Here is a 288358-nt window from a genome sequence, read left to right as displayed (position 1 = left end):
GATATGATGAGCCACATTAAATGACGTAATGAGCCACTTTAAATGACATGACGGGCCACATTAATGACATGACGAGTCACGTTAAATGACATGACGAGTCACATTAAATGACGTGACGAGCCACATTAATGACATGACGAGCCACATTAAATGAAGTGGTGGGTTTAAATTAAAAAATGTAGCGAGCCACCTTGAATGGTTTGGTGGGCTAGCCACATTAAATGAAGTAGCGGGCCACATTTGACCTTAAATGGTGTGGTGTGCAAGGCACCTTCAGTGACACGGTAAGCGACTTTGGGCCTTAAAGGATGTGCGGGCCACATTAAATGACACGACGGGTCAAATAATTGACATGACGGACCACATTGGGCCTCAGATGATATGGTGTGCGGGCCACCTTAAATAACGTCGCGGTTCACGTTAGATAATGTAGCGGGCCACCTTAATGAAGTGGCGGGCCACCTTAATGAAGTAGCGGGCCACCTTTGGCCTGAAATGCTGTGGTGGGCCACTTAAATGATGTGACGGGCCACCTTTGACCTTAAACGACACCGTAAGCCACTTTGGGCCTTAAATGACATGGTGGGCAGACCAACTTAAATGATGTCATGGGTGGGCCACGTTAAATGACGTGACAGGTCACCTTGGGCTTCAAATGACATGATGGGCCACATTGGACAATATGGTGAGAGGGCTACATTAAATGACATGTCGATACAACTTAAAGGACGTGGCGGCCCAATTTAAATTATTTGGTGGGCCACGAGTTTTTCACATGTGGCCTAAGTTTGCCAGAAATAAGGTTGGTAACCAATTACTAACAAACCACATCAAGTTGAACCTCAAGTTAAAGTGCTAAGCGAGGGCTTTCCATTCATGTAGTCATTTTCTCATCATGGTTTCATATGTCTGGGGAAATTCAACTAGCTAAATTACGTGTGCCCATGAGTCAATTCCAAACTTGGGACGAATTAACTTTTTTTTTTTTTTTGCGGATCCTTAAAAATCTTTGACAATGGTTTTGTGCAGTAGCAACTTAAAAACAGCAGAGTTCCAAGAGGATCTTTGACTACAATTTTTGCAGTACAATAGACCCTCATTTATCGCTGTTAATTAATTCCAGGTCATTCGGCGGTAAATAAATTCACACGTCTTTGCAATTTTCAACTATAAATCTAATCTTTTCATAACTACAGCATAAAAACCTGTTTAATTTTTTTAATACAATAAGAGCCTTCTAGACGCGGTATAACGTCCGCACAGTCCAATTTATAGTCCTTTAATCCAATATAGTAACTGAGCCAATCAGTGGCTACGATACTGAACAGTGTGCTGTGATTGGTTGGTATTATTGATTTTTTTTTTTTTTCATTTAGCCATTTTTATGGTTGAAAATGCTCCATTTAGTATGCCGATAATATATACTTTATAAAAGTGACATCGTTATACGCAGTTAACATAAAAAAATATGTGATGAAAAGACATTGGAGACATTTTCGCTTTGTTTGAGACGCTCTACTTTAATTATTAATGGTGCAATTTGAGAGTTTGCGTTGCGATGAGGGCGCGCTGTCAACGCACAGCTCTGGCGCCCTCTAGTGGTTGATTGTCAACGCGCTGCTATCTTGCTCTACTTGTTGTGTTGCTCGGCAGTGTTACATTGCCCTCTTGTGGAAACATTTAGTACTTCAGCCAAAGCAAACTACCAAAACTAGTTAAAAAAAAAAAGATTATTAAGCAGAAAAAAAACACCAGCAAGGGACTCAAATGTGGAAAAAGATGTTTTATCTTCAGTTACTTGACTTCACAATGGTTGCATTTAGCAGCTGTGCTCTTAAAGCAGATCTGTCACTACCAGTTGGTGTTTAATGACAAAGTGCTAAAAGGTTATGTTATTCCATTTTTAATCATTTTTACTTTCCCCCAGTGTAGTTTTTCATTAAAACAGGCTCAGACCTTAATCTTCTCAAGTAAAACCTACTGTGCTCGACAATGCAGGACCGCCGCTTTTTTTTTTTTTTTTCTTTTCATTTTAACGTCCTTCAAAGTCAGGGCCGTCCCCTGGCTAAAATGGGGCCCTAAGCAAAAGTTTGTTAGGAGGCCCCCGGCACCTCTTACAATGATTACCCCATTAAAGGCAAAGCAACAATAAGATTGTATGAAAGTAATTTGCGTTTTTATAAATAATATTTCCATTAGTAATTAAGGCTACATGAGGGTTGCTTTCTTTTTATCGTAATAGCTCCTTTTTACACCTTTTTTTTCGTTAAAGTACATGACTTTACATTGTTGTCCTAATAATAAACACTAATAATAAAGTATGAAAATAAGCCATATTTTTTCATAATTTTACATGAGTTAAGGCTACATACGGGCTTTGATCCTTTTTTTTAGCTTCTTTTTACACTTATACGTTTTCATCGCAATAGCTGTTACCTCCATTTACACTTGTAAAGACGTTACCATCTTTTTTGTAAAAGTGCAATGCATGCAGGGAAGAGCTAATAATTACAATATTATTTTGCGTCAGTTAAAAGCCTACAGAAACCACCTATTACTCACCACGCAGTCTGATAGTTTATATATTAATGATGAAATATTAACATTGCAACACATGCCAATACGGCCGGGTTAGTTTACTAAAGTGCAATTTTAAATTTTGCGCCGAAAAATCCTGCCTAAAACGTCTCGGTATGATGACGCCTGCGCGTGATGTCACGGATTGTAGAGGACATTTTGTGCCAGTATCGTGCCCAGCTATTAAGTCGTCTTGTTTTCATCGCAAAATTCCACAGTATTCTGGACATTTGTGTTGGTTAATCTTTTGCAATGTGTTCAATGAACAATGGAGACATCAAAGAAGAAAGCTGTAGGTGGGAAGCGGTGTATTGCAACACAAACACAGCCGGCGTTTCATTGTTTACATCCCCGAAAGATGACGGTCAAGCTTTACTAACGAACAGAGATGTCAAGCGAACACGGTTGGTTTGGACCACACCCACAAATTACAGTGTATTATGCAGCGATCATTTTTATCATTCTGTATTCTGAAGTCGATCTATGTCCTGTGCTACTCCAGCATCAATATCAGCAGCATCCTCCTGACTGTCACCGTCAGCGCTGGGTTCAAAGCGGTATGGCTCTCTCCCTTGTTGCGGTTGGGCCCGGCCGAGTGGTCCTGCCACCCCGATGGCTGCCACGGCGCCTCTCACAGCATCTTCCCGATCTGAATCGCTCCCTTTAGTCCTTTTTTTTTTTTTCCTCCTCCAGTCCTTCACTCTTACTTTCCTCATCCACAAATCTTTCATCCTCGCTCAAATGAATGGGGAAATCGTCACTTTCTCGGTCCGAATCGCTCTCGCTGCTGGTGGCCATGATTGTAAACAATGTGCGGATGTGAGGAGCCCTACAACCCGTGACGTCACGAGCACATCGTCTGCTATTTCCGGTACAGGCAAGGCTTTTTTATCAGCACCAAAAGTTGCGAACTTTATGGTCGATGTTCTCTACTAAATCCTTTCAGCAAAAATATGGCAATATGGCGAAATGATCAAGTATGACACATAGAATAGACCTGCTATCCCTGTTTAAATAAGAAAATCTCATTTCAGTAGGCCTTTAAGGCGACATTAGGGTTTCTGCATTATTTATCGTAATGGCGGTTATCTTCTTTTTCCGCTTTTTTTAAAGTGTGATGCATGATGTCTTTGTGTGGGAAAATATTATTACTTTTGTATTAAGGTTTTTACATTTTTATCGTAGTAGTGGTTAGCTTCTTTTTACACTCGCAAATTATTATTATTATTATTTTAATGCATGACTTGTAATCCTCCCTTTCACGTTATCCTGACTGCTAAGTCAGCAATAATAATAATAAAGTATGAAAACGAGCTGAAATTGTGCACGAGTTAAGGCTACATTAGGGTTTTGATCTTTTTACACCTTTACGTTTTTTTTTTTATCGTAATTGCGGTTACTCTCTTTTTACACTTGTAACGTTACAATTTCTTCTAAAAGTGCAATGCTGGGAAGAGTTGATAATTTTGGCATCGGTTAATGCTACAAAAAGGTTTCCGTGTTTTTGTCGTAGTAGCAGTTAGCTTCTTTTTACACTTGTAACAATGTTACCAGTTTTTCTAGTTGCAATGCAGGGGAAGAGTTAGCGATCATAGTATTAGTACTTTTCTATCAATTAAGGCTACATTAGAGATTTTACGTTTTTTTTTTTTTTACAGCTGTTATCTTCTTTTTTCACTTGAAACAATGTTACAATTTTTCAGTAAAAGTGCAATGAATGATGTTTTCATGAGGGGAAAAGTCAATAATCATAATAATGGTCATTTCGTAAAAGTTAAGTTCACAAAAGAGTTTATACGTTTTTATCGTAATAGCAATCGGCTTCCTTGTAAGAACGTAAACATTTTAGTACAACGCATGATGTCGACATTTGGGGAAAAGTTTCTATGTTTTTTTGTAATAGCAATTAGCTTTTTTTTACACTTATAACGTTACATTTTTTTTCTTTTGAAGTGCAATGCATGTCTTCATGCAGGGAAGAGTTAGTAACCAGTTTTGTATCTATTAAGGCTACATGGTTTCTGCGTTTTATCGTAATCGCTCTTAAGTGCAATGCATATCTTTAATGCAGGGAAGAGTTGGTACTCATTATAGTAGTAATTTTGTATCAATTAGGCTACATTCGATTTTTAGCGTAATAGCGATTAGCTACTTTTTAGACTTGTAATGTTTGTAGGTTTTTTTTAAGTACAAAGTATGATGTTTTTATGCGGGGAAGAGTTAGTAATCATCAAAATAGCAATTTTATAACAATTAAGCTACATTCGGATTTTTCGATTTTTATCGTAATAGCGATTTGCTACTTTTTACACTCGTAACATTACATTTTTTAAAAAAATTTTATGCAATGCACGATGTCTTCATGCAGGGAAGAGTTGGTAATCATTAAAGTAGAAATTTTGTATTAAGGCTACATTCGGGTTTTTTGATTTTTATCGTAATGGCGATTTGCTACTTTTTACACTTGTAATGTTAAATTTTTTGTTTTTTTAAGTGCAATGTATGATGTCTTCATGTGGGGAAGAGTTAGTAATCAATGAAGTAGTCATTTTGTATTAAGTAGGCAAAATTCTGGATTTTCCATTTTTATCGTAATAACAGTTAGCTTCTTTTCACATTTGTAATGTTACATTTTTTTTTTTTTTTAAGTGCAATGCATGATGTCTTCATGTGGGGTAGAGTTTGTAATCATTAAAGTAGTAATTTTGTATCAATAGGCCGACATTCGTTTTTTCACATTTGTAATGTTACAGTTTTTTTAAGTGCAATGCATGATGTTTTCATGCGGGGAAGAGTTGGTAATCATTAAAGTAGTAATGTTGTATTAATAAGGCCACACTTGGGTTTTTTGATTTTTATCGTAATAGCGATTTGCTACTTTTTACACTCGTAACTTAATTTTACACTTGTAACGTTAAGTTTTTTTGTTTTTTTAAGTTCAATGCATGATGTCTTTATGCGGGGAATAGTTAGTAATCATTAAAGTAGTAATTTTGGGTTAGTTGGCTACATTTGGGTTTTTTCGATTTTTATCGTAATAGTAGTTAGCTTCTTTTTACGCTTGTAACATTAAATCTTTTGTTTTTTAAGTGCAATGCATGATGTCTTCATGTGGGGAAGAGTTAGTAATCATTGAAGTAGTATTTTAGTGTTAATTAGGCTACATTCGGGTTTTTCGATTTTTAGCGTAATGGCGGTTAGCTTCTTTTCACATCCGTAATGTTACAGTTGTATTTATTTTTTTAAGGGCAATGCAAGATATCTTCTTGCGAGGAAGAGTTAGTAATCATTAAATTTGGAGTTTTGTATCAATTAGGCTAAATTCGGGTTTTTCGATTTTTATTGTAATAGTGATTAGCTTCTTTTTATACTTGTAACGTTGCGTTTTTTGTTTTTTTAAGTGCAATGCATAATGTCTTCATGCGGGGAAGAGCTGGTAATCATTAAAGTAGTCATTTGTATTAACAAGGCTACATTCGGGTTTTTCGATTTTTATCATAATATTGATCAACTTCGTTTTACACTTGTAACGTTAAATGTTTTTTTTTTTAAGTGCAATGCATAATATCTTTATGCGGGGAAGAGCTGGTAATCATTAAAGTAGTTATTTTGTATTATTAAGGCTACATTGGGGTGTTTATTTGATTTTTATCGTAATAGGAATTAGTTACTTTTTACCCTTTTAACGTTACATTTTTAAGTTTTTTTAAGTTCAATGCATGATGTCTTCTTGTGGGGAAGAGTTAGTAATGATTAAAATAGTAATTTTGTACTAATTAGGCTACATTCGGGTTTTTCGATTTTTATCATAATAGCGATTTGCTACTTTTTACCCTTGTAAAGTTACATTTTTAGTTTTTTTTTTAAGTGCGATGCGTGATGTCTTCATGTGGGGAAGAGTTAGTAATCATTAAAATAGTAATTTAGTGTTAATTAGGCTACATTCGGGTTTTTTGATTTTTACCATAATGGCGGTTAGCTTCTTTTCACATTTGTAACGTCACAGTTGTATTTATTTTTTTGTGCAATGCATGATGTCTTCATGCAGGGAAAAGTTAGTAGTCATTGAAGTTGTAAATTTGTATTAATTAGGCTAAATTCTGGTTTTTCGATTTTTATCGTAATAGTGATTAACTTCGTTTTACACTTGTAACGTTACATGTTTTGTTTTTTTAAGTGCAATGCATAATGTCTTTATGCGGGGAAGAGCTGGTAATCATTAAAGTAGCAATTTTGTATTAACAAGTCTACATTCGGGTTTTTCGATTTTTATCGTAATAGTGATTAACTTCGTTTTACACTTGTAACGTTAAATGTTTTGTTTTTTTAAGTGCAATGCATAATGTCTTTATGCGGGGAAGAGCTGGTAATCATTAAAGTAGTAATTTTGTATTAACAAGGCTACATTCGGGTTTTTCGATTTTTATCGTAATAGTGATTAGCGTCGTTTTACACTTGTAACGTTAAATGTTTTGTTTTTTTAAGTGCATTGCATAATGTCTTTATCCGGGGAAGAGCTGGTAATCATTAAAGTAGTAATTTTGTATTAACAAGGCTACATTCGGGTTTTTCGATTTTTATCGTAATAGTGATTAGCGTCGTTTTACAGTTGTAACGTTAAATGTTTTGTTTTTTTAAGTGCAATGCATAATGTCTTTATGCGGGGAAGAGCTGGTAATCATTAAAGTAGTAATTTTATATTAACAAGGCTACATTCGGGTTTTTCGATTTTTATCGTAATAGTGATTAGCGTCGTTTTACTCTTGTAACGTTAAATGTTTTTTTTTTTTTAAGTGCAATGCATATTGTCCTTATGCGGGGAAGAGCTGGTAATCATTAAAATAGTTGTTTTGTATTAACAAGGCTACATTCGGATTTCTCGATTTTTATCGTAATAGTGATTAGCTTTGTTTTACACTTGTAACGTTAAATGTTTTGTTTTTTTTAAGTGCAATGCATATTGTCCTTATGCGGGGAAGAGCTGGTAATCATTAGAATAGTTGTTTTGTATTAACAAGGCTACATTCGGATTTCTCGATTTTTATCGTAATAGCGATTAGCTTCTTGTTACACTTGTAACTAAGTTAAAATTTTAGTTTTTTTAAAATGCAATGCATGATGTCTTCATATGGGGAAGAGTTAGTAATCGTTAAAGTAGTAATTTTGTACTAATCAGGCTACATTTGGGTTTTTCGATTTTTATCGTAATAGCGGTTAGCTTCTTTTTACCCTTGTTTTTTCTTAAAGTGCGATGCCTGCGTGACTTTTTAATGTAACCCCCGCCATTAAAGCTACGATGATCTTTTTTTTAATTTTATTTCCACAGAGCTTTACTTCTTTTTACAGTTTGACCCCGGAACAGACGATCTTTAGCGTTCTTTCGAAAAAACGCGTAGCCCTCCTCACATCTTGGTGACGTCCACGCTGTCGTGAATGTCGATGACGTGGAAGCCCAGGTTGTCGACGCCCATCTTCTCCGTGTGCCGCTTCCTGTTCGGCAGGTCCACGTTGCCGTCGAAGCAGCGGGCGCAGTGCGGAGTGTCCACCCGCACACTTTTGGAGAAGTTGGAGAAGTCCACGCAGTACTTGCCGGTCCTGGTGCGGGAGATGATGGGCAGGAAGTTGTGCCCCCACCGGATCTCCTGCGGCGTGTAGGAGGTGCGCACCTGGCAGGAGGAGCTGGTGGACTCTGAGATGCCGTCCAGGAAGACCACCAGCTCGAAGTCCTGCTGGGCGAGGGTGTCGGCCGACAGCTCGTAGAAGGGACTGGAGCGCTCGATGGCGTGGTAGAGCGTCAGCGGGCAAACGAAGAACAGGTTGTCCTTGCCGGAGTCCACCGTGAAGGCGATGTCCAGCTGGTCCAGGATGAAGGTCTCGCCGTCGGGCGTGGTGGTGGTCCTTAGGAGCTTGCCGTAGATCTGGCTGCCGATGAGCAGGGTCTTGCGGAGGTTGGCCACGCGGATCAGGAGGCACAGCTTCCCTTTCAGGAGGCAGATGACGGCCACCTGGCTGAAGCTCACCGTCTTGGCTCGCCGCTTGGGCAGCGAGATCTTGGCCAGGATGACGCCGCACATGAAGCTGTTGATGAACACGCCCGCCACCGACTGCAGCACGATGACCGCCACCGTGCCGGGGCACTGCCCCGTCAGCGCCCGGCCGCCGTAGCCAATGGTGGTCTGCGTCTCCAGCGAGTAGAGGAAGGCGGTGGTCAGGCTGTTGACGTTGGCGACGCACATGACGTGGCCGTCCACGCCGCCCGGCGCCGCCAGGTCCCCGTTGCTCTTGGCGATCCAGTACCACAGCAGGCTGAACACGAACCAGCTGCCCGTGAAGGACGCCACGAACAGCAGGAGCACGAAGCGCCAGCGGATCTCCACGAAGGTGGTCCAGAAGTCCACCAGGTAGGCCAGGTGGTTGCCCGACTCCAAGTTGCCCAACTCGATGTTGCAGCGCCCGTCTTTGGTGACCAGGCGGGCTCGCCGGCTCGGGGGCCCGCTCGGCTGGACCATTCTGGAACCTCAACCGACAAAGGTATTGGGACACCTACAGGGAGTGGGAAATGGTTATAAAACTATATACAAAAGTATTGGGACACCTGCAGGAAGTAGAAAGGGATTATAGAGTTATAAACAAAAGTATTGGGACACTTACAGAAAGTGAAAAAATGATTATAAAGCTATAAACCAAAATATTGGGACACCGACAGGAAGTGGAAAATGATTATAAAACTATAAACAAAAGTATTGGGACCCCAACAGGAAGTGGAAAATAATTATAAAACTAGAAACAAAAGTATTGGGACACCGACAGGAAGTGGAAAATGATTATGAAACTATAAACAAAAGTATTGGGACACTTGCAGGAAGTAGAAAGGGATTGTAGAGATATAAACAAAAGTATTGGGAAACTTACAGAAAGTGAAAAAAATGATTATAAAACTATAAACAAAAATATTGGGACACCGACAGGAAGTGGAAAATGATTATGAAACTATAGACAAAAGTATTGGGACACCTACAGAAAGTGAAACATTATTATAAAACTATAAACAAAAGTATTTGGGCACCAACAGGAAGTGGAAAATGATTATGAAACTATAGACAAAAGTATTGGGACACCTACAGGAAGTGAAACATTATTATAAAACTATAAACAAATGTATCGGGACACTTACAGGAAGTACAAAGGGATTATATAGTTATAAACAAAAGTATTGGGACACTTCCAGAAAGTGAAAAAATGATTATAAAACTATAAACAAAAATATTGGGACACCGACAGGAAGTGGAAAATGATTATGAAACTATAGACAAAAGCTTTGGGACACCTACAGGAAGTAAAACGTTATTATAAAACTATAAAAAAAGGTATTTGGGCACCAACAGGAAGTGGAAAATGATTATAAAACTATAAACAAAAGTATTGGGACACCTACAGAAAGTGTAACATGATTTAAAAACTATAAACAAAAGTATTGGGACACTTACCGGAAGTGAAAAATTATTATAAACTATAAACAAAAGTATTGGGACACCTACAGGAAGTGGGAAATTATTAAAAAACTATAAACAAAAGTATTGGGTCACTTACAGGAAGTAGAAAGGGATTATAGAGCTATAAACAAAAGTATTGGGACATTTACAGAAAGTGAAAAAATGATTATAAAACTATAAACCAAAATATTGGGACACTGACAGGAAGTGGAAAATTATTATAAAACTATAAACAAAAGTATTGGGACCCCAACAGGAAATGGAAAATGATTATAAAACTAGAAACAAAATTATTGGGACACCCACAGGAAGTGGGAAATGATTATAAAACTATAAACAAAAGTATTGGGACACCTACAGGAAGTGAAACGTCATTATAAAACTATAAACAAAAGTATTTGGGCACCAACAGGAAGTGGAAAATGATTATAAAACTATAGACACAAGCATTGGGACACTTACCGGAAGTGAACAATTATTATAAACTATAAACAAAAGTATTGGGACACCTAAAGGAAGTGGGAAATGATTAAAAAACTATAAACAAAAGTATTGGGACACCTACAGGAAGTGGAAAATGATTTTAAAAACTATAAACAAAAGTAGTGGGACACTTACAGTAAGTGGAAAGTTATTATAGAACTATAAACTAAAGTATTGGGACACCTATAGAAAGTGGAAAATTATTAAAAACTATAAATAAAAGTATTGGGACACCTAAAGGAAGTGTAACATGATTGAAAAACTATAAACAAAAGTATTGGGACACTTACCGGAAGTGAAACATTATTATAAACTATCAACAAAAGTATTGGGACACCTACAGGAAGGGAAAAATGATTATATAACTATAAACAAAAGTATTGGGACACCTAGAGGAAGTGAAAAATTATTATAGAACTATAAACAAAAGTATTGGGACACTTACAGGAAGTGGAAAGTTATTATAGAACTATAAACACAAGTATTGGGACACTTACAGGAAGTGGAAAGTTATTATAGAACTATAAACAAAACTATTGGGACACCGACAGGAAGTGGAAAATTATTATAAAACTACCTGTACAAACAAAAGTATTGGAACACCTCCAGGAAGTGGAAAAATATTATAAAACTATAAACAAAAGTATTGGGACAACTACAGGAAGTGAAAAATAATTTAAAAAACTATAAACAAAAGTATTGGGACACCTACAGGAAGAGGAAAATGATTTTAAAAACAATAAGCCAAAGTATTGGGACACCTACAGGAAGTGGGAAATGATTATTAAACTATAAACAAAAGCATTGGAATACCGACAGGAAGTGAACAATGATTGTAAAACTATAAACATAAGTTTTGAGACACTTACCTGAAGTGGAAAATTATTATAAACTATAAACTAAAATATTGGGACACTTACAGAAAGTGAAAAATGATTCGAAAACTATAAACAAAAGTATTGGAACACCCACAGGAAGTGACAACAATCATACTCACAATTAACAAAAGTATTGGGACACCTACAGGAAGGGGGTAAATTATCGTACACCTAATTAACAAAAGTACTGGGACATGTACAGGAAGTGGGAGAAAAATTACACACATGATAAACAAAAGTATCGGGACACCTACAGAAAGTTAACAAACTCTCACATGCGTAATTAACAAGGGTATTGCACATGAGTAATTAACAAAGGTATTGGGACACGTACAGGAAGTGGAAAAATTATATTGATAAATAACAATATATTTAGAAGACTTACAGGAAGTAAAAAAAGTATCTAAAAGCAATATATTAAAATAATTTGGGACTGGGGCAGCAACCAAAAATCCGTTAAATTCATTAATTGGAGTAGAATACAAGCTTTAAATGTACATTTTGTAGCCTTGATTAAATGTTAAAATAATGTAACAACATTTTTTTATCAAATTCGGACTGCATGGAGTCCTCGGACGCTGCAAAAGAGCGCAGATTCTGTGGTGCATTATGCTAACAGTGGATAGTTTTTATTTTTTACTTTTGATTGATACGCACATAAAAGTGCAATTTTCATGTTAATGATATGTATTTATTAGGGTGGGGGAGAATAAAGGTCATGGCAAGCAGATACATCTGTTTATTTCAACTATTTTTACTAAAATACACATTAGGGGTTTAAAGTATGTTTTATCAAATGAATAGAACGAACTAATCGATTGATTACCAAAATATTAGACGACAAATGATAAGAGGCTACGTTCAGGAAATAAACAAATGAACATAAAGCTGTAAACAAAAGTATTAAGACACGTTTTTGTGAAGTGAATTATATTTTATATAGCACTTTTTCTCCAGTGACTCGAAGCGCTTTACATAGTGAAACCCAATATCTAAGTTCCATTTAAACCAGTGTGGGTGGCACTGGGAGCAAGTGGGTAAAGTGTCTTGCCCAAGGACACAACGGCAGTGACTAGGATGGCAGAAAGCGGGGATCGAACCTGCAACCCTCAAGTTGCTTGCACGGCCACAACCGAGCTATTCGGCTGCAGATTCCTCCAAACAGATTTATGACCGAGTGCTGTGAAATAGAGGATCTTTGACTTGTTGCAGCAGGTTCTTAAAAAGCACTCCAATATGAGGTCTGGTATATAGACAATCTTTGACTAATGCAGTTGAATTTATTAAAATGTTATATTGTAATAACGTCATTCTATTATCCATTTGGTGAAATAACAGTTTTAAAATGTGACCGAGCCTTGCATTGACATTAAATACAACAAAAATGAATATTAGCAATATTCAACACTTTGCTAAAGAGTGATTCGGTTAACCTTTTTTATTTTATTTTATCTTTTTTTTTTTTAACCTCACATCACTTTTCAGACTTGTTGTCAAGAGAATATGTCAATTATGTGATGTATCATGTTGTAACTTAATACATGTTCGAAATAAACCTTTTAGGACAATATTAGGAGACCATTAAATTTAAGGTGGCTTTCTTTTTTATGTGACCGTTAAACGTGATTTCCAAGAAACTTTGTGCGTCACAACTTGATCCTTCCTGCGTCATTTCACGTTGTGCTTGTGAACTTACTCTAAATATATTTTTGCCCGTATTAACTTTATTCACCTAAAATGGGAGATTTTTGTTTTTTCTTACACCGTTTTTTGGTTTTGTTATTACCTTTTTGGAGACGCAAAAGAAAAACACGGAGGGACCCTGAATGCATCACGCCTGGTGCAATAAAAACTCCATCCATCCATCCATCCCTTTTCTGCCGCTTATTCCCTTTGGGGTCGTGGGGGGCGCTGGTGCCTATCTCAGCTACGATCGGGCGGAAGACGGTGTACACCATGGACAAGTCACCTCCTCGCAGGGCACAATAAAAACTTGTTTTGGATAATAAAGTTTACATGCGAGACATAATTTGTTTTGTTTTGGTAAAGTTAACACAAAAAAAAAGTAACCCGCAAACTTTACCAGTGGATTTAACACAAAAAAAAAGACAAATAATTGGGATTTTGACTTTAATGACCTTTAATACACGTTTGCTCATTGCCTCTCATTTTACCAGTTTTATTATATAACAATAACAATTTCCCTTGTGGATCAATACATTTTGTCTAAGTTTGTCTAGTATAATTTTTTTTAAATTATGAAACAAAAATCCTAAGAAAATACTGAACTTTTTTTTTACTATAAAAAAATTATATTTTGATTCAAACTAAACTTTCAGGAAACTTATTGATTGATTGATTGATTGATTGATTGATTGAAACTTTTATTAATAGTTTGCACAGTACAGTACATATTCTGTTCAATTGACCACTAAATGGTAACATCCGAATAAGTTTTCAACGTTAATCAATTAATGGTAAAAAAACAACAACAACAAAAAAAAATTAACAATAAATGTGCAATTTTCTTGCCAAAATTAATTTAATTTTAAACATTTAGTATAAATCTAATTAAATAATGCACGCAAATTGTGCATTCATTCTATTTCTAGTGTGCAGGATTAATTGCGCCACCTGCTCCCATTAGAGCCTTATGTAACCCCATAAGTTTGGGCAAACTTTATATTTGTTTTTTAAATGGTTGGGGGGGGGAAATGTGTTATAGTATGAACTCAACACTCTCCAAATAACTTTCAAACTTTTTTCTCTTTTTGCGAGATATAAGGTATATGTCAACAGTGCAATATATATTTATAAACGCACGTTTGTCTTCCACATATTACAGAATATTGTTAAAATGCATTTTCAAAAGTTTTAAACTCCCCAAAAATTGAACAAATGTTTGATTAACTCAACATTTCTGCTCGAAAGATGACATCAAATTGATGTATTTTACAGGTTATTTCAAATACTATGGCTAGACTATTAGTTGAAACATTGCTTTTATTGAAAATGTCTGAAAATACACACACACACACAGAGGCTGGAATTGGGTTCGACATACCTGAGTCCAGAGTGGTTCTGGTGGTGCGACTCTCTCCTCCTTGCAGCAAAAGAATTTAATCCACAGTGAAATGTTCTAATCCCAGCCACATGCCAGCGTGTAGACTGGCTGCATAGAACCAGGGGACTAGAGAGGTTGGGAGGGGGCCGGGGGGCGTTGGTCCCCCTCCATCAACATCACTAAAAAGCTGCTTCTTCTTGCAGTGTCTCGCAGCTGGTGTGTGTGTGTGTGTGTGTGTGTGTGTGTGTGTGTGTGTGTGTGTGTGTGTGTGTGTGTGCTGGGGGCCCCGGCCCCAAGTGTGGTTTGTTTGCCGCCCTTAAAGAACATTTTACAAAAGAAATCCCTCAATTGCGTCCTCTTCCCTCTTCCCTCCCCCTCTTCAAACCTGCCAGGCTGCCTCACATTTGCATCACAATGAAGACGGCGGCCATATTGCCATTACTGCACTGTACCGCAGGGCAGTGGTGTTTTCGTCAACGTTGTTCTTGTTTTCTATTCCACGTCGTTGCAAGACTGCAAACTTACTCCAAAAAGTCATAACGTCAGAACAATACATTCACAACTGCTCTGTGATCCTTAATGTGACAGGAGCATCCTGCTGTTTTTGAGAAGAGACTGCCAAAAACGCGAGTCAAAGATCTTCTACATGACAGGAGCACCCGGCTGCCAAAAACGCGAGCCAAAGATCTTTTTTTAAAGCATGCACCATGCGGTTTTTGAGAACCTACGCTCAAAAATGCTAGCCAAAGATCCTATTCATAACTGGAAGGTCTCGCTGTTTTTGAGCACATACTGACAAAAACGCCAGTTAAAGATCCTTTGAGGCACAGGTGCCAAACTGAAGGCCCAGGAGCCAAATCTGGCCCGTCACATTGTTTTTAGTGGCTTGCGAAAGCCTGGAAGTAATATGTGTTACTATAATGCTTAATCTTTTCTAACTAAATATATCTGTTCTTTCCCTTGTACTGCATGCCACTGCATATCTTTTAAAATTCAATATTATCATAATATTATATTATGTATTCCAAATGATTTTTGGTTAGAATAAAGACAAATACTGTACTTAAATATCTGTTTGACTTAAGATTTCAAAACAAATTATCAATCAAATTGTAGACTGTAAAATTGACAACGGATTTTACGGTTAAATTCCGCCGACTGATTTTATTTGTACCGTACAATCAACTTTGGTACTGTTTTTTTCTTCCAAGTATAGTAAGACACTAACACAATAAACAACAAACCGCTAAAAACAGTGAAATATTTTTTCCATTTATACACTTTCTCTATATCCTGTAAAAAACCCACTGCTTTTATTGTAAAATTATGGTGACAGAGCTGCTAGTAAAATTGAAATATTTTTGCGGCTTATGTAAAAATATATATTGTTCATGTATTTTATATGTGTATATATATATATATATATATATATGTAGGTGTGTGCATATATATATACATATATATATACATATATATGTATATATATATATATATATACACATATATATATATATATATACACATGTATATATATATATATATACATACATATGTATGTATATATATATATACATATGTATGTATATATATATATATATATATATATATATATATATATACATATATATATATACATATATATATATATACCCCATAAGCATCTCCGGATGTAATGCAATCATAAATATCTGGGAAACCAGTGACTTCCAGGAAAGCCTGGATGGCAACCGAGGAAGTTCGGTGACTCTGGAAAGACAGATGACCTCCAGGAAAGACTGGCGTGGGTGGATGAGGCCAGCAACCTCATGCACAGCACTCGCAAGAGGGCACCAACCCAAGCTACTGAAACCAACAAAGAGCAATACCCCCAGAGTCTCCCGAGAGGGGGGGAGGATGAGAGACTCAATGGGACGGACACAACGGTAACGGCCAGGAAAGGATCACGGACAAAGAGACGGCTCACCCAAACAACAATAACTGGAGAGGTGTTGGAGGTAAAGTGTCATTGCGGAAAGACCTGCAAAAACACAAGAGGGCTTAAAATACACCAAGCCAGGACCACATGTGGAAAAGGGGAGACACAGGTGCAGCGCACAGCGGTAGCACCTGGTGAGACGCAGGAGAGCTTCTGTCAGGAAGTACCCCACAGCACTGGAGATCTCTCAGTACCGGTGCCACCTCAAGACCTCAGGCGGGATCCACCCCATACCTCTTCAGAGAACCAAACCCACCCTGCGAGAGAACGAATTAAGTGGCCCAAGATGAGTGACACCAAAGAATGGAACCAACTAGACGAAGACCTTGACAAAGTGCTAGAAGCCGCACTAGCAGGAACAGCTGAACAGAAAGTCAATACACTCACAACAATAACGTACAATCTGGCAAGGGAGCGTTTTGGGATGGAGGACAAGAAGGTTTACACCAAATTGGCGCATCAGCCAAGCAGAAGAGAAAGAGAAATCCATCGCCTAAGGAAGGAAATCAAAACTCTAAACAAACAGTTCAAAAGAGCCACTGTCGAGGAAAAGGAAGGCATCAAGGATCTGACAAGGCAACTTCGGGAACGTCTTTGCAGACTCCGTAGAGCAGAAAACATTCGGAAGAGGAGGAAGGAGAGGGAGAACAGAAGAGCACAGTTCACCAAAAACCCCTTTCAGATTCACCAGGAAACTACTGGGTGAAGCAAAATCCGGAATGCTTACCAGCGCTAGGGAAGATGTGGAGGCGTTCCTAAGGGAAACCCATAATGACACCTGCAAAAACCAGGCCCTGGGTGCCAACCATAACATCGACAGCTCGGAAAAACCAAGAAAGGAGCTCCACATTGCTGAACCATCCTGGAAGGAAATCCAAGATGTGGTGAAAAAGGCCAGAACAGGATCTGCCCCTGGCCCCAGTGGTATACCCTATAAGGTATACAAAAAATGCCCGATGGTCCTTCGGAGGCTGTGGATGCTGTTCCGGAGAATCTGGAAAAGGGGCACCATTCCATCATGCTGGAAGAAGGCAGAAGGCTGTTTTGTGCCAAAGGAAGAGAACTCCTCAACCATAAATCAATTCCGTACAATATCACTTCTAAATGTAGAAGGCAAAATCTTCTTTTCTGTACTGGCAAAAAAGATGAACTTATACGTGACTGAGAACGGATATGTTGACACCTCTATCCAAAAAGGTGGAATACCAGGCTTCTCTGGATGCTTGGAACACACCGGAGTTCTCAGTCAGATGATCCGGAAGCCAAAGCAAGCAAAGGCAACCTGACTGTTGTCTGGCTGGATCTGGCTAACGCCTACGGATCAATCCCTCACGCCCTCATTCACACTGCACTAGACCATTACCACATCCCTCTGCACATCAAGGGAATGATAACCAGCTACTTTGGGGGCATCCAGATACGTTTCAAGACAGCCAATTTCACAACTCAGTGGCAAAACCTGGAAAAGGGAATCGTAACTGGATGCACAATCTCCCCCATCCTCTTTATCATGGGTATGAACCTCCTCATAACAGCTGCTGGGAAAGAAGCCAGAGGACCAGCAATGGAATCAGGCATTCAACAAACCCCAATAAGAGGTTACATGGACGATCTCACCGTGACGACCACAACCCATGTGGAGGCGAGACGGGTGCTAACAGTTCTGGACCACATGGCAACATGGTCCAGAATGAAGTTTGAGCCCAAAAAATCAAGGAGCATGGTGATCCGGAAAGGTAAATTGACGAACAGGTTCAAGCTGCAAGTGCAAGGAGAAGTGATTCCATCGATTGAGGAGAACCCTATAAAGTGCCTCGGAAAGTGGTTTGACAGCTCACTTACTGACAGGAACAACATCACCAGTACAGAGAAGCAGACAGAGGAGTGCTTTAGTACTTTTGAAAACCTACTGCCAAAAACACTAGTCAAATATGCTCTATACGACAGGGTTACTTTAAAGCAAAAACGCGAGTCAAAGATCCTCTGAATGACAGGAGAGCTGTGCTGTTTTTGAGAACCTACTGCCAAAAATGCTAGTCAAAGATCCTCTCTGTGACAGGAGTGCTCTCTTGTTTTAAAGAACCTGCTACAAAAACGCTCGTCAAAGATCCTCTCTGGGATGTGACAGGACCATTTTGTTGTTTTTAAGGAGCTACTTCCAAAAAAACTAATCAAAGATCCTCTTAGTGACGGGACCATTTTGCTGTTTTAGGGACATACTTCCAAAAACACTGATCAAAGATCTTGTATGTTATATGACAATTTTGCTGTTTTTAGGGACATATTTCCGAAAACACCGATCGAATATATTTTATGTGACAGGAGTGCTTTAGTACTTTTGAAAACCTACTGCCAAAAACACTAGTCAAATATGCTCTATACGACAGGGCTACTTTAAAGCAAAAACGCGAGTCAAAGATCCTCTGAATGACAGGAGAGCTGTGCTGTTTTTGAGAACCTACTGCCAAAAATGCTAGTCAAAGATCCTCTACGTAGCAGGAGCGCTTTACTGTGTGAGATTTAACTGCCAAGAATAGTATTAGTCAAAGATCCTTTATGTAACGGGACCATTTTGCTGTTTTAGGGACATACTTCCAAAAACACTGATCAAAGATCTTTTATGTGATATGACCATTTTGCTGTTTTTAGGGACATACTTCCAAAAACACTGATCAAAGATCTTTTATGTGACAGGAGTGTTTTACAGCTTTTGAAAACCTACTGCCAAAAACACTAGTCAAATATGCTCTATATGACAGGGCTACTTTAAAGCAAAAACACGAGTCAAAGATCCTCTGAATGACAGGAGAGCTGTGCTGTTTTTGAGAACCTACTGCCAAAAATGCTAGTCAAAGATCCTCTATGTAGCAGGGGCGCTTTGCTGTGTGAGAATCAACTGCCAAGAATAGTACTAGTCAAAGATCCTCTATGTGACGGGACCATTTTGCTGTTTTAGGGACATACTTCCAAAAACACTGATCAAAGATCTTTTATGTGATATGACCATTTTGCTGTTTTTAGGGACATACTTCCAAAAACACTGATCAAAGATCTTTTATGTGACAGGAGTGTTTTACAGCTTTTGAAGACCTACTGCCAAAAACACTAGTCAAATATGCTCTATATGACAGGGCTACTTTAAAGCAAAAACACGAGTCAAAGATCCTCTGAATGACAGGAGAGCTGTGCTGTTTTTGAGAACCTACTGCCAAAAATGCTAGTCAAAGTTCCTCTATGTAGCAGGGGCGCTTTGCTGTGTGAGAATCAACTGCCAAGAATAGTACTAGTCAAAGATCCTCTATGTGACGGGACCATTTTGCTGTTTTAGGGACATACTTCCAAAAACACTGATCAAAGATCTTGTATGTGATATGACCATTTTGCTGTTTTTAGGGACATACTTCCAAAAACACTGATCAAAGATCTTTTATGTGACAGGAGTGTTTTACAGCTTTTGAAGACCTACTGCCAAAAACACTAGTCAAATATGCTCTATATGACAGGGCTACTTTAAAGCAAAAACGCGAGTCAAAGATCCTCTGAATGACAGGAGAGCTGTGCTGTTTTTGAGAACCTACTGCCAAACTGCTAGTCAAAGATCCTCTATGTAGCAGGAGCGCCTTGCTGTGTGAGAATCAACTGCCAAAAACAGTACTAGTCAAAGATCCTCTCTGTGACAGGAGTGCTCTCTTGTTTTAAAGAACTTGCTACAAAAACGCTCGTCAAAAATCCTCTCTGGGATGTGACAGGACCATTTCGTTGTTTTTAGGGGCTACTTCCAAAAAAACTAATCAAAGATCCTCTATGTGACGGGACCATTTTGCTGTTTTAGGGACATACTTCCAAAAACACTGATCAAAGATCTTGTATGTGATATGACCATTTTGCTGTTTTTAGGGACATATTTCCAAAAACACTGATCGAATATATTTTATGTGACAGGAGTGCTTTAGTACTTTTGAAAACCTACTGCCAAAAACACTAGTCAAATATGCTCTATACGTCAGGGCTACTTTAAAGCAAAAACGCGAGTCAAAGATCCTCTGAATGACAGGAGAGCTGTGCTGTTTTTGAGAACCTACTGCCAAAAATGCTAGTCAAAGATCCTCTACGTAGCAGGAGCGCTTTACTGTGTGAGAATCAACTGCCAAGAATAGTACTAGTCAAAGATCCTCTATGTGACGGGACCGTTTTGCTGTTTTAGGGACATACTTCCAAAAACACTGATCAAAGATCTTGTATGTTATATGACAATTTTGCTGTTTTTAGGGACATATTTCCAAAAACACCGATCGAATATATTTTATGTGACAGGAGTGCTTTAGTACTTTTGAAAACCTACTGTCAAATACACTAGTCAAATATGCTCTATACGACAGGGCTACTTTAACGCAAAAACGCGAGTCAAAGATCCTCTGAATGACAGGAGAGCTGTGCTGTTTTTGAGAACCTACTGCCAAAAATGCTAGTCAAAGATCCTCTACGTAGCAGGAGCGCTTTACTGTGTGAGAATCAGCTGCCAAGAATAGTACTAGTCAAAGATCCTTTATGTAACGGGACCATTTTGCTGTTTTAGGGACATACTTCCAAAAACACTGATCAAAGATCTTTTATGTGATATGACCAATTTTGCTGTTTTTAGGGACATATTTCCAAAAACACTGATCGAATATATTTTATGTGACAGGAGTGCTTTAGTATTTTTGAAAACCTACTGCCAAAAACACTAGTCAAATATGCTCTATACGTCAGGGCTACTAGTCAAAGATCCTCTCTGTGACAGGAGTGCTCTCTTATTTTAAAGAACCTGCTACAAGAACGCTCGTCAAAGATCCTCTCTGGGATGTGACAGGACCATTTTGTTGTTTTTAAGGAGCTACTTCCAAAAAAACGAATTAAAGATCCTCTATGTGACAGAACTATGTTGCTGTTTTTAGGACGCAACTGCCAAAAACACTAATCAAAGATCCTCTATGTGACTGGAGTGGTCTGCTGTTTTTGAGACCCTACTGCCAAAAACACCAGTCAAAGAGCCTAAGTATGACAGGAGTGCTGTCTTGTTTTTGAGATACTATTCCCAAAAACACGAGTCAAAGATCCTCTATACGACAGGAGCGCCAGTTTTAAGGGGGTCTTTTTAACACTCTCAGAAACAATTCGCTTTTATGACACGGACAGCTCTGCCGCTTTTGAGAATCCATGGCCAGAAAGGCTAGTCAAAGATCCTCTATATTAGGGGTGTCCAAACTTTTTCTGCAGCCGACTGAAAAATCCAACAATGCGTGAACCATGTGGATTTTTTTATTCATTTTCAAAACCAAAAATATACATTTAAAAAAAAAAAAAAAAACATTCCGCATGACAGCTTTGTGTATTTTGCGTCAAACATTGCAACTTTTTCTCGCTAAATTATTTTTATGAATCAACTTTCATATTTTTAGAACGTGCCGCAGGCCGTTAAAAAAATGTGGACACCCAACTCTCTATGATAAGAGTGCTCTGCTGTTTTTGAGACTATTTTGCCAAAACAAAAACCTTGTTTTGCCAGGCCACATGACAGGAGTGGCCTGCTGTTTTTTTTTTTACAAAACACACTGTCGGAAATGCTTATCAAAGATCCTCTATATCAGTTATTGGGCCTCCAAAAAATGTCTGTTTCTCAGCAGTACTCAGTTGTAATACACTTTTCCACCACTTGTGGCAGTGATTACAATATCAGACAAACCGAAGAAGTCTGCCACTCAAGCCAGAGAACTATCTTTATAAGCGCCAAAATTATGACTAAAGTGTTGAAGCTGTATTTCTATTTGAACTTAGATTTTTATTGGAAAATTTAGTTAAACATATTTATTAATTAATTTGTTTATTTTAGCACCACATGTATTTTTCATCAGTTATATTTTAAAGTTAGGGTAAGGGGAGCAGTGGGCAGCACCGGTGGCAGCGGCCGGGAATCATTTTTGGTGATTTAACCCCCAATTCCAACTCTTGATGTTGAGTGCCCAGCAGGGAGGTAATAAGTCCATTTTATTCAGTATATTTGATAATTACTTATTTTTGTAATCAGCCTGACCTAAGCCTTAAGGTTTATGTGTTAAATAGACAATAAACTTTGTGATTAACACATGGTTTCTATCATTGGTCAAGGTTGTTGTAAAAGTAGATTAAATATAATTATGGCATACGATTAATATCAAGAGAAAATACTGATTCAGTGTGACTAATTAAGCGGGACCCGGGCCCCTCTGAATTGGAAAACTTGGGCCCCGAAATCAGAAAAGGGTACGAACCCTTGCTCTATGTAGTAGGAGTGCACCGCTGTTTTTTTAAAATGCTTATCAAAGATCATATATACATCTTTTTGATTTAAAAAAAAAAAACAACTGAATTGAGCAAATTGTGTAATAATATTAATTGCCCTGTAATACCAGGTATTTCCGCAGAGTGGCGCAATAGGACTGCGGCATGTTGACTGATTGCACAGCCCAGGTAGACTTCTTCTACTGCTCTGACAGCAGAAGCCGCTTGCAACAATGAGATAAGTTGACGGAGAATGGCGGGTGTTTAATAAGGAATGGACAACTAAATACTTTTTCATCGAATTCCAGTCAAAGACTTTTTGTCTTATTCGTAAAGGAACACAACGTAAATCGTCATTTCTCCACCAGCCACGCTAATTATGCTAACAACCAGTCAACGCAGGAACGGACTGCGACTGCGCAGAAGTTTGAAGCTAACATCTTTATCCGACGAACTACCATCTAAATCATCCATCCATCCATTTTCTACTGCTTATTCCCTTTTGGGGTCGCGGGGAGGGGGGGGGGGGGGGGGTGGCGTACACCCTGGACAAGACGCAACCTCATCGCAGCCATCTAAATCAGGCCTTAGCAATTGTTTTGACTCGAAGAAAAAAAGATGTGTCTAAGGGCCGGTATATCTATTTTTAGGAAGACTAACGGCCTACTGAAATGAGATTTTCTTATTCAAACGGGGATAGCAGGTCCATTCTATTCGTCATACTTGATCTTTTCGCGATATTGTCATATTTTTGCTGAAAGGATTTAGTAGAGAACATAGACGATAAAGTTTGCAACTTTTGGTCGCTAATAAAAAAGCCTTGCCTGTACCGGAAGTAGCAGACGATGTGCGCGTGATGTCACGGGTTGTAGGGCTCCTCACATCCTCACATTGTTTATAATAATAGCCACCAGCAGCAAGAGCGATTCGGACCGAGAAAGCGACGATTTCACCATTAATTTGAGCGAGGATAAAGGATTTTTGGAAGAGGAAAGTTAGAGTGAAACACTAGAAAGAAAAAAAAAAGGCGACGGCAGTTGGAGCGATTCAGGTGTTATTAGACAAATTTACTAGGATAATTCTGGAAAATCCCTTATCTGTTTATTGTGTTACTAGTGTTTTAGTGAGATTATAAAGCGGTCGAAAATGGATGGATGGATAAAGTCATACCTGAAAGTCGGAGGGCTGCGGTGACCGCCAGTGTCTCTGGGGAAGCCATATGGAGGAGCCACGAAAGTCGCAGGTGCCTTTTTGACAGCTGCTGCAGGAGGACGCAAACTCCGCTCAAGTCTCCGGTAAGAGCCGACTTAATATCACAATTTTCTCATCCAAAAACTTGCTGGTTGACATGTGGTAGAGAAACATGTTCGCTCGACCGCTTTGTTCCATATTAAAGCTTCACAACAAACAAAGAAATACCGCCTGTGTTTTGGTTGCTAAAGGCAGCTGCAATCCACCGCTTTCCGCCAACAGCATGCTTCATTATAGTCCCCACTATTAATTGAACAAATTGCAAAAGATTCAGCAACATTGATCTCCAAAATACTGTGTAATTATGCGATTAAAGCAGACGACTTTTAGCCGTGAGTGGTGCTGGGATAAAATGTCCGCTCCAACCAATAACGTCACAAGCACGCTGCAACATAGGCATCATCATTCCGCGACGTTTTCAACAGGACACGTTGCGGGAAATTAAAAATTGCAATTTTGTAAACTAAACCGGCCGTATTGGCATGTGTTGCAATGTTAATATTTCATCATTGATGTATAAACTATCAGACTGCGTGATCGGTAGTAGTGGGTTTCAGTAGGCCTCTAATACAAAACCTCACAATTATGTCTGATCATACTTGCCAACCTTGAGACCCCCGATTTCGGGAGGTGGGGGGGGGGGGGGGGGGGGAGCGCCGTTGGGGCCGTGGTTAAGAGGGGAGGAATATATTTACAGCTGTTGTGTGCGCAGTTGTGCACTGCACTCTCTAAAAGCCGTAGATGTTATTGTCACATATGCATGATTGATTGATTGATTGAAACTTTTATTAGTAGATTGCTCAGTTCAGTACATATTCCGTACAATTGACCACTAAATGGTAACACCCGAATAAGTTTTTCAACTTGTTTAAGTCCGGGTCCATGTTAATCAATTCATGGTACAAATATATACTATCAGCATAATACAGTAATCACACAGGTTAATCATCATAGTATATACGTTGAAATATTTACATTATTGACAATCGGGGGTCGGTGGGATGAGGAGCTTTGGTTGATATCAGTACTTCAGTCATCAACAATTGCATCAACAGAGAAATGGACATTGAAACAGTGTAGGTCTTACTTAGTAGGATATGTACAGCGAGCAGAGAACATAGTGAGTTCAGATAGCATAAGAACAAGTATATACATTAGAAATACATTTGATTATTTAGATTAGGTTATTTACAATCCCGGGAGGTGGGATGTGAATGGAGGAGGGTATTAGTAAAGGGTTGAGGTTGCCTGGAGGTGTTGTGGTGCATGTACAGTTAATGGCAGTATTGTCCTGTTTAAGAGTGTCACAACAATGCTGTTTACGGCAGACGAACTGCTTTACGGTAGACGAAAACGTGACTGCTGTTGTTGTGTGTTGTTACCGCGCTGGGAGGACGTTAATGAAACTGCTTACCAATAAATGGTAAATGGGTTATACTTGTACAGCGCTTTTCTACTCTTCAAGGTACTCACCCACATAAGAAACCAAAAACTCTCCCTCGATCATTCTACAGTTATAATGTCATTGGGCAGACACGCTGTTTATATTGTGGGAAAGCGGACGTGAAAACCGGCTGTCCTCACTCAGGTCCGCATGGAGCTGGAGGGGGCGTGGCCTCCACCTCCCCCTGAATTTCGGGAGAAAATTTGTCCCGGGAGGTTTTCGGGAGAGGCGCTGAATTTCGTGAGTCTCCCAGAAAATCCAGGAGGGTTGGCAAGTATGTGTCTGATTGAATGCTAAAAACGTTACGACAGACCGCCTTAAAAAACATAATGGAATTTTAAAGGTTTCTATGAAGGATAAAACCCTGAATATTGACAAAATATGAACATCACACCCCCTTTCGATCGACACATTTTACAATCAAGTGAAACACAACCAAAATGCAACAAACAGCGAAATATGAACGCGAAGGGTACAAAATAAACCCACCTACAATTTGATATACCTTATACATCACTAATCTTTAGAACTTTGTTGTGAAAATCTCCTTCCGTGTCTGTGGAAACGCTCCCCGCCCACACTGCTTGGTGCCTCGTCTGAGCTGCTGTGACGTACAATACCATAGTAACTAATTAGATGACCATATTAACTAGTATATTATCCATAAGCGCAGATTCCAACCATTGAAATACTTTGTATAGGTCAAGACTTACGCTCAGTAGAAAACATCACTGCACATCATAATGGAAGCTCCTTTTTCCATCTTAAAGATTTAAAAAAATTATTTGGAAATGTCCAGCGGGTCAGATTAAAAAGCTCAACGGGTCGCATGTGGCCCCCGGGCTTTGATTTGCCCAGGTCTAATCTAAATAATCAAGCACAAAGGCAAGTTATTCAAGTTAAAGTACCAATGACTGTCTCTCACACACACACACACACACACACACACACACACACACACACACACACACACACACACACAATATGTGTGGCGAAATTATTCTCCGCATTTGAACCATCAACCTTGATGTACCATGAATTGATTAACGTGGACATCGATTTAAACAAGTTGAAAAAATTATTCGGGTGTTACCACTCCGTGGTCAATTGTGCGGAATATGTACTGTACTGTGCAATATGCTAATAAAAGTTTCAATCAATCAATCACCCTCTTGGGAGGTGAGGGGAGCAGTGAGCAGTAGCGGTGGCCGCGCCCGGGAATAACCAATTCCAACCCTTGATGCTGAGTGCCAAGCAGGGAGGTGATGGGTCCCATTTTTATAGTCTTTGGTATGACTCGGCCGGGATTTGAACTCAGGCGGACACTCTAACTACTGGCATTCAAATTAGCCGAGACGAGTAAGCCTTTTTTTTTTCCAAAGGAAATTTTCTAAAAAAGCACATTTGAAAAAATGAGTGACTCGCCGTGCAAAGCTAATTGACGAAAACGTATCTAGGAAGTGCATCAACAAAACAATAATTTACATCATATTCCATGGCACTGTGATGACTTTATTATGCTGATAGTATATATTTATACCATGAATTGATTAACGTGGACCGCGACTTAAACAAGTTGAAATACTCTTTCGGGTGTTACCATTTAGTGGTCAATTGTACGGAATATGTACTGTACTGTTTAATCTACTAATAAAAGTTTCAATCAGTCAATCAATGGGTGAAAGTTAAGGACATTCGGGACACCGCTCAGCCTTGTTTTTCATCAGAGGGATTAATGACAAGATTAAAATAACAGAGGATGTTTTGGCCATGGAATTCCATCCATCCATCCATCCATCTTCTTCCGCTTATCCGAGGTCGGGTCGCGGGGGCAACAGCCTAAGCAGGGAAACCCAGACTTCCCTTTCCCCAGCCACTTCGTCTAGCTCTTCCCGGGGGATCCCGAGGCGTTCCCAGGCCAGCCGGGAGACGTAGTCTTCCCAATGTGTCCTGGGTCTTCCCCGTGGCCTCCTACCGGTTGGACGTGCCCTAAACACTTCCCTAGGGAGGCGTTCGGGTGGCATCCTGACCAGATGCCCGAACCACCTCATCTGGCTCCTCTCGATGTGGAGGAGCAGCGGCTTTACTTTGAGTTCCTCCCGGATGACATAGCTTCTCACCCTATCTCTAAGGGAGAACACCGACACACGGGGGAGGAAACTCATTTCGGCCGCTTGTACCCGTGATCTTATCCTTTCGGTCATGACCCAAAGCTCATGACCATAGGTGAGAATGGGAACGTAGATCGACCGGTAAATTGAGAGCTTTGCCTTCCGGCTCAGCTCCTTCTTCACCACAACGGATCGGTACAACGTATCCTTAAGAGGAAAAACGCGTGGAGAGGACCTATTTGACTGTGGGGCGTGAAGCACAAACTTCCTTGGCGTAAGCTCGCTAAAGTTACCACGGAAGGGTCGGTCGCCAAATCCAGGCCTCGGAATTCAACTTTTTAAGGTCAAGGCAAGTGTTGCCTTGAAGGAGGGCTATTATTTTAGGGCACCAAGGCAAGTTAGAAGCACACCAAGGCCTTCTAAAAAAATAGTGTTAATGTATGTCAGGGGTTTACCAAACTTTTTGAAACCAGGAGCTACTTCTTGGGTACTGATTAATGCGAAGGGGCACCAGTTTGATACACACTTAATAAATTGGCAGAAATAGCCGATTTGCTCGATTTACCTTTAATAAAAAATATATATTTATATAAAAAGTGGGTATTTCTGTCTCATTCCGTCGTACATTTTTTTTCCTTTTACGGAAGGTTTTTTGCAGAGAATAAATGATGAAAAAAATCACTCAATTGAGCGGTTTAAAAGAGAAGAAAACACAAAAAAAAATGAAAATTAAATTTTGAAACATAGTTTATCTTCAATTTGGACTCTTTGAAATTCAAAATTCAACCGAAAAATATGAAGAGAAAAACTAGCTAATTTGAATCTTTTTGAAAAAATTAAAAAAAGAATTTATGGAACATCATTAGTAATTTTTCCTGATTAAGATTAATTTTAGAATGTTGATGACATGTTTTAAATAGGTTAAAATCCAATCTGCACTTTGTTAGAATATATAACAAATTGGACCAAGCTACATTTTTAACAAAGACAAATCATTATTTCTTCTAGATTTTCCAGAACAAAAATGTTAAAAGAAATTCAAAAGACTATAAAATAAGATTTAAATTGGATTCTAGAGATTTTCTATATTTGCCAGAATAATTGTTTTGAATTTTAATCATAAGTTTGAAGAAATATTTCACAAATATTCTTCATCGAAAAAACAGAAGCTAAAATGAAGAATTAAATTAAATTGTATTTATTATTCTTTACAATAAAAAAAATACATTTACTTGAACATTGATTTAAATTGTCAGGAAAGAAGAGGAAGGAATTTAAAAGGTAAAAAAGGTATATGTGTTTAAAAATCCTCAAATAATTTTTAAGGTTGTATTTTTTCTCTGAAATTGTTTTTCTGGAAGTTATAAGAAGCATAATAAAAAAATTGATGAATTTATTAAAACAAGTGAAGACCAAGTCTTTCAAATATTTTTTTGGATTTTCTAATTCTATTGCAGTTTTGTCTCTCTTAGAATTAAAAATGTCTAGCAAAGCGAGACCAGCTTGCTAGTAAATAAATACAATTTAAGAAATAGAGGCAGCTCACTGGTAAGTGCTGCTATTTGAGCTATTTTTAGAACAGGCCAGCGGGCTACTCACCTGGTCCTTACGGGCGACCTGGTGCCCGCGGGCACCGCGTTGGTGACCCCTGATGTATGTGATCTAGGGCTGCCAATTATGGCCAAGGGTGATGATTAAGATTATTGTCATCAATATTGAAATCCTATATACTGATTGTTAGGTAAAGCAGTTTTGGGGTGTGAACGTAGTACCATTATGTCTTTTGTAATGGCTAATAAAAAGACTATAGATAAACGTTATCCATGTATTTATAGACATGTATTAGTTTTTTAAAATTCTTTAATAACATTAGCTTGTCAGATTTGTGTCATTCCATGATGCCTCTATCTCTATTTTTACATTTTGATAGTTTTTATCTATTTTTCTAAATTTATGTACATGTAAATGCTATATCGTGACATATCCATTAAGAGTTTGAGCAGAAATAACGTCATACAGGAATTAACTGCAATAAAACATTAACAAAATGATTTCAAATGTTTTTCTAAAGTACTACCTTTGTGACATGAAAAAAACACAATGTGAAAAACAACTGGTGTTTACCATTTCATATTAAAATAAGACACAATGCAGTTTGGCTAATGAAGATGAAGTCTTATAACATGCCTCCTAGGGGTTCAGTACAACAGTTTGGCCAAAAATGGAAAAAAAAACAGGAGTGATATCAAATAAACAATCTTCGCTGCCTGCATTCAGTTTGATGAGATGACAAAACATTTTAGCCAGTATTGATGTTATTTGAACACTGATACAGTTTGCAGTTAAATAAAGGACAAGTGAACATCCCAGTCAAAAATCTAAAGACTTAGGGCTGGGCGATATGGCCTTTTTTAATATCTCAATATTTTTAGGGCATGTCACGATACACGATATATATCTTGATATTTTGCCTTAGCCTTGAATGAACACTTGATGCATATAATCACAGCAGTATGATGAGTTTATGCGTCTACATTAAAATATTCTTGTTCATACTGCATTAATATATGCTCGTTTTAAACTTTCATACAGAGAGGGAAATCACAATTAAGTCAATTGACCAAAAGTGTATTCATTAAACAGTTATTAAGCAGTGGCACAAACATTCATGTCATTTCAAAACAGAAAGTGCAACATTTTAAAACAAGCTATGAGTGTACTTTTGTTCATGATGTCACTCAGATGACATATCAAAACAACACTAACTTAAAGTGCACTTTTTGTACAGAACGCTACTGCAATAGTTGAAAACAAATTAAGTGCACTTTTGTGCATGATGTCACATGATATTTCAATAACTCAAAAATGAGCTGCATAATAGGAAATCAAATCACCTTCTGGTAGGTTCCTGCGGACGTTATCTCCTTATGTTGTTCACAATTTTTTTCATACGGTGCTAATGTGGAAATGGTTGCCTCAGCATTTTGTTGGCGTGGCACCGAACGGAGATGTTGACATGCGGAGTAAGCACTCTTCATTCTCTAGCGGGTGACTTTTCAAATGACGCTACGTATTAGCAGTAATGTTACTTTTTGTAGCAATGCTTTTGCCCTACACTTGACAAATTACGGTTTCCTGTTTGACATATTCCCACTTGGAAGCCAAACCACCGCCAGACGATGGACCCCTTGCTGTTTTTCTTGGGAATTAATTATTCCTTAATTTTTTTACCAGATTTGCACCTTCTTTCTCTCGTATTACCACTCGCAGCTGACATTACCCATGCTGCTACCTCTCTGCTCCGTGAGGCGTGGCCACCACTGCTGCTCACTGCTCCCCTCACCTCCCAGGGGGTGGAACAAGGGGATGGGTGAAATGCAGAGATTAATTTCACCACACATAGTCACACACACACACACACACACACACACTATCAGTTGCTTTAACTTCAAACCTAAAACAGGAGATTTTCACATTTTTGTAGCTACTGAGCAGATTTGTGCAGCTTTGTGATTTAGCATTTGTTGTGGCCATAATGGCACACGTGAATGTGAAGCTACAAGGCAAAGGCTCATTTGTACGTGAAATGTACACAAATGTCAGATCTTTCAAAACCAAGCTGTTTAAAAAAAAAAAAAAAAAAAAGTCAAACAAGTCATTCACTCAAATTATTTATTTTTCATGTACATTACTTCATTCAGGGCTTCACTGTGGCAGAGGGGTTAGTGCGCCTGCCTCACAATACGAAGGTCCTGAGTAGTCCTGGGTTCAATCCCGGGCTCGGGATCTTTCTGTGTTGAGTTTGCATGTCCTCCCTGTGAATGCGTGGGTTCCCTCCGGGTACTCCGGCTTCCTCCCACCTCCAAAGACATGCACCTGGGGATAGGTTGATTGGCAACACTAAAATTGGCCCTAGTGTGTGAATGTGAGTGTGAATGTTGTCTATCTGTGTTGGCCCTGTGATGAGGCGGCGACTTGTCCAGGGTGTACGCCGCCTTCAACCCGATTGTAGCTGAGATAGGCACCAGCGCCCCCCGCAACCCCCAAGGGAATAAGCGGTAGAAAAATGGATGGATGGATACTTCATTCAGCGAAAAGGCTGTAAAATGTCATAGTTTTTTGAGGTGGTTGTTCATATTAAAGGCCTACTGAAATGATATTTTCTTATTTAAACGGGGATAGCAGGTCCATTCTATGTGTCGTACTTGAACATTTCGCGATATTGCCATATTTTTGCTGAAAGGATTTAGTAGAAAACATCGACGATAAAGTTCGCAACTTTTGGTCACTAATAAAAAAGCCTTGCCTTTACCGGAAGTCGCAGACGATGACGTCACCCGTGTGAGGGCGCCTCACATACTAACATTGTAGGCCTTTAATGTAACTTTTTATCAGTTGTATTGTGTTTGTATTGTGTGTTTAGCTTTTATGTTTTTCTACTGCATTTTAGAATTTTTATCCACTAATGCTGAACCTCCTACACACGTTTAAAGTGTTCTTACAAAAAGGGAACCAGGCACACATACAGTAGTGTGACCCTTTTTCCAGCTAAAATATTGTCAAAAAACAAACAAACTCAGTGTAATGTTTAAAAATCTGAAATAAGGTAAGATAAATAAAGTAGTCACTCCTTTGTTACACAGAAAAACCCTGCAGTTAGCATGCCATATGTACAGTATGATTGGTGATTGGTATGTATGTATAACACACACCAGCCCCCAGATGTATCTTTACCGACCAATGTGGCCCCTGAGTCAAAATAATTGCCCAGGTCTGCTCTATATGATCAGAGTGCCCTGCTGTTTTTTTTATTAAACACACTGTCAGAAATACTTATCAAAGATCATCAATATGATCGGAATGCTTTGCTATTTTTCAGAACCTACTGCAGAAATGTTGGTCAAAGATCGTCAATATGACGGGAGCGCACTGCTGTTTTAAAAGATCCTCTATAAGACAAAGCTTCACAGTTCTTAGGAATCTGCTTGGTTTGTTTAGTATTTGTGTTGAAAGTAAAAGAAAAGACGCTTCTTTTACAAGTTGTTGACTGAGTGACTCACTTTTTTGAACTGGAGGCATTTGGCACCATTGCCAATCTGCTAAGAACGACGATGTTAAAGAAGAGCTTTTCTGCTTCATTGGTAGAAAAAAAAATGCATGAGATGAACAAAACTGGCATAATAAATGTAGCATGATTGTGACATTATATTACGATGATACTTCTGGATATTTCAAAACCAGCGTTTGGTGGAAGAGCTACACGATGTTCCTCTCCAACATGGGTTCCTGATTCAGGATGCGGTTGAAGCCCAGGCCGTTCAGGTCCAGCGTTTTGAAGGTGCCGTCCCGGATGAGTTCAGCCACGGCGCGGCCCACGGCGGGCGCCTGCTGCAGGCCGTGGCCGCTGAAGCCCGTGGCAAAGTACATGTTTTTGAAGAGCGGGTGATGGCCCACGATGCCGTTCTGGTCAAAGGTGTTGTAGTCGTAGTAGCCCGCCCACGCACTCGTCACCTGGCAAAGGGGGAAAGAGCTGAAATGGCTCACGTCTCCTTTATGCATGTTCTCATGTGTGTGAGCCGATGTACCTCGGGCTTTGATTTGGTGGATTATTTTCAGCATTTTTTACATTTCTATGATGCAGGGTGGTGGTTACCATCATCAACCGGAAGGGGGAGCGATTGCATTAATTTATGACACGTTTACATTGTGCAGTTTGGGTGAGCTAGCCTACCGTGGGTTTAGACCAGGGGCGCTCACACTTTTTCTGCAGGCGAGCTACTTTTCAATTGACCAAGTCGAGGAGATCTACCTCATTCCTATTTATAATTTATATTTATTTATTTATGAAAGAGACATTTTTGTTAACAAGTTAATGGTGTTTAATGATAATACAAGCATGTTTAACACACATAGATTCCTTTCTTTCATGAAGACGAGAATATAAGTTGGTGTATTTGATTCTGATGACTTGCATTGATTGGAATTTTCCTCCATTTGAAAATGGAGGGAAAAAAAAGTCCTCCTTTCTGTCCAATACCACATGAAAGTGGTTGGATTTGGCATCTTATTTGTCCAATTTGCATACTCGTTTTTAAACACTTTGTTATGAGAGTAGCATATGTGCGTGGCCCTTTAATGTCTGGCAGCCGGTGAGTGACGTCAGTGAGTGTGCGGGTGGGCAAGCAAGTGAGAAAGCGGTCGCTGAGGGCGGGGGAGAAATACATTGGCATCAAACTCCGTAGCTTGCTAGCTTGTGCACGCTAGCTTTCTGAGACTCTTATTTTGTTAGCACAGGCAGGATGAAACAGGTATTTTATGGTGAAGACAGGAACTGTGCAGTCGGTCTTTAGAGTTTTGACAGTAGGTACGGAGTCTCTAGAAATAAAATGTGTTTCTCTGCGTCCGTCCTGTTAGTGATTTTTTTCTTAAATATGAGCTCGCAGCAGCCAGCGTCATCTCACAAGATCCTCGGGTGCCGAGAATGTCAAACAACTGACGAAAGTGAAGTCTTGGTATGATTGATGATTGCTCATTTTTATGTATATTTTTTAATGCCTGGCTTGAGATCGACTGACACACCCTCCGAGATCGACCAGTCGATCGCGATCGACGTAATGGGCACCCCTGGTTTAGACTTTGTGGATTATTTTGAGCCCTTCTGTTGTATTTCAGGTGGCAATAATGATTAATAACCGGTGGGAAGAGCAATTACATTATATGAAATGTATATGTTATGGATGTGCTCGTATGTGAGCTACCATAAGGTTGGCTTTGATTGTGTACATTATTTTCATATGTTTTGTTTATGTCTGTTGTGCAAGGCAAAGATAACTGGTAGGAAGAGGGATTACATTAGTTACACGACACCTCTACAAAGTGCATGTGTGTGTGATTGTGTATACTTCAATGTTCTGTTTATTTATATTGTGCAAGGTGGCAGTTATCAATAAAGGGAGGGAAGAGCAATGGCATTGATTACATTTACATTGTACTGTACATGTGTGTGTGATCTTTCGTACTGTGTGATTTGAGGTTGTGGATTATTTTTAGCAATTCGGTTTCATTTTAGGTAGCTATCAATAACTTTTGGGAAGAGCAATCAAATTAACTGTATTTGTCTATGTTGTGTATGTGCTTGTGTATGAGAGCTACTGTAAAGTGGGCTTAGATTGTGTAGATTATTTCCTTTCATTTCTATTGTGAAAGGTGAAGATTATTATTAATGATTGAAAAAAATACATGTATTTACCTCTACAAAGTGCATGTGTGTAAAGTATCATACAGTGGGCTCTGTGTATATTTGTATGTTGTTCTGTTTATCTTTATTGGGCAAGGTGATGGTTATCATCAATAACTGGTGGGAAGAATGATGGTATTAATTATGACACCTCTACAAAGTGGATGTGTTCTTGTGTGAGCTTAACTACTGTGTAGGTAAGCACGACCCCGAAAGGGACAAGCGGTAGAAGATGGATGGATGATATACTGTATTTACATTGTGCGAGCTAGCAGACCATGGGCTGTAACGTTGTGGTTTATTCTCAGCACTTTGGTTTTATTTCAGGTGGCAATAATCGTCAATAACTGATGGGAGGACTAATTGCATTAATTATGATATATTTACATTTTGTGAGCTAGCAGACCTTTGGCTATAACATTGTGGTTTATCTTCAGGCATGTGGTTTTATTTTAGGAGGCAATGCTCATCAATACCTGGTGGGAGGAGAGATTGCATCAATTTTATGACCCCTCTACAAAGTGCATGCGTTCGTGCATTAGCTATCGTATCATCGACTTTGATTTTGTGAATTTCTATTAAATTTGACCTATTTCTGTTGTGCAAGGTGGTCATCAATTTTGTGGATTATTTCCAGCCATTCGATTGTATTTCAGGTGGCAATCATTAATAACTGGTGGGAGGAGCGATCAGATTTTTATGTTATGAATGGGCTCACCTGTGAGCTGGCGTATCGTGGGCTTTGACTGTGTAGATTAGGGGTGTCAAACTGATCCGGTTTTATCCGGCCAGAGAGATAAGTTTGCTAAGTGTAAAAAATGAGGTGACTTTTGAATGAAAGAAACTGCTGTTCTAAATAGCAATTCTTTGTATCTCCTGCCGCAAGAGCGCGTACAACTTCAGAGGGTGCGCAGCTTTGTGCCGTGTTAAGATCGAGGCCACGGTTTCATGTTTAGGACACTACGTACTTAAGCTGCTTATTAGTGATAGTATACAAAATGTAGATTGTTACGTCCATGCCTTGGATCGTCAAAGATGTTGGTAATGTAACCTGTGACATATCTACCCAAATAAATGCTTTTGATAATCAGCACTTTTTGTGTTGTACCTATGAATGGGGACACATTTTCTGGGCGCACATAAATATGCTGATATAATATCTCCCGTCCAAAGGCAAAACCCATTAACTCAATTTTGGTCAAAACTGAGCTGATAATGATTTGAGTTACTAGGTGATACGCTTTACATTAGTGTATGCGATATTGTAATTTGTTCCGTAAGTAAGCAGCTTACTTATTGAGCTGATAATAATTTTGGAGTTACTAGGTGATATGCTTTACATTAGTGTATGCGATATTGTAATTTGTTCCGTAAGTAAGCAGCATACTAGTGTATGCGATATTGTAATTTGTTCCGTAAGTAAGGAGCTTACTTACGGAACAAATTACAATATCGCATATACTAACATGAAGCATATCACCTAGTAACTCCAAAATTATTATCAGCTCAGTAAGTAAGCAGCTTACTTACGGAACAAATTACAATATCGTATACACTAATATAAAGCATATCACCTAGTAACTCCAAAATTATTATCAGTTCAGTTTTGACCAAGTAAGTAAGTTGCTTACTTATAGAACAAATTACAATATCGCATACACTAATGCTTTACATTAGTGTATGCGATATTGTAATTTGTTCCGTAAGTAAGCAGCTTACTTATGTAACAAATTACAATATCGCATACACTAATGTAAAGCATATCACCTAGTAACTCCAAAATTATTATCAGCTCAGTTTTGACCAAAATTGAGTTGCTGGGTTTTGCCTTTGGACGGGAGATATGTAACCCCTTCTAACTTGATGCTTGATTAATGAAATGAGTCCAAATTCAAATGTTTTGTTGGTGATGCAAATGTACAGAATAAACCACATGACATTCGTACATCAGCTGTAATTTGATTTTCATATTGTTATTCAACTCATCTTTGAATAAATTAAAAATTAACACCAATGGGAGCATTTTAAAACTCCGCTAGACTCAATTCCACCTACTGGACTGATAAACATTATCACATCATTTATTCAGAAAGTATAAATAACGACAAATGAAGACAGAATACTATTAACCTCAACATGTAAGTGTAAAAACATTTTCAGAATGTGCATTGTCTATTTTCAAACAAATAAAACAATTGGAAGTTGGCTTTATTTTTAAGTAATCATGCCATGATTTTACCATAGACTTTCGTCAATGAGCGAAAATTAGTTTGACACCCCTGGTTGTAAATTACTTCATTGTTGTTTTTATTTTTATTGTTGAAGGTTTCGTTATTAACTGGTGGAAGTAGTGAATGCAAAAATGTATCACACCTATAAATTGTGGGGGTTTTTTGGAGATGGCAATTATTAATAACTGGTATGAGAAGCTATCACATTAATTTCATGTTTACACACCTTCAGCTTTTCAAAAGCAGGAACACGTTGCACCAAATTGGGCCAGATTTTGTCCTCAAAAAATTGGTGGTCCACATCCAGATTAGTGATGTCCGGCTCCTCCCCCTGAGAACGCAAACAGTAGATCTGACAGAAGTTCTTTGATTATATAAACTAGAAGCAGCTTCCACAGACCTCCTCCGGTGACATTCCAGCGATGTAATTACCGCCAAGCCCCTCCCTCCTGAAGTACACCCCAGAGTGGTCGATCAGGAAAGGCGTGTCCAGACCGGGACCGTCGGGACAGTGGACCACGTACACGAACCTGAACATCAAAAAACATGTTTTTATGGTAATGTCACAACCTTGTCTATGCAAATTACACATATTTACCTTTAAAAATTGGTTTTAATTATCACAACATAATTCTGACAATTTTGTAATTATTTTCACGGCAAAATATTTTTATTAAAAAACCTACATTTTTCAAGAGCACAATATTTCATGTTAATTATTAAACAATTATTCTGGTTTTTATATTGTTTTGTCATTCATTTTTTCCCCCTGGATAAAAGAAATGTAATTCCAGTTAAGATACATTGTTATAGTATTATGATGATTTTATTTTTATTTGCTTTATTACAACATTTTATGTAATTTTTCAACTAAGTAATTATTTCTTTTTTCTCAAGATAACCAAAAAGAGACCATTCCCATAACGGACATTGTATATTAGTTTTATGACATTACTGAAAATATTTATTAATTCTATTATATAATTAATTTGTTGTAATTCTGAGTTTAATCTTGTAATCATCTTTCTTATATTATCAAACTACACCTTTAAATCCAGCCTTTTGCTTAAGAGCTTATACTTTTTTTTTTTTTTTTTACCTTTTACGGGGTTCGACAGGAAGTGGAATTGCGGCTATCGTGTTTTTGGGACCAGATCCCATTCCGACCAGCTCGGCCAGTTTAGCGGAAAAAGCTCCGGCTGCGTTGATCACAAAGGCGCATTCCACTTGCTGGTTCTCCAGGCTGTTGGGCATCCGCACCTAACAAGGCACTGATTTAATCTCATGTATCTCAACACATTCACCCAAAAGAGTGCATAAATCACCCGTACATTAACAGATTTGATCGTTTTAGTTTCCAATTGGTCGCCCTCTACTGTAGTCACCACATTTGACATGTGATTAAAACCTGTGGAAAGATAAGCACAATTTTAATCTTTGTTTTTTTGACCACGTTGCTCGATAGGTGATACTGACTGGTGACCTCTCCGGCACACTGCATGACACCCATGGATATGGCTTTCCTCCTGAAGGCGTTCAACAGAGTCCAGGGGTCAAACCAGCCCTCGTTCTCCAGACCTGCACAGTTAAAATGGCAGTATGTTGCACAACGGTGGTCAGACTCCCGGTTTACCATTGTTTTGTTTTTTAAATTAACATTAGCCCGAGTTAACCTTCAGTTGGGCTTTGTCATCAACAGGGCTGCCAAGTTTTAGAAAACGACAAGAGTGAGACTTGTGTCATGTTGTGCATCAAAATTTGTTGGCATTATTAACATCAAATTCGCCAGTTTTAACGTCGATTTATACCTTAAGACTGCACTGTGAAGGACCAAAGTTTATCATCATGAAGTAAAATAAATATAGAGTAGTGGATGGTGAAATATAAGCATGAGAAATGTAAAAGCGTGAGAAAGGGTTAAATTGCGTGAGGCTTGGCACCAGTGTTAATTTTGACATCAAAATTTGATTTAGTTTTAGTCATAGTCTTTTGACTAAAATGTAATTAAGTTTTAGTCATAATTTAGTTATTTAAATTGTTTTAGTTTTAGTCTAGTTTTAGTCGACGAAAACTACAGTAGATTTAGTCGACTAAAGGGTAATATGTAAACTTTCCCTTCAATTTCTGAAAGTCAAAGCAAAACCGCGGACAAATCACCGATACAAGTCGTATTTTGATGAAAATCATGTCTCAAATTTAGTATTTCACGAGTAAGCCGTGTAATAAACGGGATAACGTCGAGTGAGTTGTATGTTGTGGAAAATGCTTAACTGTGTGGATTTCGGGGTTATTCGACTGTAAATGTCGCTTCAAGTTTGTTGTGTTTTTCCCCGTAATCCTCGCGCTGCATTTCTTACACTGCGTCTTGTTATCTTTGAGGTCAAATATAAAATTTCCCCATATGTCCTCTCTCCTCTTCCTCCTCGGCGTTGACACATCTTCTGCAGCGCATTCCCGGGTCCGTCTCAAACGCAAACTACGTTTATGTAACTTCCTTACCACGTCGCTCTGATTGGTTCTCTTCCCAATTCCTCTCGCCTTTTCCTAACGAAATGAGTTCCGATTGGATCTCGTCTCTGGCAGACATTTTCGTCTCGTTTTTATTCGTTGATGAATATGTCAATACACCTAGTCATCGTCTTAGTCCACGTAAATTATTTTTTATTTTGTTATTGTCTCGTTTTAGTCAGGAAAAAAAAGGTCGTTGACGATAACTATGACGGAAATTTTTCGTCAAAAAAATTAACACTGCTTGGCACCCCTGTATCAATGTGTCCACTTTGTTAGACACTGTTAACTCTCATTTGTATGTTAGCACACTCCTCATAGCAAAGCACTAGTATAAATTAGCCTTCAATCAATACATCAGTGACTGTAAGCAGTTTGTTAGCCGTTGTCGGACAATTTTGCCACCTATTTTCAGTCAGCTTTCAGTTAGTCTTTTCAATCAATGGGTTTGCTAATATTAGTAGTTTGTTAGCCACTGTTAGCGCAAGTAATCCCAAATAAACCCAGCATAGCAACGCGTTAATTAGCGTTCAGTTATTCTTTGCAATCATTGTGCCTTCTATTGTTAGGAGCATTTTAGCATATGCATTAGAATATTAGAGCTGCGCATCAACGGGCGCTTCTTAAATATTTGTTATTAGTACTTAGTTTAGCCACACAAAATCAGCCATATACAGCGTATGGTTGGACGTTTATACACATACCGTATTTTTCGGACTATAAGTCGCAGTTTTTTTCACAGTTTGGCCGGGATTGCAATATATACTCAGGAGCGACTTATGTGTGAAATTATTAACACGTCCCCGTAAAATATCAAATAATATTATTTAGCTCATTCACGTAAGAGACTAGACGTATAAGATTTCATGGGATTTAGCGAATAGGAGTGACAGATTGTTTGGTAAAGGTATAGCATGTTCTATATGTTATAGTTATTTGAATGACTCTTACCATAATATGTTACGTTAACATACCAGGCACCTTCTCAGTTGGTTATTTATGCGTCATAACGTACACTTATTCAGCCTGTTGTTCACTATTCTTTATTTATTTTAAATTTCCTTTCAAATGTCTATTCTTGGTGTTGGGTTTTATCAAATAAAAAAATGCGACTCAAACTCCAGTGCGACTTATATATTTTTTTTTCCTTCTTTATTATGCATTTTCGGCAGGAGCGACTTGTACTCCGAAAAATACGGAACCTCCCGATTTTCCCGGGAGACTCCCGAATTTCAGTGCCCCTCCCAAATTTCTCACGATTTCCACCTGGACAACAATATTGGGGGCGTGCCTTAAGGGGACTGCCCTTAGTGTCCTCTACAACCTGTCATCACATTTGCTTTTCCTCCATACAAACAACGTGCCGGCCCAGTCACATAATATATGCGGCTTTAACACACAAGTGAATGCAAGGCATACTTGATCAACAGCCATACAGGTCACACTGAGGGTGGCCGTATAAGCAACATTAACACTGTTACAAATATGCGCCACATTGTGAACCCACACCAAACAAGAATGACAAACACATTTCAGGAGAACATCTGCACCATAACACAACATAAACACAGAACCAATACCCAGAACCCCTTGCAGCACTAACTCTTCCGGGACGCTACAATATATACATCCCCCGCCCTCAACCTCAAACCCCTCTGTTGGAACCAAATGTCCTTATTTGTTTATGTTGTTTTTATTTCATTTTCTCTAATTGTTGGCCTCAGTTCATGTTGAATTTCCTTTTCGGCAAATTGCTCCGCCCACTTCCTGTTAAGAAACAGGAAGAGTTGACAGGGATGGCACTGTTGCTATGGTGTGGTTACCATGGTAGCCTCCTTAAATTGGGTTCAGGTGTGAGCACGGGCAGGGCGATTGGAGGACAAACAATTTTCGACCGTCGTGTCGTGACAATGCTGTAACAATGTGCCATTCAAGGTCAGCATACTTAGTGTTATATATGGCCAACTTTTGATTTAATTTGGATAGCATAAAATAAACAGGTTGTCATATCCAAACAGATTTCTACAGTACTGGACATTCTATCATTTACACACGTCAAACTGGTCAACACAGTCGCCCTCAGTATCGGCCCAGAGGTAAGGGCTGTACACCCCCCATCTCCCGAATTCGGAAGTCTCAAGGTTGGCAAGCATTGAGACTGTTAGTAGTTTGTTAGCAATTTTAGTCACTTTTTTTATATACGTTAAACGCCTACTGAAACCCACTACTACCGACCACGCGGTCTGATAATTTATATATCAATGATGAAATATTAACATTGCAACACATGCCAACACAGCCAGTTTAGTTTACTAAATTGCAATTTTAAATTTCCCGCGAGTTTCTTGTTGAAAACATCGCGGAATGATGATGCGTGCGCGTGACGTCACGGACTGTCAGGAAATATTAGCTCAGCACCAGTTACGGCTAAAAGTCGTCTGTTTTCATCGCATAATTACACAGTAATTTGGACATCTGTGTTGCTGAATCGTTTGCAATTTGTTCAATTATTAATGGAGACTATAAAGAACAATGCTGTTGATGGAAAGAGGTGTATTGCAGCTGTCTTTAGCACCGAGACACAGCCTGTGTTTCTTTGTTTTTAACACAAAGCGGTCAAGCGAACATGTTTCTCTACGTCAACCAGCATGTTTTTGGATGGGAAAATTGTGATATATATCTTACCGGAGACATCATTGGATTATTTGTCCTTCTGCAGTAGCTGTTTAAAAGGCAGCTCTGAGCATGGCTCCTCAGCTTCTCTCTTGAGACACTGCGTGTTCACCGCAGCCATCCGACCTCGAGGTATGTCTTTACAATCTCACTAAAACACTATTAAAACAATAAGCAGATAAGGGATCTTCCAGAATTACCCTAGAAAATGTGTCTAATTACATCTGAAACGCTCACACTGCTGCCGCCCGGAGCCGTCGTTTTTTTTATTTTATTATTATTATTCGTTTCTAATCCTTTGCTATCAATATCATCATCCACAAATCTTTCATCCTCGCTCAAATAATGGGGAAATTGTTGTTTTCTCGGTCCGAATAGCGCTTGCTGCTGGAGGCTCCCATTAAAAACAATGTGAGGACGTGAGGAGCCCTCACCCTTGTGACGTCATCGTCTGCGACTTCCGGTAAAGGCAAGGCTTTTTTATCAGCACCAAAAGTTGCAAACTTTATCGTCGATGTTCTCTACTAAATCGATCCAGCAAAAATATGGCAATATCGCGAAATGATCAAGTATGACACATAGAATGGACCTGCTATCCCCGTTAGAATAAGAAAATCTCATTTCAGTAGGCCTTTAACACAGATTAGAATCTTAGCACCTCGTAGCAAAGCATTAGCCCGAATCAGCCTTCAGTTAGCTCTTCATTAACGTTAGCAACTGTTAGCCGTTTGTTAGTCACTCTCAGCAAGATTTGCTGCTTCTTTTAAGCACACGCGTGATAATAATGTTAGCATATACAGTATATTAGCAGAATTGCGCCTCATAGCAAAGCATCAGCAACTGTCAGCAGTTTGTTAGCTACTATTAGCCACTTCAAATGTTGGCAGTGTTTTAGCATTAGAGCATCAATGCACCAGTGTCTCATAGGAGTACGTTAGCCGCAGTTAGCTATCAGTTAGTCTCTGTTTCAACTACGGTAATGTATTACTGGTTTGTAGGGATGGGATGTACTTACCATATGAAGCTAGCACCACATCTTCCGTATTGATCCACGGAAATTTGTCTTTTAGCTGTGTGGCGGAGAGAAGGGCCACTTTGGCTCCAACTGACCTATAATAAAAACGAAACATTCCGTTACTGAATATTAATTGTAACATTAATGCTTGTTCTGTTTATAGACGACCTCTGGGTCTTGTAGTTCTCCTCCATGATGTGTGCCACCTTCTCGTTGGCCAGGAACAAATATCCTGATTGGTTGAACTGCAGGTCCACGGGATCTTCGTTCAATACCCAAAGGTGGTCCTAGGAGGACAAACTTTTTGGTACTATCATTTTCATTTTGGTGGTTGTCTTTACTTTTGACTTACATTGATGTTCCTCAGGAAGTCTGCAGACTCCAAAGACAAGCAGATGTTCTCCGGCAGGGAAAACTGCTGCCGGATCCCCCCAGCGGACAACACTGTGGACGCCTTGGAGTACTGAAGGGACGCACAACGCAGAGAGGTGATAGAACGTCATTTAAGGAAAAATCAGTCCCTGGAATGACAGCAGACCTCGTTTTTACTGCAGATTCCTAAAAACACTAAAGCAGTGTCACATAGATGATCTTTGACTGGCATTTGGGGAAATAGTTCATTTAAAAGCAGCACAGGGCTTCTGTCAAAGATCCCCTGTATAGTCACGGTTTGGGAACGGTGTGACGAAGTTGGGAGAGTGGCCGTGCCAGCAAACTCAGGGTTACTGGTTCAATCCCCACCTTCTAATATCCTAGTCACGTCCGTTGTGTCCTTGAGCAAGACACTTCATCCTTGCTCCTGATGGGTCCCGGTTAGCGCCTTGCATGGCTGCTCCCGCCATCAGTGTGTGAATATGTGTGTGAATGGGTGAATGTGGGAATACTGTCAAAGCGCTTTGGGCTCCTTAAAATGGGGTAGAAAAGCGCTATACAATTACAACCGTTTACCATTAAATAAACAAATCGCACTTAAAGGATCTTTGATTACAGTTTTTGCAGTAGGTTTTAAAAACAACAGAGCAGTCCTGTCATATAAAGGATCTTTTACCACTGTATTTTGCAGTAGGTCCTCAAAAACAGCAGAACTCTCCTGCCAAATAGAGGATCTTTGACTACAGGTCCTCAAAAACAGCAGACCGAATCTGTTGTATAGAGCAGTCTTTCTTAAACATAGGCCCCAGCTCATTATTGGGCGTGAACACCGAATTTTCACTAAATAAGGAATGGCTGCAGGCGCCGGCGGACTTGTTCCTTCTTTAAATCAAGTCCATGTGTCAATCTCCACTGCCCGCTTAACGCCACCGACATGCCACTTCCATTCTGCATTCCAGCGCTAAATCAGAATCAGAAGAGTTTTTATTGCCATTTTTTCAGTACGGGTTCACAAACTAGGAATTTTACTTGGCGCAATCGTGCGACGTATAACACGGTAATGAATAACATGAGCTGTCACTGAGCTATCAGATCTTGTTATTGTTCATGTGCCTGATGGAAATATAAATATACACAGAAATTACATTTTTGCCAGAGGCCTCAACAAATCCGTTCACTTTGGCTAAAATCTGCTTGTGTTGGACAAGAAGTTATGCACAAAAACAAAAACTTATCCAGTTTACTTTCAAAATAAAATATTCTGTCTTCAAAAAAAGGCGGATCGTATTTTACACTTTGAAAGGTTTGAAAGGCGACGGACATGAAGTCAACTTATCAAAGGTTTTTTTTTTTAGATATAATATAATGTTGTTGACACAAATGGATGAGGACAAGCTGATTCTGGAGGTCCAATATTAAAGGATAATATACAGGCATATACCAGGGGCTCTGTGTCAAATATCAGCTGATACAAAGACCAGTAAAGCAGAAGACTGGTTTTGTGACAAGCTCGCCAGGGACTATGTTACTGTTGGATTGTTGCTTGCTGTACTCAGTTGTAATACACTTTTCCACCACGTGTGTCAGTAATGACAATGTCAAATAAACAGACTAGTCTGGAGCTAAATCTCTAAAGAAGTTTCTTAAGCGCAAAAATCATGACCAAAATTGTGAACTTGTATTTATTTGCATTTCAATTTTATTTACAGTTTATTTGAGGAATACATTATTTTATTTATTTTGGCAGTGATTAGTTTGTGTGGAGTTTGCATGTTATCCCCGTGACCGCGTGTGTTCCCTCCGGGTACTTCCTCCCACCGCCAAAAAACATGCACCTGGGGATAGGTTGATTGGCAACACTAAAATGGTCTCTAGTGTGTGAATGTGAGTGTGAATGTTGTCTGTCTATCTGTGTTGGCCCTGTGATGAGGTGGCCACTTGTCCAGGATGTACCCCGCCTACAGCTGAGATAGGTTCCAGCACAACGCCGAAAGGGAAAATGGATGGATGGATAGTATGTATTTCTGTAATCAGCCTGACCGAAGTCTTGACAATAGTAATTGTGATTAACCCAAATTTTCATATCATTTGCCAAGGTTGTGAACTTTAAGTAGGGTTAGATGTAACTATTAAAGGCCTACTGAAACCCACTACTACTGAACACGCAGTCTGATAGTTTCTACATCAATGATGAAATATTAACATTGCAACACATGCCAATACAGCCTTTTTAGTTTACTAAATTGCAATTTTAAATTTCCCGGGAGTTTCTTGTGGGAAACGTCGCAGAATGATGACGTGTACGCGTGCCGGCACGGACTGTTAGGAAATATTAGCGCTGCGCACACACAGCTAAAAGTCGTCTGCTTTAACCGCATAATTACACAGTATTTTGGACATCTATGTTGCTGAATCTTTTGCAATTTGTTCAATTAATAATGAAAAGGCAAAGTAGAAAGATGGAGTTGGGAAGCTTTAGCCTTTAGCCCCACAAACACACGGTGATTCCTTGTTTAAAATTCCCGGAGGTGAAGCTTTACTATGGATCAGAGCGGTCAAGCGAACATGGATCCTGACCAAATGTCAACCAGCAGTTTTCGGTGAGAAAATTGTGGTAAAAGGTCGCCACTTACCGGAGATCAGCTGAGCTTGTGACGTTTATACAGCTGCCGTCGACTTCCATCAGACATTGGCCTCAAGACACCCGTGGATACACCCTTCCGACTATCAGGTACTATTAAACTCACTAAAACACTAGCAACACAATAGAAAGATAAGGGATTTCCCAGAATTATCCTAGTAAATGTGTCTAAAAACATCTGAATCCGTCCCAATGCAATCGCTTTTTTTTTACTTGATTTTTATTTTATTTTCTAGTCCGCCGCTATCAATATCCTCAAACATGAATCTTTCATCCTCACTCTAATTAATGGAGAAATTGTCGTTTTCTCGGTCCAAATAGCTCTTTTTGTTGGAGGCTCCCATTAAAAACAATGTGAGGATGTGAGGAGCCCTCAACGGGTGACGTCATCGTCTGCGACTTCCAGTAAAGGAGGGGGGCTTTTCTGTTGGCGACATAAAGTTGTGGGTTCTTCCGAGGATGTTGTAGTCGTAATGGTTTGTGCAGTCCTTTGAGACATTTGTGATTTGGGGCTATATAAATAAACATTGATTGATTGATGATTGATTGAACTTTATCGTGGATGTTCTCTACTAAATTATTTCAGCAAAAATATGGCAATATCGCGAAATGATCAAGTATGACACGTAGAATGGACCTGCTATCCCCATTTAAATAAGAAAATCTCATTTCAGTAGGCTTTTAAATAAGATTAAAATCAAAAGTAAAATTACTAATTCAGTGTTAATATTTGAGTGGGGCCAGGCCCCTCTGTCGTGGATAAGTTATTATCCCCCAGGGTCGAAAAATGTAAGAACCTATGACATAACGTGTTAAATTGTATTTCTGGACTAAATATGTCAAAAATCCAATAAACAAATGTTTAAAAAAAAAGCCCAGAGAACCTATGACAGAGGATCAATGACTAGTGTTTTAGCAGTTGGTACTCAAAAACAGCAGAGCGCATCGATCATACACAGAAATTTGACTAGTAGGTCAAAGTAGGTCCTCAAAAACATGTGCCTTTCATATGAAGGATCTATGACTAGCTTTTTTGCAGGGAGTCCTCAAAACAGCAGTGTGTGCCTCATATAGAGGAACTCTCACAAGCTTTTTTGCAGTATGTCCTTAAAAACAGCAGAGCACATCTGCTATGTAGAGGATCTTTGACTGGCTTTATTCAGTATGTTCTCAAAAACAGCAGCACACATCTATCATATACAGGAATTTGACTAGTCTTGGGTAGTTGGTCCTTAAGAGTGTTCCGCTCATATAGAGATGGGCCTCAATTTTGTGGCCCACCTAGGCGCGGGCCGATATTCGTTAAGTCAATTAACCGACAATAAATGAAAATTAAAGTCGGGAGGTTTTCCTGCATCGATAAGTCGTCATTCCATGCTTCCAAAGCATTCACGCTTTTCCTCGCTTCTAGTGGCTACGTGTGTTTGTACCATAGCGGAATGAAAAGAAGAGGGTCAATTATCATTTCTTCATTAAGTGTCTTTGACTCTTTGTGCAGCAACATGAGGTGCTGTATAAAGTAGCAGCTAACATGGACAAAATGATCCCAGAACCAAATTGCACTGCACCAATGTGGGAATATGTGGGTTTGAACTTTTGGAACAAAACGGGCCTATCAATACCAAAGAGCCAGTTTGCTGAATGTGCAAACACTTTGCGAACATCCAGCTAGGTCAGTGTAAACAAAACAGTGCAAAATAGTGTGCGCTCACATAATGTGTTTTTATAAATGGTTGATTTATATAGGCTAGTAAGGTAAAGTGTTGTACCTGACAAGTTTCAGCTACCTTGCTTCTGCAGCCTTCTTACTAGCCTATATAAATCAATCATTTATAAATACAAGTCAGTAGGCTAAATGAACCTCTTCAACACATAAAGTGTTGTTAAATACATCGCCAAAGACATGCTGCCATTTAATACTGTTATAAAACTTGCATTTTTTTTAAAGTGCTGGCATGTCATGTCTCTGTTTCTCACTTGGAATCTGCCAAACTTTTTTTTTTTTTTTTTTTGCATAAGAGCTGTTAATATATCTGTTTAAACTGTAATGTTTATATTGTTACTTGGCACTTTTGCTTAAGAATTTCCAAACTTGATTGTCAGTTAATTAATTGCAACTCGACCTCTGCCTACATGTTAAATATTGAAGTGCAAATTTAATACTTTATTTACCTATTTTATTTATTGTTATGGTTGTGTATATTTAAACCAATTTTATTGCTTTTGGTTGTAATTTTTATTCAATTGCAACAGACAAAGTATCTTGTATTATTTGTTTGTTTTATTTAACTCAGAGATTTAAACTGTTTAATTCAGTGCTTCTTAACCTTGTTGGAGGTACCGAACCCCACCAGATTCAAATGCACATTCACCAAACCCTTCTTTAGTGAAAAATACAATTTAAATGTTTTTTTCAAATTCAAGACAGAGTTACCGTATTTTTCGGACTATAAGTCGAGGTTTTTTTCATAGTTTAGCCGTGGGTGCGACTTATAGTCCGAAAAATACGGTATATGTTTTTGGTAACAGTTTAGTATGGGGAACATATTCTAAGTAACAAAGACTTAATTTAGAGTTTTTTTGGACACCAGGGGAAAAAATTCCAAAGTAGGGCTGCAACCAACAACTAATTTGATAATCGATTAATCTGTTGGTTATTACTTCGATTAATAATCGGATAAAAGAGACAAACCACATATCTATCCTATCCAGTATTTTATTGAAAAACAGCATACTGGCACCCTACTTATTTTGATTATTGTTTCTCAGCTGTTTGTAAATGTTGCAGTTTATAAATAAAGGTTTATTTAAAAAAATTAAATAAAAAAAATATATATATATATATATTTTTTTTTTATAAAAAAATGTCCCCTCTGCGCATGCGCATAGCATAGATCCAACGAATCGATGACTAAATTAATCGCCAACAATTTTTATAATCGATTTAATCAATTAGTTGTTGCAGCCCTAATTCTAAGTAACAAAGACTTATATTAGAGTTATTTGGTTAGGGTTAGAGGGTTAGGGACAGGGTTAGAAAGTTAGGGTTATAATAAGGCCATGCCGAATAAGGCATTAATATGTGCGACTAGTTAAGAGCCAATATGTTACTAATTTGCACGTTAATAAGCAACTAATTAATGGTGAATATGTTCCTCATACTAAAGTGTTACCATGTTTTTTTACTGGTGCACAAAATGAACCGTGCATGAACATCACCTTGTTCAAAGAACAAAACCAACACAGTGCATAAACTCACAACAAATTACTTCTGCTGTTGCCGTATCCGTAATACGCCGATAGGTAGAAGTTTTTATTTACACGATGAGTCGGGTGTGTCTTGACCTCCGCCGAACCCCTGAGCCCGACTCACCGAACCCCTAGGGTTCGATCGAACCCAGGTTAGGAACCACTGGTTTAATTCCAATTAAAATGTTAACATATACAAGAAATACAGAATTTATTGAATTTGAATTATTATTATTAAATCATATTTGCATTATTATTATGTGTTATCTTTACATCAATGGTTAATTTGGTCCCGTAAAAATAATGGCAATAATATTATTTATTGACAATAATTCGTAGGTCAATATATTGTCAACCAAAATGTGTGTTTGAATATTTTGTGGCCCCCACCTTAATATGAAAGTTTAACGTTAGTACCGCTTGGGAGTTGTATATGAATGGCGATTTACAGTGTTATGCGCGGAGCAGTTAATAGCTGTTTTTTAGAAGTGTTGTGAATGGTTTTATTAATAGCTAATAATTAGCTATCAATAAAACTAATCAGGAGAACCCATGAGGTTAAAGTTACTGTTAATAAAAATATTTACATCAGAATACTGCAGATATAGAAGACTGAAAAAAACACGTTGCTAATAGAGAAATGCCCTGCGATGAGGTGGCGACTTGTCCAGGGTGTACCGCGCCTTCCGCTCGATTGTAGCTAAGATAGGCACCAGCGACCCCAAAGGGAATAAGCGGTAGAAAATAAATGGATAATAGAGAAATGTAATTATGCTGAAGCAGTGAATGGGCGCTTGCAATGCAAGCAGCCCATATTGTTATTGCTCGGACTTCAACTTTACATTTTTTATTTTTTTTTTTTATTATTGTTCCGCACTTTTCTCTTACTGCCACTATGAGACAAACCGGCCAACGAACCCCCACATATGTTATCCCGTCAAAAAGGTCTTGTTTGCCCTGATGGTGGAAATCAAAATTGGGAACATTTTGTGTTACCATGGCAACGCTATTCACTAACAAAAAAAAAATGGGCCAATTGAATGGGTACAGCCCTTCTGTGTAATACGAGACGAACCAACCAACAAACCCCCACATATGGTATACCGTCGGAAAGGTGTCCTTCGCTGATGGGCATATTTTAAATTCCGTCCCATACACCTTTGAGTCAAATAACTTGGTATATGAAACATGCTGACTGTTATCATGCTATCGTTAGCACACATGCTAAGTGTTAGCATTTTTATGTGAACATACTACTGTTTTAGGCTAGCTCTTTGGCTAATTTCGTACAGTTACACCTAAAACTCACGTATCTATCATCTAAAAAGGTATGGCAGCCTCTGGCGACCCCCGTCCAGAGGTCCAGGGCACAGATAGCAGGTCCATCAAAATTCTCGCGGGAATTTTTTTTATTATAATTGTTATAGCTGAGATAGGCGCCGGCGCCCCCCGTGACCCCAAAAGAGAATAAGCAGTAGAAAATGGATGGATGGATAATAAATAAATAATAAATGGGTTGTACTTGTATAGCGCTTTTCTACCTTCAAGGTACTCAAAGCGCTTTGACACTACTTCCACATTTACCCATTCACACACTGATGGAGGGAGCTGCCATGCAAGGCGCTAACCAGCACCCATCAGGAGCAAGGGTGAAGTGTCTTGCTCAAGGACACAACGGACGTGACGAGGTTGGTACTAGGTGGGGATTGAACCAGGGACCCTCGAGTTGCGCACGGCCACCTTTCCACTGCGCCTCGCCGTTATTATTTTATTTAATTATTACTAATTTATTAACTTATGTCCTTATTAATTCTAATTGTGTTTATTTTAACATCTTATTTTGTGTTAAAAAATAAATATAAAGACATTTGAGCAGATTTGAATATTTTTAACAAAGCTTTTCTTTTGGAATACCTGATGCCGTGGCCCAGACTGCCACCAGCAGCCCCCAGGTACAGTACCTTGAGTTTGAGACCCCTGATTAGGGCTGGGCAATATATCGAATATACTCAATATATTGCTGGTTTGTCTCTGTGCGATGTAGAAAATGACTATCTCGTCAGTATTCGAGTATACGCTGTCACGCAGTTGCTTTTAGCTGCGGGCATTACACTTCAGGCTTTTCTCACTCGTTCTTGTTTCTCCTTCTCACATAGAGATAAAACACACGCACTTTGTTTCATTTGTTACATACGTCACATACTGTCGCGCGTGCAACATCATACGCCTTCGCCGAGCAGATAGGTAGCGGCATGGTAACGTTAGCTGTAGAAAGTGGTGCAAGCGAAGCGATAATACGAGAGAGAAGGTGCAAATCTGAGGACAAATGGTGGAAGAAGAATTAATTCCCAAGAAAAACAGCACAGGTTCCATCCTCTAGCGGTGCTTTGGCTTCAAGCGGGAATTTGTTGAACAGACAACAGTAATATATCAAGTATACGGCAAAAGCGTTGCCACAAAAAGTAGCAGCAATACTAATTTGTAGCATCATTTGAAGACACCTGCAAGAGAATGAAGAGTGCTTGAAACTCTGCATGTCAACATCTCCAGCTGGTGCCACACCCAACAAAATGCCGAAGCAACCAGCACTGACCCAATTCAGCCTGGCGTCTTCCATTTCCAGATCAACACCGTATGAAAAAAACGGTCAAAAACAGGAGATAACGTCCGTAGTAACCTACGACATAGCAAACGACATACATTATTTGATATCCTATTATGCAGCTCATTTTTATTTTACAGTTTTTGAAATATCTTGTGTGACATCATGCACAAAAGTACACCTTATTTGTTTTAAAATATTGTAGTGGTGTTCTGAACAAAAAGTGCACATTAATTTAGTGTACGTATAAGCCCTCACGGAGCAGAGAGGTAGCAGCATGGGTAACGTTCGCTGTGGTGCAAGTGGTAATATGAGAGAAAGAAGGTGCGAATATGGTAACAAGTGAAGGAAGAAATAATTCCCAAGAAAAACAGCAGGGGGTCACTCGTTTGGCTTCAGGTGGGAATATGTCGAACAGACAACCGTAATTTGTCATGTGTGGGGCAAAAGCGTTGCTACAAAAAGTAGCATTACTGCTAATATGTAGCATCATTTGAAAAGTCACCCGCTTGAGAATGAAGAGTGCTTACTATGCATGTCAACATCTCCATTCGGTACCACACCAACAAAATGCTGAGGAAACCATTTCGCCATCAACACCGTATGAAAAAAATAGTGAACAACATAAGGAGATAACGTCGACAGTAACCTACTGCAATTTGATTTCCTATTATGCAGCAAATTTTTTTTTTGACAGTTATTGAAATATCTTGTGTGACATCATGCACAACAGTGCACTTTATTTGTTTTAAACTATTTTAGTGGCGTTCTGTACAAAAAGTGCACTTTAATTTAGTGTTGTTTTGATATGTCATCTTAGTGACATCATGCACAAAAGTGCACCTAAAGCTAGCTTTAAAATGTCTGACAATCTTGCATTTTCTGTTTTGAAATGACAATGTTTGTGCCACTGCTTAATAACTGTTTAATAAATACAGTTTTGATAAATTGATTTAGTTGTGATTTCCCTCTCTGCATGAAAGTATAAAATTAATATATAATAATGGAGTATGAACAATAATGTTTTAATGTAGACACGTAGAATCATCATACTGGTGTAATTATATGCATCAAATGTTCGTTCAAGGCTGAGGCAAAATATCGAGATATGTCGTGTATCGTGACATGGCCTAAAAATAGAGATAGTATATATGAACGGTGTGGCGCAGTGGAAAAGTGGCCGTGCGCAACCTGAGGGTCCCTGGTTCAATCCCCACCTAGTACCAACCTCGTCACGTCCGTTGTGTCCTGAGCAAGACACTTCACCTTTGCTCCTGATGAGTGCTGGTTAGCGCCTTGCATGGCAGCTCCCTCCATCAGTGTGTGAATGGGTAAATGTGGAAGTAGTATCAAAGCGCTTTGAGTACCTTGAAGGTAGAAAAGCGCTATACAAGTACAACCCATTTATATTATTAAAAAGCCATATCGCCCAGCCCTACCCCTTTAACAAACGTTTTTGTAGAAGGTCCTCAAAAACAGCAGAGTGCCGATATAGATTGTATCTTTGACTACTTTTTCATCTGCAGAGAGTTGTAAAATGTAGCATTTGGAGGGGCGTGTAAGCTTACTAAGTCATCAGCAGCCATAAAAAAATAAATCCTATTAAAAACAAAAGTCACCCCGGTAAAACATTTACAGTACATTCTGCTTTATCTCTTGTATGAGTGTGTGATCAATTAAATGTACTCGCCGTGGTATCCTTCTCCACCACGACAACTCCGAGGTCCCCACGTTTAGTCTTCTGCGTGAGCCAGTAGGCGATGGACCAGCCCATCACGCCGCCGCCCACGATCACTATATCGGCCCTCTCCGGTGGGAGTCCGGGGGTGACCTCAATGGGGCTCCAGGAGCTCCCCGGCAGACCTAACGAGATCTTCTCCTTGGTGGCGGTCCATCTGGCCTTCAGATCTACGGCAAGAGAGTGGGGTTTTTACCGAGACTTCCTTGAATATTCATAAAGCAAAGTTTGAGCATAAAAACTAAAAGCGTAAATCTATATATTTGAGTGCGCTCTTTCATTCGGCGTGAGTCACCAGAGGTGGGTAGTAACGCGCTACATTTACTCCGTTACATCTACTTGAGTAACTTTTGGGATAAATTGTACTTCTAAGAGTAGTTTTTACTCAACATACTTTTACTTTTACTTGAGGAAGAAACGCTACTTACACTCCGCTCCATTTATCTACATTCCACTCGCTACTCGCTACTGTTTTTTATCGATCTGTTAATGTTCGTTTTGGTTTGTCACAGACCTTCAAAGTAGGATCTACGCATGCCTGCGTTTCACCAATCACATGCAGTCACTGGTGACGTTGGACCAATCACACAGAGCCAGGCGGTCAAATGACCGTCACACGTGGAACCCGACTTAAACAAGTTGACAAACTTATTGGGGTGTTACCATTTAGTGGTTAATTGTACAGAACATTTACTGTACTGTGCAATCTACTAATAAACGTTTCAATCAATCAATTAAAAGTGTAAAGGAAAAAAAGACACTTTTTATTTCAACCGTACTTCCCATCAAATGCCTAAAGACTGATCGCACAGTTCCTGTCTTCACAATAAAAGTGCTGCTCCATCGCGCCTTCGCTAACAAAATAAGAGTCTCCGAAAGCCAGCGCAAGCCAGCTACGGAGTTTGCCGCCAATGTATTTCTTGTAAAAACGAATATGGAAGCTGGACAAATACAGTAAGATGCCAAAAACCAACAACTTTTATGTGGTATTAGACAGAAAGGAGGAACTTTTTTTCTCCTCCATTCGAAAACGTGGACGTTATCTGCACTACTGTCTGATTCCAATCAATGCAAGTCATCGGAATCAGGTAATACACCAACTTATATTCTTGTCTTCTTAAAAGATAGGAATCTATATGTTAAACATGCATGTATATTCATTAAAACACCTTTAACATGTGAACAAAAACGGCAAAATAAATAAATATAAGTTATATATATATATATATATGATAACATTGAAAAACTTATTGGGGTGTTACCATTTAGTGGTCAATTGTACGGAATATGTACTGTAATAAATGGGTTGTACTTGTATAGCGCTTTTCTACCTTCAAGGTACTCAAAGCGCTTTGACACTACTTCCACATTCACCCATTCACACACACATTCACACACTGATGGAGGGAGCTGCCATGCAAGGCGCCAACCAGCACCCATCAGGAGCAAGGGTGAAGTGTCTTGCTCAGGACACAACGGACGTGACGAGGTTGGTACTAGGTGGGAATTGAACCAGGGACCCTCGGGTTGCGCACGGCCACTCTCCCACTGCGCCACGCCGTACTGTGCAATCTACTAATACAATTTTCAATCAATCAAAAAATGAATGCCTACTGAGCCTATGGTGCTGTTAAGTTATTGTGGCTCAATTTGTCTTAATTTGTTAACCCCCGGGAAGAGCTAGACGAAGTGGCTGGGGAGAGGGAAGTCTGGGTTTCCCTGCTTAAGCTGTTGCCCCCGCGACCCGACCTCGGATAAGCGGAAGATGATGGATGGATGTTTTATTGTAATGTATTATTATTTAATATATATTATTGTTTTAGTTGCTTAAGAGATATTCCTGGCTCTGAATTTGCTCATTGCTATTTTTATGTTTTTGTGCATTATTGGTTGCCGTATTCATTAAACGAACAGGTTACTCATCAGTTACTCAGTACTTGAGTAGTTTTTTCACAACATTTTTACTTTTACTCAAGTAAATATTTGGGTGACTACTAAAGGACACTGTTTGCTGACTTTGTGGAGTGGTCTCAGGCAAACCATTTGGTCCTTAATGTGGACAAGACCAAGGAGCTGGTCATCGACTTCAGGAAGAGTATGACCCCGGTGGAGCCCATCAAGATCCAGGGCCGGGAGGTGGCAGTAGTGGGGCAGTATAAGTACCTGGGAGTTCATTTGAATAGCAGACTGGACTGGAAGGACAACTGCAATGCTGTTTACAAGAAGGGCATGAGCAGACTCTTTTTCCTGAGGAAGCTTAGGTCATTTAATGTGTGCAGCAAGCTGTTAGAGATCTTTTATCAGTCTGCTGTGGCCAGTGCCCTGCACTTCGCAGTGGTTTGTTGGGGGAGCAGTATCAGCAAAAGGGACTCAAACCGGATCGATAAACTGGTCCGGAAAGCCGGCCAAACTATTGGCTCGCAGTTGGAGGCGTTTGTGACAGTGAGGGACAGAAGGACACTGGACAAACTGCTGGCCATCATGGACAGTCCTGCCCACCCACTACACCAGACAACTGAGGGACAGCAGAGTTCATACTCCAACAGGCTCTTTCAGCATCCTTTCCGCACTGTGCGATTCAAGAACTCCTTCATTCCGCACTCCATCCAGCTGTATAATCACTCCCCACACAGCAATAGATAATATCAGTCCATTACCTGACACCCTCTATGTCAGCTACTTCTTTGTTTTTAAAGGCCAACTGAAACCCACTACTACCGACCACGCAGTCTGATAGTTTATGCATCAATGATGAAATATTAACATTGCAACACATGCCAATACAGCCTTTTTAGTTTACTAAATTGCAATTTTAAATTTCCCGCAAGTTTCTTGTTGAAAACGTCTTGGAATGATGACACGTACGCGTGACGTCACGGACTGTTAGGGAATATGAGCGCTACGCACACACACGGCTAAAAGTCGTCTGCTTTAATCGCATAATTACACAGTATTTTGGAGATCTGTGTTGCTGAATCTTTTGCAATTTGTTCAATCAATATTGGAGAAGTCAAAGTAGAAAGATGGAGTTGGGAAGCTTTAGCCTTTAGCCATACAAACACACAGTGATTCCTTGTTTAAAATTCCCGGAGGTGAAACTTTACTATGGATCAGAGCGCGGTCAAGCGAACATGGATCCCGACCGAATGTCAACCAGCAGGTTTCGGTGAGAAAATTGTGGTGAAAAGTCGCTTCTTACCGGAGATCAGCTGAGCTTGCGCCGTCCATAAAGCTGCCGTCGACTACCCTGAGACACTGGCCTCAACACACCCGTGGACTAACACCTCCGACTATCAGGTACTGTTAAACTCACTAAAACACTAGCAACACAATAGAAAGATAAGGGATTATCCTAGTAAATGTGTTTAAAAACATCAGAATCCGTCCCAATGCAATCGCGTTTTGTTTTTTTAACTTTTTGGTTTTTTTTCTAGTCCGTCGCTGTCAATATCCTCAAACACAAATCTTTCATCCTCGCTCAAACTAATGGGGAAATTGTTGTTTTCTCTGTCCGAATAGCTCTTTTTGTTGGAGGCTCCCATTAAAAACAATGTGAATGTGTGAGGAGCCATCAACGGGTGACGTCATCGTCTGCGACTTCCGGTAAAGGCAGAGCCTTTCTGTTAGCGACCAAAAGTTGCGAACTTTATAGTGGATGTTCTCTACTAAATCCTTTCAGAAAAAAATATGGCAATATCGCAAAATGATCAAGTATGACACATAGAATGGACCTGCTATCCCCGTTTGAATAAGAAAATCTCATTTTAGTAGGCCTTTAAATTAATCAGCGCCCCGGCGGCAATTCAAGGAAATTCGGTAATATACTGTACACATATTAAGTATATATTGTACATATTCGCAGATATGTTATATTTTATATTGCTATATCTAGTCTATTTATACCTGCATTGTCATTTCCATCCTTACACTCTCCATCATTGTAACTGAGCTACTGTGTCGAACAATTTCCCTTGTGGATCTTTAAAGTTTGTCTAAGTCTACTCCTTACTTTTACTTGAGTAATAAATCTCTAAAGCAGGGGTAGGGAATCTATGGCTCTAGAGCCAGATGTGGCTCTTTTGATGACTGCATCTGGCTCTCGGATAAATGTGAGCAAACGCTGCTTAACACAATAAGTAATGACTAATTCCACTTGTAATCAAAGTGTTAAAAATAACGTTCAAAATAAACATGCTCATGCATTTGAATCCATCCATCCTTTTTCTACCGCACTTGTTCAAGAAATTGCATGATTTATTTATTATTAGTTTTTTTAGGGCTTGCCCTCCTTGGGCTTCTGCAGACCACCAAGCACCGACATGAAAGCCTGTTTCAGGGTTACGATATTTTTTTATTTTTCAATAAGTCTCTCAGTTGCTTTCCAGCAATTGTCTTTTTCTCTTTCGTTCTCGCTCTGGCTCCGGCTCCAGCTCCAGCCCTGTCTTTCCTCCCGGCTGTTGCTTATAACAGAGCGACCGGTGATTAGATAACAAGGCCCAGGTGGGCCATCTACGCACCTGTCGCTGATTTCGAGGCCGGTCCTGGCACACCCCGCTTCGCTGCAGGCCCGCAGGCCACGCCCCTCCACAGTTAGCTTCAGAATATCAACGCTATTACAAAGAATATGACACCTATTATATTCTAGTAATGTTGGTCTTACTCAAAAATTGCACACATTTAGTTGTGTTCAGTGTTGGGGAAAAAAAATTATATGGCTCTTACGGAAATGCATTTTAAAATATTTGGATTCTTGGCTCTCTCAGCCAAAAAGGTTCCCGACCCCTGCTCTAAAGTAACAGTATTCTTGCTTGAATACAATTTCTGTCTACTCTACCCACCTCTGTGAGTCACACATTGGTGTTTGAAGGCACCCACCTTTAATCAAGTTATTCGGCAGAGGAGTGCCTGTCTGCAGGCTTCGTCGCGGCATCGTTAGTCCATACGACCACCGGTGCTCGAGCGTGACCCGCCTGAAGGTGAGCCACCCCCGGACTCCCAGTCTGCGCCATGTGGACATGGTTCGTGCAAGCTAGCACGCAAACTGGACAACTTCTTCGGCGTAGGGGAAATATTCCAAGTGCGCTCCCCGCATGGTCCTGCCAGTAAAGTGGTGTAACACGTCGGCAAGGGGAGGCACATTTGCCGCTGTCACGCCAAATTTCTTCCCTCCTACAACCCCCCCCCCCATTTACTTCTGGGGTCATGATTAATACAGACGTTTTGTTAACGCTATATTATAAAAAATAAAACGCTATATTATACAAATACAAACGTTTTGTAAACGCTATATTATAAAAAAAAATGAAAAAACAATTTACAAACACAAGCTATGGGATGACGCATTTACTTCCGGGGTCACGTTTCCTCTTATGTCATCCCATAGCTTGTGTTTGTAAATTGTTTTATGAAAATATAACGATATTTTATAAAAAAAATACAGACGTTTTGTTAACGCTATATTATTAAAAAAATTAAAAAACAATTTACAAACACAAGCTATGGGATGACGCATTTACTTCTGGGGTCACGTTTCCTCTTATGTCCTCCCATAGGTTGTGTTTGTAAATTGTTTTTTTTTTTATAATATAGCGTTAACAAAACGTCAGCATTTTTATAATATAGCGTTATATTTTTATAATATAGCGTTAACAAAACGTCTGTATTAATCATGACCCCGGAAGTAAATGGGGGGGGGAGGTTTTTGTAGGGAGAAGAAATTTGGCGTGACACCTTTTACCTACAAGGAGAGACTTCTTCCTATGTTTTTATGGCGGTTGGCATGCAAGCTTCCCGTGTGCATTACCGCCACCTACTGTAATGGAGTGTGTACCGAGGTGGATCCTTACTCCAGTGGTTCTCAACCTTTTTGAAACCAAGAGCTACTTCTTGGGTACTGATTAATGCGAAGGGCTACCAGTTTGATACACACTTAAAGGCCTACTGCAGTGGTCGGCAACCCAAAATGTTGAAAGAGCCATATTGGACCAAAAATACAAAAACAAATCCATCCTCCATCATCCATCATCTTCCGCTTATCCGAGGTCGGGTCGCGGGGGCAACAGCCTAAGCAGGGAAACCCAGACTTCTCTCTCCCCAGCCACTTTGTCTAGCTCTTCCCGGGGGATCCCGAGGCGTTCCCAGGCCAGCCGGGAGACATAGTCTTCCCAACGTGTCCGGGGTCTTCCCTGTGGCCTCCTACCGGTTCGACGTGCCCTAAACACCTCCCTAGGGAGGCGTTCGGGTGGCATCCTGACCAGATGCCCGAACCACCTCATCTGGCTCCTCTCGATGTGAAGGAGCAGCGGCTTTACTTTGAGTCCCTCCCGGATGGCAGAGCTTCTCACCCTATCTCTAAGGGAGAGCCCCGCCACACGGCGGAAGAAACTCATTTCGGCCGCTTGTACCCGTGATCTTATCCTTTCGGTCATGACCATAGGTGAGGATGGGAAAGTAGATCGACCGGTAAATTGAGAGCTTTGCCTTCCGGCTCAGCTCCTTCTTTACCACAACGGATCGGTACAACGTCCGCATTACTGAAGACGCCGCACCGATCCACCTGTCGATCTCACGATCCACTCTTCCCTCACTCGTGAACAAGACTCCTAGGTACTTGAACTCCTCCACTTGGGGCAGGGTCTCCTCCCCAACCCGGAGATGGCATTCCATCCTTTTCCGGGCGAGAACCATGGACTCGGACTTGGAGGTGCTGATTCTCATTCCGGTCGCTTCACACTCGGCTGCGAACCGATCCAACGAGAGCTGAAGATCCCGGTCAGATGAAGCCATCAGGACCACATCATCTGCAAAAAGCAGAGACCTAATCCTGCGGTTAGTCGAACCTCGGATTCAGGAAGAACAGTGTGGTTTTCGTCCTGGTTGTGGAACTGTGGACCAGCTCTATACTCTCGGCAGGGTTCTTGAGGGTGCATGGGAGTTTGCCCAACCAGTCTACATGTGCTTTGTGGACTTGGAGAAGGCATTCGACCGTGTCCCTCGGGAAGTCCTGTGGGGAGTGCTCAGAGAGTATGGGGTATCGGACTGTCTTATTGTGGCGGTCCGTTCCCTGTACGATCAGTGCCAGAGCCTGGTCCGCATTGCCGGCAGTAAGTCGAACACATTTCCAGTGAGGGTTGGACTCCGCCAAGGCTGTCCTTTGTCACCGGTTCTGTTCATAACTTTTATGGACAGAATTTCTAGGCGCAGTCAAGGCGTTGAGGGGTTCCAGTTTGGCCGCAAATAATTAAAAGCCATATTACATACAGATAGTGTGTCATGAGATATAAATTGAATTATGATGACTTAAAGGAAACTAAATGAGCTTAAATATAGCTACAAACGTGGCATAGTAATGCATGTTAGCATCGATTAGCTTGCAGTCATGCAGTAACCAAATATGTCTGATTAGTAAACCACATAAGTCAATAACTTCAACAAACCTCACTTTTGTCCATTCATGCACAACGTTGTACGTTTGGTGGACAAAATCAGACGGAAATAGAAGTGGCATAAATCTCGTCGGAGAAAGTTATGTATGTAAACAAACAAGGATGAGTTCAAGGACCGCCATGATTAGTAGGACAAAACGGCGCTCGCCAAATACTCGAATCAGTGAAGCATGTTTAATGTAATCAGTGTGCTTTATAGCAATGAGGGAGGTTTGTGTCATGTTTGTCCTCCTACAGAAACCAAATTAAAACAAAAAATATATTTTTTTCTCCTCATTTCCACATTTCATATATTTTTGAAAAAGCTCCAGAGAGCCACTGCGGCGGCGCTAAAGAGCCGCATGCGGCTCCAGAGCCGCGGGTTGCCGACCCCTGGCCTACTGAAACCCACTACTACCCACCACGCAGTCTGATAGTTTATATATCAATGATGAAATATTTACATTGCAACACATGCCAATACGGCTTTTTTAGTTTACTAAATTACAATTTTAAATTTCCCGGGAGTTTCGTCTTGAAAACGTCGTGTAATGATGACGTGTACGCAAGACGTCACGCGTTTTTAGGAAGTATGAGCGCTACGCACACACACAGCTGAAGGTCGTCTGCTTTAACGGCATAATTACACAGTATTTTGGAGATCTGTGTTGCTGAATCTTTTGCAATTTGTTCAATTGATATTGGAGAAGTCAAAGTAGAAAGATGGAGTAGGGAAGCTTTAGCCTTTAGCCACACAAACACAAGGTGATTCCTTGTTTAAAATTCCCGGAGGTGAAAATTTACTATGAAACAGAGCGCGGTCAAGCGAACATGAATCCAGACCACATGTCAACCAGCAGGTTTCGGTGAGAAAATTGTGGTTAAAAAGTCGCTTCTTACCGGAGAATAGCTCAACTTGGGCCGTCCATGAAGCTGCCGTCGACTTCCCTGAGACATTGGCGTCAACACACCCGTGGAGACACCCTTCCGACTATCAGGTAATATTAAACTCACTAAAACACTAGCAACACAATAGAAAGATAAGGGATTTCCCAGAATTATCCTAGTAAATGTGTCTAAAAACATCGGAATACCTCCCAATGCAATCACTTTTTTTTTTTAACTTGTATTTTTTTTTTTTTTCTAGTCCGTCGCTATCAATATCCTCAAACACGAATCTTTCATCCTCGCTCAAATTAATGGGGAAATTGTCGTTTTCTCGGTCCGAATAGCTTTTTTTGTTGGAGGCTGCCATTATAAACAATGTGAGAATGTGAGGAGCCCCTACACTTGCGACGTCATCGTCTGGGACTTCCGGTAGAGGCAGGGCTTTTCTCTTAACACCGACAGTTGCGAACTTTATCGTGGATGTTCTCTACTAAATCCTTTCAGCAAAAATATGGCAATATCGCGAAATTATCAAGTATGACACATAGCCTGGACCTCCTATCCCCATTTAAATAAGAAAATCTCATTTCAGTAGGCCTTTAACCTTCCTCTTGTGTTAGTTTTCTGTTACCATCTCTTATGTTAATCAGGGATGGGAATTTTCCGCCGATCCATTTTGGCGCCGGAGGTCATTTCTGTGAATCGTTTGAATCCGGGGAGAAAATTATAGGGGGGATTAGGTACTCGTGGTTTTTTTTCTCTGCGTTGACCTAGTTATCAGTACAAGGTAGAGAATTCCCGCGAAAATATAATGCCAATGTGTGAAGGCACCAGATTGGCTAACTCTACTATTAGCCGACAACATCAACCAATGACATTGCCCGTTACACGCGTCGTTTGCCAACAATATCTAGTCCCCGATCCTCAATTATTGTGAGCGTTTCTGAACTCATATTCTGTTTATATTGCTTGTGTAAACTTGTATACATGAATTTCATCACATGATACATTTTTATGAAAATATTTGCTACTAAATGTGAAGTTTTGGTCAGGAGAATATAGTTAGATTTTGACTCAAAATAGCAGGAAATTCATCCTAAGCTAACATAGATTTCAAAATTTTTCTGGGGTGGCACACGGTGCCCTAGGGTGCGGCCGCTATGCGGCCTTCCGCAAGGCGGTGTTTTAGGATGAAAACATTTTCAGCTGATTTTGTAAATCTTCATTCCCATCCCTGGTTAATGAGTCGGTTTTGACCCATGTCTTAAATCAGCAGTAAAAAAACACTAAAAACCATTATCTATCATCCATTTGTTTCTCATCCATTGTTAGGCTTCCTTATTCATGAAAATATTGGTTTTGATATTTTTGGTGTGGGTCACTGGGCCTTTTTTTTTTGTCAGTGTACCCCTCGATTTCAATTTTTGAAATGGTAAAAATGAACCTCAAGAGAATCGTATTAATAAATAAAAGGTTGTTGTTTTACCTGACTATTACTGAGGTTTATTAGAACAAATCTCTCACATAAATTTGTTTTATTTATTTTTTCATTTAAATAATTTTGGACTGAATTGACATCACATGTCTGGACATGCCCGTCTTTGTTTGTTTTTGTACTGGATAAAATGAGAATCCCCGAAAGCTCACATGATTGGCAGAGGAGCTGGCTTTCAGTGTGTTCAGTTTTAGCTCAAAGTATTGCTTAATAATCTTTTTATAACTGGGTCGAAACCGCCCCGAACAACACCAAGGTCATAATTTCAACCAAAGCATTTTATGATTTAGTGAAAATTTTTTTTTTTTTTTAAATAAAGTTTTTGGGGTTAAAATAGAGGTTCCTGACAAAGTCAAAAAGCCTTGAGGCAAATAACTAAATTTATGTGGTTCCTTTTATGCATCGAAAAACTAAAACGGGTCGGTGCCGACCCTAACACAAGATGAAGGTTAAATAAATTGCCAGAAAATAGCCAATTTGCTCAATTTACCTTTAACTCTACGTTACTATTAATAAAACTACCTAATTCGAATCTTTTTGAAAAAATTACAAAAATAATTTATGGAACATCATTAGTATTTTTTCCTGATTAGGATTATTTTTAGAATGTTGATGACATGTTTTAAATAGGTTAAAATACAATCTGCACTTTGTTAGAATATATAACAAATTGGACCCAGCTATATTACATATGGGCTTCACGGTGGGAGAGGGGTTAGTGCGTCTGCCTCGCAATACGAAGGTCCTGAGCAGGGGCGGTTCTAGGCATGCTTATATGAGGGGGCAGTCAGAAATGTGAAGGGGGCATCATGTGTACACATCCAGCACTTTTTTTTCTGTGCTTATAGTAACGATGCTTTCTTCATTGAAATGGGTCTTTAGCTATGTGTCCAACCCCAACCTGGAGTAGTGGATTGCACTTTGTCAGGCCTCTACCTTCAGACCTGTCCAACTTGGGTGTCCCACCTGAAGACTAGGCTCCTGCTGGTATAGCTCTTACGGTCACTGAGGCACGCAAACCCCCTGACCACAATAAGGTGGCAATCCCTCAGGGGGGGAAACATTAACAGCGCTGCCAGATTTCCGACAGGGGAAACAGAAGCAGGCGTCTCACACCACAGAATACTCTAGCCATGGTCGTGTGCGGTACCAGGCAGGATTGAATGATCTTAATGTTGTACCAAATGCACGCTTTGGGTAGCCACCCAGTATTGGCTGATATGGTGCGTTGCCATTTAAGTCACTGGGTAGCTGAGCAGGCTGCTTTGGGGGAGCGCTTGTTGGGGGGACGGAGGGAGCTGGTGCAGGAGAAACAGTGCTTGCTGGTGCTAAAGGTGCAATATTGCTAGCTGCTGTCCCTGATGTACTAGCAGTAGCATCGTTGCTACTACTACTACATGCAGGAGCAGGACTAGACTTTTTAAATGCTCTGAAAAATGGATGCATTACAGAGCATTAACTTTCTCTTTGTGAGCTGCTGGAAGCTGGAGCAGAAAATAAGTAAGCTTGAACAACAACAGAAAAAACCCGCTGTGATTACATGAAGAAAAACAACAACAGTACAGGACTACAGCCTGGGGTGGGGCTTTACGTAGGGGTCTGTCAGACACAGGTCACTTGTCTTCAGTTTGTCACATGCAGTGGACGTGGGCACTCATCTGGGCACAAAATTAATTCACTCCAATGTATGTGTGTTACCCACTTGCTTGTCAATTGATGAAAACGGCTGTGTTTTTGTCTTTAGGTGTCTTGGTCGTATCAAATGAAACTTATAATTTGTTTATTACAAAATGCAGATTGAAACATTAAAGGTTGACTATGTAGAATTACAAGAAAAGCAACAGAAAAAGAATTCCAGCAGTCGATTGCCAGACCGTTGCTAAGTAATATGGGCCGTTGCCAGGGGCGTCGCCAGACATATTTCACTGGGGCCCGTGCCCCACTGTTGATCTGCAGTGCCCCAGTAAAAATTTCACCAATAAAAAAAAACCGCTTCAGAGTTTTAAGTCTACATAACATAGACAACAGCGCACATACTACTTAGTATGGTAATTGATTGCTACTGTATTCACTCCACCAATGAGCACATGGCTAATTAATATGGTAATTTATTCACGTGTGGATCGAGACTTCCGTTGAGAGAGAGAGAGAGAGAGAGAGAGAGAGAGGATGCGAAGCACTGCATGAGGTAGGTAACGTTAGCCAACAACAATTTGTTCCATCCATCCATCCATCCATTTCCTACCGCTTATTCCCTTTCGGGGTCGCGGGGGGCGCTGGCGCCTATCTCAGCTACAATCGGGCGGAAGGCAGGGTACACCCTGGACAAGTCGCCACCTCATCGCAGGGCCAACACAGATAGACAGACAACATTCACACTCACATTCACACACTAGGGCCAATTTAGTGTTGCCAATCAACCTATCCCCAGGTGCATGTCTTTGGAAGTGGGAGGAAGCCGGAGTACCCGGAGGGAACCCACGCATTCACGGGGAGAACATGCAAACTCTACACAGAAAGATCCCGAGCCTGGATTTGAACCCAGGACTGCAGGAACTTCGTATTGTGAGGCAGACGCACTAACCCCTCTGCCACCGTGAAGCTTAACAACAATTTGTTAATTACATTATTTTGATTTTGATTTGACTCAAACTGTAACTCCTAGATGGATTTAAGAAAGTTATTCGCCTGCCGCAGAGAAGAAGCAGCAGGAATGAGAGAGTAAGTGAAGTCCTAGCTAGCTAGGCAACATCATTGTCTTAAGTTGATTCTAAGTTAGCTAACGTTATTCCTTGTATCAAGACAAACATTCATTTGCTGTACGAGCTGTCGGGGGAATTTACAATGAACATGAAACATAATGTTGGTTATTGTCTGCTGGTTCTGCATCAATGATGATTTGGAGTAAGCATGTGTGAGTTGAGTGCTTCTCAAATGGTTTATCTTCAGGAAGAAAAACATTTTTCCATATCAAGTTGTGAGCTCCGGGTTGGGGAGGAGACCCTGCCCCAAGTGGAGGAGTTCAAGTACCTAGGAGTCTTGTTCACGAGTGGGGTAAGAGTGGATCGTGAGATCGACAGGCGGATCGGTGCGGCGTCTTCAGTAATGCGGACGTTGTATCGATCCGTTGTGGTGATAAGGAGCTGAGCCGGAAGGCAAAGCTCTCAATTTACCGGTCGATCTACGTTCCCATCCTCACTTATGGTCATGAGCTTTGGGTCATGACCGAAAGGATAAGATCACGGGTACAAGCGGCCGAAATGAGTTTCCTCCGCCGGGTGGCGAGGCTCTCCCTTAGAGATAGGGTGAGAAGCTCTGCCATCCGGGAGGAACTTAAAGTAAAGCCGCTGCTCCTCCACATCGAGAGGAACCAGATGAGGTGGTTCGGGCATCTGGTCAGGATGCCACCCGAACGCCTCCCTAGGGAGGTGTTTAGGGCACGTCCAGCTGGTAGGAGGCCACGGGGAAGACCCAGGACACGTTGGGAAGACTATGTCTCCCGGCTGGCCTGGGAACGCCTTGGGATCCCCCGGGAAGAGCTAGACGAAGTGGCTGGGGAAAGGGAAGTCTGGGCTTCCCTGCTTAGGCTGCTGCCCCCACGACCCGACCTCGGATAAGCGGAAGATGATGGATGGATGGATGGAAGTTGTGAGCCACATTTTTAAATCATTCACGTTTATTTCACAGAAAAATAGCACAGTAGACTTGTCTTGTTAATCGGTGTGACTTTGACTAAAATAATCTTGTTTTGTCACCAGAAAAATGGCTACAGCTAAAGCCTCTGGTTTTGTTTCCAGAAAAAATAGTAACATTTCTGTATTTGTTTTCAGAAAGATGGCTGAAAATATCGGGTTTTGTTGCCCCATTTAGATTTTTAAAAAACATATTTCCATGTCTGTCCTGAGTCCTCCTCCAACTTGTTAGTCGCTTTGCCTTTTGCTAAAATACTCACTAATAGTCACTAGAAAAATGGCTAAAAATATCTGGTTTTGTTGCCACAATTAAATGTTTTTCTCCCTAAACTTTTTTTTTTCATGCACACATCTGACTGCGACTCACTGAAAATGACACACAATCCACTTTTATGTCACAACCCAGCAGTTGGGAACCACTGGTCAACTGTATAACAGTTACTGTAATATTTCCATGTCTGTCCAGAGTGATTGACCACTTTGCAAAAATGAAAAGGAGACGTTACAGTTTACTTCTCAGAAAATGATTCCTTGATCAGACACACAACAGTTGTTCATTTATTCTACTACTGTGGCTTTATTTTTTCGTGTATATTTTATAGTTTTGTGTATCTGAAACAGGATTAGCCACATTGCCTAAATGGAAATTAAATAATATAAAAGAACCCAGAGATGTAGGGCTGCTTTATTTTTTGTTTTACTTTTGTAGATGTGAAATTTGCAGATGATTACTGCAATAAATATTTCAAAAAGATTCATTGCTGTTCCTTTTTGCTTTTACCAGTAGCAGTTTAGAAGTCTGGAGTAAAAAAAGTGCACAAGTAGGTCAAATGCATTAGTTAATTTCAGGTGGTTAATCAAACATCCATACAACATAATCTGATATGATTTCATAGTTTAAAGCACTATTTATGTATTGTTTATGATAAATAAATGCTAAAAAATGTTTTTGCTTGTGCGCTTTGCACGCTCACGTGAATTATTTGTGCCCCAGGTGTGCCCCAGTACAGTACTAGGTCTAGTGACGCCCCTGGCCGTTGCTAGGGACTCCGCTCTGAACAGAGGACAGCAGAGGAGGACTGCTAAGCAGGATATATACCTTATGTTTCATTTTTACCGTCATTAACAGCATCATAAATGGCTTGTAGCTTGTTACAGAGACAGTGGAGGCTCTCTGCCTTCCAAACCATTGCTGCTCAGAGCCTCCGCTGTCACTGCTCTCGTCAAGTTTAAAAAAAAAAAAAAGGAACTCCGTAGCACTGAAAGTCCGCGACGATAAACGTGTTTATGACAGATAAGACTACACAAATACACCCATCCTAACAAGTATATGATAAATGTAGACAACTTTTCCTTTTCTTTTACTTTCATACTGCAACAGTGATTGGATGTTTACTGAGGGCTGAGGGGTTTGTGCGGGTGTGTGTCTGCTGCACAGCCTGTGGAATGTTGAATACATGCACAGCGGAGGGAGGAATGAGAGGGAAGCCGACACTACTATATCGTGTGTGTCCCTTTTCGGGCGGATTTAACCGCTAGTGCAGATAATTTTGTCAACTTGTAATGTAGTAATTTTGTGAGTTTATTAAAATTTGCTTTCTCAAATTTTGATTTGAGGGGGCAAGACATTTATTTAGGGGGGCTCTGCCCCCTCTTGCCCCTGCGTAGAGCCGGCCATGGTACTGAGTAGTCTTTTATTTAGCCTTTATTTAACCAGGTAAAATCCCATTGAGATCAAAGATCCCTTTTCCAAGGGAAACCTGGCCAAGAGGGCAGCAGCAAGGTTACATTAAAAACAGTAAACAACCCATAAAACATCACATTTACAACATTAAAATTTGCTCATATGGCACATGTGCATACAGACAAGGTAGACTGCAATCCTTTCACAGAAGCTTTAAACTTTTTTAATGTAACAAGGGTTTGAAGTTGAATATTCTATTTTAGGTTATTCCAAGCCTTAGGTGCTGAAAACCTACATGCTTTCTTGCCCAATTCAGTTCTTACTTTGGGGATGACAAATTGAAGAACATTCATTGAACGGAGATTGTAACTTCCTTTTTTTTTTTTTTAAAGACAAGATAGATAAGCTGCAATGAGGTGGCGACTTGTCCAGGGTGTACCCCGCCTTCCGGCCGATTGTAGCTGAGATAGGCGCCAGCGCCCCCCGCGACCCCAAAAGGGAATAAGCGGTAGAAAATGGATGGATGGAAGATAGATAAGATGGAGTGATACAAAGAATGGTTTTGTAGATGAAAACATACCAATGATTGAGGCGTCGAGCACATAAAGATGTCCATTTAACCATTGAGTATAAGACACAATGGTGAGTAAGGGGAGCGCAGTTGGTGATGAATCTCAGGGCTCCGTGATCTCAGTGCTTTGTGATCTCAGTGCTCCGTGAGTCAGGGTTCAATCCCGCACTCGGGATCTTTCTGTGTGGAGTTTGCATGTCCTCCCCGTGAATGCGTGGGTTCCCTCCAGGTACTCCGGCTTCCTCCCACTTCCAAAAACATGCACCTGGGGATAGGTTGATTGGCAACACTAAATTGGCCCTAGTGTGTGAATGTGAGTGTGAATGTTGTCTCTCTATCTGTGTTGGCCCTGCGATGAGGTGGCGACTTGTCCAGGGTGTACCCCGCCTTCCGCCCGGTTGTAGCTGAGATAGGCACCAGCGCCCCCCGCGACCACAAAGGGAATAAGCAGTAGAAAATGGATGGATGGATATATTACATATATACAAAGACAAATCATTATTTCTTCTAAATTTTCCAGAACAAATTTTTTTAAAGAAATTCAAAAGAGTTTGAAATAAGATTTAAATTTGATTCTACAGATTTTCTAGAGTGGCCGGAATACTTTTTTTGAATTTTAATCATAATAAGTTTGAAGAAATATTTCACAAATATTCTTCGTTGAAAAAACAGAAGCTAAAATGAAGAATTAAATTAGAATGTGTTTATTATTCTTTACAACAAAAACATAAATTTACTTGAACATTGATTTAAATTGTCAGGAAAGAAGAGGAAGGAATTTAAAAGGTAAAAAGGTATATGTGTTTAAAAATCCTACAAAATCATTTTTAACGTTGTATTTTTTCTCTAAAATTGTCTTTCTGAAAGTTATAAGAAGCGAAATTAAAAAAATAAATGAATTTATTTAAACAAGTGAAGACCAAAGGGAATAAGCGGTAGAAAATGGATGGATGGATGTTTGAAAAATCAGTGCAGAAATATTAATTGCCTTAAAAACTCAAGACTCACTTCCGGTAAATTAAGATTTTTTTTTTGATTAATTGAAACCTTTATGAGTAGGTTGCACAGTACAGTACATATTCCGTACAATTGACCAGTAAATGGTAAAACCCCAATAAGTGTTTCAACTTGTTTAAGTCGGGTTCCACGTTAATCAATTCATGGTAAAGCAATCGATTCTGTCTCAGAACAAGCCTATGAGATTTTTAAGTCCTAATTTACCAGAAGTGGTAAATATTTCAGCTCTGAAATTTTCTGCAGCAAATTTTTACACATAATTTTTTTTTTTTGCACCGATTTTTGTTATACGCTGAATTTTTCTGCAGCAATTACACACATTTTTTTCAGGACATGCATTTTTTTTTAAATAACTGAATTTTGGTCACTAATTTGTATCAACTTAAATTGTCAGCATTATTTGATGTAAAAATGTAAAACAAATGTAAAATGTACAAATGTAAAAAATATAAATATGTTACATATACTGCTTTCAGTGTTTAAAAAAAGCTTTCATCACGCAAACGCAAACTATTTGTGTCTTTATTATGAAAGCCTTCTTGGACACTTAATTTTTGTAACTGAATTTTTTGATTTTTAAATCTTGTGAACTGAATATTTGTACATCAAATTATGCTGACAGTTTCAGTGAATACAATTTTTGAGCAAAATCCTTGTGTTTAAAATTCAAATTGCTATTATACCTTGTTTTAAAATCCAGTGTGTAAAACATATACTAGTAAAATTTTAACGTGTTTAACAGTGTTAAAAGACACAAATGGATCAGGGTCTCAAATGGGGGTACGTGTACCCCTGGGGGTACTGGAAGGTATGCCAAGGCGTACGTGAGATTTTTTTTAAAAGTATTCTAAAAATAGCAACAAATGCTTTATAAATATATTTATACTTCAACAAAATATGAATGTAAGTTCATAAATTGTGAAAAGAAATGCAACAATACAATATTCAATGTTCACAGCTAGATTTTTTTGTGTACATGTTCCATAAATATTGATTGATTGATTGAAACTTTTATTAGTAGATTGCACAGTTCAGTACATATTCCGTACAATTGACCACTAAATGGTAACACCCGAATAAGTTTTTCAACTTGTTTAAGTCAGGGTCCACTTTGATCAATTCATGGTACAAATATATACTGTCAGCATAATACAGTCATCACACAGGTTAATCATCAAAGTATATACATTGAATTATTTACATTATTTACAACCCGGGGGGTGGGATGAGGGGCTTTGGTTGATATCAGATGTTAAAGATTTCTTTCTTTGTGAAGAAATCTTAAGAATTAAGTTCATGAATCAAGATGAATATATACTACAATCCCCAAAGGGGGCATGACTTTAAGTTGATGATTACTTCTATGTGGAGAAATCTTTATTTATAATTGAATCACTTGTTTATTTTTCAACAAGTTTTTAGTTATTTTTGTATCTTTTTTTCCAAATAGTTCAAGAAAGACCACTACAATTGAGCAATATTTTATACAATTTAATAAATCAGAAACTGATGACATAGTGCTGTATTTTGCTTTTTTATCTCTTTTTTTCAACCAAAAATGCTTTACTCTGATTAGGGGGTACTTGAATTAAAAACATGTTCACTGAAAAAGGGTTGAGATAACTGTGCATGGTATCACCACTAGATGGCGGGAGTTAAGCAAAATGGTTTGTAATCTTTTATTTTGGAAAACAACACGGATGTTGTCTTAACTTTGAAAGTTCCACAGGAAGTATCTCGATAGATCAACATGGCCGCTTGACAGGGTATGTTTTCTGCTCCCTGGGGCCACTGTAGTGTTTTCATCAACGGGGGGGCTGCCTTCACTATTTACCGGACTGTTCCGTGGCTGGACTTTTCTGTCGTCGACACTGCCTCGAAGGACTTTTCCGGCAAAAAAAACAACTTTTCAAACTTTTCGCGCAGTTTTTATGTCCAGAAAGAAGGATGCAACCCCCACCGAGAAAGGTGAGTTTTTTTTCCTCCTCGTATAGCCTCGCAAGCTAGCGTTACTTCGGCAAATTAATGGTTGCCAGACGACGGCTGGCATCCGTTTTTATTTAGCGTTACCACCGCCGTGTCACTTTGTTGCTTAGTTTTGCTCGAAAAGAAGCTACAAAAGAAGGAAAACTTGTGTAGGGAAAAAACTCCATGTGCCACAAATGTAGGGGAAAACAACCCCGCCAACTAAGTGGTTCCCTCTCGAATGGAAACTTCTCATTCGGATACAAACATTAAATATTTCATTGAAGTATCAATAACAACGTTTGCTAGCAAAATCCATCATGGCTGAAGCAGCCAAATTCACTCCTTAGTTTAAGTAAATATCACTTCACTTCACTCTAAACCAGCGGTCTCAAACACGCGGCCCGCGGGGCAATTGCGGCCCGCTAGACGTTATTTTACGGCCCCTACCTTAATATGAAATTTTAATGTTAGTGCGGCCTGCGAGTTTTATGTGAATGGCGCTTGACAGCGTTGTGTTGTTTGGGTCCAAAATGGCTCTGTCAATGTTCTGGGTTGCCTACCCCTGCGTTAGTGGAAAAGCGGCAAATGAGTGAAAGCAACAGACGTTGCCATGGAAAGGAGGGTTATATAACTTGTCCGTCAGTTATAACAGTCCCCAATAACCTGGACCAATTCAAACCGTTACTTGTTTTTTTAATTGTTGTATTTGCATTGCCTCACACGATGAACACTACATATATTTCTATATGAGGCTGGATAACACTTTTTTGCGCTCGCCATCCCGGTACTTTCCCGGCTATTACCCGCCGGCTGCCCTGGCGAATTGTCCAGGGTGTACCCGCCTTCTGCCCCAATTGTAGCTGAGATATGCACCAGCGCCCCCGCGCACCCAAAAGGGAATAAGCGGTAGAAAATGGATGGATGGATGCCGTGTTGCTGTAGGGAGGAAAAGCGGAATGACCCACATTGCAAAAATAACATTATTCTCCGTGCGTCAGATAAATACAAATATATTCCACAACTCCAAACATGTCTTTTTCAAAGCCTGCAGTGAAGAGAAAGGTTTGTGATGAGCAAAGACAAGTGGGAGATGCAATATTTCTTTGTTGTGCCAGAGGCACCCTGACGTGTCTTATTTGCACAGAGAAAGTTGCAGTGCACAAGGGATACAATTTGAAACGTCATTATACAGCTAGACATGCTGAGGAGTACGCAAAACATTTTTCAAGAAATCTTTTCTTGCGGCCCAGCCTCACCCAGACTTTGCGTTCAGTGTCCCACAGATAAATTGAGTTTGAGACCCCTGCTCTAAACGAACGGTTACGGCTCAATTGAAGCGGTCGTCCTGTTTAATAAGTTATTATTTCCTACTTAAAACGTATGAAATTGTATATCAAATCACTCCAGATTTAAAATGGAGCCTTGCATAATGCCAGACGTATCACATTAAAAAGTGTATCAATCAATAAATCAATGTTTATTTATATAGTCCTAAATCACCAGTGTCTCAAAGGGCTGCACAAACCACAACGACATCCTCGGTAGAGCCCACATAAGGGCAAGGAAAACTCACCCCAGTGGGACGTCGGTGACCAGTGACAATGATGATTATGAGAAACCTTGGAGAGGACCACATATGTGGGCAACCCCCGCCCCCACCTTCCTAGGGCAGTGGTTCTCAACCTTTTTTCAGTGATGAACCCCTTGTGAAATTGTATTTAATTCAAGTACCCCCTAATCAGAGCAAAGCATTTTTGGTTGAAAAAAAGAGATAAAGAAGTAAAATACAGCACTATGTCATCAGTTTCTGATGTATTAAATTGTATAACAGTGCAAAATATTGCTAATTTGTAGTGTTTTTTCTTGAACTACCGTATTTCCTTGAATTGCCGACGGGGCGCTAATTAATTTAAAACCTCTTCTCACTCCTGCGCTTACCAAAGGCATGCGGTAAAAGTCAGCATGCGCTAATTATTTTAAAACCTCTTCTCACTCCGGCACTTACCAAAGGCATGCAGTAAAAAATTGAGTGTGACGTAATCTTGGACCTTAAATCCTACTGAATAGCTGTTAATCTTCTTCCCTTTATGCGATTTCAAATTACCGGTATTGAAATCAGCCTCCTCCATTTTGAAAATTATGACAGGGGAAGTGTCACTCGTGACGTCACGAGTTTGACCAGGCGGTAATACGAAGCATGCGCTAATTATTTTGGGAAGCGAGTTTGACCCGGCAGTATTTCAAGGCAGGCGCATACTATATGCCCTGCGGAAATTCAAGGAAATACGGTATTTGGGAAAAAAGATATAAAAAGAACTGAAAACTTGAAAAATAAACAAGTGATTCATTTATAAACAAATATTTCTACACATAGAAGTAATCATCAACTTAAAGTGCCCTCTTTGGGGATTGTAATAGAGATCCATCTGGATTCATCAACTTAATTCTAAACATTTCTTCCCAAAAAAAGAAATCTTTAACATCAATATTTATGGAACATGTCCACATAAAATCTAGCTGTCAACACTGTTGCATTTCTTTTCACAATTTATGAACTTACATTCATATTTTGTTGAAGTAGTATTAAATAAATATATTTATAAAGGATTTTTGAATTACTGCTATTTTTAGAATATTTTTTTTAAAATCTCACGTACCCCTTGGCATACCTTCAAGTACCCCCAGGGGTACGCGTACCCCCATTTGAGAACCACTGCTCTAGGGGACCGAAAGCAATGGATGTTGAGCGGGTCTAACATGATATTGTGAAAGTCCAATCCATAGTGGATCTAACGTAACCGTGAGAGTCCAGTCCAAAGTGGATCTAATATAGTAGCGAGAGTCCCGTCCATATTGTAGCCAGCAGGAAACCATTCCAAGCGGAGGCGGCTCAGCAGCGCAGAGATGTCCCCAACCGATATACAGGCGAGCGCTCCATCCTGGGTCCCGACTGGACAGCCAGTGCTTCATCCATGGCCACCGGACCGGATCCCCTCCACAAGGGAGAGGGGGACAGAGGAGAAAAACAAAAGAAACGGCAGATCAACTGGTCTAAAAGGGGGGTTTATTTAAGGGCTAGAGTATACAAATGAGTTATAAGATGAGACTTAAAGGCTTCTACTGAGGTAGCATTTCAAACTGTTACCGGTAGGGCATTCCAGAGTATTGGAGCCCGAATGGAAAACGCTCTATGGCCAGCATATACTATAACGTATGCTGTATGTCATAGTATATCTGGACGTGTTTCACCTTTAAATAGTTTGATTACCATGAATTGATTAACATTAACATAACCCCGTCTTAAACAAGTTGAAAAACTTATTTGGGTGTTACCATTTAGTGGTCAATTGTAGTTAATAGATACTGTACTGTGCGATCTACTAATAGAAGTCTCGATCAATTCCAACAGAAGTGCGGTGCGTTTAAAAAACCAACAACAACAGTTCTTTGCAAAATATTGAAAAAGTCAGTGCAGCAAACATAGAAGTGAGTGTCATCCTAAATGTAAAATTGCACCAAATCTATTTGACTCAAAGACACTGCTAATAAATGGCTTATATTTCTGTATAATGATTCACCTTTATCATAATGTGATATCATACAAAAGAGGAAGTCCAAAGATTATTATGAGACGACAGTTAGAATTTGTTCTTCCTCTTCTTCTTTCAGGTCCGGGTCACCCAGGAGCTCAAGCATACTCACACGGATCAGATGAGCCGATTGCACATCAAACACCAGACCGAGTGTGACCTCCTGGAGGACCTGAGGTGAGGCGGTCAATGTGTCAAACGGCCAAGATGGCAAACAGCAGGGTTGTCGAACTGAAGGCGCGCGGGCCGAACCCAGCCTGGGAATTAACTTTGCTGCGCCGTCAGTTAAGAACTAAGAAGCGAGTAATAATTTTGTAGCAGATTCCTAAAAACGCCAGAGCGCTGCCAGAGAGAGGATCTTTGACTAGTGTTTTTTGCAGTAATATATTTTAAAACGGGGGTTCGCATTACGTCGACCGTGAGCTACCGGTCGATCGTGGAGTTTGTGTCAGTCAATCGCCAGCCAGGCATAAAAAAAAATAGACCTAAATAATAGCGATCATCAATCTTCACCAACACGTCACCCGAGAGTCTTGTGAGATGACGCTGGCTGCTGCGAACTCATTATTAAGAAAAAATGACCGACAGGAAGGCGAGAAACATTTTTTATTTTAACAGACTCCAGCGCTGTAGCTGCTGTCAAAAACTCCAAAGACGGCGTGGCGGGGTTAGAAGAGTGGCCGTGCTAGCAACCTGAGGGTTCCTGGTTCGATCCCCACCTTTTACTGACCTCGTCACGTCCATTGTGTCCTTGAGCAAGACACTTCACCCTTGCTCCTGACGGGTCATGGTTAGCGCCTTGCATGGCAACTACAGCCATCAGTGTGTGAATGTGCGTGTGAATGTGGAAATAGTGTCAAAGCGCGTTAAGTACCTTGAAGGTAGAAAAGCGCTATACAAGTATATCCCATTTTTAAAGGCCGACTGCACAGTTCCTATCTTCACAATAAAAGCGCTGCTTCAACCTGCCTGCACTAACAAAATAAGAGTCTCAGAAAGCTGCAAAGATTTCTGCCAGTGTATTTCTTGTTCAGTGTATCAAAACGAATATGGAAGCTGGACAAATAAGATGCCAAAAACCAACCACTTTCATTTGGCATTGGACAGAAAGGAGGACTTTTTTTCCTCCTCAATTTGAAAAAATGCTGTCTGACTCCAATCAATGCAAGTCATCAGATTCAGGTAATACACCAACTAATGTTCTTGTCTTCATGAACGAAAGGAATCTATATATGTTAAATGTGCTTTTCTTATCAGTAAACACATTTAACTTGTTAACAAAAACATATTTTTCCTAAATAAATAACTATAAATTATATATATGAATGAGGTAGATCCCTTCGACTTGGTCAATCAAAAGTAGCTCGCCTGCAGAAAAAGTGTGGGCACCCCTGCTTTAAAATAACAAAGCGGTTTGGTCATGTTGAGGATCTTTGACGTGCATTTTTAGCGGTTCTGTCATAGAGAGGACCTTTGACTTGCGTTTTTGGCAGCAAGGCCTAAACACAACATTGTCACAGACAGGATCTTTGACAAACTTTTTAAAGAGGATCCTTAAAATCAGTAGAGAACCGCTGTCATGAGAGGATATTAGACAAACATGTTTCAGCACTAGGCCCCCAAAAACAGCAGTGTGAAACCATTATAGCAGTTTTGCAACCCATTCCAAAAAACAGCAGAGCACTTAGGCCACAAAGAGGATCTGAGATTTTTGTTTTTTTGCGCTAGGTACTTAAAAGCAGCAACACATTGTTGTCATATAAAGGATTCTTGTATATTGGCAGTTGTTCCTAAAACAACAGATTGCTGTCATATAAAAGGATCTTTGACAAGACTTTTTTGCACACTTGGTGCTTAAACACAGCAGTACGTTCCTGTTGTTGAAAGGATTTTTTTTTACCAGCATTTCTGCAGTAGTTAATTAAAAACAGTAAAACATTCCTGCCATGCAGATGATCTTTGTTTAGTATTTTTTTCAATAGTTCCCACAACTATTCAAGAGTTTTTGTCATTATGCAAGCATAACTTTTTAGTGATGTTCTCAATAAAAGGAAATGTTGAAATAATGACAAAAGTACCAAAAAATGGAGAGGATTTTTGACAAACATTTTTGGCAGTTTATGCTTAAAAACAGTATGTTCCTGACTTACTGTCATTTAGAGCAGTGGTTCTCAACCTTTTTTCAGTGATGTACCCCGTGTGGACATTTTTTTAATTCAAGTACCCCCTAATAAGAGCAAATCATTTTTGGTTGAAAAAAAGAGATAAAGAAGTAAAATACAGCACTATGTCATCAGTTTCTGATTTCTAAAATTGTATGAAAGTGCAAAATATTGCTCATTTGTAGTGGTCTTTCTTGAACTATTTGGCAAAAAAGATATAAAAATAACTAAAACCGAGCACTGCAGGAAGTAATCACTGATCAGTGTGAGTGACAGTCGAACAGGGGACAGTATCGATTATCAAGTTTGGTTGTGCCATCTTGTTTTCCCACGGTTGATTCTCTACATGGAGTGAGAAGAGAAACAAAAAATGAGTGCTGCAGAGAGGGAAGAAATTGTCAGGAAAAGTCACCTCAACACTTTTACAAGTTTTATAGATTTGGTAAAGCGGATCGTAGTCAGACCAAGGCGCTCGTAACCAGTAATACCACAATCACCCATTTAGAGCACAGCTGTAACTTCCTGGTACTAAACCTGCAGAAAATAGTTTGTTCCTTAATGTTTACATTTTCCCACTTTGCACTGTTTTGTTACACTTTATTAAGTGTTTTTTTTTTTTTTTTTTTTTTACATATTCCTTATTTTTGCACCTTCATTTTAAGAGATTATTTTTAAGTGTTCAACGTGATTTTATAATTTGTTTACATTGAGTGTTTTCCATGGTTGCGTTGACATATCTTTGATATGTCAATCCATGAATTGATTAACGTGGACCCCGACTTAAACAAGTTGGAATACTTATTCGGGTGTTACCATTTAGTGGTCAATTGTACGGAATATGTACTGAACTGTGCAATCTACTAATAAAAGTATCAAGCTAAGGGGATTATAATCAAAGGAATGTTACAATTCAAATAACAATTTTTACATTTCATATATTTTTTATCCGGGTCCTTATTTATAGGACATAAAAATCTCAATAATTATAGATATCAACTGATATAAAGCACTTACATTGTGATGCAGTTTTTAGCTATATCGCCCAGCCCTATGCTATTTAAAGGATCTTTGACTAGCAGTTTTTGTTCTGTAATAAATGATACATGTATATCACATACTGTAGAGCAGGGGTGTCATACTTATTTTAGCTCAGGGGCCGCATGGACGGAAATCTGTGCACACGCGGGCCAGACTCTTAAAATCACGGCATAAAACTAAAAAATAAAGACAATTTCAGAATGTTTTCTTTGTCTTACTTTGGCCAAAAATAGAACAAAAACATTGTGAAAATATTACAATAAAGTATAGAAAAATATACCGGCAGCGGTAAAGTTTAGATACATGAAGGAAAGAAAAAGTGAATGATTGTTTATAACTAAATACATTTACATGTGCATAAAAATGTGTTTTCTTTGTATTATTTTTTTTTTTTTAAATCAATTAACGTTTAATACAACCTTTTTCCAAAACACAATATAGAATGTGAGATATAGCATAACATAACAGCCCTTTGAGACACTTGTGATTTAGGGCTATATAAATAAAAATTCATTGATTGATTGATTGATATAAAAGGATAATGCATACAATTATAATTTGTTTCCAAAATGGTTACAAAAAAGTGGGACCCCTAAAAATTGACTTCAGGACCCCATTTTTATGACTTGATGGAGTATTGGTGCGTGCAAAACAGCAGCAGGCGGCTATGGCCTGTGGGCCTGTCCTATTACTAATCAAATATCCCAGGGGCTATAGATAATTAATTCGCTGGCCGGATATGGCCCGCGGGCCTTCACTTTGACACTCCTGCTGTAGAGCAACAAACAGTATCGTCCTCCAACATGTACACATGTTGACAAGGCAAAATTTGCGGTCGTGTTTTCTGCCGCCATTGACTTGACAGCCCAATGGCTCCCCGCTTCCTGTCTGTGGTTGGCGGCAGAGCGCTGCTAAAACCTTCCAAACAGCTGGAAGTTAAGGCACCAAGAGCCGCCAGATGTTCCCATCGGGCCGTGGGAGGCTCACCGGTCACGCTACGCTCGCCTGAGACAATACGAGGCAAGAGAGCGTCTCCGTCATCCGAGCACGAGGAGTGATTCATCAAAGTGTAAATTGCGTCTCGCTGTCAGCAAGGCCTGTGCTTTGGAAAATGACAGGAAGACCAGAAAGGAAGAGAGAAGGAGGGGAGGAAGCTCCCAGGAAGTGGGGCCAGATTGTGTGGAGCGCGACACTCAAGTCTGGACATGTTTACTAGCTTAATGGTGATTTCTACTGCAGTCGACTTTTCCCGGGGCACTGACCTCTCCCCTCAAGTGTACCTATAAATCAAAGCAGAGGATGTTAGCAGCTTTGTTCTTTTGCTGCGTAAATCCACTCAATCTTTTCTCGCATTCCTCGAGACGTTTGACAGTTTGTGTTAGTCGCTAAGAAATGAGACTAACCGTTAGGGACGGAAACTCTCTCCAAAGGATCTATCGGCGCTCATTATTTGCCAAATTTGGTCGCAATTGTGTTTTGAGGGGAATGTTGGGGATAATAAAAGATCTCCTTCCATGCAAGTGGACCAGCGGTTTCTTTTAGCATTGACCCAAATTATTAAATGGTCCTGAAAAAAGGACAAACCCTGTTTTTTTTTTGTTTTTTTTTTAGATTTTGTACAAATATTTTTCAAGACCAAAACAGATTTTTTTTTAATTAAAGTGTCAATCAATTGTTTTTCATCAGCCCATGGCATGTTGTTAAATTAGCAGTAGAGTGAAAAAACAAGTTGACTTTATATGCTTAATTGTGTTTCAATCGTATCCATTAAATCATGTCCAATTTTATTTACAATCCGCAAAGTATGTGATTACACCGTGTAAACATCACAAAATGCCTCAAATTCAGTCAGCCATTTCTAATATTCCGCTCCGAATATCTTCGGCTATTTTCGGATAGTGACATCACTGTAGTAACGATTTTGCACTCTGACCATATTATCAGATCAGTCATACTGGAGATGTGCTGTTTATCATTCACAATCCTTATGTAAACATCCAGAAACCGCCAACAATACCCCATTTACATGTCGTGACCTGAAAATTAACCAAATACGAGTGATATTGTTGTTAATCATTGACGCAGGCGGACTTTTCCAGCAGTGCAACAATAAAAGTGAGATAATGCTGTCTTAGGCTGCTGTTGTTGACGGTGTTTGCTTCAGGTTAGTGTCAAACTTGCTATAAGTAAATTGTAGTTTATAATTCATTCATCTCTCAACTGGTAGTAGACAAATATGACCATGGACTGACAGGCTGGTCGACTTTCACATCCCCCGAGATGGGGAAAAAGATGCTAGTTGTGGCAACTTTTTTCAAACAATCGTGAGGAATGTGATTGATACGTCATCTAAACGGAATCATGTGAGCGTCCAATCGGTCAGCATTCCAGCCAAAGTGGAAATTGTACAGTGTTTGTTTTGTTTTACTATGGTTAGTTTGTATGTTTGGTACCTTGTAAAGCGGCTAATGCTCGTGTCACAATAAAGCTGCAACCGCCGGGTAGCAGTCGGTTGCTAAAACTTATCTTTGTGTTCGGGCTCAAAAATATAAGGTTGTAGATCATAACTTTTCCCTAAGTAATTGTTGTTGGCTCTCACAAAGTCTGCTTGATTAGCATTGTTGTTGATGGGGAAGGGACCATTGGTTCGTAACGGGACATCACGTGAGTGGCTTACTCATTGTCTCACAAAATGGCTCGGGAATCTCCGTGAGATTTACACTATTTTGATCATATTTTTTTACGCAAACTTTGGAAGTCTTTTTGGTGTCATAAATCAGATATATATGATAATGGCTTCAATATAGAGGCAGCTTGTTTTTTCCACTCTACTGTTCTTTTAATAGTAAAGGCATTCCCATCAGGGTTTTATCGTGCCGATATCAGTACTGATCATCCATGGGTAAAATAGTCCGATACCAATATCACACGTATTAACTGTACATTTTTCAATTTATTTATGGACCGTGTTGTTGAAAGTTAAATAATATCAACACAATATATAACCTACTTCTTTATTTGTTTTTTAGTTCATACAATTGTTTGAGCAAAACAAACTCAATAGAACAAAATAAGTAAAGAAAAGTAAAAATGACTATCTACTACTTTTGTAAATCTTTTTTTTTTTTCCCCTCAAAGCCCTCCTGTGGCAAGGGAATTATTCCCTGAGTTTGAAAAAGCAAATTAATGATTTTCAGAATATAAAAATATTGAACTAATCTCTTCAATATCTGTTATTTACTGATACTGCTTTTGGTATCGACGCCACCAAGTTTTGGATGGATCTGCCCTCTTACTGTACTGACTGACAATTTTGACACACCAATAGTTGTTATCCTCTCTCTACACTTGTATTAATCTACTTGTTATATTCCTATTAATAACTGTTTACTTTCTACTGTAACACGCTACCATCGACACTTCTTAAATTTTACTAAGCACTTATTTATTCTGTTGTTTAAAGTTAGCTTAGCGGTTAGCTTACCTATTAGCATGCATGTTTCAGACATTCTCTCCATGTGTAACAGGTTTTGCCTAAAGTGATAATTATCCATCCATCCATCTATCTATTGAATACGGCTTGTCCCTTCCGGGATCGTGAGGGTTAGGGGGGGCTGGAGCTTATCCCAGCTGCACTCGGCCGGTAAACAAGTATAAAACAATTATAGTTGCATACTACTTACAAATACAAAGTCTCCAATGCAAAAGCGTATTAGAATGTATCCAGAAACAAACTTGTCCGCATTATCATTCATCTTTTAATGAAATATTGTGGCTATTAGGTGCCGCCAAAAATAACTACTACGCCATTTCAACTTAAAGACAGCATAAGTCTGTTCTAGACGGTTAATAATAAATAGGTTAATGTTTTTCGTACCTACCATTGTTCTATGTATGATTAAATTCAGTAGATCAAGCCTTCACTAACATTGCACATTACGAAATATTAAAAACCATTTATGATTCGTGCTGTTTTCGGATCAATATCTGTTTCGGCCAATAGTCAAGCCTCCAATGTCTTATCGGTAATCGAATGTTATCATTAAAGTAAAGAAACCAGCTTAGGAAACTGTTCAAACAAAGTGTTGAAAAAGTACAAAGAAGAAGCATCTTGATAAACATCTTGATAAACATCTTGAACCATATCTAAAATAATATTCTCATCTCATAGGTGAACCATCAATTATTTACATATGTATTTATGAAAACTTGAATTATAGTTTGCTCATTTAATAATTGTTTGGATACTCAGTGTATACTCATTTATTTATTTACTCATTTAATTATTTACTGTTGTGCAAATGGTTTAAAAACTGCTATAATACGAAACGGGGCAAGATTAAAAAAAGCTCTGCTTTTACCTACTCCTTCTCGGACATGCTGTAATGAAATCACTGAAAATATGTGGTGTATTACATTGTATTTGTATGCTTGTTCGAAATAAACTGACAATAACCAACCAATAAATTGTCAATACATGTGAGGAAAAAATGCACACCACTGTAATAATATCAGTAAGCTACATTTACACCAACTCGTAGAGTTTACTTTGCCACGGTACAAAAAGTGCGACATATTATGCAAACAAGAAATACAACTTTCATTGCTAATTCCGGTGGTCAGTGCAAGTTAGCTAAACTGTGACGCTATGAACGACAACCCCTACTGGTTTTAAATTCTTTGATACAATTTTGTCCAGACTTTGTTAATGTAACTCACAAACAAACTTAAATTGAAATGTAGTCTTCTCATTGAGGGTGAAGATCAAATGACTAACGTGTAAAATAATACTTCATGGATCTTTGGATGGACAGGTTTTTTTTAGACTTTTTTGAACCCCAGGTGATTTAATATGTCTCTCTTTTTTGCAGGACTTTTAGCCAAAAGAGGGCATCTGTCGAGCGGGACTACGCCCAGGTAAGCAAGCCTCCATGTGGTAAACAAAACAAAGCGTCGCTGCAGAAGTTTTAGTGACCTCTCGCTATTGGGGCCCCCCTGCGAGCTTCCCCACATACGTCAGAATGAACGCCCGAGAAAAAAAAACCCTTCTCCTCCTCGGTGGTGTTGCGGCATTTTCGTCCCCGTGTGGAATGTCCAGTGCCAATGTGAAAAGAAGGGGGAGGCTGGTCTGTGGTCCCCCTAGCAACCCCAAATTGTCGTGTTTGCCCATCTGCATCATGAGGCGGAGAAGGAAGTGCCTCCGCCGGAGAGGTCACACTCCGTGTTTGCTCGGACGTCTGCAGGACTACGTAAAAAAAACTTGTTGACCGATTTTCACAAACCTGCTTAACGGATGATGGACAGGAGGATTGCTGTGGTGAGGGTCGGGCTGTGTTAGAATATTCTTCACCATTGGTCTAAACCACGTCGGATTGCTACTTACTTGGTCACAACCAGCAGAAGGTGCAAATTATATTAAGCCACACTAAATTGCTACCTAAACAGGCTACAAAGGTGACAGTTGGGGCTGAAACGATTCCTTGGGTGATTGAAATATCTCGATTACAAAAAAAACATCAAGGATTTTTCTCTGCCTTGAGGAATAGTTTATTTTATGGTAAAGCTACGCACATATTGTGCTAGCTGTGCAAGCTAAACCTGGTAATAGTTTAGTTCTTGCGTAATAGACATCCTGGCCTTGCTGATGTTCACTAAGTTCATAGAGAGCATGGTGACTGTAGATTGCTTGAAAATACAAGCAAACCGATGTGAAATTGGAGTTTTAGATACAAATGGTTATTAGAAGGGATGTATATTGTGAGGATTTTATTGATGATACCAATATCAATATTCCTTATCGAAACCGGAATTCATCAATACTCTTATCGGTGATCTATGTAATTGGTGTAAAGGAAGATGTCAAAAAATTATTTTTTTATTAGCAGAAGATGTTGTACATCACCAATCTCATGTAATATCTCACATTAGGGAAAACATTTTTTCAAACATTTGTTCTTTTAATCTTAGACAAGTCGTTTGTTAGCAGTGCAAAGTGCAATTTAGTTATGTCATCATCTTGTACAAACCCCACATAGCCATCGCTCATTTTGATAACACTCAGCTGTAAATAATGGCATTCATGTGCAGAGCACAGACCTTTTACATGATTTATATATTTATTATTTATTATATTTCTTTATTCACTTACAGACAACTCAGCACGGCATCATTGTCTCCCCTGTCAATATCAGAGTTCGTTCTGCAAAAGGGTTATACCTACAAACGATCGATATTCTTATGGATAGGGACCCACAGTTAAAATATTCATCATCATATAACATACAAAATTCAGTAGAATACAATTCATTTCCAAACTTACCCACCCAATACCCATTTACAATTCCATACCAACCTACCAACAGGTTGACATTTATAAAGAAGAAATCTTTAAATCCACCAAATCAATTTCGATTTCCTATTATTCAAAATTGAATAACAGTTTCATCATGAAGATTTGCGATGATTTTATCATAAATACAGAGGTCCAGACCAACATTGTGCGACTAATGTGAAATCCTCAGCCATATCATTTATATCACATAAGTCAATACAATCAATTAGCGTGTTAAATTAGTGTGCATTTAAGGAAGGTGTGTTTTGATGCCACACAAATGCGATAGTGTGACATCAGACTGCAACTATTGACCTGTCAGTGGAAGCTATCTTGCTTCAGAGCAACTTTATGGATTATTGTATTACGTACTTCATTTTTTCACTTTTATTAGTGGATTACTGTTGGCCTGTGGATTACCGGATTGCTGAAACACGGTAGCGGCGGTCGGGAGTAAAGCGCGTTCACTTCAAACCGACACTAACTCTTACCAGCGTGCGTTGACTTTGAGGAAGAAATATTGTGTTACAAACTTTTGTGTGGCCTTGGTTCCATATTTGTGATTTTTCCAAGCTGATTATCACATCTTATCCGTGTTTTTTTTTATGCGTGGCAGTGGCACCTGAAGTGAATGTGACGGTGTGTCACAATAATGACGGAGAGCTGGATTGAAAAAATACAGATAGTCGTATTATTTGTCCAGAATCTTAACAGTCCTCCGGGACCGACCCAATTAGGAACCGGTACAAATAAAACGGTATTTGGTATGCATCCCTCGTTATTAGCGCTAATTTTACATTTTCTAACATACTCTACTTCCGTTTTGCGGGTTAAAACGCGATTTCACAATAAAGGGAATATGTGACTTTTTAGGTTTTAGGTCGGAATGTAATTTCACAATAAAATATGCTCTAGTGCAGGGGTCTCCCAACTTTCCAGTGAGGGCTGCAGTGCATACTGAAAATGTCTATTTTTGTACATTTAAGATGTAAAACCAATTTAATGTATATCAGTATATGCTAAACCTTTTGGAAAAGAAATATTATCCTAGCATCTGTGTTATAGGTGACAAACTAAATAGTTGTTTGTGATATATATCTCTTTAATGATGAATTTATTTTATTTTCAGAACATGTCACGGGACAATAGAAATCAAGTTTCGGGCCAAAAATAGCCCCGAGTCTGCACCTTGGACACCCCTGCGCTACAGCGTAATGATGATAATAGTTTAGGGAACTGGCTGTAAAAATACAGGTGGATGGGATTAATGTGTACATTTGATGCTGTTTTTCAAGTCAATGGCAGTGTACTTTATTTGGACTAAAAATAAGAGTAGTTAAAAACCTCTGAAAAAGAAGTGGTCAGCAACAGTCATCTAGACATGTTTTGAATTCATTGTTGTTGACAGACACTTTGCAGGGCTTAGAACCACACAACAAAATGAATGTGCTGCACTTGCATGATCGCTGACCAATTCATATTTTGGCCTATTTAACATCTTAATTTTTTTCTTGTTTATTTATAATTGCTCTTTAACCATACAAAAATGTGTTTTCTTCGTTTACTTGATCAATAGAAAAACCTTTCCAATTACTAAAATATTAGTTAGCTGCTGATCAAAGAAATTGGAAAAAAATGTTGCTGTAAATATTGCAGTACCATGCACAGCTAAAACTCAAAAAATTAGATTCAAATTCAGCAATTCAACTTCAAACGTGAAACTATATGTGATAAGAACTAATTTCTTACAAAGTGAAATACTTCAAATGTTTGTTATAATTTTGACGATATCGGTTTACAGTTTTTGAAAAGCCAAAATTTTCGGGACTTTTCAATTCGAGGTTCTCCTAGACTGCAAACCCATCCATCCATCCATCCATTTTCTACTGCTTATTCCCTTCGGGGTCGCGGGGGGCGCTGGAGGCGCTGGAGCCTATCTCAGCTACAATCGGGCGGAAGGCGGTGTACACCCTGGACAAGTCGCCACCTCATCGCAGGGCCAACACAGATAGACAGACAACATTCACACTCACATTCACACACTAGGGCCAATTTAGTGTTGCCAATCAACCTATCCCCGGGTGCATGTTTTTGAAGGTGGGAGGAAGCCGGAGCAGGACCTTCGTATTGTGAGGCAGATCACTACCCCCTCTTCCACCGTGCTGCCAGGCTGCAAGCCATTTTCATCAAAATTACATGAAAAGAAGTCTTGAAATACCCTAAGTTGCAAGTTATGAGCCTATGACACATCTTAGTTTCACCTTGTAAATCTTATTTCTGGTATACAATAACCATTGCATGATATTCAAATGTTATGAGTTTCACCTGTATACCAAACTTGCTTCAAAGTCAATGCAGTGGGGTTCCCGAAGTCAGTGCGTCAACTCGTCTGAATATCCTCATCCTTACAAGCGGATCTTTTCACTTTTGGAGATTGCTTTTCCACTTGGAAATGTATTTGGGGGAAAAGGTTTCGCCTTACTGCGCTTTGTGTTTTATTGTTTTACTATAAATTCAATCAAAAGGACACATTTCTCGGCTAGCGTCACAGTGCCCTGTAAAAGTTGTCCGCCCTCATATTGGTTCTTCCTGGTGCAGCCTCCGCATCGGGTCGCAGCAAGCGTCTCTAGAGAGAAGAACAATGTGCTGAAATGAAGACTAGCCTCAGAGTTGTTTGTAAGAAAACGGAGTCTTAGATGATGCATTTTTTTTCATGTGTGATCATCTTAAAAGTGTTTTTTCTACACTGTGGAACAAAAAGTGACCCTGAAAGATTGGCTTGTGCCACAATCAATTGGGCACTTTTAGCTCCTCGTACACCTGCGAGCTGCTTTAGCCAGCAGGGGGATTGCTATTCCCATCACTGCAAACGATTAAAATGACCTCCTCTGTTTGGCTCTTCCTTCTCCTCCTAGCGCTCTTATTCAGATGTGTCCGCTTCGCCCAGTTCAGTCGAGCATTCTCGAGTCACTCCCACAAAGGGCCAGTTTGTCGCGGTTCTCAGGGCTTGGCACCGAGACTATCGGGTTCAGAGGGGGTCTCGACCAACTCAGGACCTACCTAAATGTATCCCATAAAAGTGAGTATATATTCCTCACTTTTAAAGAGCCTTTTTATCATCTATTCTGGAAGGGTAACCCTTCATAAAGTAAGGATATCAGATATTAGCTTTTTTTACCGATATTCTGTATCAGTGGTTCTTAACCTTTTTTCAGTGATGTACCCCCTGTGAGCATTTTTTTAATCCAAGTACCCCCTAATCAGAGCAAAGCCTTTTTGGTCGAAAAAAAGAGATAAAGAAGTAAAATACAGCACTATGTCATCAGTTTCTGATTTATTAAATTGTATAACAGTGCAAAATATTGCTCATTTGTAGTGGTCTTTCTTGAATTATTTGGAAAAATAGATATAAAAATAACTAAAAACTTGTTGAAAAATAAACAAGTGATTCATTTAAAAATAACAATTTCTACGTATAGAAGTAATCATCAACTTAAAGCGCCCTCTTTGGGGATTGTAATAGAGATCCGTCTGGATTCATGAACTTAATTCTAAACATTTCTTCACAAAAAAAGAAATCTTTAACATCAATATTTATGGGACATGTACACAAAAAATCTAGCTGTCAACACTGAATATTGCATTGTTGCATTTCTTTTCACAGTTTTGGAACTTATATTCATATTTTGTTGAAGTGTTATTCAATAAATATATTTATGAAGGATTTTTAAATAGGTGCTATTTTTAGAATATTTAAAAAAAAATCTCACGGACCCCTTGGCATACCTTCAAGTACCCCCAGGAGTACGCCCACCCCCATTTGAGAACCACTGTTCTATATGCATGCGTATATTGCACTTCGTTATATATTCCGGAAACCAGTGGCAGGCCGTTTGTTTCCCACCCAGGCCTTCAGTGATGTCAGACTTCAATGATTACCTCTCAAAATACCATCTTTGACCATTGCTGGAGAAATACTAAACAGGAACACATTTACGCACTGCTGGGCAATGTACAAAACAGGTTATTTTCTGGCGCATTTAAAAATCAATAAATAAAATCAGCAATTACAACATTTCTCACGAGATACTGTCAAAATTAAAATTGCAAAATTGTGAAAAAATAAAGAAACAAAATATCTGAACTCACATTTCATCGCCGAGACAGCTGAGCTAGCTTCCGGGGTTGGCCGACAATTGTCTCACAAGATGTAGTTTCTCTGTAAATATCCTTCTTGAAAATTGCCTTTTAAATGTATCTGTTGTCTTGTCTAATCATAAAAGATGCTGACGAGGCGTGTTGGCTGAGTTTTTAAAGTTTACTTCACAGCGTGCTCATGTGTACATTTAAGAATCCAAACGGGGCTACTGCGCATGCTCTTAACTACTGTGGCATGCTGGGTTATGGAGTTCTTATGTTACCTCGCTCATAAAATCACTTTATATATCTGCCTTGGGCCAGCTAGAAAGCGTTACTGACAACAACTCGTGATCTGATTGGCTATCGCAACTGTCTGTCAAATTTTTGTGTACGTTCACTAATAGTCCACAGACTCCCGCATTGTTGATTTTGAAGTCCCCTGGCAGATTTCGTACAACATGGCAACATAAGTTAGCTGAATTCTGATTAGATACAAACTTTATAACCTAAAAACAACAGTGCTGGAAGGAGCATAATATGACATGAAGAGAATATGAATACTTTCAGATATTTAGGGAAAGTAAATGAAACATTTATTTTATCTTTAATTACGATCATGAGTTTTGGTTATGTTAAACCAGCAGAGAAGGCTTTGCTGGCCCTGACGGCACACCACTGCCGGAAACCAATGTCGAGTGACATGTGGTGTAAAATAAACTGCTTTTTTAAAATTTTCACAAGTAAACACCAGCAAAATAAGACAAATACTGCAAGTAAGTTATACAAAAACTGCCATATTTCTTGTTAACATTTTGTCTAAATAGCTCTCTGCACACGTAAGCAGCAAGTAGGAGTGCGAATCTTTTCGATCCGAATTGATTCGGAATCGATTCTCCATTCAACACGATTCTCGATTCAAATCGATTCTCGCAATTTATTATTTGGTATAATAATTATATTGAAACTTTATCCAAACAGGTTACAGTTTAGAAAAGCTGTGGAAATATTCTTGTAGCAAAATTATTTGAAAACAGATACTGTTTCTCAATCTGTGCTCGTGTAACCATATTTCCGTGTGTAAGTGTGCCTGTGTATCAATACGAATGTGTGTATTCAGATCCGCGTACATGTGTTTTAAGTTGTCTATGTGGCCCTAACCAGAAAGAACCCTCCATGCTTAGCTTTCCTGTTAGCTTATTCCTTAGCTTCCCATGCATTCGGCACGCTTTTCCTGTGTTTGTTTGCATTTTCCGGCATTTTTGTATTATGGACTGATTTATAGAAAATGAATAATTTTCCTTCCTGCACGCTGCCTCCGGAGTTCCGTCTGCATCTTGGGGAAACGATTCGCGCATTAACATGCGACCTCGATGTGAAACTCTTATCGTTGAAGTATTATCTTAATATTCTTTGTATTTATTTGATTTATTTAAACAGTGTTTCGTAAAGAAACAAATCGGCGAGTCGAAATTAAACAAAGCAAATGTGGGCAAAATCTAAACAAACAGGCAGCAAGAATAAAACAATGTTGATATCTATAGTTATATTTCGATAAAGACGGGGAAAACGCACATACTGAATACAGAACACTATACACTATACGATGCATGATTTACCTGGAGAGTCTTGGTACCAATTTCATTGACCCAGCCACACACAAAAAAGTTGTAGACCTTCATTCTTGTTCAAGTTTTCATCTGTTTTGTCGTTTAGAATGACAACTAGAGATGGTTCCACATGTCTGAGAACACGGCCGACATATAATCCTTGAAATTACTCGACAAATCTTATTTTGATAACATATGGATAGATTCCATTGCATTGTTTGATTTTTAATTTTTTTTTGTATCTAGTTTTAATGGTTAGATCTAGGCCCCTTGCGTACTCAAATAGTCCGTACTCTGTTTGCTGCACAGTAGTGAAGTGAAGTGAATTATATTTATATAGCGCTTTTCTCTAGTGACTCAAAGCGCTTTACATAGTGAAACCCAATATCTAATTTTTACATTTAAACCAGTGTGGGTGGCACTGGGAGCAGGTGGGTAAAGTGTCTTGCCCAAGGACACAACGGCAGTGACTAGGACGGCTGAAGCGGGGATCGAACCTGCAACCCTCAAGTTGCTGGCACGGCCGCTCTACCAACCGAGCTATACCGCCCCAAACAGTAGCCATGTTTGTTTTTTGGCCCACCACTTGGTTCTCTTCTTTTCAAAACTCAAATGCCCGATTACAACCTATACTAAGTCCCTTTCAGGAATGTGCAATATGGCTATCGCACCAATTCACACAAGTTCAACCAAACCCAGTGAATTATGCGCGGCCTCACAACTTTGTCTCTCCGCAACTTTCCTGCACAATTGGCCAATCAGACTAACAGGAACACTTAAGACATTGAGCGATTCAATCTTATTAGATTTGCAACTTTTGCCCCAATTTTCTGGAAAAAAGCTTTTGCGAATTCAGGCCTTTTAAGTCGCAATGGTCCCAAAAAAGCAGCAAAATCCTATAGGGACTGTATACTACTATATGGTTAGCTGTACACTGACTACTCAAAAGTATTTCCAAGTTTAATTTCTATAGTATTGTCCTTTGAGAATGTCACAAACATGCATGCTGAAATGTGAGATACTGTGATCCATCAGTCGGACCTTGTTGTATCTCTTCCTTTTAAATGTTTACTCTCTTCTGCTATTTTGGTTCCCGTACGGTTAACCTCACCGTTTGGCCGACGTGCAGGATTTTAACATATCTTCAGGGCTCGATTTGGCCTCCCATGAATTAAAGTTTTCTCCTCCCGCCATCTTACCCACCTAAAATGAGTTGGACAAAAAAAAAAGGGTGAAAGAGTCCACGCAGTTTAAGCACAGAGATGAAAGCTTCCTATATAGCTGGATAGTACTTTATTGATTCCTTCAGGAGAGTTCCCTCAGGAAAAGTATATACTATAAAGTGGGGATTTTCCAACCTGTGGTCCCTGAACCCCAGGGGTCCACCAAGGTACGGCAGGGGGAGTCGTGAAATTAATTACACATTAACATTGATCCAACTCGCTGTAGTGTAGTTTGGAAATGGCAGTGGCATGACTACCTTACTCAAATCCGCATTTTCAACATTAATTTTTAGAATATCACTTTCACATTTTTAAAAATGAAATATAGGAAAAAAAATTATGATCGCAACAAAGTGTATTAAACGCTCTCCTCAGCTGCAGGTAGTCGCTGTTCCTTTTGCCGCTGTTCCTCTTGCTTAAAAACTGCAATGAGTTGCAGGACAGGGAGACAATAAGGAGCACCGAAACAAGCTCGCTAGTTAGCATAGTTAGCCTCATCTAGCTGGCTTACTTGTTGTCGATTGGGTTTGCTCCCACAGCCAAAAGTTTGACGGCTGTCTACTTGGCTGCTAATCATATTTGGATGATTACAACAATCCGAAACCATTTGTTACAGGGCTGGGCGATTTGGCCTTTTATTAATATCTCAATATTTTTAGGCCATATCACGATACATGATATATATCTCGATATATATCGAGATATATATCATGAATGAATACTTGATGCATATAATCCAAGCAGAATGATGATACTATGTGTTTACATTAAAACATTTTTGTTCATACTGCATTAATATATGCTAATTTTAAACTTTCATGCAGAAAGGGAAATCAGAACTAAGTCCATCCATCCATCCATCCATTTTCTACCGCTTATTCCCTTTCGGGGTCGCGGGGGGCGCTGGCGCCTATCTCAGCTACAATCGGGCGGAAGGCAGGGTACAACCTGGACAAGTCGCCACCTCATCGCAGGGCCAACACAGATAGACAGACAACATTCACACTAAGTCAATTTACTAAAACTGTATTTATCAAACATTTATCAAGCAGTGGCACAAAGCTTCATGACATTTCAAAACAAAAAGTGCAAGATTTTCAGAGACATTTTAAAACAGGCTATTAATGCACTTTTGTGTATGATGTCACTAGGATGACATATCAAAACAACACTAAATTAAAGTGTACTTTTTGTACAGAATGCCACTACAATAGTTTAAAACAAATAAAGTGCACTTTTGTGCATGATGTCACAAGATATTTCAAAAACAGTAAAATGAAAATTTTTCTCTATAATAGGAAATCAAATAGTGTATGTCTTTCGCTATTTGGGAGGTTCCTGCAGACATGATCTTTTTCTGTTGTTGACTATTTTTTTCATACGGTGTTGATGTGGAAATGGTTGCTTAGGCATTTTGTTGGTGTGGCATCAAACGGAGATGTTGACATGCAGAGTTTCAAGCACTCTTCATTCTCAAGCAAATTACTTTTCAAATGATGCTACATTAGTAGAGCTGCTAATTTGTGTACGCTTTTGCCACATACTTGATATATTACGGTTGTTTGTTTGACATATTTCCACTTAAAGCCAAACCACCGTCAGACGATGGACCCCATGCTGTTTTTCTTTGTAATTAATTCTTCCTTCATTTGTTACCAGATTTGCACCGTCTTTCTCTCGTATTACTACTCCGCTAGCATCACAGCTAATGTTACCATGCCGCTACATCTCTGCTCCGCGAAGGCGTATGTGAGGTATGTAAGAAGGTGCACTTATTTTATATCTCTGTGAGAAGGAGAGACAAGAAAGAGTGGGAAAAGCCTGCAGAGTAATGCCCGCAGCTAAAAGCAACTGCGTGAAAACGTATACTCGAATGTCACAATATAGTCATTTTCTATGCCACACAGAGACAAACCCATGATAAATATCGAATATATCGCCCAGCCCTAGTTTGTTACAAATCAGTTAAAGTTGTAGAGTATTTATCAGAAGCCAGGAAGAAGGTATATTTTTGACGTGACTGATTGTAAACAAATATTTCTTAAGGCGGTGTGGCTACAACATACAGTTGCGAAATTGCAAATGTTTTCTGAGTTCTTTGCATGAATTTTATAGAATTTTACATTACATTTCAGTGGCCCAGTGGTTAGAGTGTCTGTTCTGAGATTGGTAGGTCGTGAATTCAAACCCCGGCCGAGTCATACCAAAGACTGTAAAAATGGGACCCATTACCTCCCTGCTCGGCACTCAGCATCAAGGGTTGGAATTGGGGGTTAAATCGCCAAGGGGGTTACCAAGGGGATGGGTCAAATGCAGAGGAGAAATTTCACCACACCTAGTGTGTGTGATGATCATTGGTACTTTAACTTAATTTTCAATAATAATAATGGTAGTACACATCAGCGTGTACATGTAAGTGTAAAAAAAAACAGCCAAAAATGGTTGGTCGATGAGAATACATCTACAAAAAAAATCAAGTGTTGAAATGCACCCAATTGCAGGAATTGTAGTTTTGATTTTTTTTTTTTCTGGGTTTGCTTAGCAGCACTTTATGCTGATAGAAAATGTCCTCCTTTTTTTTCCCGTCAGTTTTCCTCTTTTTCTCAAAGGATGCTCACATGCTTGAGGTTTGAAATTAAAACATAATTATGATTATACTATCATATTGATTCCGCCCAAATATAGCTGAGATGGGCTCCAGCAGCAAACACCCCCCCCCCCGAACGGGACAAACGGTTGTAAATGGATGGATGTTCGCATTTAAGATAGCTAACGATTAGCGGGCTTTTTTTGCCAGCTAGTGATTTGCACACGACTTGCCAGCTAACGAGTAGCACGCCAGTTGCCAGCTAACGGTTAGAACACCAGTTGGCAGCCAGCATTTAGCATGCAAGTTGGCAGCCAGCGATTAGCACACTAGTTGTCAGGTAGCGATTGGTGTACCAGTTGCCAGGCTGGCGATTAGATTGTTAGTTTGCGATAAGTACACTAGTTTCCAGCTATCAATTAGCGTGCCGGTTGCCAGATAGCGATTAGCGTATTGGTTACCGTAAGTACGCCGGTTTGTCAAGCGATTAGCAGACCAGTTAGAAATGAACACACACGTTTCCAACCAGCGATTAGTGTGGCAGTTGCCATCTGCTATTAGCCCACTAATGGCCAGCTAGCAATTAGAGTGCCTGCTAGCAATTTGCCCACCATTTGCCAGCCAGCGATTAGCGCATCAGTTGCCTACTAGTAATTAAATTTCTAGTTACTTTTTAATTTTATTTATTTTTTATGAGTAATGTACATACACACCTATATTCTCAATGTACACGAAAAACAAGGCACTTTCAACAAATCTCAACAATTTCAAACATCAATCAGTTTGAGAAAATACAGTCTTTTACCAAACATGTAAAAGAAAGAAAACTAAAGCAAATACACATAGAATATAAAAATAATAACAATAGATATTAATTAAAAATAAACAGGATAAGATACAAAATTCAAACAGACACAAAAAGGCTAATCTAAATCACTTAAAATGTCAGACTTTACTTTGTAACATAACAACAAAAAACAAAAAACTCCAATAATTGGAAATAAGCTTGGTAAAACACTCTAGTTACTAACTGGCGATAAGCATGCTATTTGCCAATGAGCGATTAGCGTAGGATTGTCAGCTAGCAATCAGCCCGTTAGCTATTAAGGCTGCAATATTTGAATATCTTATTGCACAATAACAATGCACCTTTATTACCCGTTGATTCAAAACACAATTCTATACATCTATAAGTAGTGCTGCCTGCAGCTCCATATCTCCATCGCTTTGGGGGTCTTTGATCTGGAAAACATTGAACACCTCTGCTATTTAGAAGAGGGTTTTAATGTGCTCCTCACTTTGTCTCCTCCAGGCCCTGCAGAAATTGGCCAATCAGTACCTGAAGAGGGAATGGCCAGAAAGCCCGTCAGAAGAAGAAGCGGATCACAGGTGAGGCAAAGCGGGAGGATTATTTTGTGTCCTCTTCTTACACATCGTGAAGCTCTGCACGGCTCTTTCAGTCCCCCAATTGCTCCATTTGGGCCGCAAACTTCCTCTATGGTGTGCAGAAATGCTCACACATTGTTGCTTCAGCTGTGTACAACAACTGTGTGTGTGTGCGTGTGTGCGTGTGTGCGTGTGTGCGTGTGTGCGTGTGTGTGTGCGTGCGTGCGTGCGTGCGTGTGTGCGTGTGTGTGTGTGTGTGTGTGTGTGTGTGTGTGTGTGTGTGTGTGTGTGTGTGTGTGTGTGTGTGTGTGTGTGTGTGTGTGTGTGTTTGTTTGGCACAGGAACATGTATTGTGTATGGAGGGACTACTTGGAGGGTACAGTCCAGGTCACCCAGTCTAGGATCAGCGCCTGCGACAACTACAAAGTGCAGGTGGCCGACCCGGCCAAGACGGCGAGGCTGCAGAAGGAGCAGCAGCTGCGTAAGGTAAAGCAAAACACGGCATCAAGGGTCAATCTCACAACGTGAGCTCGGGTTTCTGACACTCGTGTTACCCGAGCCATCCAACTATTTGGACAGCTTCTCTAACGCCGTTTAGGTCAGGTGTCCGTCCCGTCCCCGCTTCCTGTAGGGTCCAACTAGGTCAAGTGCGACTCCGCTGCATTGTTAAAAGCTCATTCACGACGAAGCTGCTTAACCCTTTTAAAGCCGGGCTTTTTAACTGGCCGCCCAGGGGCCAAATGTGGCACGGGAATGACATCAAATTACAGTTTGGTCAGGAGCTACTAACATTTTTGTAGCAGATTGCTGAAAAACTATTGTTATATGGATAATCTTTGATTATCAGTTTGGCTTGTACAGTGTGTTCTTATAATGAGGATCTGTGCTGTTATTAAGCACCTACTGCAAAAATGCTGCTGTCATATCGGAGATCTTTGACTAGCGATTTTGGTTGGAGCTCATCATTTTTGCAGTTGGTCTCAAAAACAGCACTGCACCTGTTAGAGCAGTGGTTCTCAACCTTTTTTCAGTGATGTACCCCATGTGAAATTTTTTGTAATTCAAGTACCCCCTAATCAGAGCAAAGCATTTTTGGTTGAAAAAAAGAGATAAGGAAGTAAAATACAGCACTATGTCATCAGTTTCTGATTTATTAAATTGTATAACAGTGGTCTTTCTTGAACTATTTGGAAAAAAAGATGTAAAGATAACTAAAAACTTATTGAAAAATAAACAAGTTATTCAATTATAAATAAAGATTTCTACACATAGAAGTAATCATCAATTTAAAGTGTCCTCTTTGGGGATTTTAATAGAGATCCATCTGGATTCATCAACATAATTCTAAACATTTCTTCACAAAAAAAAAAATATTTAACATCAATATTTATGGAACATGTCCACAAAAAATCTAGCTGTCAACACTGAATATTGCATTGTTGCATTTCTTTTCACAGTTTCTGAACTTACATTCATATTTTGTTGAAGTATTATTCAATAAATATATTTACAAAATAATTTTTGAATTGTTGCTATTTTTTAGAATATTTAAAAAAAATCTCACGTACCCCTTGGCATACCTTCAAGTACCCCCAGGGGTACGCGTATCCACATTTGAGAACCATTGTGTTAGAGAATATTCGACTTGAGTTTTAGCAGTTAGTCCTTAAAAATATAACAGCAGTGTTTGTCATACAGATGATCTTTGACTAGCATTCTTATAGTCGCTTCTTAAAAACCGCCGTGTTTCTGTCATATAGATTATCTTTGACACGCATGTTTAGTAGTAGCTTCTTAGACACAGCTGTGTTAATATAATATAGAACATCTTTGATGAGCTTTTTAAATAGTAGTTTGTTGCAAATCGCAGTCTTTCTGTCATGTAGATCAGTGTTTTTCAACCTTTTTTGAGCCAAGGCACATTTTGCGTTGGAAAAATCCGGAGGCACACCACCAGCATTAAAAAAACGAAAGTCAGTTGACAATAAAAAGTCGTTGTTGCAGTTGTTGGATATCAATTCAAACCATAACCAACCATGCATCACTGTAGCTCTTGTCTCAAAGTAGGTGTACTGTCACGACCTGTTACATCACGCCGTGACTTATTGAGTTTTTTCTGTTTTCCTGTGTGTAGTGTTTTAGTTCTTGTCTTGCGCTCCTATTTTGGTGGCTTTTTCTCTTTTTTTGTATTTTCCTGTAGCAATTTAATGTGTTTTACGTTGTGCGATATTTCCCGCATATACTTTGTTTTGGCAATCAAGAATTTTTCAGTTGTTTTTATCCTTCTTTGTGGGAACATTGTTTATTGTCGTGTCATATTCGGATGTACATTGGATGCCCACTTTGCTCCACAGTAAGTCTTTGCTGTTATCCAGCATTCTGTTTGGTTTACTTTGTAGCCAGTTCAGTTTTAGTTTTGTTCTGCATAGCCTTCCCTAAGCTTCAATGCCTTTCTTAGGGGCACTCACCTTTTGTTTATTTTTGGTTTAAGCATTAGACACCTTTTTACCTGCACACTGCCTCCCGCTGTTTCCGACATCTACAAAGCAATTAGCTAACGGCTGCCATCTACTGATATGTAAAAGTATTACATGGTTACTCTGCCAAGCGCTAGACAGCACCAACACTCAACAACAACACATCATTTGCAGACTATAATTACTGGTTTGCAAAAAATATTTTAACCCAAATTCGATAATCTCCCACGGCACACCAGACTGTGTGTCATGGCACACTTGTGTGCCATGGCACAGTGGTTGAAAAACACTGTTCATGTTGTATAGAAAATCTTTGACTAGCATTTTTGTAGTAGCATCTTAAAAACAACAGTGATTCTGCTGTATAGAAGAACTTTGACTGGCATTTTTAGTAGTAGGTTATTAAAACCAGCATATTGCTCATCGTTTTTGCATTAGGTCTTTAAAAACAGCAGTTTATTCTGTCAGAAGATCTTCGACTCGCGTTTTAGCAGTAGGTCCTTTAAAAAAAACAGTGTTTCTTTTATACAAAAGATCTTTAGCTAGCATTTTTAGTAGAAGGTTAATAAAACCAGTAAAGTGCACATGGTTTTGGCTTTAGATCTTCAAAAACAGCATTGTTTTTGTCATATAGAAGCTCTTTAACTAGCATTTTTCCATTAGGTCCTTTTAAAAAAAACAGTGTTTTTCATACAAAAGATCCCTGGCTAGCATTTGTAGTAGTAGGTTATAAAACCAGCAAAGTGTACATCGTTTTACCAGTGAGCCATTAAAACATCAGTGTTTCTGTGGCGTTCTGGTCTTTGTCTGCATCCCAGGATGCAGAAATGGCAGGAAAGTGCGGGGAAAAGCCCTTTTTAATGGGGAAAACGCATGTAACACACAAAACAAAAAAATGTGCAACTGTGAAGTGCACAAACAGAAAACAAACATATGAAGTGCCAAGCAAGCAAAGCAAAAAGCACAATGATCCAGCACTGTCCAGGCATTAAAAGAGTCCTGGTTGGCAAACATGGACACAAGCAAAGTGATGGCAAATGGAGGCAAAAAAGAAGTGGAAACAAAAATAAGAGCGCTTGAGAGGAAATGAAACAAAATACCAGAATAATAAATGCCATGAGAGACATGACAGTTTCTGTCATAGCAAATATCTATGATTTGCAATTTTAGCATTTATCAAAGGTTAGGTTATTAAAACCTGCAAAGTGCTTATCATTTTTTCAGTAGGTCCTTAAAAACAACAGTGTTGTTGTCACATAGAAGATCTTGAAGTACAAGGTTCCTTAAAACAGCACGGTGCTGTTGGCATAAAGAAAACCTTAGTTGTTTTTTATTTTTGCAATACATCATTGGATTGGAACAGTCGGTTCTTATACAACCCGGACCAGATTTGAACTTCAATGTAACTCCGAGTCCACACCCATTGTGTACCAGTGTATCGAGCGGTTGACGACCATACAAGCCGAGCTGCAGGAGTCCGTCAAAGACCTGACCAAGAGCAGGAAGAAGTACCAGGAGGCGGAGACCATGGCGCAGGCCGTGCGGGAGAAGGCCGAGCTAGAAGCTAAGTAAGCATACGCTTAGATCTGTTTTGTTCAGTAAACACCTTCTGTTGATCTTGCACTAACTTAATAGCAGGGCCGTGGTGACGCCAAACAAACTCAAGAGTTGAGCATGACAACACCACACATGGAAAACCAAATATTAAAGTATAATGACTCTCTGGCCACCACAGCTGACTGCTGCTCATAAATCTGTGCATGTGTGTGCGTGTGTTTTAATTTAGTTGACGGCCTGCACCTGCAGCTAAAGTTGTATTCTCTCATGGAAAGACTGTAACACTTCATGCTAATTGCTAACAAGCTGCACTTTGTGTTCAGGTCCAAGCTGAGCCTCTTCCAGTCCAGATCTAGTTTGCAGAGGGCAACTGTCAAGGTACGTTTGAGCTACTTACACCCCAAAAAGCCCCCCCCCCAAAAAAAAAGGCTGACATGGCTCCGTTTTCTTGACAAAATTCTGACCTTCCAGCTGAAAGCTAAGAGGAGCGAGTGCAACTCCAAAGCCGCCCACGCCAGGAACGACTACCTTCTCATGCTAGCGGCCGCCAACGCTCACCAGCAGCGCTACTACGACACCGACCTCAGCGACTGCCTCAAGGTGCACTGCGGCGCCACACGTCTCTTATGGAGATTAATGCAGTGTTTTAAGTTGCGTTTGTCTTTGCAGGTGTTGGACGGCAGCGTTTACGAGCAGGTGAAAGATTACCTGGTGGCCCTTTGTCAAACTGAGCTGGAGACCTACAAGGCAGCGCACGACGTCTTCAACCGGCTCTTGGACAGCTCTAACCGGGTCAGTCTCGACCACCTCCGAAGCTGTCTGTTTATTTTTAAGTTGAGCGGAGCGTCACAAAGCATTTGCATCTTTGGAACAGGTGTTGCAAGAGTTCCATCAGCAGCTGTTCGTACAGAAAAATCCCGTTTTCCAGAAATTGTCGGACTTCTCGTACCAACCCATCGACGAGGACACGGTAAAGCCCCTTAATGTTTTTTTATTGTAGTTTTTAACGTTTCATTTGAAAATATTCTTACATCCCCAACTTTTTTTATACAGTAGAACCTCAATTTAATTTAAATGGTTCTTGAACATGATTCGAAAAAAAAGTTTGTATAGTGAAGCACAATTTCCCATAAGAAACAATTTAAACATGAATAAATGGTTTTAAGCTCAGAAAAAGTCCTTATTTTAGTAAAAAGAAATGCACACTTTGAAGACACTATAATGCATATGTGTGTGTGTGTGTGTATATACGTATGTATGTATATATCTATGTATGTATGTGTGTATAATTACTGTGTATGTTTATATGTAAATATCTACAGTAAGTATATGTATTTTTATGTATATATACATGTATATGTGCATGTACATATGTATACAGTATACTGTATATAAACATATATATGTATGTTTATACATATACATTAAGTGTATGTGTATGTGTGTGTGTGTATATATATATATATATATATATATATATATATATATATATATATATATATATATATATATACATACACATATATATACACATACATACATATGTACGTATATGTATATATATACATATATCAAACAAATCTGACAAGGGGGTAATGGATCAACAATCTCTACGATCAACAAAACCTCAACAATAGTAATTTTAACTATCAATGCGCACAGACTCACAAAACGTCCCTTAGTTGCTCTCAAAAACATTAACAGCCATGATGCTGTTGATAAAAAATAAAACAAATATTTGACCCTGCTATCAGCCAATGTTTGTGGCATGCACTCAAGAAGAGGAGACGAAGGCAGAGACGCGAGGAAGGGCAGTGGGTTACGGCTCGGGAGAAGTGTCGTTTTCTTCCGCGGTTCCCTCTCCTTTTTAAGTCTAAGTCCAGAGTGATTCCCTCCTTTCTAGGCTGCTTTAATAGCTTTTTTGGACCCATATTGAGTAAACAAAATAGATAAATATGGGTGAAAAAAGAAACACACTGAAGCACGGAGAACTGGACTGCTGTAAACTCTAATGGACTGCGTAAACAAGATGTGGCGTAGGAGGGCTGCGCCTCTCCAAAATGCAGGAAGTGGCAGTGCCCTGAGACTCCCAGCGGAACACAAAATGAATGAAGCGTTCGTACACCGAGACATTGTTTGCGCACAAAGGCAAATTTGGTTTCATCAAAAAGTTTGTAAACCAAAAGGTTCACATAAAGCGGGGTTTATAAATTGAAGTTTCTCTGTACGTGATCTTATGTCTCTAAACCTACCTGTAGAAGCACCGAGACATTTAACAAGCAGCCTCAAAGAAAACTCCTGATAATCTTGTCAACCGTGGACTTTGATCACTTAGCAAACATCCGTAGTGTTTACTCTCAAGTGACGTCGGCTTGACTTCAGACAGATGTGAACACAATCAATACTGACACTGAGGCAGAAGAAGGAAAAAGCATGGTGTCATCTAGCAGCAAGGTGAATCCAGGTTTAAAGCCTCAGTGAGGAACAATTGTGGCTGGTAAATAAGTGGCCAGCAATAAATAGTGTCTAGGCTGGTCTGCCCGTGTTATAGGCCAATATTTTAGGCTTGTTTGCCATTGCGGTGACAGATGATATTCTTGCAATTTTTCATGAACGAAAAAACCTACCTTCCTTGTCGACATGATACCACCTGCCACTAGCTAGATAAGCCCCCCTGTTGTATTTGCCCACCACTTTGAGCAGGCTTCGCTACACTTCTTAATATACATTCTAGAACTCTGTTCAATTGCCCATCAGACGTGGGGGCTGTGAGTTTATTTTGTTTTTCTTCAGCAAATAGGCTGACCTAGCTTGATGTTGCTGGGTGTTGTGTTAGCATTATGGCTCGAGTAGCCATGCTAGTTTTGTTAACGCTTAACATCATTCGTGATCGGGATTGTGATTATGATAGACTTTAAAGGGGTATTTAAAAAAAAATATATATATTGGTAGAATTAAAATTTTACCACAGGTGTTTGGTGTTAGAGGTTCCATCTGATTCAACTTTGCATTTTTGAAGCTTCCAGTGTAACTGAAGACTTGATATTTTTTGTGACCATGGACCTCGGACATTTTGTGCAACTTCAGAGGCTTATTAGGCAATGATGCAGTGGTCTCCAAACTGCGGCCCCAGGGCCATTTGCAACCGAACATGTTTTTTTGGGGGGCCCGCGACAAAGTCTACAGACTGTTGACTGTAGCTGTTGTCTTTTTAAGACCCATATGGATTTATCAAAATGGACAAAACTTGTCAAAAAGCGGAAAACAAAACAAAACAGAAAAAGGCACGTGCCCTGTAGTGCTCAGAAGTGACCAGTAGTGTACTGCGCAGCAACAGATGTGGAGGCCTCCGCATCACAAAATTTTTGGGACACAAAATGAATGAATGTGACCTGTTTTGCACACAGATGCACATTTGGCTGGATCTAAAGGGTTTAAATCAAGAAGTTAGCCATTAGATGGGTGCGTAATTGAGGTTGCACTGTATATGAGTAAAAGTAGATAATGTACACAATGGCGCTTCTTAAAAACACACACTAAACACACAGCTCATGAGCATTAAAGAGGGATTACACTTTGTGGGAATTTTGCCTATTATTTACAATCAGGTAAGACACAGCCCTGCGATGAGGTGGGGACTTGTCCAGGGTGTACCCCGCCTTCCGCCCGATTGTAGCTGAGATAGGCTTCAGCGCCCCCCGCGACCCCGAAGAGAATAAGCGGTACAAAATGGATGGATGGATGTAAGACACATATGTTTTTCTTTTTTTATGTATTCCAAATAGTAAGAAAATTCGATCAAAAGTCAGCTTACTATTAAGCCTTTTAGAGTTGCCTATTCTGCCTATAAAAGCCCTTAAAAACATCCAAACACCTCCACTAAGGTTTTATAAACACACTGTAAGTATATACATTATATTGCCAAAAGTATTTGGTCACCTGCCTTGACTCACATGAACTTGAAGTGCCACCCCATTTCTAACCCTTAGGGTTCAATATGATGTCGGTCGACCTTTTTGCAGCTATTACAGCTTCCACTCTTCTGGTAAGGCTGTCCACAAGATTGTGGAGTGTGTTTATAGTAGTTTTCAATCATTCTTCCAAAAGCGCATTGGTGAGGTGACACACTGATGTTGGTCGAGAAGGCCTGGCTCTAAGTCTCCTTTATAATTCATCCCAAAGGTGTTCTATCGGGTTCAAGTCAGTACTGTGTGCAGGCCAGTCAAGTTCATCCACATCAAACTCTGTCATCCATGTCTTTTATGGACCTTGCTTTGTGGACTGTTGCACAGTCATGTTGGAGGAGGAAGGGGCCCGCTCCAAACTCTTCCCACAAGGTTGGAAGCATGGAATTGTCCAAAATGTTGTAGTATCCTGGATCATTCAAAGTTCCATTCACTGGAACTAAGGGGCCAAGCCCAACTCCTGAAAAACAACACCACACCATAATACTCTTCCACAACATTTCTAATCGGCACAAGACAGTCCGAAATGTACCGTTCTCCTGGCAACCTCCAAACCCAGACTCGTCCATCAGATTGCCAGATGAAAAAGCATGATTCATCACTCTAGAGAACATGTCTTCACTGCTCTAGAGTCCAGAGACGACGTGCTTTACACCACTGCATCCGACGCTTTGCATTGGAATTTGTGATGTATGGCTTAGATGCAGCTACTCGGCAATGGATACCCATTCCATAAAACTCTCTGCGTACTGTACGTGGGCTAATTGGAAGGTCACATGAAGTTTGGAGCTCTATAGCAACTGACTGTGCAGAAAGTCGGCGACCACTTTGCACTGTGCGCTTTAACATCCGCTGACCCCTCTCTGTCAATTTACGTGGCCTAAAACTTCGTGGCTGAGTTGCTGTGGTTCCTAAACTCTTCTTTTTTCTTATAATAAAGCCGACAGTTGACTTTGGAACATTTAGGTCCGAGGAAATGTCACGACTGGATTTGTTGCACAGTTGGCATCCTAAGACAGTTCTACGCTGGAAATCACTGAGCTCCTGAGAACGGCCCATTCTTTCACAAATGTTTGTAGAAACAGTCTCCATTCCTAAGTGCTTGATTTTATCCACCTGTGGCGGGGCCAAGTCATTATGACACATGATTTTGATCATTTGGATGCCTAAATACTTTTGGCAGTATAGTGTATGTAATGTAGTAAAAGGCACATTTAAATAATATCCTCTCCTTAAAAGACCTAACCTCGATCCTGACCTCATGGTAAACTACCGACCGGTGTCTCACCTTCCCTTTATTTCGAAAATCCTCGAAAAAATGGTTGCAGAGCAGCTAAATGAGCACTTAGCGTTTAACAATCTATGTGAAACCTTTCAATCCGGTTTCAGGGCAAATCAGTCCACTGAGACAGCCCTCGCAAAATTGACTAATGATCTATTGCTAACGATGGACTCTGATGCGTCATCTATGTTGCTGCTCCTCGATCTTAGCGCTGCTTTCGATACCGTCGATCATAATATTTTATTAGAGCGTATCAAAATACGAATTGGTATGTCAGACTCAGCCCTGTCATGGTTTAACTCTTATCTTACTGATAGGATGCAGTGCGTCTCCTATAACAGTGTGACCTCGGACTATGTTAAGGTAACGTGTGGAGTTCCCCAGGGTTCGGTCCTTGGCCCTGTACTCTTCAGCATCTACATGCTGCCGCTAGGTGACGTCATACGCAAATACGGTATTAGCTTTCACTGTTATGCTGATGACACCCAACTTTACATGCCCCTAAAGCTGACCAACACGCCGGACTGTAGTCAGTTGGAAGCGTGTCTTAATGAAATTAAACAATGGATGTCCGCTAACTTTTTGCAACTTAATGCCAAAAAAACGGAAATGCTGATTATCGGTCCTGCTAGACACCGACCTCTATTTAATAATACAACTTTAACATTTGACAACCAAATAATAAAACAAGGTGACTCTGTAAAAAATCTGGGTATTATCTTCGACCCAACTCTCTCCTTAGAGTCACACATTAAAAGCGTTACTAAAACGGCCTTCTTTCATCTCCGTAATATCGCTAAAATTCGCTCCATTTTGTCCACTAAAGACGCTGAGATCATTATCCATGCGTTTGTTACGTCTCGTCTCGATTACTGTAACGTATTATTTTCGGGTCTCCCCATGTCTAGCATTAAAAGATTACAGTTGGTACAAAATGCGGCTGCTAAACTTTTGACAAGAACAAGAAAGTTTGATCATATTACGCCTGTACTGGCTCACCTGCACTGGCTTCCTGTGCACTTAAGATGTGACTTTAAGGTTTTACTACTTACGTATAAAATACTACACGGTCTAGCTCCAGCCTATCTTGCCGATTGTATTGTACCGTATGTCCCGGCAAGAAATCTGCGTTCAAAAGACTCCGGCTTATTAGTGATTCCTAGAGCTCAAAAAAAGTCTGCGGGCTATAGAGCGTTTTCCGTTCGGGCTCCAGTACTCTGGAATGCCCTCCCGGTAACAGTTCGAGATGCCACCACAGTAGAAGCATTTAAGTCTCATCTTAAAACTCATCTGTATACTCTAGCCTTTAAATAGACCTCCTTTTTAGACCAGTTGATCTGCCGCTTCTTTTCTTTCTCCTATGTCCCCCCCTCCCTTGTGGAGGGGGTCCGGTCCGATGACCATGGATGAAGTACTGACTGTCCAGAGTCGAGACCCAGGATGGACCGCTCGTCGGGACCCAGGATGGACCGCTCGCCTGTATCGGTTGGGGACATCTCTACGCTGCTGATCCGCTTGAGATGGTCTCCTGTGGACGGGACTCTCACTGCTGTCTTGGAGCCACTATGGATTGAACTTTCACAGTATCATGTTAGACCCGCTCGACATCCATTGCTTTCGGTCCCCTAGAGGGGGGGGGTTGCCCACATCTGAGGTCCTCTCCAAGGTTTCTCATAGTCAGCATTGTCACTGGCGTCCCACTGAATGTGAATTCTCCCTGCCCACTTGGTGTGAGTTTTCCTTGCCCTTTTGTGGGTTCTTCCGAGGATGTTGTAGTCGTAATGATTTGTGCAGTCCTTTGAGACATTTGTGATTTGGGGCTATATAAATAAACATTGATTGATTGATTGATTGATTGATAACATTTAAAATTGACAAATTTTGCTAATTTTAAGCATATGCGGCGCGGTAATTTCAAAAACGCTACAAGACGTTTGCTTTTTTTCCACTACATTATGGTTAAAACTCACTGCAGACTTAATGAGAGCCAACAAACATAATACAACATTACTTACTGTACAATGTCATAAATATGCCGACTGTTATGGTCTTGTTATAATCTTGTCATAGTCTCATTTGGATGAAGAATAACTCATCTTTTTGTGTCATTCTCGCCTCTTGAAGTGTCCCAACTTGTCGAAATACCTCCTCATCCTTCTTCTATCTGGAAGAGAGTCATTATTTATGATCTACAGTAAATACCACACTCAAGGAAGCTAGGCAGCAGCTTACCGCTCGATTGTGTCATAATTGGCACACAAGCCTGTGTCTGCGTTAGCGCTTATAATAAGAATATAACTTATACTTTGTTAATATTCAAGTCACGAAATGTAAATTAAATATTGTTGGCGTTTTTTGGATGTTATTCATTGGGTTGTATGTGCTGTATATAGGACTTCCTATTGGCTCTGTTGTAAGCAGACGTTTATATACACTGTACGTTTATTTAGGAGTCGGAATGCATTAAAAAAAAAAATACATCCGTCATCATGTCCAAAAAAGTGCAGTTCCCCTTTAAAGCTACAAACACAAATCAATGTGTTCACAGTAAGGCTTACTAAAATCAATCAATCAAAGTTTATTTATACAGCCCTCAATCACAAGTGTCTCAAAGGGCTGCACAAGCCACAACGACATCCTCGGCTCAGATCCCACAATAGGGCAAGAGCACTTTTAAAAGGTCTAAATTTCAGTATTGGGGTTGGATTTTAGATCACACACTTCTAATACACCATTATGGGACCTCTGAGACCAGAAAAAAGGTGAATATCGCACCTTTTACGATCACTCAAGTGCAAAAAGATATATTTATTTCAAGTGCTCAGGTGTATTTCTTTTAACGGGCCTTCCTTTAAATGTGACGTGTGTGTTGTGTTGCAGCATGACTACATTACATCACTTAGTCCCACGTGTGGTCTTTATCAAAGTCTGTCCCAGGGCCAACAATACTGTAGTTATAAAAAGCTGAATGACCTTTGCATCGCACGTCGTGCTGTCACTATATTAAGTAGGTCTCATAGAGCTGTCCTCTTACACAACCACTGATTACTTTTTTTTTCTTTTTTTTTTATTCCCCCTCCCTGTATTTATATTTCATATACATGCACGCATGCGCGCGCGTGTCTTCACCAGCTCTCCGCGGCGCTCGTCCACACTGGACAATTTGTTTAAACTGCAAACGGTGGCGTTGTTTTCATTGGACGTCAAACAAGCGGCAGCCTGTTCCTAAAGAAAACATTAACGGCGGGCACACAAAAACCCCGCCCTCGCATCCCCTCCCCTCGCGCCGCTTTGGCCAGACGGAGTGATCCGGTAAAGGGGACGGAGCCCAAAAAGCAAAGCGTGAGGGAGGGGCAGGACGTAGGCCGGCCCCTGTGAACAGGCCATGTGTGAAAAGGAGCCATTGTGAGTGGGCCTCATCGCAGTGCACTGACCTTCCCCGCCCCTCTCGACACACACTGATGCTGTCATGTGGAAACATCTTAATGCAGGTTTTGTGCCCCCCCAAACCCTACAAGAACTTGTTGCTCTTTAAAAAAATTTGCTCAATCACTGCAAAGACAGCTGCTTCGCATGCCTTCGTTGGGCAATTAAGAGCCGCTGTTTCCATCACACTGACATCATCTTTCTGGAAGGAATGTGTTCCTGCACAGCTAACGTGCTCTTCTTCTCGTCTCTCGTCTGTCCTGGCACAAGACCTTTGTGGGCCACAAAGAATGTCAGGAAGTCAAATAGAGATGCAGGCAGCCAGTCAAAGACTTGATCCCCTGTCCGGCCCAAAAATACGACTCCAATTTGGAACTTGTTAGCGACTAGCATCTTTTCTGCAGTCAGGCCTTACAAATAACTGCAATGTCAGATAGAGGACTTTTGACTAGTGATTTGCAGTAGATTGTATAAAAAAAGCAACAGTGCACTTATAGATGATCTTTGACTAATGTTTATAATTTAAGTCTTTAAACAGGATATTTCACTTGTATATTTGAAGTAGCTTTTTAAAAACAGCAGAGTGCTCCTATAGTTGAGGACATTTGGCTAGCGTTTTTGGCTGTACATTCCTAAAAACAGCAGACTGTCACATTTTTTCACAAATCATGAGTGATCTTTTATTTAGAGTTTTTGCAGCAGGTCTTTAAAAACAGCAGGGTCCTCCTGTCGCATATAATACTTTTTAATTACATTTTTGAAGTAGGTCTTTAACAACAGCAAAACGCTCTTGTGTAGAGGATCTTTGGCTAGCGGTTTTGGTAGTACATTCCTAAAATTAGTAGACCGTTACAAAACATGGGAGATCTTTCATTTGCGATTTTGCAGCAGGTCCTTGAAAACAGCATAGCATTCCAATCATATCGCAGTTTTGGCAGTCGATTCCTTCCACCCTTAAAAACAGCAGAACATTGTTGTTCTGTTAATGATCTTTAACCAGTGTTTTTGAAGTTGGTCTTTAAAAATAGCATAGCGCTTCTATATTAGAGGACTTTTGGCCATCAGTTTTGGCAGTAAATTCCTAAAGACCGCAGACTGTTACAAATCATGAGAGGTCTTTAAAAACAGCAGAGTGCTCCCGTCACATACAAGACGTTTTACTTCCATTGTTGAAATAGGTCTTTAACAACAGCCGAATGCTCCTGTGTAGATGTTTTTTGGCTGGCGTTTTTTGCAGTATATTCCCAAAAACAGCAAACTGTTACTAAACATGGGATGTCTTTCATTCAAGTTTTTGCAGCAGGTCCTTGAACACAGCAAAGCATCCCATTCATACTATATTTTGGCAGTAAATTATTTCCATCCTTAAAAACAGCAGAGCATTCCTGTTCTATCAATCATCTTTAACCAACGTTTTTGAAGTTGGTCTTGAAAAACAGCATAGTGCTTCTATAGTTGAGGACCTTTTGGCTAGCGGTTTTGGCAGTATATTCCTAAAAACAACAGATCGTTACAAATAATGAGAGATTTTTTTGTGTGGGGAGTTTTTGCAGCAGTTCCTTAAAATTAGCCGAGTGCTCCTGTTGTATATCTTTCACAAACATTTTTAAGTAGGTCTTTAAAAACAGCAGAACGCTCCTGTGTGAAGGATCTTTGGCTCGTGTTTTGGTAGTACATTCCTAAAACAGCAGACTGTTAGAAAACGAGGGAAATCTTTCATTTGCGTTTTTAGTATACAGGATAGTATAGGAGATCTTTTACGAGCATTTTAATTTTGTATATAGTTGATATTTGACTCATGTTTTTGAAGTAGTTCTTTAAGACAGTCCTGCAAAGGTTCTTTGGCTAGCTTTTTTGGCAGTACATTCCTAAAAACAGCAGTGTGCTCCTGTCGTACAGTGGATCTTTGATTATAGAAATTGCAGCAGGTTGTTCAAAACAGCAGAGTCATCTATTAATGATCTCTGGTCAGCTTTTTTGAAGTGAGGCCTTTAAATTCTATAGACCCTATAGTAAAGGATTTTTGGCTAGCATTTTGATGGTATATTCCTAAAAAACAGCAGATTGATCCTATTACAAAGGAGATATTTTGACTTTGACTTTTTACTGCAGGTTGTTCCAATCCTATATAGAGGATCTACGTGGTTGTACATTCCTAAAAAAAACAGAGTGTTCCAAAACATGGAATTATTTTATTTAGGGTTTTTGCAGCACATATTTGAAAACAGCAAGACGCTCTTGTAGTAGAGGATCTTTGGCATCCTTTCTGTCAGTACATTCCTAAAACCAGCAGGATGTTTCTAATACAAAGGAAAGTTGCGTTTTTGCTTCAGGTTCTTTAACAACAGAGCATTCCAGTCATATACCTGTACAATATATTTGCCTTGTGTTTTTGGAAATAGCTTTCTGTAAAATTGCAGATGTGTTATTTTTTATGTAGCACACCTTTGAGAAATGTTGTTGCAGTCGGTCCTTAAAAAGCTGAGTGCTCCTGTTCTAGCATTTGTGGAAGTAGATTCCTAACAAAAGCAGACCTCTCCTATTTCAAAGGAAATCTTTTAACATTATTTTTTGCATAAGGCCCCTAAAAACAGCAGAGTATTCAGTGACTTGCGTCATGTTTTATTAGCTCCTTAAAAAAGGAAACACACTTATTTTTGAGGAAATAACATTAGAGGAATTGTTACAACGTGTAAATGGAATAAAACAAACAACATGTTTACTTGACCCTCTTCCTGGGAAACTGATCAATGAGCTCTTTGTATTATTAGGTCCATCAGTGCTAAATATTATAAACTTATCACTTTCCTCGGGCACTGTTCCCCTAGCATTCAAAAAAGCGGTTATTCATCCTCTTCTTAAAAGACCTAACCTCGATCCTGACCTCATGGTAAACTACCGACCGGTGTCTCACCTTCCCTTTATTTCAAAAATCCTCGAAAAAATTGTTGCGGAGCAGTTAAATGAACACTTAGCGTCTAACAATCTATGTGAAACCTTTCAATCCGGTTTCAGGGCAAATCACTCGACGGAGACAGCCCTCGCAAAAATGACTAATGATCTATTGCTAACGATGGATTCTGATGCGTCATCTATGTTGCTGCTCCTCGATCTTAGCGCTGCTTTCGATACCGTCGATCATAATATTTTATTAGAACGTATCAAAACACGAATTGGTATGTCAGACTTAGCCCTGTCTTGGTTTAACTCTTATCTTACTGATAGGATGCAGTGTGTCTCCCATAACAATGTGACCTCGGACTACGTTAAGGTAACGTGTGGAGTTCCCCAGGGTTCGGTCCTTGGCCCTGCACTCTTCAGCATCTACATGCTGCCGCTAGGTGACATCATACGCAAATACGGTGTTAGCTTTCACTGTTATGCTGATGACACCCAACTCTACATGCCCCTAAAGCTGACCAACACGCCGGATTGTAGTCAGCTGGAGGCGTGTCTTAATGAAATTAAACAATGGATGTCCGCTAACTTTTTGCAACTCAATGCCAAAAAAACGGAAATGCTGATTATCGGTCCTGCTAGACACCGAACTCTATTTAATAATACAACTCTAACATTTGACAACCAAACAATTAAACAAGGCGACACGGTAAAGAATCTGGGTATTATCTTCGACCCAACTCTCTCCTTTGAGGCACACATTAAAAGCGTTACTAAAACGGCCTTCTTTCATCTCCGTAATATCGCTAAAATTCGCTCCATTCTGTCCACTAAGGACGCTGAGATCATTATCCATGCGTTTGTTACGTCTCGCCTCGACTACTGTAACGTATTATTTTCGGGTCTCCCCATGTCTAGCATTAAAAGATTACAGTTGGTACAAAATGCGGCTGCTAGACTTTTGACAAGAACAAGAAAGTTTGATCACATTACGCCTGTACTGGCTCACCTGCACTGGCTTCCTGTGCACTTAAGATGTGACTTTAAGGTTTTACTACTTACGTATAAAATACTACACGGTCTAGCTCCATCCTATATTGCCGATTGTATTGTACCATATGTCCCGGCAAGAAATCTGCGTTCAAAGGATTCCGGCTTGTTAGTGATTCCCAAAGCCCAAAAAAAGTCTGCGGGCTATAGAGCGTTTTCCGTTCGGGCTCCAGTACTCTGGAATGCCCTCCCGGTAACAGTTCGAGATGCCACCTCAGTAGAAGCATTTAAGTCTCACCTTAAAACTCATTTGTATACTGTAGCCTTTAAATAGACTCCCTTTTTAGACCAGTTGATCTGCTGTTTCTTTTCTTTTTCTTCTATGTCCCACTCTCCCCTGTGGAGGGGGTCCGGTCCGATCCGGTGGCCATGTACTGCTTGCCTGTGTATCGGCTGGGGACATCTCTGCGCTGCTGATCCGCCTCGACATCTCTGCGCTGCTGATCCGCCTCCGCTTGGGATGGTTTCCTGCTGGCTCCGCTGTGAACGGGACTCTCGCTGCTGAGTTGGACCCGCTTTGGACTGGACTCTCGCGACTGTGTTGGATCCATTGTGGATTGAACTTTCACAGTATCATGTTAGACCCGCTCGACATCCATTGCTTTCCTCCTCTCTAAGGTTCTCATAATCATTATTGTCACCGATGTCCCACTGGGTGTGAGTTTTCCTTGCCCTTATGTGGGCCTACCGAGGATGTCGTGGTGGTTTGTGCAGCCCTTTGAGACACTAGTGATTTAGGGCTATATAAGTAAACATTGATTGATTGATTGATTGATTATTTTTCAGTGGATTACTAAAAAACAGCAGATAATTCCAATCATATAGAGAGTAGCGCATTCTAAAAATACCACTACAAAAAACATTTTTTTAAAAATTGAATAAAATGGCATACAAGTAAAATGTAATGTGAACAAGTTGTAATGTTGACCCAAATAACATTGCTCAAAAAATAATAATGAATCAAATAAATGTGAATATTTGACCTATTGAAGACTCTAACTACTGCACATCAAATATTGCCCTTTAACATATTTTTGGGGGAAAATGTTACATTTTTTGGGTTGAAAAATATTTTTATAACAAGTACACCATAAAATAAACAAATAAAAAACTTTTTTTTTTTTTTCAATAAAAATGTCTAATTGATGGATAGATCTTAAGTTGATCTACAGAATTCCGCGTTGAAAGTAAATCAATTAAAAAATAATGTATGACTTATTTTTAACACTTTTATGAGTGGGGACCTTTTGGTTCCCTTAAAATTTTAGTGGGATTTTATTTTCATCTGTCATTGCTCGAAAAATAACAAATCCAAATCAATGTTACGAATTATTGACCCATTTAAGGCTCTAATTACTTCACATCAAATATTTAACTTTGAACATTGTAGGAGAAAATATTGCATATTTAGTGTTTTTGCCATTAAAAATGTGTTTTCTTTAACAAAAAATGAATAAAACAAAAACGTTAAACTTTATGTTATTGTATGGATCTAAAGTTTAAAAAAAAAAATATATATATATATATATATATATATATATAATATAGTTTGGTAACACCGGATTAAGAGGATCTTTGCACTAGGTCCTACAGCAAAAGTACTCTTGTTCTGTTGGAGACTTTTTACTTTAAAATATTGTTGTATTCCTTGTCTTCATTTTGGCATGTATTGTCATTCATTGTGCAGGTGACACATTTGCTGAGAGAGAGCGGCACTGCGGAAGAGCACAGCCTGGACAAGGAGGCCAGGAAGTGGGCCAGTCGCGTGGCCCGAGAGTACAAGAGCATCATCCACACGCAGAGGGTGAGGCGTTACGCCATGTTTAATATTGACGTCAACGAGGTGAGGGCTAAAATAGGACAAACAATTTAGGTCAGACTGATAACGCCAAAGGCCAATTGGTAACCTGCATCCCATAATATTTACTTGGGAGGAACATGATGGCAGTTTATCATCCCCATCAAATTGCTCCTGACCTCATCTGGGAATTTTTCCCCACCCACAACACCAGAAACCATGTGATTCCAGTAACCAGGAAATGACTCACACTTAACAAAAAGTAGTGGGTCGTTTTTGTCATGCGTGGTATGTTTGCAGGTTCTGGAGGAATTCGGCGCTCAGGAGAACTCGGAGCACAACGCGGCAGAGCTCGACACCAAGATGGAGGTGGCTCGGCAGAGTCTACGGAGGGCAGAGGTAACACCTGTTGGATTTAGGATCAGCAGGCCTTGTTAATTAACCTGGCCTCGGCACCCCACCTCCTGGTTGAAAAGTGGAATCACACTTTTCTAAAAAAGGAAAACAAAATGTTGAGTTATGGGTCAAGTAATACTTAAAAAAATGATAGTAAAATGTACTCAACAAATAAGAAGACATTTAAAATGATTATATAAAAGTTTATTCGAAATATAGTACTTCAATATTCATATTTAAATAATTTATAATTATTTTGTATCTTTTTATTAAAAATAACTAGATTTATGATTTCAAAATTCATTTTTCTTGAAAGAAAAAAAAAATTGTGAGTTGGATAAATCGATACTTTAAAATGTGATTAGAAAAATGTATGTATGTAACATAAAAAAGAAGACATTTATAATTATAATAGTTAATTTGAAATAATATGGTTATCTTATGTATTTTATTTATTTTTTTTAATCTTATTTTTTTTAATGTCGCTATTAAATAATATTCCATCAAAAATAGGTATTAAATCATTTTACAATATGTAGGAATAATTTACGATATTTCATCATTTAAAATAATAATTGTAATAATTTAAAGTGTGACGCATTTATGTGATTTGAAAATACGATACATTTAAAAATGTGTACTGTTTAAATCATAATTGTAAGTGACTTTAGAATAAAATACAGAAATTGTATAAAACTTTAAAATAATTATATATTTGTTAAGTATTGTCAATCATAATATTGCTGTTAGTGATTGATGATTAAAATATGGTTGTTATTTCTTTTTATTAATTGAACAAATACAAAATAGGTATTCAAATTATTTTGTAAAATGCAATTTATTATATAATTACTTCATATGGCTGCTGCCCCCGCGACCCGACTTCGGCTAAGCGGAAGAAGATGGATGAATGGATGGATATTTCATATGGTGTTGATACAGTTTTAAAGATGTTTTTAAAAAAAAAAAAAAAAAAAAAAAAGATTAGTAAAAATTGATTATTATTATAACTACTATAAGCTATTTAAAAATACTATATACCAAGATATAGGACTAATGTTTGTTTTTATCGCTGGTACTTTTGTCAGACGGTAAAAGCGAAGGCGGAAGCCCGTTTGGCCTTGCTGAGGGAGGCGGGTGTTGCCGTGGAAACATGGCTTAAAAGTGCCATGAACCAGGTGATGGAGGAGCTGGAAAACGAGCGCTGGAACAACTTTGGCAGCCACGACCCTTCGCTCTCCGTAAGATAGGCCCCCCACTCGCTTAGCGCCCTGCGTTTAATACTCCGATATGATGCTTTATGTTCCTGGTCTCGTTTCGTAAGGGAACCGCCGACCTGGAGCGCGAGGAGGACGAAGAGGAGACGGAGGACAGCGGCGAGGTTTTGGACGACAGCAGCTCCAGCCCCTCCAGCACATTGAAAAACTACCCTCTCACGTGCAAAGTGCTCTACTCCTACAAGGTAAGCTGCCCTTCTTATTTGTGTCTGTAGAACAAGTGACCAAACCTTTTCTTTACCAAACGCCACATATTGAAAAATCAGAAGGACACAGGGTGGCCATTGTGATTTTTTAAATTGTGTCGAAAAAGGGTCAAGCCAATCCACTGTATACCATACTTGCCAACCGTCCCGAAATTTTCCGGGAGACTCCCGAATTACAGTGCCTCTCCCGAAAATCATCCGGGACAACCATTCACCCGAATTTCTCTCAATTTCCAGCCGGACCTGAGTGAGGACAACCTGTCGTCACGTCCGCTTTTCCTCCTTATAAACAGCGTGCCGGCCCAGTCATGTTATAACATCTACGGCTTTTGGAGCTCAGTGTGCAACTGCACACACAACAAGAAGAAGACTATTATATATGTCTCAGTTATACATAGGTTTATCTATAACCAATAAGGTAGGCAGGCACAGAGCTATTTCTCAGCGTGTGTTTATTCCAGCCGGCACGTTAATACACTGACACACAACATCCAGATTCCCATCATGCATTGCTTCAAAACTACGGCAAGCAGTAATGTCCAAAAAACATAACAGAGACGAAGCTGAAGAACGAAGAAGAGACAGTCATGGCGACGACGAGTAAGAAAAAGAAGTACGCTTGCAGGGAGAGATGGAAGATTCCAGACTCTGGTGCATTAGATGAAGGCACTTTTGTGCGTGCCACACAGCAATGCATCATCAGAGAGGGTGTTCAGCATGGTTAGCAAGATAGTGACAGAGAGAGAACGAGGATGAACAATTCCACCCTAGACTCACTCCTTTCGTGCCAATTAAATTTCACAGATGCTGCTCATACCTATGCTCCTTTAAAGGCTGTGCTACTGGCTGCAAAGCATTGCACTTCAAATACAACAATGAGTAGAGTGTTATGTGTGTGTGTACGTCTAAATAAATGATAGATAATATGTATGTATATATATATAAATACATATATATATATATATATATATGTGTGTATATATATATTTATGTATATATATATGTTTGTATATATATATATATGTGTGTATATTTATGTGTGTGTATATATGTATATGTGTCTGTATATATATGTGTATGTATATATATGTATGTATATATATATGTGTATATATACTGTATATATATGTATGTATATATGTGTGTATGTATATATATATATACATACATATATATATATATATATATGTGTATATATATGTGTGTATATGTATATATATGTGTGTGTATATATATATGTGTATATATATACTGTATATATATGTATGTATATATAATATGTATGTATATATATGTATGTATATATATGTATGTATATATATATATATTTATATATATATATATATATATATTATATATATATATATATATATATATATATATATATATATATATATATATACATACACACACACTTGAATTTCAGTGAGTTAGAGCGATAAATATATACTCCTTCCCCTTAGTCTCCACACCCCCAATCTCCTGAATTCGGAGGTCTTAAGGTTGGCAAGTATGCTGTATACAGTATATGCCAAGTAGTATCAAATCAAAGAAAATAGGCCTTCAGTTTACTGTTGATATCAACATTTTATAAAGTACTTTCTATTCTATTCTATTTTAACTTTCCTTGCTTTTGTTTTTTTAAATAAGAAAATCTTCCAACCTTTCCATCAAGACTCGCGTATTAAGAATTTAAAGCATGTGGGGACTACGAATGTGACAATATGAACATTTCTTATCACAGTTATAATTATTATCAAGCTATTGTTGAAAGTGCTCAAAAAGTACTTCTATAAACATTGGAATATTTTAACCAACTAGCGATAAGCGCACTGGCTGCTTCTTTTTGTAATACAGTTTCACCATTTTTTCAAAGTGGTAATCAATCAGGGTTTTACATTAATTAAAATGTTAACGATAATACTAACTGCTTGAGATTTTACCAGAGTTTATCATTTTAATAGTAATCGTTTCATTACCAGCAAGGGGGCCGTTTTTTTTTGTTTGTTTGTTTTTTATTAAAAAAATGTTGAAAACAGACATATATAATTAAGACACAACTTTGTTTTTTAGGTTAAAAAGCGTATTTTAGCTTTTTCTTATTACATTACATCTTTTTTGGGGGACTGGGGTAGATTCTTAATGTTTTACTGTTGTTGACATAATGCTTGCAGGCCAACACAACTTGTTCTGTGGGCCGCAAATGTCACCCTGGTTTGGACACACCTGCTGCTGTGTATGATTAAAAAAAAAAAAAAAAGATAAATTTGAATTATTTTTTTTTTTAAATGTCACTGAGATTAAATAATATACATTATTTTATTAATTTAAAAAATGTAAACAATTATATATAGCAGCACAGTGGCATAGGGGTTAGTGCATGTGCCTCATGAGTTGTCCTGGGTTCAATCCCAGGCTCGGTATCTTTCTGTGTGGCGTTTGCATGTTCTCCCCGTGAATGCGTTGGTTCCCCCTGGATACTCTGGCTTCCTTCCACCACTAAAACATGCACCTGGGGATAGGTTGATTGGCAACACTAAATTGGCCCTAGTTAAGTTAAAGTTAAAGTACCAATGATTGTCACACACACACTTGGCGTGGCAAAATTATTCTCTGCATTTGACCCATGTGAGGGGAGCAGTGATTTAACCCCCAATTACAACCCTTGATGCGGAGTGCCAAGCAGGGAGTGTGTGAATGTGTGTGTGAATGTTGTCTATCTGTGTTGGCCCTGCGATGAGATGGCGACTTGTCCAGAGTGTACCAACCTTCCGCCCGAATGCAGTTGAGATAGGCTCCAGCACTCTCTGCGACCCAAAAAAAGAGACGAGCGGTAGAAAATGGATGGATGGAAAGCAATTATATCCATCCATCCATTTTCTACCGCTCGTCCCTTTTGGGGTGACGGGGGTTGCTTGAGCGTATCTCAGCTGCATTCGGGCGGAAGGTGGGTTACATCCTGGACAAGTCGCCACCTCATCACAGGGCCAACACAGATAGACAACATTCACACACTAGGGCCAATTTAGTGTTGCCAATCAACCTATCCCCAGGTGCATGTCTAAAATGAAATTGTTGTGAGAAAAAAAGGGTTTTTTTGCAGTTCTGCCTTGATTAAAGAATAATTTAAATAAAATTGCAGTTTAATTACCTTGAAAAAATGTAGAAACCAGTCATTTACAATTATCCATCCATCCATTTTCTACCGTTTATTCCCTTTGGGCTTGCGGGGGGCGCTGGTGCCTATCTCAGCTACAATTGGGCGGAAGGCGGCGTACATCCGGGACAAGTCGCTACCTCATCGCAGGGCCAACACAGAAACAAAGACTGAAATAAATCACACACAAATAAGTATTAATTTATTATTTATTAGTGGTGTCCCAAAACAATATTGCTATATTAATCCAAAATCCGCAAAAAACGAAATCAGCAAAAAAAGAAAGTATCGGATGTTATTGACTTGCATCTAAAATGTCTGATATAAGCTCCGATACAGGCAGCCATTTACTTGTGCAAAGCTGGACAGCCAATTAACATCTAAATGTTCTCCAATAAACACAAGTTTGGCCTTGTATCTTAGTCACGTCATTTACAAAAGGTAAACATGGTACAGTATACGCTACTATGAGCTAGCGGCTACACAACAGTTAAGCCCACAATAGCACACGAGCTAAACATACTTAATAGTGTCCTTGGCTGAACCGTATTGCCATATAGAACATGATATTTGTCAATACAAATACAAAGATCTAACAATTGTAGTTGCCTATTACGTACTAATACAAAGGCAGAAGTGTATTAGAAATTTTCCATTAACAAATGTGTCCGCATCCTTCAACTTTCTGCGTCATGACCTTAACTTGAATTATTTATCGTGACCACTATGTGTCAACAAAAAACAAATTATCACTTCACTTCAAAAGCATAAATCTATGATAAGATTAGTGTTTTCCATACCCCACATTTGTCTCTGAGTAATTTTGCTTGATCAAACATTCTCTAACATTCCACAGTACAAAATAATGAAAGTATGCGTGATTTGGGCTGATTTTGTATCCGATAAATATTGTATCAGCCATTATTCAAACATCTTTATCACAATTGAAAAAGTTACATCGGGGCACCCCTAGTAAGTACACTATATATATCAGTGGTTTTTAACCCTATTGATATTGGGGTCCAACTTTTCCTTTACAGAGCCCACTCCCAATTTTAACACAAAATTACTAATCTTACTCTTCATTTTTAATATTATTCAATAATTATATCAAACTTACTTACAATTTAACAGGGTTAGGGTTAGGGTTAATTAATCACAAAGATTAATATCAAGGCTTAGGTTAGGCTGGTTACAAAATGAATACAAATTAAATATACTGCAAAAGAAGGACTCATAGATACTGATGAAAATACATTTACATAGTTATGCAATGCTAAAAATTGGAAAAAATATGACTTAATGATAAAAAATGAATGTTTCTCAAATAAACTGTCAATATAATTAAAGTGCAAATGAAAATACAGCTTCATCACTTTAGTCATATTTTCTATGACTTTATCTCTAGACTTCCTCTGTGTGATATTTTCATTACTGCCACAAGTGGTAGAAAATTATATTACAACTGAGTATCGCTGTGGTCCATATAAACAGATATTTTTTGGGCCCCAGCACTATGGTTAAGAAACACTGGTATATAGTATTTTGATTTTGATTTTATATGACACAATTTAAAAAAAATACTGAACTGAGGAATTACAGTTCTGGATTAAGGATCACAGTAAATGCAAAAAGAAGATTTTTGGTAAATGGTGGTTGATTTCCACAATGAACAAAATCAAAGTTATGTTGATGTTTTGTGTTCAGGCATCTCAGCCCGATGAGCTGACCATCGAGGAGCAGGAAATATTGGAGGTGATCGACGACGGCGACATGGAAGACTGGGTGAAGGTGCTGTCCCTTGATCCGCTTCCGCCCCTCTGTGACTTTTCTCAATCAAGTGAAGATTATTCCTGTTTTCCCCTGCAGGCCAGGAACCGGAGTGGACTTGTGGGCTACGTCCCGGAGAAGTACCTGCAGCTGCCGTCCTCCAACAGCCTGCTGAGCATGCTGCAGTCCTTGGCCGCGCTGGACGCCCGATCGCACTCGTCCAGCAACTCCACGGAACCCGAAAGTGAGCTCCCCACCGGCTCCATCAACGGGGACTCCAGCGGTGAGGCCTTCGTTCTTACTTCCCGCCCGGCGCTCAACTCAAGCTCTGTCTCCCTCCGGTCGCAGTGTCCTTCGCCAAGGCTCTGTACGACTACGCCGGGCAGACGGACGACGAGCTCTCCTTCCCCGAGGGCGCCATCATTCGCATCCTAAGCCGGGAGACCCACGAAGACGACGGGTTCTGGGAGGGGGAGTTCAACGGCGTCGTCGGCGTCTTCCCTGCCGTACTGGTGGAAGACCTGGTCGGCGGCAGCGAGGATGGAGACGGGCAGCGAGAGGACAGCGCTCAGGTGTGGTCATTCAGAGTACAGCAGAACACTCATGTCACGATAAGGATTTTTGACTGATCTTAATAATAATAATTAGAGATGTCCGGTAATATCGGACTGCCGATGTTATCGGACGATAAATGCTTTAAAATGTATTTTCGGAAATTATCGGTGTCTGTTACAAAATCATCGGTTTCAAAAAGTAAAATGTATGACTTTTTAAAACGCCGCTGTGTACATGGACGTAGGGTGAAGTACAGAGCGGCAATAAACTTTAAAGGCACTGCCTTTGCGTGCCTGCCAAGTCACATAATATTTTACGTCTTTTCACACACAACTGAATGCAAGGCATACTTGGTCAACAGCCATACAGGTCACACTGTGGGTGGCCGTATAAACAACTTTAACACTGTTATAAATATGCGCCCCACTGCGAACCCACACCAAACAAGAATGACAAACACATTTCGGGAGAAAATCTGCACCATAATACAACATAAACACAACAGAACAAATACCCAGTACCCCTTGCAGCACTCACTCTTCCGAGATGCTACAATATACACCCTTGCTAACCCCCACTCCGCCCCCCCAAACCTCACCCACCTCGCCCTCCTCATGCTCTCTCAGGGAGAGCATGTCCCAAATTCCAAGTTGCTTTTTGAGACATGTTGAAAAAATAATGCACTTTGTGACTTCAATAATAAATATGGCAGTGCCATGTTGGCATTTTTTTCCATAACTTGAGTTAATTTATTTTAAAAAACCTTGTTACATTGTTTAATGCATCCAGCAGGGCATCACAACAAAATTAGGCATAATAATGTGTTAATTCCACGACTGTATATATCGGTATTGGTTGATATCAGTATCGGTAATTAAGAGTTGGACAATATCGGAATATCAGATATTGGCAAAAAAGCCATTATCGGACATCCCTAATAATAATAATAAATAAAGTTATATATGATTAAAATATGATACTTTTACATATATTGGCACTCATACAATGAGAAAATAGAGAGAAGATGCAGACATGCTAACTTTGTCAGTTTAGCCACATCACCTTGACGACGCCAATTCTTCTTGTAGCACCACATTGACATTTTTCTGATATTAACCCTTTCATTTCCGTCTTTTAAGTCTTCACCCTGCACGCTGGCCCACTGCGAGCGCTCCCCCCGCAGCCCTTTCCCCTCTGGGCCGCTCCACAGCAGCCCGCTGCAGACGCCCACAGTGTCATCCCCGCAGTCCAGCCCCTGCAGCGCCTCGGCCTCGCCAATCGGCCGACCCCCTTCCTATCACAACGGGCACCACAGGCCGGCGCCGCACAAAAGCCCCTTTCACAGTACGTCGGAACAATCATTCGTACTGTATCGCCGACGTGAACTAAATGATGTTTGCGTCCTTTCAGGTCCCGCCCAAGGCTCCCCTCAGCCTCCCAAGTACCCGGAGGGCAGCTCAGGCACCATTCGACCTGTGAGTGAAAATCTTCAGAGGCACAAAAACACATGCTACTTTGGGTCTGGCTTAGTTTTTGCCTCATCCCTCGAGTGAAGAAAGCACTTCAGACCAATAAGACCTGATACGTTCAAAAGAGAAAGAGATGGTACAGTATTATCTGCTCACAAGTGCTAACTGGTGGTTGTTTGAGTTAACTGCAGCTAGTCCTGGATACTCCCATTCCTTAATGCTTCAGTCACACGAAGGATTCTGACAGAAATAAGGCAAATATACAACCTTACCCACTGTAGCTAGCTTAGCAGTGTTTTTCTCCTCAGTCTCCTCCTGGATAAAACATGTCTCCTTATGTTGCACATTGTCTTCAATTCAGGAATGTGTTTTTCGCTGTACTTTTTAGTCGTGTGGAAACTTTTTCAGCAAAGATAGGATAAATCTTTATAGTCCACCGAAGTGGAAAATGGTCTTTGGCTCACTAACACGTGTATATATACCGTATTTTTTGGAGTACAAGTCGCTCCGGAGTATAAGGCGCACCTGCCGAAAAGGCATAATAAAGAAGAAAAAAAAACATATATAAGTCGCACTGGAGTATAAGTCGCATTTTTGGGGGAAATTTATTTAATAAAACCCAACACCAAGAATAGACATTAGAAAGTCAATTTAAAATAAATAAAAATAGTGAACAACAGGCTGAATAAGTGTATGTTATATGACGCATAAATAACCAACGGAGAAGGTGCCTGGTATGTTAACGTAACATATGGTAAGAGTCATTCAAATAACTATTACATATAGAACATGCCATACATTTACCAAACAATCTGTCACTCCTAATCGCTAAATCCCATGAAATCTTATACATCTCGTCTCTTACGTAAATGAGCTGAATAATATTATTTGATATTTATTTATTTTTTTCACTTTGTAATGAATTTATTGAATGAAGAGCATTTCTGCTTTCTGTGCAATGTGAATTTATTTGCAAAGCTAAAAAAACAAATGTGGTTTTAGTTTTTTTTTTTTCCTGATCTGACAATATCATGATTCTGGCAGGAAAAACCAAATACAAGAGAATCAGAACGTAAAATCAGATAACAATAGATTGAATTGTTGCTGTCTGTGTTAAAATGCCAACAATAAAGAAGCTTTTTTTTCCCCATTCCAACCATAAAGTGGAGTTCATGGAACAGTTTAGATTCCAACAACTCAAAATATTTGATATTTTACGGTAATGTGTTAATAATTTCACACATAAGTCGCTCCTGAGTATAAGTCGCACCCCCGCCAAACTATGAAAAAAACTGCGACTTATAGTCCGAAAAATACGGTACATATAATAAGTGTGCGTGCGTGCATATATGTTATATGTATGTGTTTGTATATATATACATATATGTATATGTGTGTGTGTGTATGTATATATATATACAGTACATACACAGTTGTTTACATACACTTCTAAAGAACATAATGTCATGGCTGTCTTGAGTTTCCAATAATTTCTACAACTCTTATTTTTTTGTGATTGTGTGATTGGAGCACATACTTGTTGGTCATAAAAAACATTCATGAAGTTTGGTTCTTTTAAGAATTTATTAGGAGTCTACTGAAAATGTGACCAAATCTGCTGGGTCAAAAGTATACATACAGCATAATATTTGGTTTCAAGTCCCTTGGCAAGTTTTACTGCAACAAAGCGCTTTTGGTAGCCATCCACAAGCTTCTGGTGGAATTTTTGACCACTCTTCTTGACAAAATTGGTGCAGTTCAGCTAAATTTGTTGGTTTTCTGACATGGACTTGTTTCTTCAGCATTGTCCACACGTTTAAGTCAGGACTTTGGGAAGGTCATTCTAAAACCTTAATTCTAGCCTGATTTAGCCATTCCTTTATCACTTTTGACGTGTGTTTGGGGTCATTGTCCTGTTGGAACACCCAGCAGCGACCAAGACCCAAGCTCCAGCCTAATGATTTTAGGTTGTCCTGAAGAATTTGGAGGTAATCCTCCTTTTTCATCGTTCCAATTACTCTCTCTAAAGCACCAGTTCATTTGCAGTAAAACAGGCCCGGAACATATTACTACCACCACCATGCTTTGACCGTAGGTGTGGTGTTCCTGGGATTAAAGGCCTCACCTTTTCTCCTCCAAACATATTACTGGGTATTGTGGCCAAACAACTCAATTTTTGTTTCATCTTACGACAGAACTTTCCTATAGAAAGTCTTATCTTTGTCCATGTGATGTCAGATGAAACAAAAATTGAGCTGTTTGGCCACAATACCCAGCAATATGTTTGGAGGAGAAAAGGTGAGGCCTTTAATCCCAGGAACACCATATCTACCGTCAAGCATGGTGGTGGTAGTATTATGCTCTGGGTATGTTTTGCGGCAAGTGGAACTGGTGCTGACACTTTTTTCTCAGAAAGTCAAAGTAGATGTTTTTTGACAGATACCACAATAATATCGTACTGTGATTTTATCGTTTCGTGATATTTTGATGCCGTCCCATCCCGATGTGTTAGTAACTGCTATGAAATGGAAAAGGGGTGGGATCAAAAAAACCTTGCTTTTCCTTACTCATTTTCAGACACGTTGGAACTGGAAATATGTGATCATATTGTAACAGTACGCATGTTCCAAATAAACTTGCACAGTAATAATGTTCTGCAATTCTATAAAGTACTTTCATACTTATACTTTTTTAAAGCGTTTAACGGGTGGTTTGTGTCCAGGTCCGAGCGGCTCCTCCGCCCCCAAAGCAGCACCCCCGGGGGCAGGTCAAGCGGCGGGAGGAGGTGGAGATCACGCTGGTGTGAAAGTGACGGCAACCCCGAGTAACTTTTGACCCCGTCCCCCCTCGCCCCCGACCTTCTCTGAGGAAGCTTTGGAGGAGGCCTCTTTCCTCGCCGGGCCAGTGCTTGCTGGAAGAACAAAACCCCGCCTTACTCGGAACCAGGCCAGAACCTAGTAGTCCAACCCAAATCATGACATATCCAGTGCTCCATTCTTTAGTTCCAATCCAGTTTGAATCAAGTTTTTGGGGGCGGGGCAAGGCTGGACTTGGCCTCCGCCCCTTCCCCCCTTACCCGAACTGGTAGCTTGTGCGTGCGTTTTACGCAAGAAAGGGAAAAGTGGCAATGTCAGGGAAGGTGAAAACAATGGATCCCCCGCCATCAACTATATTAGTTTGCAGGATGTTTAAGGGAAGTGTAACGTTCATTTTAACGTTAGTTCCCACGTATCATTTAGTAGGGAGCCATCTTGATTTTTTTTTATTTTTAAATACTGTCGCAATGAAGCACTTTTCGATGTCTTCTTATTCCTTCTCAGTATTGATCAGTTGTGGACGCTACTTTGTTGAGATTGTGTACCAGTCTTTATTGGTATGAATACTTTTCCGTGTTATTAGCCTTAAATAGCCATCATAGCGTTGCCTTGGTAATGACATCACGTTTTAGTTTACAGTTTATTAGGCTGTCTGTGCAAACGTTAGCATTTTTAACTTTAGCCTTTAGAGTTAGGTTTTAGGAAAAACAAGCTTTAGTTCACATTAATCCGCAGAAGAATCTGTCAGCCATGTTGCTGTTTTCTTGTTGATCTCCTTGAGATCTGTATGACATCAAACTTATTTTTGAAGTTTGCATTTACCATCTTGTATTGTTAAAAAAAAAAGGCTTTTTTTGTTTAGTTTTTGTTTTGTTTTTTTTGTTACATGTTTGGTTCCACAAAGTTAGCCAAGCGTCACATTTACACACAAGTTTATGTTTAACAGTATTTATTGTGTATAAATAAATGTGAAATAAATCTAGCTATACGTGATGAGTGTTGTTATTCTAGACCAGGGATATCCAAGCGGCAGCCCAAGGCTAAACATTCTGCAAATACCATCAAAAAAAAGAGCAAAAAAATGAAATATAACGAGCGAAATTTGTAATGTTGACTTTAATAAAGCCGACATTGCTCAAAAAAAAAAATAATGAATCAATGTCAATGTTATGAATATTGACTTTTTCAAGGCTCCAACTATTTCTCATCATCAATTCAACTTTGAAATATTTTTTAAGGGAAAATACAATATACGGTATTTTGTGTTTGCCATAAAAACAGGGTTTTGAAAAAAAGGGCACAAAACGTTTAAAAAAATATATACTTAGAGGGACTTTATATCAACACACCTGAAGTTTCCTTTGAGACATTAGTAATTCAGGGCTATATAAGTAAACCTTGATTGATTGATTGATAAAGAGATTTGTTTCAAAAGAAAAAAAATACTTATTTTTATAATTTTTATTACTGAGATCCTTACTCTTCAAGTAAAATAATCTATATATTGTGTAGGTTTTGAAAAGGGAAAAATATCAAAATAGCCCCGGCGGGATTCGATGTTTTCAGTGTGCGGCTTTCCGTGGAAAAAGTTTGGACACCCCTATTGTAGAAATGCTAAATATTGGATTCCCCTTCTCGCCACTAGGGGGCAGCAGTGTTCACAAATGTGGAACTGCACCTTTTTTTGGCTATCATTCCCCATCCTTATGTGAGACAAGCACACATAAGTTATTTTTTTTGAGCATTCTAAATCGTAAATAAACACTAGCAAAAGTCTGCTAACCACGGGATTTGATAATATTACATATTGTGCACATAAAGCACTCTTAAAATCAATCAATTACTATACAATGTCTGGAATGATGTGGACACTTACTAGTTTTTTTGAAAAGCACTCTGTCGTATTGAGGATCTTTGACTTGCATTCTTGTAGTTGGTCGCAAAAAACAAATGTGTACCTAGCATATGGAGAACTTTGACTACCATTTTTTCAGGAGATCCTCAAAAACAGCAGATCACTCCTGGCATTCCGAGGATCATTGGAATTTTTTTGCTTTAGGCCCTCAAAAACGGCGGAAAATCGAGAAACTTTGACTAGTGTTTTGGCAGAGCACTCATGTCTTATAGAAGATCTTTGACTTGTATTTTGTTTTGAATCAGATCCTCAAAAACAGCTGAATATTGTATATATTTCAAAAAATGTTTTGGCAGAGCCCTCCTGTTGTATCGAGGATCTTTGACTTGCATGTTTGTAGTCGGTTGCAAAAAAACAACAAATGTGTACCTAGCATATAGAGAACTTTGACTTCCATTTTTCCGGTAGATCCTCAAAAACAGCAGATCACTCCTGGCATTCCGAGGATCATTGGAATTTTTTTGCTTTAGGCCCTCAAAAACGGCGGAATATCGAGAAAACTTTGACTAGTGTTTTGGCAGAGCACTCATGTCTTATAGAAGATCTTTGACTTGTATTTTGTTTTGAATCAGATCCTCAAAAACAGCTGAATATTGTATATATTTTAAAAAATGTTTTGGCAGAGCCCTCCTGTTGAATCGAGGATCTTTGACTTGCATGTTTGTAGTCGGTTGCAAAAAAACAACAAATGTGTACCTAGCATATAGAGAACTTTGACTTCCATTTTTCCGGTAGATCCTCAAAAACAGCAGACCACTCCTGGTATTCAGAGAATCTTTGGAATTTATTTTTTTTGCTGTCGGCCCTCAAAAACGGAGGAATATTGAGAAACTTTGACTAGCGTTTTTGGAGAGCGCTCATGTCGTATAGAAGATCTTTGATTTGTATTTTGTTTTGAATCAGATCCTCAAAAACAGCTGAATATTGAATATCTTTGACAAATGTTTTTGCAGGGCCCTCCTGTTGTATAGAAGATTTTTTACTTGCATTTTTTTAGTCAGTCGCAAAAAACAAAAAAAATGTGTACCTAGCATACAGAGAACTTTGACTTCAATTTTTGCAGTAGATCCTTAAAAACAGCAGAGCACTCCTGGCATTCCGAGAATCTCTGGATTTTTTTTTCTGTAGGCCCTCAAAAACAGCTGAATATTGAGGAACTTTGACTAGCGTTTTTGCTGGGCACTCTTGTCTTTGACTTGTATTCTGTTTTGAATCAGATCCTCAAAAATAGCTGAATATTGAATATCTTTGACAACTGTATTTGCAGAGCCCTCCTGTCGTATAGAGGATCTTTGACTTGTACAGTATTTTGTTTTGCCGTGGGTCCTCAGAAACAGCTGAATATTGAATATTTTTGATGAGCATTTTTGCAGAGCCCTCCTGTCGTATAGAGCAGTGGTCCCCAACCTTTTTGTATCCGCGGACCGGTCAACGCTTAATAATTTGTCCTGCGGCCCGAGGGTGGTCCTTTTTTTTTCTTTTTTTTTTCTTTTCTTCTTTGTCATGAAAAAGGGACGTTTTTGTCATGAAAAAGGGAGTTTTTTGTGTTTACTGCACTATTTGTCAGTGTATATTGTGTTTTTTATGTTGATTTAATAAGAAATAAAAATGTTCCCCAACCACTGCGGCCCGGTGGTTGGGGACCACTGGTATAGAGGATTTTTTAATTGTATTTTGTTTTGCAATAAGTCCTAAAAAGCAGCTGAATATTGAAATTATTTTACCAGCATGTTTGCAAAGCCCTCCTGTCATATAGATGATCTTTGACTTGCATTTTTGTACTGTAGTTGGTCTCAAAAAACAACAAAAATGTGAGGCGACAATATAGAGCACATTTGACTTATGTTTTTGGATTAGGTCTTTAAAAACAGTATAGTACTCTTTGCATACAGGGGATCTTTGTTTTCATGCTGTAGGTCCCTACAAAAAGCTGAACGATAACTTATGTTTTTTGCAGAGCCCTCTTGTCATATAAAACATCTTTAACTTGCATTTCTGTCTAAAAAAAAAAAAATGTGCACATCGCATATATAGAATCATTGAATGCCAATTTTGGAGCAGGTGCTCAAAAACAGCACTGGGCTACTGGCTTATAGAGATAATCTTGGTTTTTAGTTTTTTTTGCTGCAGGTCTTCAAAAACAGCTGAATATTAAGAAGCTTTAACTAGCATTGTTCCATAGTCCTCCTGTCTTATTGAAGATCTTTGGCAAAATAATCTTAATAAATATTAATAATCTTTAAACACATTTTTTGGAGTAGGTCCTCAAAAACAACAATGTATTGCTGGTTTATAGAGGATTTTTTATTTTTTATTTTTTTTGCTGCAGGTCTTCAAAAATTGCTAAAAAGAAATTGAGGATCTTTTACTATCGTTTTTGCAGAGCCCTCCTGTCCTTTAGAACAGTGGTTCTCAACCTTTTTTCAGTGATGTAACCCCTGAGAGCATTTTTTTTAATTCAAGTACCCCCTAATCAAAGCAAAGCATTTTTGGTTGAAAAAAAGAGAAAAAGAAGTAAAATACAGCAGTATGTCATCAGTTTCTGATTTATTAAATTGTATAACAGTGCAAAATATTGCTCATTTGTAGTGGTCTTTCTTGAACTATTTGGGAAAAAAATATATAAAAATAACTAAAAACTTGTTGAAATAATAAAAAAGTGATTCAATTATCAATAAAGATTTCTACACATAGAAGTAATCATCAACTTAAAGTGCCCTCCTTGGGGATTGTAATAGAGATCCATCTGGATTCATCAACTTCATTCTAAACATTTCTTCACAAAAAAGAAATCTTTAACATCAATATTTATGGAACATGTCCACAAAAAAATCTTGCTGTCAACACTGAATATTGCATTGCTGCATTTCTTTTCACAATTTATGAGCTTACATTCATATTTTGTTAAAGTATTATTCAATACATATATTTATAAAGGATTTTTGCTATTTTTAGAATATTTTTTTTTTAAATCTCACGTACCCCTTGGCATACCTTCAAGTACCCCCAGGGGTACGCATACCCCCATTTGAGAACCATTGCTTTAGAAGATTTTTATAGCTTCTGTTTTCATTTATGACTTTATATATGATTGGTGTAGCCACCTAAATTAGGTAAAATGTTGATAAGGTATTGCAGAGCCTTCCATTGACTTTATGTACTAACTAAAATCAAATCCAGGCTCGGGATCTTTCTGTGTGGAGTTTGCATGTTCTCCCCGTGAATGCGTGGGTTCCCTCCGGGTACTCCGGCTTCCTCCCACTTCCAAAGACATGCACCTGGGGATAGGTTGATTGGCAACACTAAATTGGCCCTAGTGTGTGAATGTGAGTGTGAATGTTGTCTGTCTGTCTGTGTTGGCCCTGCGATGAGGTGCCGAGTTGTCCAGGGTGTACCCTGCCTTCCGCCCGATTGTAGCTGAGATAGGCGCCAGCGCCCCCCGCGACCCCGAAAGGGAATAAGCGGTAGAAAATTGATGGATGGATGGATAAAACAATAGTGAAGGTGGAAGCCACACTAACTGTTTCACTTCCTGTGGATCTACTGAGTTTTATTTTGGAAACACCAGAAGTCTGAACCTGCCACTAAACACGGGCGCTTCACCAGTGGTGTTGGAAAAAATGGCTGCTTTTTATAAAATTATAATATAGATAGATGGATAGATAGTACTTTATATATCCTTCAGGAGAGTTCCTTCAGGAAAATTTAAATTTTCAGCACAATCCCATTCAAAATCAGACAAACATTACAGGGAGACAGAACAGGATCGCTGACGGGTCTGCGGACTTCCAGCGCCCCTTACAAAAAAGGTGAGATTCAGGTAAACGGGACGGGGGCGTGGGGAGGGGGGAATAAAAGATTAAAATAAAATAAAAAAAATCGGTCTAAGCCTGGGCCTCTAGAGAGGGGGTCCAGACTGAGGCCAAGGGAAAAAACAACTCATAGCCATAGTACACATCCCTGTTACACACATGTAAGAAACATCAAACATCAAAGAACACAAAGGACATGAAAGACATTAAAGCAGCGGAGCTGATACAACCAGCCACTTCTACATGGATAGATAGATAATACTTTATTTATTGCTTCAGGGGAGTTCCTTCAGGAAAATTAACATTTTCAGCACAATCCCATTCAAGATCTGACAAACATTACAGGGAGACAGAACAGGATCGCTGACGGGTCTGCCGACTTCCGGCGCCCCTTACAAAAAATAATGATAAATGGGTTGTACTTGTATAGCGCTTTTCTACCTTCAAGGTACTCAAAGCGCTTTGACACTACTTCCACATTCACCCATTCACACACACAAACACACTGATGGAGGGAGCTGCCATGCAAGGCGCTAACCAGCACCCATCAGGAGCAGGGCTGAAGTGTCTTGCTCAGGACACAACCGACGTGACGAGGTTGGTACGAGGCGGGGATTGAACCAGGGACCCTCGGGTTGCGTACAGCCACTCTTCCACTGTGCCACGCCGTCCCTAAAAAAGTGAGATACAGCCGACATACAGCTATGAATTAAAGGAAAAGAAACATATACACTGTGGTGTGTATGTACTAACTCAATGGTTCTCAAATGGGGGTACGCGTACCCCTGGGGGTACTTGAAGGTATGCCAAGGGCTACGTGAGATTTTTAAAAAAATATTCTATAAAAAGTTGATGGTTGCTTCTATGTGTAGAAATATTTATTTATAATTGAATCAGACTGGCAGTCTCTCCAGAGAGTGGTGAAGACGGCGGAAAAGATTAGCAGGACTCCTTTTCCTCCTATCCAGGAGATCGCAAAAAGCCGCTGCCTGACCAGGGCTCAGAAAATCTGAGAAGACTCCTCCCACCAAGGACTGTTTTCACTGCTGGACTCTTAAAAAAACTGTTCCGCAACCTCCGTAGCAGAACCTCCAAGTTCTGTAACAGCTCCTTCCCTCAGGCCGTAAGACTCTTGAACGCATCATAATTAAATTATCCCCCCAACTCCCTCCAAAATGGATTAACTCGCTGGAATAAAAAAGACAATATAACATACATCCATAAACATGGACGCATGTGAAAAAGTGCAAAGTATCCATCTGTACAGTAATCTATGTATTTATATCTGCACCTTATTGCTCTTTTTTTTTAATCCTGCACTACCAAGAGCTAATGCAACAAAATGTTGTTCTTATTTGTATTGCAAAGTTCAAATTTGAATGAGAATAAAAAGGAAGTCTAAGTCTAAATCTCTAAGTCTAATAATGTCTTTATTTTTCAACAAGTTGTTAGTTATTTTTATATCTTTTTTTCCAAATAGTTCAAGAAAGGCCGCTACAAATGAGCAATATTTTGCACTGTTATACAATTCAATAAATCAGAAACTGATGACATAGTGCTGTATTTTACTTCTTTATCTCTTTTTTTCAACCAAATATACTTTGCTCTGATTAGGGGGTACTTAAATAAAAAAAACTGTTCACATGGAGTACATCATGGTACATTCAAGGTACTCCTTGGACGTATCCTCGCTCATCCATGCGGACTGGACACTGGCCGAGAGTGGAGTCAACTCTCTTGGTTGCTTTGTTGGGTCTGCTCCTGTCTCTGGCCATACTCTCTCCACCCCAGCGGACGATGACGTAGAACACCGCAGAGGCCACCACAGTGTATATGTTTCTTTTACTTTTTATTCATAGCTGTATGTAGAAGTAGCTGGTTGTGTCCGCTGCTTTAATGTCTTTCATGTCCTTTGTCTTCTTTGCTGTTTGATGTTTCCCTCTTACACACATGTAAGAGGGATGTGTACTATGGCTATGAGTTGTTGTTTTTTTCCCTTGGCCTCACTCTGGACCCCCTTTTAAGGGCCCAGGCTTAGACTGTTTTTTTTTTAAATTATATTTGATCTTATTCTAATCTTCTATTTTTTCTCCCATTCCCCCCACTTGTTTACCTGTATCTCACCTTTTTTGTAAGGGGCACTGGAAGCCGGCAGAACCGTCAGCGATCCTGTTCTGTCTCCCTGTAACGTTTGATTTTGAGTGGGATTGTGCTAAAAATTTTAATTTTCCTGAAGGAATAAATAAAGTTCTTAACCTTGTTGGACGCACCGAACCCCACAAGTTTCATATGCGCCTTCACCGAACCCTTCTTTAGTAAAAAATAAAGTGTATTTTTTTCAAATTCAAGACAAAGTTATGTTTTTGTTTTACTGGTGCACAAAATGAACCGTGCATGAACATCACCTTGTTCAAAGAAAAACACAAACACAGTGCATTAATACACAACAAATTATCCATCCATCGATTTTCTACCGCTTATTCCCTTTGGGGTCGCGGGGGTTGCTGGTGCCTAGCTTAGCAACAATCGGGCGAAAGGCGCGGTAAACCCTGGACAAGTTGCCACCTCCTCGCAGGGCCAAAACAAATTACACACCTGCAAATCATATGGAAAATTAGAAGGAACATTGTTTGGGGGTATCCATAACACGGAAATGGGGAGAAGCTTTTATTTACACTATGAGTTGGGTGTGTCTTGACCTCAGCAGCGCAGGCTCCGGCGAACCCCTAGGGTTCGATCGAACCCAGGTTGAGAACCACTGATCTAATCTAATCTAGTCTAATCACTGAAAAAAAGTTGAGAACCGCTGTACTAACTAAAACAGTGATTCTTAACCTGGGTTCGATCGAACCCAAGGGGTTTGGTGAGTCGGCCTAAGGTGTTCGGCGGAGCCTCTGCCACTGAGGTGAAAATACACCCGACTCATTGTGTAAATAAAAACTTCTCCCTATTGCCGTATTATGGATACACCCAAACAATGTTCCTTCTAATTTTCCATCTGATTTGTAGGTGTGTAATGTGTTGTGAGTTCATGCACTGTGTTGGTTTTGTTCTTTGAACAAGGTGATGTTCATGCACGGTTCATTCTGTGCACCAGTAAAAAAAAACATACCGTATTTTTCGGACTATAAGTCAAAGTTTTTTTCATAGTTTGGCCAGGGGTGCGACTTATACTCAGGAGCGACTTATGTGTGAAATTATTAACACATTACCGTAAAATATTAAATAATATTATTTAGCTCATTCACGTAAGAGACTAGACGTATAAGATTTCATGGGATGTAGCGGTTAGGAGTGACAGATTGTTTGGTAAACGTATAGCATGTTCTATATGTTATAGCTATTTGAATGACTCTTACCATAATATGTTAGTTATTTGAATGACTCTTACCATAATATGTTACATTACCATACCAGGCACCTTCTCAGTTGCTTATTTATGTGTCATAAAGTGTACACTTATTCTGGGGGTCCGGTCCGATGGCCATGAATGAAGTACTGGCTGTCCAGAGTCGGGACCCAGGATGGACCGCTCGTCTGTGTATCGGCTGGGGACATCTGATCCGCCTCCGCTTGGGATGGTTTCCTGTGGACAGGACTCTCGCTGCTGTCTTGGATCCGCTTTGAACTGAACTCTCGCGGATGTGTTGGATCCACTATGGATTGAACTTTCACAGTATCATGTTAGACCCGCTCGACATCCATTGCTTTCGGTCCCCTAGAGGGTGTGAATTCTCTTTGCCCACTGGGTGTGAGTTTTCCTTGCCCTTATGTGGGTTCTTCCGAGGATGTCGTAGTGGTTTGTGCAGCCCTTTGAGACACTTGTGATTTAGGGGTATATAAATAAACATTGATTGATTGATTGATTGATATTCAGCATGTTATTCACGATTCATTATTTATTTTAAATTGCCTTTCAAATATCTATCCTTGGTGTTGGGTTTTATCAAATAAATTTCCCCCAAAAATGCGACTTACATATGTTTTTTTCCTTCTTTATTATGCATTTTCGGCAGGTGCGACTCGTACTCCGGAGCGACTTATACTCCGAAAAATCCAGTATGACTTTATCTTGAATTTGAAAAACATTTTTATTTTTCACTAAAGAAGGGTTCGGTGAATGCGCATATGAAACTGGTAGGGTTCGGTACCTCCAACAAGGTTAAAGGCCTACTGAAATTAGATGTTCTTATTTAAACGGGGATATCAGGTCCATTCTATGTGTCATACTTGATCATTTTGCGATATTGCCATATTTTTGCTGAAAGGATTTAGTAGAGAACATCCACGATAAAGTTTGCAACTTTCGGTGCTAAGAGAAGAGATGACGTCACATGTTTGATGGCTCCTCACATATTCACATTGTTTTTAATGGGAGCCTCCAACAAAAAGTGCTATTCGGACCGAGAAAACGACAATTTCCCCATTAATTTGAGCGAGGATGAAAGATTCGTGTTTGAGGATATTGATAGCGACGGACTAGAAGAAAAAAAAAAACGCGATTGCATTGGGACGGATTCCGATTTTTTTAGACACATTTACTAGGATAATTCTGGAAAATCCCTTATCTTTCTATTGTGTTGCTAGTGTTTTAGTGAGTTTAATATTACCTGATAGTCGGAAGGGTGTCTCCACGGGTGTCTTGACGCCAGTGTCTCAGGGGAGTCGACGGCAGCTTTATGGACGACACAAGCTCAGCTTTTCTCCGGTAAGAACTGACTTTTTAACCACAATTTTCTCACCGAAACCTGCTGGTTGACATGTGGTCGGGTTCCATGTTCTCTTGACCGTGCTCTGATCCATAGGAAAGTTTCACCTCCAGGAATTTTAAACAAGGAATCACCGTGTGTTTGTGTGGCTAAAGCTTCCTAACTCCATCTTTCTACTGTGACTTCTCCAATATTAATTGAACAAATTGCAAAAGATGCAGCAACACAGATGTCCAAAATACTGTGTAATTATGCCGTAAAAGCAGACGACATTTAGCTGTGTGTGCGCAGTGCTCATACTTCCTAAAAACCCGTGACGTCTTGCGTACACGTCATCATTACGCGACGTTTTCAAGACGAAACTCAATTTAAAATTGTAATTTAGTAAACTAAAAAGGCCGTATTGGCATGTGTTGCAATGTTAATATTTCATCATTGATATATAAACTATCAGACTGCGTGGTGGGTAGTAGTGGGTTTCAGTAGGCCTTTAACATACCAGGCACCTTCTCCGTTGGTTATTTATGCGTCATATAACATACACTTATTCGGCCTGTTGTGCACGATTCTTTATTTATTTTAAATTGCCTTTCAAATGTCTATTCTTGGTGTTGGGTTTTATCAAAAAAATTTCCCCCAAATATGCGACTTATGCTCCAGTGCGACTTAGATATGTTTTTTTCCTTCTTTATTGTGCATTTTCGGCAGGTGCGACTTATACTCCGGAGCGACTTACACTCCGAAAAATTCGGTATAACTTTATCTTGAATTTGAAAAACATTTTTATTTTTCACTAAAGAAGGGTTCGGCGAATGCGCACATGAAACTGGTAGGGTTCGGTACCTCCAACAAGGTTAAGAACCCATCCATCCATCCATTTTCTACCGCTTATTCCCTTTTGGGGTCGCGGGGGGCGCTGGCGCCTATCTCAGCTACAATCGGGCGGAAGGCGGGGTACACCCTGGACAAGTCGCCACCTCATCGCAGGGGCGACTCATCACAGATAGACAGACCACATTCACACTCACATTCACACACTAGGGCCAATTTAGTGTTGCCAATCAACCTATCCCCAGGTGCATGTCTTTGGAAGGGAGAGGAAGCAACTAAAACAATAGTGAGGTGGAACTGTTTCACTTCCTGTAGATCTACTTGAGTTTTATTTTGGAAACACCGGAAGTCTGAACGTGCCACTAAACACGCACGCTTCACCAGCGGTGTTGGAAAAAAAATGGCTGCTTCGGCGGCAACGGCGAGTTCTCCGCCAGGTTTGTGTGCAAATTACGCCGTTATCTGTTCCTTTCTGGAACGCTACGGAGCACTGCTGGACTTGCCGGAGCTCACTTTCCCGCAGTTGGAGCGGTACTTGCAGGACACATCCTCAGGTAGGGCCGGCAAGAGGGTTAAACGCCAGAGAGACTTAATGATACCGAGCTAGCTGGCTAGCAGGCTAGGCTAGCAAGTGCTGTGTTATTGTGTGGCTCACACACCTCCTTGCTCACCCGCTTTAACGCTCTTTGTGCGCCGGGAAGTCCTAACACTATCCAGGCGCAATGTGCTGAGTGTTCATCCGTCAGCTTCGCCGATTCATAATTTCCTTGTCTCACTTTTAGGCTTTTGCTTCAATTTTTTTCCTCCTTTGAAGCGAGCAGCCTTTTATCTGCCGCTGTATACAACACCAACAAAACATGCCCGTGTGATCAAAGTTAGTATCAGATATACTTCATTAATTCCCGAGGGGAAATAAAAATGTTCAGCATAATCCCATTCAAGATCGGACACACATTACAGGGAGACAGAACAGGATCTCTGCCGACTTCCGGCACCCCTTACAAAAAAAAGGTGAGATACAGGTAAACAAGTGGTAGTGGTGGGAATGGGAGAAAAAATAAAATATTAAAATAACATTAAAAAAATCGGTCTAAGCTTGGGCCTGGGCGATATTGGCTTCTATTAATATCGCAATATTTTTATGCCATGTTGCGATATATATTACGATATTTTGCCTTAGTCTTGAATGAACACTTGATGCATATAATCACAGCAGTATGATGATTCTAAGTGTCTACATCACTCCCGTCCAAAGGCAAAACCCAGTAACTCCCATCCATCCATTTCCTACCGCTTATTCCCTTTTTGGTGTCGCGGGGGGCGCTGGCGCCTATCTCAGCTACAATCAGGCGGAAGGCAGGGTACACCCTGAACAAGTCGCCACCTCATCGCAGGGCCAACACAGATAGACAGACAACATTCACGCTCACATTCACACACTAGGGCCAATTTAGGTGCATGTCTTTGGAAGTGGGAGGAAGCCGGAGTACCCGGAGGGAACCCACGCGTTCACGGGGAGAACATGCAAACTCCACACAGAAAGATCCCGAGCCTGGATTTGAACCCAGGACTGCAGGACCTTTGTATTGTGAGGCAGACGCACTAACCCCTCTGCCACTGTGAAGCCCAGTAACTCAATTTTGGTCAAAACTGAGCTGCTAATCATTTTGGAGTTCCTAGGTGATATGCTTTACATTAGTGTATGCGATATTGTAATTTGTTCCGTAAGTAAGCTGTTACGTGCATGGCAGGACCTAGCAACTACCACATAACTGTGTAGATACAACAGAAAAACCTAGTATCTCAAGGGACCAATCGGAGCTTCTTTGTCAGTCGCCTTTTTGTCTTTAATGAGACATTTGCACGAATGGGGGCCGACGGTCAACCTGATTATGTGATATTATGGCACGTGGGGATATTTGGAAGATTGGCCCAGGACGTTGCAAGCACCTTCATTAAATGTATTGTTCTTGATTCTTCCCCTTGCATACTCTTTTGGGCAGATAACTGTGAAAGTCAAAATAAAAACTGGACGCTGTACACGGCTCTTGCCCAATGTGCAAACGCAGAATGGGGCCCACCCGAGTTTGTGATAAAATATCTGGAGAAAGGGCACACGTTCATGAGAGCAGATTCAATCCATGGCTCAATCGGCAAGAAAATGAAAGTTCAAGAAAACATCTATACGTTTGATGACTGTGTAGATCAAGGGTGCCCATTACGTCGATCGCGATCGACTGGTCGATCTCAGAGGGTGTGTCAGTCGATCTCAAGCCAGGCATTAAAAAATATACATAAAAATGAGCAATCATCAATCATACCAAGACTTCACTTTCGTCAGTTGTTTGACATTTTCGGCACCCGAGGATCTTGTGAGATGACGCTGGCTGCTGCGAGCTCATATTTAAGAAAAAAATCCCTAACAGGGCGGACGCAGAGAAACACATTTTATTTCTAGAGACTCCGTACCTACTGTCAAAACTCTAAAGACCGACTGCACAGTTCCTGTCTTCACCATAAAAGACCTGTTTCATCCTGCCTGTGCTAACAAAATAAGAGTCTCAGAAAGCTAGCGTGCACAAGCTAGCAAGCTACGGAGTTTGATGCCAATGTATTTCTCCCCCGCCCTCAGCGACCGCTTTCTCACTTGCTTGCCCACCCGCACTCTCACTGACGTCACTCACCTGCTGCCAGACATTAAAGGGCCACACACATATGCTACTCTCATAACAAAGTGTTTAAAAACGAGTATGCAAGTTGGACAAATGAGATGCCAAATCCAACCACTTTCATGTGGTATTGGACAGAAAGGAGGACTTTTTTTTTTCCTCCATTTGAAAATGCGGACGTTATCAGCACCACTGTCTGATTCCAATCAATGCAAGTCATCAGAATCAAATACCCCAACTTATATTCTTGTCTTCATGAAAGAAAGGAATCTATGTGTGTTAAACATGCTTGTATTATCATTAAACACCATTAACTTGTGAACAAAAATGTCTCTTTCATAAATAAATAAATATAAATAGGAATGAGGTAGATCTCCTCGACTTGGTCAATTGAAAAGTAGCTCGCCTGCAGAAAAAGTGTGAGTGCCCCTGGTGTAGATCTTTGTAAGACAGAATGGTTTTCCTTTGTTTTCTCAAAATCAGCTAGAAGTGAGTTATGAGGTTTTGCCTTTGGACAGGAGATCAGGGGTTCTTAACCTTGTTGGAGGCACCGAACCCCACCAGTTTCATATGCACATTCATCGAACCCTTTAGTGAAAAATAAAATGTTTTTTTTGGTTTTTGTTTCAAATTCAATAGAAAGCTATATGTTTTGTTGTCTGCGATGAGGTGGCGACTTGTACAAGGCCTTCCGCCCGATTGTAGCTGAGATAGGCACCAGCGCCCCCCACGACCCCAAAGAGAATAAGCGGTAGAACATGGATGGATGGTTGTTGTTTTTTTTTACTAGTGCACAACATGGAAATCACCTTGTTCAAAGAACGAAACCAACACAGTGCATGAACTCACAACAAATTACACACTTGCAAATTAGATGGAAAATTAGAGGGAACATTTTTTAGGGGGTAGCCACTTCCTTTTTATTGTCATTCAAATGTTAACTTTACAGTACAGATACGTCGATTGGGAGATGTTTTTATGTACACGATTGATTGAATGAAATTTTTATTAGTGGGTCGCACAGTTCAGTACATATTCCTTACAATTGACCACTAAATGGTAACACCCGAATAAGTTTTTCAACATGTTTAATTAAGTCGGGGTCCACGTCAATCAATTCATGAGTCTGGTGTGTCTTGACCGCTGCGCTCTGCCGAACCCCTGAGGCAGACTCACCGAACCCCTTGGGTTCGATCGAACCCAGGTTAAGAACCACTGGTCTACATTAAAACCTTCTTCTTCATACTGCATTAATATATGCTGATTTTAAACTTTCATGCAGAGAGGGAAATCACAAGTAAGTCAATTGACCAAAACTGTATTTATTAAATACTCTTCATTCTCTCACGGGTGACTTTTTAAATGAAATAACAAATTAATAGTGTTACTACCTTTTTGTAGTAATGCATACTTTGCATTGATTGATTGATACTTTTATTAGTAGATTGCACAGTGCAGTACATATTCCGTACAATTGACCACTAAATGGTAACACCCAAATAAGTTTTTCAACTTGTTTAAGTCGGGGTCCACGTTAATCAATTCATGGTACAAATATATACTATCAACATAATACAGTCATCACACAGGTTAATCATCATCGTATATACGTTGAACAGCATATTGCTGTTGTCTGCTGAATATCTTCCCACTTGAAGCCAAACCACCGCCAGATGATGGACCCCCTGCTCTTTATTTTGGGCATTGATTGTTCTTCCTCCATTTGTGATAAGTTTCGCACCAGTTCTCTCTCTCTGATCGGCGAGAGCTCTGACGCTAGACTCGCGAGAGTATGTGACGTATGTAAAAGAAGGCGGGCATGTTTTCCGCTTCTGTCAGAATGAGAAATGAGGAGGACTGAGAAACGCCTGTTGCGTGATGCCGGCAGCTAAAAGCAACTTAACGTTAGTTCTCGGCGAGAGCGTGTGACGCTACATGCGCGACAGTATGTGACGTATGTAAGAAGGCGGGCTTATTTTATGTCTCCATGAGAAGAACAGATGAGAAGGAATGAGACACGCCAGTAATGTAATGCATGCAGCGTGTGAGAACATATAATCGAATATTACGATTATAGTCATTTTCTATATCGCACAGAGACAAACCTGCGATATATCGTATATATCAATATATCGCCCAGGCCTAGCCTGTTGTAAGCATTTCACCAATCTCACGCACTTTGCAAATTACCGTATTTCCTTGAATTGCCGCCGGGGCGCTAGTTAATTTAAAACCTCTTCTCACTCCTGCGCTTATTCAAGGCATGCGGCAAAAGTAAGCAGGCGTTAATAATTTTAAAACCTCTTCTCACCCCTGCGCATACCAATGGCATGCAGTTAAAAAAATGAGTGTGATTTAAAAAATAAAAAAAATTAAAAATTAATTAATTCTTCTGCGGCCGCGGTCCTGAGGTTGGCGACCACTGCTCTACAACATGTCATCGCGCCCATGCTATCTGCTTGCCGGCCAGACGCATGCATATCGCTGCTTCTCATACGAGATTGCAATGCATACTTGGTCAACAGCCATACCTTTTACACTGATGGTTGTGATACAAACAACTTTAACGCTCCTACTAATATGCGTCACACTCTGTGAACCCACACCAAACACATTTCTGGAGAACATTGGCTCTGTAACACATTATAAACGCAGCATAAGAATTACCCACAATGCCATCCATCCATGACTCTTGGGGGGGGTAGGGTTGGTGCTAGCGGGGTGTATAATATAGCCAAGAGTCATGGATGCATTGGAATTCTGGGTAATTCTTAAGTTGCGTTTATAATGTGTTGCAGAGCCAATGTTCTCCAGAAATGTGTTTGGTGTGGGTTCACAGAGTGTGGCGCATATTAGTAAGAGTGTTACAGTTGTTTTATATCACAACCATCAGTGTGATCTGTATGGCTGTGGAACAAGACCCCTGGTTTACACATAGTAAAAGCAAAAAAAAACTCCTCCGCCATTTTGGAAATGACGACAGGGGAAGCGTCACTCGTGACGTCACGACTTTGGCCCGGCGGCAAAAGTAAGCATGCGCTAATAAATTTGGGGAGCGAGTTTGACCCGGCAGTAATTAGAGGCAGGCGCATATTACATGCCCGGCGGCTATTCAAGGAAATACGGTATATGTCATTTCCATCGTGCGCAAGCAATTTGCATATTGCAAGACAAGATTTTGTGGATGGTTTAGTCAGTAACCCTACTTTATTATATTTGATAAATAATAAACCACTGTGTAGTTGTTAGGGTTAGGGTTAGGGTTGGACTGATTTGAGGGCAATACTCAGTATTATTGTCCAGACTACAAATGAATAGATTAACATAAGTATTTAATAAATTATTTTGACACCAAAAACATGTATTTGCGCCCAATGATTTGCAAAATGTGCACCACACATTATTCAAATATATAGCTGGAAGCAATTTGCAAAAAGATTGTGCATTATACAAATTTGCAAATTGCTCACATTGGTACTGTGCCTGCAACAGGCGCCTGGAGAGGGGGTGCAGACTGAGGCCAAGGGAAAAAAACAACTCATAGCCATATTACACGTTCCTCTTAAACATCAAAGAACACAAAGGACATGAAAGACATTAAAGTGGCGGAGCTGATGCAACCAGCCAATTCTACATACAGCTAAGAATAAAAAGTAAAAGAAACATACAGTGGGGCAAAAAAGTATTTAGTCAGCCACCGATTGTCCAAGTTCTCCCACTTAAAATGATGACAGAGGTCTGTAATTTTCATCACAGGTACACTTCAACTGTGAGAGACAGAATGTGAAAAAAAAATCCAGGAATTCACATTGTAGGAATTTTAAAGAATTTATTTGTAAATTATGGTGGAAAATAGGTATTTGGTCGACCATTCAAAGCTCTCACTGATGGAAATTGGTTTTGGCTCAAAATCTCACGATACATGGCCCCATTCATTCTTTCCTTAACAACGATCAATCGTCCTGTCCCCTTAGCAGAAAAACAGCCCCAAAGCATGATGTTTCCACCCCCATGCTTCACAGTAGGTTTGGTGTTCTTGGGATGCAACTCAGTATTCTTCTTCCTCCAAAGACGACGAGTTGAGTTTATACCAAAATGGATACATGGATGATACAGCAGAGGATTGGGAGAATTTAATGTGGTCAGATGAAACCAAAATATAACTTTTTGGTATAAACTCAACTCGTCGTGTTTGGAGGAAGAAGAATACTGAGTTGCTTCCCAAGAACACCACACCTACTGTGAAGCAGGGGGGTGGAAACATCATGCTTTGGGGCTGTTTTTCTGCTAAGGGGACAGGACGATTGATCTGTTTTAAGGAAAGAATGAATGGGGCCATGTATCGTGAGATTTTGAGCCAAAACCTCCTTCGATCAGTGAAAACTTTGAATGGTTGACCAAATACTTATTTTCCACCATAATTTACAAATACATTTTTTTTAAATTCCTACAATGCGATTTCCTGTATTTTTTTTTCCACATTCTGTCTCTCACAGTCGAAGTGTTCCTATGATGAAAGTTACAGACCTGTGTCATCATTTTAAGTGGGAGAACTTGCACAATCGGTGGCTGACTAAATACTTTTTTGCCCCAGTGTATACACTGGTGGCCTCTGCGGTGTTCCACGCTGTCGTCTGCTGGGGTGGAGAGAGCATGGCCAGAGACAGGAGCAGACCCAACAAAGCAACCAAGAGAGCCGACTCCACTCTCGGCCAGTGTCCGGTCCGCATGGATGAGCGAGGATACGTCCAAGGAGACTGAGGTGTCCGATACCTGATCATTCAGCCAAGATAATGTGAAGCTTGTCCGTCCCGGCGCTCAGTACCAGCTCCGCAGCCCTGTCTTTTCATCCGCATCTCCTCCAGTCTCTCCAAACCGACTCCGGTGTGGCAGAGACCCAGCAGCTGGTCTCCATGGCTAAAAGGCTCCCGGGAGGCAGATCCAGAAGTAATTGTAATTGGTATTTCCCAGGCGGAAATCGTGATGCTAGTGCACGCAACGCGTTCGTATGATTTAAAGTGTATCATTATGTGTTCAATTGCCAGAATAGGGCGTCAAAATGTGCACTTTATTCTCAGTTAAAATACTAATTAGCCAAGTGTTTCGCTTAGTTTTGCTTCTCTGAAGGCTCGTCCGGGTTTCAAAATAAAACACTTTTTTTTTTTTCAATTCTACGTTTAAATATACATCATAAGTATTAGTATTAAAACATTATGAGACAATTTAAATTCACTCAATGAGTACTGGTTGAACTCTTTGCCCCTTTTTAATTAGCTGCGCTTTGATAGCTGTGATTGAAACACAATAAAGTACTTCCGGTTGTTTCGTTCATTGTGGGTCATGTAAGTAATTTGTTGTGTGCATGCGCGGTTGAAAATGTCAATACTTGGTTTAAAGGCCTACTGAAATTAGATTTTCTTATTTAAATGGGGATTTTTATTTGTCATACTTGATCATTTCGCGATATTGCCATATTTTTGCTGAAAGGATTTAGTAGAGAACATCGACGATAAAGTTCGCTACTTTTGGTCGCTACTGAAAAAGCCTTGCCTGTACCGGAAGTCGTAGACGATGTGCGCGTGACATCACTGGTTGTAGAGCTCCTCATATCCTCACATTGTTTACAATCATAGCCACCAGCAGCTGGAGCGATTCGGACCAAAAAAGCGACAATTTTCCCATTAATTTGAGCGAGGATGAAAGATTCGTAGATGAAGATAGTGAGAGTGAAGGACTAGGGGAAAAAAAAGGCGAGGGCAGTGGGAGCGATTCAGATGTTATTAGACACATTTACTAGGATAATTCTGGAAAATCCCTTGTCTGCTTATTGTGTTACTAGTGTTTTAGTGAGATTATATGGTACCTGAAAGTCGGAGGGGTGAGGCCACGGGTGTGGTGACCCCCAGTGTCTCTGAGGGAAGCCACGCAGCTGCAGGAGGACGCAAGCTCCGCTCATGTCTACGGTAAGAGCCGACTTATTACCACCATTTTCTCACCGAAACCTGCCGGTTGACATGTGGTGGGGAACCATGTTCGCTTGACCGCTCTGTTCCATAGTTAAGCTTCACCTTCGGGAATTTTAAACAAGGAAACATCGGTTGTGTTTGTGTTGCTAAAGTCAGCTGCAATACACCACTTCCCACCTCCATCTTTCTACTTTGACTTCTCCATTATTAATTGAACAAATTGCAAAAGATTCAGCAACACAGAGGTCCAGAATACTGTGTAATTATGCGATTAGAGCAGACTACTTATAGCTTGGATCGGTCCAGAAAAAAATGTCCGCTACAACCGGTGATGTCAAACGCACGCGTCATCATACCGTGACGTTTTCAACAGGATACATCACGCAAAATTTAAAATTGCAATTTAGTAAACTAAAAAGGCCGTATTGGCATGTGTTGCAATGTTAAGATTTCATCATTGATATATAAACTATCAGACTGAGTGGTCGGTAGTAGTGGGTTTCAGTAGGCCTTTAATTTAGCTTGCTACAAGTGTGTTTCACTCAGGTTTTTCAGAAAATTAAATCTATATTTATTTGAAAAACATGTTCTATACACTTTTTAGTTCCAAAGCTTCTGGTTGATCTTCACGTCAAGTTGCTGAGGAAGATCGGAAAGTCTGTGTCAGCGGACAGATGGGAGAAGTATTTACTCAAGGTAAAACATGTTTCCTCTCATTAATTTAACTGCGACAGCAATCATTTTGCATGTTGGCTTGTCCAAACGTGCTTATTTTTGGTACACAGGTGTCTATTAACAAATAAGTTAAAATATACATTCTGCCTCTTTGAAGATTGGATTGGATAGACTTATTTATCCCACAATGGGGACATTATTATTGCCTCAGACTGGAAGTCTCTGCAGAAAGTGGTGAGGACGGCAAAAAAGATCATCAGGACTCCTCTTCCTCCTATCGAGGAGATGGCAAAAAGCCGCTGCCTGACCAATGCTCAGAAAATCTGCAGAGACTCCTCCCACCCCCACTGCTGGACTCTAGAAAGAGGTTCGACAGCCTCCGTAGCAGAACCTCCAGGTTCTGTAACAGCTTCTTTCCTCAGGCGTAAGAACGTATTAAAGTAATCCCCTCAATACCCCCCAAAAATGGATTACCTCGCTGGAATATAAAGACAATATAACCAACGTCCATAAATGTGGATGCATATGCAAAAGTGAAATATATTTATCTGTACAGTAATCTATTAGTTTGTATCTGCACCTTATTGCTTTTTAATCCTGCACTACCATGAGCTAATGCAACAAAATGTTCTTCTTAAAGTTCAAATTTGAATGACAATAAAAAGTAAGTCTAAGTCTAATTTTATTAGATGGTTGCAGTGCAGATACAAAAAGTCCACAACAAAAAACAGGAAAACAAGATGAAAAGAAACATCAACAGACATAACAAAGACATTAAAAGAGCACGGAGTTGAAGCAACCAGCTGCCTCTTCAGCGGCGCCATTTCTACATGCAGCTACAATAGTAAAACACAACGAAAAAACAAAAACATTTCTATAAATTATGTTGCGCACATACAAAACAAAACCAAAACAGGATTTCAACACCTTGCACCGCGGTGGCCTATATAGTGCTCCACGCCATTGTCTGCTGGGGTCAGAAGGGACAGCACGAACAGAAACAGACCCAACAAAGCAACCAAGAGAGCCAATTCCATCCTAGGTCACCCACTAACTCTCGGTCAATGTCCACAATCAGCACGGATGAGCGAGGATACGTCCAGGGAGACTTAAGTGTCCGATTCATGCTCAATCAGCCAAGGCTCCGTGATGCTCGTCCGCCTCGACACTCCGCAGTCCCGTCACTTACTCTGCATGTAAGACAGCCTCTACATGTGGAGCAGGTTTGGTAAAGAGCCAGCTGCTGGTTTTTGGTGAAAACTCGGCCATGGCTCCTTTTGAGGAAGATCCAAAAGTTCACAAAAAGTGACACCCCTTGTTGTGCAGTTCTCAATAGGCCTGAACAAAAATGCAAAAAACACATGAAAACTAGATGGAAGCTTTAAGACCACACAGAGCTCCTGCAACCAGCAGCCACTACATCTTGGGGAGAAAAAAAAGATTATCCACTTTGATTACTATGTATTTGTTTAAAATACTGCACATTGCAGATTTTGTAAATGAAAATATGTTTGCTCGTGCAGGTGTGCCAGGATTCCAACACAACATGGGCTTGGGAGTTGGATGAAAAAGGATACAAGGACATGACGCTGAAGACCAAAACAGCGATTCTTAAGGTGAACAACCAATTTTTTTCCCCCGTCTTTGAGGCACATTGCGGAACCATGATTTTGATTATTTCCACCCTCAACACATAAAGTATCTGTGCGAGTGTCAGTTTGACGACAACCTCAAGTTCAAAAATGCCATCAACGAGGAGGACCCGGACAAAATGCGGCTGCAGCCTATCGGTCGAGACAAGGACGGCCAGATGTACTGGTTCCAGCTGGACCAGGACAACAACGTCCGCCTGTACGTGGAGGAGCAGGACGACCTGGACGGCTCGTCGTGGAAATGCATCGTCAGGTAACGCAGGGGGGGGCAGTGACCTCCTATTTTGTGGACCTGTGTGAAGTTGACCACCCTTATCAATGCAAATATTCAAATAACACTGTCATTCATTGGTGCCGTGACCATTTTCGATTGTGCCATTACGATTTGTAAGTTATTCTAAAATAAATTTTCTGACTAGCGACGTCATCAAGCCCCCTCACAATCTCTCCAAACGGTTGTGCTGGTTTGTGCTGCAAAAAAAATTAAAATAAATAAAAATTATGTTATTAGCATATTATTATTCATAACCAGACCATGACATAAAAACTAAAATTGTTAGACGAAAAAGATTTTTCAGCAAAAACAAAAAGGACAAATTTGGGTAGATGTTGACAAGTTTAGGGGGAGGGTGGTTGTGAATGATGGCATGTTAATATAATAACTATAATAGTTAATAACACAAAAACTGTAATACACAAAAGAAATTGCAGTACAAAGGTTTGGGACAAGTTCAGGAAGATTATGACAAGGTGAAGGGGCTGTTTATAAATATTAAAAGGTTGATAACTATATTAGTTGGATACAAAAAATGCAGCATAAACAAATGGGACAAGTTTAGGCGGACTCTGACAATGTGGGGGGGCTATATATACATATATATAATATAATATATAAATATATATTATATGATATAATATATAAACATATATAATGTTATATATATATATACCATATATATCGGAGTATAAGTCGCACCTGCCGAAAATGCATAATAAAGAAGGAAAAAAACATATATAAGTCGCACTGGGGTATAAGTCGCATTTTGGGGGGGGAATTTATTTGATAAAACCCAACACCAAGAATAGACACTTGAAAGGCAATTTAAAATAAATAAAGAATAGGCTGAATAAGTGTATGTTATATGACGCATAAATAACCAACTGAGAAGGTGCCTGGTATGTTAATGTAACATTTTATGGTAAGATTCATTCAAATAACTATAACACACAGAAAATGCTATACGTTTACCAAACAATCTGTCACTCCTAATCGCTAAATCCCATGAAATCTTATACGTCTAGTCTTTTACGTCAATGAGCTAAATAATATTATTTGATATTTTACGGTAATGTGTTAATAATTTCACACATAAGTCGCTCCTGAGTATAAGTCGCACCCTTGGCCAAACTATGAAAAAAACTGCGACTTATAGTCCGAAAAATACGGGGTATATATATATATATATATATATATATATATATATATATATATATATATATATATATATATATATATATATATATATATATATATATATAATATATAGTTATATATATATTATATATATTTATATATATTATATAACATAATATATATATAATATTGTATATATATATATATATATTATAAATTCTATATATAAATATATATTATATTATATATATGTATATATAGCCCCCCCCACCTTGCATTGTTGGCTTTATTTTGACAACAAATGTTATGGTACATTAAACATATGTTTCTTACGGCAAAAGGAAGAACAATTTTGGCCTTAAACAAAATAGTGAACATACTACAAAACTTGTCTTTTAGAATAGAATAGAATAGAAAGTACTTTATTGATCCCTGGGGGAAATTCAGCACCACAGTTCGCTCACAATAATATATATATATATGTATATATATTTATGTGTGTGTATATATATATATATATTTATGTATGTATATATATATATATATGTGTGTTTATGTATGTATATATATATGCATACATATACACACACACACACACACACACATATATATATATATACATATATATATGTGTGTGTATATGTATGTATATATATATATGTATGTGTGTGTAAATATATATCTATATATACACACACACACATATATATATATATATATATTATATATATAATCAGCAGTACATACTTTTATTATTTTGTCGTGTGGAATGTCAGAAAATTTTGATCTAATAAGAACAATAGTTATAAGAAACCGAAACCTTTTGACATATGTATGCCTTTGAAGTGGGGGGTTAGTTTGGGTTTTGGTGATGCGTAGTGATTATAATGGTTCATTAAATTAAGGTCATGATGCAGCAAGTTGAATGATGCATGCACGTTTGTTACTGGATACTTTCCAATAACCTTCTGCCTCGGAGACTCCGTATGCATAAGTAATATGCAACTATACTTATTTAACACTTCTTTATATTGACACATGTTTTAGACTGCAATATTGTTCAATTAAGGACACTTATTAGCTTGTCTGCTTCGCTGTTGGTAGCCTTTAGCTTACCATGTTTACCCTGACTAAAATATGTATCAAACTTGTGTGCTCTTTAGATGACATTTAGATGTTAACTGACTGTCCAGCCTTGCACAAAAAGACACGCTGTAAGACTGCTCGCATCAGGGATTTTTAATGAGAACCAAGCTCATTCAATACTTGTTTTTCCGCTAATACCGTACTTTTACCAATATTGTATCGGGTCACTCATAAAGATTTCTCTCAGTTTGGGTTATTTTTCTCCTATAGAAATCGTAACGACTTAGCGCAGGTCCTGGCACTGCTAAAGACGCACATTGATCCCGAGCTCCTGAAGAATGATGCCAAAAGTGAAGAGGAGAAAGCAGGTATGAATTTTATTTAAATTGAAAAAGGTGCACAATAATGGACAGCATGGCTTACATAGACATTAATAGCGGCTCCTAACCAATCAAAAAAAGTGTTGATGTCATTGCTATACTGCTCTGAGCCACTAGGGGCCCAGGTTGGATAATGTATTATTTAGTCCTCCATCCCTTCCTTTTTTTTTTCCTTTTTTTTTCAGGACCATTCATGTCAAGTTTCGTCTCTTTTACTTAAAGCCCTATGCACAGCTCACGGAGCACATTGACCGTCAAAATGTTGAATTGAAATGTATTCTTTGTCCTCATTAAATTGCTGCAAAATATTAATACAGGGATCAGTTAAGGATTAAACTCGGTTTGACAATACCTCGGATGGGTACAGATTTTTTTGCCACAATCGGGCACCGGTTCACGTAAAATCCAACAAAATCCTTGGTTGCTGTGGGACAGCACGCCCTATTGCCGACACCAACAGCATTGAGGGCGGGCTCAGCCAAAGTACCTCTAGTTAATGTTGCAATATTCAATGCCAAGAATTTACCCTGAAAAATGCTCCACTTTTGCGCTAGCCTGATGCTAGTATACGTTGCCTTTTATATTGAAATTTAACTGATAAGCATTAATGATTTTACATGGCGATTTCATTTCTTCAAATTTGTCAATGAAAACTACAACTAAGATGCACGATACAATCAAACAGCTGGTGGGTATAAGTACAGTACTTACAGTATTACAACTTTTTGGGTGTAAAAAAGGCTGAACTGACTAGCCAACACACCATACGGTAGTTTATGGTGTGTTGGCTAGTCAATTCAGTCTCTAAAACCCCATGTTGACACCTAGGTGAATTTACTGAGTAATTTGTGAAACTCCATCCATCCATCCATTTTCTACCGCTTATTCCCTTTCGGGGGGGCGCTGGAGCCTATCTCAGCTACAACTCAAACCATACAAATTTCATTTTAAGTCAATAATGCTAACACTAGTGAACGCAGCATATGAGCTATTGCTAACGACGCTAGCGTCATTACATTACAATAGCACGTACAAATAAGCACGAAAACACTCCTACAGACATTACACATGGGACAGTTTAGTAAGTATAAACAGTTTTAATTATACTGTAAAAATTACAGACGTCGTTTGAAATGATGAATGCAGAATCCATACGAATAGAAATTCAATGGACTGCTAGAAGACTGAATATCACTGCGGTTTAAAAAAGAAATCTACCGGTAAATGTAGTGACACTGCAGCACCTATAGTGAGTGAACTCATCCAAAAGATGGCGCTATAGCACCAAAAAAACACCTTCTCATTGTATTTGCTTGTTGTTGTTTTGGGGGGTGAGGGCTTTTTATTGGGGCCGCTAGTGAAGAAAAATCCATAAATTAGCCACACCGTCTTACAAGTTCAAAGTGTTGAAATAAAAAGTTGATTGTAGTCTGGATATTATGGTACACACTACTGCCATCCAACTGTAATTGAGATACAACAACTAGACAGCAGTTACAAAAATCAGCTATTTTAATTTTGCAAGAACAAATAAGATTTTATAATCAAAAACAATATTTATTAAGAAACGCAAATTGGTACCAACAGTACTGGTATCGATTCCCAGGTCTCTGGAATTGGTACCGTACTAGTAAAAATAAACATTTTACCCAGCCCTATAACTATACACCTATGGACCGACAATACACCAATTTGAAAAAAACTTTTTTTTTTTGAAAATCCATTAATTTACTTAATTTTGTTGTTGTCATGCACCAATAGTCTGTTCTTCATCAAGTTTCTGGTTGATGGTTTTTTTTTTTAAGGCGTACCCAAAAATCTTCTAAAAAAACTTTCACACACATCTCGGGACATTGTAACGTTTAATTTCTACGACAGGTGTAATAAAAAAAGATGGGACCTCATCTGACGAGAGCAGCAAAGCGGCATTACCTGCGCCGCTAAAGACTGAGAGCAACAGTAAAGTTGAACAGCAAGATGATGTAAAATCGGAAGTCTGCGAAGTCAAATCAACGTTGAGCGACATCGCCGAGGTCGCAACGGAAAAGCCAGTCGATGAAAGCGTAGACGCTAAAGTCAAGAGCATCAAAGAAGAGCCTTCGGATGACGTCAAGTCGGCAGCTGGGGACCCGACTCCCCTGAAGTCCGAGCCTGAGTGTGTGAAGGCCAAGGTAAGCGAGGAAGCCAAGAGGAATAACGCGGACGAAATCCAGCAGATCAAGAATGAGCAGCAGGCCAAGATCCCTTTGAAGAAAAGAGGGATGAAGTTCAGTGAAGACTTTGACAAAAGCTTTGTACATATTCTGCCCGTTCCCAAAGCCGACGCCTCTTCCAAGCGAGGGAACGACCATATCAACGGTGAAGTTCAGCCGACGCCGGAGACGAAACTCCAGCCACCTTTGAGCGAGAAATTGAGAGAAAAACAGGAACTTGCATCCACAAAAGATGTGGGGAAAGATACTGTGAAGGATCCACGGTGTCCTGCGAAGGTCTCCCCGCTGCCGTTGGACCAGAAAGATTCAAGCGTGCTGGTTGTAACTGAAACGACTGCAGCAGCAGATGAGGGGGGGGAAAAGTTGTCCAATCAGGAAGAACTTGAAACTGAAGCCAAATTGTTCACAGAGAACAAGATTCACTCTTCAAAAAAATATAATTCAGATCATAAAGTCATCAACAAAGAGTTTGAAAAACCAGACCGCGGGAATATGACAGCTGCTAAAGAAGCGAAGGAACCCGAGATGGTGGAAAGTAGAGCAGATGTCAAGCCAACGGAAACTAACGTAATGGGAAAAGACACCAGGGAGAGTGACGCAGGGACACAGGATAACTCCAACAAGAAAATGTCTTCTGGAAGAGAAGAACCTGACAAGAAAGCACATCCAAAGTCTGCCGCCAAGAAAAAGGACGACACCACGAGCCGAGAAGTAGCACAGAGTTTGAGTGTCATCAAAAAGATAGACACATTGAAGACGTCCGTTATTAAAAAGGCAGACGCGGTAGAATCGTGTCAATCGGCCAAGAAAGACATGGTCGCAAAAACTCCAGAACAGCCTCAAGTCCGTGAGGACAACAAGGATTTGTCAGAAAAAGTAGAAAAAGCCTTAGGTCCTGACTTGGACAAACCACAGCAGGATGACAAAGCCGAAAGGACAGAGGAGGTTTCTGATTGTCAAGAAAAGACGTCCAGCAATGCTGACAAAACCGCCGCAGAACCTGATGCAAATCAGGAACAGGCGCTGAAGGATCAGCCTGAAAAAATGGAGGCAAAGCCGCTTGCATTGAAAGTTACCAAGGATGAAAGACAGAAGGACTCTAAAAGCGATAAAACATCGGAGAAAGACCCACCTGAGAAATTGAAATCCGGTGATCAACCGGCTAAAACCGAGCAGTCGGAGGACACGGGCGAGAGCAAAGAAACCAGTGAGCCGACAGAGGCTGCTAAAAGCGAAGAAGACGAGTCCAAGAAAGAGGTGACGGAAAACGGCGACGAAGCTCGGTTGAACGCAAAAGAGAAGGTTGTCCGTCGGAAAGGCAGAACTCTTGCCCACCGCCGTAAGGCCAAACTCCAACTGGAGGAGAGGCGGGACGACTCGGGGTCCGACACTAATGCGGGCGGGAGGTCGCTGAGACGATCACCGAGGATCTCCAGATCCTCGCTTAAGGCGGAGGAGATCCAGGACACAAGGCCGGAGAAGTCTCAGGCCGAGACAGAGAAAAAGGATGAGGAGGAGGAAGAAGAAGAAGAAGAGGAGGAGGAGCAGCAGATCGTTGAAAAGAAGCCCAGGGAGAAAAAGGTGTCTCAGGAGGGTCATGCCAAACCAAAGGTGTGTTTACCTCACAAGATCTCACCTACATGTTTCACTCATTAAATTCCATCTGTTGTTTTTTAATTTTCCCCTTTCATCTTTAGGCGCGCAAACGACGGAAGGCGCGCTGGTCCAACGTGCGCACCCGACACAAAAGGAAAGGTTCGGGAGACGAGGATGACGAAGATGGCGACAGCGACGAGGAGTCCAGTGAGTATGTGGAAAGCGAAGAGGACGACAGTGACGAGGACTACAAGGTGGAGCGGAGCCGGCGGGGACGGCGACGCCGCTGCGAACGACGAAGGTCAGACTCCTCCTCGGACGACGACCTTCCACCCAACGAAGACCCGTGCAAACACTGCGGCCTTCCCAATCACCCCGAGCTGGCGAGTAGATGTTTTATCACAACATGTCTTTGTGGGCAAAATAAAGTGCACTACTTGGTTGCAAACAACAGAGGCGCTGTGGATGTAAGTCCGTCATTTGTCTTTCCCAGATCTTACTGTGCGATTCGTGTGACAGCGGCTACCACACGGCCTGCCTGAGGCCGCCACTCATGATCATCCCCGACGGCGAATGGTTCTGCCCGCCCTGCCAGCATGTACGTGCTAATTGTTCCTCAACGTGTGTGTCTCCAGAGAGCTGCCATCTTGTGCTAAACCAGGGGCGTCCAAAGTTTAATATTGAAAAGTCAAAGTATGCAGAGGCCATTTGAAAAAAAAAAAAGAAGTTAAAATTAGATATTACATATTTAAAAAGACAAAATTTGATGTCAGTTTTGTGGTAAAGGTGACAAGATGGGCTATTATTAGTTATTACAGGTGTGTCCGGAGTGCGGCCTGCAGCTCAATTTTTGATGGCCCTCAACAGTTTTTTCAACCGTAAAAATGTAAGGAAAAACAGACGTGAACAAATGAGAAAACTCATGTTCACGTCATCATCCTTTTGCTCTTTTCACCACTGCACTATTGTTTTATTAGTCTTGCACATATAGTTATTTAAATTTATATTTTTAGTTCATGATTATTGTTTACATTGTATAAAGACCACAGTCTACCAAGTCAAATTCCTTGTGTGTTAAACATACTTGGTCAATAAAGCTGATTCCTAGAAAAAAAATGATATTTTGATACTAATTACACAATTTCTCAATTAGAACACAAATCTGACCCTAAGTTTTTATTTACAAAGTCTGTTTATGGCATTTCTTTTTTTTTTTTTTGACGAAAAAAAATTGTCCCCGTATACTTTGACTTTTAATAGTTTGGACACTCCTGAGTTATTAGTATTATATTTTCCTTACTACATTTTGTCTTTTTTTCCTCAATTTTTACTGTGTTTTTTCCATGGCAAATATTTTGCGTGCCACACTTTGGACACCCCTTTGCTAAACCATAAACACCGTGCTCTTCTCTCTGTAGAAAAAGCTCTGTGACCAACTAGAAGAACAGCTGCTCAACCTTGACGCTGCCTTGAAGAAAAAAGAGCGGGCGGACAGAAGGTGAGGCTTTCTTTTGCGGGCTGCCATATTGGATTGTCACTGACGTCGTAGTCGCCTTGTGTTTTTCCCCAGGAAAGAGCGTCTCATTTATGTCGGAATCAGTCTGGAAAACATCATCACACCTTCTGTGAGTATGCAGAGGCAGCGCACATTTTTTTTTTGACGCTTTTCAAACTTTATCTCTTGCATTTAGGGGGAGATGGAGGACGAGAAGCCAGAGATGATCGTCAAAGAGAAGAAGAAAGACTCAAAGCGAAGCAAGAGCTGGGGTCGAAGGTCAACCAGGGCCAAGAAGTCCATCAGCTACAGGTAAGAGCGCTCACTCCCTCGCTGACCGGTAACCCATTAGCGCATGAATGCTAATCCCGCGTGCTCACTTGACAGATTTGACGAGTTTGACGAGGCCATCGAGGAGGCCATCGAAGAAGACATCAAAGAAGCAGAAGGAGGAGGTGAGCTCTCCCTTTTGACAAAAATAAATCCAAGCAAAAGTTAACTTTCAAAGCAGAACGTAAAGCTGGTTGCCAAACAGCTCTGCCATACACTATTTTTACTAAAAAACAAGATTTTTTGGGGGGGTGGGGGGTCACCCACAACTGTGGTCCTCTCCAAGGTTTCTCACAGTCATACACATTGACATTCCTCTGGGTTGTGAGGTTTTTTTGCCCCTATGTGGGATCTGAACCGAGGATGTCGTTGTGGCTTGTGCAGCCCTTTGAGACACTTGTGATTTAGGGCTATATCAATCAATCAATCATCAATCCATCCATCCATTTTCTACCGCTTATTCCCTTTGCGGTCGCGGGGGGCGCTTGTGCCTATCTCACCTTCAATCGGGCGGAAGGCGGGGTACACCCTGGACATGTCGCCACCTCATCGCAGGGCCAACACAGATAGACAGACAACATTCACACTCACATTCACACACTAGGGCCATTTTAGTGTTGCCAATCAACCTATCCCCTAGTGCATGTCTTTGGAAGTGGGAGGAAGCCGGAGTACCCGGAGGGAACCCATGCATTCACGGAGAGGACATCCAGACTACTCAGGACCTTCATATTGCGAGGCAGACGCACTAACCCCTCTGCCACCATGAAGCCCAATATCAATCATATATACATATATATATATATATACATATATATATATATATATATATATATATATATATATATATATATATATATATATATGTATATATAGATACATACATATATATATATATATGTATCTATATATATATATATATATATATATATATATAGATACATACATATATATATATGTATCTATATATATATATATATATATATATAGATACATACATATATATATATGTATCTATATATATATATATATATATATATATAGATAGATACATACATACATACATACATACATACATACATACATACATACATACATACATATATATATATATATATATATATATATATATATATATATATATATATATATATATATATATATATATATATATATATATATATATATATATATATATATATATATATATATATATATATATATATAAACATTGAATGATTGGTTGATATAGCCCTAAATCACAAATGTCTCAAAGGGCTCCGCAGGCCCTTTGAGCCCTTTATCCAGCGATTTGAAAACTCGCTTCAGGGTCAATTTTAAAGTTCTATATAAATAAACATTGATTGATTAACATAGCCCTAAATCACAATTGTCTCAAAGGGCTGCACCAGCCACAACGACATCCTCTGTTCAGATCCCACATAAGGGCAAGGAAAAACTCATAACCCATTGGGATGTCAATGTGAATGACTATGAGAAACCTTGGAGAGGACCGCAGATGTGGGTAACCCCCACCCCGACGACACCACAGACTGTGGTGACGTAGGCCGGCTTTGCCGCGTGAAGAAGGTTACAACTTTTGGTTGTGTTTTCTGCTCTATTTGCAATATATGATATATATCTTGATATTTTTTCCGTAAAGTAAAAACAAAACAGTACTAGTTACCTGAGATACTAAAATAATGACTTACCAAGTCAAATTAGTGACTTACTATGAATAAGCGTTTGCAATAAGCGTCTGAAAAAAAGAGTTAAAAGTGGGGCCACATGCTGACATATGCTCATCTCCATCCATCCATCCATTTTCTACCGCTTGTCCCTTTTGGGGTCTCTGCTTGATTTATTGCAGCATTTGGGAAGCTTCTAGTTGATTTTTATTACGTAAAAATGTTTTATTTTTATCAACGTGTGATAGCAGGGACCCTGACATTCAAAACTAGGCTGCTACATTACTAATGATTAATGTAACTATAGCTGAAAAAATAGTACAATAGCAATAAGAGAGACTATTTATCCCTGAACACCATAGAGTTCATGTAAGCTTTATGATGCAGTTAGATTATTATCTCAACTATCAGAGACAGAAACTCTTCATTAAACATATTGTTTTTTGCTGCTTCAACACAGCTCAATCAACACAGAAAAAAGGCAAGTGAAATAACTTAATTTTTTTAACTGTAAGTCAATATTGCTTGTCTTTCTCTCAAACAGACAGGGCTTTGCTGTCCGTAACACACGCACAAGCAAGCACCCACCGCACAGTGAGCTAACGTTACGCTAATAGCTAATTAGCCTTCACCTCAAGGACTGCGAGCGAGCGAGCGAGCTGCCGCTTGTTTCTAGAATGTCAACGGGCTCATAGTGATGTTACTAGTACTGTAGTTGACTGTGAGGTGTTTATTATCATTTGGGTAGAGTCCGCTGCCTTACCTGCTAAAAAACCTTTCTCCTTACTGCACGTTACATGCGGTCTGAATACGCACTGCTGATTGGCTGATACATGCGCTCTGAATATGCACTGCTTATTGGCTGTTACCGCTCTGCGTGTAACCAATCAGATGGTTCTGTGGGTGGGACATTGCTGGGGAGACATACTGACAGAGGCAGACGCAGAACTAAGCAAAGCAGCTTGTTAAGACTTTTTTTGTTTTGTTTAGACGGTGGCTCTTTGTTGTTAAGGCGACAGGAAACCCTGTACATTAATAAGTTAATTTTAAAAATAACAGTGGTAGGGATATAAATAAATCAGACTAAAAAAATAACAATAAAATCATCACACTTTCCTATTGCCACCATTAGCCCTTTTGACTGTAATATATTGCTGTTATACCAGCATACACATAAAAATGAAAGATACATTTTTTAAAAGCAATCATAGACCCATTCATATCCGACCTTCTGCAAATGAGGAAATGACCAAGTGTCCTTCTCTCGCTAACGCTTGACAGGAGCCGGCCGTGGTAAAGACATGGCCAACATCACGGGGAACCGAGGCAAGGACATGGCCACCATCATCCAGTCGGAAGAAGCCAAGGAAAACGGCCAACCGCCGTGCCCCAAAGCAGGGCAGCGCAAGAAAAAACGGAGGCGTCTCAACGACCTGGACAGCGACAGCACGGTGGACGAAGAGGAGAGTGAAGATGAGTTTTGCCTCAGCGAAAGGTAGCCAAGAGACATACAAGGGCGCCTGAAGACTCAACTCTTAACACGGTTTCCTGGTGTGTCGTTAGCTCCGAGGAGGAGTTTGTGGTGACCGACAACGAGGCGGAAGCCGAGACGGACGTGGACTCCAACGCTAGCAGCGGAGGCAAACGTCGCACGGCCCACTCCCGTAGCAGGAACACGCTGAAGCGACGACGAAGCTCTCGAAAGCGGCGGCGACCCAAAGGCTACTCTGACGACGAGGAAGTGGAAACAGACGAGGACGTCGACGAAGAGGAAATAGGTTTGTTGCTTTACGGCCCTTTTTGAAGTGTTCACTTTCTTAAATGGGAACATTATCACAATTTCTGAAGGGTTAAAACCAATAAAAATCAGTTCCCATCCATCCATCCATCCATCATCTTCCGCTTATCCGAGGTCGGGTTGCGGGGGCAGCAGCCTAAGCAGGGAAGCCCAGACTTCCCTATCTCCAGCCACTTCGTCTAGCTCTTCCCGGGGGATCCCGAGGCGTTCCCAGGCCAGCCGGGAGACATAGTCTTCCCAACGTGTCCTGGGTCTTCCCCGTGGCCTCCTACCAGCTGGACGTGCCCTAAACACATCCCTTGGGAGGCGTTCGGGTGGCATCCTGACCAGATGCCCGAACCACTTCATCTGGCTCCTCTCGATGTGGAGGAGCAGCGGCTTTACGTTGAGCTCCTCCCGGATGGCAGAGCTTCTCACCCTATCTCTAAGGGAGAGCCCCGCCACCCGGCGGAGGAAACTCATTTCGGCCGCTTGTACCCGTGATCTTATCCTTTCGGTCATGACCCAAAGCTCATGACCATAGGTGAGGATGGGAACGTAGATCGACCGGTAAATTGAGAGCTTTGCCTTCCGGCTCAGCTCCTTCTTCACCACAACGGATCGATACAACGTCCGCATTACTGAAGACGCCGCACCGATCCGCCTGTCGATCTCACGATCCACTCTTCCCCCACTCGTGAACAAGACTCCTAGGTACTTGAACTCCTCCACTTGGGGCAGGGTCTCCTCCCCAACCCGGAGATGGCACTCTACCCTTTTCCAGGCGAGAACCATGGACTCGGACTTGGAGGTGCTGATTCTCATTCCGGTCGCTTCACACTCGGCTGCGAACCGATCCAGTGAGAGCTGAAGATCCCGGCCAGATGAAGCCATCAGGACTACATCATCTGCAAAAAGCAGAGACCTAATCCCGTGGCCACCAAACCGGAACCCCTCAACGCCTTGGCTGCGCCTAGAAATTCTGTCCATAAAAGTTATGAACAGAATCGGTGACAAAGGACAGCCTTGGCGGAGTCCAACCCTCACTGGAAACGTGTCCGACTTACTGCCAGCAATGCGGACCAAGCTCTGACACTGATCATACAGGGAGCGGACTGCCACAATAAGACAGTCCGATACCCCATACTCTCTGAGCACTCCCCACAGGACTTCCTGAGGGACACGGTCGAATGCCTTCTCCAAGTCCACAAAGCACATGTAGACTGGTTGGGCAAACTCCCATGCACCCTCAAGAACCCTGCCGAGAGTATAGAGCTGGTCCACAGTTCCACGACCAGGACGAAAACCACACTGTTCCTCCTGAATCCGAGGTTCGACTATCCGGCGAAGCCTCCTCTCCAGTACACCTGAATAAACCTTACCGGGAAGGCTGAGGAGTGTGATCCCACGATAGTTGGAACACACCCTCCGGTCCCCCTTCTTAAAGAGAGGGACCACCACCCCGGTCTGCCAATCCAGAGGTACCGCCCCCGATGTCCACGCGATGCTGCAGAGTCTTGTCAACCAAGACAACCCCACAGCATCCAGAGCCTTAAGGAACTCCGGGCGGATCTCATCCACCCCCGGGGCCTTGCCGCCGAGGAGCTTTTTAACTACCTCAGCGACCTCAGCCCCAGAAATAGGAGAGTCCACTACAGATTCCCCAGGCACCGCTTCCTCAAAGAAAGACGTGTTGGTGGGATTGAGGAGGTCTTCGAAGTATTCCCTCCACCGATCCACAACATCCGCAGTCGAAGTCAGCAGAACACCATCCGCACCATACACGGTGTTGATAGTGCACTGCTTCCCCTTCCTGAGGCGCCGTATGGTGGTCCAGAATCGCTTCGAAGCCGTCCGGAAGTCGTTTTCCATGGCTTCCCCGAACTCTTCCCATGTCCGAGTTTTTGCCTCCGCGACCGCTAAAGCTGCACACCGCTTGGCCCGTCGGTACCCGTCCACTGCCTCCGGAGTCCTATGAGCCAAAAGAACCCGATAGGACTCCTTCTTCAGCTTGACGGCATCCCTCACTGCTGGTGTCCACCAACGGGTTCTGGGATTACCGCCACGACAGGCACCAACAACCTTGCGGCCACAGCTCCAATCAGCCGCCTCGACAATAGAGGTTCGGAACATGGTCCACTCGGACTCAATGTCCCGCACCTCCCTCGTGACATGTTCAAAGTTCTCCCGGAGGTGTGAATTGAAACTCTCTCTGACAGGAGACTCTGCCAGACGTTCCCAGCAGACCCTCACAATGCGCTTGGGCCTGCCAGGTCTGTCCGGCATCCTCCCCCACCATCGCAGCCAACTCACCACCAGGTGGTGATCGGTAGAAAGCTCCGCCCCTCTCTTCACCCGAGTGTCCAAAACATAAGGCCGCAAATCCGATGACACAACTACAAAGTCGATCATGGAACTGCGGCCTAGGGTGTCCTGGTGCCAAGTGCACATATGGACACCCTTATGTTTGAACATGGTGTTTGTTATGGATAATCCGTGACGAGCACAAAAGTCCAATAACAAAACACCACTCGGGTTTAGATCCGGGCGACCATTCTTCCCAATCACGCCTCTCCAGGTTTCACTGTCGTTGCCAACATGAGCGTTGAAGTCTCCCAGTAGGACAAGGGAATCACCAGGAGGAGCACTTTCCAGTACTCCCTCGAGTGTACCCAAAAAGGGTGGGTATTCTGAACTGCTGTTTGGTGCGTAAGCACAAACAACAGTCAGGACCCGTCCCCCCACCCGAAGGCGGAGGGAAGCTACCCTCTCGTCCACTGGGTTGAACTCAAACGTGCAGGCTTTGAGCCGGGGGGCAACCAGAATTGCCACCCCAGCCCGTCGCCTCTCACTGCCGGCAACGCCAGAGTGGAAGAGGGTCCAGTCCCTCTCGAGAGAACTGGTTCCAGAGCCCTTGCTGTGCGTCGAGGTGAGTCCGACTATATCCAGCCGGAACTTCTCTACCTCGCGCACTAGCTCAGGCTCCTTCCCCCCCAGTGAGGTGACGTTCCACGTCCCAAGAGCTAGCTTCTGTAGCCGAGGATCGGAGCGCCAAGTGCCCTGCCTTCGGCTGCCGCCCAGCTCACAATGCACCCGACCTCTATGGCCCCTCCTATGAGTGGTGAGCCCATTGGAGGGATGACCCACGTTGCCTCTTCGGGCTGTGCCCGGCCGGGCCCCATGGGGACAGGCCCGACCACCAGGCGCTCGCCATCGTGCCCCAACTCCGGGCCTGGCTCCAGAGCGGGGCCCCGGTGACCCACGTCCGGGCGAGGGAAATCAGTTCCCTGTGGCTTATTTTATTTTTCAAAGTTTTTCTCAAAATTTTACCCATCACGCAATATCCTGAAAAACGGATTCAAAGTGCCTGATTTAACCGTCGTTATATCCACCCGTCCATTATCCTGTGACGTCACTGCGTGACCAAACAGAAACAAACAGGGAGGATAGCACAGAAAGGTATAGCGATAGTAGCTCGGATTCAGACTCGGATTTCAGCGGCGTAAGCGATTCAACAGATTACGCATGTATTGAAACGGATGGTTGGAGTGTGGAGGCAGGTACCGAAAACAAAATTAAAGAAGAAACCGAAGCTTTTGAGCCATATCACGACAGACAGCAGCACGGGAGGAAGTGCGGACGAATTTGGCGATCGCCTTCTAACCAACGATAGGTATGTGTTTGTTTGGCATTAAATGTGGGTGGAGGGAAAGGCTGGATGCAAATGTAGCTACAAATGAGGCATAATGATGTAATATGTACATACCGCTAGCCCAAATAGCATGTTAGCATCGATTAGCTTGCAGTCATGCAGTGACTAGCACACTCCACATAAGTCAATAATATCAACAAAACTCATCTTTGTGATTTCGTTGACTTTATCGTTGGAAATGCATCTGCTTTGAGTGTCGCAGGATATCCACACATTCTTACCATCTCTGTGCCAACTCTGTCGTAGCATAGTTGTCGTCGGTACAGTGTGCAGAACAAACGAGGGACTTTCTCATCTTTTGACCACTGGTGCAACTTGAAACCGTCTCCGTTTGTGTTGTTACACCCTCCGACAACACACCGACGAGGCATGATGTCTCCAAGGTACCGGAAAACAGTCGAAAAAACGGAAAATAACAGCTGATTTGACTTGGTGTGTGTAATGTGTTTGAGAAAATGGCGGGTCGCTTCACGATGTGACGTCATGGGTGAAAGGTCATTGCTACGACAGGCGAACAATTGACAGGCGTTTAAATCGCCAAATTCACCCTTTTAGAGTTCGGACATCGGTTAAAAATATATATGGTCTTTTTTCTGCAACATCAAGGTATTGATTGACGCTTACATATATCTGGTGATAATGTTCCCCTTTAAAGGTCCCATATTATAGTTTTTTTATTGTAATAAAATATAATATCTCAATGTAGTATTTTGGCAAGTCACTGAGGTAGACAATAGCCCATTGGAACGGAAGTGTGTGGTCCAAAATCTAATGGAAAATTAAAACTTTAACTGGGCACACGCATATTTGTGTGTGTAGGTTTGATGTTAGGAAGCTTTGCTTGTCTTTGACAGAGTCTGTCTCTCCAAGAAGCACTATTGTGTACCGGGTTCATTGTTTACCTTTGCAATTGTCCAAACGTATCACATATCACAGACAACTATGTAACATGAAGGAATGGGACAGGAGGACACAAACTTTAGCAACACTGTCATAGCTGTGTGAGCCAAATGCTAACATTAGACACACAGCAACATCACGCTAGGTTATCATAGAGCAGTGGTTCTAAAAAAAAATTCACCAAGTACCACTGCAGAAAACACTTGGCTCTCCAAGTACCACTGTAATGACAAACATTTAATTACAGTAATGTAGTAGGCCTAAGTACAGTGGGGCCAAACAGTATTTAGTCAGTCACCGATTGTGCAAGTTCTCCCACTTAAAATGACGACAGAGGTCTGTAATTTTTATCATAGGTACACTTCAACTGTGAGAGACAGATTTTGAAAAAAAAATTCAGGAATTCACATTTTAGGAATTTTAAAGAATTTATTTGTAAATTATGGTGGAAAATAAGTATTTGGTCAACCATTCAAAGCTCTCACTGATAGGAAGAGGTTTTGGCTCAAAATCTCACGATACATGGCCCCATTCATTCTTTCCTTAACACGGATCAATCGTCCTGTCCCCTTAGCAGAAAAACAGCCCCAAAGCATGATGTTTCCACCCCCATGCTTCACAGTAGGTTTGGTGTTCTTTGGAGGCAACTCAGTATTCTTCTTCCTCCAAACACGACGAGTTGAGTTTATACCAAAAAGTTATATTTTGGTTTCATCTGACCACATGATATTCTCCCAATCCTCTGCTATATCATCCATGTATCCATTTTGGTATAAACTCAACTCGTCGTGTTTTGAAGAAGAAGAATACTGAGTTGCATCCCAAGAACACCATACCTACTGTGAAGCATGGGGGTGGAAACATCATGCTTTGGGGCTGTTTTTCTGCTAAGCGGACAGGACGATTGATCCGTGTTAAGGAAAGAATGAATGGGGCCATGTATCGTGAGATTTTGAGCCAAAACCTCCTTCCATCAGTGAGAGCTTTGAATGGTTGACCAAATACTTATTTTCCACCATAATTTACAAATAAATACTTTAAAATTCCTACAATGTGAATTCCTGGATTTTTTTTCACATTCTGTCTCTCACAGTTGAAGTGTACCTATGATGAAAATTACAGACCTCTGTCATCATTTAAAGTGGGAGAACTTGCACAATCGTTGGCTGACTAAATACTTTTTTGCCCCACTGTATTGATTAATAATAAGGCAGAGGTATTATTTAACAAATATATTTAATATTTTTGGCCACTGTAACATTACACACAGTTTGAACAGTAACACCGTGTTTGAATATAGGAACATAAAACACTGTACTTTAATCACGTGATTAGAGTAAAGTGCCACAATACCACAGTTTGAGAATCACTGACTACGTGCTGAAGAACAAAAACAAAATGATTAAACTTACATCTCTCATTTATGTACCTAACAGAAGGATAGTTGGAAATTTTAATTTAAGATGTGTAGCGGAGTTAGGTAGATTGGTCTTTTGTTCGTTGTTCGGAACAGGCTCTCAGGACACAGTGCTGATACATAGTTTTTGGGGGATTTTAAAGGTCGATTTTGCTTATTATCTTTTAACTTTGTGTCTTCAGCAACCGAAGGCTCCAGCGAGTATAGCGACAGCGATCTGGACATGAGTCGGCGGCGGTCGCGGCGGAGTCGAAAGGCACAGGTGAATTACGCAGAAACGTCCGAGTCCGAAGGCTCTCAGGCCGAAACCAACCGGGACAAAACGAAACCGAGACGCCGCCTGGACAGCTCGGACAGCGAAGGTAAGGGTCATCCAGAAACCACACAACTGTTCTGGACATGTCTTAAAGGGGAACATTATCACAATTTTTGGGTATAAAAAATTTGGGGCGGTATAGCTCGGTTGGTAGAGCGGCCGTGCCAGCAACTTGAGGGTTGCAGGTTCGATTACCACTTCAGCCATCCTAGTCACTGCCGTTGTGTCATTGGGCAAGACACTTTACCCACCTGCTCCCAGTGCCACCCACACTGGTTTAAATGTAAAATTTAGATATAGGGTTTCACTATGTAAAGTGCTTCGAGTCACTAGAGAAAAAGCGCTATATAAGTATAATTGACTTCACTTCAGTTCACAATTTCAGAAGGGTTAAAACCAATAAAAAATAGTTCCCAATGGCTTATTTTATTTTTCCAAGTTTTTTTCAAAATTTTACCCATCATTGAATATCCCGAAAAAAGGCTTTAAAGTGCCTGATTTTCACTATCTGTAAATCCAGCCGTCCATTTTCCTGTGACGTCACACAGGGACGCCAATACAAACAAACATGGCGGCTAGCACAGCAAGATATAGCGACATTATAGCGACTCGGATTCAGACTCGGATTTCAGCGGTTTAAGTGATTCAACAGATTACGCATGTATTGAAACGGATGGTTGGAGTATGGAGGCAGATAGCGAAAACGAAATTGAAGAAGAAACTGAAGCTATTGAGCGAATAGCTATTGAAGCTATTCGGCGATCGCCTTCTAACCATTGATTGCATCTTTTGACCACTGGAGCAACTTAAATCCGTCAATTGGTAAGTGTTTGTTTGGCATTAAATGTGGGTGGAGGGAAAGGCTGGATGCAAATATAGCTACAAATGTACATACAGCTAGCCTAAATGGCATGTTAGCATCGATTAGCTGGCAGTCATGCCGTGACCAAATATGTCTAAATAGCACATAAGTCAATAACATCAACAAAACTCACCTTTGTGATTTCGTTGACTTTATCGTTGGAAATGCATCTGCTTTGAGTGTCGCAGGATATCCACACATTCTTGCCATTTCTGCCATGTTAGCATCGATTAGCATGCCGTGCTAATCGATGCACACTCCACGTAAGACAACTTGAATCCGTCCCTGATCGTGTTGTTACACCCTCCGACAACACACCCACGAGGCATGATGTCTCCAAGGTACGGAAAACAGTCGAAAAAACGGAAAATAACAGAGCTGATTTGACTTGTGTGTGTAATGTGTTTGAGAAAATGGCGGATTGCTTCCCATTGTGACGTCACGGGTGAAAGGTCATCGCTCCGACAGCGAACAATTGAAAGGCGTTTAAATCGCCAAATTCACCCTTTTAGAGTTCGGACATCGGTTAAAAAAACTTGGTCTTTTTTTCTGCAACATCAAGGTATATATTGACGCTTACATAGGTCTGGTGATAATGTTCCCCTTTAAAGAGGAACTGCAATTTGGGGGGATTTTTGCCCATCATTCACAGTCATTTTTAATATATTGTAATTCATAAAATATAAGTACGAGGGGGCTGACAAAGCAACTAATTGGAAAAATCTATTGCGCCCATAAATCCCACTAAAAATACGGTATATATTTTTCGTTAGTGGTGTATCTATGTTATTGACAAGGAACTTTGTTATTTGAGTGTTTCTACTGCAGCTTACTTGAAGCTTGAATTATTAGCACCGCCTGCTGGTTGGTGCTAAAAACCGAAATCCGTGAAGAGTCCATAGCAGTCAGACATGTCCTTAGAACTGTTACACAATTTGAAAGATCTGTTTGGCTGTGTGTTCCAGCGAGCTTCTCCCAAGACTCTGAGGAGGGCTCCAAGGATCAGTTAGTGAAGAAGAAAGGCGACTCCTCGGAAGAAGAGTCCCGGCAGCGGCGCCGGCGCCTCGCCCTAAAGCGCAGGAGAGCCTCGGAGGAGGAGGAGGAGGACAACACCTCCGACGAGTCGTCCGAAGAGGACCGGCCCGTCCGTAAGCGGGTAAACCGCATCGATTCGGACGACGACGAAGAGGAGGAATCCGAGAAACCAAAGGAGAAGAAAGCCGCTGAGGAGGGCGCCGGCGTCACGGCGAAGGAAACAAACACATCGGACTCCAACGCGGCTGAGCCGACGCCAACGCCTCCGCCATCCGCTAACGGACAGACCAAGAGCGTGGAGGGCGTGATCAGCCGGAACGGCCAGGAGGGGGCGCCACAGGAAGAGGACGAAGACGACCTCTTGGGCGTCACGGACCTGGTGGACTATGTCTGCAATAACGAAGACTTGTAAAAAAAAAACAAAAAAATGGTGTAATATTTCTTTGCATTTTTGTGCTATTGTATTTTTATATTCATTAACTTTATTGTTTTATAAATGTTTCTCTGCAACACTTCCTGTTTGGACATTACAGAAATGTCTCTCTTCATGCAGAGGTCCCAGAAGATCTAAATACGCAGCAGCCAGCAATGCAGGATTATTGCTGTTAGAAATCAACCCTTTCCCTTTCACACAGGCAGCCTTTATGTCTCGGCGCCGACACGCCTTCAAAAGGCTGAGCGCTGCTCCCCGACTTCACACAGGAAGATAAAAAATGGCGGTTAGTGAGGTATTTCATTCCAGCCTGGGTGAGGCATAATAAAAACACTTCCCATATTTTCTATGCCTGGTCTAGAAGTTAAACCCTGCGTCCTCAAGGGATGTGTAAGTCAATTTTTGGGAACCCGATAATCCGAATCTGAATTCAAACCAATTCTGGCAATGTATTAATTGGTATAGTTCTAATGAAACATTGTCAAAACAGGTTATAAAAGCTCTGGTTGCAAAATCGGTAGAATCATTTTTTGTTTTTTTAATTTTACTCGATTCAGAATCGGGATGAATTTAGAATCACAATCCGGATGTGAATTGATCTTGTTTTGTTTGCCACTTTTCATATTGTACACATTTTAACTGCCATTTGTGTTTCTACGTTTTGGGGGAAAGGGAGCAAAGACAAACCCTAATAACAGTATCTATTCGGGACTTTTATACATACGGTATATATATAATGTATTTTTTTGTATATCTAAATGTTGATTGGTTTTGGTGTCGCTAAGCAATTGTAAAGAGTGTTATTTTCTTTGTACGTTCATAAAAAAGGGTCCGTTTTTATGAACTTGTCTTCCTGTACACATTAGATAAGTTTTTTTTTAAGTCAAGATTGTAAAAATGTGTGTCTAGTATTTGTAATATATCTATAGAGGCATTTTTAATTCCAATACCACAAGGCAGTTTTTCCTGTTAGATTGCATGAGTTTTTATCCTAGGGTATTATGAATTTTCCAACAAAAAACAAATGTTAGCATGTGACCTGTTGTATTGTTAGACAATAAAACAGGAAGGGGAGGGGCTTGGCATACAGTAGGACCACTAAAGCTTGTTTCTATTTACCATGTAAGGCTGGACAAAAACATACAAAAAAAAAAACAATGTTCAGAGCTGCATGGTCTGGTGCCAGTGAACGGTATATTACGTTTTTCTCTCGTTACCTCATGAATTTAGGAGGAACAGCGCCCCTAAATCCTTCCTTCTCTTTTCCCATCCCTTGTGTACGGAGCTTAGTCGACCGCTCATCACCCCTTTATTTGTTTACTGTTATTTCTTATGATCTTGTACATTTGTCATAATAAAAGTGCTTTTAAGCCTCAAACATATTTGAGGTTTTTTATTTTATACTGGCTTCGTCTCTCCCACACCCGATAGTTTTGTTGTGTAAATGGTAAATAAAAACAGAATACGATGATTTTCAACTTAAAGTGGGGCAAAAAAGTATTTAGTCAGCCATCGATTGTGCAAGTTCTCCCACTTAAAATGATGACAGAGGTCTGTCATTTTCATCATAGGTACACTTCAACTGTGAAAGACAGAATGTGAAAAACAAATCCAGGAATTCCCATTGTAGGAATTTTAAATAATTTATTTGTAGGTTATGGTGGAAAATAAGAATTTGATCAACCATTCACAGCTCTCACTGATGGAAGGAGGTTTTGCTCACAATCTCACGATACATGGCCCCATTCAAACTTTCCTTAACACGGATCAATCGTCCTGTCCCCTTAGCAGAAAAACAGCCCCAAAGCATGATGTTTCCACCCCCATGCTTCACAGTAGGTATGGTGTTCTTGGGATGCAACTCAGTATTCGTCTTCCTCCAAACACGACGAGTTGAGTTTATACCAAAAAGTTCTATTTTGGTTTCATCTGACCACATGACATTCTCCCAATCCTCTGCTGTATCATCCATGTATCCATTTTGGTATAAATTCAACTCGTCGTGTTTGGAGGAAGAATACTGAGTTGCATCCCAAGAACACCATACCTACTGTGAAGCATGGGGGTGGAAACATCATGCTTTGGGGCTGTTTTTCTGCTTAAGGGACAGGACGATTGATCCGTGTTAAGGAAAGAATGAATGGGGCCATGTATCGTGAGATTTTGAGCCAAAACCTTCCATCAGTGACAGCTTTGAATGGTTGACCAAATACTTATTTTCCACCATAATTTACAAATTCTTTAAAATTCCTACAATTTAAATTCCTGGATTTTTTTTTTCACATTCTGTCTCTCACAGTTGAAGTGTACCTATGATGAAAATTACAGACCTCTGTCATCATTTTAATCGGGAGAACTTTCACAATCGGTGGCTGACTAAATACTTTTTTGCCCCACTGTATATTCAATTGAATAGACTGCAAAGACAAGATAATTAATAATCTGAGAAACTTTTTTTTTTGCAAATCATTAACTTAGAATTTAATAGCAGCAACACGTTGCAAACAAAAGTTGGCACAAGGACATTTTTAACACTTTGTTACGTAGCTTTTCCTTTTACCAACACAGTAAATGTTTCAGGAACTGAGGAGAACAGTTTTTCAAGCTTTTCAGGTGGAATTCTTTCCCATTCGTGCTTGATGTACAGCTTAAGTTATTCAACAGTCTGGGGTCTCCGTTGTGATATTTTAGGCTTCATATTGCGCCACACATTTTCAATGGGAGACATGTCTGGACTGCAGGCAGGCCAGTCTAGTACCCGCACTCTTTTACAATGGAGCCATGCTATTGTAACACGTGGCTTGGCATTGTCTTGCTGAAATAAACAGGGGCGTCCGTGGATGGCAATATATGTTGCTCCAAAACCTGTATATACCTTTCACCAACGCAGTGCCCGCGGGCACCAGGTAGCCCGTAATGACCAGATGAGTCGCCCGCTAGCCTGTTCTAAAAATAGCTCAAATAGCAGGACTTACCTGTGAGCTGCCTCTATTTTTTTAAATTGTATTTATTTACTAGCAAGCTGGTCTCGCTTTGCTCGACATTTTTAATTCTGAGAGAGACAAAACTCAAATAATTTGAAAATCCAAGAAAAGACTTGGTCTTCACCTGTTTAAATAAATGTATTGTTTTACTTTGCTTCTTATAACTTTCAGAAAGACAATTTTAGAGAAAAGTACAACCTTAAAAATGATTTTAGGATTTTTAAACACATATACCTTTTTACCTTTTAAATTCCTTCCTCTTCTTTTCTGACAATTTAAATCAATGTTCAAGTAAAATTATTGTTGTTATTGTAAAGAATAAGAAATACATTTTGATTTAATTCTTTATTTTAGCTTCTGTTTTTTCGACGAAGAATATTTGTGAAATATTTCTTCAAACTTATTATGATTAAAATAAAAATAAAAATATTCTGGCAAATGTAGAAAATCTTTAGAATCAATTTTAAATCTTATTTCAAAGTCTTTTGAAATTCTTTTAAAATTTTTGTTCCGGAAAATCTAGAAGAAATAATGATGTGTCTTTTTTAGAAATATAGCTTGGTCCAATTTGTTATATATTCTAACAAAATGCAGATTGGATTTTAACCTATTTAAAATATGTCATCAAAATTTTAAAATTAATCTTAATCAGGAAAAATTACTAATGATGTTCCATAAATTCTTTTTTTAATTTTTTCAAAAAGATTCCAATTAGCGAGTTTTTCTCTTCTTTTTTTCCATTGAATTTTGAATTTTAAAGAGTCGAAATTGAAGATAAACTATGTTTCAAATTTAGTTTTCATTTTTTTCCTATTTTCTCCTCTTTTAAACTGTTCAATTAAGTGTTTTTTTCATCATTTATTCCCTACAAAAAACCTTCCGTCAAAGGAAAAAAAATGTACGACGGAACGACAGACAGAAAAACCCATTTTATATATATATATATATATAAATCAATCAATCAATCAATGTTTACTTATATAGCCCTAAATCACTAGTGTCTCAAAGGGCTGCACAAACCACAACACGAACCACTACGACATCCTCGGTAGGCCCACATAAGGGCAAGGAAAACTCACACCCAGTGGGACGTCGGTGACAATAATGACTATGAGAACCTTGGAGAGGAGGAAAGCAATGGATGTCGAGCGGGTCTAACATGATACTGTGAAAGTTCAATCCATAATGGATCCAATAAAGTCGCGAGAGTCCAGTCCAAAGCGGATCCAACACAGCAGCGAGAGTCCCGTTCACAGCGGAGCCAGCTTGAAACCATCCCAAGCAGAGGCGGATCAGCAGCCCAGAGATGTCCCCAGCCGATACACAGGCAAGCAGTACATGGCCACCGGATCGGACCGGACCCCCTCCACAAGGGAGAGTGGGACATAGAAAAAAAAGAAAAGAAACGGCAGATCAACTGGTCTAAAAAGGGAGTCTATTTAAAGGCTATATATATATATATGTGTATATATATATATATATATATATATATATATATATATATATATACACATATATATATATATATATATATATATATATATATATATATATATATATATACAGGGGCGCCGCTAGGGATCTTTACCCCATGAGAAGAATCCAACACATAATTTCATATAATTTCATCATCATTAGGGGCACCCGCCATCATGGGCCCCTAGAATCTGTCTCCTTTACCCCCCTTTTCGGCGCCCGTATATATGTATATATATATATATATATATATATATATATATATATATATATATATATATATATATATATTAAAGGTAAATTGAGCAAATTGGCTATTTCTGGCAATTTATTTAAGTGTGTATCAAACTGGTAGCCCTTCGCATTAATCACTACCCAAGAAGTAGCTCTTGGTTTCAAAAAGGTTGGTGACCTCTGACTTATACTATCATTCAATCGTGCATTTATATTGTTAAACGTCAATACATTTAATTATACTTTTAAGGTTTATTTGGAAGCGCTGAAGCTAGTTGGAATTAAGTCGAGCCGCTGTTTTTTTTAAACCGGAAATAGTCTGGGTCCATCCAGAAATAGTACATTTAGCAAACAAGGATAAGCGGAAGATGATGGATGGATGGATGGATGAATACTTTAGTGAACGAAGTAATTTTGCGTATATATCAGTATGCATCTGTAATCAGTACATTAATCTTGTAATTTCACTCCATCGTACAATATATTGTTAAACAAACGTCGTGAAATTCGATCTTACTTTGAAGGCTCATCCGGAAGTGGTGCTCTTTCCCCCCAGTAGGTTTTACTGCACTTGACATGTTAGTCTGTTTCTGTGTTGTACACTCCTAGCCTGGATCTTATTGCTCTGCTGCTTACTTCAAGTCCCTTCAGAAGGAAACCATGGCCGAGCAGGCCGCGGGATCCCCGCCCTCGTCCCGGCATGACGGTAACACCAGCTCTTTTTTGGGGGGGTTATGTCGGGAGAAGAGTGGTGGTTAACGACCTCCGGAGACAGCATTTTGGCGGCCTCTGCATCTTTTTTGACAGCGTTAGCTTGTTAGCATCCCCGGAGCTACGTGTCACACACGGGCTGTCATCACATTATAAACTCACCTTGCGGGTGTTTAAATGTGCTTAAATTGTCTATGTGCCATTATTGAGATGAAATAATGTCGCTAGAAGGTTACAGAATAGTCTAGAAATGTGTTATAACACAGTGGTTGCAGCTGCTAGACCTGTCAAGCATGAGTATAAGAAGCTGCAAATGAGCTCAATATCAGGTTCCATTCTAAAGGTGCAGGGGGGTACTTGATGAGCCTTTATAGCTGATTGTTATGTGACCTGCACCTACTTTCGATTACGCTTGCACCTCCAAAACCCTCAAATCTAGACTCCAAACATCCCAGAACAAGCGAGTCCGGTTACTTTTAGACCTCCACCCCAGATCACACCTCAATCCAACCCACTTCTCCAAAGTGGGCTGGCTCAGGGTGGAGGACAGAGTAAAACAACTTGCACTGAGCCTAGTCTATAAAATCCGCTACACCTCCCAGATACCGAAGTACATGTGAAACTACTTCCTTAACGAAAATGACCGCCATAACCACAAATCAAATCAAATCCACTTTATTTATAAAGCACATTTAAAATTTACCACAGGGGTAGCCAAAGTGCTGTAAAAAGGGCAGGTTAAAAGATAATACTAGGACCGAGCAAACAACACAACACAAACAGAACATGATAAAAAATAAATAAATAAAACATAAAAAATGGGGCACCATTGCTGGATTGATATCACTCAGTGGTAAAAGCCAACGAATAAAAGTATGTTTTTGAGAGAGATTTAAAAACAGGAGAGAGGAGGCTTGTCTAACGCTCAGAGGTAGGTCGTTCCAGAGCTTGGGAGCAGCAGCGGCGAAAGCTTTGTCACCTCTAAGCTTCAGCCTTGTGTCAGGGACCGTCAGTAGCAGCTGATCTTAGGGATCGAGTGGGGCAGTAAGGCTGAAGGAGGTCGGAGAGATATGTTGGCGCGAGGTTGTTTAGACATTTAAAAGCAAATAGAAGGAGTTTAAAATTGATTCGATAATGCACAGGGAGCCAGTGAAGGGATGCTAATATAGGGGCGATGTGCCCACGTCTGCGGGTCTGTGTTAGCAGACGAGCAGCAGAGTTCTGCACGAGCTGCAGGCGGGCGAGGGAGGCCTGGCTAATGCCTACATACAGGGCATTGCAGTAGTCCAAACGATTCGAGATAAAGGCGTGAATTAATTTCTCGAGATCATGTCCTGACAGAAGCGGTTTCACTTTCGCTATTTGGCGTAATTGATAAAAGCTTTTTTGAACACCAGGGGGAGCTCCACAAACCACGTTAAACCCAGATTCCGATCTAACGAAGGTCTTAACTCATTCTCTTTCTATGCCACATCAATGTGGAATGCACTCCCAACAGGTGTAAATGTAAGTCCATTTCTATATTCCTTCAAAACCGCTCTAAAACAACACCTCCAGGCAACATCAAGCCTTTACTAATACCCTCCTCCATTCACATCCCATCTCCCCGGATTGTAAATAATAGGGGTGTGGGAAAAAATTGATTCAAATAAGAATCGAATCGAATACGTTGTGTGATTCAGAATCGATTCTCATTTTTAAAAAATCGATTTAAAAAAAATATATATATATTTTTTTTATTTTTTTTAATCAATCCCACAAAACAATTCACAGCAATACCATCACAATGCAATCCAATTCCAAAACCAAACCTGACTCAGCAACACTCAGAACTGCAATATACAGAGCAATTGAGGAGACACAAACACGACACAGAACAAACCAAAAGTAGTGAAACAAAAATGAATATTATCAACAACAGTATCAATATTAGTTATAATTTCAGCATAGCAGTGATTAAAAATCCCTCATTGACATTATCATTAGACATTTATAAAAAATTTGAAAAAAGAACAATAGTGTCACAGTGGCTTACACTTGCATGGCATCTCATAAGCTTGACAACACGCTGTGTCCAATGTTTTCACAAAGATAAAATAAGTCATATTTTTGGTTCGTTTAATAGTTAAAACAAATGTACATTATTGCAATGAGTTGATAAAACATTGTCCTTTACAATCATATAAAAGCTTTTTTTTTTTTTTTAAATCTACTGCTGTGATAGCATGTCAGTAGACTGGGGTAGATCCTGCTGAAATCTTATGTATTGAATGAATACAGGATCGTTTTGAATGGGAAAAATATAGTTTTTGAATCGAGAATCGAATTGAATCGAAAAAAATCGATATATCATCGAATCGTGACCCCAAGAATCGATATTGAATCGAATCGTGGGAAACCCAAAGATTCACAGCCCTAGTAAATAACCTAATGTAAATACTCAAATGTACTTCTAATGTATTTACTTGTTCTTATGCTATCTGAACTCACTATGTTCTCTGCTCGCTGGACATATCCTACTAAGTAAGACCTACACTGTTTCAATGTCCACATTTCTCTATTGATGCTATTGTTGATGACTGAAGTACTGATATCAACCAAAGCTCCTCATCCCACCCCCGGATTGTAAATAATGTAAATAATTCAATGTATATACTATGATGATTAACCTGTGTGATGACTGTATTATGTTGATTGTATATGTTTGTACCATGAATTGATTAACGTGGACCCCGACTTAAACAAGTTAAAAATCTTATTCGGGTGTTACCATTTAGTTGTCAATTGTACGGAATATGTACTGAACTGTGCAATCTACTAATACAAGTATCAATCAATCAATCAAAACCAGGAGCTAAGTCCACCCCAGCCAGGTGGCCCAAGCAGCGGTTTAGGGTCCTGCAGCCTTTTTCTTGACAGCTTGTAAACAATCAGTTTTCCACCCATTGTTTGGCTATTTCATGTTTGCTGTTTGTGCAAAACCCAAAAACAAAATGTTACAATTGACAAAGACACACTAAACCCCAACTTTTTTGGATTGATTGAAACTTTTATTAGTAGATTGCAGAGTGCAGTACATATTCCGTACAATCAACCACTAAATGCCATCCATCCATCTTCTTCCACTTATCCGAGGTCGGGTGGCGGGGGCAGCAGCCTAAGCAGGGAAGCACAGACTTCCCTCTCCCCAGCCACTTCGTCTAGCTCTTCCCGGGGGATCCCGAAGCGTTCCCAGGCCAGCCGGGAGACATAGTCTTCCCAACGTGTCCTGGGTCTTCCCCGTGGCCTCCTACCGGTTGGACGTGCCCTAAACACCTCCCTATGGAGGCGTTCGGGTGGCATCCTGACCAGATGCCCGAACCACCTCATCTGGCTCCTCTCGATGTGGAGGAGCAGTGTCTTTACTTTGAGTTCCTCCCGGATGGCAGAGCTTCTCACCCTATCTCTATGGGCCACTAAGACCACCAAATGGTAACTCCCCAAAAAGTTTTTCAACTTGTTTAAGTTGGGGTCCACGTTAATCAATTCATGGTAACTGTATGAGAGTAACGCTGCAAGTTTACAGAACAAAACAAAAGTTAGCCCACCTCTAAAATCTCTGGAGCAGGTGTCGGGAACCTTTTTGGCTGAGAGAGCCATACAAGCCAAATATTTTAAAAAGTATTTCCATGAGAGCCATATAATATTTTTTTAAAGAATGAATACAACTAAATGCGTGCATTTTTAAGTACAAAACCCCTTTTTCCATATGAGTTGGGAAATTGTGTTGGATGTAAATACAAACGGAATATAATGATTTGGTAATCCTTTTCACCCCATATTCAGTTGAATGCAAAACACAAGATATTTGATATTCAAACTCATAAACTTTATTTTTTTTGCAAATAATAATCAACTTAGAATTTCATGGCTGCAACACGTGCCAAAGTAGTTGGGTAAGGGCATGTTCACCAATGTGTTACATCACCTTTTCTTTTAACAATACCCAATAAACGTTTGGGAACCTAGGAAACTAATTGTTGAAGCTTTGAAAGTGTAATTCTTTCCCATTCTTGTTTTATGTAGAGCTTCAGTCGTTCAACAGTCCGGGGTCTCCGCTGTCGCTTAGATGGCAGCATATGTTGTTTCAAAACCTGTATGAACCTTTCAGCATTAATGAGGCCTTCACAGATGTCTAAGTTACCCATGCCTTGGGCACTAATGCACCCCCATACCATCACAGATGCTGGCTTTTGAACTTTGCGTCGATAACAGTCTGGATGGTTTGTTTCCCCTTTGGTCCGGATGACACAATGTGGATTATTTCCAAAAACAATTTGAAATGAGGACTCGTCAGACCACAGAACACTTTTCCACTTTGCTTAAGTCCATCTTAGATGATCTCGGGCCCAGAGAAGCCGGCAAAGTTTCTGGATGTTGTTGATAAATGCCTTTCGCTTTGCATAGTATTAGTTTATTAGTTTATTAGTTTATTAGTTTATTAAGGATCCCCATTAGTCTACACCGCAGTGGAGACTATTCTTCCTGGGGTCCAGGCAAAAAACATCACACAACCACAGAACAAACGATTAAAATGCAGTACAACATGATCCAATAATAAATTGTCATAATACAAAAATAGCAACAACAAAGAACCAAAAAATACTAATAGATGTTGTTACTTAATAATTTTCATACCAAAGATAAAAATAGCAATATAAAAATAGATATACTGTATACATTTTTGCAAAAATAAAACAAAGAACCAATGGCCTAAAACACATTAGTGTACCAAAGACAAACAATAAGTGACGAAAAAGTATCATCCATCCATTTTCTGCTGCTTATCCCATAATCAATAAAATATTCAATAGTCAATAAAAACAGTCATGACATTAGGTACAATCTAAAATAATCTCTTTACACAATACTTCTCCTTTTAGTTTATTCTTAAAGCCCACTATGCTGGTGATTGATAGCAGATATTGTGGAAGTCTATTCCAGTAAGTGATTGCCCGATACATTACAGTCTTTTTCAAAACATCACTTTTGGGTTTAAGACGAGTGAGAGCACCTCTTTGGGCTAGCCTGGTACCGTAGTTGTGACTGTCACTGGCAAGTAAGAGCTGAGAATACAGATATGAGGGTTTATGGTATGTATAGATGTTTTTTAAAAATAGAATCAAACTACAAGCCAGTCTTTCATCAACTTTCATCCATGACAATTCATGATGCATGATCTCAATGCCAGTCCTAAATGAGCAATGGAGAGCTAGTCTGGCAGCTCTGTTTTGGGTAAGCTGGATTTTATTTAGATCTTGTTTAGATGCATTAGACCAGATTGCTGGGCAGTAGTCCATATGTGACAATACAAGGGATTGTATAACTTGCTTCATAGATGTGTTAGTTAAAAAATAGGCACTTCTTCTTATGATTGAAATGCTTCTGCTCATTTTTGTTACTATGTTTTTAATGTGAGTGGCCCAAGATAGTCTTTCATCTATTGTAACTCCCAGCAACCTGGCCTCTTTAACTTGTTCAACATGAACTCCGTTCAGAGAAACATTTAATATGCGTTCCTTTCTATGAGCATGTTTTGAGCAAATAACAAGACATTTTGTTTTGGAAATATTAAGTTTCATCTTATTTTCTGTAACCCATTTTGAAATCCGCATGACCTCATCTTGTAGTATAGTGCTCAGGTCGGTGCAATTATCTGCATGTGCATATATTGTTGTGTCATCTGCGTAAATTGCACAGCAACTATTCTTTAAAATACATGACATATCATTTACAAATATTGAGTATAATAAAGGTCCCAGGCAACTTCCCTGTGGAATACCACAATATAATGTTTTAATATTTGAAAGGGTTCCATTGAACATGACACATTGCTGTCTGTTGACTAGGTAGCTTTTCATCCAGTTAATCGCTGAGAGTTTAAAACCATAAGCAGACAGTTTTATAAGTAGTAGTTTATGATCAATAATATCAAAAGCTGCACTAAAATCTAGTAGCACTGTGCCAACTAATAATTTACTGTCAATTTGTTTTAGCCAGTCATCTGTTAATTGTGTGAGAGCTGTGCATGTTGAATAGCCAGTTTTATATGCATGTTGAAAGTCTGAATGAATGTTATTTATAGAGAAATACTTTTGAATTTGCTTAAATATAATTGTTTCCATTAATTTTCCTAATACTGGTAAAATGCTAATGGGCCTACTATTTAATCCAGTGAATGTTTCTTTCCTATTTTTTGGTAGAGGAGTCACTCTTGCGACCTTCCATACTTGAGGATAGATTCCTTCTTTAAAACTTAAGTTAAAAATATAGCATATCGGACTGGCTATTATTCCAGCTGACAACTTTAAAAGTCTACTATCTATATTATCATGACCACAAGGTTTGTCAGATTTCAATTCAGACAATAGATTCTCAATTTCCAATACATTGGTGACTGAGAATTCAAATGTACATTCTTTGTCCTGCATGATATCATTTTTAATAAGTGACTCAGATAGAATACCGCTTACAGGCAGCATGCCATTTCTAATAGTATCAACTTTACTTATGAAATAATTGTTGAAGTAATTAGCAATTTCTTTGGGCTTGGTGATAAATCCTTCACCTGATTCTATAAATGCTGGTGTTTTTCCCCTTTTATCTCTACCCATGATTTGATTGAGAGTACTCCAAAGTCTTTTGCCATCATGTTTAACTTCTTCAATTCTAGATTGGTAGTACACCCTTTTTTTCTGTTTATTTAATTTGGTCACTTTGTTTCTTAAAGAGCGATATGCTAGCCAGTCCTCTGAGCTACCTGAATCTACAGCAACTCTTTTCCATTTATCTCTATCTTTCATCAAGTGTCTCAGGTCAGAGTCAAGCCAAGGGGCTTTGACAGATCTGACGGTGAGTTTCTTGATGGGTGCATGCTTATCACAGACAGAAGAAAATGACTTCATGAATTCATGCAGAGCTGCTTCAGTATGCTTTGACTCAAATACACTGTCCCACTGTATGTTATGTACATCTTCAATAAAGGCATTATCACTGAAATGTTTGTAGAGTCTCTTGTATATAATTGTGGGTCCAACTTTGGGGACTTTCACTTTTCTTGCCATTGCAATCATGTTATGATCACTAAATCCAATTGGCACTGAAACAACCTTTGAGCATTTATCTACTGAATTAGTAAAAAGATGATCAATGCAAGTTGAAGACAATACACCAGAATTGTTCATATTTATTCTGGTTGGTAGATTTATCATTTGAGCTAGGTTACATACAGTGGCAGTGTCATCAAGCTTTCTTTTCATCGGGCAGTTTTTTGAGAGCCAGTCAATATTTAAGTCTCCTAAGAAATAAATTTCTCTGTTTGTGTCAGAAACATTCTGAAGCATTGCACATATTTTTTCAAGATGTGCTGCATCAGAGGAAGGTGGTCTATAGCAGCAGCAGATTAGTAATGGCTTTAGATGTGGCAAGTGAACCTGGATCCAGATTGCCTCTACATCTGTCAAGTTGAGATCTCGTCTTTGCTTTATTGGAATGTGGTCTTGTACATAAAAGGCTACTCCTCCCCCATATCTGTCTCTATCAAGTCTAATTATATTGTAACCTTGTATAAATATTTCAGTATTGTCAATTGAATCATCCAAATGAGTTTCAGAAATTGCTACTATATGTAGATCATTATCAAACATTATTTTACCTAACTCAATTGCCTTGTTTTTCAGACTACAGATGTTCAAGTGGGCAATTTTGAGTCCTTTTTTGGGAAGTTTGATAGACATTTGAAGTTAGTAAGGATTTGCAGAATAGATGTCAACCCTAAAAACACAAAAAACATATAAACCAGCAAACCACAGTCTATGCAAATTTTTCCAAATCATTTAAGCTTGTGACCATTAGCACTTGTGCCTGCTCAGGTGCACCATTTAGCTTTATGTAGACTTTGCAGTTGGACGACCATGTTGCTTGTATTTTTCCCTCTTTGCGTAGAAACCGAGCTCTTTTAGCAATATCAGCATTGTTCTTGGTTAAATGTTCATTGAGATAAACATTTGATCCCTTGAGCATCCTACTTTGTCGCAAAAGACTGATTTTGAATTTTCTATTTGCAAACCTCATAATGATGGTTGCCGGTTTGCTTTTATCTTTCTGAGGGAAACGGTGACAAGCTTCTATATTCTCCTCATTTAGGCTAATTCCCTTTTCTTGGAGGAATTTCACCACTTGCCGCTCCACTGAGTCCAAATCTTGGTCCCTGGGCACTGATCCCTGGACCCCGGACCTCACTGCAAGAGCAAATGACGCAGGTCGCGTTGGCAGACCAGTAACAATGACATCGTTCATTCTAGTATACTGCTCTATATTAGATAATCTACTTTGCAGTTGCATAATCATTTTGTCTTTTTCTTCATTTTGCTTCTTCAGTTCCTTAATATCTTTCATCATGCCCATCAAAGTGTCTTGCTTACTTGTCATTGCTTCCATTTGGTGTGCCATAAACTCCACTGATTTCCGTAGCTCCTCATTAGATCTCTTTAGTTCTTCCATGTCTCTTTTGGTGGCCATTGTTGATGATAGCTGCTGGGCCTCTGTTGAAGCCTGCAGCCAACCTGAAGATAGCTGCTGGGCCTCTGTTGAAGCCTGCAGCCAACCTGAAGATAGCTGCTGGGCCTCTGTTGAAGCCTGCAGCCAACCTGAAGATAGCTGCTGGGCCTCTGTTGAAGCCTGGAGCCGACCTGATGATAGCTGCTTGGCCTCTGTTGAAGCCTGGAGCCGACCTGTTAGCTGCTGGGCCTCTGTTGAAGCCTGGAGCCGACCTGTTAGCTGCTGGGCCTCTGTTGAAGCCTGGAGCCGACCTGATGATAGCTGCTGGGCCTCTGTTGAAGCCTGGAGCCGACCTGATGATAGCTGCTGGGCCTCTGTTGAAGCCTGGAGCCGACCTGATGATAGCTGCTGGGCCTCTGTTGAAGCCTGGAGCCGACCTGATGATAGCTGCTGGGCCTCTGTTGAAGCCTGGAGCCGACCTGTTAGCTGCTTTGGTTTTAGTTGTTGTTGTTGTTGTTGTTGTTGCTGTTGTTGTTGTTGAGTGTGTCCAGTATGATGTCAAAGCTGACTATGCAACAATAGTCCTTCAGAGCTTTAACTTGCACTTACAGATGTAGCGACAATCTGTATTTAGTGACAGTGGTTTTCTGAAGTGTTCCTGAGCCCATGTGGTGATATCCTTTAGAGATTGATGTCGTTTTTTGATACACTGCTGTCTGAGGGATCGAAGGTCACGGTCATTCAATGTTGGTTTCCGGCCATGCCGCTTACGTGGAGTGATTTCTCCAGATTCTCTGAACCTTTTGATGATATTATGGACCGGAGATGTTGAAATCCCTAAATTTCTTGCAATCGCACTTTGAGAAACGTTGTTCTTAAACTGTTTGACTATTTGCTCACGCAGTTGTGGACAAAGGGGTGTACCTCGCCCCATCCTTTCTTGTGAAAAACTGAGCATTTTTTTGGGAAGCTGTTCATATACCCAATCATGGCACCCACCTGTTACAAATTAGCCTGCACACCTGTGGGATGTTCCAAATAAGTGTTTGATGAGCATTCCTCAACTTTATCAGTATTTATTGCCACCTTTCCCAACTTCTTTTTCACGTGTTGCTGGCATCAATTTCTAAAGTTAATGATTATTTGCACAAAAAAAAGGTTTATCAATTTGAACATCAAATATGTTGTCTTTGTAGCATATTCAACTGAATATGGGTTGAAAATGATTTGCAAATAATTGTATTCTGTTTATATTTACATCTAACACAGTTTCCCAACTTATATGGATACGGGGTTTGTAAGACCAACATTTTTAGAGTACAATAAGTCTCTTATTCTTTTTTAATAACATTGTTTTTCTGAAGCTAACCAGCAATAAATAAAATAATTCTTACCATTAATGCGACTTCTTGAACAGGTGCGTTAGATACCAGATGGATGGATTAAAAGGCATGAGAATGTTTTATATTTTGAATGTTATTTTTGACACTGTGATTACCAGCGGAATTATTCATTACTTACCGTGTTAAGCAATGTCAGCTAAGATTTACGTATCTGAGAGCCAGGTACAGTCATCAAAAGAGCTACATCTGGCTGTAGAGCCATAGGTTCCCTACCCCTGGTCTGGAGGGTAATATTTGACGTTGTGATGCAACAACGGCCAAATGTTTAATAAAGACATAAAGTCAAATGTAACTTCTTGTCTGGGCATCCCGCTCATGTGTTTAAAAGTGAACTGCACTTTTTTGGGGGGGAAATATGCCTATCATTCACAATCCCTTTGTAAGACAAGAACACGCATCTTTCTCTTTTTTATGCATTCTCAGTGGTAAAACACGGCAAATACGAGATGGCTAATTGAATGATTGATTGAAACTTTTATTAGTACAAACCTCGTTTCCATATGAGTTGAGAAATTGTGTTAGATGTAAATATAAACGGAATACGATTGATTAATTGATTTTTTTTTCTTTTCTTTTTTTTTTATTGACATCCAGCATCAGACATTTCCATCTACTAAAACATATTCACATACATCACATAACCGTTGTCTGTCCTAAATGTTTAAAGTATTTTTGTTTGCCATCCACACCCCCAAAAAAAGAAAAAGAAACAGAGATAAACAAAAACAAGGTAGTATCTACACATACATCAATTAAATCAGCAAAGAATAAATAATACATTGATAATAATAATGAACAGAAAAAAAATAAAATATATACAGATACTTATATGTATATATACACATATAGGGAGTAACCTTTTTTTTTTTTTTTTTTAAACAGTACACTAATTCCCAAGATTTAAGTCAGGCTTATGGGGCGTGACATAATTGACCCAGTTTTCCCAGTATAAGTCAAATTTCTCCGATTTATAATTAATAAAGGCAGTTATCTTCTCCATTTTATATATGTCCATTGTGGTTTCCATCCATTGCTTCAAAGTTGGGCTCTCCTGGGATATCCATTTCCTAGTGATGGTCTTTTTACAAGCCACCAGTAGGATATTCATTAAGTATTTATCTTTCTTCAGCCAATCTTGAGGAGCAAGTCCAAAAAACAAAGTTTTACTTTCAAGCGGTATTTCTCGTTTAAAAATATCCTGTAAAGCTTGGTGTATCTCTTTCCAATAGTCCTTTATGGTAGAGCAGTCCCAGAAAACATGGTAGTGGTTTGCGTTTGAATTCCCACAATTTCTCCAGCAGGCAGGGGAGTTATCATAGTGAGACTTCTGAGAGGGTGTAATAAAAAATCAGATCAAACTTTTCCAGCCAAACTCCCTCCACTTGGGTGAGCTGGTACAAGTCCATTGATATTTCCAACTTATTGTCTATTCTTCCTCCGATATAGTTATATAGTTCCATCCATTTTCTACCGCTTATTCCCTTTTGGGGTCGCGGGGGGCGCTGGCGCCTATCTCAGCTACAATCGGGCGGAAGGCGGGGTACACCCTGGACAAGTCGCCACCTCATCGCAGGGCCAACACAGATAGACAGACAACAATCACACACACATTCACACACTAGGGCCAATTTAGTGTTGCCAATCAACCTATCCCCAGGTGCATGTCTTTGGAAGTGGGAGGAAGCCGGAGTACCCGGAGGGAACCCACACATTCACGGGGAGGACATGCAAACTCGTTATTATATTCAATTGAATGCACTACAAAGACAATATATTTAATGTTCCAACTCATAAACTTTATAATTTTTTTGCAAATAATAATTAACTTAGAGTTTCATGGCTGCAACGCGTGGCAAAGTAGTTGGGAAAGGACATCTTCACCACTGTGTTACAAACGTTTGTAGATCACCTTTTCTTTTAACAACACTCAATAAGCGTTTGGGAATTAAGGAAACTAATTATTGAAGCTTTGAAAGTGGAATTCTTTCCCATTCTTGTTTTATGTAGAGCTTTAGTCGTTCAACAGTCTAGGGTCTCCATTGTCGTATTTTACGCTTCATAATGCGCCACACATTTTCGATGGGAGACAGGCGGGCCAGGAAAGTACCCGCACTCTTTTTTTTACGAAGCCACGCTGTTGTAACACTTATGTTGCTGAAATAGGCAGGGGCGTCCATGATAACGTTGCTTTGATGACAGCATATGTTGTTCCAAAACCTGTACTGACCTTTCAGCATTAATGGTGCCTTCACAGATGTGTAAGTTACCCATGCTTTGGGCACTAATACACCCCCATACCATCACAGATGCTGGCTTTTGAACTTTGCGCCTATAACAATCCGAATGCTTATTTTCCTCGTTGTTCTGGAGGACACCACGTCCTCCGTTTCCAAATATAATTTGAAATTTGTACTCGTCAGACCACAGAACACCTTTCCACTTTGCATCAGTCCATTTTAGGTGAGCTCGGGCCCAGCCAAGCCGGCAGCATTTCAGGATATTGTCTATCAATGGGTTTGGCTTAGCATAGTTGAGTTTTAACTTGCACTCACAGATGTAGCCCCCAACTGTAGTTACTGACAGTGGTTTTATGAAGTGTTCCTGAGCCATTGTGGTGATATCCTTTACACACTGATGTCGGTTTTTGATGCAGTACCGCCTCAGGGATTAAAAGTCCATAATATCATTGCTTATGTGCAGTGATTTCTCCAGATTCTCTGAACTTTTTGATGATTTTACGGACCGTAGATGGTAAAATCCCTAAATTTCTTGCAATAGCTCGTTGAGAAATGTTGTTCTAAAACTGTTTGACAATTTGCTTACAAAGTGGTGACCCTCACCCCATCCTTGTTTGTGAATTACTTAGCATTTCATAGAAGCTGCTTTTATATCCAATTATGGCACCCAACTGTTCCCAAATAGCCTGCACACCTATAGGATGTTTCATATTAGTGTTTGATGAGCATTCCTCAACTTAATTAGTATTTATTGCCACCTTTCCCAACTTCTTTGTCACGTGTTGCTGGCATCAAAATCTAAAGTTAATGATTATTTGCAAAATAAAAATGTTGATCAGTTTGAACATCAAATATGTTGTCTTTATAGCATATTCAACTGAATATGGGTTGAAAATGATTTGCAATCATTGTATTCTGTTCATATTTACATCTAACACAATTTCCCAACTCATATGGAAACGGGGTTTGTAGATTGCAGAGTACCGTACATATTCCGTACAATCGACCACTAAATGGTAACACCCGAAAACGTTTTTCAACTTGTTTAATCAATTCATAACTAACTGTATGAGAGAAACGCTGCAAGTTTACAGAACAAAACAAAAGTTAGCTCACCTCTAAAGACTCTGGAGGGTAATATTTGACTTTGTGATGCAACAACGGCCAAGTGTTTAATAAAGACATAACGTCAAATGTAACTTCTCGTCTGGGCATCCCGCTCATGTTTTTAAAAGTGAACTGCACTTTTTTTTGGGAAATATGCAGATCATTCACATCTTTCTGTAAGACAAGAACATGCATGTTTCTCTTTTTTATGCATTCTGAGTAGGGCTGGGCGATATGGCCTTTTTTTAATATCTCGATATTTTTAGGCCATGTCACGATACGCGATAAGTATCTCGATATTTAGCCTTAGCCTTGAATGAACACCTGATGCATATAATCACAGCAGTATGATGAGTCTATGTTTCTACATTATAACATTCTTGTTCATACTGCATTAATATATGCTCATTTTAAACTTTCATGCAGAAAGGGAAATCACAACTAAGTCAATTGACCAAAGTTATATTTATTAAACAGTTATTAAGCAGTGGCACAAACATTCATGTCATTTCAAAAAAGAAAGTGCAAGATTGTCAGAGACATTTTAAAACAAGCTAAGAGGTCACTTTTGTGCATGATGTCACTAAGATGACATATCAAAACATCTCTAAATTTAAAGTGCACTTTTTGTACAGAACGCAACTACAATAGTTTAAAACAAATGAAGTGCATTTTTGTGTATGATGTCACACAAGAAATTTCAATAGTAAAAAAAATGAGCTGCATAATAGGAAATCAAATATTGTATGTCCTTCGCTATGTGGTAGGTTACTGCGGACGTCATCTCCTTCTGTAGTTGACTATTTTTTTAATACAGTGTTGATGTGGAAATTGTTGCTTGCGCATTTGGTTGCTGTGGCACCGAACGGAGATGTTGACATGCGAAATAAGCACTCTTCATTCACTAGCAGGTAACTTTTCAAATTATGCTACATATTAGCAGTAAGGCTACTTTTTGTAGCAACACTTTTGCCTTACACTTGACAAATTACGGTTGTCTGTTCGACATATTCCCATTTGAAGCCAAACCCGACGATGGACCCCCTGCTGTTTTCCTTGGGAATTAATTATTTCTTCATTTGTTACCAGATTCGCACCATCTCTCTCTCGTATTACCACTCGCACCACAGCTAACATTACCCATGCTACTACCTCTCTGCTCCGCGAGTAAAAAATTGTAGCCATAAACCGAGAAGTTGGTCTACTTTGACATTTAACTTATATCGAGAAAGGCACGAAAAGACGCTCGTTTTTCCACTTGCATGAACATTAAAAAATATTCTTCATCTAAACGGGAAGATACAGATATACTAACAGTTGGTATCCCGGTGAGAGCGGACATTGTACAGTAAGTGATTGTTGTTTTACGTTCATAGTATTTCTTGTTTCTTGTTTAGGACTTACCAATGCTGCTACATGTTGCTTAGTGTTTAACTAAAGCTAGCTCTTCCGTATATTCAGCTTCAAAAATATACATTTCTAGATCATCATTTTCCCAAAGAAATCTTTGTGGCCTTCCACAAAGTCTGCTATGATTAGTGTTGTCTTTGTTGAAGGGAAAAGCGACCATAAGGCTGTGTACATTTTTAAGCCGTCGTATGCTTAAAATGAGCCAAATAGATAAATATGACACGTTATTAGTGATGTGCCTCTTACTACATTACATATTTACTTGAAGCAAAAACGGCGATGGAGGTTTTTGGATGTTTTTTTATAGCACTCTATTGGCGGAATAGATCAATTACCATTACCTCCATTACTAGCTGACTTTTGCGAGAGTTAATTTACGAGTCTGAATACATAGAAAAAGGAAACATACTATGTGTTCCTTCCATCCATTTTTCTACCGCTCTTTCCCTTTGTGGTCGCGGGGGGCGCTGGCGCATATCTCAGCTACAATCGGGCGGAAGGCGGACTACACCCTGGACAAGTCGCCACCTCATCACAGAGCCAACACAGATAGACAGACAACACCCACACTCACATTCACACACTAGAGCCAATTTAGTGTTGCCAATCAACTTATCCCCAGGTGCATGTCTTTGGAAGTGGGAGGAAGCCGGAGTACCCGGCGGGAACCCACGCAGTCACGGGGAGGACATGCAAACTGCACACCGAAAGATCCCGAGCCCGGGGTTGAACCCAGGACAACTCAGGACCTTCGTATTGTGAGGCAGACGCACTAACCCCTCTGCCACCGTGAAGCCTACTATGTGTTCTTTTCTTGCATAAGGATTGTGACTGAAAGCAAAAAAGTGCAGTTCCCCTTTAAAGATGTACATCTTTAAGGTCCGGGCCGTCTGGCTGACTTCCTTCCTTCTTTTTAGATCAAAATAGACAAATTTGCACACTTTAGAATGGAATGGTTTCTATTTTGACAGTAAAACATGACTAAAATATCTGAGTTTTTCTTTGGAAGGCAAGGTTAAAGAAATATTAGCAAAATATAAATATACAGGAGGGTAAACCAATGGCGATACATTTCAGTTGATAGCAACAATAACATTGAATGAAAATTGAGAGTGATGTGATTTATTTTATTTTTACTATTCATGATTAAAATGAGGCCCTGCGATGAGGTGGCGACTTGTCCAGGGTGTACCCCGCCTTCCGCCTGATTGTAGCTGAGATAGGCACCAGCGCACCCCACTACCCCAAAAGGAATAAGCGGTAGAAAATGGATGGATGGATGATTAAAATGAATCACGTTTGTTTTATATCAAATCGGTAAAAAACAAATGCACAAAATTTACAAAAAATGCTAATCAAAAGGGAAGGCAAGTATTTTATACCAAATATTATAAAAATGGACCCATTGCCTCCCTGCTTGGCACTCAGCATCAAGTGTTGGAATTAAAATTAGAGTTGAAATCACCCAAAAATTATTCCCGAGCGCAGCCACTGCTGCTTCTCACTGATCCCCTCACCTCCCAGGGGGTGAAACAAGGGGATGGGTCAAATGCAGAGGGTAATGTCACCACACCTAGTGTTTGTGTGACTATCAGTGGTACTTTAACTTTTCTGCCTCCTAGATAATCATTAAAAAAATGAGTAGATATTTAATCTTGTAAAAAAAAAAAACACCCAAAAAAATATATATTAATTTGAATAAAATATGGAGAAACATGTGTTTGATTGGAGATCAAAGAGTAGAACGTAAACAAGTGAATACCTGTTTTGCTGAATAGAAACATAATTTTTTTATACACCGCAAAGAAGAATATTTTTTCTTGAATAATATTTTAAAGTGATTAATATTATCAAACATTTAGATCCTTGTGAAAAATTAAAGAAATTTAAATAAAGATTCTCATGTAATTTGTCGATGCATGGATTTGTATGAGACCATGGTATTTTACTCTACATGGCATACACCTGGGGTTGGCAACCCACAATGCTGAAAGAACCATATTGGAAAACGAATACAAAAATAAAAATCTGTTTGGCTGTTATAATGAAGACGACACGTGATGTAAGCGTCCATATTGTCTATATTAGCCTACTTTCAAATACAATTTGTAGCATGCTGACGCAAATAATTGTTGACAGAAATGTTGAAATTTTGTATTTATTCTACACATTTTTACAACATTAGTAAACCACAGGCTTTTCAGTGTGTGAGATAACTCTTGGAGATTACTGGCTTAGAATGGCCAAAGGTATAGATGTGTGTGTCCAAGTTAAAGGAAACAGCAGGCTATCTAGTTCTAGGAAATGTCTTTGCAAGCTGGGTAATGTTTTGCTGTGGTCTATAACGGCACCATATGTTGCTCCTAAGCCTGTATGTACCTTTCAGCCTAAATTGTGCCTTCACATATGTGGAGGTTACCAATGCCTTGGGCACTAATACACCCTCATACCATCACAGATGCTGGCTTTTGAACTTTGCGCCTATAAAAATCCGGATGGTTCTTTTTCTCTTTGTTCTGGAGGACACAACATTCACAATTTCCAAAAACAATTTGAAATGTGGACTCATCAGACCTCAGAATACTTTTACACTTTGCCTCAGGCCATCTTAGATAAGCTCAAGCCCAGCGAAGCCGGCGGCGGTTGAAGGTGTTGTTGATAAATGGCTTTCACTTTGCATAGTAGAGCTTTAGCTTGCACTTACAGATGTAGTGACACACTGTAGTTACTGACACTGGTTTTCTGAAGTGTTCCTGAGCCCATATGGTGATATCCTTTACACACTGATGTCAGTTTTTGATGCAGTACCGCCTGAGGGATCAACGGTCTGTAATATCATCGCTTACGCGCAGTGATTTCTCCAGATTCTCTGAACCTTTTGATGATATTACGGACCGTAGATGGTGAAATCCCTAAATTCCTTGCAATGGCTAGTTGCGAAATGTTGTTCTTAAACAATTTGCTCAGGCATTTGTTCACAAAGTGGTGACCCTCGTCCCATCCTTGTTTGTAAATGACTGAGCATTTCATGGAAGCTGCTTTTATACCCAATCATGGCACCCACCTGTTCCCAATTGGCCTGTTCACTTGTGGGATTTTCCAAATAAGTGTTTGATGAGCATTCCTCAACATTCTCAGTCTTTTTTGCCACTTGTGCCAGCTTTTTAAAATATGTTGCAGGCATCAAATTCCAAATGAGCTAATATTTGCAAAAAATAACAAAGTTTTCCAGTTCGAATGTTAAGTATCTTATTTTTGCAGTCTATTCAATTGAATGTAGGTGGAAAAGGATTTGCAAACAATTGTAGTCTGTTTTTAATTTACGATTCAAACGTGCCAACATCATTGGTTTTGGGTTTTGTATGCGTATATATGTATACATATATGTATTTTTATGTAAAAATCTGCTGTGCAATAGGTGTGTGAGTGTCCTTTTTTCAGGAAAACTTATACAAAAACTCACAATAGTAGAGATAGTGTGCTAAAAACGTTATGACAGTCCACTGAAAAAACGGAGTGGAATTTATTATAATTTTTTTTTGTGAATGAGAGACCCAAAATGTACATGATAATAAAGAATGCTGGATTTATAATATTAACTATGAACAATAAAACGCAGAATATCAACATATGAATGTCGTTGCCAGCCTCAGCTGCTAGAGTTGCTGTGATGGAAATTACCGTAATAACGCGTCTATCAGTCAAAAGCGCATATTATAACTGTTGAAATACTATCTATATTTCAAGACTTACGGGAATTTGAAAACAGCACTGCACATCAGAATTGCGGCTACAGTTTTGATGTTAAAGGTTCAGACCATGCTGGATCAAAAATCTTAAGCCATATTTTGTCCAGGTCTGACCTTTGGTATTTACAGTCAAACCAAGGGCTAGTATCTCTACTTCCTTATATTTTCTGGTCAGCCCATTGAATAATTGAAGCACTGCTGCCACCTAGCTAGAAGTTTGTGTATTGTTCAAACATTTATAAAGACGCTAATACTGTAAGTCCCCCAATGCGAGACGAGACTATCGAGCTACTGGCCTTGCCTCCTTAGTACTTGGTAGATGGGTTTCACTTCTCACATTACTTATTCAGTTGCACTGTTCATGCTGCAGCGTGCACTAAAGTCCTGCACAATTCTGACCTTACTGTGTGGTTTGTAAAATAACCAACATGTGCAAAAGTCCAATCTTTTAATGTGTTAATTAAGAGGAAGTTGTGATGATAGCATGGAAGGCTCTACGTTAAAAGGACTAAGGGTTATGAAATACTTATGCATATTTGTGCTGAACGTCTGACCGTATACCCTTATAAGAAGCCTGCATTATTAATAACTAGCGATCCTGTTTTACAGTCTGGGCTGCTTTAATGATACATTGTTCCTTTCCCGTGTCTGCTTCCGTTTGTTTGTCCCAGACGAGCTGCAGCAGCGAGAGCAGGCCCTGGAGCGGCAGAGGGCCGAGTTTGGCAAACTCAAGCAGCAGCTCGAGGCCGAGTTCAACCAGAAACGAGCCAAGTTTAAAGACCTCTACTTGACCAAAGAAGGTGTGCACGCCGTCATGACACAATTCTGAATTGTTTGTAACGATGCATATTGTTGATACTATAGGTATTAACAGCGGAAAGGCCCTATTCTGTCCACTTTTTCATGCACTCTTGATAATTATTAAAGTTGAAAAAATAGACATAAATATCAAAGATGTATAATATATATATATATATATATATATATATATATATATATATATATATATATATATATATATATATCAGGGTTTCCCAAACATTCATTTATTTGTGGCGGCCCGCCACGAAAGAATTACATCCGCCACAAATAAAAAAATAAAATAAAAAATAAAATAAATGTTTTTTATTTTTTTATTTTTTTCCGGCTTTTGACTCGCTCGACTGCTCATAAAAGCATTGGGACTCTGTGAATGGAGCTTGTAGTTACATATTATATAAATATGTAAATAATATATAAATATGTACATAAAGTGTTGTAATTATATTCCAACTCTGCGTTCTTCTTGGTCATCGTCGCCGATATCTATATATATATATATATATATATATATATATATATATATATATATCTAATCAGAATATAAACACTTTTTGTTTTTTGCTCCCATTTTTCATGAGTTGAACTCAAAGATCTAAAACTTTTACTATATGCACAAAATACCTATTCCTCTCAAATATTGTTCACACATCTGTCTAAATCTGTTACTGAGAATGTCTTCTTGCCTAAGAAAATCCATCCCACCTCACAAGTCTGGCATATCAAGATGCTGATTAAACAGTATGACAATTGCACAGGTGTGCTTTAGGCTAGGGGTCAGAAAAGCAGTCAGTATCTGGTGTGACCACCATTTGCCTCACACTGTGCAACACATCTCCTTCACATAGAGTTGATCAGGTTGTTGATTGTGGCCTGTTGAATGTTGGTTCGCTCCTCTTCAATGGCCGTGCCAAGTTGCTGGATATTGGCAGGAACTGGAACACGCTGTTGTATACGCTGAGCCGCAGCATCCCAGACATGCTCAATGGGTGTCTAGTCCGGTGAGTCTGCTGGCCATGCAATAACTGGGATGTTTTCAGCATCCAGGAATTGTGTACAGATCCTTGCAACATGGGGTCGTGCATTGTCATGCTGCAACATGAGGTGATGGTTTCAGATAAATGGCACAATAATGGGCCTCAGGATCTCGTCACGGTATTTCTGTGCATTCAAAAGGCCATCAATAAAATAAACTTGCGTTTGTTGTCGATAACCTACGCCTGCCCATACCATAACCCTACTCCTACCATGGGCCAATCAATTCACAACGTTTATGTCAGCAAACTGCTCTCCCACACAACGCCACGCACGCTTTTTGCTGTCCGCCCTGAACAGTGAAAACCGGGATTCATCCATGAAAATAACACTTCTCCACTGTGCCAGACGACATCGAATGTGAGCATTTGCCCAATCAGGCCAGTTTTGACGAGACCCCGATGAGGACGACGACCATGTAGATGAGCCTCCCAGAGACGGTTTCTTACAGTTGGTGCAGAAATGTTTTGGTTATGCAAACCAATTGTTGCAGCTGCTGTCCGGGTGGCTGGTCTCAGATGATCAGGGAGGTGCACCTGCAGGATGTGGAGGTCCTGGGCTGGTTTGGTAACACGTGGTCTGCGGTTGTGAGGCCGTTTGGATGTACTGCCACATTCTCTGAAACGCCTTTGGAGACAGCTATGGTAGAAAAATGAACATTCAATACAGGGGCAACAGGTCTGGTGGAAATTCCTGCAGTCAGCATGCCAACTGCACGCTCCCTCATTACTTGTAACATCTGTGGCATTGTGCTGTGTGATAAAACTGCACATTTCAGAGTGGCCTTTTATTGTGGGCAGCCTAAGACACACCTGTGCAATGATCGTCCTGTTTAATCAGCAACTTGATATGCCACACCTGTGAGGTGAGATGGATTATCTTAGCAAAGAAGAAATGCTTACTAACACAGATTTAGACTGGTTTGTCAACAATGTTTTTGTGTGTATATGCTAAAAATGTTAGATCTTTGAGAATGAACTCATAAAAAATTGGAGCAAAAGCAAAAGTGTTGCATTTATATTTTTGTACAGTATATATATAGCTGGTATTCTGACACGTGACTTCTTCCCGCATGTGAAAACCAGTGTCGGTCAAGCTAAGATGCCTGTTGTACATCAAGCAGCGCGAACTACCGAAGTACAAAAGAGGCTTAAATCTTCCTGCAAAAAGCAGACATGAGAAAAAAATCTCCCTATGCAATGAAATAGATCCCTATACTTCATTAAAAAAAAACATTTGTCCAGTAGTATTAAGGATTACGTCGGTCGCGTTCTCAGACATATCGAACGATTGTGCTCCAGACACCATTCTACACGACAAAACAGACGAAAACTTGGAAAAGCGTGGAGGTGTACAACTTTTTTGTGTGTGCCTCGGTCAAGGATATTGGTATCAAGACTATCCCAGATCAATATGCATCGTTTTTGCTCGGATAAGGATGCATTTCATGTTTTAACTTTGAGTCTCAGATGCGTTGTTTGTTGCTCTTCCACACACCGTTTACGAGTAGTGTGCTTTTTCCCGTCTTTATCAAAATATAACTATAGATGTCAACATTATGTATTTGCTGAAAGCTTCGTTAGTATTTGCTGCTTTTGGTAAAAACTGAACTCTTTTGGGTTTTGCTCACAGTTGATTTCCTTCATATAGACATACCGAGTTGGTGCGTTTCAAAACACTCCGAGCAAACATCATATCAAGATAACACTTAAATGGGAAATAATAACCGTCAAAAGTATATCAAACAAACCTTTTAACGAAGTGATTAGTGCAAACTCATGCATTCTTTGTCTCTGCTCCCTTGGACTGGAGTGTGTGCTGCATGCTTTTGTCGTCGTTTCCACAAATCTTGCACTTTTCTGCCTTTTTTGATAACTTCTTGAGAAACTCTGAAGAAACATTTATCCCTTCTGCGATTTGAACTGTTCGTACAGCCAAAATCAACACAAGTATGTGGCTTTTTTTTTTTCGAGAAAGGTGAAATGGCGCCAATAGTACTTATTGAAAGCAGAGCTCGCTTGACCACCACAGATATTTAATGGACAGGGATATACATCCACATATAGGTAAATATATTTTTTCAACTTTAATAATTACTTAGAGTCCATGTAAAAGTGGAAAAAAAAGTTTCATTAATGAACAGAAACAGAACACATGTAAACGCGACAAGGCTCAAACTGGTCAACATTAATAAAGCTGATAAGTTGACCGTACACAACAGTGCGGAAAGCTAAGTATTAACGTTTTAAAGTGCACGCAGGGGTTTGCAATTATGAATGGTATTTTGGTCAGCTGTTTGTCATCAGAGCATTTGTCAACATCTAGGAGCGGCCAAACATGTATTTATTGTACTTTAACAATGGTACGACGTGCATGTGAAAGTGGAAAGACAAACCCTGCATGAGCTTGGATAGTGGAATTTTAAAGCGAATGCAGAGGAAGATAAAGCTATTGGACAATGTGGTGTTTGCCTTCCTCTCTCATCCGTCATCCTCTCCTTGTTGTCGGTCTCCAGAGGAGCTGAAGAGGCAAACGACGGCCCTGGAGGCCGCCCAGGCTGAGCTGAGCGCCATCCAGGCCGAGCTGTCTCAAGCCCAGGGCGAGATGGAGACCATCAAAGCGGTGGCCACCGTGTCAGAGAACACCAAGCAGGAGGCCATCGACCAGGTCCGCAGCCAGTGGCAGGAAGAGGTGGCCTCGCTGCAGGCCATCATGAAAGGTAGAAGAAAACAAAAACACAGTCGCTATTTGTTTTTTGTTTGTAATGCTGTTGTCCTTATTCAGAAACCGTCTGCGAGTACGAGGTCCAGTTCCACCAGCGTCTGGAGCAGGAGCGAACCCAGTGGGGCCAGTACCGGGAGGCCATGGAGAGGGAAGTGGGCGACCTGAGACGCCGGCTCACTGAGGGCCAGGAGGAACAGAATCTGGAGAACGATATGAAAAAAGTAGACCCTCTTTTTGACTCATACTGGGATTGAACCATTTCCACTGGACAATTTAGATGTTTATGGAGCTATAAAATGTTCTTCAAGGCTCAGGAGGATGCAGAGAAGCTTCGCTCGGTGGTGATGCCCATGGAGCAGGAGATCGCCACACTCAAAGCTAAGCTGACAACAGCTGAGGACAGAGTCAGGGAACTGGAAGCGTCTAAGGTTTGTCTACGTTGAACACACTATAATTAACCAATTTGTGCTCCACTCTACTGTAATTACATAGCTCTGCTGTAATTGAGTTTATTCCTGACAAAATCCAGCGACTTTGCACTGGGATTTTTGGTCATCTACAGCCTTGTTTTGTTCTACTAACAAATTTCCATCCATCCATCCATCATCTTCCGCTTATCCGAGGTCGGGTCGCAGGGGCAGCAGCCTAAGCAGGGAAGCCCAGACTTCCCTATCTCCAGCCACTTCGTCTAGCTCTTCCCGGGGGATCCCGAGGCGTTCCCAGGCCAGCCGGGAGACATAGTCTTCCCAACGTGTCCTGGGTCTTCCCCGTGGCCTCCTACCAGCTGGACGTGCCCTAAACACATCCCTAGGGAGGCGTTCGGGTGGCATCCTGACCAGATGCCCGAACCACCTCATCTGGCTCCTCTCAATGTGGAGGAGCAGCGGCTTTACGTTGAGCTCCTCCCGAATGGCAGAGCTTCTCACCCTATCTCTAAGGGAGAGCCCCGCCACCCGGCGGAGGAAACTCATTTCGGCCGCTTGTACCCGTGATCTTATCCTTTCGGTCATGACCCAAAGCTCATGACCAATTATTAATGTTTTTGTTCTGGCAGGTCAAGGAGCTCAATCACGTTCTGGAGGCCGAGAAGTCTTGCCGCACGGACCTGGAGATGTACGTGGCGGTGCTCAACACGCAAAAGTCGGTACTACAGGAGGATGCAGAGAAACTGCGCAAAGAGCTACATGAAGGTAGTGGATTACTGACCCTGAATACAAGACGGGAAGAAAGGTTTTCTTTGGGGAGTTTTGGTTTCTGTGCTACATGTTGGTTTATGCATATTTCTTAAGACACCTGAATATAATACAAAAAAGAATAAGAAAAGCTGGGACACGCTTTGGAGAGTTTTAGTTTTGTCACAGCGAATCGAGTAATCTATAAATCAATTTGTTTGTTCAGTTGAGTAATGGAATAAAATTACGTGTCACATTGAAATTGCGCTTTGACCATGGGATCATCGCTTTGTATTACTTATACTGTCTATAGGGACGTACAGTATATTGTAAGGAATTTATGGATGCCGAATCCAATATCGATATTTTTTTATCCATACCGGTATTTATCAGTACTCTTAGTGGTAATATATGTAATTGTTGTAAATAAAGATGTGAAAAATTTATTATTTATTACTATTTTTAATACCACAAGTGGTTGTAAACCATCAACATCATGTAACATTTCACAGCAAAGGAGTGTTTTTCAACACCTGCTTTTTAAGTCTTATACAAGTCAACTGTGTTGCAGTGCAAATTGCAAAGCCGTTGTTATGTCATAATCTTGTAAAGACACAGATCCATCACTATGTTTTTAATAATTACAATTACACTCGGTTGGAAAGAATAATTTTGCATGGCATTCATGTGGAGAGCACAGACCTCTTACATTATACATCATATAAAATATATCTTATAATCAATACAATCAATTATCATGTTAGTTTGGTGTGCGTTTTGTAACAATAGGAATTGTTTTTTGTGTTTATGTTGCATGCAGACTTATTTTAGTGACAGACCAGTGGCAATATTGAGGGTTGACAGCCACCGATGTATTATATCTGTGTAGACATGTCCACTATTAATATCTAAATAAAAAGATCCAGTAATTACTTCAATTATTTTTTTTTTTGAGTGAATTAATTTTGGACGGAGACTGAATGTAGGCGGCCGGAAGTAAGCATGTTCGCCTAAAACTGACTTTTGCTTTTTTGAGCGTGCGTGACTTTGAAGGACTTTTGAGGAAATATTTCTGCGTTAGAAACTTTTGTGTGGTGTTGCTTTCTTATTTGTGTATATCCCAAGCTAAATATATCCACCTGTGTCTTTTTTATGCATGGCACAGGCACTTGAAGAGAATGTAAGAGCGTGGCTAAAAAATACCGATAGCAAACAGGTGATATAAAACTAATACAGTAAAGAATCTTACAAGTCTTAAAGAAACAAATTAAACAAAATACTCTGTGATAAAGTATAATAAGTGACAATGTAACAATGTAACGCATACATGTTTTAAAATGTATTCATTTGTGGAGGAGTGTTTGATTTTTGGACCAACAACTTTTTAACATGGATACAAGAGGCTTTATTGGTCATCAAAGTAAAGCTATTAGGAAATGCCATTTCCGTTTAAAAATGCGAACATTTCACCACAATGTCTGTCTTTCACTTTCACTCAAAACCTTTGACAGCTTCCTGTTCAATTTGTCTTCTTTTTAAAACATTTTTTTTAAGCTATCTCTCTTTGTCATCACTCTGCTGTAACCGCACCTTTCCCCAGACATTGAAACAGACCACGTCACTGGCAGCGTGAGCTTCGCCCCTCTCATGTTTGCTCTATTGGAGGAGTCTTTCACTCAAAAAATGAATCATCAAAGTAACAAACTACAAATTGATGCTTTTTTTCTAATCCAATTAATCGGTTCATTTACTCGATGAGTCGTTGCATATGTTGGTTGATGTCTGATACAACTGCAAATAACTCCGGAGTGACAGGAAGAAAAGCTCAGACTCTCTTTGGGAAGTTTTAGTCGTGGCACCACATGTTGGTTTACGTACAGTATGATTGTCAAATACCCCAAATGTAAGACAGGAGTGACAAGAAGAAAAGCTTGGACTCACTTTAAGAAGTTTAATTTTCTTTACCGCATGATAAATTATGTGTAATTCTCAAGACCTTTGAAAAAAGGACAGGAGTGAAGGGAAGAAAAGCTTAGACTCGCTTTGGGGAGTTTTAGTGTTGGTACCGTATGTTTGTTTATGTACAGTATAACGCTCTCATGTTGGTTTATGTACAATACTCAAGACCACTTAATATAAAACAGAAATGACTAGAAGAAAAGCTTGGGTTTGCTCTAAGGAGTTTGTGTTTCTGCACCATATATTGGTTTATTCTCAAGACCCCTGAACATAAGACAGGAGGGACAGGAAGAAAGACTTCGAGCACCTTTCAGAAGATTTTGTTTCTGCACCAAATGTTTGTTTATGCATAATGATCAAGAACCCTAAATGTCAGACTGGAGTGACAGGAAGAAAACCTTCAACTCTCTTAGGTATATTTTATTTTCGGGCACGACATGTTTGTTTATAAATAATATTCAAGAACACTGAATATAAGACAGAAGTCACAGGAAAAAAAGCTTGGATTTGCTTTGGGAGATTTTATTTTTGGCATCATTTTGGTTTATGTATAATTATCAAGAACTCCAAATGTAAGAAATGGGTGACAGCAAGAAAAACTTTGACTCGCTTTAAGGAATTTTTGTTTCTGCACTGCATGTTGTTTTATGTGTAATTCTCAATAGCTTTGCATATAAGACTCGCTTGGGTGATTTTTTTCTTTTAGTGACATATGTTATTTTATGTATAATACCAGGACCACTGAATAAATAAAAGAATGAAGTGACAGGAAGAAAAGCTCAGGTTTGCTTTGATGGGTTTTAGTTTTGGCAACTCCATGTTGGTTATTGTACAAAACACATGACTACTGAAGGAGGTGAGCTCTGATTTTTTTTTAGGTGTTTTTATTTTCTGCACAACTTGTTGGTTTATATATAATACTCAAGAGTCAAGACCACCGAATGTAAGACATGAGTAACAGGAAGAAAAGCTCGAACTTGCTTTGGGGAGTTTTACTTTTGGCACCCATGTTGGTTTATGTATAATTGCCAATACCCCTAAATAGTTGAGAGAGGAGGGACAGGGAGAAACGCTTAAACTCCTTCTGGGAGAAGTTGTTTTGCCGCCACCTGTCAGTGTATTTGTATAAATCTCAAAAGTTGTATTATTACACTTTTATCGTCAACAAAGAAATGTCATCCAATATCAATTTAGAGTGAAAAGTTTACATTTATTTTCGCTAGTTCAAACCAGACTTTCTAATCTGGATTGTTTTCCCTGGCTGCTAGTGACGTGACAAGGTCATTGCTTCTAGACTCTCCCAGAGGACAGTGCAGTGAAGTTAAAAGTTAAAGTCCCAACGATAGTCACACACACACTAGGGGTGGTGAAGCTATCCACTGCATTTGACCCAGCAGCGGTGGCCGCGCTCGGGAATCATTTTGGGGATTCAACCCCCAATTCCAACCCTTGATGCTGAGTGCCAAGCAAGGAGGCAATTGGTGCCATTTTTTATGGTCTTTGGTATGACTCAGCTGGGGTTTGAACTCACGACTTTCCAGTCCCATGGCGGACACTGTAACCACAAGGCCACTGAGCATGTCAAAGACGCAACAAACTCCTTCCCTGTCTCTCATGGACACATACCTGTTTTTGTTGTTGGTGTTGACGACTTTTGTGGATCTGACGGGCTGTGCTATCGCGTTTGCGAGCACCAAGATTGCGGAACAGAGACACGATGCAGGCTTACACACACTTATGCATCCACGAAAAATACACACACACAGGTAACCCACCCCATCCCACGCCTTTGACACTTCACCCCATGTGGTGTGATGGGACATGACACAGCGCCCCTAGTGGCTGGCAGCTTTAGGCTGGATGCCCGCCCCCTCACCCCTCTTTACAAGTACCTGGGGATAGGTTGATTGGCAACACTAAATTGGCCCTAGTGTGTGAATGTGAGTGTGAATGTTGTCTGTCTATCTGTGTTGGCCCTGTGTTGAGGAAGCAACTTGTCCAGGGTGTACCCTGCCTTCCGCCCGATTGTAGCTGAGACAGGCACCAGCCCCTCCCCGTGATCCCAAAAGGAATAAGCGGTAGAAAATGGATGGATGGATGGGTTGTATGTGGTAATATGTATATGTGCTTTGCCATGTGTTTTTATTTCTCACTCCAGACTGAGCCCCCCTTTCAATAGGAGCCCGGTTTGGAATCAACTTTTTTTTTTACTCATCCTCCCCCAGCATCTACCTTTTTCCCACCTTTTACAGGGCGCCCTAAGTGGCAACCCATAACCACTCCTGTTCTGTTCCCTGTACAAGGTTTGTTTGTCTAATCTTGACCGGGTTTGTAGTGAAAATTACATTTTGTTGTACTTGGGCAATGACAATAAAGACCGTACTGTACCATAGCAATAGTGTACGCTGTTTTAGGACTGTACTTAATCGCTAATTAAGATTTCATGAAGGCTTTAATGGTTTGCTGTTGCCGTCTTTTTAGCTGTATCTATGTACATAATTTAGTGGCACTAGTGTACATTGTATTCTTCTACTAAATAATAGTAGTATTTTTTTTCCTATGGAAAAACACAGGTCGTCTTATATTCAGTGTCTTGATATGTATACATGCCTGCTAACAGGTGGCGGCGCCTGGTGACTTCTCTTAGCCGAAGCAAGTCGTATCTTTTCTTCCTGTCATTCACACATCGTTAACAGCCAAGACCTGACCAATTTAAGGTCATCCCGTATTGGGTTCATTATACAGTTGAAAGTGAAGTCCGGGTCAACTTGACTCCGAAAGTATGCATGCTAGGTGCACGTGTGGTGTGTTCAAGGACAAACGGAACGTTGACTATCCAGATTCTGATGGTTCAAAATTGCAGTTCTTAGAAGTTACATTAGTTTATTCCCCTTGTTTGTCCGGATAGTTCCTGCAAGTAATAGGAGGTCGCTTATGACAAGTTTTTCCCTCAACTTTTGTCGTTTTCTTTTTCTGCTTGTTTCCGTTAAGTGTGTCACAAACTGGAGCTGGAGCGTCAGCAGCACAACCAGCTCAAGCACACGTGGCGGAGAGCCAACGACCAGTTCCTGGAGTCCCAGCGCCTCCTCATGAGGGACATGCAGAGGATCGAGAGTGTGCTCTCGTCAGAGCAGCTCCGGCAGGTGGAGGAGATGAAGAAGGAAGACCAGGTGAAGCTTTCAGAGGCCTTTTTCCTTCATATTTTCATCCCCAGCTGCATTTCTGGTTAAGATCGATGAATTCAGCGAGCTCACTCCAGACTGAGCTATTGACTGAAAGAGGAGCGTCCATTACAATCTCATCGCTACATAAAAAGAATGTGTCTCGGAACTGATGTGGTATAAGATAGTGCTTTTCTATCATTATAATACAATGGCCAGACATTCACGTGTGATGTACCTACCGTATTTTTCGGGCTATAAGGCGCACTTAAAATGATTTAATTTTCTCAAAACTCGACAGTGCGCTTTATAACCCGGTGCGCCTAATGTACGGAATAATTTTGGTTGCGCTTACTGACCTCGAAGCTATTTTATTTGATACATGGTGAAGTGGTATGTGTGACAAGTAGATGGCAGTCACACATAAAAGATACGTGTAGACTGCAATATGTCTCAAGTAAACAACACCAACATTTTATATGTTCCATTGAAATTATAGAACATTACACACAACGCTCAAAAATCGATCAAAATATTTTAGTACGACTTTGGTAAGCTATGAAGCCGCACCACTTGATGGATTGTACTGGGCTTCAACATATGAGTATTATTATGGTGTGTGTATATGGTAAGACATATTATCTGGTGTTTTGTTTCGCAATATTATGGAAAGAGACTTTTTTTACCTTCTGATCTGTATTTGGGATCTGCAAACAACCTGAAAATTTGCGCGTTTGTAGTCTGTGCCGACGGTGTAGTTGATAAGCTTCTTCTTTTTCTCTATCTTCTTGTTATGGGACATTCATTCTCCGCTGTTACCATTTCTAATATAAAGTAGTGTAAAGTTCTTACTTACATCTGTCAGTAAACTCGTCATGAAAGCGCTAAAACATACCGGTATAGTGAGTTTATATTATTCACCCGAGTTATTAGAGAGTTCCGGTCGGATGTTGTTATTGCATGAGTGAGCCACGGAATAGGAGATGCTGCTCCGTTATTGATTTAAGTAAACTCTGAATGTCATTAAAACAGTTAGCTCCATCTTTTGACACTTTTTCCACTCCCGTCCTTGCACACTACACCACTTTAACGAAGATGACGGGGAAAAGACGTGGCTGAAGGTGAGCCACGTAAATAAGAGCGCCCACAAAACGGCGCATCCTGAAGCGACTGTCAGAAAACGCTTGAAGATGATTTGTGCAACATTTTGACCAAAGAACCACAATTACATGTTATATAGACAACAAGGAAGTGTTTTCAATTTAGAAAAAAATGAAATAAAATATGACCCCCTTTAATGCGCACTATAATCCGGTGTGCCTTTTGTATGAAAATAAACCTGACTCGACCCCCTCATCGGCAGTGCGCCTTGTCGTCCGGTGCGGCCAACCGTCCGGAAAATACGGCATTGTCTGCCGAGTATACTGTTACAGTTTATTTTTCTGTTCTAGGAGGAGGACGAGAAAGAAAGGCTGAGCCAAGTGAAGGATCTCCATGAGGAAGATGGCGGAGACAACACAGAGCCCCTGGAGGATTTATTCCTCGGTCTCAGCGTCGAGGAGGTAATCGGATCCGTGCCCATTATCGTCTGATATCACGCTACATTCCCTTTGAGAATTGTAACGGTATCTTCACAGTTGTCTTATTGTGTGTTATAGTTTTTGCATACATGACACTATGAAATAGGATCTCTTTATAATGTCAATGCATTCCTAGGAATGAATGGAAATATAATTAATGTCTCAGGGTTAAACTGTTGGTATCATAAAACTTTTAAGAAGTATACTGGCACAAAAGTAACATCTTATTTTTATTACTGATCATATTAGTGGAAAAATAAGAGAAGTATAAATATATGAAAATTTTACATTTGTACTCAAAATTTAAAAATAAACTACCACCGTCAAACATAAAAAGAAAAAAACACTGTCGAAACTTAAATACATGGGTACAAATGATATATTATTGTTACTTAACCATAGGGCCACGGCCCATTATAGGGCAGCGAGCAACCCCAAGAAGGCGGCTAAAAAAATATTTTCAACTGTGGTTGCAGCTGTACTCAGTTGCAATACACTTTTCCACCACTTGTAGCAGTAATGACTAACGATGTACAGAGATGTGTAGAAAGAGTATGGCCAACTCGGTTTCAGGTGATCTCTTTAATGATTGGTCAAAAGGCACTCATGTGACTACAGGGCGCCATGACTGCTACTTACTCTGCGCTGATGCAATATTTTTGCGCCACTTCCTTGTTAGTTTTTCAACAAGTAAAAATACCTTCAACAAGTAAAAGTGCCCTGTTGTGCAGCAAGGGGCTGCTCCACCCGCAAGAATTGTGGAAAGTTTTTACATCACTTTCCCCTCAACCCCGAAAGAAGACAAGTATGGTAAATGAAGGTTCGCCGTCAACACAGGAGAGCTACCAAATACAGCGTCTTGTGCGAGGTAAACGCGACACAACATCTGTGTTTTGTTCAGGAGAGAACACAATGAAGCTAATACAAATAACAGAAATATGAACAAATTAAAGAGATGATTTGAAAAAAACAGACTATCCTTGAATCTCAGTAAAACTAAAATAATGCAATTTGGTATCAGCAGAAGAATAAGTCAAACATAAATTCAAATAGACAGACTTGAATGAGTAAAAGAAACCACATTTTGGGTTTAATAATAGATGAGAAAATGAAGTGAAAATCTCATTAGAAATGTACAACATAAAGTAGCAAGAAATACGTCAATAATTAATAAAGCAAAATATGTTCTGGACCAAAAATCACTCCACATTCTTTACTCCTCACCAGTGTTACCATGTCTGAATTATTGTGCAGAAATATGGCTAAATAAGTACAAAAGTACACTTATTCACTTGGTGTGTTACAAAAAGAAAGATCAGTTAAAATAATAATAATAAGGTAACACTTTAGTATAGGAAACATATTCACCATTAATTAGTTGCTTATTAAAGTCTCAAAGACTTAATTTAGAGTTATTTGGACATTAGGGGAACATATAAGGGTTAGGGTTAGGATTAGGGTCATTGATAAGCAATAGTTCTGAGGCTATTGAGGGAAGACTCTTAGTTAATGGCTTACTGGTTGTATAATAAGGCCATGCAGAATAAGGCATTATTAGGGTAATAATGACTAACTAAGAGGCAATATGTTACTTATTTGCATTTTAAAAAGCAACTAATTAATGGTAAATATGTGTTTCCCATACTGAACTGTTAGTGTGAGTGGTCTAGTGGTTAGAGTGTCCGCCCTGAAATCGGTAGGTTGTGAGTTCAAACCCTGGCCGAGTCATACCAAAGACTATAAAAATGTCCAAAACATACCAAAGACTATAAAAATGGGACCCATTGCCTCCCTGCTTGGCACTCAGCATCAAGGGTTGGAATTGGGGGTTAAATCTCCATAAATGATTCCCGGGCGCGGCACCGCTGCTGCCCACTGCTCCCCTCACTTCCCAGGGGGTGATCGAGGGGATGGGTCAAATGTAGAGGACAAATTTCATCACACCCAGTGTGAGTGTGACAATCATTGGTACTTTAACTACTTTAACTTTACCACGAGGGGTACCACTGGCTCATGGGTGCTACAGATACTTTTAATAAGATATGTTTTGTACACTGTTGAGGTGATTTAATGATAAATAGGGCAAAAAATGGGTTTCTGTATAGTATTTCTCCAGCAATGGTCATGTAGTGACATAAAATATGGTATTTTGAGAGGTAATCATTGAACTCGGACATGACTGAAGGCTTAGGTGGGAAACGCACGCCCCGCCACTGGTAATGAGTGATACATACAGTGATTACAAATACAATTTTCTCTGTGATTGTTGGTCCAAAACTAATGAAGGTTTTGGCCAAATGAAGGTAATAAGTAATGTCTTGGTCGTTTTGTGTATTTTTTACATTTATTGCTCCGTCGGCTGCGTGAAGAGTGCCTGCTGGTCACGAAGCGCTGCAGGGATGCAGCAGCAGGGTGCGTCAAATATGACCGCAAAGTTATACTCACACTAAATAAAAGCAAGTTTTATTGTAAGTTTATGAATGATCCAGAGTATGTTTAGAACTCTATGTAGATGTATTATTTTTTTATTTTTTTTTGTCAGAAAAACAGATGCATCAAAGCCACACTCATCCTTGATAGCAGTCATGGCACCTGTTGTTTAGTTGGCCATACTTTCTCTATAAACTACTGATGACAATATCAAACAAATGGAAGAAGGCTGGATCGAAAGTCATAGGGAAGTTTCTTAAGCACAAAAATTATGACTAAAGTGGTGAAGCTGTATTTTCATTTTATTTCAGAAATAGGGTGTAATTGCTTTTTTTTTACCCAGAAGCATAAGACCTCAATAGTGTTTCCTGCTTCATTTAGATTTATTTTCCGATTTCATTTCTTTGCTTTATGCCCCCCTCAGATGTCGACCAACCACAGCGCCCACGGCTCCATGCACTCCCTGGACGCTGACTTGGTGACGGGGGGCCTGGCGGATCCTTACAAGGACAACTTGCGAAGAGTCCAGTCGACAGACAGCCTCGGTTCCTCGCTATCTGCCCAGCAGGGCCTGGGCGGTCAGAACCACAAGGCCAAGTCAGCCAGCCACTTGGACGAGTCGGACTTTGGGCCCTTGGTGGGGGCAGACTGCGGGGTCGCGGACAGTAGTTTTGGCGAGACCTCATCCATCAGCTCTATAAAGCTCACAGCCAGCCACTTCCTGCTGACAAAAGACCAAGAGAAGGCCATTAAAGCCATGACACCCGAGCAGGAGGAGACTGCGTCGTTGCTGTCCAGCATCTCTCAAGCCCCCGACACTGCTTATCTACCTCCTTCAGGCTACCGGCTGGTCAGCGACAGCGAGTGGAACCTGCTGCAACAAGAGGTACACTTTGCAGTCACTTGTTGCTAGGCAGAATTCATGTTGCAGTTTTATGTTTTTTTTTTACAAAAAAAATGTGTGTGCCTTTATATAAAAAAAATTAACAATTTTCATAATATAATAATATATTCCAAGTACAATGCATGCATTATAATAGATTAACACAATATTATACGCTGATATACATTGTCTGACAGTACCATACTGTAGTTATATACTGCTCTGTGGATACCCAAAAAATATTTTCTACACCATAATTACAGAAATGGTGCTTTTATTTACTCAAATGCAGAGACTGCCTGACATTTATTAGAGGTAAGGCATTGATTTATTATATGTTAATTCTCCAAATAATATATCTCTAACACCATAACCTTCCACCTCAGATAATAATTCAAATGATATATAAATGATTATATATCAAGCAATACATATGTATGCATTATGTAGATCAGGGGTGCCTATTCGGTCGATCGTTGAGTGTGTGTCAGTCGACCACCAGCCAGGCTTTAAAAAAAAAAATAGACCTAAAAATTAGCGATCATCAATCTTCACTATGACGTCACTTTCACTTTCACTTTCACTTTCACATTCCCGGCACCCGAGGATCTTGTGAGCTTAGTAATAAGAAAATAACGATCGGCAGGGAGGCAAGAAACACTTTTTATTTCAACAGACGCTCGCGCCGTACCTGCTGTCAAAAGCCTAAAGAAAAACAGCACAGTTCCTGTCTTCATAGTAAATGCGCTGCTCCATCCTGCCTGCGCTGACAAAAAAACAGTCTCAGAAAGCTAGTGCACACAAGCTGGCAAGCTACGGAGTTTGCCGTTAATGTATTTCTTGTAAAGTGTATAAAAATGAGTATGGAAGCTGGACAAATAAGATGCCAGAAACAAACCACTTTCATGTGGTATTGGACAGAATGGAGGACTGTTTTTTCTCCTCCACAATGTGACTTCGAAAATGTGAAACTTATCAGCAGTCCTCTGAATCCTGTCTGATTCCAATCAGTGCAAATCATCAGAATCAGGTAATACACCAATTTATGTTCTTTTCTTCATGAAAGAAGGGAATCTATGTGTGTCAAACAAGCTTGTATTTTTATCAAAAACCTTTTAACATGTTAACAAAAAAATGTATATCTGTTTCATAAATATATATACAGAATATATATATGTATGTATGTATATATATATATATATATATATATATATATATGTGTGTGTGTGTGTGTGTATATGTATATATGTGTGTGTATATATGTATGTATGTATTCATGTATGTACAGTATGTATGTATGTATGTATGTATATGAAGATGAGGTAGACCACCCTTCAGGACATACACAATGTTGACATCTATCATGAAATGCAATGCATCAATTTTCAGGGAGAGTCTTAATACCAATTTCCTTGACCCAACCACACACAAAGAAGTTGTGGAGCTCCATGCTTTTCCAAGTTGTCTGGATCACACGATAGTTTGACATGACTGGGAACGCAACAAACAGATAATACTAGATCACTCGACAAATCTTATTTTGGTAACGTATATTGATAAATTCCATTGCATGGTTTGAATTTTTTGCTTGTATCTGCGCTTAGTGGTAAGATCCAGGCCCCTTGCGTACTCAGTTTTTACACGTTTTACAGCACAATAGCCATGTTTGTTTAATTCCCCACCACTTTGTTTACTTCTGTTCAAAATTCACATGACTGAATCCAACTTATAGGCCGATTTCACTCATGGATGATCGGTATTGGCAACGCAAAGCCCTGATCGGAACATCCCTACTCCTGTGTACTGTCGTCAAATGTGGCGCTGTTTGTTCTTTGTGTCCAGGTGAAGAACGCCGGCAGGAAGCTGGGCCGTCGTTGCGACATGTGCTCCAACTACGAGAAGCAGCTGCAGGTTCTCCAGAAACAAGAAGCCGAGACGCGAGATCAGGTCTTGTTCGTTGTTACTGCCTCTCCAAATGCTCGTGTTCATCCTCAGCTAATCATTTTATCGCCGGTTTGCAGGTGAAGAAATTGCAGGCGATGCTGCGTCAGGCCAACGATCAGCTGGAAAGGACGATGACCGAGAAACAGAACCTGGAAGACTCTGTCAAGACGGGAAACGAGGAAACGTCCACTAAGGTTTGGATACAACAAATACTAAATACAGTGGAACCTCGATTTGCAAAATTAATTGGTTCTTGAACAGGGTTCGTCAATCAAAAAGGTAGTACAGTGAAACTAATTTTTCTCTAATAAACAATGTAAATATTAATAATGGTTTCTAGTCTCAACAAAACTTTATATGTAAACATATACAAATAAGGTTTGTATACTTTGAACACAATATTAAGTGCAAACATACCAAAGGTGTGAAAGATCACCATTTTTTTTATTAACCAGCCAAAACAACAACAACAACAAGCGGCTGTCCTCTGTATGCGCTGCTCTGCTAACACGCGCCCACACACTGAAGTCCCTTTGGTGCCCTCAGAAATGATCTGAAATCCCCCAAATCCTAACTTTAACAACCATATTGCTACAATAAGAAACATTTTAAAAAAAAGTAAAATCCACTTACATTAACATCAGCAAAAGAGGAGCTGACGAAAAAGCAGTAGACAGAGACTGGGAGAGAAGAGAGAGATCAAGGGAAAGGGGCCATCTGTGTGTCTTGAAAGAGGCGCAGCTGAACGAGAGGTAAGTCTTCTCCTTCGTTGTGAAATAAGTCTGTTTAGTCATATTTTTCCAGAGAAGTCCGGTCTCATCACAATTAAACTTGCTGTGTTAGGATTTTTCCATTAATTTTATATTTTTTTATTCCACAACTATTCCCTCCTTCTTTCCATGCTGGTCCGTTGTCTTTTTTGGACTCATATTGAGTTGTCACAATTGACAAAACTTGTGAAAAAAAAAAAAAAAAAGGCACACACGCTGAAGCGCTGAGAAGTGACTAGTAGTATACTGCACAGCAAGTGACAAGGAGGGCTCCACCTTCCCAAATATGCTGCGCCCTGCGTTTTTGCCTGCAGGTGGCACACATAATGAATGGATAAAGTTTTCATACATAGATCACGCACGGAGGCATATTTGGCTCGATCTAAAAGTTTCTATATTGAAATGTTCGCACATAGAGAGGTTCATAAATCGAGGTTCAACTGTAAATAATGAAGCCATCAAAGTAGGGATTGGCAGTAAAGGAAAGACAGTTCATTTGTTTGGCTGTGTGACAGGTGGCCGCCCTCATGCAAAGAGTCCAGGAGTCGGAGACGCTGCTCGGCACGCTACAAGAGGCCTTCAGTGACGCTAAGAGGAACACACAAGAACAGATGGTAAGCAACACATTTCCATATTATTATACAGTAGATTTACTGTCAGCATGTGGATATTGTTCACGTGTGATTCATGTCCCTTCTCAAATAAACCGCAACACCCAAGTACCCGGCAGCACTCAGGCATGCTTGACTGTAGGAAACAAGACACAAATATCTCGCAACACACTTGTTTTCAGCGATGCAGACAACAATGGCTGTGTTGATAGTAAATTTACAATACTATTGCCTTTCTTGTAGTTCAGCATCCTTCTGAGCGGCAATTCTCATGTTTCACTCGCCGTGTTTATTTTAGGCTGTGCTGGTGCAGTCGAGAGAGCAAGTGGCAGACGAGCTCAGCCGACTACAGCGGGACAACGAGAGCCTGCAGGGAAAACACCGTCTCCACACAGAGCTGCAGCAACAAGAGGGCTTCACCATGCCCAGCACTGTGCAAGTATGTGTTTTTGCATTACATCTTTTCCTATAAACTTAGTTTAGCTCTACACAGGATGACACTTTCTCACACACACACACACACACACACACACACACACACACACACACACACAAACACACACAAACACACGTGCTCCTCCCACACTTCCTGCAGCATCACATGGTAGTTGGTGCACCTGGGATACACCAGTGACTTTTTCAACCCGTTGGCGGTTGAACAAGCTGCCCTTTTTAAAAATTTCACAGCCACACTGGTGCACTATCGAGCGCCTACGAACGCATCGCGAGATGCCTTTTAGTGCCTCTGTCTTTCCTCAGTGGGCGTCCGCACCGGAGACGTTGCGTAAGAGCATGATGTCACAAATTGAACCCAAATGGACTGCAGCAGTAAACCAAGATCATTCTACTGAGAGTAAGCCCAAATCGCCTTTTTGAGTAATCATTTTAAATACATATCAAATAATAAAAATACGTATGGATTCGTATAGCAAGATGCTGTAATATCCTATCCATCCATTTTCTACCGCTTATTCCCTTTCGGGGTCGCTGGCGCCTATCTCAGCTACAATCGGGCGGAAGGCAGGGTACACCCTGGACAAGTCATTACATATTAATTATACAGTAGGACCTCGTTTACATTGCAACAAAAAGACCTCTGTGTGCGGACCATGTCTCGGTGTATGAACGCTTCATTCATTCATTCACTTTTCATGCTGCTTGAAACCACCGCTGGCCGCCATTTTGATGACATCCTTTGCTGTCCACGTTGAGCACGGCCATTTTGAAGAGGCATTGCCGCGTATGTCGCATCCTGTTTACATCCTGTAGACAAAGGCACGGCCATTTCGATGAGCTTTGATGGCGAGCGGCCCTTCTGACAAGGTTATTTCAACAATTGTCGTACTTTGCACAGGTCGGAGCTGTGTGAGCCTGTCTTAGAGATCACTTTGTGTGATCAGAAACGTTTTAAACGTGTCCAAACTCTCACAGTCCTGCTGTATAGCTTCAGGTTGCTACACAACCACTGAGCCAGCGTTTTAGCTAGTTAGCCTCAGGCTTGCAGCCCTTCAGTTCAAGGATTTTATTTAGCGAAGGGGGTTTTGATCCGCTGCAAGTCTTTAATTGTGATGAGACTGAAAAAGATGCCACAGCGGACCTTTTGTTTTGTTACAGTGAAGGAAAGTCACTACCGGGACACAAGCTGATTCATTTACCATGAATTGATTAACGTGGACCCTGACTTAAACAAGTTAAAAAACTTATTTGCGTTTTACCATTTAGTGGTCAATTGTACGGAATATGTACTGAACTGTGCAATCTACTAATAAAAGTTTCACAGTTTCCAAAGGATCGCTTCACACTGCTCGTTTTTGCTTACACTATTGGTAATTACGTTAAGCCACTGCTTGTTGGTCACCTCAAAACTTCCAGAGTGTTCAAAAAATATTTTGACATTTAAGCTTGCTTTAATATTGTTTGAATAAAAAAGAGATTGTTGAGCCATCACTCCTATGTTATGGTAAATGGTAAATTTGTTGTACTTGTATAGTGCTTTTCTACCTTTCTTTTTTAAGGAACTCAAAGTGCCTTGACACTATTTACACATTCACACACACATTCACACACTGATGGCGGGTTATGTTGGTTGTTAGATACATACAGTGGGCAAAAAAGTATTTAGTCAGCCACAGATTGTGCAAGTTCTCCCACTTAAATTGGTGACAGAGGTCTGTAATTTTCATCATAGGTACACTTCAACTGTGAGAGACAGAATGCGAAAACAAATCCAGGAATTCACATTGTAGGAATTTTTAAGAATGTATTTATAAATTATGGTGGAAAATAAGTATTTGGTCAACCATTCAAAGCTCTCACTAACGGAAGGAGGTTTTGGCTCAAAATCTCACGATACATGGCCGCATTCATTCTTTCCTTAACATGGATCAATCGTCCTGTCCCCTTAGCAGAAAAACAGCCCCAAAGCATGATGTTTCCACCCCCATGCTTCACAGTAGGTATTGTGTTCTTGGGATGCAACTCAGTATTCTTCTTCCTCCAAACACGACGAGTTGAGTTTATACCAAAATGGATACATGGATGATACAGCAGAGGATTGGGAGAATGTCATGTGGTCAGATGAAACCAAAATAGAACTTTTTGGTATTTTGGTATAACTTTTTGGTATAACAGTCCAGTCCACCAAAGCTGGACTGGACTGTTAACACGGACCACCAGTACAAGAAAGGACAGAGCAGGCTGTACTTCCTCAGGAGACTGCACTCCTTCAACATTTGTAAAAAACTCCTGTGGATGTACAACCAATCTGTGGTTGCCAATGTTCTGTTCTACATAGTAGTGTGCTGGGGGGGCAGTACATCTAAGAAGGACAGCTCCAGACTTGAGAAACTGATCAGGCGGGCCGGTTCTACAATGGGAATGAAACTGGACTCACTGGTGACGGTGGCAGAGAAGAGGACTGTTGACAAACTAGTAAGCATCCTGGATGATGCCAGTCACCCTCTGCATAGTGTTATCAGTAGCCAGAGGAGCCTGTTCAGTGCTAGACTGCTTCATCCCAAGTGCAGGACTAATAGACTCAAGAACTCCTTTTTCCCACACTCCATTAGACTGTACAACTCCTCTCTGGGACGGGGGGCGGGGGGTACTAGGATGACAGGGGATGTAAAACATTAACAGTGCAATTCGTTTTCATAACATGGTCACTACTGCCTACTTCGTCTTGTTATATTCTTATTTTACTGTTATATTGTCATTCCCATTGTTTTTATTCTTTTTGTAATATTTCTTTATTTTGTTTCCTTTTAAACCCCCATTATTTACTTTTTAATTTTTATTTATTTTTTTTATTTTTTTTAAATTGATCTCAACTCTGTACACTGCTGCTGGAATTTTAATTTTCCTGAAGGAACTCTCCTGAAGGAATCAATAAAGTACTATCTATCTATCTATCTATCTATCTATCTATCCATCCATCCATCCATCCATCCATCCATCCATCCATCCATCCATCCATCCATCCATCCATCCATCCATCCATCCATCCATCCATCCATCCATCCATCCATCCATCCATCCATCCATCCATCCATCCATCCATCCATCCATCCATCCATCCATCCATCCATCCATCCATCCATCCATCCATCCATCCATCCATCCATCCATCCATCCATCCATCCATCCATCCATCCATCCATCCATCCATCCATCCATCCATCCATCCATCCATCCATCCATCCATCCATCCATCCATCCATCCATCCATCCATCCATCCATCCATCCATCCATTCATCCATCCATCCATCCATCCATCCATCCATCCATCCATCCATCCATCCATCCATCCATCCATCCATCCATCATTTTAAGTGGGAGAACTTGCACAATCGGTGGCTGACTAAATACTTTTTTGCCCCACTGTACACAGACACACACACACATATATATAGATATACATATATATCAAGGTTGTTTTATATTACGCCATGTTATGTATGCTAAGCTGTGCTGTGTTATGCTATGCTACAGTGCTTATGTAACGGAGGTCAGCCAGTGCACTTGTGCCAAGTGTACATTGGTAAACCTCACTCCCTAAAACCTTAAGAGCTTGCGCAAAAATCGATTGGACAGTTTAGGCTTTTAGCCCGGTGCCTATCTCTAGGTTTGAGTCCCAAGCGGAACGGAAGCATTGGACTAACTAAGAGGGTTAGATATAACAAAAGGTTTTCCAAGGCCCATGTTTTCATGTAGCTAAGGAACAAGGGCAGACTTCTCTGTTTGCTATGATATGATGCGCTACAGTGCTTATTGAACAAAAATAAATTAATTCCTTTTTCGCTGTTCTTATTTTATTTTTACTGTCAAAGCAAGCAAATTAAACCACCATCAATAGACAGTATTTATACTGCCCCCAATCCCTAGCTTGTTGGCGTACCGGAAGGTCTCGTACTGGCTTGTTCAAATGTTAAATTTAATACAAATAAAACATATTATTATTATAATTATTGTAGCAGGCCGCAAATACATTTGTTTGAAATACCAGTATATCCATTTCATTTTTTGTATTCTTGGTATCTTATTTCAAAAGGATCACAAGGATCACAGTAGGTTAGCAAAATAAGTTGCAGGGAAGCAAGGACAAGAGTCTCATTGATTCTGCATTGAGGAGACATTATTTTGCTGTGTATTACTGCAGTAATTGGTAAATGGTAATAGTTTTTCCCCCTTGTATTCATATGACATTACTTTGTCATCTGCACTGATATTATATGAACATTAGAGGTGTCCCGATACAACTGTTTCACTTCTGATTCCGACATTGCAGCCTTCGGTATTGGCTGATACAGATATTAGTTGGAAAGAATGTCAGCATGAATCATAGTACATAGGATTATTATTTTGGTGTGATGAATGTTACAAGCGGTTTTGTTTAAGATAAATTAGTCAAACAGAAAACAATGGTAGGTATGAATAAACACTAACCTGTTTATTATTAACTATCTGCAATGGACTTATGCTGTCTTTTAATTGAAGTAGAATGCAAATTAGTGTTTTGGCAGCACCTATTGGATTAAGTTAAGACCATGATGCAGCAAATTGAATAATGCGGACACTTTTGTTGCTGGTTACTCTGATAAGCTTCCGCTTTGGAGACTTTGTATGTGTAAGTAATATGCAACTACAATGATTTGATACTTGTTCAAACTGACAAAGGTCGGAAACTACAATGTTGTTTGATTAGGACACTTATTACGTATGTCTAGCTCGTGTGCTACTGTGCGCTTAATTGTTGTGTAGCTGCTAGCTTTTAGTAGTTTACTTTTTGTAAATGACTTGACTAATATAGAAAAAAAAACTTGTGTGCTTATTGGAAGACATTTAGATGTTAGCTGGTTATCCTACTTTGCACAAATCAACACGGTGCAGGACTGCTTGAATCAGCGCTTCCATAAGAGATTTTAGATGACACCCAATATAATCCGATACTTTTTTTTTTTGCTGATAACAGTCCGATATCAATATTGGATAGGGACACCCTTTATAAACATACATTGTGGTTTGTCCTCAGGATCTCCAGTCCAAGGTGTTACAGCTGCGGGAGGACACGGTGGCGCTGCGGACGTCCGCCGACCACATGGAGGAGAAGCTGATGGCGGAAATTCTCTTCTTGAAGGAGCAGATCCAGGCAGAGCAGTGCCTCAAAGAAAATCTCGAGGATACGCTGCAGCTGGAGATCGAGAGCTGTAAGGAGGAGATCGGTGAGTAATCAGTGATGAAACTCTAGGGGGGTGTAACAGGAAATGACGTCAGAGGAGAACATTGCGCATCAACTTGGGGCAGAATCCATCGTGAATATTTGTTGTGACGTCCTACAGATGTCTTTACGTTCTTTTTTGTTTCTGTTGTTTCTCCTTTGTTGTCTTTCAGACATCTTGATAGGTATGACAACATGTACTTCCCACCTACTTGTGTGTGTGTGTGTACATTGTTAGGTGTGCTCTACTACACACTAACGCTCAAATTGATGCAAAACTTGCTTAACTGAACACCTCATCTGCACTTTGGTCTACCAAACAACTAATTTGAGCTTGTGCAGCTTTGTCACATTCGCAAACCAAAGTGCTGAGGCCATGAGCCATGTTTTTGATCCTATCACAATGTATCTTCTTCCCACAGCGTCGTTCTCAACTTTGAAGACGGAGTTGGAGCAGACAAAGGCAGAGAAGGAGCAGGTATGTCAAGTGTGATATGTTATGTTTATGATATACCGTATGTTATATTTTATATGGAGCTAGACCGTTTAGCATTTTATACATAAGTAATAAAACCTTAAAGTCACATCTTATAATATATTTATACATATAACCCTTTAAGGCATACACACACATACATATATATATATATATATATATATATATATATATATATATATATATATATATATATATATATATATATATATATATATATATATATATATATATATATATATATATATATATATATATATATATATTATCTATCCATCTATCTATCTATCTATCTATATATCTATCCATCCATCCATCTATCTACATATGTATGTACAGTTGTGATCAAAATGATTCAACCCCCACACAATTTTGGTGTTTTAGCAAGTTGGACATTTATTCCGTATTTTGTTTATAGTCATATCAAATAAAGATGTGTCAAATAGACAAATGCAACTTAAATTGTATCACTGTATTTTACAAAATACCAAAAAAGGGTATTTTTCTTAATATCTCATTGACAAAATTATTCAACCCCCTAGTTACATGCATCTTTAGTACTTAGTAGAACACCCTTTGGTTGTAATGACATCCTTCAAACGTGATACATAACCGGACACAAGCTTCTTGCAACCATCTACAGGTATTTTAGCCCATTCCTCTTGGGCAAAGGCCTCCAGTTCATTCATATTCTTGGGCTTGCGTGCTGCAACTGCCTTCTTCAAGTCCCACCACAGGTTTTCTATAGGATTTAGGTCTGGCGACTGTGAAGGCCACTCCAGAGTCTTCCAGCCCTTCTTCTGCAACCACTCTTATGTTGATTCGGAGGTATGCTTGGGATCCTTGTCCTGATGGAAGGTCCAACGTCTCCCAAGCCTCAGCTTCGTCACTGACTTCATGACATTTGCAGCTAATATATCCTGTTAGGAAATAGAATTCATAATGCATTGAACGCGCTGGATATTCCCGGTACCTGAGGCAGAGAAACAGCCCCAGAGCACGATTGACCCCCCACCATGCTTAACAGTAGGCAAGGTGTTCTTCTCTTTTTAAGATTAATTTTTTCTCCTCCAGACATAACGTTGATTCATAGGCCCAAAGAGTTCTAGTTTTGTCTCATCACTCCATAGAACTGTTTCCCAAAACCTTTGGGGTTTGTCCAGATGATTTTTGGCATACTGGAGTCTATTTTTCTTGTGCCTGGTAGTCAGAAGTGGGGTGCGCCTGGGAGTTCAGGCATGGAGGCCTTCATCTCGTAGTGCACGCCTTATTGTCTGGGACGAAACCTGCGTTCCCCCCTCTGCAATGTCCTGTTGTAGTTCCTCAGCTGTTACCCGGGGGTTTTAACCACTGTACGCACACAGCATCCTCTTTCTACCACGCCCAGGTAGTGTTTCCACTGTGTCTTTTGCTTTAAAGTTGCAAATTATGCTCCCAACTGTGTCTCTTGGAATGTGTAATGTATTTGCTATTTTCTTCTATCCATATGCTCTCTTATGAAGATAAATTACCTCCTCTCTTGACTTCTTTGACCACTCCCTGGACTTCACCATGTTGCAAATACACCATTGACCATCTACAAGAAGCTGAGCGTCACAGTCTTTTTCAATCAGTTTAATTGTTGCTCGTTATGGTTCTAATCACATCTACAGGTGTTTACAACACCTGATTGAAAAGACCTTATTCAAATTCTGTTCTTAAGAGTTATGATCTTCAAGGGTTGAGTAATTTTGTCAATGAGATATTAAGAGAAATGACACTGTTTGGTATGTTACAAAATATAATGTTGTAATTCAAGTTGCATTTGTCTATTTAATGTATCTTTATTTGACATGACTATAAACAAAATACGGAATAAATGTCCAACTTGCTAAAACACCAAAATTGTGTGGGGGTTGAATAATTTTGATCATAACTGTGTATATATATATATATATATATATATATATATATATATATATATATATATATATATATATATACACACACATACAAACCCCGTTTTCATATGAGTTGGAAAATTGTGTTAGATGTAAATATAAACAGAATACAATGATTTGCAAATCATTTTCAACCCACATTCAGTTGAATGCACTACAAAGATAAGAAATTTGATGTTCAAACTCATAAACTTTAATTTTTTTTTGCAAATAATAATTAACTTAGAATTTAATGGCTGCAACACGTGCCAAAGTAGTTGGGAAAGGACATGTTCACCACCGTGTTCCATCACCTTTTCTTTTAACAACACTCAATAAACGTTTGGGAACTGAGGAAACTATTTGTTGAAGCTTTGGAAAGTGGAATTCTTTCCCATTCTTGTTTTATGTAAAGCTTCAGTCGTTCAAAAGTCCGGGGTCTCGCTGTCGTATTTTACGCTTCATAATGCGCCACACATTTTTGACGGGAGACAGGTCTGGACTGCAGGCGGCCCAGGAAAGTATCCGCACTCTTTTTTTTACGAAGCCTAGCTGTTGTAACACGTGGCTTGGCATTGTCTTGCTGAAATAAGCAGGGGCGTCCATGATAACGTTTCTTGGATGACAACATATGTTGCTCCAAAACCTGTATGTACCTTTCAGCAATAATGGTGCCTTCACAGATGTGTAAGTTACCCATGCCTTGGGCACTAATACACCCCCATACCATCACACATGCTGGCTTTTGACCTTTGCGCCTATAAAAATCCGGAGGGTTATTTTCCTCTTTGTTCCGGAGGACACCACGTCCACAGTTTCCAAATATAATTGGAAATGTGGACTAGTCAGACCACAGGACACTTTTCCACTTTGCATCAGTCCCTCTTAGATGAGCTCAGGCCAGGCGAAGCGGGCGGTGTTTCTGGGTGCTGTTGATAAATGGGTTTGGCTTTGCATACCAGAGTTTTAACTTGCACTTACAGATGTAGCGACCAACTGTGGTTATTGACAGTGGTTTTATGAAGTGTTCCTGAGCCTATGTGATGATATCCTTTACAGACTGATGTCAGTTTTTGATGCAGGGATCAAAGGTCTGTAATATCATCGCTTACGTGCAGTGATTCCTCCAGATTCTCTGAACCTTTTGATGATTTTACAGACCGTAGATGGTAAAATCCCTAAATTCCTTGCAATAGCTCGTTGAGAAATGTTGTTCTAAAACTGTTCGACAATTTGCTTACAAAGTGGTGACCCTCGCCCTATCCTTGTTTGTGAATTACTTAGCATTTCATGGAAGCTGCTTTTATACCCAATCGTGGCACCCACCTGTTGCCAATTAGCCTGCACACCTGTGGGATGTTCCAAATAAGTGTTCGATGAGCATTCCTCAACTTTATCAATATTTATTGCCACCTTTCCCAACTTCTCTGTCACGTGTTGCTGGCATCAAAGTCTAGAGTTAATGATTATTTGCGAAGAAAAAAATGTTTATCAGTTTGAACATCAACTATGTTGTCTTTGTAGCATATTCAACTGAATATGGGTTGAAAATGATTTGCAAATCATTGTATTCCATTTATATTTACATCTAACACAATTTCCCAACTCATATGGATACGGGGTTTGTATATACTGTATGTGTATATAGACAGTATATTATATACATATATGTATCTAAAGATCTAAAAATTATTTTCAATTTAAATTCTTTATTTAAAATAGGGACAGCACATATGAATGAACATATATATAATATGTAAATATGTCAGGTTTTAGCCAAAGGCTAATATCTGCCTACAGTCCCCAGACGACAGTAACATTTACACAAAACAGAGAAAAGTCAGGATCACCACCACAGACTCCGTAAACTTTTAGTACTTACACTAAATAAAACTATTCCTTTCAAAAATTGTTCACAAATATGTCTTGATCTGTGTTAGTGAGCATTTCTTCTTTGCCATCCCACCTCACATGTGTGGCAAATCAAGTTGATGATTAAACAGCATGATTATTGCACAGGTGTGCCTTAGGTTGCGCACAATTAAAGGGCACTCTGAAATGGGCAGTTTTATCACACAGCACAATGCCACAGATATTGCAAGTAATGAGGGAGCGTGCAGTTGGCATGCTGACTGCAAGAATTTCCACCAGAGCTGTTGCCCGTAAATTGAATGTTCATTTCTCTACCATAAGATGTCTCCAAAGGCGTTTCAGAGAATGTGGCAGTACATCCAACCGGCCTCACAACCGCAGACCACAAGTTACCACACCAGCCCAGGACCTCCACATTCAGCAGGTGCACTTCCCTGATCATCTGAGACCAGCAACCCGTACAGCTGCTGCAACAATTGGTTTGCATAACCAAAGAGTTTCTGCACCAACTGTGAGAAACCGTTTTTGGAAGCTCATCTGCATGCTTATCGTCCTCATCGAGGTCTCGACCTGACTGCAGTTTGTCGTTGTAACCGACTTGAGTGGGCAAATGCTCACATTCGATGGGGTCTGGCACAGTGGAGAGGTGTTCTCTTCACGGATGAATCCCAGTTTTTACTGTTCAGGGCAGACAGCGTTGGTGGCGTTCTGTGGGAGAGCGATTTGCTGATGTCAACGTTGTGAATTGAGTGGCCCATGGTAGGGGTAGGGTTATGGTATGGGCAGGCGTATGTTATGGACAACAAACGCAAGTGCGTTTTATTGATGGCATTTTGAATACACAGAGATACAGTGACGAGATCCTGAGGACCATTGTTGGGCCAGTCATCCAAGACCATCACCTCAAGTTGCAGCATGACAATGTACGGCCCCATGTTGCAAGGATCTGTACACAATTCCTGGAAGCTGAAAAACGTCCCAGTTCTTGCATGGCCAGCAGACTTACCGGACATGTCACCCATTGAGCATGTTTGGGATGCTGCGGATCGGCGTATACGACAACGTGTTATAGTTCATGCCAATATGCAGCAACTTGGCACAGCCATTGAAAAGGAGCGAACCAACATTCCACAGGCCACAATCAACAATTTGATCCACTCTCTGCCAAGGAGATGTGCACTGTTTGAGGCAAATGGTGGCCACACCAGATACTGACTGCACCCCCAATAAGGCATAACTGCACATTTCAGGGTGGCCTTTTATCGTGGGCAGCCTAAGACACACCTCTGCAATAATCATGCTGTTTAATCAGCATCTTGATATACCACACCTGTAAGGTGGGATGGATTATTTTGACGAATAAGAAATGCTCACTAACACTGATTTGTGATCAATATTTTAGGAAAATGAGTTGTTTGTGTATATAGTACAAGTTTTGCATTTTTAAGTTCAACTCGTGCAGTTCAACTCATGTTGTGTTTATGTTTTTGTTCAAAACATGTATATATAAATAGATATTTGTACATTTATATACATATATATGTATATAAATGTAATATATATATATATGTATACATATATATTGTGTTTTTTATATTATCAAATAATTTTACTTTTGTTAAAGTACTTAAAAAAAAAAAATACACCCTTTTAATAAATACTATGTGTTCTCTGCAGTAAGTAAATGCACCCAGCTACTATTGGAGTTGCAAACCATTTTTTTTTTTTCTGTTTTTGAATAAATGTATTTCTTGGTGTACCTCGCAAACAGTGTTTTATTTGTGTGTAGTTGCGGAGCAGGTTAGCAGAAAAGACAGAGACACTGGAGAGCATCCAGGCCTTGAGGATGAGTCTTGAGCAGCATCTTAAAGAGCTCAGTGCAGTCAAGGTCAGTTTCCGTCTTATACAGTGGGAGCGGATATGCGCAAAACGCTAACTGTATTTTGGCGGAAGACAATTGACCTATTGTCTATCTGATGCAGAGCAATTGCTATTAAATACAAACAACATACTGTACATTTGAGATTAAAGATCTATGCTCTGTTATCTTTCATACATAAGTCCATTTATTGAAATGTCATCGTAGCATATCATGCATTATTGGGACATTACAGTGCCGCTAGATGTTGGCAAACTTGCCTCAAAATTCCAAATGTCTATTAATATTGTTATTAGAAAAATATTGATATCATCAAAGCACACCATGCATTGTTGTGGCTGATTTAGCACCAAACTGCAAAGGAGTAAAACAAGTTTATTTTGCACATTGTTGCACATTTTGGAGATCATGTGCCTTCAGATCTTGAAAATGTATGTTATTTGTTATAAATTTGAAGGCATGGCAGCATATCCTGCACTGTCGTGACTGTTCAAGCGCTGCACTGCAAAGGAGAGGAAAATGTTTATTTTGCACACTGTTGCAAAGTTTAAAGATGTTGTGACACATTCCTGGATTTTGGCAAAGATTGGCAAAAAAATGACCAAAAGTGCATTATTTTTTATAATTATCATCAAACCGTGAAGGACAGCAACACATCTCAGGCACAAATACTGCAAACTACAATAAGAATAAAAACTCTTATTTTGAAGTTTGTCGCACATTTTGGTGTTGGCATTATTTTGCCTCCAGATCAGGGGTGTCAAAGTCAAGGCCCGCAGGCCAGATCCCACCCGCAAATTAATTATCTATGGCCCCCGGCTACACTGACGATTAGTATTAGGACCGCCTCGCAGGCCACAGCCACCTGCTGCTGTTTTGCACACACCAATACTCCATCAGTGTTAGCATTAGGAATTTTCAAAATGGGTGGCCAGGGACCCCATCAAGTCATAAAAATGGGGTCCCACTTTTTTGTAACTGTTTTGAAAACAAATGATAAATGCATTATCCTGTTATATTTCACACTCTTTATTGTTTTTGGAAAAATAAACGTTACTTGATTCATTAAAATAATACAAAAAAATACAAACGAAAATTTTTTTTTAAATTTTTCCTCCTTTCTTTCATGGATCTAAACTTTACAGCTGCCAGTATTTTTTTTCTATATTTTTATTGTAATATTTTCTAAATGTGTTTGTCCAATTTTTGGCCAAAGTAAGACAAAGAAAACAATTTGAAGTTCTCTTTATATTTTTCTTTTATTGCCATGATTTTAATAGTCCGGCCCTTATTGTGGTCCCTGCGCTAAAATGAGTTTGACACCCCTGCTCTAGATGTTCAGCTCAAAAATGTAGGATTTTTAAAGTTAAGTTTAAGTTAAAGTCCCAACGATAGTCACACACACACACTAGGTGTGGTGGAATTTGTCCCATCCCCATATTCACCCACTGGGAGGTGAGGGGAGCAGTGAGCAACAGCGTGTGCCGCGCTCGATGATCATTTGGTGATTTAACCCCCAATTCTAACCCTTGATGCTGAGTGCCAAGCTGGGAGGTAATGGGTCCCATTTTTATAATCTTTGGTATGACTTGGCCGGGGTTTGAACTTATGACCTCCCAGTCTCTGGACGGACACTCTAACCACAAGGCCACTGAGCTGGTCATTTTGTTTGAGAAATATAGGCGTCGCCACATTTTACTCACTCACTGTCATGAGTTTAAGTTTTAGCACCATACTCAAAGGAGAAGGAAAAAAAGCTTATTTTGCAGATTATATCACACATTTTGGAGATGTAGTGAAGTGAAATGAATTATTTTTATACAGCGCTTTTCTCTAGTGACTCAAAGCTCTTTTACATCGTGAAACCCAATATCTAAGTTACATTTAAAATCAGTGTGGGTGGCACCGGGAGCAGGTGGGTAAAGTGTCTTGCCCAAGGACACAACGGCAGTGACTAGGATGGCAGAAGCGGGGATCGAACCTGGAACCCTCAAGTTGCTGGCACGGCCACTCTACCAACCAAGCTATACCGTCCCAGAGGTAGAGGATCCCTCCAGATATTTTGGCAAAATGTGTCTTAAAATCCTGAAAGGTCGATTTGATCAAATTTAAGGCATCACAGCATATCCTGCACTGCCGTGACTGCTCTAGTGCCATAATTCAGAGGGGAGGAAAAAGTTGAATTTGCACATTTTTGAAATTTTGAAGATCATTTGATACCGCATTCAAAAATTCATTATTTATTTTTACTATTAATAAACTATTGAATACATGATATATATATATATATATATATATATATATATATATATATATATATATATATATACATCATATCATACTAAACTTACTGCAAACCAAAAGAAAAAAAACTTATTTTGCAGATTAAGTATTTTGGAGCTCATGCCTTTAGATTTTGAGCTAAAAATATAGACATTTTGTATACCGTATTTCCTTGAATTGCCGCAGGGCATATAGTATGCGCCTGCTTTGAATTACTGCCGGGTCAAACTCGCTTCGCAAAATAATTAGCGCATGCTTAGTATTACTGCCTGGTCAAACTCGTGACATCACGAGTGACACTTCCCCTGTCATCATTTTCAAAATGGAGGAGGCTGATTTCAATACCGGTAATTTGAAATCGCATAAAGCAGTGGTTCTCAAATGGGGGTACGCGTACCCCTGGGGGCACTTGAAGGTATGCCAAGGGGTATGTGAGATTTTTTTTTAATTATTCTAAAAATAGCAACAATTCAAAAATCTTTTTATAAATATATTTATTGAATAATACTATAAAAAATATGAATGTTAGTTCATAAACTATGAAAAAAAATTCAGTTTTGACACCTAGATTTTTTGTGGACATGTTCCATAAATAGGGTGAGAAGCTCTGCCATCCGGGAGGAACTCAAAGTAAAGCAGCTGCTCCTTCACATCGAGAGGAGCCAGATGAGGTGGTTCGGGCATCTGGTCAGGATGCCACCCGAACACCTCCCTAGGGAGGTGTTTAGGGCACGTCCAACCGGTAGGAGGCCACGGGGAAGACCCAGGACACGTTGGGAAGACTATGTCTCCCGGCTGGCCTGGGAACGCCTCGGGATCCCCCGGGAAGAGCTAGACGAAGTGGCTGGGGAGAGGGAAGTCTGGGTTTCCCTGCTTAGGCTGCTGCCCCCGCGACCCGACCTCGGATAAGCGGAAGATGATGGATGGATGGATGTTCCATAAATATTGATGTTAAAATTTCTTTTTTTGTGAAGAAATCTGTAGAATTAAGTTCTTGAATCCAGATGGATCTCTATTACAATCCCCAAAGAGGGCACTTTAAGTTGATGTGAATAAATCTTTATTTATAATAGTATGAGGATTTTAAAAACAAACTTCCTGATTACCTTTGACCTCTTGCTTTTGGCTGGTGGAGATCCAAATGAAGTCAATGCACTTAAGTTGTTTTTTTTGGCTATTTACTTTGCTCAGCTCGATAAATCCTTTAATCAGTCCTGATTCAGTTTGCTTGTTCAGTCAAGGAGATAAATTCAACTTGATGCCTGCCAACTTTCTGCACTTCTGTCCCATTGTTTTTCCCATTAATTGACATTACTAACTAATGATAATCTGAATGAAATCCAAAGCAAATGTATCATTTTTCGAAAGAGCTTGCATTTTAATTGTGTACATGTCTAAATTAACAAAACAAAACTTTGAGTCGTGGCGCAGTGGGAGAGTGACCGTGTGCAACCCAAGGGTCCCTGGTTCAGTCCCCACCTAGTACCAACCTCGTCACGTCCGTTGTGTCCTGAGCAAGACACTTCACCCTTGCTCCTGATGGGTGCTGGTTAGCGCCTTGCATGGCAGCTCCCTCCATCAGTGTGTGAATGTGTGTGTGAATGGGTAAATGTGGAAGTAGTGTCAAAGCGCTTTGAGTACCTTGAAGGTAGAAAAGCGCTATACAAGTACAACCCATTTATCATTATTTATTTATAACTGAATCACTTGTTTATTTTTCAACAAGTTTTTAGTTATTTTTATATCTTTTTTTCCCAAATAGTTCAAGAAAGACCACTAGAAATGAGCAATATTTTGCACTGTTATACAATTTAATAAATCAGAAACTGATGACATAGAGCTGTACTTTACTTCTTTATGTCTTTTTTTTCAACCAAAAATGCTTTGCTCTGATTAGGGGGTACTTGAATTTAAAAAATGTTCACAGGGGGTACATCACTGAAAAAAGGTTGAGGACCACTGGCATAAAGGGAAGAAGATTAAGAGCTTTTCAGTAGGATTCAAGGTCCAGGCTAACATCACACTCAGATTTTTACTGCATGCCTTTTGTAAGTGCCGGAGTGAGAAGAGGTTTTATAATAATTAGCGCATGCTTACTTTTACCGCATGCCTTTGGTAAGCGGAGGAGTGAGAAGAGGTTTTAAATTAATTAGCGCCCCGGCGGCAATTCAAGGAAATACCGTATATATTTTTTGTTTTTTGATAAAGGCATTGCCACATATCATGCACCTCCATGACTGTATTAGCACCATACTGCAAAAAACAAGCAGAAAAAAACTTATTTTGCAGATTGTATTACACAAATAAACTCAACTCATTTTGGACATCATGTGACACTACCATGAGAGTGCTTCTGGATTTGATGAATTGCGTCTGAAAATTGCGCAACGTCTATTTGAAAAAAATTGAAAGCGTCACAGCATATCCTGCACTGCCGTGACTGTCATAGCACCAGACTACAAAGCAGAGGAAATTAGTTATTTTGCACATTGTTGGACATATTGGAGCTCACATGACACTGCATTCATTCATGGTCCCTCTTAAAAATGGACTCAGTGCCACCAAAATGCATTCTTTTTACTGAACACATATCATACAGCGTCTTTACTGTACTTACTGCAAATCTCATTTTGCAGATTTGTGTGTATTTTGGAGCCCATTTGACTTCACTTTTATCGTGCTTTTAGATTTTGGGCTTAAAAACATGGGATTTCTGTGGAATACTCAAGGCATTGCCGCATGTTACGCAATGTTGTGAGTGTTCCTGCATCATACTGCAAAAGAGAAGGATACAAACTTATTTAATAGCACATTTTGGACAGCGTATGACATCAGAGCGCCTCTAGATTTTGGCAAATTTTGGCTACAAATCCCGAAACGCTGATTTTTGTCAAAAAACATTGAAGAAAAATGTTGGATATCATGTGACACTGGTTGGGGCAGTATAGCTCGGTTGGTAGAGTGGCCGTGCCAGCAACTTGAGGGTTCCAGGTGCGATTCCGCCATCCTAGTCACTGCCGTTGTGTCCTTGGGCAAGACCTTTTACCCACTGGCTCCCAGTGCCACCCACACTGGTTTAAATGTAACTTTGATATTGGGTTTCACTATGGAAAGCACTTTGAGTCACAAGAGAAAAGCGCTATATAAATATAATTCACTTTACTGTACTTACTGCAAAGCTCATTTTGCAGATTGTCGCGTATTTTGGAGCCCAGTTGACTTCACTATCATTGTGCGTTTTCTATTTTGGGCTCAAAAATACAGAATTTTTGGAAATATTTAAGTCATCATGCACCGTCATGCACCATATTGCAAAAGAGAAGAAGAAAAGCTTATTTTGCCGATTAAATGCACATTTTGGACATCGTATGACATCAGAGTTTCTCTAGGAAAAGTTTGGCTAGAAATCCCAAAACACATATTTTATTTTTTTTAAACATTGAAGGAAATGTTGGAGATCCTGTGACACTGCATTCATGGACTCAATGCCAGCAAAATGCATTATTTTTTACTATTAGCAAACTACTGAACACATATCATACACCGTCTTTACTGTACTTACTGCAAAGCTCATTTTGCAGATTGTCGTGTATTTTGGAGCCCATCATCATCCCTATCATCCATCCATCCATCCATTTCCTACCGCTTATTCCCTTTTGGGGTAGCGGGGGGCGCTGGCGCCTATCTCAGCATCATGCTTTTAAATTTTGGGCTCAAAAATACAGAATTTTTGCGAAATATTTAAGGCATCATGCACCATACTGCAAAAGACAAGATGAAAAAGCTTATTTTGGCGATTAAATAGCACATTTTGGACAGCGTATGACATCAGAGTGCCTCCATATTTTGGCAAATTTTGGCTACAAATCCCGAAACGCTGATTTTTGTAGAAAAACATTGAAGAAAACTGTTGGATATCATGTGACACTGGTTGGGGCGGTATAGCTCGGTTGGTAGAGTGGCCGTGCCAGCAACTTGAGGGTTCCAGGTGCGATTCCGCCATCCTAGTCACTGCCGTTGTGTTCTTGGGCAAGACCTTTTACCCACTGGCTCCCAGTGCCACCCACACTGGTTTAAATGTAACTTTGATATTGGGTTTCACTATGTAAAGCACTTTGAGTCACAAGAGAAAAGCGCTATATAAATATAATTCACTTTACTGTACTTACTGCAAAGCTCATTTTGCAGATTATTGTGTCTTTTGGAGCCCATTTGACTTCACTATCATTGTGCGTTTTCTATTTTGGGCTCAAAAATACAGAATTGTTGCTAAATATTTAAGGCATCATCCACCGTCATGCACCATATTGCAAAAGAGAAGAAGAAAAGCTTATTTTGCCGATTAAATAGCACATTTTGGACATTGTATGACATAAGAGTGCCTCTAGATTTTGGCAAATTTTGGCTAGAAATCCCGAAACACCTATTTTATTTGTTTTAAACATTGAAGGAAATGTTGGAGATCATGTGACACTGCATTCATGATCCCTCTTAAAAATGGACTCAATGCCTGCAAAAAAATGCATAATTCTTTACTATTGGTGAACTCCTGAACACATATCATACACCGTCTTTACTGTACTTACTGCAAAGCTCATTTTGCAGATTGTTGCATATTTTGGAGCCCATTTGACTTCACTATCATCATGCTTTTAAATTTTGGGCTCAAAAATACAGAATGTTTGCAAAATATTTAAGGCATCATGCACCATTCTGCAAAACAGAAGAAGTAAAGCTTATTTTGACGATTTCATAGCACATTTTGGACTTCACATGACATCAGAGTGCCTCTTGATTTTGGCAGATTTTGCCTAGAAATCCTAAAACTATTTTATTTTTTTAAAACATTGAAGGAAATGTTGGAGTTCATGAGACACTGCATTCATGGTCAATCTTAAAAATGGACTCACTGCCAGCAAAATGCAATTTTTTTTTACTATTAGCAAACTACTGAACACATATCATACACCGTCTTTACTGTACTTGCTACAAAGCTCATTTTGCAGATTGTTGCGTCTTTTGATGCCAATTTGACTTCACTATCATCCATCCCATCCATTTTCTGCCGCTTATTCCCGTTCAGGGTTGCGGGGGGCGCTGGCGCCTATCTCAGCTACAATCGGGCGGAAGGCGGGGTACACCCTGGACAAGTCGCCACCTCATCGCAGGGCCAACACAGATAGACAACATTCACACTCACACTCACACACTAGGGCCAATTTAGTGTTGCCAATCAACCTATCCCCAGGTGCATGTCTTTGGAAGTGGGAGGAAGCCGGAGTACCCGGAGGGAACCCACGCATTCACGGGGAGAACATGCATACTCCACACAGAAAGATCCCGAGCCTGGATTTGAACCCAGGACTGCAGGACCTTCGTATTGTGAGGCAGATGCACTAACCCCTCTGCCACCGTGAAGCCCTTCACTATCATCGTGTTTTTAAATTTTTGGGCTCGAAAATCCCGAAATGCCTGTTATTGTTTGAAAACATTGAACTGTTCCAGCACCTTACTGCAAAGGAGATGAAATTACTTATTTTGCCCTTACAGTTTTTTGCCTAAACTACCTAACTAGCTCGTTCACAGTGCGCGTTTGTGTGGACTGTAGGGGGCGCTAGAGAGTCAGGTGTTGGAAGAGAAGGACAAGGCTCAGCGCTTGCAAACGGAGCTGGACGTCAGCGAGCAGGTCCAGAAGGACTTTGTGAAGCTATCTCAGACCCTTCAGGTAAGGAGTCATGTTTTAAACGCACAAAAACGTCGCCGCCGTGCATTTAAACGCTTGTCCACGCTCCCAGGTCAAGCTGGAGCGAATACGGCAGGCCGACTCGTTGGATGGAATCCGATTAATCCTCAACGACACCAACTTGACTGATATCAACCAGCTTCCGGAGACATGATGGCACATGTCTGCACATGGACTGCCTTCAGAATCACATTCCCACCCTCGCCACCTCTTTCTCCATCCCCACTAACATTATTGATCTGACACTTCCAAGCCCCGCCTCCTCATCTTCCATAACCAGTGACGGCAGGAGGAGTCCATGGCCTTTTTTTTTTTTTTTTTGTACATTCAATCACAATGGAGACTATGAAGAACACTAATAAAACATGTGAAGACGACATGTTTGTGTATGAAAGTCTCCCTGTAGATGTTCCTTCTGTAGATAGAACTTTAAGTAACTTTTATTTGTCCAATGAGCTCAACCAAAAAGAAAAGTTTGTCGTCATCTAAAAGCACTTATGCTGTGCTGCTTCTCTTTTCTGTCAAATTGGTCCATCTTTGTTCAACTCCCATTTTTTCTGGCTATTTGTATGTGACATTTTCCCACCTGCACACAACCTTATATACATTTTGGCAATGTACAAAAAAAACCTGCACATGACTCACCGTGATGAACGCAAAAAGCCGTGAGAGCTGCTGTGTTGTGCTTCTCTGAAGTTCTTTTTTTCTTCTTTTTAAATATGCAAAAATACAGTGAAGAAACACGCATTTGCCTTTTTTGGTTTTATTCCTTTACTTTGACTTGTTGACATGTTTTGGGGTTTTGTGCATTAAGATTACATTTTAAACCTACAATTAATTTATAATAACTGGAATAATAATGAGTATTATTAAAAATACCTCATTTATAGTTTCAAATACTAACTTGGTCAATAAAATATCAACTGAATCGTGCAACTGTGTTTTTTTATTTTTTACTAACAAAACCCTGCAATAATTTAAACTATTGTGGAGAAAACATTTTTAATAATTAAATAGAAAATAGATTTTTCCAAAAATGATTTATGGTCATAATTAATTTAACCTCATACTATTGTGGTTAAATTTAATTTGTTGTTTTTTTTAATAATATTGTCATTTTTAATATACTTAAAAAACAGTTTTTCCCAATGTTCTCTGCATGGAACATGACACCACTACTTCTAATAATACTTTTTGGTATAACAAAAAAATACAAATTAATGTATGTGGCAACCAAGAAGAAAAAAACGATTATCGTTAGAAATATATTGTAACTGGAAAAAGTGTTGAAAAGTTCAATGTTATCATGTCCAATGTTATTAGGCCCTATTGAAATTGTTTTGTTTATTATTATTATTATTATTATTATGTCTGAAAACTCAACAATTTTTGAAGGCCCATCAGGTCCGGCGAAAAATATATTTTTGAGGGCCCGAACATGAAATTTGAAATTTGACTTAGTAGTGCCCCTTTTAAAAATTAGGAAAAAAAATGACCCCCCCACTACCAGATTAACGTATTATCACAAAAATCCGTGGCGACGTCTATCATGCAAGGATGTGTGACAATCTGTCGCTTCATTTCTGTTTGTTTTCCCCGTTCTTGTATTTACTTCCTATTCAGTGCTCTTATTTTGGTTTCCACTTCCTCCTTGTTCCGCTGACTACTGTTCATTTCACACACCTGCTGTTGATTGGCAGCTGGTCCACACACCTGCTGCCAATCAACATGTACGCTATTTATGCCTTGTCTCGAGCATTCCTCAGTGCTCGATGATAATTCTATGTTTGGAACTTCTGTTTGCAAGACTGCTTCATGTTTTTCTTTTGATGAGAATTAAAGTAATCTTACCTGCTCTCAGCTCTCCTGGTTCTTGCATCTCGGGGTAACAAAACGGCAGTCATGCGTTTTCCTGACAGTATGCACGTAAAAGTCTCAAGAAACCATATTTGAAAATAAACAGCAAGTCGGTTATCTTGGATTTAAAATTAAGGCTTAAAAACGAGGCGTAGTTTAACAACTCCTTCAAAGCAAATAAGCCAGGGTTAAAATGAAACCGAAAAGACTGGTGGGCGCTGATGAATTGCAGAGGAAACTTAGACCGGGTTTTTACAAAATTTTAAACAACACAAAACTTGAATACTTTGGCTTGTAAAATTCGGATCTTAATCACATAAGTTGTACAAATGACGATGTTGACACCCTGAAGTGCTGAATTGATCAGTAATTATGTGTACCTATTCGTAGTGGGCGGAGCTTGGCAATGAAAACTACTCTTCACCACTATCAATTAAACTGTCCATATGCCATTTTAGATCAGTGCTTCTTAATTATTGTCTGCTATGCCCTCCCTAGAAAGAAGAAACCACCAAAAAATTATCTGGTCTTATGAGACAAATATTGAATACTTTGGCACCGCTCATCACCAGGCCGATACCAACCCTGCACTGAAGCATGGTGGTGGTTTTCAGCGACAAGAACTGGGAGACTAGTCAAGATAGAGGGAAAGATGAATGCGGCGATGTACAGTGGGGCAAAAAAGTATTTAGTCAGCCACCGATTGTGCAAGTTCTCCCATTTAAAATGATGAGAGAGGTCTGTAATTTTCATCATAGGTACACTTCAACTGTGAGAGACAGAATGTGAAAAAAAATCCACAAATTCACATTGTAGGAATTTTAAATAATTTATTTGTAAATGATGGTGGAAAATAAGTATTTGGTCGACCATTCAAAACTCTCACTGATGGAAGGAGGTTTTGGCTCAAAATCTCACGATACATCATTCATTCTTTCCTTAACACGGATCAATCGTCCTGTCCCCTTAGCAGAAAAACAGCCCCAAAGCATGATGCTTCACAGTAGGTTTGGTGTTCTTGGGATGCAACTCAGTATTCTTCTTCCTCCAAACACGACGAGTTGAGTTTATACCAAAAAGGATACATGGATGATACAGCAGAGGATTGGGGGAATGTCTTGTGGTCAGATGAAACCAGAATAGTATAAACTCAACTTGTTGTGTTTGGAGGAAGAAGAATACTGAGTTGCAACTCAAGAACACCAAACCTACTGGGAAGCATGGGGGTGGAAACATCATGCTTTGGGGCTGTTTTTCTGCTAAGGGGACAGGACGATTGATCCGTGTTAAGGAAAGAATGAATGGGGCCATGTATCGTGAGTTTTTGAGACAAAACCTCCTTCCATCAGTGAGAGCTTTGAATGGTTGACCAAATACTTATTTTCCACCATAATTTACGAATAAATTATTTAAAATTCCTACAATGTGAATTCCTGGATTTTTTTCCCCCACATTCTGTCTCTCACAGTTGAAGTGTACCTATGATGAAAATTACAGACCTCTGTCATCATTTTAAGTGGGAGAACTTGCACAATCGGTGACTGACTAAATACTTTTTTGCCCCACTGTATCCTACCAAGTAAGACCTACACTGTTTCAATGTCCATTTCTCTGTTGATGCAATTGTTGATGACTGAAGTACTGATATCAACCAAAGATCCTCATCCCACCCCCCAGATTGTAAATAATGTAAATAATTCAATGTATATACTATGATGATTAACCCGGGGGATGACTGTATTAAGCTGATAGTGAGAGGCGCCGCTAGGGATTTTGGGCCCCATGATAAATAATTTCTACAGGGCCCCCAACACATAATTTCATCATCATTAGGTGCCTCTCTGGGCCCCCCTCCATCATGGGCCCCTAGAATCCGTCTCCTTAATCCCCCCTTTTTGGCGCCCCTGCTGATAGTATATATTTGTACCATGAATTGATTAACGTGGAACCCGACAAGTTGAAAAACTTATTCGGGTGTTACCATTTAGTGGTCAATTGTACGGCATATGTACTGAACTTTGCAATCTACTAATAAAAGAATCAATCAATCAATCAATCAATCAATCAATCAAAAAAAGGTGGAAAAACACTATTGTCTAACAGCGCAACAAAAGGCTGCAATGCACCCCAGTGGCCAACATGGGGCAGCAAAGTACACACCTCGTGTTTGGACCTCCCTCCCGCGAAGAAGACAATGCTCCGGACGACAAGGCTAGGGGAAAAAAAAGCCAAGAAGAAACTATAGTCTCATTTCCAACAACACAATGGAGCTTAAATGGACGAATACTCTTCCCGGGAGCCTTTTATTGACCGGATTTGTGATTTGTGTCCTGTCAGGTGAGGACATTTAAGGGATATTAACACGGTGTTGAATGTTGTATTTGTATGGTTGTGATTTTTTTTTTTTTAGGTGTGGATATTAGGAGATATCACCTTCCCTGCTAACACCTCCACAATATATTATGTAATATTATTTGTTGTTTTTTTTTAAATATAAACCAACATCAGCACGACGCAATGTCGCTGAATTCGTCTTCGAAAAAGAGAGGACGCTGTTTGAAGATTGTACTTAACGTCCACCAAAACACAAACAAGCTTTGATGGACGCTAGCGAGCTGCCGCCCTGGCCGTTGCAGCGTCGCTCGGCTCGCACCAAAATGAGCATTTGTCCTTCCTCAAAAACACCGCAATAGATGAGTTGGACTCATGCTGAATTTCATCGAGCACGCCCAGTAAACATACTCGAACATTCGGCGACAGAAGTGGACGAAAATGACGAGTTTTGCCCGTCTACGTGTCGTCCAATGGTAATTCTCCATATGAAAGATGTATTCACAATAGCTATTCAATTGCATTAGCTAAGCATTGACATTCTCACTCTGTCACATCTGGTCATTGAACGCAACATGTACACAATGGTGTGTTGTGTAACCAATACATCTTGCACAGAGCAGAGCAATGGTCATGTAGCATTTCCTGTACATGCACAATGCAATCTGGTTTTTATTGGAGGATTAGATTAGGTCAAGGTGTGCAGCCCTGTACATGAGAGATGTTAGTAATATTACCAATATTATACAAACTGTTTGCATACACAAACTTGCGGGTCTGCAGGTTCTGCTTTGAATCTAGAGAGAGGTGACTAATTCCCTCTTTCATATTGCGGAACTGCCCAGCTCAACCAACACACAACTTCTGTTTTCTCAGCGGCTTGCACTGCAACAGTACTGTATAGCAGTTGTCCCCAACTACCGGTCCGGGGACCGCCACCCATCCGTGACGGATTTGCCACCGGGCCTCAGCGAAACATCAAATATTTTATATAAGACCGCATTTTCTCTGACTTTAATTTCACTCGTCCCACTAAAAACACAAATAGGCCTTTTCATAGATCCATCCATCCATTTCCTGCCGCTTATTCCCGTTCGGGGTCGCGGGGGGCGCTGGCGCCTATCTCAGCTACAATCGGGCGGAAGGCGGGGTACACCCTGGACAAGTCACCACCTCATCACAGGGCCAACACAGATAGACAGACAACATTCACACTCACGTTCACACACTAGGGCCAATTTAGTGTTGCCAATCAACCTATCCCCAGGTGCATGTCTTTGGAAGTGGGAGGAAGCCGGAATACCCGGAGGGAACCCACGCATTCACGGGGAGAACATGCAAACTCCACACAGAAAGATCCCGAGCCTGGATTTGAACCCAGGACTGCAGGAACTTCGTATTGTGAGGCAGACGCACTAACCCCTCTGCCACCGTGAAGCCCCTTTTTCATAGATGTATAATAAAACTTCTGATAGGAAGTCGCCATTTGTCATTAGAATTGGGTATCTTTTTACATGCACATTAATGAACACATAAAATATAAACGTGCCAGATCATATCCAACGGCAAATTTCCATCTGCAGGTTAATGATACTGTAGTACAGGGGTCGGGAACCTTTTTGGCTGAGAGAGCCATACAAGCCAAATATTTTAAAAAGTATTTCCGTGAGAGCCATAACATATATATTTTTAACACTGAATACAACTAAATGCGTGCATTTTTAAGTAAGAGCAACATTTTCAGAGTATAATAAGTCTCTTATTTTTTTTAATAATAACATTGTTATTCTGAAGCTAACGAACAAAATAAAATAATTCTTACCGTTAATGCGACTTCTTGAAAAGGTGCGGTAGAAACCGGATGAATGGATTAAAATGCATGAGAATGTTTTATATTTTGAACGTTATTTTTGACACTGTAATTACCAGCGGAATTATTCATTACTTACCGTGTTAAGCAATGTCAGCTAAGATTTTTCTGAGAGCCAGGTACAGTCATCAAAAGAGCCACATCTGTCTCTAGAGCCATAGATTCCCTACCCCTGCTGTAGTACATACCAATTTTGAAAATGGGTATTTTTCGTTCCCAAAAACACCGCAATGGATGAATTGGACACACGCCCAATGGTCCGCTGCCGTTTTATCGAGCACGCCCAGTAAACATACTGGAACATTCGGCGACAGAGGTGGACGAAAATAACGGGTTTTGCCCGTCTACGTGTCGTCCAATAGCAATTCTCCATATGAAAGGTGTATTCCCAATAGCTAGTCAATTGCATTAGCTTAGCATCGACATCCTCCTGCTGTCACATCTGGTCATTGAACGCAACATGTACACAATGGTGTGTTGTGTAACCCGCTGTTTTTCAACCACTGTGCCGCGGCACACTAGTGTACCGTGAGATACAGTCAGGTGTGCCGTGGGAGATGCTCTAATTTCACCTATTTGGATTAACAATATCGTTTTCAAACCAGTAATTATAGTCTGCAAATTGTGTTGTTGTTGAGTGTCTGTGCTGTCCAGAGCTCGGCAGAGTAACCGTGTAATACTCTTCCTTATCAGTAGGTGGCAGCAGGTATTAAATTGCTTTGTAGATGTCGGAAACAGCAGGAGGCAGAGTGCAGGTAAAAATATGTCTAATGCTTAAACCAAAAATAAACAAAAGGTGAGTGCCCCTAAGAAAAAGCATTGAAGCTTAGGGAAGGCTATGCAGAACAAAATTCAAACTGAACTGGCTACAAAGTAAACAAAAACAGGACGACCGCAAAGACTTACTGTGGAGCAAAGACGGTGTCCACAAAGTACATCCAGACATGACATGACAATCAACAATGTCCCCACAAAGAAGGATAAAAACAATTGAAATATTCTTCATTGCGAAAACAAAGTAGATGCGGGAAATATCGCTCAAAGGAAGACATGAAACTGCTGCAGGAAAATACCAACAAAACATGAGCGCAAGACAAGAACTAAAACATTACACTCAGGAAAACAACAATAAACTCCAAATAAGTCAGGGCATGATGTGACAGGTGGTGACAGTACACCTACTTTGAGACAAGAACTATATTGATGCATGCTTGGTTATGCTTTAAAGTCATATCCAACATTTGCGACAACGACTTTTTACGGTCAACTGAGTTTTGTTTTTTATTGATTTCTGCTAGTGGTGTGCCTCAGGATTTTTTCAACGTAAAAAATGTGCCTCGGCTCAAAAAAGGTCGAAAAACACTGGTGTAACCAGTACATCTTGCACAAAGCACAGCAATAGTCATGTAGCATTTCCTGTACATGCACAATGCAATCTGGTTTATAATGGGGGATTAAGTCAAGGTGTGCAGCCCAGTACATGAGAGATGTTAGTAATATTACCAATAATATAGAAACAGTTTGCATACGCAAACTTGCGGGTCTGCTGGTTCTGCTTTGAATCTAGAGAGAGGTGACTAATTCTCTTTCATATTGCGAAACTGAACAGCTCAACCAACACACAACTTCTGTTTTTTTATCAGCGGCTTGCACTACAACAGTACTGTATAAGCAGTGATCCCCAACTACCGGTCCGTGACAAATTTGCTACCAGGCCTCAGAGAAACATTAAATAATTTATAAACGACCGCATTTTGCAGCTAAATACACAAATACGCTTTTTCATGGATGTATAATACAACTTCTGATAGGAAGTCGCCATTTGTTATTAGAATTGTATATCTTTTTACATGCAACAATTAATGCACATTAATGGACATTTAAAATATAAACATGCCAGATCATAGCCAAAGGAAAATTTCTTTCCATCTGCAGTCCCCGGCAGGTTAATGATACTGTAGTATATGCCAAATTTGATGACATAAGCATAGACATCTTATAAGTAGACACAGCATCGAGCGCTACTGCCGACTGGCGCTGACAAGACGCGGGGCCGCCATCTTGGAGTGGTGATCCGCTCCACTCAGTGCAATTCATTTGACAGGAGCAATGAGGTGTTGTGCATTTAATTAATCTTACCTCACTGAATACCACTAATTTTCACGCGTTTTTTTGTCATATGTGTAGCTATGATAAAAGACACATGTTTTTTGCCGTGTTTTATTATTCATAGTTTGCTTAACAGTAATAAAATATTCTTATATGCTGTAAGTGTCCAGACAGGAGATCAAAACTGGGAATATAATCCCAGAGAAGGGGGGGGGGGGGGGGGGAACAGTCAGCTATTTTTAAACTCAAGAAACAATATGATTAGGTTATATATACATGCGTATATCCTGCATAAACAATGTATGTATACATTAGATATCTAATGTATATATCTTAGGGACCTATAGATTGTATCTCTCTTGCGGCACAAAATTGGGTTGGAAAGCTGGACTATATTTAGACTTGTATAATACTGTTTAGCCACTGTCCATCTTATTGTCTAGTTAGTTAACATATATTGCCCCCCCCGCCTACACAGTCTGGACTGGTGTCCTAATTTTTACCCCCGTTGGCTTTTACAATCTTAATCTTCATCGTTTATTTCAACTTTATGTTATTCAAATATGACATTTTTAAATGTAATTAATTTCTTTGACAAGCAATTCTGCTATGGTCATACTCTGGTTTGGTAGCGGCTACGATTTCAGTACTATTGAAGATCTTTGCTCCTTCTCAACTCTGTGGTAATATTCTTTTCACAAAATTAAACCAATAGTACGTTAATGTTAAATCTTACTTGTGAAAAGTAACCCCCCGATTCCTATTTTCAATAGTCCGCTCATTTGAGCAGGAAAACGCTGAACTACCTGTCAACTGTCAGTTTAGGCTGCTCGCTGGCTCCTCATCACCACTTCAAGATGGCGGCGGAATCTCTCGGGTCACAGCAGCCAATGCTGCGTCTACTCATAAGATGTCTATAGATATAGGTATATACCATCAACCTTCCGGGGACCATTTCTTCACAAAGAAACAAGCCCGGGTCTCTCACTCATTCAGAGTTTAGTGCGCTTTGTATTTTTTTTGGTCTGTTGGTAGTGCATTCCATTGTGTGGTGGCAAAATAGTAGAATGCATTAAACTGGTCCCTGGTACAAATAAGGCTGGGGACACCTGCTGTACAGTACAGCAGCTATACTGCTAGAGATAGTGAGGCTCGCTTGTGTCGCATCCACACTAACTGGATTGTTTTTTATTTGCTAATGAAATATGAGGTGAATTCTCAACAGATATTGCAATTACAGTAGAACTGAAGGTTGTTTCAGGGCAATTTCTATCGAGGTTCAGTTTTAGGTCATCACTACATTGCAATAAGTTGCAGTTTCCTGTTTTATGGTTATCAGCATATTTTCCTCTTTTTCTTCAATCTTACTCGTAGTATAATGATGTCACAAATTAATCAAGATTATTTTTCTAGACTCACTGTCGGATGCTCTTAAAATCTAAATATATATAGTTAATATATTCCATTCCTTTTTCCCCTTTCTTTTATAATTACATGTGTCATTTGATTTGTGTATTGTTACATTTGAAATGATACACGGGATAATGGAGGTAACTATTATTACCCATTATTAATGTTATCATTACTGTTTGTCCAAATATTGTTTCAATTGTAGTCTAATTGTCATTGCCAACACTGTGATGTTAACTACTTGATATATATATATATATATATATATATATATATATATATATATATATACATACATTCTCTCTAAAGTACAAACCCCGTTTCCATATGAGTTGGGAAATTGTGTTGGATGTAAATATAAACGGAATACTATGATTTGCAAATCATTTTCAACCCATATTCAGTTGAATATGTTACAAAGACAACATATTTGATGTTCAAACTGATGAACATTTTTTGTTTTTTGCAAATAATCATTAACTTTAGAATTTGATGCCAGCAACATGTGACAAAGAAGTTGGGAAAGGTGACAGTAAATACTGATAAAGTTGAGGAATGCTCATCAAAAACTCATTTGGCACATCCCACAGGTGTGCAGGCTTATTGGGAACAGGTGGGTGCCATGATTTGGTTAAAAAAAACAGCTTCCCAATAAATTCTTAGTCTTTCACAAGAAAGGATGGGGCGAGGTACACCCCTTTGTCCATAACTGTGTGAGCAAATAGTCAAACAGTTTAAGAACATCGTTTCTCAAAGTGCAATTGCAAAAAATTTAGGGATCTTGACATCTACGGTCCATAATATCATCAAAAGATTCAGATATTCTGGAGAAATCTCTCCACGTAAGCGGCATGGCCGGAAACCAACATTGAATGACCGTGACCTTCGATCCCTCAGACGGCACTGTATCAAAAACCCACATCAATCTCTAAATGATATCACCACATGGGCTCAGGAATACTTAAGAAAACCCCTGTCACTAAATACAGTTGGTCACTACATGTGTAAGTGCAAGCTAAAGCTCTACTATGCAAAGTGAAAGCCATTTATCAACAACACCCAGAAACGCCGCCAGCTTCGCTGGGCCTAAACTCATCTAAGATGGACTGATGGAAAGTGTTCTGTGGTCTGACAAGTCCACATTTCAATTTTTGGGGGAAACTGTGGACGTTGTGTTCTCCGGATCAAAGAGGAAAGTAACCATCCGAATTGTTCTAGGCGCAAGGATGAAAAGCCAGTATGTGTGATGATATGGGGGTGTATTAGTGCCCAAGGCATGGGTAACTTACACATCTGTGAAGGCACCATTAATGCTGAAAGGTACATACAGGTTTTGGAGCAACATATGTTGCCGTTCAAGCAATGTTATCATGGACGCCCCTGCTCATTTTAGCAAGAAAATGCCAAGCTATGTGTTACAACAGTGTGGCTTCGTAGTAAAAGTGTGAGGGTAATAGACTGGCCTGCCTGCAGTCCAGTTCTGTCTCCCATCGAAAATGTGTGGCACATTATGAAGCGTAAAATACGACAGCGGAGACTCCGGACTGTTGAAAAACTGAAGCTCTCCATAAAACAAGAATGGGAAGGATTTCCACTTTCAAAGCTTCAACAATGAGTTTCCTCAGTTCCCAAACGTTTATTGAGTGTTGTTAAAAGAAAAGGTGATGTAACACAGTGGTGAACATGTCCTTTCTCAACTACTTTGGCACGAGTTGTAGCCATGAAATTCTAAGTTAATTATTATTTGCAAAAAAAAAATAAAGTTTGAGTTTGAACATCAAATATCTTGTCTTTGTAGTGCATTCAACTGTATATGGGTTGAAAAGGATTTGCAAATCATTGTATTCCGTATATATTTACATCAAACGCAATTTCCCAACTCATATGGAAATGGGGTTTGTATATACATATATATATATATATATATATATATATATATATATATATATATACACACAAATATATATATATATATACATATATATATATATATATATACACATATATATATATATATCTATGCACATATATATATATATATATATATATATATATATATATATATATCCATGCACATATATATATATATATATATATATATACACACACGCACACACATGCAGTGCAGGCCAAAAGTTTGGACACACCTCTTCATTTCAATACGTTTTTTTAATTTTCATGACTATTTACCTTGTAGATTGTCACTGAAGGTCTCAAAACTGTGACACCTGTGAAGTGAAAACCATTTCAGGTGTCTACCTCTCAAAGTTCATCGAGAGAATGGCAAGAGTGTGCAAAGGGTGTTTATTTTGAAGAAAAAAGAATATAAAACATGTTTTCAGTTATTTAATTTTTTTTTGGATAAGTACATAACTCCACATGTGTTCATTCATAGTTTCGATGCTTTCAGTGACTCTACAAGGTAAATAGTCATGAAAATAAAGAAAACGCATTTAAACGAGAAGGTGTGTCCAATCTTTTGGTCTGTACTGTATATATACAGTATAATATATGCATATCCATATCTGTGTGTGTGTGTATATATATATATATATATATTTATTTCTTTATTTCAAAAACGTAGTGGAATTATATTTTATCTGCTTATGTGGTTATGTTATTGATGTCTCTCTGTTTGGCCACCTTTTGTCCTTATAATTTCCTCCTCCATCTTTATTTTTTTCTTCTTTCTGTTTTGGTCCATCTGCGCCAAAAGAAAAAAATGTTCTGACCTTTAATAAAGTTAAATATAAATAATGCAACTAGAGAAGTACAGTGCATTTGGAAAGTATCCACAGCACTTCTCTTTCTTCACATTTTATGTTACAGCCTTATTCCAAAATGTAATAAGTTAATTTTTGTCCTCAAAATTCAACACACATTACCCCATAATGAAAATGTGAAATTTTTGCTTAATATTTTGTTGATGCACCGTTGGCAGCAATTACAGCCTGAAGTATTTTTAATACGATGCCACAAGTTTGGCATACTTATTTTGGGCAGTTTCGACTTTCACACATTCCTATTTGCAGCACTTCTCAAGCTCCATCAGGTTGGACGAGAGGCGTTGTGCGCAGGCATTTTCAGATCTCTCTAGAGATTTTCAATGGGATCAAGTCTGTGCTCTGGCTGGGCCATTTAAGAACATTTACAGAGTTGTCCTGAAGCCATTTCTTTGTTATCTTGGCTGCGTACTTATTGTCATTGTCCTGCTGAAAAATGAACCATCGTCCAGGTTTTCATCCAGAATGTCTCTGTACCTTGCTGCATTCATTTTTCCCTCTATCCTGACTAGCATCCCAGTTCCTGCCGCGGAAAAACACCCCCACAGCACCCATAGGCGCTGATCCCGTGGATGCTTCAATCTTTAAAATCATTTTTGAAAAATCAATCTTGTAGTTAATTTTGTGCCGAGTTTGGTCCGTTTTACAAAATAATAAAGCAACAAATCATATGGGTATTAACTTCGCTGAATGTCTTTTAAAAAAATGTTTTTATACGCACACAACGAGCACCCACTAGCAGAAATGTAGATCGGCGCCTATGTTGCCACCACCATGCTTCACTGCCGTAATGGTATTGGCCTGGTGATGAGCGGTTTCTGGGTTCTTCCAAACACGATGCCTGGTATTTACTCCAAAGAGTTCAATCCTTGTGTCATCAGACCAGAGAATTTTGTTTCCCATGGTCTGAGAGTCTTTCAAGTGCATTTTGGCAAACTTTAATGAAGGAATGGCTGCTGTATTTCCACTCTACTATACAGGCCTGTTTGGTGGATTGCTGAAGAGATGGTTTTCCTTCTGGAAGGTTCTCTTCTCTCCACAGAGAAATGGTGTAGCTCTGACAGAGTGACCATCTGGTTCTTGGTCACCTCCCTGACTAGGGCCTTTCTCCCTCAATCGCTAAGTTTAGACGTCCAGCCAGCTCCTGGAAGAGTCCTGGTGGTTCTAAAGTTCTTCAATTAATGGATGATGGAGGTTACTGTGCTCATTGTGACCTTTAAGAAGGCAGACATTTTTCTTTTCCCTTTCTTCCCCGAGACAATCCTGTCTCAGAGGTCTACAGCCAATTGCATTCTTGGTTTGTGCGCTGCCATGCACAGTCAAGTTTGGGGACCTTTTACCTTATATATAGTGTAGACAGGTGTGTTGAAACAGTATGCACCTGATCATAAAGATGTGATTTCTTTTTTTTTTTTTTTTTTAATAAATTTGCAACAACAACAAAAAAATACTTTATCATTATGGGCTATTGAAGGGGTCGGCAACCCTAAACCGTTGAAAGAGAAATAATAAAAAAATCTGTCTGGAGTCGCAAAAAATTAAAACCCTTATATAAGTCTTATAATGGAGGCAACACATGACGTAAGTGTCTATATTCGCTATAATAGCCTACTATCAAAATGACATTGTGTCGCAGGCTGAAGCAAATCTTCGTTGACAGAAATGATGAAATATAATTTTTATTCTACACATTTTTACAACATTAGAAACCATTAGTAAATCAGAGGCTTCTCAGAAGGGGAGATAACTCCTATAAATTACTGGCTTTTAAAGGTATATCCAAGTTAAGGGAAACTACAGGCTGTTTTCTTTTAATAGATTTATTACTATCTATGGCAAGCTAGCTAATGTTTGCTGTGGTCTGGAACAACATGGGCCACAAAGAATTATCAGAAATGTAGCCAATATTACATACAGATAATGTCATGAGACATGCAAAACTAAATTATATTCAAAGAGGATAAAAGTAGAGGATATTAAATGAGCTCAAATATGTTTACAAATGAGGCATAATGATGCAATATGTAGATACAGCTTGCCTAAACAGCATGTTAGCATCGATTAACTTGCAATTATGCAGTGACCAAACATGCCTAATTAGCACTACACACAAGTCAGTAACATCAACAAAGCTCACTTTTGTGCATTCAAGTACAGCATAAAATGTTAGGTGTACAAAATGAGACAAAGGAGTGTAAGATTTTACATGTAAACAAACTGTTGTGTCACAGTCCACACTATGGTGAGTTCAAAAACCACCGAAATTAGTAGGACAAAAGGATGTTCACCAAATATTCTCATCAGTGAAGCATACACACAAACATATTATACAGTGGGCTTTCTAATAATTGGGAAGGTTTGTGTCATGTTTGTCCTCAAACAAAAAACATAATAAAACAAAATCATTTTTCCCCCCATCTTTTTTCATTTTTAATCCTTTTTAAAAATATTCCAGGGAGCCACTAGGGCGGCAATAAAGAATCGTTGGCTGCTGACTCCCGGCCTATTGGGTGCAGAATTTTGAGGACAAAAATGGATGTTTTCCGTTTTGGAATAAGGCTGTAACATAACAAAATGTGGAAAAAGTGAAGCGCTGTGAATACTTTACAGATGCACTGTATCCCACACTTTTTTAAAGTAAATGTGTCCAGTAGATATATGGGCATCGCCATCAACATTATTACTTGCCCATTTGGCTGGACAGGACAGGTTAAAAAAAACTTTAGAAGCGTTTTTGTTTTTTTTACAACGTATAAGCTGTTTCCTGTTGTTTTGGTTACCCTAACCATTTTACATTCTTCTTCTTTTTAGTGTCAAAACCGTCACTGGCAGTCGAGGTCTTTGCCGACTCGGAAATCGTAGTGGAGAACGGGACCGCCGGAGTTCTCCGCTGCACCTTTAAGTCCAGCGAAGTGGTCAGCTCCAAAATTGCGGTGTCGTGGAGCTTCCAGTCCAATCAGCCCGACACACAGTTTTCCAAAGGGCCGAATGGGGTGAGTTCACACTGTGTCCGTTTTTTTAACAGCAACTTCCAGAAGCGCATTAATTGATTGTAAACAACAGTGTAACACACATGGGTTTAATCCCCAAAAGAGTAGCAGCAACATTTTAAAGTGCATGCGGCGCCATAGCTAAGGACTCAGTACAAAAAACATCAAGACTTGCCCTACAGCCACAGCTGTTAACAGTTTTTTTAAAGTTATTTTTTATAGTTACTTGCTTTTTTCAACTACACTTTTGTGGCGAAGTGGCAAAAAATACTTACAAATTTCGGAGGTTTGCGGATCAGGAATAGGATGTATTTGTTGTGTCACTTGCTGTCAAACATAGCACCTGTTACTGAAGTGACAACACAAGAGCCAAGACCTACCAATGTTTGCTCAGAGCTGTCATGCCAGCATGCAGGTGGATAACGCAGCTATCTTTACTCTCTTGTGTTTCTCCTCCAGACTAGAATGTTTTACAGCTTAGCTCGTCCATAGCAGGTCCAACTTTACACAGACATTTTTAAAGAGCTTTAAATATCATTCCATAACAAATCTGTATGTTTTTTTTCCTTGTGTTAAAAGATTACTTTGTTTGAACTAGCAGTTATTCCCATGCGCTGGTCAAAACTAATAAAGTAGAACTATTTCCACTTTGAGGATGCTGTAAAAGAGAGAGAACATTCAGGAGGATGGCGTAATATTGCTGGAATGTTTTTTTATTATTATGTACTTTACACCTCTTTTATATAAATTAGCTATTTAAAGTACATTTTAAAATACATAATTGTGTAAATTAATCAATAGAATAAAACTTAATACCGTGTACATACATATTTTTGTTGTGTTAAGACGGTTCGTAATACAACATTGTTTGTGATTGTTGCCTAAAATGCCTAAATTAAACTTGAGATTTTATGAATTTGTTATAAATGTTTTAAGTGGTCCTTGTCATATTAAGCTCAAAAAGCACAGAATTTCAACAAAAATTGAACAACAAATACAGTTCTGATGTTTTACTTGTTTTATACCACACAAAAATGGACACTAAGGATAGTGCCTCTTTTTTATATAAAACAAGTAAAACGTCAATACAGTATTTGTTTGTCAATTTTTGTTGAAATTATGTGCTTTTTGAAGTTAAGATGACAAGACCACTTAAAACATTATAGATTTTGACTGAATTATAAAGGTCTGACTAAGAATTGTGGTTTCATGATTAACTACTAACTAACAATTTATAAAAACACACAGACTTTGCTTACAGATGATTTTGATGTGTTATTTATTACTGTCGGAAATAAAAGCAATCAAATAATACCATCATTATATTACGAAATAATAGTTTTAAAGTAACATTAATAATAAATAAATAAATACATTATTATTAGACTTAAGATTAACTTTATTTCTCACCTAAAGAAAATGTTAGTCATGTGTGATGAACTCAAACGTTATTGTCCTCAACTGTAATCCATGCCTATTTATAATTTTTTAATAATCTAGATCAGTGGTTCTTAAACTGTTTGACTTCGGTGCCCAACTTTTCCACTATAGAGGGGCCCGCGGACCATTCAGATATTAACACAGAATTAGTCGTCTTACACTCTATTTTGATGTAATTATACCTAACCTACTTATAGTTTACAACCTTATCAAGTAAGATGAAGCCGTGTGTTAATTACTAATATTTATGTATACATTTTCAGGCTGAAAAATATGTACTTACCAAATATACCTGGACTAAGTTGCGGGGCAGCATATTTTGTAATAATTGGTTACATTTTGCGGGAATTGATAGGTTGCAACATCAATAATTCCTGGAAAAACTTTCCAATGTTTATATAGTTAATAATGTATTTAGCTCATACACTGTGTGCAGTTATTAGTTAAGTTGTTTATCCACATTTTTTTTTGTTAGGGTTTAGGTCAACTGCGGAAAGGGGTGGGCATTTTGTTTTTACCTATGTCTTTAAGACCTTCATAATTGGGCCTTTTTAATGAGAAGTCAGACCCTTTCCAATGTGGTACTATGTGCCCAGTCTATGGTTATTGTCACACACTGAGCTGAGGTCACAAATTATTTAATGACATCTTATGTGATGATTGATGAATCTAGTTTTTAATGCATGTTTTTCAGGGAAATGTAAAAAAACTTTACACAGTGTATTACTGTCTAGATCAGGGGTCACCAACCTTTTTGAAACCAAGAGCTACTTCTTGGGTACTGATTAATGCGAAGGGCTACCAGTTTGATACACACTTAAAAAAATTGCCAGAAATAGACAATTTTGACTCAATTTGTTTTTAATAAATAAATCTATATATGTTTTAAAAAATGGGTATTTCTGTAAGTCACTCCGTCGCAAATTTTTTTTTTCCTTTTACGGAAGGTTTTTTGTAGAGAATAAATGATGAAAAAACACTAAATTGAATGGTTTAAAAGATGAGAAAACAGGAAAAAGATGAAAATTAAATTTTGAAACATAGTTTATCTTCAATTTTGACTCTTTGAAATTCAAAATTGAACCGAAAAAAAGAAGAGGAAAAACCAGCTAATTAGAATCTATTGAAAAAAATTATAAAATAATTTTTGGAACATGTACCCTGCCTTCCGTCCGATTGTAGCTGAGATAGGCGCCAGCGCCCCCCGCGACCCCGAAAGGGAAGAAGCGGTAGGAAATGGATGGATGGATGGATGGAAATAAATCTATATATATATATATATATTAAAAAATGGGTATTTCTGTAAGTCACTCCGTCGCACATTTTTTTTTTCCTTTTACGAAAGGTTTTTTGTAGAGAATAAATGATGAAAAAAACACTTAATTGTATGGTTTAAAAGAAGAGAAAACAGGAAAAAGATGAAAATTAAATTTTGAAACATAGTTTATCTTCAATTTTGACTCTTTAAAATTCAAAATTCAACCGAAAAAAAGAAGAGAAAAACCAGCTAATTAGAATCTATTGAAAAAAATTATAAAATAATTTATGGAACATGTACCCTGCCTTCCGTCCGATTGTAGCTGAGATAGGCGCCAGCACCCCCCGTGAACCCGAAAGGGAATAAGCGGTAGGAGATGGATGGATGGATGGATGGCATTAGAAATTTTTCCTGATTAAGATTAATTTTATAATTTTGATGACATGTTTTAAATGAATTAAAATCCAATCTGCATTTTGTTAGAATATATAACAAATTGGACCAAACTATATTTCTAACAAAGACAAATCATTATTTCTTCCAGATTTTCCAGAACAAAAATTTTGAAAGAAATTCAAAAGACTTTGAAGTAAGATTTAAATTTGATTCTACAGATTTTCTAGATTTGCCAGAATATTTTTTTTGAAAACTAATCATAATAAGTTTGAAGAAATTTTTTACAAATATTATTTGTTGAAAAAACAGAAGCTAAATGAAGAATAAATTAAAATGTATTTATTATTCTTTACAGTAAAAAAAAAAAAATTACTTGAACATTGATTTAAATTGTCAGGAAAAAAGAGGAAGGAATTTAAAAGGTAAAAAGGTATATGTGTTTAAAAATCCTAAAATAATTTTTAAGGTTGTATTTTTTCTCTAAAATTTTCTTTCTGGAAGTTATTAGAAGCAAAGTAAAAAAATAGATGAATTTATTTAAACAAGTGAAGACCAAGTCTTTGAAATATTTTCTTGGATTTTCAAATTCTATTTGAGTTTTGTCCCTCTTAGAATTACAAATTTCGAGCAAAGCGAGACTAGCTTGCTAGTAAATGAATAAAATTAAAAAAAAATAGAGGCAGCTCACTGGTACGTGCTGCTATTTGAGCTATTTTTAGAACAGGCCAGCGGGCTACTCATCTGGTCCTCATAGGCTACCTGTTGCCCGCGGGCACATCGTTGGTGACCCCTGGTCTAGATAAATAGCATTACATTTTAATATTTGACAAAATTGTCCCTATCCATTGTTTGGCAGTTCTTCTACTTCTCCAACAACCAAGCGGACACAGACCCGAAAGTGTTCCAAGACCGAGTGCAATTTGTTGGCGACATCAACAAGAAGGACGCCTCGATACAAATCAACCCGACCCAGTTCAGCGACAACGGCACCTACTTCTGCGCCGTAAAGAATCCGCCGGACATCTCGGGGACGGATGCTCGTGTTGAGCTGCGGGTGGTCTCGAGAGGTAAATGGTTGGCATCTTTTTTCCTTATGGAGATAAGACGTATCTTTTCCTTGGTTGTCAGGCGGGTGCATTCTTCTTGGCTTACACATGCATGTGATGGCTTGCTGTGCTTTTTCTGCATCAACAATCTTAGCAGGACCAAGAATGCACAAGCTGCAAAAGAACTTAAGACTAAATAGTGGATATAAATAAGAGGGATGCACACTTTTATTTTTCAGACAGACACTGATAACTTATTTATCTTTTATTTATTGAAATGTAAATTTAACTGTAGTTTGTACACACCTGGCAAATGTACTGTACATCTGAAAAGTAGCCAGTGTCTTTAACAATGGCAAAAGGCTGCTCATCCGGCTCTTCGCACTTGGCCATCACTCCAGCAGCACTGAGAGCCAAACTACCTTAAGGTAATGTTGCAGTTTTCAATGCAAACCAAGACATTGACTCAAAAAACGCTCCAATGTAAGTAAAGTAAGTCTCCACTTTTCAAAAAAAAAACTCGCTTGAAGCTAATATATATTGGCTTTTCTATTGACATGCTACTGATCAGCATTAGCAATTTTACATGGCGATTTCAACACCTCCAATGAATGAAAACCAACTAAAACGCACATTGCAATCAAAACAGCTGGTGCATAACAGGTACAATAATTACAGTATTAACACTTTATAGGGCGCATCAAAAAATTAAACACACCATAAACTATACACTTCCGCCATCTTATGTTTTGGACTTGCAACTTTATTTGCAAATGAGAGTCAGAAATCTGATAATAAAACAAGATATAACAGCTGAATATCAGTTACCTAACAGTTAGCTATTATTAAAAATTTTGCAATAAAAAATGTGATTTTTGTTTTTTTTACTAAAATAATTTATATTTATTAACACACACAAAAGTACCGAAAATTGTTACTGTTGAGTACCGGTATCGAAACCGTATTGGTTCGAATATGAACGGTACACATCCCCAATCATAGCGGCGCTGACTTTTTCGGGTGGCTGTAAAGTGAGGTTTGATGTTTCGAAAGCCAGGTGGGATGTCTTCTGAGGGGGAGAAGAAGTCTCGTACGATCTACGCCATTTTTATTTATGCTGTTTGCTCAGGTGAAGTTTACCACCTCCTACGAGATAGAAACTCTTGATTTGCTCACCCTAACTCACGTGGTCTAAAAAAAGCAAACAAATGCCAAAGGCTCTAGTTGGTGCAGTGTGTGGTGGGGGAGACATTAAGACATGTGGCTGTAGGCAACTTCCTAATGTACTTTTTGATTTAACCAATTTGAATCTAACAAGTATGCTCCATTTAAGGATTTAACAATAAATTATATTATGATAAACTGTGATAAAACTTTACCACGGTTAGTACTACAGTTTTAAATTAAACATATTGTAAAAACCGTGATTGATTACGATTTGATAAACTCACAGATCTGCTGGTATTTACTAGGGAAGTAAGCTAGCGCTAGTTAGCCTAAATGCTAAGATGAATACAAGAGACACTAAAGTCTTTCTCTATTAAAAGAAATGAAATTCCCCAAACTAAACTTGTAAAAAAAACATTACAGAGCAACTACGGTATTCAAATGTGCACATTAAACGTACAGGCTGTGTGCTCTCTTAGAGAGAGTTTTGAAGCAATATGACAACAGGAAGGGAATTTGCGTGAAGTCCCATAAACCAGACGTCATTACTAAAACACTACAACTTGTACAAATTAAAACAATAGATAATAAACATTCAAACACTAAAGTAAAAATAATATGGCTCTTAAGTAGCCAGAAGAAAATTATTATAGCCAGAAGAAAATTGTTATACATCCTATTTGTTACACCAAGAAAGCATATTGTGTAGCTATTTATTTATTCTACAGTATATATATATATATATATATTGAGATTTCCAGTTCATTTTATCATCCATTGCTACACTCTAAAATGTGTTTTTTTTCCTGTCCAGGATCTCTTCCTCAGAGCAACACTCCCGTTATTGTTGGAGCGGTGTGTGGCGCTCTGTTCCTGCTGGTGCTCATCCTCATCAGCATATGCGTTGTTATGAAGGTGCTTCACAATCGCCACGATTACGAAGGGTAGGTCCTCCGTCTTTTTTCTCGCTCCTTTAGTCTCCTAAACAAATGTGCTTTGGACTAATATCAGATTTCATATTTTCTTTGAGTTTGTCTTTTCCAATTTGGTTTGCATTTTGGCCAACTGACTTGATTATATAATAATACAACTCGTCTAACACAAGAGTGTATGTAATCAGGCTTCTTTTCTATAACGCAACATCGGCCAGTATGCCTCCTAACACTGCATGACTGCTGGGTTCTGTTTTTCTAGAAAATTGGATGACTTCATTAATTTTGCACTAATCATTAATATGAAGATGAGGTTTCCTGTTCACTTTTTTCTAAATTACATTGTCTGTCTGATCAGTAGACTTTAAAGTACCAGTGGAATGGAAAAAGAAGTTGCCTCTAAATTGAAGCTATTATCAAATATGCAGTCAAACCTGTCTATAGTGACTACTAAACAAAGAAAGTGACACCTTTAGACAGGTGGCTACTGTACGCAGGTTGGCCGCCATTTCGAATTCCATACATGTTGACCTTTAATCAATCACATATACATGCGTGGGAAGCACGGTTGAAGGGGGGTTAATGCGTCTGCCTCACAATACGAAGGTCCTGAGTTCAATTCTGGGCTCGGGATCTTTCTGTGTGGAGTTTGGATTTTCTCCCCGTGACTGCGTGGGTTCCCTCCGGGTACTCCGGCTTCCTCTCACCTCCAAAGACATGCACCTGGGGATAGGTTGATTGGCAACACTAAATTGGCCCGAGTGTGTGAATGTGAGTGTGGATGCTGTCTGTCTGTCTGTGTTGGCCCTGCGATGAGGTGGTGACTTTTCCAGGGTGTACCTTCCGCCCGAAACGCAGCTGAGATAGGCTCCAGGGACCCAGAAAGGGACAAGCGGTAGAAAATGGATGGATGGATAGATAAACATGTGGAATTGTAGTTAACACTTTTTAAAATACAGTTTTGCGAGCTGTCTAACCTTGAACAGTGCTTTTGAATTTGAGCCTCCTCATTGTTGCTCACGTGAATAGGATGCTGTTGTAATTTCATGCCAGACTTTTGGGGATCAGTCAACTGCGCAAAGCTTAGGAGAGCTTCGTTGAGTCCCAGCACGGCTGCATGGTCTGACTGCCCGCGACCCCCCGGTTTGCCTCCATCTGCGGGTCTAAATTTAATGTCACAGAAGAACAACTTCTAGATTCATGGCTAAATCCTCCTATTATCCAGATAAGAGACATGATTTATAATCTACTATAACTTTTGGTGATGCAACAGCAGGACATCGGCCAGGTCAATGCTGCAGCATAAGCTACAGTTAGCTCTCTGTTATTAATGCGGCGCTAAAATAGTTTGGCTGCATTAACGCTTATAGTAGCGATATCGCTAATATTTGGTTATTATTCAGGTCACGATATGTAAAAAATAGAAAATTGTTGGCGGGTTTTGGATGTATTTATTTCTTATGTTTTTATTTATTTATTTTCATTTTATTTTTCCTGTCCTGCTTTTCAGGTAAATCATATAGTTGATGTAGATGCTCATATCGGCTGTTCAGATTTACTCCAAATGTTACACCGAAACTTTGAGATTTTCTGAACCTTCGTTTCCGCCGCTCGCTTAGCCTCCTCTAATTCGGCACTCTGCTCCTCCTCCTCCTCCTCTTCCTCTGGACAACTGCCATGACGGTTAAGTAGGTTAGATGATTTTTGGAGAGTTTTGTGAGTGGAATCGAGAGCTCCCTTTGACTCCATTTTTATATATTTTGACATCGTATGCATTAAAAAAAAAGAAAAACGTGTTCATGTCTCGCGTAGGGATTGTGAATGAGAGACAGCACATCTCTTACTAATTTTGGCATATTTCCAGAATGACTGATCTGCTGATATGGTCAGAGTTCAGAAGCAATCCCATTGTGACGTCACCCCAACCCGAATCTACGGAAATTGGCGATTACATTCGGAGCGGAATATTAAAAATAGCCCCTGGAATTGTGGCAGTTTGTGATGTTCCGACAGTGTTTTCACATACTTTCCAGATTAGAAATAAAATTGGATATGGGTTAATGGATTCAATGAAACACCATCCATCCATCCATCCATCTTCTTCCGCTTATCCGAGGTCGGGTCGCGGGGGCAGTAGCCTAGGCAGGGAAGCCCAGACTTCCCTGCCACTTCGTCAAGCTCTTCCCGGGGTATCCCGAGGCGTTCCCAGGCCAGCCGGGAGATAGCCTTCCCAATGTATCCTGGGTCTTCCTCGTGGCCTCCTACCGGTTGGACGTGCCCTAAACACCTCCCTAGGGAGGCGTTCGGATGGCATCCTGACCAGATGCCCGAACCACCTAATCTGGCTCCTCTCGATGTGGAGGAGCAGCGGCTTTACTTTGAGTTCCTCCCAGATGGCAGAGCTTCTCACCCTATCTCTAAGGGAGAGCCCCGCCACCCGGCGGAGGAAACTCGTTTCGGCCGCTTGTACCCTGATCTTGTCCTTTCGGTCATAACCCAGAAATTCATTAACAGAGGTGAGCATGGGAACGTAGATCGACCGGTAAATTGAGAGCTTTGCCTTCCAGCTCAGCTCCTTCTTCACCACATCGGATCGATACAGCGTCCAGACGCCGCACCGATCCGTCTGTCGATCTCACGATCCACTCTTCCCTCACTCGTGAACAAGACTCCTATGTACTTGAATTGTGTTTCATTGAGAGAACTGATTCCAGAGCCCCTTCTCTCAAGGGCTCTGGAACCAGTTCTCTCAATGAAACACAATTAGGCAAATAAAGTCAACTCCTTTTTCCATTCTTCTGGTACTTTAAAGCCCTGTTTTTACTACGTAGTACTGTTCAGTTGGATTTGATCACATTCGCAGGTCAAAGGGTCCTTAAAGTGTCCAAACCAAACACCGCACCTTGAGAATTGTCAAACTGTGCGACCGGATTTAACAATCCGAACTGTACTGCTTGATGGAAACGAAGCTTAAAAAACTTTTTGGTTTTGGTTTTGGAACAGTTCGCAAATCATCATTCTCATTATGCTGTACAAATATTTGACCAAAAAATGTGTGGGACCGTTCCACCTGCTAGGATGCCCCAAAAAATATCTTCTGATCTTGAGTCCTGGTGGGGTTCTTTGGGGTTGCTGTTTGCACTGGTGCCTGTCACTTCTGTCCCGTTTTTGTTTTGTACCTCCATAACATCCTTGTCATTCCTCGTACGCCACGCTAACCGCTGCGCTGTCAGGCTAGCTCACTAACATGTAGCATATTTTGTCTTAATATGTTGCTTTCGCTTTAAACTAGTAGAAGCCTTAAACTTGCTTCTTTTGTTGTCGTTCCTGCAGGTAAGTGTTGGGTCACTGTTAGAAGTGCTTTTCTCTACTGCACAGTACTTACTTGCCTCCACTGGCGACCAGGTCCCTTATTGGCTAAATGTATTTACTTATACTATTGTCCATATATTCACATTTGAGCAGTAGGGTTGTAACAATAAGAAACACAAATCATGCATAAATATTTTGTTTTATAACAGTGTGTCTATTAATTTAAGTTATTCAAAAAAACATTTGGTCATAACATTTGTGTGTGTATTAGTACTTTTTGATCACATTCAACATTACCCCAAGAATAATGATTATTGTGATTACGATAACCGTGATATAAAATTTTCATATTGTTACATCCCTATAGAGCATTTTTGTTTGGAATATTCAACATTTGAAAAAGGCTTAGTGGCCACATGCGTGGACAGCACCTTTTAGCTCTTATTTTCAAAATTGTGTACACTACTGAATTGGGGTCTTGTGGCCGCTAATGTGGACACTTATACTGCCATCTGCTGGTGTCAGAAGAGTATAACATACAATGGAATTTGGGAAAAAAAGTGTAAAAATAAGAATTAGCATGTCACTAAACACGTAGTACACGTTTGTTACTTATGGAGTAAGTACATCATATCAAAAGATGAGTCTTAGTTTTTATTCTAATTAGGGTCCAATAAGCCCAAATAGCAAAGAGAAATAGAAAAGCATGTAAACAAACAGCTTGGGCCTTAAGAGGTTTAAATTAATTTGTAATAATAATAATAATAATAATAATACATTTTATTTGGTATAGCGCTTTTCTGAGCACTCAAAGACGCTTTACAGGATGAAAAAAAAAAAAATGTAAATATAAAACAGTTTAAAGGAATAATATAAAATACAAGAAATATAAAAGCAGTACATCGTAAAATACATAATAATACAGGACAATTACAAGACAGGACATTACAAGACACAGAACATTAATCACAGGTGAAAAGCAGATCTGAAGAGGTGTGTTTTGGGAAGGTCTGGGCAGTCACGGATGGGTTTGTGTTTTGTTAAGCGCTTATGCAATGTTTAGCGTCGAGAAAACCCAACCAACAGTATTGCTCTCATGCATATCATAATCTCACATCATACTAATATACAGTACAGGCCAAACCTTTGGACACACCTTCTCATTCAATGTGTTGTCTTTATTTTCATGACTATTTACATTGTAGATTATCACTGAAGGCATCAAAACTGTGAATAAACACATGTGGAGTTAGGTACTCAACAAAAAAAGGTGAAAAAACTGAGAACATGTTTCATATTCTAGTTTCTTCAAAATACCCACCCTTTGCTCTGATTACTGGGTTCCACACATTCTCTCGATGAGCTTCAAGAGGTAGTCACCCTAAATGGTTTTCCCTTCACAGGTGTCATAGTTTTGTTGCCTACATTGACAATCTACAATGTAAATAGTCATGAAAATAAAGAAAAAACACATTAAAATGAGAAGGTGTGTCCGAACTTTTGGCCTGTACTGTACATAGCAATGCCATACTCTATTTCTGTTTGGGCCGTTTTCCAATTCATAGGCAAATCTGAAAGAAAGTGCTTTTTGGGTTTCCGCGACAATTTATTTTGAACGTGGCGGAAATAAAAATCCCACTCAATAAAAATGAGTTTTTTTTTGTTTTTTTTTACGTTAAAATAAGTTTAAGTAATATATGCACATTCTGAAAATATTACAATAAAAATATTGAAAAAAATACCGGCAGCGGTAAAGTTGAGATCCATGAAGGAAAGAAGAAAGTGAATGGATGTTTGTAACTGATATACATTTATATATGCATAAAAATGTGGTGTCTTTTGTATTATTTTTTAAAATTAAATTAACGTTTATGACAACCTTTTTAATGAGGATAAAGCATACATTTATCATTTGTTTTCAAAACAGTTACAAAAAAGTAGGACGCCAAGAATTTACTGTAGGACCCCATTTTGAAAATTGTTAGCGCCAACACTGATATTGTTTGAATTTCCACGTCCAGTTTACTCTTTATACATCTCAACTTTGCCGTGAAAAAAGCCTGTACACCACGTTTTTGTGTGTACGCGTGGTAAATACAATGGATGAGGTCATTTTTCATATGTCTCTGATGGGCACATAAATCAGTCTGAGCAGTAAAAGTTGGCAATTTTTTATGTGACCTGTTACCAAGCATCCCTTATGTGTGTAGTAGAGATGCGCGGTTTGCGGTCTCATCCGCGGAGTCTGCGAATAAACCGCGGGTCGGGCGGGTGACATGACGAAAAAATAGATTTTAATTAGATTTGGGCGGGTGGCGGTTGAACCATTCGGAAATATTTGATATACATGGTTCAGGGATCAGTATCCTTTACCGTCAAAGAGACATTTAGGACCCGCGTCACAAAGCGACGAAGACAATAGAAGACGCAAACATTATCTAGAATGACTGCCGGCGGTCACCCAGTTAATAAGTTTTAGGGCGTGTTATTAAGCCATTTGCTTTATCGCCTTCTACAGCATGTACGATCTGTTTGTCAGTCCAGCAACATGTGTGTGGCTTTTGCAGACACACGCACACAACTGCAAGGCATACTGGGTGACACAGAGTACACTAATGGTTGTGATATAAACAATTTTAACTCTCTTAGTAAAATACACCACGCTGTGAAGCCACACCAAACAAGAATGACAAATACATTTCGGGAGAACATCCTCCCAGTAACACAACATAAACGCAACAGAACAAATACCCAGAATCCTTTACATCCATGATACTTCCTGACTATTTTATACACCCCGCTAGCAGCAACCTCCCCCCCGGGCGGGGTTGGGGGGTGCGGGGGTGTAAAATCTATTCAGGAAGTTTCACGGATGCAGAGGATTCTGGGTATTTGTTGTGTTGCGTTTATGTTGTGTTACTGTGAGGATGTTCTTCCGAAATGTGTTTGTCATTCTTGTTTGGTATGGCTTCACAGCGTGGCGCATATTAGTAAGAGTGTTAAAATTGTTTATATTACAACCATTAGTGTACTCTGTATATGCCTTTCAATCTTGTACGTGGGATTGCGGAAGCTGCATACAACATGTTGCTGGACTAGCAATCGGTTTGTACAAGTTGTTGAAGGTGTCAAAGGCAATGGCTTCACAGCACGCTCTTAATCTTGTCATCATGTTGAACACCATTGGATATTCGCGAGAATGTTTGCGGCTCCCATTGTCTTCTTTACTCTGTGAAACGGGTTTAAATAGCTCTTTGAGTGGTATAGGTGGCCGACCTCCGATGTATTTCAATGGGCGGGTGGCGGGCGGTTGCGGTTGCGGTTCTGATAAAATGTTGGTTCGGGTGTACGGCGGGTGGATGACGACATTGGTGATGCGGTTGCGGATGATATAATTGCCTATCCGCGCATCTCTAGTGTGTAGCTAAAGTATCCACAGCCTGTAGTAATTTGCATACAACGGCCATGAAGTTGCCGTGAAGCAGCACTCATTTCCACGTGAACGTCAGTTTTGTTACATCTAAACTTTGCCATGAAAAAGGGCGTACAGTACGTGCACGAGGCCCCAGGTCTCTTGGGACATACATTCTCCTCATTCTCGTTTTCCCTCGATCAACGCGGTACGGTTTTTGGAAACTGACGACCACCGAAGCAAGTAGACACCCAGTCGGTACTGTGCAGTGGAAGAGCATCATTAGTTCACTCCTTTTGAAGTTTTATTTGCAGGAGGCAGACCAAGTGATCTGGGGGGCCAAAGTTTGCTCACCCCTGGTAAAGAAAATAAAATGCAACAAAACTACCCAAACATCTTCTGTTGCATATTTGTCATCCTCATCACGCTTCAGCTCTCCAATCACTTGCTCATCTCTCACTTTTATTTTTGTGTCTCGTTTTTTTCTCTTTGTCCAAACCCCCAACCCCACCACCCCCTTCGCTCCCTCTATCATTTGTCCTTTCTCGTCTTCCCATTTCGACCGTGCAACAACTACGGTCGCTCAACACCATGGCAAACCGTAACCCCCCCTGTGCCCCCCTGCACAAACTAGCTGTATAACCTTGGAAAGCACGCGCTCTCCGCCTCCGCCGCCCAAAAAGAAGGCGGAGCCAAAGCTGCAGGGCCCAAGGAGTACCAGCCCCTCGGGTCAAGTCCAGGTAGGAGCCGAGGGACCAACGCATACCGTACGTCCCACTCCGCCTTTACACGAATTACTCTCATGGTTGTCATCAGGAATTAAAAAAAAAAAAAAAAGTGCATTTACTTCAGGAATCTTTGGTTTTGAAGATGGCGTGACAACTCCTTGTCTTCATCACAGGGCCCGGTGATATACGTCCAGTTGGATCACTCGGGCAGCAGAAACTCCTTCCACAAAATGGAGCCCGTGGTCTACGCTGACATTCGCAAAAACTGAAACAGACCAGGAGAGCGGTGCCAAAACCCAAAAAAGAGAATAAACCCCCACAGTAAAGTATCAGACCTCTTCTATCGGCTGCTCTCGGGAAGGGTGAGCCTTTTTATCATACAGGGATGGTTTTAGTTGAATGATTCGTGTTTGTTTTTGGTCCTCTGGAAGCATGACGCAGATGTTCTTTATGTGCTTTGACGCAAAGACTCAACACTACATATCCATGTTCTCCATCCGTCTGTTAAAACAGCATTGAAATATGGAATTAGCCTGAGAAAAAAAAAAAGAGTTGAACCATTTTCAGCGGACACAGGATTTTCTAAAACCTTTCGACATTTCCTCTTGCTCTAACCCGTGACTTTTAGTGCAAATAGTAGAAAAAAATTACAAATTGTGGATCAAATAGGGATGGGTATGCAACAAGTGTGTATCCTTTTTTTGTTCCATTACACAAGGCATACAATATTGAAAAACATTTGCATGATAGTGACCCTCTTTTTTTTTTTTTATTAATTTCAAAAGATCTTTGAAAAAAATGTTGGTATTTTTTCAATGCTAAAACTGCATTACATCTCAATTGCTAATGCAAAGAAAGAGGGAAATGTCGCCCTCTGATGGTCTGTAAATTGATCTCAATGCAGACGACGCTGAGAGGAATGTGGCTCTATTTGCTGGTTTTAAATATCCATCCATCCATCCTTTCTTTTTCTACCGCTTGTCCCTTACGGGGTGGCGGGGGGTGCTAAAAGAAAAAGATAAAACATGTTTCCCGGGCTTTTTAATTCATTTTCACAAGGCAAAACAGTGGTTCTCAAACGTTATACACTAAGTACACTCTCCAAAAAAATGTTTAACTTCAAATATGTGACTTATATACTTGCAAATAATTGAATTGAATGATGTAAGTCAAACATTCAACATTTCAGCAAGTCTAATTCACTTTCAGGGGATAAGTATATAAATTTGTACGATTATTTCATACGTATAAGTCTAATATAATTAAAAAAAAACTAATCCGAGTACCACAGTTTGAGAGTTGACACAAGTAAGAGCAAATGGCGCTCTTTGCTGGGTTTTTTCAGTCGTTACTCCAGGCTAAAAGTATGTTTAACTACTGTACTGCAAGTAAATTTGTGTTGGTTTTTTTTCAAATTAATGATGTACTTTGTAAAGGAAAATCTCGCCCTCTGTTGATTTTTGAAGGTAGTGTTAGGGCAGACGACTGTATTGCTTCCATTGTGGGGTTTGGCGCCCTCTACTGGTCATGGCCATGCAGTGAAACCGACTGTGACTTGCTTGGTACAAAAAGAAAACTCAAAGCCACATGATTAGATGAAATTAATCATGCCCATCCCTTAACTTATCTGCAAAAAAAAAAAAAACAACAAAAAAAAACCTAACCACGCAGAAAATATATTTATTTATGCCGGCGGCCGAAAAAAAAACTGTGGTGCTGCATTCAGGTACAGTTGGAAATCAAAGTAACAAGTGAGTGATGTTTTGATGTTGTTAAAAAAAAAAAAATCCCCCACACAATAACCACCATGTACGCATGCAGCCGTCAGGAAGCTAACGTTGTTACTGTGAACGCACGTTGTGTAACCTTCCGGCATGTTGCTGTTGTGTCTCTTTATTCAAAGTTTTCCCCTCAGCGGAGCATTTTTTGTCCTTGCGTAGATCAAACATGTAAGTAATTATCTGTAAAATAATATTTTTGTTCTGAATGTTTTTGTGTATGTTTCACTGAGGGGAAAATCCGAAGCGAGCGCTCACTTTTAGGGGGAATGGCAAAATACTGAAACACTGTTTGCATGCAATCTACTAACTCGGTCATCAAAAAAAAAACAAAAAAAAAAAACGGGCCAAATATCTCATTCATTTTTTTACGTTCCAGCTTTAAGATGCTTTTTTTTTTTTTTTTGTTCTGTTGAAGCATTTCAAGCCAAATTCCTTTTGTTAATGTGAAATGTGTGTGTGTGTGTGTTTAAAACTGTCTGAACTGCCTTTTTGTCGTCATTCCCCGCTGCAGTAAACGTCCACGCTGACAGTATTTGTACAGGAAACACTCGTAATGAAAAGTAGTGCCCTTTACTGTAACTCACTCATTCCAACCTGTTTTCTGTCTTTTTTTGTGTCTATTTTTTTTCACAACTACGCGTACAGTCTTAATTATTATTTGCCAAGCGCTTGCAGAAAGTGACGCGCTTACTCTTCGATACAACGTTGAGATAGTCCATCTATCCATCCATCTTCTTCCGCTTATCCGAGGTCGGGTCGTGGGGGCAGCAGCCTAAGCAGGGAATACTTCCCTCTCCCCAGCCACTTCATCCAGGGTAGTAATTGTTCGCTGCGACATAGTTCCCGATCTTTCTTAAAACAAACACTTCCTGGCGATGGAATGTGAACACCAGGGTCTTGTTAGCGCAGAAAGCCAGTTACTTTTCGCTGCGACATAGTTCCCGATCTTTCATAAAACAAAGTGAACACTTTAGGGTGATGGAAGGTGAACACCAGGGCAGCATGCTAGTAATTGTTTATTACGACATAGTTACCGATGTTTCTTAAAACAAAGTGAACACTTTATAGGGTGATGGAAGGTGAACACCAGGGCAGAATGCTAGTAATTGTTTATTACGACATAGTTACCGATGTTTCTTAAAACAAAAGTGAACACTTCGGGGCAATGGAACATAACACCGTGGTCTTGTTAGCTCAGTATGCTAGTAATTGTCAACTGCAACATAGTTACCGATCTTTCTTAAAACAGGGTGAACGCTTCGTGGCGATGGAACGTAAAAAAAACAGGGTCTTGCAAGCGCAGCATGCTAGTAATTGTTCATTATGCCATAGTTCCCGGTCTTTCTTAAAACAAAAGGGAACACTTTGAGGCAATGGACCGTGAACACCAGGGCCTTGTTAGCAGAGCAAACTTGTTATTGTTCACTGCGACATAATTTCCGATCTTTCATAAAACAAAGTGAACACTTTGGGCAATTAAACATGAACACCAGGGTCTTTTTAGCTCAGCATGATAGTAATTGTTTATTGCGACATAGTTCCCGATCTTTCTTAAAACAAAGTGAACACTTTAGGGCAATGGAACGTGAACACCAGGGTCTTGTTAGCTCAGCATGCTAATAATTGTTCATTACGACAAAGTTCCCGATCTTTCTTGAAACAAGGTGAACACTTTGGGACAATAGAAGCTAGACACTAGGGTCTTGTTAGCGCAGCATGCTAGTAATTGTTCGCTGCGACATAGTTCCCGATCTTTCTTAAAACAAAGTGAACACTTTAGGGCAATGGAACGTGAACACCAGGGTCTTGTTAGCTCAGCATGCTAATAATTGTTCATTACGACAAAGTTCCCGATCTTTCTTGAAACAAGGTGAACACTTTGGGACAATAGAAGCTAGACACTAGGGTCTTGTTAGCGCAGCATGCTAGTAATTGTTCGCTGCGACATAGTTCCCGATCTTCCTAAAACAAAATGAACACTTCTTGGCGATGGAACGTGAACACCAGGGTCTTGTTAGGGCAGCATGCTAGTAATTCTTTATTACGACATCGTTCCCGATCTTTATTAAACCAAAGTGAAGACTTTGTAGCGAAGGAATGTGAACATCAGGGTCTTGTTAGCGCAGCATGCTAGTAATTGTTCGCTGCGACATAGTTCCCGATCTTTCTTAAAACAAAAGTGAACAGTTCGGGGCAATGTAACCTAAACAACGGGGTCTTGTTAGCGCAGCATGCTAGTAATGGTTCACTGTGACAAAGTTCCCGATCTTTCTTAAAACAAAAGTGAACAGTTTGGGGCAATGGAACCTAAACAACGGGGTCTTGTTAGCTCAGCATGCTAGTAATTGTTCACTGCGACATAGTTTGTCAATCTTTCATTAAACAAAGTGAACACTTTGGGGCGATGGAATGTGAACACCAGGGTTTTGTTAGCTCAACATGCTAGTCATTTTTCACTACGCATAGTTCCCGATCTTTCTTAAAACAAAGTGAACACTTTGTGGCGATGGAATGTGAACACCAGGGTCTTGTTAGCTCAGTATGTTAGTAATTGTTCACTGTGACATAGTTCCCGATCTTTCAATTGTTCATTGTGACATAGTTCCCGATCTTTCTTAAAACAAAGTGAACACTGTGGTGATGGAACGTGAACACCAGGGTCTTGTTAGCTCAGCATGCTAGTAATTGTTCACTGCGACATACTGTAATTCTCGATCTTTCTTAAAACAAAGTGAACACTGTGGCTAAAGGTACATTTCATGACTTTTTTTTTTACACATAAGTCAGTTATTAACGTCATTCATGCCCTCCGAAGGCAAAACATTGACAATTTGACGCAAGAAAAAGGCGGGAAATTGCAAGTTGTTACAGGCTGGTAGCTGTTAGCATAGCATGCTAGCACACATTTGTTCCAACGTCATTTCCGATCTTTCTTAAAAATAGCGTGAACAATTTCTTGGCCTCATTTAAATTTCTGCAACTAAACGTTTACAAATAAGAAGATGGTTAGCGTACGCCATGTTTTATTGAAATACCGATTCCGATACCTTCTCAGAAGGCGAAAAATTGTTGGTGGAAAAAATACAGAATAGGAAGGTGCGTGTTAGCATAGCATGTTAGCACTTGTTTGTTCCATCTTTGTGTCCGATCTTTCTAAAATAAAATAAAAACTCGGCAGTTACATTAAAATGTTGGTGAGTTAGTGTCGTCCATGTTGTATCGAAGCAGTAGCGCTACACTCTGTACTCACTCTTGTCTTCCAGGTGTGTTTTGTACATCTTTTTTGTTGTTGTAAGTAAGCAGGGAGCTACGCCGTCACCAAAAACACCCCCCAACAGTAGCGAATTATTTTTTTTGCGTGTGTCTGTTGTTGTTTTTATTTCCAAACCGCTAAGTCGCCGCGCTTTTGCTTGTGCCAGGTGGTGGTGTGTTGTCGTGCTGTTGTCCCAGGTGTAGTGACGTAAACTCCAAATGATGGGGAAATGACAAAGTCGTAAAAACCGCGCTAACTCTCTTCTCGCTGGACACTTCTTCTATATAGCGTGTTGTTGTTTGGTTTGCGATGTTGTACAAAAGACGAAAAAAGAAAGAGTATACCTGCACTACGTTTCGACTGTGGAAGACAAAAACGCCCTGTGATTTTTGTTTATTTTTTTTTTGTTGTTTTTTTTTAAATGTCATCTCGGAATGATCTTGGCCTCTGTTTTCAAAAAAACTGGAATGTTGTACATTTAGTGCCTTTTACATTTCATCAGCTAACTTAAACATCCTGCTTTAAAGATGGAAAAGATAAGATTCATTTATTTTCCCTTTATTGTATTGTATTTTTTTATTCACATAATATGCGTTCTGTATCCACTTGTTCAAATTTTATATAAAACTATTTCTGGCCATATTTTGCTTGCTTTTTTTTTGTCTCTTTACACAGTTGGGTTTTATAGGCGTCAAATGAAAGTGAAAGCAGCTCCACTGGATTCCTTGAAAGTGTCATTTTTCTCCCGGCCGCCAGAGGGCAGCTAAACAACTATGACATTACGTTTCTACATTTAAATATTATTGATGAAATATATATATATATATATATATATATATATATATATATATATATATATATATATATATATATATATATATATATATATAAATATATATATACATATATATATATATATATATATATATATATATATATATATATATAAAAGGTCAATATATTACTTAACATTTTTTTAAATTTTGACTTTATTCGATTATTTTGACTTTATCACCATAATTATAAATGTTTATCTCATTAATGATTGACCTCAAAATTATGGGTCCATCTTAAATAATAAACTTTTTTTTGTCTTAAGACTATATCTCGACATTTTAATTTCATAATTGAAAATCATGACTATATTTGGACTAGTTATTTTATAGTTGACTTATTGACTCTCTCAGTCATCTTTTTATCCCATAATTATGACATCACAAAATTATGACCATGTCTCACAATGTTGACTTTAACATATGCGGTCCTCTCCAAGGTTTCTCATACTCATCATTGTCACTGTCACCGACGTCCCACTGGGGGGAGTTTTCCTTGCCCTTATGTGGGCTCTACCGAGGATGTCGGTGTGGTTTGTGCAGCCCTTTGAGACACTGGTGATTTACGGCTGTATAAATAAACATTGACTGATTGATAACTGACTTATATTAATTATTTGAATTATAATGACGATCTCAAAATGTATACTCTTTAATGTCATAATTGACTTATCTCATATATTTAAATTATTATGACTATGTTTACCTAAATGTTTGCCTGACCTCATAATTAATATTTATCTCAAAATATGACTTAACATTTTCACTCATTTTATATTTTACTTATCTTAAATCTTTGACTCTAAAAATTTACTTTTTATGGCATAGTTATAACTTCTCTCAAAATTATGACTTTTATCTCATAATTGACATTAAGAGATAAGTCAAAATCATGACTTTATCAAAATATTTACTTTTTCTTTCATGATTAACTTATTTCAGAATGTCGACACTTTATGTCATAATTATGATTTATCTCAAAAATGAAACTTTTTATCTCATAATTGACTTATCTCAAAATTATGATATCAAAATGTAGATTTTTTTTATGTCATAGTTATGACTTACTTTTGGAGTATATTTTTCCGTAGCCTAAAAGGGGCTTCCAAAGATTTTGACCCAAACCTCGCTAAAGTGAAAGTAGCCTGCCAATGCAATGTCTTGGTTCGACCAGCAGAGGACGGTGTTTAATATTTACACATGCGGTTGGGAATCCCGGGAGATTTGCAGTGTTATAATTTTTTTGTCACCTGAACAGCAAACCTCAACAAAGAAGATGTCGATTGTGAAACTGAAAGTGTGCAGAGTTGCCGGGCAGGTAAGACCTATCTGGTTTATCTTTTCATTTAAGTATGTTTTCTCGCTTTTTAGCAATTTAATTAAATTGGCAACCATTGATTGGAAAACCTTTCTGCATGCACTTCCAATCTTTAGTCATTGTTGTTCATTGACTGTTTGCTTCTCTTGTTTTGCTGTTTTTGTAGTCAAGACATATATGAAATGAGGGCCCCTTTTTAAGGAGGAGGAGGGAGCAGGGGGTGGTCTTGAATGGAGGGAAGGGGGTGGATTGGCGAGGCCTGGCCCCTTTTTTCAGGATGTTCTCACAGGATGTTGATGGCTGGAACCATCAGTCCGAGTCAGCTGAGAGAGAGACCGCAGTCTTTTGGTTCCTAGTAGTCTCTGTCAAAACTATTTTTGTGTGTTTCTGTGTGTGTGTTTGTGTGTGTGTGTGTCTGTGTGTGTACAGCTGAGGATGTGAAATCAACGTGGTCAGGAACCACTTGGGAGGACGACAACTCTGCTGGGAGTCAGGTAAATGTTTTTGTTGTCCTTAGGAAGGGGATGTGACGTACTTGGAATATGACTAAAAATAGCAGGGTTTTTTTGTGATGGCGTTTTTGGTAGTATGTCCTTAAAACAGCAGGGTGGTTCTGTCATAAAACTTGAGTTTATGGCAGTAGGTCCTTTAAAAAAAAAACAGCAAAGCATAAAACTTGTGTTTGTGACAGTAGGTCCTTTTAAAAAAAACAGCAAAGCATAAAACTTGTGTTTGTGACAGTAGGTCCTTTTAAAAAAAACAGCAAAGCATAAAACTTGTGTTTGTGACAGTAGGTCCTTTTAAAAAACAGCAGGGTGGTTCTGTCATAAAACTTGTGTTTGTGGCTGTAGGTCCTTTTAAAAAAACAGCAAAGCATAAAATTTGTGTTTGTGACAGTAGGTCCTTTTAAAAAACAGCAAAGCGTTCCTGTCCCTTTGGGATCTTTGACGAGCGTTTTTGATTGTATGTCCTCAAAAACAGCAGGGTGGTTCTGTCATAAAACTTGTGTTTGTGGCAGTAAGTCCTTTTAAAAAAAACAGCCAAGCATAAAACTTGTGTTTGTGACAGTAGGTCCTTTTAAAAAACAGCAGGGTGGTTCTGTCATAAAACTTGTGTTTGTGGCTGTAGGTCCTTTAAAAAAACAGCAAAGCATAAAATTTGTGTTTGTGACAGTAGGTCCTTTTAAAAAACAGCAAAGCGTTCCTGTCACTTTGGGATCTTTGACTAGCGTTTTTGATAGTATGTCCTCAAAAACAGCAGGGTGGTTCTGTCATAAAACTTGTGTTCGTGGCAGTAGGTTCTTTAAAAAACAGCAAAGCATAAAACTTGTGTTTGTGACAGTAGGTCCTTTTAAAAAACAGCAGGGTGGTTCTGTCATAAAACTTGTGTTTGTGGCTGTAGGTCCTTTAAAAAAACAGCAAAGCATAACATTTGTGTTTGTGACAGTAGGTCCTTTTAAAAAACAGCAAAGCGTTCCTGTCACTTTGGGATCTTTGACGAGCATTTTTGATAGTATGTCCTTAAAAACAGCAGGGTAGTCCTGTCATAAAACTTGTGTTTGTAGCAGTAGGTCCTTTTAAAAATAAAACAGCAAAGCATAAAACTTGTGTTTGTGGGAGTAGGTCCTTTTCAAAAAACAGCAAAGCGTAAAACTTGTGTTTGTGACAGTAGGTCCTTTTAAAAAAACAGCAGGGTGGTCCTGTCATAAAACTTGTGTTTGTGGCAGTAGGTCCTTTTAAAAAACAGCAAAGCGTAAAACTTGTGTTTGTGACAATAGGTCCTTTTAAAAAACAGAAAAGCGTTCCTGTCACTTTGGGATCTTTGACTAGCATTTTTGATAGTATGTCCTTAAAAACAGCAGGGTGGTTCTGTCATAAAACTTGTGTTTGTGGCAGTAAGTCCTTTTAAAAAAAACAGCCAAGCATAAAACTTGTGTTTGTGACAGTAGGTCCTTTTAAAAAACAGCAGGGTGGTTCTGTCATAAAACTTGTGTTTGTGGCTGTAGGTCCTTTAAAAAAACAGCAAAGCATAAAATTTGTGTTTGTGACAGTAGGTCCTTTTAAAAAACAGCAAAGCGTTCCTGTCACTTTGGGATCTTTGACTAGCGTTTTTGATAGTATGTCCTCAAAAACAGCAGGGTGGTTCTGTCATAAAACTTGTGTTCGTGGCAGTAGGTTCTTTAAAAAACAGCAAAGCATAAAACTTGTGTTTGTGACAGTAGGTCCTTTTAAAAAACAGCAGGGTGGTTCTGTCATAAAACTTGTGTTTGTGGCTGTAGGTCCTTTAAAAAAACAGCAAAGCATAACATTTGTGTTTGTGACAGTAGGTCCTTTTAAAAAACAGCAAAGCGTTCCTGTCACTTTGGGATCTTTGACGAGCATTTTTGATAGTATGTCCTTAAAAACAGCAGGGTAGTCCTGTCATAAAACTTGTGTTTGTAGCAGTAGGTCCTTTTAAAAATAAAACAGCAAAGCATAAAACTTGTGTTTGTGGGAGTAGGTCCTTTTCAAAAAACAGCAAAGCGTAAAACTTGTGTTTGTGACAGTAGGTCCTTTTAAAAAAACAGCAGGGTGGTCCTGTCATAAAACTTGTGTTTGTGGCAGTAGGTCCTTTTAAAAAACAGCAAAGCGTAAAACTTGTGTTTGTGACAATAGGTCCTTTTAAAAAACAGAAAAGCGTTCCTGTCACTTTGGGATCTTTGACTAGCATTTTTGATAGTATGTCCTTAAAAACAGCAGGGTGGTCCTGTCATAAAACTTGTGATTTTAGCAGTAGGTCCTTTAAAAAAACAGCAAAGCATAAAACTTGTGTTTGTGGGAGTAGGTCCTTTTCAAAAAACAGCAAAGCGTTCCTGTCACTTAGTGATCTTTGACTAGCGTTTTTTTGTTAGTATGTCCTTAAAAACAGCAGGGTAGTCCTGTCATATGGAGGATTCTTAACTCAGTAGGTACTTAACAGAAAAGTATTCCTGTCGGATGGAGGATCTTTAAATTTTTTTGACAATAGATTCTTAAAAACCGCACGGTGGTCCTGTCTCATTGGGAGGGGATCTTCAATTTGAGTTTTTGATAGTAGATGCCTAAAAACAGCAGAGTCCTCTTGTCACGCTGGGGATATTTGACTAGTGTTTTTGATAGTAGTTCCTTAAAACAGCAGGGTTGTCCTGTCATAAAACTTTTGTTTGTGACAGTAGGTCCTTTAAAAAACAGCAAAGCATTCTTGTCACTTTGGGATCTTTGACTAGCGTTTTTGATAGTATGCCCTTAAAAACAGCAGGGTGGTTCTGTCATATAGAGGATTCTTCACTCAGTAGGTACTTAACAGAAAAGTATTCCTGTCATATGGAGGATCATTAACTAGCGTTTTTTGTGACAGTAGATCCTTAAAAACAGCAGGGTGGTTCTGTCACATTGGGAGGAGATCTTTTAGTAGAGTTTTTGAAAGTAAATACCTAAAAACAGCAGACTCCTCCTGTCACAGTGGGGATATATGACTAGTAGGGGTGTGGGAAAAAATCGATTATAATACGAATTGCGATTCTCACGTTGTGCGATTCAGAATCGGTTTTCATTTAAAAAAAAAAAAGAAAAATCGATTTTTTTATTTTTTATTTTTTTTTATCAATCCAACAAACCAATACACATCAATACTATAACAATGCAATCAAATTCCAAAACCAAACCTGACCCAGCAACATTCAGAACTGCAATAAACAGAGCAATTGAGAGGAGACACAAACACGACACAGAACAAACCAAAAGTAGTGAAACAAAAATGAATATCAACAACAGTATCAATATTAGTTATAATTTCAGCATAGCAGTGATTAAAAATGCCTCATTGACATTATCATTAGACATTTAGAAAAATAAAAAAAAAGAACAATAGTGTCACAGTGGCTTACACTTGCATCGCATCTCATAAGCTTGACAACACACTGTGTCCAATGTTTTCACAAAGATAAAATAAGTCATATTTTTGGTTCGTTTAATAGTTAAAACAAATTTACATTATTGCAATCAGTTGATAAAACATTGTCCTTTACAATTATAAAAGCTTTTAAAAAAAAATCTACTACTCTGGTTGCATGTCAGCAGACTGGGGTCGATCCTGCTGAAATCCTATGTATTGAATGAATACAGAATCGGAAAAATATCGTTTTTGAATCGAGAATCGGAAAAAATTGATATATAATTGAATCGCGACTCCAAGAATCGATATTGAATCGTATCATGGGACACCCAAAGATTCGCAGCCCTAATGACTAGTGTTGTCGATAGTAGGTTCTAAAATACAGCTTAGTCCTTCTGTCACATACACAGTCTTTGACCAGCTTTTTTGGTAGTAGATCTGTAAAAACAGCCAGGTGGTCCTGTCACATATGGGATCTTTGAGTAGCGTTTTTAACAGTAGGTCCTAAAACAGCTGAGTCCTTCTGTCACATACGAGGTCTTTGACCAGAGTTTTTGTCACATACGGGGTTTTTGGCCAGCGTTTTTGGCAGTACATCCTTAAAAACAGCCAGGTGGCCCTGTCACATAGGGTATCTTTGACTAGCATTTTTGACAGTAGGTCCTAAAAAACCGGAGTACTCCTGTTACATAGAAGATTCTTGACTAGCGCTTGTGACAAAAAAAGCAGAATCCTGTCACATAGGGGATCTTTGACTAGCGTTTGTGACAGTCAGCCCTAAAAACAGCAGTCCTCCTGTTACATTGAGGATCTTTGACTAGCGTTTTTGACAGGAGGTCCTTACAAACAGCAGAATCCTGTCACATGGGTGATCTTTGACTAGCATTTTTGACAGTAAGTCCTATAAAACATCCAGGTGATTCTGTCACTTAGAGGATCTTGGACTAGCGTTTTTGACAGTCGGCCCTGAAAACAGCAGTCATCCTGTTACATAGGGGATCTTTGACTAGCGTTTTTTACAGGAGGTCCTTACAAACAGCAGAATCCTGTCACATAAGGGATCTTTGACTACCGTTTTTGACAGTCGGCCCTAAAAACAGCAGTCCTCCTGTTACATAGTGGATCTTTGACTAGCGTTTTTGACAGGAGGTCCTTGAAAACAGCGGAATCCTGTCTCATAGGGGATCTTTGACTAGAGTTTTGACAGTCGGCCCTGAAAACAGCAGTCCTCTTGTTACATAGAGGATCTTTGACTAGCATTTTTGACAGGAGGTCCTTACAAACAGCAGAATCCTGTCTCATAGGGGATCTTTGACTAGCGTTTTTGACAGTCGGCCCTAAAAACAGCAGTCCTCCTGTTACATAGAGGATCTTTGACTTGCCTTTTTGACAGGAGGTCCTTACGAACAGCAGAATCCTGTCACATAAAGGATCTTTGACTAGCGTTTTTGAGAGTCGGCCCTAAAAACAGCAGTCCTCCTATTATATAGAGGATCTTTGACTAGCATTTTTGACAGTAAGTCCTATAAAACATCCAGGTGATTCTGTCACTTAGAGGATCTTGGACTAGCGTTTTTGACAGTCGGCCCTGAAAACAGCAGTCATCCTGTTACATAGGGGATCTTTGACTAGCGTTTTTTACAGGAGGTCCTTACAAACAGCAGAATCCTGTCACATAAGGGATCTTTGACTACCGTTTTTGACAGTCGGCCCTAAAAACAGCAGTCCTCCTGTTACATAGTGGATCTTTGACTAGCGTTTTTGACAGGAGGTCCTTGAAAACAGCGGAATCCTGTCTCATAGGGGATCTTTGACTAGAGTTTTGACAGTCGGCCCTGAAAACAGCAGTCCTCTTGTTACATAGAGGATCTTTGACTAGCATTTTTGACAGGAGGTCCTTACAAACAGCAGAATCCTGTCTCATAGGGGATCTTTGACTAGCGTTTTTGACAGTCGGCCCTAAAAACAGCAGTCCTCCTGTTACATAGAGGATCTTTGACTTGCCTTTTTGACAGGAGGTCCTTACGAACAGCAGAATCCTGTCACATAAAGGATCTTTGACTAGCGTTTTTGAGAGTCGGCCCTAAAAACAGCAGTCCTCCTATTATATAGAGGATCTTTGACTAGCATTTTTGACCGGAGGTCTTTACGAACGGCAGAATCCTGTCACATAAAGGATCTTTCACTAGTGTTGTTGACAGTCGGCCCTAAAAACAGCAGTCCTCCTATTATATAGAGGTTCTTTGACTAGCCTTTTTGACAGGAGGTCCTTACAAACAGCAGAATCCTGTCACATAAAGGATCTTTGACTAGCGTTTTTGACAGTCGGCCCTAAAAACAGCAGTCCTCCTATTATATAGAGGATCTTTGACTAGCATTTTTGACAGGAGGTCTTTACGAACGGCAGAATCCTGTCACATAAAGGATCTTTCACTAGTGTTTTTGACAGTCGGCCCTAAAAACAGCAGTCCTCCTATTATATAGAGGTTCTTTGACTAGCCTTTTTGACAGGAGGTCCTTACAAACAGCATAATCCTGTCACATAGGGGATCTTTGACAAGCATTTTTGACAGTCGGCCCTAAAAACAGCAGTCCTCCTGTTACATAGGGGGTCTTTGACTAGCGTTTTTGACCGGAGATTCTTACAAACAGCAGAATCCTGTCACATAAGGGATCTTTTGACTAGCGTTTTTGACAGTCAGCCCTCCTGTTACATAGAGGATCTTTGACTAGCGTTTTTGACAGGAGGTCCTTACAAACAGCAGAATCCTGTCACATAAAGGATCTTTGACTAGCGTTTTTGACAGTCGGCCCTAAAAACAGCAGTCCTCCTGTTACATAGGGGGTCTTTGACTAGCGTTTTTGACCGGAGATTCTTACAAACAGCAGAATCCTGTCACATAAGGGATCTTTTGACTAGCGTTTTTGACAGTCAGCCCTCCTGTTACATAGAGGATCTTTGACTAGCGTTTTTGACAGGAGGTCCTTACAAACAGCAGAATCCTGTCACATAAAGGATCTTTGACTAGCGTTTTTGACAGTCGGCCCTAAAAACAGCAGTCCTCCTGTGACATAGAGGATCTTTGACTAGCGTTTTTGACAGGAGGTCCTTACAAACAGCATAATCCTGTCACATAAAGGATCTTTGACTAGAGTTTTGACAGTCGGCCCTAAAAACAGCAGTCCTCTTGTTACATAGAGGATCTTTGACTAGCGTTTTTGACAGGAGGTCCTTACAAACAGCAGAATCCTGTCTCATAGGGGATCTTTGACTAGCGTTTTTGACAGTCGGCCCTAAAAACAGCAGTCCTCCTGTTACATAGAGGATCTTTGACTAGCCTTTTTGACAGGAGGTCCTTACAAACAGCAGAATCCTGTCACATAAAGTATCTTTGACTAGCGTTTTTGACAGTTGGCACTAAAAACAGCAGTCCTCCTATTATATAGAGGATCTTTGACTTGCGTTTTTGACAGAAGGTCCTTACGAACAGCAGAATCCTGTCACATAAAGGATCTTTGACTAGTGTTTTTGACAGCCGGCCCTAAAAACAGCAGTCCTCCTGTTACATAGAGGATCTTTGACTGCGTTTTTGACAGGAGGTCCTTACAAACAGCATAATCCTGTCACATAGGGGATCTTTGACTAGCATTTTTGACAGTAAGTCCTATGAAACAGCCAGGTGATTCTGTCACTTAGAGGATCTTTGACTAGCGTTTTGACAGTCGGCCCTGAAAACAGCAGTCCTCCTGTTACATAGGGGATCTTTGACTAGCGTTTTTGACAGGAGGTCCTTACAAACAGCAGGATCCCGTCACATAGGGGATCTTTGACTACCGGGTTGTGAAAAGACAGTCTGGAGATCATCCTTTCATATAGAGGATCTTTGTCTTATATTGTCAAAGATGACCATGGCAGGTTGCCACTAAAATAATGAACAAAGACTCCCACACAAGAGATCCTCACAAGATCAAATAGTTAACAAATGACAATGGTTTCATTTGTAAAGTCATCCCCTTTCTGCAGAACCAGTTTATAAAAGAGAAAAAGCCCCTTGTATGATGTGAGCCAGGGCAGAAATAACTCAGTCAAAAGTCAACCAGAAGCTCCACTTCCCTTTGGCTTCCTTTTTCGCGAAGCCTGTCAACTCCCAGCTCGCATCCTGCTCTTGTGTCTATTCATGATTGATCCTTGTGCCGCAGCAACATGGCCACCTTCCCGCTGCTCCTCCCGCTCATCATGGTGTGCATGGCGTCCGCCGCTCGCCCGCCCCGTCACCGCCCTCCGTGCCGCACGGTAAGTCGTGTTCACACATCTCCTCTTGCACATTCCTGTATTATTATTAGTATTCCTTTAGGAAACGTAAACACACAGCGAGGTTTATTTTAACGACGCGGCAACCACGAAGACAAAGCACCTAACAATCCGAGCGCCGCCTTCCCTGGAACGACGAAAACCCAAACACTGTCGAAATACTTTGTGACCCCTCTTAAATTACCGACAGTAGTTGTTGTAATTGGGTGACAATCTGGGAACTCACTCTGCTTCCTGCGTTTCCAAGGAAATACTCACTAATGACCAGAAAGCTCATAAAGTGCGCAATAAGTCATGTTGAGTAAGAACGAACATGACAACATCCTAATAAATAAAAAAAATCTCCTTTTTTGCTGGTTTTTGAAGCACAACCAGGTGATCCATGGGCCAAAAAAAAGCATGTGTGAAGAGATGTAACGTGCACTAATGCACCACCATACCATCACAGATGCTGCCTTTTGAACTTTGCGTCGATAACAGTCTGGGTGGTTCGCTTCTCCTCCGGTCCGGATGACAAGATGTCAAATATATCCAAAAACAATTTGAAATGTGGACTCGTCAGACCACAGAACACTTTTCCACTTTGCATCAGTCCATCTTAGATGATCTCGGGCCCAGAGAAGCCGGCGGCGTTTCCGGATGTTGTTGATAAATGGCTTTCGCTTTGCATAGTAGAGCTTTAACTTGCACTTTCAGATGTAGCGACAAACTGTATTTGGTGACAGTGGTTTTCTGAAGTGTTCCTGAGCCCATGTGGTGATATCCTTTAGAGATTGATGTCGGTTTTTTAAACAGTGCCGTCTGAGGGATCAAAGGTCACGGTCATTCAATGTTGGTTTCCGGCCATGCCGCTTACGTGGAGTGATTTCTCCAGAATATCTGAATCTTTTGATGTTTTTATGGACCGTAGATGTTGAAATCCCTAAATTTCTTGCAATTGCTCTTTGAGAAACGTTGTTCTTAAACTGTTAAACTATTTGCTCATGCAGTTGTGGACAAAGGGGTGTACCTCGCTCCATCCTTTCTTGTGAAAGACTGAGCATTTTTTGGGAGACTGTGTTTATACCCAATCACGGCACCCACCTGTTCCCAATTAGCCTGCACACTTGTGGGATGTTCCAAATAAGTGTTTGATCAGCATTCCTCAACTTTATCAGTAATTATTGCCACCTTTCCCAACTTCTTTGTCACATGTTGCTGGCATCAAGTTCTAAAGTTAATGATTATTTGCAACAAAAAAAATGTTTATCAGTTTGAACATTAAATAGGTTGTCTTTGTAGCATATTCAACTGGATATGGGTTGAAAATGATTTGCAAATCATTGTATTCCGTTTATATTTACATCTAACACAATTTCTCAACTCATATGTGTCAGAGTTATTCGTTGATGAACCCCAAGATGCAGAGACGGAGGCAGGCATAGAATATGAAAACATGATTTAATTAAAACTAAACAAGAACAAACAAAAAGCAAGCACGTGGGCGGAATAACAAACTAAGGGAGCTAGCACTGGAAGCTAGAAAACAAAAAGGAACTTTAGCATGGAAGCTAGTGGATTCAAACAGAAAAACTGTAAATAACTAATGCTAACAGAAACAGCTTACCGCTACGACGACCAGGACAAAATGTAGCACGACAGGTAGTAACTAACAAAACGACATGACAGGTAGCACGACAAGAGTGACATGTGGCAACGACAAAACAATGATCCAGCAACTGACACAAGACAAAGCAGGTACAAATAGGAGCGGGCTGATTGGCAACGGGTGTGGCCAGGTGCCAATCGGCTGCAGCTGAGGAGGAACACAGCACTCAGGGAACAAGACAGGAAGCTGACAAAATAAGAGCACTAGACAGGAACTAAAGACAGGAGATACTAAACACAGAGGAAACAGACAAATGCAGAGGAAAAAACTAAAACAGAAAAACTGTCAGGGGAAAGCCTGACAATATGGAAACGGGGTTTGTATATAGCGCTTTTCTCAAGTGACTTAAAGCGAAAAGTGAAACCCAATATCTAAGTTACTTTTTTTTTTTAAACCAGTGTGGGTAACACTGGGAGCAGGTGGGTTAAGTGTCTTGCCCAAGGACACAACGGCAATGACTAGGATGGCGGAAGCGGGGATCTAACCTGCAACCCTGAAGTTCTACATACTGCCCTCTTTCAGATTAATTACATGGCATGAATTGATTAACGTGGAGCCCGACTTACACAAGTTAAAAAACTTAAACCGGTGTTACCATTTAGTAGTCAATTGTACGGAATATGTACTGTACTGTGCAATCTACTAATTAAAAAGTTAAAGTACCAATGATTGTCAGTGAGCAGCAGCGGTGCCGCACCCGGGAATCATTTTTGGTGATTTAACCCCCAATTGCAACCCTTGATGCTGAGTGCCTCAATCAATCAATCAATCAAAGCTAACTGCGATTTTTTTTCTTTTCTTCCCCCGACAATGCTAATTTATGTTTAGTCAATAAAGGGCCGACTCCCACGTTGAATTAAGTCAATGTTAATTATTTAATATGTACTGTAGTGTGCAATCTACTAATAATTAATATGTACTGTACTGTGCAATCTACTAATAAACGTTTCAATCAATCAATCAAATCTAGTTGCGTTTTTTTTTTTTTACACTGAGCTCTAAATAATGTTCAGTCAATAAAGGGCCGATTCTCACATTGAATGCATTAAAACCCAATCGGGAACGAGATAACAGAAGAAGACTGAAGCAAAGCAAACAAACTTCGGAACGACTTGGGAATTCCAGAAGCTAATACTTAGCCGAGATTATTGTTCGGGTACTATCTGTAAATGCGCAAGAGCTCAGATTATTTGTTTGTATGTATTTGTTCATTTGAAGGACAAGTGCAGTTATATTGAGAAGATGGCTGCATCAGATTAAGCACCATGTTGTAGTCTTTTTATGGCGTATTTAAAGTCCATATTTGCCACGTTGACTCGCGTTATTCCATATTAACGCTACAGCCTCGCTACGTTTTTTGTTTAGTTTTTCTGGTCTCTAAACATTTTCCAGTGAAAAATTGAAGGCTGCATTGGCCACTTCAGTACATTTCGCAAATTACAGATGCTAAAACCAATACAGTACAATGTAGATCCATCAATACATGCTCATGTTTTTGAACACAACATCCATATCTTAGTTTTAAGTTATTGGCAACAAAGCATATGCTGCGCACTTCCGCCTTAAACTAAGCATGATCAAGCATAAAAAATGGCTAAATGATCTTTTTGAACACAACATCCATATCTCAGCTTTAAGTTATCGGCAACAAAGCATATGCTGCGCACTTCCGCCTTAAATTAAGCATGATCAAGCATAAAAAATGGCTAAATGATCTTTTTGAACACAACATCCATATCTCAGCTTTAAGTTATCGGCAACAAAGCATATGCTGCGCACTTCCGCCTTAAATTAAGCATGATCAAGCATAAAAAATGGCTAAATGAACTAGAAATATCAATACTACCGTAGTATTAACCACTAGACAAAGTTAAAAAGTTGAAGTTAAAATACCAATGATTGTCACACACACACTAGGTGTGGTGAAATTTGTCCTCTACATTTTACCCATTCCCTTGTTCACCCACTTAGTAGGTGAGGGGAGCAGTGAGCAACAGCGGTGGCCGCACCCGGGAATCATTTTTGGTGATGTAACCCCCAATTCCAACCCTTGATGCTGAGTTCCAAGCAGGGAGGTAATGGGTCCCATTGTAATAGTCTTTGGTATGACTCGGCCGGGGTTTGAACTCACGACCTACCGATCTCAGGACGGACGCTCTAACCACTAAGGCACTGATTGTTTTAGACAATTTTGCAGTCGAACGCCCTCAGAGTCATATAACTTAGTACTTGACACGTGAAAACTGTTAGCATTTTTAAAAGTTAGCATCCTGGCATGTTACTGTTATTTAGCATGCTAACTTTTTTTTTTTTTACCATGCTAATGTTGCCATGCTAACTCTTTTGGCCAATTTTGCAGCCATACCACCTCAGCGTCATACCACTCGGTACATGCTAACGTTAGCATTTAAGCTTGCACATTTCAGCGGTTTGTGTATTTCAGCGGTAAAACGCAAATACTCCCAAAATTGCATACTTAATTTTTATAGTGAAATGTGTTTATTTTGTCTTTAAATGTGTTGAGGGGTAAATTTAAAAATCAAAATATGGTCCACAAATGGACCCCGGGGCCACACTTTGGACAACCCAGGGTGTAGAGTGAGTAAGGATTGACAGGCTTTTTTTGTTTTGACACTGGCAGATATAAGACATGTTCATTATTTGCAACATAATGCCTGATTGTCACATGGGACCAAAGGACGACCAAAACAAATACTTCATGACCGCGAATAACAATAGTCGTCAGACTTCCAAAAAATGTAGAACCAATGCTTAAAAGATGTGTCTATAAGCCTGACTGAATGGTGGTAATACTTAAGCCAACAGTTAGTGTAGCTACTTGAAACTATTTTACGCCGAGACAGTCCAAGTACTACGTCCGTCAGATCATATTGGCAAAAGCATTTGCCGACCTGCCTTGACTCACATATGAACTTGAAATGCCATCCCATTCCTAACCCATGGGTTCAATATGATGTCGGTCCACTTTTTGCAGCTATTACAAGCTTAAACTCGTCTGGGAAGGCCGTCCACTAGGTTGCAGAGTGTGTTTTTAGACCATAAGCGCATTGGTGAGGTGACACACTAATGTTGGTCGAGAAGATCTGGCTCTAAGTCTCTGTTCTAATTCGTCCCGAAGGTGTTCTATCGGGTTCAGGTCTGGACTCTGTGCAGGCCAGTTACTTTCCTCCACACTCTGTCATCCATGTCTTTATGGACCTTGCTTTGTGCACGGTCATGTTGGAAGAGGAAGGTGGCATCTCCAAACTGTTCCCACAAGGTTGGGAGCATGGAATTGTCCACAATGTTTTGGTATCCTGGAGCATTCAAAGTTCCTTTCACTGGAACTAAGGGGCCAAGCCCAACTCCTGTAAATCAACACCACACCATAATTCCTCCTCCACCAAATTTCACACTCGGCACGATTGCCAGATGGAAAAGCATGATTCATCAGTCCAGAGAACGCGTCTCCACTGCTCTAGAGTCCAGTGGCGACGTGCTTGGATTGGTGGCCAAATACTTTTGGCAATATAGTTGTCGCGATCCGCTGCTCGGATCTACACATATTATTTATTTTTCCATTTTGTATATCTCTCCATCTGACTCCTTATTTCCTGTTTGCTTTGTCACCATGGTCACTCATCAGTCCACCTGCTAGTCTCGGTTCCCGCACACCTGCTACTCATTATCACTCCTATATAAGCCTCCCTCTTTTCTTTGTTCAGTCTGAGTCCATAAGAGTTGCCCACATGCAACAAGTGACGACTGCTCTTCTTGGTACGTTTATTCTCGCTAGTTCATATGCTAAGCCACCTGCCTTTTCTTAGCTCACATGCTAATTGTTTTTGTTTTTACATTTTTGTGCTTTCATGCCAAGTCTAATTTTCTGTTTGTATTTCCTAGTTTTCATACCAGCGTTTTTGGTTTGCCTTTTTATTAGCTCCAGTATTTCTGTTCAGACCTCTCTTTTTGTTAAATAAATCTTTTAAGATCTTACCTTTTGTTGTGTTCACGTCGACGCATCCTCGAGGGAAACGAACCCGGCACCTCGATGCCCACCAGTCTTTACAATAGTGTATTTATTTGTGCAAGACATCGGATTGCCGGTGACAATGAATTTAGTAGCCAGATGCGAAAGAGGTGTTAGCATGAATGCTACAAAAAAAAAAATTCCGCATTAGTGTTTTGACTGTTAACCAGAAGAAGACCCTATGTTTTTTTGTGGGGTTTATTTTGCATACTGATTGATTGATTGAAACTTTTATTAGTAGATTGCAGAGTACAGTACATATTCCATACAATTGACCACTAAATGGTAACACCCCAATAAGTTTTTCAACTTATTAATAAATTTTCAACTTATTAATCAGGGGCTTCACGGTGGCAGAGGGGTTAGTGAGTCTGCCTCACAATACGAAGTTCCTGCAGTCCTGGGTTCAAATCCAGGTTCGGGATCTTTCTGTGTGGAGTTTGCATGTTCTCCCCGTGAATGCGTGGGTTCCCTCCGGGTACTCCGGCTTCCTCCCACTCCCAAAGACATGCACCTGGGGATAGGTTGATTGGCAACAATAAATTGGCCCTAGTGTGTGAATGTGAGTGTGAATGTTGTCTGTCGATCTGTGTTGGCCCTGCGATGAGGTGGCGACTTGTCCAGGGTGTACCCCGCCTTCCGCCCGATTGTAGCTGAGATAGGCGCCAGCACCCCCCGCGACCCCGAAAGGGAATAAGCGGTAGAAAATGGATGGATGGATGGAACTTATTAATCAATTGATGGTAAGACTGCTGTTTTTAATGCTACAGTATTGTTAGGGGTCTATAAGAAGTGCTCATGTAAACAAAGGATCAATACAAGGGATTTTATTTTTTGTTAAAACCTGAAAAAAAAATAGTTCTTGTATTTCCGAGGTTTGATTTAAATTCATAGACGCTAAATGTTACCCTCTGCAGGTATTGTGTAAGCGGTGAGCGCTTTTCATAAATATGTCAAGAAAAGCTTTAACGGCCTTAGTGAGAAATCAGAGATGGAGACAGTTTTATGGGCTGTTTTTGGACTAGGAGACATGAAGGGGGTGGTGGCGGGGGGGTGTTCTCTAGCCATGTGGTTTTAATTCTAAACTCAATAAGTATAATAAATATTTCAATGTGCCAGGGGGGAGAACATGGCAAAGAAAGGGGTGTCTCCACACTAAAATGTATTCCATTTTGGCTGTTGTGTTTCTAAATTGGAGAATTGAGATTTTTATTGGACCAATGTAATAAACCCTCTTGACATACCATACGGTCTTTTTGTTGGCAGGTCCAGATGAGTGTGGTCGTCTGCAGTGATCTGAGCCTTACCAGCGCCCCCTTCAACCTCCCCCCGGGCGTTCAAACGCTGGACCTCTCGCACAACCAGGTGCAGAACCTCACCCTGGAAACCCTGGCGTATCGAACGGACCTCCGTCACCTCAACCTCAACTCAAACAAGATCCTCTTCATCCAGCCCGGACTCTTTGAAAACATGACTGATCTTAAAGTCCTGGATCTGGCCGGTAATCACCTGAACGTCTTCGCACTCTCTAAAAACAAAATTGGGACTCTCACAGCCGTGGAGACTCTTGATCTGTCGAGCAACGGGTTGTACACCGGGATGTCCGATTTTTTAATCGCGGACTCGCCGTCACTGCTGGAGCTGTCCTTGAACAGTAACAGCATCACCAAAATAGCACAAAACACTTTCAGGGGAGCTTTGTCCTTGAGGAAAGTTAGCCTCCACAACAACGTCATTTTAGAGATCGAAGACGGCGCCTTCGACTCTCTGGATCATCTCACTGAGCTCGACTTGTCCAAAAACTCCATCACGTGTATCACGGACTTCAACCTGAGTCGGTTAAAAGTGTTAAACCTCAACCAGAACAGTATTGAGATTTTCCAGAGCACGAGATCGACCGACTTGTACGACTTACTATTTCTGGATTTAAGTGAGAACAAGCTGGCTCGCTTTCCGCTCCTCCCAGCGAACAACACCATCCGGCATCTAGACCTTTCACGCAACCAGCTGCAGAGCATCAACATGACCGACATGCCAGAAATGAAGACCCATGTGGTTTTGAATCACCTGAGATACTTAGACTTGAGTTACAACCAACTCAAGGACACGCCGCAGTCCTTTTTCCACACAATGACATCCCTGGAGGTGCTGAACGTGAGCAACAACTGCATAGATTCGTTTTCTATCGACGATAAGAACCTTCTCCCCGCAGTGACAATCATCAACCTTAACTATAATTCTTTACAGAGACTTTCATTCGGCGAAGCTACTCTACAATCCTTGCGACAGCTTTTACTACAAGGAAACGACCTTAGCACCCTTGAACAGGAAACATTTAAAACATTTCCAAGTCTAAACCTCCTGCAGCTCCAGGAAAACAACCTGAAAGTCTGTCCCTCGGATACAAAACTATCTCCGTCGGACCCCAACCACATCCATCGTCCAGACTGTGTCTCTTTCTCTTTCATTCCCAGTCTAAAGTCACTTTATCTTTCTCAGAACAACCTAAATAGTTTACCTTTAAGGGCATTTGCTGGCACCCGTCTGAGCCTGCTGGACTTGTCCCTCAATCCGGGTTTGGAAATGCATCCTGACTCTCTATCCGGTCTTGAGCACACCCTAATCCACCTGTTCCTGAGGGAAAACAACATTTCCAAGCTGAACACGGACATTTCCTCCTTGACAAGCCTCAAACTGGTAGACCTGTCCACCAACCAGTTAACCAGTCTCCCCACTTTGACCAGTGAGTCGTCCATAGAAACTCTTAATCTGCAGAACAACAGCTTAGTCACCCTAGAGCACAGCACCATGGTCGCTCTGGAACGCTCGCTGAAAACGCTCTACGTGGGTTCCAACCCTCTCAACTGCTGCAGCAACCTCGGCTTCCTGTACTTGGTCCAGCACTCCGCCGTGGTGGTGCCCGACATCGAGACAGTCACTTGCCTTCTCCAGGAGGACTCGGAACCGATCAATATAAAAAATGTAAACCGAGAGATGTGTCATCGACCGAAGAAAGCGAGCTACATCTTCGGTATCGTCGTGATCGTGCTGTTCACGATGATCACGTTGGGACTGCTGGTGAAATACTGCAAGTCGAGGAAACGGAAGCGCATCAGAAGGTTTAGCGTATGAACAACGCGTAGGGAGGACTTATTCCTTTTTCGAAGGGATGTGAAACCTTACTTTGGGTTTAAAATCTCTGATTTGTACGGAGTTACAAAGGTTGTGCAAGAAACCTTTCACAAGAAAGGATGGGGCGAGGTACACCCCTTTGTCCACAACTGGGTGAGCAAATAGTCAAACAGTTTAAGAACAACGTTTCTCAAAGTGCAATTGCAAGAAATTTAGGGATTTCAACATCTACGGTCCATAAAAACATCAAAAGATTCAGAGATTCTGGAGAAATCACTCCACGTAAGCAGCAACCTCACTTTGGGTTTAAAATCTCTGATTTGTACGGAGTTACAAAGGTTGTGCAAGAAACCTTTCACAAGAAAGGATGGGGCGAGGTACACCCCTTTGTCCACAACTGGGTGAGCAAATAGTCAAACAGTTTAAGAACAACGTTTCTCAAAGTGCAATTGCAAGAAATTTAGGGATTTCAACATCTACGGTCCATAAAAATATCAAAAGATTCAGAGATTCTGGAGAAATCACTCCATGTAAGCGGCAACCTCACTTTGGGTTTAACATTTCTGATTTGTACGGAGTTACAAAGGTTGTGCAAGAAAGGATGGGGCGAGGTACACCCCTTTGTCCACAGCTGCGTGAGCAAATAGTCAAACAGTTTAAGAACATCGTTTCTCAAAGTGCAATTGCAAGAAATTTAGGGATTTCAACATCTACGGTCCATAAAAACATCAAAAGATTCAGAGATTCTGGAGAAATCACTCCACGTAAGCGGCAACCTCACTTTGAGTTTAAAATCTCTGATTTGTACAGAGTTACAAAGGTTGTGCAAGAAAAAAGACTAGCAAGTATGCCAATTTAGTAGGCCACTTTAAGGGGTATTTACCAAAAGGTATTTACCTTTTGGTAAGTACCCCCTAAAGTGGTCTACTAAATTGGCATACTAGTGGTTGGACTGTCTGTAGGTCGTGAGTTCAAACCCCGGCCGAGTCATACCAAAGACTATTAAAAATGGGACCATTACCTCCCTGGTTGACACTCAGCATCAAGGGTTGGATTTGAGGGTTAAATCACCAAAAATGATTCCCGGGCGCGGCACCGCTGCTGCTCACTGCTTTCCTCACCTCCCAGGGGGTGAACAAGGGGATGGGTCAAATGCAGAGGACAAATTTCACAACACCTAGTGTGTGTGTGACAATCATTGGTACTTTAACTTTAATTTGTCAACTTTAACCTGGAGGTGACTGCAGTTTTGGACTATTAATGTCTAGTCATGGTGTCCTGTTTGGTTAAATGAAAAATGGACTTCTCCGCTGCTCTTTCCTGGGACAGAACATAAAATGTTGGCTTATTTAGGGAGACACGCCTCCTAGCCTTACCCTTATTATTAGCTTAGCTTCACATAGCACATCCCAAAAAGTGGAAATGAAGGAATAGTAGGTGAATGAAAGTTAAATCTGATACAAAGTTTTTAAAAACTCTCCTGAAGTTGTTTAATTTTAGCTAGTAGAACAAGGCTAACTGGTCTTTAAGCTAGTTTCTTTTTAAAGCTAGCTTCTGGCCTCACTTTGGCATCAATCTGATAACGCTAATAACAAGCAACACAATTCCTAAACGGCCAATTTTCTAGAAAACAAACAAAGCACTACAAAAAGCAAGGTAAGATTGTAATTACCGTTGTGAGATGAAGTATGAAAGTGTGGCAGTGAAGAAGTCACGTGACATGAGCGTACACTTTATGTGATTTGCACTTTAGGCTTTCTATGGTGTGTGTGTGTGTGTGTGATTGTATCAGTTGTGAACACTAAGGAATAATACTGAAAGTCATAGGACTATAAATGGTCGGAGTAATCCGTTATTTATTTTTCTATTTTATAAGCCAAGCTGTGTATTTTAACTGTGTTTTACATAGCATGTATAAATATATGATTGATATAAATGTATGGCGCATATATAGTGAAATTAAAGGGCTGTGCTGTATTGTGGTGACACACTGACAAAATGTGATTAAATGTAAACCTGTGCACACTGTAATCAGAGTCTGTCCCTCATTAATCATTAATTACTATGAATTGATTAACGTGGACCCCGACTTGAATACGTTTTTCAACTTGTTTAAGTCGGGTAATTGTACGGAATATGTACTGTATTGTGCAATCTACTAATAAAAGTCTCAATCAATCAATCAATCAAAACCATCCCGATATTTGAAGTAATTTAGTATTTATCATGCTCACATTTTGAAAGCCGTTCTTACAGGTCTACATACTTTTATCCCGAAATATGTCAACTCGTAACTAACTGTTGTGTTTACACTTTACACAGCTTGCAGTTCAATGTGATTATGTTCATAAATGTGTTAAAAGAATCCTAAAAATACAGTTGTGATCAAAATTATTCAACCCACACACAATTTTGGTGTTTTAGCAAGTTGGACATTTGTTCCGTATTTTGTTTATAGTCATATCAAATAAAGATGTGTCAAATAGACAAATGCAACTTAAATTGTAACACTGTATTTTACAAAATAACAAAAAAGGACATTTTTCTTAATATCTCATTGACAAAATGATTCAACCCCCTAGTTACATGCATCTTTAGTACTTAGTAGAACACCCTTTGGCAGTA

The 288358-nt window shown here is 39.8% G+C and overlaps 7 protein-coding genes across 15 annotated transcripts; 5 read left to right on the top strand and 2 right to left on the bottom strand.

Moving 5' to 3' along the window:
- Nucleotides 1-7877: 7877 nt before the first annotated feature.
- Nucleotides 7878-14582, bottom strand: LOC133551809 (ATP-sensitive inward rectifier potassium channel 1-like). Its single transcript, XM_061898918.1, has 2 exons — nt 14496-14582; nt 7878-9120 (listed from the first exon to the last, which is right to left on the bottom strand). The coding sequence occupies exon 2, from the start codon at nt 9084-9086 to the stop codon at nt 7980-7982; it is 1107 nt and encodes a 368-aa protein (XP_061754902.1). The 5' UTR covers nt 9087-9120; nt 14496-14582; the 3' UTR covers nt 7878-7979.
- Nucleotides 14583-31234: 16652 nt separating this feature from the next.
- Nucleotides 31235-59041, bottom strand: foxred1 (FAD-dependent oxidoreductase domain containing 1). 4 transcript variants are annotated; one of them, XM_061898914.1, is made up of 11 exons: nt 58718-59041; nt 53795-54012; nt 43593-43703; nt 43409-43527; nt 43241-43335; nt 38521-38622; nt 38376-38452; nt 38144-38304; nt 37445-37574; nt 37271-37369; nt 31235-33087 (listed from the first exon to the last, which is right to left on the bottom strand). In XM_061898914.1, exons 1-11 carry the CDS (start codon nt 58857-58859, stop codon nt 32833-32835), a joined length of 1509 nt encoding a protein of 502 aa, XP_061754898.1. In that variant the 5' UTR covers nt 58860-59041; the 3' UTR covers nt 31235-32832. The 4 variants fall into 4 exon arrangements, with proteins under 4 accessions (XP_061754898.1, XP_061754899.1, XP_061754897.1 ...); XM_061898915.1 differs by having other exon boundaries at nt 37271-37366; XM_061898913.1 differs by having other exon boundaries at nt 37271-37375; nt 58718-59040.
- Nucleotides 59042-72346: 13305 nt separating this feature from the next.
- LOC133551807 (F-BAR and double SH3 domains protein 2-like) lies at nt 72347-127726 on the top strand. 2 transcript variants are annotated; one of them, XM_061898912.1, is made up of 20 exons: nt 72347-72581; nt 76251-76348; nt 84243-84288; nt 96572-96648; nt 96987-97131; nt 100557-100690; nt 101003-101057; nt 101151-101279; nt 101349-101471; nt 101554-101649; nt 114988-115104; nt 115399-115497; nt 116583-116735; nt 116819-116956; nt 121842-121925; nt 122004-122148; nt 122253-122476; nt 123599-123803; nt 123870-123934; nt 126651-127726. In XM_061898912.1, the coding sequence occupies exons 1-20, from the start codon at nt 72561-72563 to the stop codon at nt 126732-126734; spliced, it is 2238 nt and encodes a 745-aa protein (XP_061754896.1). In that variant the 5' UTR covers nt 72347-72560; the 3' UTR covers nt 126735-127726. The 2 variants fall into 2 exon arrangements, with proteins under 2 accessions (XP_061754896.1, XP_061754895.1); XM_061898911.1 differs by having other exon boundaries at nt 122004-122187.
- A 10637-nt stretch (nt 127727-138363) lies between these two features.
- Nucleotides 138364-171028, top strand: rsf1b.1 (remodeling and spacing factor 1b, tandem duplicate 1). The gene is made up of 16 exons (XM_061898910.1): nt 138364-138565; nt 147251-147342; nt 148845-148937; nt 149021-149226; nt 151744-151841; nt 153732-155677; nt 155764-156045; nt 156156-156260; nt 157081-157160; nt 157233-157287; nt 157354-157469; nt 157545-157612; nt 160457-160670; nt 160739-160953; nt 167164-167343; nt 169125-171028. Exons 1-16 carry the CDS (start codon nt 138412-138414, stop codon nt 169604-169606), a joined length of 4386 nt encoding a protein of 1461 aa, XP_061754894.1. The 5' UTR covers nt 138364-138411; the 3' UTR covers nt 169607-171028.
- Nucleotides 171029-174867: 3839 nt separating this feature from the next.
- rabep1 (rabaptin, RAB GTPase binding effector protein 1) lies at nt 174868-234330 on the top strand. Of its 2 annotated transcripts, XM_061898908.1 has the most exons (18): nt 174868-175027; nt 194148-194276; nt 197846-198049; nt 198115-198275; nt 198363-198482; nt 199109-199244; nt 204177-204355; nt 205798-205908; nt 208781-209242; nt 211082-211186; nt 211261-211377; nt 212469-212567; nt 212863-213003; nt 218096-218285; nt 218704-218759; nt 224358-224456; nt 232339-232455; nt 232526-234330. In XM_061898908.1, the coding sequence occupies exons 1-18, from the start codon at nt 174982-174984 to the stop codon at nt 232625-232627; spliced, it is 2574 nt and encodes an 857-aa protein (XP_061754892.1). In that variant the 5' UTR covers nt 174868-174981; the 3' UTR covers nt 232628-234330. The 2 variants fall into 2 exon arrangements, with proteins under 2 accessions (XP_061754892.1, XP_061754893.1); XM_061898909.1 differs by lacking the exons at nt 224358-224456; nt 232339-232455; nt 232526-234330 and adding an exon at nt 222890-224007.
- A 2148-nt stretch (nt 234331-236478) lies between these two features.
- Nucleotides 236479-267190, top strand: mpzl1l (myelin protein zero-like 1 like). 3 transcript variants are annotated; one of them, XR_009806572.1, is made up of 7 exons: nt 236479-236667; nt 247645-247826; nt 251774-251984; nt 253945-254074; nt 261421-261553; nt 261688-264280; nt 264375-267190. XR_009806572.1 is itself a non-coding variant. In XM_061898906.1 (6 exons), exons 1-6 carry the CDS (start codon nt 236595-236597, stop codon nt 261781-261783), a joined length of 798 nt encoding a protein of 265 aa, XP_061754890.1. In that variant the 5' UTR covers nt 236479-236594; the 3' UTR covers nt 261784-267190. The 3 variants fall into 3 exon arrangements, 2 of the variants coding, with proteins under 2 accessions (XP_061754890.1, XP_061754889.1); XM_061898906.1 differs by having other exon boundaries at nt 261421-261526; nt 261688-267190; XM_061898905.1 differs by having other exon boundaries at nt 261688-267190.
- A 342-nt stretch (nt 267191-267532) lies between these two features.
- On the top strand, nt 267533-287764 carry lrrc32 (leucine rich repeat containing 32). Of its 2 annotated transcripts, XM_061898904.1 has the most exons (4): nt 267533-268699; nt 269129-269193; nt 276812-276905; nt 283868-287764. In XM_061898904.1, exons 3-4 carry the CDS (start codon nt 276816-276818, stop codon nt 285731-285733), a joined length of 1956 nt encoding a protein of 651 aa, XP_061754888.1. In that variant the 5' UTR covers nt 267533-268699; nt 269129-269193; nt 276812-276815; the 3' UTR covers nt 285734-287764. The 2 variants fall into 2 exon arrangements, with proteins under 2 accessions (XP_061754888.1, XP_061754887.1); XM_061898903.1 differs by lacking the exon at nt 267533-268699 and having other exon boundaries at nt 268727-269193.
- Nucleotides 287765-288358: the final 594 nt, after the last annotated feature.

Source organism: Nerophis ophidion, linkage group LG04 (genome assembly GCF_033978795.1).
Source record: "Nerophis ophidion isolate RoL-2023_Sa linkage group LG04, RoL_Noph_v1.0, whole genome shotgun sequence".
Taxonomy (NCBI): Eukaryota; Metazoa; Chordata; class Actinopteri; order Syngnathiformes; family Syngnathidae; genus Nerophis; species Nerophis ophidion.
This window is presented reverse-complemented; position numbering and strand designations above follow the sequence as displayed.

What these genes read in the sequence shown, in the direction of transcription:
- foxred1 (XM_061898913.1), bottom strand. Translation starts at nt 58,859, where the DNA reads ATGTCCACATGGCGCAGACTGGGAGTCCGGGGGTGGCTCACCTTCAGG. An exon ending in TGGTGGAGAAGGATACCACG is followed by an intron (nt 43,704 to 53,794) that starts GCGAGTACATTT and finishes GCGTCCCTTCAG; the next exon opens with TACTCCAAGGCGTCCACAGT. An exon ending in GAGAACTACAAGACCCAGAG is followed by an intron (nt 43,336 to 43,408) that starts GTCGTCTATAAA and finishes TTTTTATTATAG; the next exon opens with GTCAGTTGGAGCCAAAGTGG.
- rsf1b.1 (XM_061898910.1), top strand. Translation starts at nt 138,412, where the DNA reads ATGGCTGCTTCGGCGGCAACGGCGAGTTCTCCGCCAGGTTTGTGTGCA. An exon ending in CTTGCAGGACACATCCTCAG is followed by an intron (nt 138,566 to 147,250) that starts GTAGGGCCGGCA and finishes TACACTTTTTAG; the next exon opens with TTCCAAAGCTTCTGGTTGAT. An exon ending in GAGTTTTGCCTCAGCGAAAG is followed by an intron (nt 160,671 to 160,738) that starts GTAGCCAAGAGA and finishes GTGTGTCGTTAG; the next exon opens with CTCCGAGGAGGAGTTTGTGG.
- LOC133551809 (XM_061898918.1), bottom strand. Translation starts at nt 9,086, where the DNA reads ATGGTCCAGCCGAGCGGGCCCCCGAGCCGGCGAGCCCGCCTGGTCACC.
- rabep1 (XM_061898908.1), top strand. Translation starts at nt 174,982, where the DNA reads ATGGCCGAGCAGGCCGCGGGATCCCCGCCCTCGTCCCGGCATGACG. An exon ending in GGGAACTGGAAGCGTCTAAG is followed by an intron (nt 198,483 to 199,108) that starts GTTTGTCTACGT and finishes TTGTTCTGGCAG; the next exon opens with GTCAAGGAGCTCAATCACGT. An exon ending in GGAACCTGCTGCAACAAGAG is followed by an intron (nt 209,243 to 211,081) that starts GTACACTTTGCA and finishes CTTTGTGTCCAG; the next exon opens with GTGAAGAACGCCGGCAGGAA.
- mpzl1l (XM_061898905.1), top strand. Translation starts at nt 236,595, where the DNA reads ATGGAGCTTAAATGGACGAATACTCTTCCCGGGAGCCTTTTATTGACC. An exon ending in TTTCCAAAGGGCCGAATGGG is followed by an intron (nt 247,827 to 251,773) that starts GTGAGTTCACAC and finishes ATTGTTTGGCAG; the next exon opens with TTCTTCTACTTCTCCAACAA. An exon ending in GCTGCGGGTGGTCTCGAGAG is followed by an intron (nt 251,985 to 253,944) that starts GTAAATGGTTGG and finishes TTTCCTGTCCAG; the next exon opens with GATCTCTTCCTCAGAGCAAC.
- LOC133551807 (XM_061898911.1), top strand. Translation starts at nt 72,561, where the DNA reads ATGCAACCCCCACCGAGAAAG. An exon ending in TGCAACCCCCACCGAGAAAG is followed by an intron (nt 72,582 to 76,250) that starts GTGAGTTTTTTT and finishes TTCTTCTTTCAG; the next exon opens with GTCCGGGTCACCCAGGAGCT. An exon ending in GACCTCCTGGAGGACCTGAG is followed by an intron (nt 76,349 to 84,242) that starts GTGAGGCGGTCA and finishes TCTTTTTTGCAG; the next exon opens with GACTTTTAGCCAAAAGAGGG.
- lrrc32 (XM_061898904.1), top strand. Translation starts at nt 276,816, where the DNA reads ATGGCCACCTTCCCGCTGCTCCTCCCGCTCATCATGGTGTGCATGGCG. An exon ending in ACCGCCCTCCGTGCCGCACG is followed by an intron (nt 276,906 to 283,867) that starts GTAAGTCGTGTT and finishes TTTTGTTGGCAG; the next exon opens with GTCCAGATGAGTGTGGTCGT.